Genomic DNA, 288,358 nt, shown 5'->3' on the forward strand with positions numbered 1-288,358 from the left:
TAAACTCTTAGAATCCTTGTAAAGCGCTTCTGAGGTCCTCTGATGGAAGATGGTGTATGAGGGTTTGATCGTGCACTCAATTAAATCAGTGCTAACACTCCTACTGGCTTAAATGGCACAGGATCAGCCACCACCTGAAGGAAGGATGATGACTATTAATAATGGAAAAACAAGTTCTAATAAAATCCCTTTGACACAGTGCAAATGGCCATTGAAATGAGAGTGCGTTTGGAGTCTCAGTTATGGGAGTGGGATGAGGGAAAGTATTTTGAGATAGAAAAGAATAAATTTAATAGGTAAACATTTAATAGCATTTGACTAGGAGAAGGATGGATTTGGATCACTTAGTAACAATGTGTTCTGCCTTGGGGCTTTCAAACTGTGGTTTTACTAGTCATGCCATGCACCCCTTTCACTCACCTGTGAACATAAATCTGTTTCTTAGAATCTGCCTTAAGAGCTACATTGATGGGGATTTGTATGTGTGTCTCTTCCATCCAGCCAATTTCAGCATCAGACATATGTCAGATCAGAATATGGAATTAAAATAATTTAATCTTCTTTTAATGAAGGAAGAAGCAGCTTGCCCTGAAGACAATTTAGAACAGGCCTTATCTGTGGCTGCATTGCCCTGATCCCTGTCTGATCCCTTTCTAGAGCAGCATTACAGTGCTTCATGAATGGGTTTGAAATTAGAAGTAGGTGAGACTTTCCCTTCGGTAATAGGGATCCATGCCCGAGACAGATATATTTGACTAAACATGACAAGCAAAATCAGGGCTTGTTTTATTGGAAACATAAATATGGTAACTAATGAGGACAAAAAAAAAACAAATAAACAACTCAGTCTTGTATCCTGGTCCTTCTGATGGTAACGAAATAGTAACCTAGGATTTGCTGCCAAAAAGAGATGACATAACCCAAACAAATATCTCAAACTAGCAAAAGCAAGCTGTCACCATTCAGTACTTGCTACACACTGTACAGTAATCTAATCAAATAAAATATAATTAACTTAACAAGACTATTAAGAAGAATTGCTACGTTCATTTCTTACATCTCCAGATAATAGGTGTGGCCTTTTCTAAAGGAAGAAAGGTGCTTTTAGAAAAGGTACATATGTGTTAGGCATAATAGCGGTATAGGGGCTGGTAAAGCCAACATATCTGATCTGACAGATAATAACAAAACTTCTGCAGGATGCTGTATTGGACCATTAAGGAATGGACACATTTACAGCTTTTGTTCACATTTGTAGGGTATCTAGTTCAACACTATAGCTTTTTATCAATATACCTCCAGATGTCAGTAAAAACAAAATACAGACAGACTTTGGACTGCTGAGAAGATCCAATGTCTAGGTCAAGGAAGAAAAAGAAAAAGGCTATTGGAAGTAGTTTATGGCACCCTTCTAATCTTGCCTGCAAAATATTGTGAAACTCCTCAATTTATAGCCCCAGCTGTGGGGGAACAGCTCCGGTTAAAGACGTCATTGTGCAATGTGTTCAGGCTGAAGCTAGACTAATCAAAACCCTCAAGGAACAGAGTTCAGTATAACATAGAATTTCTCCCAGAGACCTTAGAGACCAAGCATGGCATATTTTGTCCATCAAATCCTCTTGTTTCATAACCACAACCAACCAACAAAATCTCAACCTATATAAGTTTCTTGTGCTGTGTGTTGCCTCCACATGCCTTCTTTTACACTGTTATCACAGACTAGCAGGCAACACAGTAGCAACATGAAGTTCATATTCTTTAAACTACAGTGGAACCTCAGAGTTATGAACACCTTGGGAATGGAGGTTGTTCGTAATGCTGAATAAAACATTATGGTTGTTCTTTCAAAAGTTTACAACTAAACATTGACTTCATACAGCTTTGAAACTTTACTATGCACAGAAGACAAATGCTGCTTTCCCTTTATTTTTTTAGTAGTTTGTTTAACACAGTACTGTGCTGCATTTGCTTTTTTTTTTTTTTGGTCTCTACTGCTCCCTGATTGAGTACTTCTGGTTCCAAATGAGGTGTGTGTTGACTGGTCAGTTCGTAACTCTGGTGTTCAGAACTCTGAGGTTCTATTGTAGTCATAAATATACCAGGCTTCTCTCTTGCTCATATAGAGCACACATCACTCTCTTTTTAAAGCTCATGGACAAATCAATTTAAAAATCAAAGTATTTAAATGCCTCTGTTCTTCCCATATTGCTTACAGCACGGTGTGCTTTCCAAAGATTCCCCACCCTGTTAAAATCGGAGAGCAAATCTAGTTTGCCTTAAAGTGAGTGCTAACTGGGGCTTGGGCTAGACCTAGAGCGGACTGAGTCTGTGCAATCTTCCTACAAAAAGTTGGGTCGGTGTTGTAACCTGCTGGTAGAATAATAGAAGTGTAGGGCTGGGAGGGACCTCGAGGAGATCTGTTCCATCCCTCTGTGTTGAGGCAGGATTCCTGACGAGTTCATCTAACTTGTTCTTAAGTTACTGCATTGTTAACCTAGTCATGACTATTGCTTCAGCAGACATTCCTATCCAGATCAGATCATTGGGTGGTTTTGTAATATGCACAATGATGGGGAACGTGGCCACCAAATTTATTTTAATTTAACTAGGATTTGAAGATGAAAAGCCAGAGCACTAACCCACTGTTGCCACCCGGTGCCATTTCCCCAGCGTAGTTTGGAAAAGCAGTATGATTCTTTCATTCAGATGGCATAAAGGTGGTACAATTCAGAATGGTGACGGATATAGAGGGAGTAAAGTGCCCGAAGCAAGCAAATTAATCCTCCTTCAAAACCCTACGCGTTGGGAAAAATTAGTTGCTTTGATTTTTACATCTTTCACTCACAGGACCCCTGGCCATGGTAGCTTTACAGGGATTGTATTTTCAACTTCCCCTTGTGCACTAGGCACAAGCAAGTTACAGCTTTCAGTGTCAGGTATTTGCTGTCTTTTCATCTTTTTATTTCACCCAGTGCCGTCCTTAGGCATATGTAGCATACAAGGCATAGGGTACCTGAAAATTTGGGGCACCCCTGGGTCTTCGTGTCCACCCTCCTGCCTTATCCCATCCCTGTTCTTATCTGACCCTTCCTGCAGCTCCCACCACAGCTGGCTGCTGCAGCCTGGTGAGTCTCCCTCCAGAGGGGATCTAGTACTTAAAAGTGAAAAAGCCTTCGAGCCTGCCAGACCTATTAGCACAATATTGAAACTGTTAAAGAGCCATTCAAGTGGTAATGAAGTCATTTAACAGGCATTTGCCAGCCCCCAGGTATATACTGTCAGTTTCTGAATTTACTGACAAAAGCAGTTGTGCAAACTGTAATATTTACTCAGAACATGTTAGTCTACAGGACCTTAGTTTAAAATTTGCTTTTAAAATATTTCATTAGTGTGTTGCTGAAGATTATAAAAATCACATCTCTAAAAAATTCTTGCATAGATTTTTAGATGCACAATCTGAGTATTCATCTTTAGCCTTAAATGCTTGGATCTTCAGACATATAGTTTTTTAAATAAATCCTTCAAAAGACCACCCTTATCTAAAATACACATGTGAGCCTGGGTTGCCGTCAGACATAGGGGCACCAGTTTAATAATACTGCATAAGGCCCCATAAATCCTAAGGACGGCCCTGATTTCACCACACATTTACTTTGTCTGTTAACGATGTTCTTGCTGTATCAATGGCAAATGTGACCATATATTCTACACACCTGTTTTTATGGGGGAGAGTGTGGGGAGGGAGTGCACGAAGATTGTATTTCAAATCTCCAGTATCCTAGAACCCAACAGGGAGCGAGCGGTTGACGCTTGACATGCCAAAATGAGGATAACAACACTATGTTTTTTGGTCCCGTCTCCGAAGTGTATGCACAGGCAACTGCAGATCTGAATTCAGCACAGACAGTGCTAAGGTAGTGCTATGCACTTCCTAGGAATCTAGTAACTTCTGTGCTCTGTCAACTGATGGACACTCCCTTTTTGATCGAGTTCTCTGTAAAATGTAGAATGCACACTTAAACTGCAATAAAAGAAGGCTTCCTAATGTTCATACTCAAAAGTTTTGTTCAGCTACAGGCACCTGTACCTCTGCATGTCTAAGTTGGAAGCTTCGGGATATTTTTGTGTTGCCATTGAGGCTGCCCAGAAACAGTGAAAGGATGCATGGAGGAAGGGGAAGAAGTAAAACAGGCAACAAAGTTTGCTCTACACAAAGTCTTGCAGTTTTCACTTGCCTAGCTGCCATTTTTCATGTTCGGTAATCGTTATGAAAAGTCTGAAAGGCAGAGAGAATTGTCAGCACTGCTGAAACACAGTTGCTTATCTCAGTCTAGTAGGGAATTCTTAGACTGATAAAATAACAGTTAGCAGTCTTTCTTTCCTGAAGCAATGCTTCGCATCTGGGTACGACTGCACCTTTCGCTCATACAGGTGTTTTGAAGAGTGTTTTGAAACCAGCACAAGGGCTGATTAGAAGTGGCAGACCAAAGCAGTTGGATTTTGCTCTCTCCTCTGTCAGAGAAGGTTTTTGCCATTTGTCTTGGCCCACGCTCTGGAAACACTATGTCATTCATGTTGCAGATAATGCTGCCGTCCTTGGCTTCAACATAGTGTCCTTAGCTTCACCATTCTCTTGGTACATCACTAGCTGCCCAAATTCTCTGAGAATTTTCCATTTAAACGTGTGCTGTAAAGACAAAATAATTATTAGTTTTATAGACAAAAACTACTAATGTGCTTGACTGACAATCAATGAACAGAGAAAGATCATGAAGTCAAAGATAGGAAAGGCCCATTAGCCCAGATCCTGCACATGCACAGAGCCCCATGATTTTAATAGGACTCCAGTCAGGCCCTGGAGTCCATCAGTGCAGATCTAGTTGTAGGGTCTAGGCCTTAATCTTCAGGTGCATCTCACCCTGCAAATGCAAGAAATGCCCCCTCTCCCTCAAACAGAGGCCTACTTTAACATTGCTTAGTTTCAGTTGCTGCTAGAATAAAGAGGCATTAACTTTAAAAATTCCTGTATTGTAGCAATATAGCCAAGCCTCAGTTGACCCTCTTATTTTCATATCAGTGAGGATTTCCCAATAAATGATCTGACCTTCCGTAAGGTGAAAATTAAATTGCTAAAGCAGAAGAATTTTTTGTTTTAATACTAAAAAGTGGAATGGCCACTTCAATCTGCCCAGGGTGTTGTTTCACATGGGGCTACATGCACCCTGCACCACTAGACTGAAAAGCTAAAATGACGTAGGGCCAGATCCTCTGGTGCATTAGGAAAGCTTTGCACTGCTCCCTCAGCACAAAATGGTTCTAAAACTAGTAGATGCAGGAGAATCAGTCTAATATAGGGGACCCATCCTTGCAGTGAGTCCCGAACCACCTCTCCTTCCCATGTCTGGTACTGGGCTGTGCCTGGGGGAAAGGGAGAGTGGGCCTGGCTTGCTCCTACACTCTGTTGTTAGCCAAAGCAAACCAGATTAGTCTTTAGGGGTCTGACCCTGAGCAGAGAGAACCCCAACCTGCAGGGGAGGAGTTTCTTTTTTTAATGTGTCCATACGGTGCCCAGCACCATGGGGCTCCACCATAAAACAAATATTTACTACAACCAATATTAATGTGGCACAAGTAGTTTTTCACTTAACTACATATTTATGAGCCAGGTCCTGGGGTCTGGCCAAGAAGCACTCAATATAAGTCAAGAGGAGACTTTAAATAAACTGCTTGTACCATGTAAACAGACTTTGCTGTCTGGAGGAGAAAACCCATTGTTTATAAAAGGTCATTAAGCAGGAAATAGTTTAATGCCTGTTGATTTTAAAATGGGAACAACTGTGTTGAATCAGCCCAGAATGGCCTGGGGAGTGTATAAAACAACTGTTCATTAAACCGGTTTATATATCAAATGCAAAGCTAAGCATTTTTTTATGTGAAGGATGCTTGCTTGCATTAGATATTTTAAGTCGTATTTGTGCAGCGCAGTTTGTTATAGCAGCTGTTTATATGCTTTTAAAGCAGTGTATTTTCTGGACTTTTATACAGTAATTCCCCACAGATCCACTGTATCTCTAGCTAATTTTGCAGATGCAGCACAGGATAGGGTTAACACTTGTCACACAATAAATACTATCAAGTAGCCTCCAAACAATCCTATCTCTGTCCACTTTCACTAGATCTGAGTTTGTTTTTAAATCATGCCTTGTTTTCTTTTATTACAAATGGGTACTGCCCTTCTAAACTGGCCTGCCACATTACATCTTGTACTCTTGGCCATTAAAATGTTAACAGACTGTAGGTTTAGACTATATTTCTTCGTGAGGGAAAGGAGAGTACATAACGCATGTTCTAAAGATATGGGCCAGATTCTGAGGTGGTGTAAACAGGCATAGATCCACTGAAGTAAATGGGACTATCTGGATTTGAACAAGGGGAGGATTTGTCCCCCTAAGAGGTGGTACACAGAAAGGAAGAGAGCAGCACTTTTGAGGCATATACTGAATTTGTATGAAGTCAGAAATGGTTAATCTTGGGCAGTTTAAAAACAAATCAAATATTTTGTAGAGAGCTGTGGCACTGGAACCCTGAAGTTACGTAGCTCCTAAGACACTTATGGTAAGTGCGTGTCTGATCTTTCACTACTTACTATTCTGCTGTGCTCCATCTTCATTTTGTTGAACATCTGTTAAAAGAAATGCAGCATTTTAAATATGTGAGGTGGTTATTATCTCTTCTTTGCAGTAGCCCCAAGGAGCATCAATAAAGAATCAAAGCTCCATTGTGCTAGGCCAGGGGTAGGCAACCTATGGCACGCGTGCCAAAGGCGGCACGCGAGCTGATTTTCAGTGGCACTCACACTGCCCAGGTCCTAGCAACCGGTCCAGGGGGCTCTGCATTTTAATTGAATTTTAAATGAAGCTTCTTAAACATTTTAAAAACCTTATTTACTTTGCAAACAACAATAGTTTAATTACATATTATAGACTTATAGAAAGAGACCTTCTAAAAACGTTAAAATGTATTACTGGCATGCAAAACCTTAAATTAGAGTGAATAAATGAAGACTTGGCACAACACTTCTGAAAGATTGCCGACCCCTGGGCTAGGCATTCTGCAAACAGTCCCTGCCTCCAAGAGCTTACAGTGTAGGTTATGATAAGAGGCAACAGGTGGATGGAACCCACAAATGGAAGAGGAGGATGAGGCAACAGGAAAGCAGGCAAATCATTGTACAGTTAGCAAATATCTTTGCTCACTACCTCTCTAGCCTTATAAGGATGAAAACATTAGAACAGTCTAAAGATACAAATTAAGGTTTTATAAATTTCCAGGCCTTTATGAATAATTCCAGCTTGGCTCTACACAACATTAATCTTCATGAGAAAAAGTTACGAGCCTCAGGTTTGTTGGGCCAAGTGATCTTCTTGTCTAGCAATTCATCTTACACTTAATTATTTATCCTGAGTCTGGCACAGTTACAACTACACTGCATAACTTAGTTACCTCAATATTACATAATGGAGTTTGGATGCTGAGACTATGGCTTTAAATCACAGCCCTGCAATGGTTTGGAGTGGCTTTGCACCACCCTGTGGCAGTTCCAAGAGGTATTGTGCCTCAGGGAAGCGCAAAGCCCCAAGTGAGCACAGCTGATGCAGAAGGAGGCAGGTCCCTGCTTTCTCACCACCCCTTTGGGAGTGCCTAGTGCTGCTAGCCAGTAGCAACCTTTGAATGTGGCTAGCCCCTGCATGAGGACAAAGAAGGAAAGCTCTTTGTGTTCCCCCAGTCTTACATGCTCTCCCTGGCATCTCTGCAATTTGCCCCACAATAAGAGCTCACATACATGGGTAAATATTGGAGCTGGCTGGGAATTTTTTGATTAAACTTTTTTTTTTCTGGAAAATGCTGCTTTGTTAAAACTGACACTTCCCATGGGAAATGGTTGGTTTGGATGAAACATTAGTCAGGAGGGTTTCTCAGGTTCAGGTTGGAATATTTTTTTGAAGGGATGGGGAGGAAGGATCAGAGAAAGACCCACCACTGAATAGCCAATAGTCCAGTGAACTCATTTAGGATGTGGGAGACCCCAGGTTCAAACCCCTGCCCAGGGCTCCCACATCCCAGATGAGTGCCTTAACCACCAGGCTATTGGTTATTCTGGGGTGATTCTCTCTCATTTTTTGCAAAAATATTCATCAGGTGTCTGTTTCATTCTGATGCGGACTGGAACTTTTTTTTTTTTTTTTCAAAAGCTCAAATTTTCACCATATGGGACAACAGTTCCACCCCCATCCCCTCAGCTCTAGTATATCTTCAGCCTTGTTATCGAGACATCTATTGGAGCTCTCTTTTGTTTTATCTTGTAAAGTGCTGAAATTTCTGTGTGGGCAGCTACAGAAATGCAAGCAATCACATTTGTAAATGAGGATTTGTTTGCTTGTTTGTTACATGGAATCCTAGTAAGAGATGATTGGTTGTCACTTGGGAAATTGTAGGAAACTGGTAGAGTAGGGAATTTGTAAAAGGATCTGGAGCCTTTCATCTAGGGGCTAGACTTGGTGACCTCTCAAGGTCCCTGCCAGCCCTAAACTTCTATGATTTGGTAAATCATTGATTCTAATCTTCTCAAGACAGGTGATAATCCCCAGTGATTATCATCCGGTTTTGGTTTGGTCTATATGAACTGTGTGTGTGATCTCAGTCCAGTTCTTAATGGAAAGCTGTCCATATTGCACAAACCCCTCCTTATCATTACACTCCTTTTGTAGATAGTCTCGGCAGAGAAGCCAAAGACTGAATAGATGTGGAGCCCGAATTACCATTGTATTCAAAGGAATGGTTCCTCAGGTGTGAGGTACGTTGGTATAACACCATGAAAAAGTTTACACTGCTACTTCTCATGATGTACCAGTTCTGTGGCTACTTAGGAGTATAGCTCCCACTGTTGTCAACTCAGCACTTGTCATATGCTCTAGTTTCACTTATAATGTAGAGAATTCACAACTACGTATGACAAATTGTAGAATATGAAATATTTTGGAAAAATGAAAAGAACTAGAATATATATATCTGACCAACAAGCGTAAATGGTTTAATTACCGGCATATGATCTCCGGTGACGGAATTTCCTTTTCCACAGCCAGCAGGTTAAAACAGCTAGACCAGCTAACACAATGGCAATGGCAAGGACACCTCCAGCCTGAGCTCCTGGTTCATTTAGATCTAACAGATTGCTTCTGGTCGAGTTAGAGTTTGTGACGTTTTCCGAGTCTGAAGAGGAATAGAGAAAAGGAGAGAGATGCTCTCAAACTTCATTCCAGATGAGCGTTCAACTGCATTTTATAGACATGAGATTCACAAAAGTCTATAGGCTTCTATAGCCCTCCTATACAAATAACTTTCATCCCATCACCACCAATATTTTCTGAACAAGGCCAAATTTCTACCTACATGGTTTTTAATTATTAATCAATATTACACACACTTTTTAGGCATACATTTTCCTCCCGTGGAAGGATTTAGTAACACAACTTCTCTTGAAAATGACAGCACTATGTGTGTTCAAGTGACAAAGTCCTGCCCACACCAAAGCTGGCTGTCATTTTGGATATGCTCTTCTGAGAAAGGAATCTACTGAACAGCTTTCGAAGATTAGTTTTTGGGTGATTTGTTGTACTCAAAATTAGACTTGTTTTCAAACAAGAATGAGGGCCAGATCCTTAGCTGGGGTAAGTTGTAACTCCCTGGATATCTGGTCCCGAAGCTTTCAAAGCCTCACCAATGACCATGAGGATTCCCTAAAGAGACAACCCAAAATGGCAGCCACGCTTTGGCAATTGCCATGAGACCCTGCAGTTCATCCTGCAGGTCACCACACTACACAAGTGACAGCACTAGGGAGTACATATTGTTGTGCCTGTATATTTATTTATATATTACCAATCCACAGATACACAATGATATGACTTTAAAATTGTTGCTGCCTCATTGGACCAAGTACAGGATTTTGTAGGCTCCTGCGGGAGCCATGAAGACTCAGCTGCCATCGTGACATCGTTCCTTTAGTGGAGAAAATCCCCTACAACCATTTTAAAACTTTGTTTCCTACTCCAAAAACCTACTGAAATGAGATTTCTATGAAAATTTAGCTTCTAATAAGTATCTCTGGCAGAATAATTGTTCACATATGCCTTAAGAATAGGGTTGCTAACCCTCCAAGATTGGCCTGGAGTCTCCAGAAATTAAAGATTAATCTTTAATTAAAGATTATGTCATGTGATGAAATCCCCGGGAATACATCCAATCAGAATTGGGAACCCTACATAAGAAGCCCCATCCTTTCCTCAGGGCACTTGCTGGTTTGGTTGTGCTGCTTCGTTTCCTCCTGGCTAGTAGGGACGATGCCCCAGTAAGGGACAAGAGAGGTGATGAGAAAGCTCCGATATCTTCTGGTCCCTGCCCACAACACAAGTTGTGTCCTCTCCCCACCTTCTCAGGGCCAGCTCATATCATATTCTTAACCCCATAGCCTATTCTTCTTCTGCCCTGTCTCAGGAGACATTCACCACTTTTCCTCCTCTTTTCCTGGTTCCAGATTCCCCTTCCATTCAGCAACCATGGCAGACAGTAGGTTTGAGCTGTTGCCTATAGACTTGTATTTTTTTTTTAATATCTGCTGTAAATAAGCAATAAAATCAGCACATGTGCATTCAGAATAATGGGTGAAATCCTGGCCCTATTGGAGTCAATGGCAAAATTCCCATTGACTTCAGTGGGGTTACGTTTTTTTGTTTGTTTGCTTGCTTCTAAAAACATTAGAGCGATGTATTCTGGAAAAGTTAATCAACCTTATAAAAGGTAAAATAATTCTTTTCAGAATGAATGTGACAAAATGTCTTTAGGAAGATAATAGTGAATGGGTTATTCCTATTTCCTACAGGGTGGAATGTTGGCACTAGCAAGCTACCAAATGCCTCTTATCTTGCAATCTGTACTCATGTATGCGTGATCTTTGCTCACGCTAGTAATCACATTGATTTCATTGGTATTACTTCACTGAGTTTGCAAGATAGATCCCTTTAGCTCTGACCCTGCAGCTGGCTCTGCAAAGGCATGGGGGTCTACCCACATAGTGCTGCTTGCAGGATCAGGGCCTAAGATTGCAATGTCTGGGGCAAGGCTTTATCTTGTCTTTATGCTTGTCTGTAAGGCATCTATCACACTACAGGTGCTACAGCGTGTAAATATAGATTTGTACAGAACAGGAAAAGTTATCTGTTTTATGAATTTGAGTGGCTAAGTCTTGGTTTTTATTACTAATAACTTCCATCAGCAATAAATGGTCTATCATCCATGTGTCTCTCATTGATTGTTCTGAATGCTTTGGCCTAATACCATTTCCAGTTATTTGGTGCTTGGATGAATAATCCAGTTAGACATTTGGTACAAACCTAGTTTCAAATGTCTCTTTGTCTTCAAAGCAGCTTTGGAGACTGAAAACAGAACTTTAAAACTACCCACAGAAGGAGCATAGCTAAGAGAGTGGTTGTCAACCAATGTGGTGGGACTTCAGGAGTCATGGATCCACTACATATTAAAATGTCTTTCCTTTAAAAATAAGCCTTCAGCACTGAGCTAGGCCTAGCGTGGTTCCCACAGGAGCTGAAGGGGGAATCATAGTGATTCCAAAACTGTTTCAGGGGAGTGGGAGAGAACTTCTGTGATCAGGATGGTGCTTCTTACTTCCACACAGAGGAACGGTGATCTGTGTTCAGATCTAGGAGGCCTAAGAGGGTGTTTAGCTTCATTTGAAAAAAGTCACATTTAAATATAAACACTGTGGCCTAAATTTATATAGGCTTTAAAAATTAAACTCATTTCAGTAGGTTACTGGACTATCATGCTGTTAATTAGGCTGCTACTCATCAGAGATGTACATGTAGACACACGCACACCTGTTATTTGCCAAATATTAAGCAACTTACAGAGGATAGTTAGATTTTGCTGTAGTAGTTCATTTTCTATGATGCATCCTATTTTTATATCAGAATTCGCTTCAATCTTCAGTGTGCTGAAAACACTGTATGTGCCATCATTGTCTTGGATGATCTGTAATGATGATGGATGGAGGGAGCTGTTGTCTGTTCTATTTATCCAGTAAATGTTTGGCTTTGGGTATCCTTGGCTATAGTTGCAACTTAATGTCACCTCTTCTCCAATATTTGGGTGGATTCTTATAGGTCCACTTAGTACTGGCAGGCTGTTATTGGCTGGAAAAGGAAAAAACATTAGCATTTTATAATCTTTTCAAAAGATTAAGGAATGACTCAGATTATAGAGCGGAGGTTCTGGGGATTATAAACTCATAGCTCAGACATAAATATCAGCCTGCATGGACATTAGGCCAATTACTTCAGTGATTTACTGAAGGAGTCAGAAGGCCAAACCAAAGGGGAAAAGGGTCTTAAACTCACTTCAGTAGCATTTTGCAAGAAGATTCTGAACTAACTCAGAGAAGGCCCCACCATGGAAGAGGTTGTAAGAGACGTATCAGAGAGCAGAGCTCTCCCAACTGTTCTCCTTGTGGAGATCCCCCATAATGCCTATCAGGGTAGATGGGGATACACACACAGTTGCACAGAGGAAGCCCTGCCTCCAAGCTTGGCAGAACTGCATGAGGCTAGGGCCATCCACATGGAGATCCTATGTCCTATGCACTGGCTTTAGCAGCTTCTTTCCCTGGCAACACAGTTCCATTGCACAAATAAGGAACCCTGGACCACGCAGAGAGACTTCTGCAGGTGACAGGAGTGGGTGTATGGTTGTAAGGAACTGGCTGATCTCCCTATTTCCACATGGAGGAATACAATCCATGCGTGGATCTAAGAGGCAAAATCCAGGCCTTCCTTTGCACACAGTACTATTTTAAAGCTATTTGGGGCTAACTGACTTTGTCTCTTTCAGTCTTCCAACATATCACAAAGCAACAAAGAGTGGTATATGAAGGCAGATCAGATTAACAAATGAAGTACTGCTTTACACCACAAACAACTCTTTACAACATAAATTCCCAGCTTGCTTACAAAATATTGTTTTCATTAAATAATTTTCCAACTGGATAAACTTCCAGAGGACATGGATACGTTTCACAAGGGACAGGGCTTTAATTCTGAGAGTGGCAGGAAGCCCAAAAGAGGATCTACTCTTATTTCCAGTTTACTGCCTAAGGCTATGATCCTACAGTCAGATTCACCCCAACACCTTCAATAGGGTGTTGCCCAGAGGCACTGGCTCATGATCATCAGATGGGAGGATTAGGGACTAACTTTTTTTTTTAAGCTCAGATTCTGGCCAAAGTGAGGCCACTGCTTCTTCACATCTGTGAGCTGTGGGAACTGCACAGTAACATTTGCTCCAAGCGGAACTGTTTATGACAGCCAGAAATGAAGAGTCAGTTAAGCAGAGTTAGAATTGCTATCCGCAGCTTCAGAGTCACTGCCTTGGATTTTATTAGGATGGGGATGGTGTGAATAAATGCAATAAGGCAGAGGAGCTCAGAGGTTATGAAACCTATACTGGTGAAAATAAAATAGATCACTTCATCATTCCAAGCAGAAAGAAATAGGGGGGGGGGAGGTATGGGGGGGGGGGGGAAGATGGGGACCAGAACAGCTGCTGGAAGAGAGCCAAAAATTAGGAGTGTACCAAATAGCTAATCGTCACTTTTTTTATTTGTATTATATAGCATTTAAGATCCCCAGTCACAGAACTGGACCCTGTTGTGCTCGTGCTATACAAACGGGACAAAAGATGGCCCCTGTCCTAAACAGTCCTTGGTTCAGCCAGGTACTTAAGCACATCCATAACTTTAACATGTTTAAGTGTGTTGCTGAAGCTGAGCTAATCTGACTAGCTGGAATTGTTATATGGGTGAAGCCAAATAGCTATACAGTTACTGAATAATGAAGTATAAATATATTAAAGTGGATCATTACAGCAGAATGTTTGTAATGAGAATCAACACCAACCGTAAATCAGCCTCCCAAAACATGGCACAATATATATTGCTCTTTCTATTGCATTTGGTTACTAACTTATTGCCATTTCAAAATATACTGATAACACTGCACTGCAAATGGAACATTACTTGTGGTTCCATTATGCGCACATTGGGATTTCTCTCACCCTTTGTCCTAATTAAAGCTTGTTTTCCAAAATACATTTTGGCACCTGATTCTGAAAAAAAAATTACTTTTACTCCCTACCCCAAATCTGTGTTGGGTTCATATCACATCTGACTCTCGGGAGAGGGGCAGGGGAAGCAGTAGTGCCAGCCACGCCACAGGTATCATTGGGCTTTGGAAGGTCATTAAAAAAATAGTCATCTGAAGACAAATAACAAAACTGTCACTGGGATTTGGCCAAGTACTTGTCTGAGTCAGAATTTGGGTACAGTCCTGCCTGAAACTGACTTGTTTAACTACCCTCTCAGTAAACATAAGTGTTCCCTCGCCCTTTGTCCCTCCCTGAACAGCTGAGGGAAGGGTAAACCAAACAGTCTGTGCTTCAAAAGTTGGAGGACTAGATGGTTTTGAATAGTTTATTGTGATACTGTCCTTGACCGAGTTAAAAGCTTGGATTGTCTAAGGGAGGCAAATTAGTGTGGTGGCACCACCACCATTTGGGGCATGAGGAAATCCTCCTCCCTTAGCCTATTGTGTGACAAATGCTCCTTCTGCAGCATCCACAGAGATCTAGGGTGGCAAACTGCTGTTTAATATTGGTTTTATATGGAATAGAAGGGCTTACCTGCTACCTTGAGGGCCACATCTGCATTGTGAATAACCCTGAAAACCACGTCCTTTTTCTGTACTATGCACCGGTATGTGTGTTCATCTCTTAGGCTGACGTTTAGCAGCAGCAGAGAAAAAATGCCATTTTCCAGCTTATCCTGAAATAATCGAGTCCTGTTTCTGAAGTCTGCACACTGCTCGCTTTGGTTCTCATGACCAGAATTAAAGGTGTGTACCACTGAACATGGTTTTGAACCATCTGCTATTTGCCAAAAGACCCGTAGCTTATTTAAAATGAATTTTTTCTCTGGAGTATAAATGCAACTCAGTTCAGCAGTGCTGCCTATTGTGCTGATAACTTTCTTATCTTCCTCTGCAGTAACTAGAAAGATAAAAAGGGGAACAAAGAGAAAATCAGTCTGAAGAAAAGCAGTTTAATATACTTGTCACAATTCTACTTACCAGCTTGTTTGAAAAGGAGTACTTATATTTTCAAAACAAGAATATCAATATTCACTTGTTTGTAAAGAAAAATAATTGCTTAGGGCCAAGTTCTGATCTCATTGCCACCAAAGAAGGGAGAAAGTATGATCAAGTGATAAGGACACAGGTTCAAAGTTCTCTTCTCTGCCACCAACTTTTAGTGTGACATTGAGCAAGCCACTTAATCTCTCTGCTTCTCAATTCCCCATCTGTAAAATGGGGATTAAAATGGAGACAATAGCACTTCCCCACCTCACCAGGGTGTTGTGAGAACAAATACATTAAAGATTGTGAGGTGCTTAAGTAAAGGGGTGAGAGGCATACAAATACCTACAATAGAAACAAAGTAACTGTGACTCCACTTGAGGTACTCCTTGCTTGCACTGGTATTACTGATCCTTAAAGATCATGTGTAGCATTATGTATCCATTTGTAACAATTTATCAAGGGATGTGATGGATTCTCATCTCATCTCTGACAATTTTTAAATCAAGATTGGATGTTTTTTTCTAAAAGATGTGCATTAGGAACTATTTTGGGGAAGGTGTATGGCCTGTGTTATACAGGTGATCAGACTAGATGATTACAATTGTCCTTTCTGGTCTTGGAATCTCTGAACAAACATTATATGGTCCCCATGTTAAACGGACAACAAATAGCAAAATTAACGTAAAGAATAGCAGCTCCTTAAAACACAAAGAAATAAAATATTGGTTTTGAGAAGATATTTTCCACGGGCAAAATTCAGACACTCAGGCATGTTGACTGGAACCTATGTACATGGGTGGACCTGTTTAAATCAATGGGACTAGACCCAGGGCCGGTCCTAGACCAAATGGCGCCCCATGCAAGGAGCGTCTTTGGTGCCCCCCCATTTGTTAAACTTTTGAATACCTTACAGCACCCCAAACTCAGTGCCCCTCAAGCCCTTCACCCTAGGCAATCATCTGGGTCGCCTGTCCCTAAATGCGTCCCCGACTACACCCATGAGAAAGTAATATACACTGTGAGGAAGGGTGACAGATTATAGCACTGTATGGAGAATTTTTTCCTGAAATTCTGTTAAGTTTAAGTGAAGGACTCTAGACATCGAACCTACATTAAAATCAATAATCACTTTTACTGTACTAATGATGAGTGCAAATGAAAGTAACTCTTGGACTGCCAGACCCACACCCAAGCTCACTCAGCACATTGTCCCTTGCAGGACTGAAACTTAAACTTAGGTGTTCTATTCTATGCATCTGATGAAGTGGGCTGTAGCCCACGAAAGCTTATGCTCAAATAAATTTGTTAGTCTCTAAGGTGCCACAAATACTCCTGTTCTTTTTGTGAAACTTAAAAGATTCCAATCTATTAATATAAAATAAAGCTTCTTAAACTGTGCCCATCTGTCTCCCAGGGGTTCTTCAGGTTTCCCTTCCCTACATTTTCACTTCTTCCATGCCCTCGGATATCTCATATCCATGACAGCCATCCTCTCTGGAGGGAGGGCTGGATAATCTTTCAGTTGTCTAGAGATGGTAGCTAGACATCAGTGTGAGATGGCACTTCTACCCAAGGGCTAGCAGAGGAGCTGCGCTCAGCCCAGGGAATGAATTGTGGAAGGGTTAAAAAGGCTGCTATTTACTCTACTTCACTATTCAGTCCTTTTCATTTTGGCAAACTGCGTTCATGTTCCAAAAGGGTTTATTAGGACCTCATAAAACCCTCTTAGTTACGACCTCGTTTGTGCACCAGCATCATCACTGTTAACAGGAAAGCCCAGGAATTGTGTTTTAGGCTCTGTGTCTGTGACTACTTACACACACGTTTAACTTTATGTACATGAATAATTCCATGAAAATCCAATGCAACTAGTAATGTGCATAACGCAGTTATGCCAATCCCAAACATACAAAAACCATGAGTCAGGCTTCACAATATCATGGGATTAATTTAAAAACCACAAGATTTTTTTTTAAATGTTGGCTTCTATTCCTTTGCCTTCTAGTTTCTCGACACATTTATGTTACTTCAAGTTTTTCTCCACAATCATGGGGGCTAGAAACCTACTTAAATCCCCCCATTCAAATAAATGCTAGATTCTCACAAAATCACAGGACTCAAAGGGTCTGAGTCAAAGCCAACTGAAGTCAATGGGAGCCTTTCCATTGACTTCCATATACTTTGGATCAGGACCTGGAGTTTGGAGGAAGAACTCCAAATATTGTAAGAATCATGATAAAATCTCAAGTTTTGGCAACACATTAAACGTGTAAGAGTATGCCTGCATTGCAGCTGGAAGGTGTGATTCCCAGCCTGGGGAGACAGACTCGCACTAGCTCTGCTTGAGCTAGCATGCTAAAACTAGCAGTGTGGATGTTGTAGCACTGGCAATGGCTTGAGCTAGCCACCCAGGCTCTGACCCAGAAGGTTGGGCAGGCTTGGACTAGGGTAGCTAGCCCGAGCTGCTGTCAGTGCTGCGACATCTATGCCACACTGCTATTTTTAGTACACAAGCTCAAGCAGAGCTAGCGCGAGTCTGTCTACCCATGCTGGGAATCGCACCTCCCAGCTGCAGTGCAGACACAGCCTAAGGGTATGTCTACACATCAATTAAACACCCGCGGCTGGCCTGGGTCAGTTGACTCGGAGTTGCAGGGCTCTGGCTGTGGGGCTGCAAAACTGCTGTGTAGACATTTGAGCTAGGGCGGGAGCCCAAACTGTGGGACCCCGTGAGGGGCGGCGTTTCCAGAGCCCAGGCTCTAGCCAAAGCCCAAATGTCTACACATAGGGTGACCAGACGTCCCGATTTTATCGGGACTGTCCCGATATTTGCTTCTTTGTCCCGCGTCCCGACCAATGTTTGGTCGGGACACTGGACAAAGAAGAAATTTTCCCTTCCGCTCCGGCACTCGCCCCCCCCCGCCCCGGCTCCACCCCCTCCTTCCCCCATTGGCTCCCTCCCAAAATCCCCGCCCTGGCCCCGCCTCTTCCCCAGCATTCCTCCTCCCTCCCAGGCTTGCAGCATGGCGGTGGCGGTGCCTGGATCCTGGAGCTGGTGAGTCAGCTCCAGCACCCGGGCACCGGGCGGGCAAAGGGGGGCGGGCAAAGGAGGGAGACAGGGGGGCTCAGCTGTGAGCCCCCCCGCCGCGCCAGAGGGCTTCTGCCCGGGCTGCTGCACCCGGGGCCGGGAGCGCAGCCTTGAAGGCTGCTCCAGCCCTGCAGCCTGTGGGGCAGCGCGGTGGGTCCGGTCGGGGGGCAGCGCGGAGCGGGCAGGGGCCAGGTGGGCGGCGCGGAGGCCTGGGCCGAATCCCTGCTGCTGCCGGGGAGCCCCGCGCCTCTCCGTCCCGCTCGCGGCTGCGGCTCCTTCCCGGCGGGACGCGCCCCCCGGCCTGCCCCACTCACATGCGGCGCGCGTCCAGCTGCTCCTTCCCGGCGGGAGGGAGACTAGGCGCGGGGGACACGCGCCGCATGTGCCCGGGGCAGCGGGAGGCGCGTCCCGCCGGGAAGGAGCCACAGCCGCGAGCGGGAGGGAGAGGCGCGGGGCTCCCTGGCAGCAGCGGGGATTCGGCCCCTGCCGCCCCCCCGGCTCCTGCCCGCTCCGCGCTGCCCCCGCCCAGACCCACTGCGCCCCGCATATGCCCGTGGCGGGCCAGGGGGCGGGAGGCTCCGCGGGGACTCCCGCATATGCCCGTGGCCGGCCAGGGGGCGGGAGGCTCCGCGGGGACTCGGGGAGGGCAGCGTGCGGGGCCTGCTAATGCCCCAGGCCCCTTAAAACTTTTTTTTTGCTCTGGCTCCGCCCCCTTTTTGGCTCCGCCCCCGTCCCGATATTTTATAGTGGTAATCTGGTCACCCTATCTACACAGCAATTTTCAGTCTTGCAGACTGAGCCCGGGAGCTGAAGTCAGTTTGATCTGGGCCATCCGCAGTCATGCTGTGGGGCTTTAATTCCAGTGTAGAGATACCCTAAGAGGCCTCAGTCCTGTGAACAAAGGTACTACTTGCTATGAATAAGAGTGGCAGATTGTAGCCCTAAATGGAAAGGTCACGGAATCCTGCAGTACATTTACTGCTGATGTGGTAGGTTCACATTCTCAACAAACACCCTTCCCCATGCCAAGGTAGAGTGCGCCGTGACTAGGCATGTACGGTTTTAACAAACACTAAATGTGACTCAGCCAAACTTAGATGATTCTGTGTCTAAGAAGAATGGGGCAACTCTTAATTCTTCTATGAAACAGCAAAAATACTTTAAATCTCATTTGATAGTCTCTCTGTCCCCATACCCACACTTTATTTAGGGGTAAATTGGGGAGCTTTTAGTAATCAAGAGTGAGAGAAATGTTTGGGGCTTACCAGTAATGTGTGGTGCTAGTTGTATTACTGGTATCTGCTTTGTCAGTGCGTCTCAATCTCGATCTGTATAAGTCTTAATGTTCTACTTGTGAAGCCTCCTCTTGGCAGATGTGTTGATTATGCCGTGATCACTAGGTCAGCTCAAGGCCAGAACTTGCAGAGGGGTTCTGTGCAGGATGGGCTTTCAAAATTCTGCTGCAAAGGTTAAGGCTAGTGCATTTGCACACAGCACTGTCTAGCTCCTTTTTCATGTTAACTCACTCAGAGCCGGATTCTGATAACTCATTCTGCATAGCACTATATTTCATGAGTGTTCTCATTGACTTCAGTGGGAGTACTCTGGCGGTAAGGTATTATTCAGTCCGAATAAAGGTCCCCAGGTAGTCCCAGTGTCCTTAATAAAATCACAAGGACATTTGACATTCTTTATGCAAATTACAGAAAGTCTCATATTAAAGAATCTTTATGATTCCTGTTCAAAAGTACTGTTTAGATTTCTGATTTATGTTGTGCACATACATACTCTGCATATTCAAACAAATGCTTGTATTAAAAGTGATTATATTGAGAATAACTTTTTCTTAACTTACCGCATCCCAGAGCACAAAGAAACAGTAACCAAAGTCCAGAACTATAAAAAACAAAAGATAAAAGCTCAATGATAATGCAATCGTAAGTGCATACGTACTATTCACAGTTTTAAATACAATAGTAGTAGCGTAGCTTAGCAACAACATATGGGTAGAATAAGTACCCACATTTTTGACAGCTACAAAATGTCACTTTAAAATTATCACTCTGGGAAAAAGCAATAAATTGAAGGATAATACACTATACTGGGCTTGATACCAATGCTGTCTACCTTTCTGATTAACAGTTGACTGGATCAGTCTGTGGCATGTCAATGAAACATGTTGATGTGACTACTGAAAAAATAGCTGACTATGCAGATCACCTTCTTGGGTGTATGGGAATATATACATAGATAAAAATGTATATAGGGAATATGTCATGGTGTGGAGTGGTATAAAGGCCTCATTGGCATGACTCTGGGATGGTTGCATTGTTCCCAAGTGGCAAAGCCACAAGTGGGTTATGCAGATCATTCCAGTCATCTCAAATGAGTATTTTGTATATGTCATATGTTACAGGAAAAAAACTATTTTATGAATGTTTTAGAAAGTCCCAATATTTTTTTTAAAGCTATGTTTGTAGAGTATAAGAACGGCCATACCGGGTCAGACCAAAGGTCCATCCAGCCCAGTATCCTGTCTACCAACAGTGGCCAATGCCAGCTGTCCCAGGGGGAGTGAACCTAACAGGTAATGATCAAGTGATCTCTCTCCTGCTGTCCATCACCACCGTCTGACAAACAGAGGCTAGGGACACCATTCCTTACCCATTCTGGCTAATAGCCATTAATGGACTGAACCGCCATGAATTTATCTAGTTCTCTTTTAAACCCTGTTATAGTCCTAGCCTTCACAACCTCCCCAGGCAAGGAGTTCCACAGGTTGACTGTGCGCTGTGTGAAGAAGAACTTCCTTTTATTTGTTTTAAACCTGCTACCCATTAATTTCATTTGGTGGCTCCTAGTTCTTATATTATGGGAACAAGTAAATAATATTTCCTTATTCACTTTCTCCACACCACTCACGATTTTATATACCTCTATCATATCCCCCCCATATGTAACCCTCCACCTGTAAAGTCCAGGTGCCTTCACTGTCATAAGTCTCATTGTTCAGAACTTGTGAGGGAGAAAGATAAAAATGAAAACCAATAAATATAACATACACTTTCCAAAACAGTCTGAGAATAGAATCTCTATACATAACAATGCCACAACTCTGACATTGGAGTTTTTCCAGGGCTAGTGCCCTGTCCCAGTGGACAGGGATTAATTGCTCTTTCCCATTGGTATAAAACCCCCACTACTAGCTCTTCAAAGATGTAAGAAATCAGACTTAAAAGCCATAACACTTTTATGTCTAGCAAAGCTTTTATGGCTGAGATTGAATCTTGCCCATTTTGGGCCTCAGATAGGGTTAATTTGGGGGGAGTGGGGGTGGAAAGGGAGGGGGTGGTAACATTATTCTGGCTGTTTGAGAAAAACAAATGTGGCTGTGTGAAGCTGCTCAGGGTTTGGAATGTTCAATAAGTCTCAGTGGGCTGATGTTGCAGCTTAAAATAAATTCATTTCTTTATTACTGGGAAGTTTTTCAAGGAACAACTGGGAATTGTGCACTGTGTAAATTATCACCTCTACATACTTGTATATTATACAGACAAAAAATGTGTTAAAAGAACATTATTAAGGTAGCAAAGTCAAGCATTCAAAAGTTAGAGAATGTCAGAATTAAGGTGGCTTGTACAACCGTACTTTACACCCCCCTTGTGTATATGCATTATGATATAATCTTAATTGCAGATCACATACTATTTTTTTCACTGTACAGCTGCCTCATTCTGTGTACAGACTGGATGGTGCTCACTGAATGAGTAGCTATTTAATATTATATTTTCTCCTCATTCAATGAGTGGCCCATCTCTTCTTTGTGGCACACTTTGCTCTGAAGACAGAATTATTAATTTCCTCATGGACTTTTTAAATGGAGCTCATTGCTATAGTATTTGAATGCTTCACAAACTGTAATTTATTCTCACAGCCCCCTTGTGAAGTGAGAGGAGTGTTTGACTTTGCAACCTTAATAATGTTCTTTTAAAGTAGTTTTGTGTGTGTGTGTGTGTGTAATTCCCTATGTTTTTTATAAAAGCAAACTGAAAAGAGAAATTACATCACATGGAATCATGTGGACAACTGCTTGGGTCATCAGCAGGACTGGAACTTTCAGATCCACTGCAGAGACCTCTACCACTTGAGTAATGGAGTAACTGATAAGAATAGTAGGTTGTTATCCTCCATTGACCAGCACTAGGTGGGGATGAGACACACATTATGAAACCCATTGGCAGATGTATGGTGACAACCGAGGAATGATGAGACTCGGGAATCTTGGGTTCTATTCCAGGCTCTGGAGGGGAATTTGCTGCAATGAGCATGGAGTCTTTTACCTGTTCCCCAAGCTTGAACCTTTCTGCCCCATCGCCTACAACTTGTTCCTGTCCCAGTGCTGTCTCTTTTCCACCCTGACTCTTGTCTCTCCTTGCCTACTTAATCCCAGTCTCCACTCCTTGGGTTCTTCATCCTAGTCCCCCGCTCTTTGCCCATCCAGTCCTAGGATTCCCCTCTGGACTTGCTGTCTGAGTCTCTAACTCACCCTGCCCGCACCTAGCCAGTGCCAATTCCTGGGCTTCTCATCCAATCCCAGTGTAAACCACCCACATTTTAGCTCCTTGCCTCAATCTCCCTTCCACCTTGGCTCCTTGTCCCAGTCCCTTTGCCCAGCTAGTCCCAGTTCTCCCTTTGCACCCTAACTCTACATCTGATCTCAGCGTTCCCCCCAACCAGCTGGCTCCTAGTCATCTCCTGAATTTCCCTGACCAGTCCCAGTCTCACCAGATTCTGTCTCCCAACCTACTCCATTCCTTCTCCCTAGTCCAGTTTTGTTGCCTCTGCATTCAAATCAAACTGCTTCCTCCTCCACACATGCTGGGTGCCAGCAGGGGGGCATTGAGAGGACAGGAGATTCAGGCTTCCGGCACTCAGTTCCAGTGCTTGGGCCTATCCCAGCCCAAAGTAGCTGGGAGCTGCCACTACAGCGAAAATCCAGCTCCCCTCCTGTAGCTCTGGGCTGGAGGCAGCATGCTCAGTCACTGTGTGGAGATGATGCATGTGCAGTCTGGTTAGCACTAGGAGCTGTGAGGGGATGGTGCATGATCCATGTATATGTATGTGTGTGTTTCTATATAACATATGGCTCTAGAATACCTTCCTTTAAAAAATCACCTTGGTACTATTTTTAAATCCTGTGGTTTTGTTTGTTTGTTTTCCTTCTTAAACAATGGGTCTAATCAGGGGTGGATTAGGGTTTGTGGGGCCCTCTGGGCCAGAGCAAGAGGCGGCCCCTCCTTACCCCTTCTGCCTAGAGTCCCCCTGCCTCCAGCCAGGGAGCAGGCTCGGGGTGCGGGGGCTTGCCCCACTCTGCCCGCCTGGCACTCCTGCCGGGGAAATGGGGTTGGGGCATGCCTTACTCTGCCACCCCCCACCCCCCCCGGTGCTCCAACTGGGGACCAGGGTCAGGGCACAGGGGTGCCCATTTTTTCCGGCCCCCCCACTTGGCTGTGGCAGCTGGACACAGGACCCACTGGCCCTGGCTAATCCACCACTGGGTCTAGTTTCCTGTTGAACCAAAGAGAAAACAACGCTTGATTGTCTTTCATTGGACCTTTCAGGGAATTCCCCTTAAGAGGTATTGCTGGTGCCAATGAGAAAGTAACAAGTGTAAGTGGGGCTGTCTGTGCTATGTAGCCAAAATGCATAACAGGTGTCAATATAAAGCTGTGTTATTGGATTAGGATCTTAATATTTCAGTCCAGAGTTTAGACAAGACAGATCCAGGGGCTGACCCTCCTCCCTCCTAAGTGGATGTTAATGCTGCTGCAGTCCACAGTGCTTGCAGAGTGGCTCAGTTACTGAGCAGGTGAGAGGATTCCTTCTTTCCTTGAAACCAGAGGAATTCCTCTGTCATGCCCATTTGAGATTAATTCCTGCACCAGCTGGAGTGGGAATGATTTTCACTGACTTAAATGGAAACTGGATCAGTCCCTTAAGTTTCTTTTTAAATGGTTTGTTTTTCTCCATTTATCCTCCCCCCACCCCTATTTTTAAACTTTCGGTGAGACAGGAGAAAGTTTCACTTCCTCATTCTCACACTGGCCCACTGAGATTATAATTCCCACCCTCATCTGCATATTTACATGTACAATTTACCTTCTTCTCATGAGAACTGATTTGATGCAGTTGAAAATTGCAATGTATTTTTTGGTGTGTTTTTGCTTTTCTGAGCACATCAAAAATATGATGATGTTCATGGTGCAACAACTGGGTGTTTTGTTTCACATTTAAATCAAATCTATAAACCTTGACTATGTCCTAAACTGTATCAAGAACAGCTCTTTGTGCCTCATCAGTGTTATATTTCTCTTAGCTGAGTTATGAGTCAATTGCCCTAAATCTTTATCTGTTTCATGGCATTTTTCCATAATTGTAGTTTTCCAGATAATATAAAACATGTTTGTTTAGATCTTTCTATTGTTCACACCTTAACCAAAAGAAAGTCTGTCTGCAGTGACATTCTCTCTACTTCTCTTTTTAAAGAGATTCTTTCAGTACTTCACAAATAAACATCACTAACCACCTACATGAAACAGTTGGGTGCACTGCTGTGGTTTTTCAGCACAGAATCAGTCATGCAGAGTCGAGTGTTGGGGTTGATCACAAAACCCACAGTGCGAGTCATTTTACTGACTTTAATTGTCTTTGTATTCCTAATCCTGAGAGGTGTTGAGCTCCCACAACTCCTACTGTAGTCAAGGGGAGAGGATGGGACTCAGGTGGGAATGATAAAGAGCAGTCCTATTTGTTCAATAGGACACACTGACAACTGCACTGGCACTTTGTTGCCACATCTCATTGGAGGCATAACAAACAAATGTAGTCCGTCTCCTTTGCTGTAGTGCATGGTAAAAATGTATTGTCGGGGAATATTCCCCATTGAAAGGAACATGATAAGCAATTGGCCTTGGGGATTAATCAACTTGTAAATGAAGCAAGAAATTTTAGCCTTATGCTGTGCTGCGAGTACTCGATGAAGCATTCACACAAGGGCTTGTCTTCTCTAGGAAAAGGGGTGTGTACCTTTATCACATGGTAATGAGAGCGAGGCAGAAAAATGTTTTGTGGAGGATTTTGCTATTTCCAAAATGGATTTTGTTCCGATTCAGAACAAAAACCAAAAACTTCAAAATTCTCCAGACAAAGGGATGGAGCCCCAGCTCTGGGCAGTCTACCTCGTGTGCTGTCTCAGGGTCTGAGGTCTCCAGCAGCTTGCCAGGTGGGCTGCAGAGGAGCCAGGAAACCAGCACCTTTATATTAAGCTAATTAGAACCACAAAGGCCAGTTTTCAGATTCACTCTGAGGTGGGGGGGGGGGGGGAAGAGGGAGGGGGCTGTAAAACTTGCCCCTTGTGTTTTTAATTCAATAATAAAGTACCACGACTATTCAACAGCAAAGTAACCTTCCCCTGCCATAACAATCCCAATAGCATTTTCTGCCTTTCTTGCTGTGAATTCCAGTCAGGGTCAAGGGGAGATTTATCTGAGTGCACATTCCTTTCCCCGGAACACAAGGAGCAGAAACTACTGACTTCTTAGGAGCAGGAGCAGGCCCTCTGGTTTGCCCCTAGTGCCCTCTCTTGATAAAGGAAGATTAAATTATGAGCAGCCTCAGCCTTACCCTGATAACCAAATGGATTGGGGGTGGGAATGAATCAACCTACAGGTAGACACACACACCAGTCAGTGGGGAGAGTTGGCAGGAAAAGCTGGACCTTCCTGGAGCCTGGTCATTTTTGTAGTCAGCCCCCCACCCCACCCCAATTGTACTGACAAAATTGAGAGCAAGTTTAGTGCACCAAAACCCCTCCTGCAGCACAAACACCCAAACCTGGCACCTGGATCCAGAGTGCGCCACCCAGTTTTTGATGCCAACAACCTCCCAATTTCTAACAGCTGAAAAGAGAGCAAGCGTAGATGCTCCTGTTGCAGCAAGAAAATCAGGACCATGCTCCCCTCAGCATAACATTGATTGACCTCCCCTTCCCCCTTCCCCGTTTGACGCTTGGCTCCCGGGGGTAGGAGCGGGGTCAGTGATTGTCCATTGCTAAGGAAATGAGCTGACTTGGCCGGCTGCCGCTGGGCTGGCAGCACTGTTCAGTGTTTGTCTTTTGGGCGTGCTCGGAGCAGAGCGACATAGTTCTCTAGTGCGATGACCCAGTCGGGGGGGGGGGTGTACTACGACCCGGAGCCCCCGCAGTTACCCAGCGCCATCAGGCACGTGGGGGGCGCGGGGACGGGGTCCGAGCAGGACGGAGACCAGGAGTGTGAACCAAGGGCGAGTCTCTGGGTGCCCCCCGCACTCACCTTCTTAGCTCCATCCCGGCGCGGGGCGCTGCTCGGGCAGCCTCGGGGACTCGGCGGGAGGCGCAGGCACTGGTCCCTCGGCGAGTGGCAGACGGAGAAGCGGTGAAACAGCTGCTGAGCCGTGCCTGGGCTGAGCCAGCTCCTCCCCCCTACGTCGTCCAAACCGGGGATTTCCGCGGCTGGTCCCTTCTCCCTTCCCACGCGGCTGGGGGCAGGAGAGTGACCGCGGGCGGGCCCCCTTCCTCTGCTGCCACCTGCAGCTCCCCGGCCAAGGCGACGAGAGCGGGATCGCGTCCTTTGACGAGCAGAGCAGAGCCGAGCCCAGGCCAGGCGCGCTCCGCCACCCCGCGCCCGGGCGAGCAGCTCAGCCCGCGAGACCCCTGGCCCGAGCGCTTCGCTCTGCAGCCCGGGCAAAGGGGTGTCCCGTCAATGCCCTGAGACGAGTCGCTAGGACGATAGATAATGCACCGGCCCTACCATCTCCACGGGGTTGGTAACCCAGTAGGGCCAACACCGTGCATTATAAACTCGCCACCCTTTTGTCCTGGGGAGCTTCTCCTAGGCTTCCAGCACCATTCAACTCACTGCACCCACACTGCTGGGCGCAGGACTTAGCTACACCCGAGGTGCTGAATAAAAACAGTTGATGAATGGAAACTACTCACATGCTCCCTGGTAAGTTTCAGCTACACCACACAAGTGAGTCTTCTCCTTTTTAAAAGGCAACCTGTTGATTACACAATAGCGAACAGTCACACTGTTGCTGAGTCTGGAACTATAGGGCAGCGGTTTTCAAACTTTTTTTCTGGTGACCCAGTTGAAGAAAATTGTTGATGCCTGTGACCCAGGGGAGCTGGGGATGAGGGGTTTGGAGTGTGGGAGGGGCTCAGGGCTTGGGCAGGGGGTTGGGGTGCAGGGTGGGGCAAGGAATGAGGAGTTCAATGTGGGAGGGGGATCTGGGCTGGGGCAGGGATGCGGAAGGGGGTCAGGCTCTAGGATGGGGCCAGGGATGGGTCTGGGGTGCAGGAAGGGGCTCCGGGGTTGGGGGGACTCAGCACAGGGGATTGGGGCATGGGCTTACCTTGGGGCAGCTCCCGGTTAGTGGCGCAGCGGGGGTGCTAAGGCAGGCTTCCTGCCTGTCCTGGCACCGCAGACCGCACTGCGCCCCAGAAGCAGCCAGCAGCAGTTCTGGCTCTGCGGGGCTCTCACCCGCAGGCACTGCCCCTCCCACAGCTCCCATTGGCCAGTTCCTGGCCAACAAGAGTGCAGAGCTGGTGCTTGGGCCCCCAGGAGCCAGACCTGCTGCTGGCCACTTCCGGGGCACAGCACGGTATTGGAACAAGTAGGGACTAGCCTGCCTTAGCCAGGCAGCACCGCTGATGGGACTTTTAAAGGCCCAGTTGGTGGTGCTGACAAGAGCCGCCACGACCCAGTGCCTTACATTCCCAACCCAGTACTGGGTCATGACCCACAGTTTGAAAACCACTGCTATAGGGGGAGGCATGAGTAGTTAATCCTTAGCTCTTAAACTTTCCATCAGCAGATCTCAATGTGTTTCACAATTTTTAATGCATCAGCTTCACAACACACCCTGTGCAATAGGGAAGTATTATCATCTCCATGTTACTAGGGTGACCAGACAGTAAGTGTGAAAAATCAGGACAGGGGTGGGGGTTAATAGGGGCCTATATAAGAAAAAGACCCAAAAATCGGAACTGTCCCTATAAAATCGGGACAGCTGGTCACCCTACCATTTTACAGATGGGGAACTGAGGCTAAGTGGCTTGCTCAGTGTTACACAGAAAGCCTGTAGCACAGCAGGGAATTGAGCCTCTGTTTCCCAAGTCCTAGGCTACCGCTCTAACCTGGGGACCATAGGATGATGCGTCCTAAAATAACACGTAAGATGCATTATCCTTTGAGAAATATCAGTATAATCCCTCTTTCTCACATAGGTCTTGTCTGCATGGTGCTGTAGTGCAAACTAGAGAGATGTGATTTCTAGAGCACTCTTATGTGCTGTGCTCTAACTGCCCTGTGTAGACCCTGTTGGCACAAACTGACAGGTACCTAGTTCGTGTTGATATAGGCTCTTTTCAAAAAGGACTACATTCATGTGCTTTAGTTACTTTTTAGTTCATGCCAGCAGGACCTACAAGGGACAGTTAGAGAAGAACACAGGAGTGTTCTACAATTCACATCTTTCTAGTTTGCCCTGCAAAGCCATGTAGACAAGGCCTTAGATACAGATAGAAGCCCCATTGGCTGCAGGTTGCTGTGATTGGAAAGTCCTAGATCAATTACTTTGGTTTCTCAACATTTCTTAATTTTTTTTTAAACTCAACTATAAATTGCTCACCGAATAGATTAGGTGACATTGTTACTTATATAGAGCAACAACTATTGAATGGATGGAATGAAGTACCTGTCCCATCTTTGAGAGGTCAGTCTCATCTAGAGTTAACACTACAGGGAAAGGAGTTGCACTAATAGAGATCATATCCTTTGGATAGATGTTAAACTAACTTGTATTTGGCAAGTCAATAGTCATAAGAACATAAGAACGGCCATATTAGGTCAGACCAATGGTCCATCTAGCCCAGTATCCTGACTTCTGACAGTGGCCAATGCCAGGTGCTTCAGAGGGAATGAACAGAACAGGTAATCATCAAGTGATCTATAGATCCATAGTCACCGTCATAGTGTTTAAAGTTAGGCACCTAAATCCCTAGTTACTCCCTCAGAAATGGCCTGATTTTCAGAGGTGCTGAGCACCAACAATTCCCATTGACTTTGAGTGCTCAGCACCATAGAAAATCAGTTCACTTTTATTTATGTGCCCTAATATGGATTTAGGTGCCTAATTTTAGGCACTTGTTTGAAAAATTGATCACAGCACCAGGGGTGCTGTGAGCCATTGAACCAAACTTTGTAAACCCTGTATATAATGGAATCCACTTCAAACCAGGGGATGCGGGAGCACACTCCCCTCCCCTAGTTCCAGCACCTATGCACAGCACAGAATGTAGAACACAAAGTACATGCATGATGCAGAACTATCAGATAGGACCCTTACCATCTTTTTGTTAATATGCTGTGATGTTTTTCTGGATGTAGGAGAATAGTCTGTAGTCTTAATGGAACATAGATTCATGGACTGAAATATCCTGTGTCTTGATTTGGTATTTCCAAGAACAAAAGAAATATGTTTAAAGGAGAACAAAGTTGAAATGGATATAAATTGGTGTGACCGGGGTCCCAGTGCGGGCCAGCTGAGGGTGAACTGCAAAGAATGGGGCAGACAAACCCCAAAGCTGGTAGATAATTCAATACTTAGATTTACCAAGCCAGCATAAAACAGCTTCATTACCTCACTGGTTGTCCAGAAACCAACAACACAGTTCCCTCAAAGCAACCCAGCCTCAAGCCTCCATCCAGATACCCAAGTCAAAAATGATGAAGATTTCTGAAAATCTATTTAATCATATAAAAGAAAAGGTTCTACCAATCCCAAAGGATTGGACACATTACCTCCCAGGTTATTGAATATTCCAGATCTTACCTGGAATACAGCCATTTCTTATTAACTAAACAAAAATTTATTAAAAAAGAAAAAAGAGAGTATGGGTAAAAGATCAATATACATGCAGATATGAGTTCAATTCCTGAGGTTCAGGTACATAGCAGAGATGGTGAGCTTTGTAGTTGCAAAGAGTTCTTTCAGAATTTAATTCTTATGTTATAGTCCAATGTCCAATATCATATTCAGGGTGGACCAGTCAACATTGGGATCCCAATCTTGTGGCTTAAGCTTCCCCTGCATTTGAAACATCAAGCAGATCTGAGATAAACAGGATCAGGTCCCAAGGATCTTTTTATACAGTGTTCTAGCATCCACTTGACCATATAGTCCTGGGTACACAATACGCTTTTGATGTAACCTTCTGTTTTCTGAATACCACCAGTAATTAGTTACACAAATTAACATAGGGCAATTTATTCATTAGGCAGTCTATCACAGACTTCAAAGGGACATATAGACAATGACATTATTTCACCCAAGATTCATCTAAATGTTAATATTCCCTTTTGATCTCTGAATTAGTATCTATAGTGACAGACAGGAACATGGGTAGCATCTAAGATACATACAATTCCTATCACTTCTAACAATATAGGTTTGCATTTCAAAGTTCTAGCCTATTTAGCTTGAATGGCCCTAATTACCATTTCTAACATGTCTTTAAAGGTCAGCTTTGGGTTAGTTGGCCTGCAAGCTGTTTAACCCTTTCCGGCCATGAGTTATATTTTGTATAAGATTTGCTGCAATTATACAGCAATGGTAGCAATAATGATTTGCATGGTTATATTTTAATTAGACAATGTCACAACTGGCCATCCAGGGGCAGCGCTGGGGGTGTGTGTGCTTGTGGGGGCTATAGCCACCCCAAAAGTTTGCCTTAGCTACCCTGTAGCAGCTGCCACTTTCCAACCACCCAGCTCTGAAGGCTGAGCAGAGAGAATGGATGCTGCTGGCTGGGGGCCCAGATCCAGTGGCAGCAGAGAAGTAAGCCAGGGAGGGCAAGAGCAGCTTTGGTCTATGTCCCCACCTACCAGGGCATTCTATCCAGGGCAGGTGGAGGGTCAGGGCTCCCCACAGCTGCCCAGACTGACCCGCTCCAGCCCAGGGTCCTGGGCCCCACCCCACAGTCTCTACTCCCTGGGAGCTCTGTCAGCCCCAGAGCCAGCTCCCCCTGTCCAGGCAGCTCCTACCGGCTGCAGGCAGCCTGGCTCCGGTTTCCAGCCTCTGACCTGGCTATGGGGTGGAGTCATGGTGGGAGCAGGGCTGGTGAGAGGGGTGGGGTCTCATGCTGAAGGGGGCATAGCCCCCCAATTTTCTGTCTCGCCCACCTCAGCCCCCCCCCCCATCCCCCACACACACCTGGAAGAAGTTGGCATCACTCCTGTGGCCATTAACAAGTTTAGGCTTCAGAGTAGCAGCCGTGTTAGTCTGTATCCGCAAAAAGAACAGGAGTACTTGTGGCACCTTAGAGACTAACAAATTTATTAGAGCATAAGCTTTCGTGGACTACAGCCCACTTCTTCGGATGCATACAGAGTGGAATAAATATTGAGGAGATATATATACACACACATACAGAGAGCATAAACAGGTGGGAGTTGTCTTACCAAGTCTGAGAGGCCAATTAAGTAAGAGAAAAAAAACTTTTGAAGTGATAATCAAGCTAGCCCAGTACAGACAGCTTGATAAGAAGTGTGAGAATACTTACAAGGGGAGATAGATTCAATGTTTGTAATGGCTCAGCCATTCCCAGTCCTTATTCAATCCTGAGTTGATTGTGTCTAGTTTGCACATCAATTCCAGCTCAGCAGTCTCTCGTTGGAGTCTGTTTTTGAAGTTTTTCTGTTGTAATATAGCCACCCGCAGGTCTGTCATTGAATGACCAGACAGGTTAAAGTGTTCTCCCACTGGTTTTTGAGTATTATGATTCCTGATGTCAGATTTGTGTCCATTAATTCTTTTGCGTAGAGACTGTCCGGTTTGGCCAATGTACATGGCAGAGGGGCATTGCTGGCACATGATGGCATATATCACATTGGTAGATGTGCAGGTGAACGATCCCCTGATGGTATGGCTGATGTGATTAGGTCCTATGATGATGTCACTTGAATAGATATGTGGACAGAGTTGGCATCGGGCTTTGTAACAAGGATAGGTTCCTGGGTCAGTGGTTTTGTTCAGTGATGTGTGGTTGCTGGTGAGTATTTGCTTTAGGTTGGGGGGCTGTCTGTAAGCGAGGACAGGTCTGTCTCCCAAGATCTGTGAGAGTAAAGGATCATCTTTCAGGATAGGCTGTAGATCTCTGATGATGCGCTGGAGAGGTTTTAGTTGGAGGCTGAATGTGACAGCTAGTGGTGTTCTGTTATTTTCTTTGTTGGGCCTGTCTTGTAGGAGGTGACTTCTGGGTACTCGTCTGGCTCTGTCAATCTGTTTTTTCACTTCAGCAGGTGGGTATTGTAGTTTTAAGAATGCTTGATAGAGATCTTGTAGGTGCTTGTCTCTATCTGAGGGATTGGAGCAAATGCGGTTATATCTTAGAGCTTGGCTGTAGACAATGGATCATGTGGTGTGTCCTGGATGGAAGCTGGAGGCATGTAGGTAAGTGTAGCGGTCAGTAGGTTTCCGGTATAGGGTGGTATTTATGTGACCATCGCTTATTAGCACAGTAGTGTCCAGGAAATGGACCGCTTGTGTGGATTGATCTAGGCTGAGGTTGATGGTGGGATGGAAATTATTGAAATCATGGTGAAATTCCTCAAGGGCTTCTTTTCCATGGGTCCAGATGATGAAGATGTCATCAATGTAGTGCAAGTAGAGTAGGGGCGTTAGGGGACGAGAGCTAAGGAAGCGTTGTTCTAAGTCAGCCATAAAAATGTTGGCATATTGTGGGGCCATGCGGGTACCCATAGCAGTGCCGCTGACTTGAAGGTATATATTGTCCCCAAATGTGAAATAGTTGTGGGTGAGGACAAAATCACAAAGTTCAGCCACCAGGTTAGCTGTGACATTATCGGGGATACTGTTCCTGATAGCTTGTAGTCCATCTTTGTGTGGAATATTGGTTTAGAGGGCTTCTACATCCATAGTGGCAAGGATGGTGTTTTCTGGAAGATCACTGATGGATTGTAGTTTCCTCAGGAAGTCAGTGGTGTCTCGAAGATAGCTAGGAGTGCTGGTAGCGTAGGGTCTGAGAAGAGAGTCCACATAACCAGACAAGCCTGATGTTAGGGTGCCAATGCCTGAGATGATGGGGCGTCCAGGATTTCCAGGTTTATGGATCTTGGGTAGCAAATAGAATACCCCTGGTCGGGGTTCTAGGCATGTGTCTGTACAGATTTGTTCCTGTGCTTTGTCAGGGAGTTTTTTTAGCAGATGGTGTAGTTTCTTTAGGTAATCCTCAGTGGGATCAGAGGATAATGGCTTGTAGAATGTGGTGTTAGAGAGCTGTCTAGCAGCCTCTTGGTCATATTCCAATTTATTCATGATGATGACAGCACCTCCTTTGTCAGCCTTTTTGATTATGATGTCAGAGTTGTTTCTGAGGCTGTAGATGGCATTGTGTTCAGCATGGCTGAGGTTATGGAGCAAGTGATGTTGCTTTTCCACAATTTCAGCCTTTGCACGTTGACAGAAGCAATCTATGTAGAAATCCAGTCTGTTGTTTCGACCGTCCAGAGGAGTCCACGCAGAATCCTTTTTTTTTGTAGTGCTGGTAGGGGGGATTCTGTGGGTTAGTATGCTGTTCAGAGGTATGTTGGAAATATTCTTTGAGTCGGAGACATCGAAAGTAGGATTCTAGGTCACCGCAGAACTGTATCATGTTCGTGGGTCTGGAGGGACAAAAGGAGAGGCCCCGAGATAGGACAGACTCTTCTGCTGGGCTAAGATTAACAATATTGCTGGGTGGGTTAAGGGAACTACTGTTGTGGCTCCTTGTGGCATGTAGCAGTTTAGATAGTTTAGTACCCTTTTTCCTTTGTAGGGAGGCAAAGTTTGTCTTGTAAATGGCTTGTCTTGTTTTTGTAAAGTCTATCCATGAGGAAGTTTGCGTGGAAGGTTGGTTTTGGCTTGAAATTAGATGAAGGTTTCTAATCATCAGAGGGGTGAAGTTCTGACAGCCTTCCAAGGGGAGCAGTGGGAGCAAAAATCCTAACTGGCCTCAAGACTGAGCTTGATTATGGAGGGGATGGTATGATGAGACTGCCTACAATGGCATGTGGCCAGTTTGCAACTGCTAGTAGCAAATATCTCCAATGACTGGAGATGGGACACTAGATGGGGAGGGCTCTGAGTTACTACAGAGAATTCTTTCCCAGGTATCTGGCTGGTGGGTCTTGCCCCACATGCTCAGGATCTAACTGATCACCATATTTGGCGTTGGGAAGGAATTTTCCTCCAGCTCAGATTGGCAGAAACCCTAAGAGTTTTTTGCCTTCTTCTGCAACATGGGGCATGGGTCACTTGCAGGTTTAAACTAGAGTAAATGGAGGATTCTCTGTAACTTGAAGTCATTGAGGATTTCAGTAACTCAGCCAGAGGTTAGGGGTCTATTACAGGAATGGGTGGGTGAGGTTCTCTAGTCTGCGATGTGCCGGAGGTCAGACTAGAAGATCATGATGGTCCCTTCTGCCCTTAAAGTCTATGAGTCTGAGTCTAAATGTGTGTATTAAAAATGCACTTGAAATAAGGCTGGTTATGATAATGATGACTATTACCTGTTACTCTCATAAAAATGCCCATAAAAATGACAGATGATAAAACTGTTCTAAACAGCTATCAACTATTTGGTTCTATAATTGCAAATATTTACATGCTCTTACATTTATTTAAATCTGTGTTAAAATCCCCACTTTTCTCCATATTACAAAACCATGTTGACCTGGCATAACTGATAGTTTGTAGGAACAAGTTCCCAGACGGCGGCCTACAGAGAGCTGGATGGTCACAATGTACTAGATACTCTTGTTTCTGGCTCCTATCTTGCATTAAAAGAAAATTTAGATTATATTTGAGATACTTAGTGCCAAAGAAAATTTTACAGCACAAATGTTCCCAGGCTATTAAATCTGCATAGTACTTCTTCATGTTCATTAATAAAAATAGCCAGGTCATCCAATGAGCTTCTGTTGTTTGTATTCCATTTATTTTAAAATAAATAATTGTTTATATGCTGAGATTTTGCTGCCCTGTTTTCAGTCAGAAATTAACTTTCATGACATACAGTTTTATAAATATTTTTTTAAATGATGTGTATGTATGTGTGTCAGAATGATAACAACAATATTTATGGTTTTGTCTTCTTAAATGGGAAAATATCTTTTTTAAAATTAGCTATGTGTCAATGCAGTGCCTACCTGCTAACTTGAGGAAGTAAAAAGGACTAATTCTAATGCTTCCATTTAATGAACATCAGAAAGAAGCAGAATATTGTAATCCATTAAGTTTTCAAACATAAATGTTTGAAATACATTATTAAAAACTAAATAAATTCTTATTCACAAAGTTTCCAGTACAATTTAAGGATAGACTTAGAAAGCAATTATATTAAAACAACATGGTTTGAATGTTGTTATAAGGATGTTTGAGTACATGAAAATTCATGTTTAACCTAAAAAGCAAACATTTGCAAGTCATAGTTAAAGATCCATAAGCAACTTTAATTCTGACCCTATATCAATGGCCATCATCTAGCTCTCAACCATCAATCCCTTTGTCCCAAATACAATTCCTCTCATGACATCCATGTTTCTGATATGGATTGCAAGACCTTGGTCACCACAGTGTAAATAAAGACAAAGAACTAGAGTTAATAAGATTACCTCAGTAATAGAGTTACAGTATTTTGGCTCCAATTCATCTAGGAAATATCAATAATTTACTATGCTACATTTATATAATAACTCCCACCATCATTATAAAAGGGCCACCAGTTTAAACACTATTTACTATTTAAACACTATTGCCGATTGACAGCAAGAAACAGAAACATTTGACTCTTCTGTATACACTCAGGAACCAGCGCCATCTCATAGCAACCATTCCACTATAAATAATAGAGCCGAATTTATATCTTCCACCAAAATACCTATTGATTTGAACAACCTGTGTCTTTGTAATCTCCTGATATGTTTCAGATACTGTATCATAAAAGAGGTAGATGGTGGGAAGGGATACTGTACAGGGCCAGGATTAAGGCTATCTGTAGCTAGGGGAGTTTCCTGACTTGAAAGTATTTGGTATTGAACCTTAACCATGAATTTTTAGACTTTAATTAATTTATTATTTTTAAATGTCAGTGTTCTAATTTTTTAATCTATCTGACATCTCTCTACAAACACATCCATGATATAGTAGTGGTATGCAGTCTGCGGGGTCTCTTCCTAAGAGAAACTGCCCCGGTCCCTACTAGCCTTTATCCTGGGAATGACTGGGGGCTGGTTCTGGCATGACCACAGCTTCAGGACCACTGTTATTTGCACCTATCTGCACTGGCCCTAAGGGGGCATTCTGCCAACTGAGAACTGTTGGAGTGCAAGGACACACTGGCTATTCCCCCGATCCAATGTCACCTATTCACTAACCGAGGCTGGGGTAACAATCCCTAAGAAGTTGTCTTTATGGCCCCTTTGCACTGTCGGAGAATTACCCGAGGTACTCCCTCAGATACGTTCAAGTCCCACTGGAGCACTCCTACGCACATTTACACACACCTACGTACGACCACAAAAGGAGAAGTAGCTACAACCACAGCTCACTGCGCCTGACGTAGTTTGCTTGATAAACACTGAATAGAAGGATGTTGTACATTACTGGGAAAACAACAAGGAGTCTGGTGGCACCTTAAAGACTAACAGATTTATTTGGGCATAAGCTTTTGTGAGTAAAAACCTCACTTCTTCGGATGCATAGAGTGAAAGTTACAGATGCAGGCATTATATACTGACACATGGAGAGCAGGGAGTTACTTCACAAGTGGAGAACCAGTGTTGACAGGGCCAATTGTTAGTTGTTAAGTTATTGCACTATTCTAACTGAATAGTACTGAATGCCAAGATTCCCTTCTGGTCATTGGTTAGGGATATAGTAAATATTTTTGACCTAGTAATTCTGCCTTTGCTTTCAGTGGTACAGTTTTAGCAATGCAGAGATCTGCATTTCAATTTTCTTCTGTCCTTCCTTAGTTGAATAACCCATAGGCTACGCAAAGAATGATCATTTCAAATAAAATCAGTGATATAAAACAATGGCTATTTCCTCAGGCTCCTTTTTCCTTTTCATTATGCTTTAATTTCAGACTGAATGTAGGAAAAAGTGGTTAAGGGATAACAATGTATTGACATTTGATAAATATGGAAGAATTAATTGGAATGTGACTACTTTTAGCTGAAATGACCTTGGTGGAGCTGGAAGAGCATGATCATTAAGCTGTACTGTGCCTTGCTCTCTTGCTGTTAAGGTACTGGTACCTTGCTAATAAGGGACCCCTAGCAACTGTCCTGATTGATGGTTGGTAGCAATATGAAAGGCACTGAGATTTCTGGGCCGCTTTAGTGGTTACCAGTTGGCACTATGCACAGGATTCACAATATGCTTTGGCCTGCTAGTGTATCCTTCACTGAAGAAATGGTGGCAACAACAAACCAACTCGTTTTCGCTGTCAGTGTCCTATCTTATGTAGGGCACGTGCCAGATGAACTAATTATCTGTGGAGTATCCAACGGACAAACAATTGTCACCCTTATTAGGCCATCCAAACTTCTCTGCTAACCTGATATGAAACATTCCTCTGTGGTGAAAAATGGGTTTACTGGGTTACCTGTTTTATATTAACCTCCACCACAATAGCCAAACTGGCTTTGTACATCAGGGGGAAAACATGGGAAGTCCCTCTGTGGTTGCTTCTAGGGCCACAGACTCAGGGCTTCTTAGTTGACACTGAAAGCTTATTTATTCCCCTATTTATTCTTTTATGGGGCTCCAGGATACGTGGAGAGGTGGCTTCCCTGTTACCATTCTCCTTGGCTGGTCAGTATTCCTTTCAGCACTTGGGTTTCAAATTTTAGGTCACTGTAAACCAGAATCAAGAAATCCTTCCCCAAAGTTTGGGTCTGCCATCTCCTCTACCTCATAGCACTGGGAGCAAGTGGATTCCACTGTTCATCTTGCTTTTAATAAACTACTGGACCAAGCCCGTGCTCAGCCCAGCACAGTCATGGACACTAATCTCACTGCTATAAAGGCAGCCACTCCTGTGTGTTGGATTTTGGCCATGTTGTAAAGTTTAATATCTCTTAGATGTAAGCAGAGTCAGGATAAGCTCTACCCTGACATCTGGTGGTGAATTATGGCGAGGGTGGAAAAGAACTTCAGGGGCTGATCTTGTTTGTATAGGCACACCCACCCACCTAGCCTGGGACAACAACAACTGAAAGTGGTTACTTTGGCTGGTGTGGGATCCCCAGTTTCTTTGTTATTGGGGCAGGAAGAATAAAGTGTTGTTACCCTGATTCTGTGAATCAAAGCCAGTGGAACTGTTGTATGACAGAGGGACTCACCAGTAACTAAGTAGCACTCGCTAGACAAGGGGCATAGGTTACAAAACCCAGTGAATTGAGAGAGGTTGGGGACAGGTATGTGTACCTGATGGTATGGGCCCCCTTTTGAGGGCCTGGAACACCAGTTGCATTACTCCCTCTCTCCACTGTTGAATAGCAGAGCTAAGTTTGCTTCCATTAGGAGTCTAGCTAGAAGTTGTTGAATTGAATTCACTTTGGGCCAATGGTGCACTAGCACTGGGGCTCTCCTACTACAAGCTGAAATCACTAAAAGAGCTAAAATTGCTGAGCTGAGATCACTGAGTGCTGTGTTAACCTGAAGATACATTGCTAAGCAGCTGGCAGAGCCGAGCAGTTTGTGGGATGGTTGGAGTGGCCCATGGAACATCGAGCGGCGCGGAGCTGAGCCATTTGAGGGGGCAGCTGGAGCGGTTCATGGGACGGCTGGTGGAGTGGAGCAGCTGGCAGAGCTGAGCAGTTTGTGGGACGGTTGGAGCGGCCCACAGAACGGGGAGCAAAGCGGAGCAGTTTGCAGGGACGGCTGGAGGAGCGGAGCGGTGCGGTGCGGCGCAGCTGGTAGAGTGGAGCCATTCGTGGTAAAGGCTGCAGCAGAACTCCACAGAGAGGTGGGGCAGTCGGCCTCGGACCACGTAAGGTGCCCCTTAACATCCTGTGTGCCCCCCCCATTTCCGCCCAGGCTGGGGGGGTAAAACTCTGCAGATAAACTTTTGAACTCTGGGGCGGCACTGACCAGGGACAGAGACTTTGGGGTTGTTGGACTTTGGAGTGATTGGACTTAAGACCCTGAGGGGAAAAGGACACTGCCAAACTTACTTGGAGGTGGGTCTTTTGCTCATGGTTTGTGTTATGAATCCTGTTTGTGGTGTTTCCCCAACATAATGCCACATTGTTTCCCTCCTTTATTAAAAGGCTTTTGCTACACTCAGACTCCGTGCTTGCGAGAGAGGAAGTATTGCCTCCTAGAGGCGCCCAGGGGGGTGGTATGTAATTGTCCCAGGTCACTGGGTGGGGGCTCGAGCCGGTTTTGCACTTTTTTGAACTTAGTGGACATCTGCAAGAATTTTAAAGCGAGATTAAAAGAGAATGCCATTGTTGGAATTCTTAAGGGTCTAATTGTAACATGAATGTTTTGGTTATCTTGGGTGAATTGGTTCTGGGATGAGCTAATAAAATAGATTAAATAATGTTTTGGAAATTGACATTACCAATGACCCAAAAATCAGTTATCTGGAGATTTTAGGGGAACTGGCAGTCTAAATGGACTGCATACAAAATTGTTTTTAAGAACAAGAGCAGTAGAAAAGATCATGATACTATAATAATAGAAACTAACATACAGCTGGAATGTTGTAGACATCTGCACTGGGCTAAGGGAACTGGCAAATTTTTCCTGGTTATAGGACTACGTGCGTTTCCAGTCTATGAAAACAATACTATTCACACATCTAAAAAATAGAAGGCAGATTAACATTTTAATGTAATTGTTGAATGAAAAGCACAATGAAATAGGAAACCATGTCAGATGTCAGGATGTCAGATGTGTGGCAAGATCTGAGAAACAGGAACTGAACTCTATGCATCTTGGGATGTTCAATAAAATTATTTGGTTCTAATTTTTGCTACTGGAAGAGTAATTTCAACAAGAACTAATTTTTTGATTGTAAAGGGCCATGTACGCCCTTGAGCCATTCATACAATTCTCATGGATATCAATGACATTGTGATATGTAGATCAATTTATGATGTGGCCCATAATCTTTTTAGAAATATGATATTTATAAAACACATTCCTAGTTCTGTTGAATTCCCCTAAAAGTCCATTGTTCTGGGAGCTACACTAGCTACCATATTAAAATAGCTGATTTGTCTGGCAGCTACAGGTGTAGTACAATGAAAAATATTATTAGGCATGTAGCATTAGCCATTAATTTTACAAAGAATAAACAGGAACCATATTGAATGGCAACATCGGTTGGCTGATCATCTCTGTAATGTCTTTCAGATCCATCTGCTGAATGTGCTTTCATTTTTATGTTATATACATGTTGGGGTTTTGCAACATTTTAATTCCTGAAGATATTACTAATGGTAATGGAACTAGTATCAACTCTATAGTTTTGAGAGCGTCAGCCTTTTGACTTGTCTGGTTCTTTATTTTAGACACTTCCCTCTAACAGATGTTTCAACACAGCCTCCTCAAATATGCTCCCTCTTTTCCATCACTGAATCTGGTGTGGCAGACTGTGTACAAGCTTCTGTGTATCAATGTACAAAATCTTCCAGACTTCTGACATCTTTAGCATTGTAAATTGTTCCTACCTATGACTAGTGAGGAAATAATTGACTGACATTTTTCTTTTAAAGAAAACATGTGTGGCTTATCCTCTGTATGTCCCCACCTAATTCCCCCTCTCCCCCCAATTAACTTCCCCCTACTGTCTTGGAGTCAAATGTTCAAACCTGGATACAATGGGCATGTCCGCAAATGTTCACAGATCTGATACACCTGTAAGTACAAGCCTTTGTTTACACAAATCAGCATTTGTGTTTGCCAGAATTGTGATCAGAACTTGCCCTTTCTGTGTATGGCAGCCACGTGTTTTTATTGGTTTTGTGAATTCAACAGGTCAGCTTTGGAAACTTGGACTTCGCTGGCCTGCCACTCTCCCTTGACACAGACTTTCCCTTATGTCATTTTAGACTCAGATTGCTTCATTAGTTCTTTCTCCTCCTAGCTATTAGATTAATCATTGAACTTACAGTTGGAACAGACCAGTTATGTTACCTATCCCGTACAAAACAAAAGCTAGGTCAACATTTTCTTAATTTCTATTTTTCATCTAATTTTCTGTTAAAAATTAATTTTGATAGGAAAAAACTGAAAAGTTTTGACGGGATTTTTTTTTATTGTTGGGCAAGCTTTAAAGCTGGTTGACATTTTTCAATATGCTGAAAAAAACAGTAAAAAATTTGAAAAAAAAATTGACATTTTTCCTAGGGTTTTTTTGGACCAGCCCTTATTATTTACTTTTTAAACTTATTTTGCTACTTATTTTATTTATTTCTAATTACATAAAGCTAACCTTTTGGCACTGAAGGTTACATAATAGGATAGTAATCAGGAAAGAAAGAAAGATAGACAAGAAAAACTCAAGCAGAAGAAACATACACGTCTGGGGAGAGAGTTGGTATAGCTTCCTCCTTGTAAGGTGAAGTCTATAGGTAAGATATAGTTATAGAAGCCCCTATGAATAAAAAATTTCATCAGGTTGTTGTTTCTGAAGAGGAAATCTCAATGAGTACTGAGGAGAGTTCCTGCTTCTCTTTGCTAAAGGAAGTAAGCCATGATCTTTCCAGCAGTGCAGGCAGGCTATTTTATAAAATGTGTGATTGCTGTTAAAACTGGATTTCTAAGGGATCATCTGGGTGCCAGGATGCTCCGATATGCCGCGTGCTCTGTGCTGCTTGGGAGCCTGGAAGAACGTGGTGTAGCGCTGCTGCTCCACCATCTGTAGTTCATCCAAGGATTCCTGGAGCCGGGAAGAGGCCCCCAGGGCCTAGTCTGGCAGCCTTGTGCTTGGGGGCCCCTTATCTCTAAAATTACTATTTGAATTATAGGAGTCTCCATGGCCCCAACTGAGATTGGGGCCCCATTGTGCTAGGCAGTGTAAGAACACAGAGACACTGTGCTGTCCCAAAGAGCTGATAAGAACAGATAGTAGATAATGTTTTCACCCCTCAGCCCACAGAGAGCCGAGAAGCATTATCTACTATCTGCCCCAAAGAGCTGATACTCTAAGTATGCACTTTATGCACACAAATACCTGGTTAATTATAAAATACAGCTGACAGCTCAAAACAAGTATTTTACCCTGACTTTATAATAAAATATTTCTTTTAGGAATATGTCTGACAATATCCAAGGATATCCCATGCAGCTAAATTCTGACCATTCATCTTCACTTTATGACTGGCCTTCGGTTCCTTGGGTTTCATAATCCTCAGCATTTCCAAAACTGGAGCTAACCACAGCTGCTAGAGTAATCTCTTTTGGCCACAAGAGTCTCTTTGCATTGAGAACAGAAACCGAGTGAGCTTTGTGGATGCATTGTATGCTGCCCCACCTTTCCTTTCATAGAGTGTAAAGCTAGAAGGGACCCCGAGATCTTGTAATCTGACCTCCTGTTAGCACAAGCCATTAAATTGCACTCAGCTGCCCCTGGGTTGAGCCCAGTAACTTGTGTCTGACAAAAGCATAACTTCCAAAAGACATCCAGTCTTGATTTGAAGACATCCAGACATGGAGAATTCCCTTAGCAGTATATTCCAGTGGTTAATCATCCTCAGTGTTGAAAAATTGTTTCTAATTTCTAATTTGAATGTGTCTGGCCTCAGTTTCCCACCATTGGTTCTTCTTCTGCCTTTCTCTGCTAGATTAAAGAGCCCTTTAATACACAGTGTTTTCTCCCCATGAAGATACTTCTACACCAGGGGTGGGCAAACTACAGGCCACATCTGGCCCACCAGCCGTTTTAATCCGGCCCTCAAGCTCCAGCTGGGGAGTGGGGTCTGGGGCTTGCCCTGCTCCAGCGCTCAAGCCAGGGAGCAGGATTGGGGGCTGCTCCGTGCGGCTCCCAGAAGCAGCGGCATGTCTCCCCTCCGGCTCCTACACATAGGGGCAGCCAGGGGGTCTGCTCCGCATGCTGCCCCCGCCCCAAGCTTGAATTCATTATTTTGGTTTATACCATGTTTTTGATTTAAATGGTTGTCTCTACAATAACAAAAAGATGGTAATCTCTACTCCTAGGAGTTTATTCTGGGGTAGATTACTGTTAACATGGAGTCTGATATTGATGACCATACCTATAGTGATATATTTATTGTATATATGCAGCACCATGAAATTATTCTGTTGGAAATTATTTGAATATTAATATATATATTTGACAGCCACTTGGGTATTTTTTTTCTTTCTTGGTGGTTCTTGTACCACACTAATCGGTTTTCTATTACAAATTGAATCAGTAAAAAACTATTTTTTATAAAAACATAAAGAATGAGCCAAATGTGACTATCAAACTACATCTCCTAAAGGGGCATTGTGAAGGCTCACAAGCCCCAAATTTAATCATCCTTTCTCCAAAAATTACATTTGTGCTTCAAAATATGTCCCTAATGGTTGGGGGAGGGGAAGGGAGGTGGGTAAAATAAGTCTGCAACAATCTTAAAATCTCAGCTCTTAGACTAGATGGACTCAAATAAATGGAATTCCTTGCTGTTTGCTCATAAGAGACAACACGTTAGAAAGAGACGAGAGAAGGTTTTAAGTTCACATCATGCTCAAGTCATGTGTGTGTTTGTGTTATGACTGCAACAATCCCAATATCCTTCTGTATTTCCTGCTTCTGTGTTTTGTCATTATAGGATGTTAAACTTTTGCCATCATGTTCCTTTTGCTAGCTGCTTGCTCACAGCTTGAAACCTTCTCTTAACAAAGACCCTTGATAAAAAAAACTTAACACCTCTGCCTTCAGGCAAAGAGATAAGATATGCATCTACCTTCAGCTCTGCTTTCTAAGCAGCTAAAAAGGAGGGGAAAAAAATCTTACTGGCTTTTGGTTTAAAATGATCCCACCGCTCTGCCACCATGTCAAGGTTCCTTCCGCACTCTGAACTCTAGGGTACAGATGTGGGGACCTGCATGAGAACCTCTAAGCTTAACTACCAGCTTAGATCTGGTTTTGCTGCCAACACCCAAATTATTTATGAGTCATTTGGGAAACTCTGTCTACCTCCCCCGCAGAATATCTCCCTCTCAAGTACTATAACCCTTCCCTGGGTAGCCTTGAGAGACTTCTCCACCAATTCCTGGTGAGTCCAGATCCAACCCCCTTGGATCTTAAAACAAGGAAAAATCAATCAGGTTCTTAAAAAGAAGGCTTTTAATTAAAGAAAGAAAGGTAAAAATCATCTCTGTAAAATCAGGATGGAAAATAACTTTACAGGGTAATCAGATTCAAAGAGCCCAGGGGAACCCCCTCTAGCCTTAGGTTCAAAGTTACAGCAAACAGAGGTAAACCCTCTAGCAAAAGGAACATTTACAAGTTGATAAAACAAAGATAAAACTAACACACCTTGCCTGGCTGTTACTTACAAGTTTGAAATATGAGAGACTTGTTCAGAAAGATTTGGAGAGCATGGATTGATGTCTGGTCCCTCTTAGTCCCTAGACTTAGTCCTTTATAGTTATGACAATGGCAATAATTAATGAGAGTAGAAGTGCCTTAAATAAGTAGGTTCTGGTTAATCTGGGGCTATATTTTTTTATGTGGCAGTTCATTAAGTTTAAATCTAAATAAAAAGAAGGAAATGTTTCTGTGCTGTCAACCCAGGAACTGAGCAGGCACCGAGCCAAAACATTTGTCTGGACTTTCATTGCTGCAGTTCCTAACAGATGCAAGCTGCATCTAAAGTATTTGATTTTCCCTAGAGAAAATCCAATCTTACTATTTGAGAGAGTTAGTCCTAGTTTTTTACTCCTATTGTAAATAGACTTGTTCATTGTTGTGAATGGAAGAGTTATGATCCCATTTAAAAAACACTCATAAAAGATGGCTTTTTTTCTATTTCTCCTCTACAGTTGTATTCTATCGGTTTGCCAAAGTCTTTTATTCTATAAGGGTTACACTAAGTAGGGTTAAGAAGAGAATCTAATCACATCTAATCCTGGTTTCCCCCACCCATCTACCCACCCCCGGTACAATGAAATGCCAGTGCACCAGAAGGAAGGCAAGTGTTCTTTGTGCCACTGTTCTCCCTTTTGCAGTTTTGCTGGGAAAAAAGCAACTTTACATTATGAGGTTGCCTAGGGGATCAGCACATCCCATAGCTGCAGTGGCCTCTTCCCCATTCCCAGCCAGTGCTGCTCAGTTTTCATGAGGGGAGAGGATTCTAGAACTTTATGCTGTTGTAAATCTCCTCTGGATGGGCGCTGTGCTGCCATAACCCAGGGTTAAATCTAGCCTATTGTGTTCACTGAACACAATACCTGAACATTGAACCTGTAGCTGTCCAGTGATGTGCTGGAGAGGACTCTCCAGGGCTCCCTGCCACAAAACCAGGGGTGGGCAAACTTTTTGGCCCAAGGGCCACATCTGGGTATAGAAATTGTATGGCCGGGCCATGAATGCTCAAGAAATTGGGGTTGGAGTGTGGGAGGGGTGAGGGCTTTGGCTGGGGGTGTGGGCTCTGGGGTGGGGCCAGAAATGAGGAGTTCAGGGTGTGTGAGGGGGCTCTGGGCTGGGAACCGAAGCTGGAAACCAAGGGGTTGGGGCACGGGGGGTGGCTCAAGGGTGCAGGCTCTGGGCGGCGCTTACCTCAAGCAGCTCCCAGAAGCAGCGGCATGTTCCCCCTCAAACTCCTACACAGAGGCGTGGCCAGGCAGCTCTGATGCACGCAGCCCCATCTGCAGGTGCCACCCCTGCAGCTCCCATTGGCCACGGTTCCCGCCAATGGGAGCTGCGAGGGCAGTGCTTGGTGTGGGGGCAGTGCTTGGGGCAGGGGCAGCATGCAGAGCAGAGCCCCCTGGCTGCCCCTATGTGTAGAAGCCGGAGGGGGGACATGCCACTGCTTCTGGGAGCTGCGCCGAGCGGCCCTCGATCCTGCTCCCCAGCTGGAGCACTGGAGCAGGGCAAGCCGCAGACCCCGCTCCCCAGTGGGAGCTTGAGGGCTGGTTTAAAACAGCTGGTGGTCTGGATGCAGCTGGCCAGCTGTAGTTTGCCCACCCCTGCACTAAACTAAAGGGACGGTTGGGATTATTTTCATGGTTCTAATGGACTTCCTTCTCTGGGTACTGCTAAATCATCCTTGTCAGGAATGCAAGTTCTCTTTAGGGCTCACAAAACTACTCTGGAGAACAGTTATTTTTTTGCTTTTAGAATGCACCAGATTGCACCAAATGACAAATAGTGTTAAACAAATTTCCCAAGGGAACAAATTTCCCCCCGCCCCCTGGTCTCCTGCAAGATATTAACATGCATATACTCCAGAGCAAATTTCACAGGTTGGGTGCTGTGCTCTGCTGTCCATACATCCAGTATATTATTGGGGGAAAATGTGTACATACGCCCAGCAAGTTTACATAACATTAGTGAATGAATCTATTCCTTAGTCCTTCTCTCTGCAAACACTCACACTCCTGGAACACAGGGGGTTGGCAGAGAAGCAGAGAGAGGAAATAGCAGAAACCTACTGCCAGCACATCACTGTAGCAGTGCCAAATTCAAGAGCCTTTTTTCTCTTGCTTTATTCTCTACATGTGCTATGCAATTCTCAGCCAGACCCTAGTTTGGTGTCTGAGAAGTTTGAGAAAGTATACAATAAGATTGTCCACTTGCTCTATTATTGTTTATCAGTCGAACATCTATTCCTGCAACTTTGGGACCATGGAAGATTTTCCTGGAAACACACTCGGGAAGGCCTCACTGGAGCATGCTTCCATACTCACTTCCTCTGTGCTTGTGCGCTCTCTCTCTGTCTCGCACACTTTCCTTTTACTTACTCATGTGCACCATCCATGACTACCCACCCACACAACCACAAAAGCAGAAGCAGTTGCAACAGACATACACACAAAAATTACAATAGGGTAGCAGTGACTTGTATACCAAAATGGAAATTATTAGGCAAATATAATGTCAGCTATTAAGAAATTACAAAATAGTGGTGTTAGAACCACTGGGTACAAGTATCTGCTGAATCTCCAAAATTCACATCTGATTCATTTAGACCAGAACAGGTGAACAGAAGGCCTACTATGGTGATCTGAGAAATGGAAAACCTACCTTACTAGAGGAGACTCAAACAACTTGGCTTGTTTAGCTAAACCAAATGAAGGCTATGGGGAGATAGGATTGCTCTCCGTAAATACATCAGAGGGATAAATACCAGGGAGGAAGAGGAATTATTTAAGTTAAGCGCCAATGTGGACACAAGAACAAATGGATATAAACTGGCCATCAACAAATGTAGGCTCAAAATTAAGCGAAGGTTTCTAACCATCAGAGGAGTGAAGTTCTGGAACAGCCTTCCAAGGGGAGTAGTGGGAGCAAAAAGCCTAACTGGCTTCAAGATTGAGCCTGATAAGTTTATGGAGCGGATGGTATCATGAGACTGCCTATAATGGCATGAGGCCCATATGCGGCTGCTAGTAGTAAATATCTCCAATGGCTGGTGATGGGACACTAGATGGGGAGGGCTCTGAGTTACTACAGAGAATTCTTTCCCAGGTGTCTGGCTGGTGGGTCTTGCCCACATGCTCAGGGTCCAACAGATTACCATATTTGGGGACGGGAAGGAATTTTCACTGGAGTCAGATATGCAGAGACTGAAGGGTTTTTTGCCTTCTTCTGCAGCATGGGGCACAGGTCACTTGCAGGTTTAAACTAGTGTAAATGGAGAATTATCTCTAACTTAAAGACTTTGAACCATGATTTGAGGAGTTCAGAAACTCAGAGTCTGGGGGTCTATTACAGGAGTGGGTGGGTGAGGTTCTTTGGCTTGAAATGTGAAGGAGGTCAGACCAGATTAGATGATCACGATGGTCCCTTCTGACCTTAAAGTAGTTCTGCCTTTACTTTTAGTGGCAAAGAAGGTCATTATTCAGTGTTCTTTGTGATTTCATAGTCTCCCTGAAAATTATGCTATTAGGCCGCAATTTCCTGCAAACACTTACGCATGTGCCTAACTTTACTACTCATTGGGATAAGTCATGGTTGTAAAGCTAAGCATGTGTGTAACCTTTACACGGTCAGGGCCTAGATGGAGGCTATTGTTCATTTTGTTTCTAAACCTGAAGTTTCAGAATCTTCCATTATCTCTATCAGTAACAACTTAGCAGGTCTGCCTATGAACTTCAGTAAGTCGGATGGGCAGTATATCTCCCTGTGCTGAGGGTCTTTGGTCCCCAGGTTAATTTTGTAAGTGGGATAGGATATCTTTTCCCATGTGATCACACGACAGTGTAGCTAACATGCTATTGGCTGTGCCAGATTCGGTTTTCCTTTTGCTCATTTAGAGCCCAATTCTGCAATGTAAGGTGATGTGCGCTTTCTGGGAGATTCCTGAACTCCCAGTGAAGCTAAGGTGAGTTGAGTTCACTCATCATGTAACAGTATTGTACTCGGAGCTCTTTATTATATTTGCTTTATTTTCTATTTCTTGTAAACCCTGAACTGGATTGATTTTTCTGATTCTTATTTGTATCCCGGTTTTAGTAAAATGTTAATAAAACAATCTTTACTTTAAATATACATCTATTAAAACAAGATAAAGCATTATCAAGTATGCTTACAATATGCTGATTTTTTTTTCTTCATTCCATTCAGACACAAAATAATGTGCTACATTTTTAGATGAAGGAGTTTTGCTCATCTCTCACATTCGTTATGTTGTTCAGGCTATTTTTAAGTTTAAACACACGAATCAGTTTTAATTATAAATAGATAGCATTTAGGTAAAAGTGTGCAAAAATAAAATATTACATGATTTTCTCTTATGTTGTTATTATTATTATAGTATTTAGGTAAAAGATATATTAAAACATTTCCTGCTAGTTCTAGTATTAAGGTAAAAAGTATATAAAATCAGGTGTCTTTAAATAAAATTCAACCTTAAATCCTGATCCTCCAAATGATTCGGTATATTAGTAACTTTCTGCAAATGAGTCATCTCAATGAATTCAATGAGATTACTCACATGAGTAAAGTTACTCACATCCCCCAAAATTTGTATGATCAAGGCCTCAATGAGCTGTTAACTATCAAATCAAAGATAGCATGTTCACACTGGCTCTATGTAGCCTAAAGTAACATCTATGAAAGAAAGTGCAGCAACCCATCCAATAGCAAAAGGAAAGCAAATAACATGCTTGGGCAAAACAAGAGAACTAGTTATACAACATCAAGAAATAAATGTGACAGAGCAATCCCGCAGTATGGGCTTGATCCAAAGACTATTGAAGTCAATGGAAAGAATCCCATTGATTTCAATGGGCTTTGGATCAGACCTTAAGTGACAGAATTTCTTTTCAGTATTATGGGATAATCCAGATCATTGATCTGGAGTGGGAAGAACTTCTTATGAAAAACATTTAAAATATTCTCTCAAGGGAAGAAAAAACTTCCTCACTAGAGTGGCTGGTCGTTGAGAGAACAGTCTTGTTCTGAGGATGTTCTTTGCCAGGAGGTCTAAATCCAGATCCAAGTCTGAGAGAGAATACTTGCTGCAAAAACAAACAAACAAACAAACAAAAAGTAAAAGCTCACAAAGTTGCTTCCATAAATTGTGCTTCAAAATATCTCTTCTGTAGGGCTTAGTCCTGCTAAGTGCTGAGCACTCTGGCCCTGATCCAGTAAAGCACTCAAATACATGCTTAACTTTAAGCATGTTACGAGTCCCCGTGGTTTCAGTGACCCTTCCACCCTGCTTAATGTCGAGCATGTGCTCCAGTGTTTTGCTGAATCAGGGCCAGCGTGATTAGCACCTTGCAGGGTCAGGCACTACCTGCTGATTGGTCTTTATCAGTGGTTCTCAAACTTTTGTACTGGTAACCCCTTTCACATAGCAAGCCTCTGAGTGTGACCCCCCCGCCACCATAAATTAAAAATATTTTTTATATATTTAACACCATTATAAATGCTGGATGTAAAGCGGACTTTGGGGTATAGGCTGACAGCTTGCAACCCCCCATGTAATAACCTTGTGACGCCCCCCCGAGGGATCCCGACCCCCAGTTTGAGAACCCCATGTCTTTATGAAGGAGGCAGTCACCGAGTCTTTCATTTTCCCCAGCAAGGGAACTTACCCAGCAAATATTACTCACTCGAGTAGTCCCATCAGTGTCAATGAGATTATTTACGTGAGTAAGGACTATTTATCCATGAAAGAGTTTGCAGGATTGGGCTCTAAATTTCAAACATACTAGTAGATAGCTTTATCAATAGGAGATCACTCCGTTTAGTGGTGTGAAAAAAGTGTATTTTGAGACGTTGTAAAAAGTTTAAGGCTATTCTACAGCAGTGGATTCTTTGCAGTTGTTGTAATAACTGGCAGTATAACTCAGAGCTTTCTCTGATTGAACTAGTGCCATATGCCTATAATTCAACTGCAAAAAAATTTAGCCTTAAGCTCATGTCTTTCAGTAAAGGATTTTTGTTTTTTTTTAAATTATGTCTTGTTCACAGAGTTCAGAGTTTAAAATCGTCTAACAGAAATTTCTTTGTGTGCAAAACCAGCGGTTGTGACGACGCTGCCTGTGAGTATCTGCATCATGGAATGCATTCATTGTATGATAAATTATTGGAAGCCAATTTTGCAGAGGAATGTTCTGGAAAACCAGAAAGTGAGGCAAGTCTTGTCCAGAGATTGTGAGAAATCTGTGTTCCTCCTGTAAGCATTTTCTAGTGTATGCATAGCTGATTTTCAGCATCTTACACCTGAATAGATATAATTGAGGTTCCTTTGGTGTATCCATCATAAAGCCCATGATGAAAAGTTTCATACCTGGGATGTAAAAAGCCCTAAGGCCCCAAACCAGTACTCCATGGGTACTCAGTGCATTTCAGGATTGGATCTTAATGCAAGACTGAAACATGGCATACAAGTTCTCAACCCCAATGGTAATGTACATTGTTCTTAAAGGGTGAGGCTGAGAGGGTAATAGAAACTAGAGGATGAACTGGAGGGTAAGAGATGGAATTCTCCAGTCTTCTTTTGCCACATCCACATTCCCAAATGGCTGAGTAAGGCTTCAGGAGTGGCTGTCTTAAAGGATGGCTTCTACTCAGGTTCCATTCACACTTAAATAGCCTATTTTAACTTCTCCCAGCAGGTTCCAAACTCAGAATGCGAGTTGGGCCGGTTAAGTTGAGATCACTTGAGTATGTGAGAACTACAGAAACAGAATAAAAGGACCAGAGGTAGTTGGGGGACACAGAAACATTGTCGTGTCTGAGGACACGGAACGTTAGAAACCACTTTGCTGACTAAACTAGTTTTCAACTTCTTTGGATCAGAGACAGGCCATTACTTAGAAGAAACCCTGAAAGTAAACTGTTGTATCACCTCTTAACAGATGGTATGTTGCTCCACAAGATCACAGCATTCTGGACAGTTTCTGCATGTTCCCTGTGGATAGTCACTGCCTCCATCTTTTAAAAGGGAAAAATATGTAAGTGTCTTAGTAGCCAGACAACTTCTGCCAACTGTTAATACTATATTGCATGGTGGTCACCAAGAACGTTTAAGAACAGCTTCTACTGATTCATGACATGCTTAGCTGGTTTTCTCTTATGATTATAGCCCTCCTTTGGGGTAAATTGGGCAAGCCTCCCTCATGTTTGAGAGCACAATAGCTGATCAGAATTTTCCAGGTTTTGAAATTTAAACATCATTTCAAATTTTGAAAATTCAAAAATAAAAAATGGAATTTTTTGCTAAATCTTTTGTAAAAAATGTTCCCCATTTTATTATGAACAGGTCAACACTTGCTTCCATATTTCTAACACTATAGAGCAGATCAACTCCTTTTGAATTATAAAAGAGAGGGTTTTTTTTGTAAATTTAATTTTTTTTAACCTGCTTTAGTGAGCACTTACTCCTACGAGCAGCCCTATTGACTTCAACAGGTAAGGGTTGCACAAACAATTGCTTACTGTATGAAGAGCATTACTAGTATCTCTAGATGGAAACCAACTGATCTAAATATTGGTCATTACAGCACAGAGAAAGGGGACAGAATTGTGTATCTTCAAGAACGCATACATTAAAGGATTAATTCCTCAAAATGTATGGTGTGAAATCAGTTGGAAGCTGCTTGATGTTTAATGTTGATCTAGCAATTAATGCTAATAGTAGTTTTTTTCAAAACTGATCTTTCAGTTCTCTCCAGAAAATACACCTATTGCATGAACCCTTTCATTTATCATTTTATTGGGCATTGCTGCCACTTTGGACTTGCACCTTCCCCATGTGCGACAAGTGTACTGTATGTTCTGCTTCTTGATTTTGCCGAGGACCTGAGCACCTGCAACTTCCACTGACATCAACGGGAACTCAGGGTGTTCATCCACTCAGCAAATCAAGACCTAAACTCATTGGGGATGGGACAATGCCTTACTATTAGGTACATATTATGCTAAGCACATTGTTGCTAGTCAGAAAATAACACTTGTTATCGTCTCTCTCATCAGACATTGGTCATGCTTCTTGTCCTGGACAGGTGGCAGTGCTACTTCTTTTTGGTGTATGCGCAATGTGCCTCAGGTGTCATGTGACCAGGATTCATCACCGAATTTGGGCCACTGGTTGGGTTATTAGCTTCTCCGTTCTGGACCGGGTACTGACGGGGAGCATGACATGAACACTGATCCATGCCCCCTTAATATTGGATATTAGAGCTGTTACTAGATTTCAAGGACTGTTGTCAGGATCAGTTATTGTTTGTAAAAGCTCTGAGACCCTCGGATGACAAATGTTGTATCCTGACAAGGGTAAAGCATTTTGATTAACATCTGACTAATGGCTTTACTGGTGATTTCCTGGTCCACATGTGAGTTATAATGCAGCAAAACCAGAGAGAATGACTGGATTTTGTGGCATGCACAAATACTGTGTGTATACTCACTTGGAAGTCCATTAGCACTGGTCCTTAACAGAGAACTCCACATAAAACTTCCTGCAAACATTTGGGAAGTTCAGCTCTGGATCCAAACTGAATGATGTAGGCTTAATCTCTAGAGACGGATCTAAATCAGAACCCAGGCTCTTCATTCCCTCCCCATCTCTCTTCCCCTACCTCAAACTTTGGGGAGATTCAGATCCAGAGCCAAACGTTATGATGTGAGTCTTCACTATTCCTTAATCAAAAGGAGTGAGGTTTATTTTGACCAGAGGAACTCTGCTTCCTCCACAAGCTGCCCCTATTGTACACCAACAGCTCAGGGAGCGAGAGCTTAAAGAAGCAGGAATCAGTTCTGGTTCTGTTGTGTGGCACTGCAGAGAACACCATTCTCAAAAGACACAATAAACATCACTATAAAAGGACTCAGTCACTAAACACTAAGGAGACATGATGTGAAGAAAAAACAATCTGGGGAGGGACTGGATTTTCTGTGTACCTTGAAGAATCGCGAAGCTGTCTCTCTGTCTTCTTTTTCCAGCACCAGATTATCCACAAACATCCAGAAGAATGGCCTCTGACTGCTCTCTGGGGGTTTCCCGTATTGTAGGATGCGGTGATATTGATAGAAGTACCAAGCTAGGGGCGAAAGGGATGAGGAGAAAGGAAAGGGAAGAGTGACATCAAAAATGAAAGGACCAAATAGCAGAGACATGGCTCTCATCCTGTCCCGCTCTGACTGTGGGACAGTGCAGCTTTCAAAAAGAGAGGCTCAGAGCCTCTCTATCACTATAGCAAAAAGAGCAGTGGGGGAAATTTGAAATGAGACCAGAGAGGTTACTTTTTAATATGGATAAAGTTTTCCATAACTTCAGTTTGAGGAGTCACCATTTCTCATCTTCATAATGTGCAGCATGTAAGCAGAGGGACAGATAACAACACTAGAGGTCCGCTTCAGACCAGGGGCAACTCCATTGGCTTGAATAAGCACTTGCTTCTCCTAGGTCTGAATTGGACCCTGGATCCTCACTGGTCAGAGGCAAATTTGAGTTGGAAATGAGTGATGTGCCTTGTAGTCACCAAGGGCCAGGCTCTGCACATTGCATGGAGGCCCTAGTAAGGGGCAGTGCGGAGCTGACCAGCCTGAGAGGGAGCACTGTGGGGCATTTAGCCCCAGGAAAGGAGCATGCCTCCTGAAGCTCCATAGGGTGCAGGGGGATTGTGGACACTAATGCACCTCCTTCATGGGGTGCCACATAATGATAGACTCAAGGTCAGAAGGGACCATTGTGATCATCTAATACCCTTCCTATGAAGCCAGTAACCACAACTGGACAATGTGTAGGGGGACAGAGCTGCTCCTCGCTTTGTTTGGAGCACCAGGAGCTCTCTGGGGGCGGGGGGTAGAGATGGCCCAGCCCTGTGCTTTCTGGAATTTCTGCCCAGCCCTTGCGTGGGCTGTACGGGCCTTTACAGAGGGGGAGGCTTCTCACTGCACCCTCTACCACGACATGCCTGCATAAGGACCAGACTGAATGTGACCCCTCCAGTTGAGATTGTATGGTCACAGGAGGGGAGTCTCCAAGGAAATGTCTCTCCTTTCATAGGTGATGAGATACAGCAGATTTAATACAGTTTAATGAAACTCTCAAATGTCAGGAGAGTTCTATGGCCTGTGTTATCCCGGAGGTCAGACTAGATGATCACAATGATCCTTTCTGCTGTAGCAGAACAAAGGGGCTGTAATCTCCAGCTGACAGATAGCCAGCAAAGTTCACTTTAACCTGCTCCTCCCAAGGCCTGCTGGATAGGGTATGTGTCAGAGGATGGAGGGCTGAGGTCAGATTGCACGATGTTGGTGAAATCCCACACTGCCATAGCAGTGGCTTGATGGCTGGTACAAGCCTGTGTAATTCAGAGCACTCTTTAGACTGCTGTAAATTACACAGGGTGCCAAACTGGATCTCAGCATTCCTGGGAATTAGGGGAATAGACAAATGTTTTACAGCCACCTTTTGCCTCGCCCCCTGTCTCCTCAGTACCATGAGGAGCTCTAGTACAGGTAAAGATCTAACTCTGTCAGACTGATAATTTATATATCATTTTATACTTCACTGCACCTCTTACCGGGAGGGTGTTCGTAGGAATTTCCAACCGGAGGAGTGGAACCAAATATGAAATCAAAAGGACCCCATCCTTTTACCTAATAAGATGTACAAGTTTCAGAACTTCTTGTTTCTTTTAGAAACATTTATTCATATTCTTATTATGATGGCTATTAAAATGTAAGCATTTGTCTACAGGCACTCAGACATTACGGTGATGGGTGTGGTATAAGAACCTGAATAGAACAGGACCTGAGATGAGCTGTGGCTCATCTAAAGAGTTCTTTCCCACCTAGATAGCCCAAGGCAGGCCTCTCTGAGGACATCGTAAGGAGTCACTCCCAATCACGGAGAATTCGGCGTTGTTCTCTTATTAAGGCCTGGAGAGCTTGTATGTAATGCTTAAGTTAGCATTTAGTTATTACATAGATCGAACACAACATAAAATCGGCACTTGGTGTTGAGTGCAGCCTGCAGTCCAGAACCCCAACTTCCAAGATGGAGTCTGACCTTTGGTCTCCGCGGCCACACCCAGCACTCTTACATAACAATAGCAGTTTTTCCACATAGATTCATCCTTGTACTAAAGACGGAAAAAGCAATTATAATTGATTATAACCAACCAGTCAGGAATGCTGTGAAACCTGATTATGGAAGGCCAGATTTTCAAAATGTAACCTGTATTTGTGCACAGGAAATTTTGCACTCAGGTCGCTTGCATGTGGGGTCATCACTTGTGCATGCAACTAATAGAAAATACATGCACATGGTTCCAAAGACAATATGTCAAAAGACACACTGGTGAGGAAATTGCACATACAAAGGATGAATGTCATCAGCTGCATAAAAATCTCCACCCTTCTTTTAAAGTGGGCATGGAGTTGGCAGAATCTGTCAAAGATTGGCAAGGGAGAACAAGTTGTGCAGACCACCAGACTTCGCAGTACAAGACCACAATATGAAAATAAAACTAAAACAAAAAAAAAGGAACTAGGAGTTTAGAAAAGCAACTGGTAGTGTAATGGGTGATCAGGTTTTGAAATACTAAATATGGTTTGGGTTATGCTATTTATCCATTACTGAAATTCAGGGCTGGCTCCAGCTTTTTTGCTGCCCCAAGCGGCGAAGTGAAAAAAAAAAAAGCTAAAGCCGATTGGCGGCAGCTTAATTGCGCCACTTCCTTATTCGGCGATAATTCGGCGGAGGGTCCCTCGCTCCCTCTCTTCCTCTTCAGCGGCACTTCGACGGCAGCTCAAAGAGGAAGAGAGGGACTGAGGGACCCACCGCCAAATTGCCGCCGAAGACCCAGACATGCCGCCCCTTTCCGCTGGCCACCCCAAGTACCTGCTTCCTTCGCTGGTGCCTGGAGCCGGCGCTGCTGAAATTGCATAACGGCAGTGAGCTTTCAGTGGGCAAATTTGGATGGTTTGAACAGAATTAATTACAGAGTGGCTTGGATTTCTGTAAGATTTCATTCTGAAATTCAGTTGTTGCAAAAGAAAATACTGCTACAATCTCAGGTGGCATATCTCAATTCTTGGAGCAAGGGAGGTTTTTTGTCAGTTTACTGACTCCTTGTAGCATATACTTGATTAAACCATGTATATACTTGGAGACTCTGCTATTCCATTGCCAGTCTAACTCTTTTTCACATTATACAAAATTTGGTAAACAGAGCCAAATTTCCACTCCCCCCCCCCCCCCCCCCCCCCCCGGAGTAAGGAGATTTTCCAGTGGGGACACATGTAGGGCCCTACCAAATTTGTGGTCCATTTTGGTCAATTTCAAGGTCATAGGATTTTAAAAATCACAAATTTCATGATTTCAGCTATTTATATCTGAAATTTTACAGTGTTGTAATTGTAGGGGTCCTGACCCAAAAAGGAGTTGGAAGGGGTTACTGCTACCCTTACTTCTGCGCTGCTGCTAGCGGTGGCGCTGCCTTCAGAGCTGGGCAGCCGGAGAGTGGCGGCTGCTGGCAAGGAGCCCAACTCTGAAGGCAGAGTATGGTATGGTATTGCCACCCTTACTTCTGCACTGCTGCCTGGAGAGCTGGGCCCTCAGTCAGTAGCCGCCGCTCTGCCGTCACCCAGCCCTGAAAGCAGCAATGCAGCAGTAAGGGTGGCATGGAATGGTATTGCCACCCTTACTTCTGTGCTGCTACTGGTGAGGTGCTGCCTTCAGAGCTGAGCGCCTGGCCAACAGCTCCCACTCTCTGGCCGCCCAGTTCTGAAGGCAGCACAGAAATAAAGGTTGGCAATACCGTGACCCCCCTTAAAATAAACTTGTGACCCCCCTGAAACTCCCTTTTGGGTCAGGACCCCCCCAATTTGAGAAATGGTGGTCTCCCCTGTGAAATCTGTATATTATAGGGTAAAAGCACACAAAAGACCAGATTTCACGGTGGGAGACCAGATTTCACGGTCTGACACACATTTTTCATGGCCGTGAATTTGGTAGGGCCCTAGACATGTGCTTCTATTAGGGGCAATAGAATTATTATTATTTATTCTTTGCATTGTGGTACTGCCCACAGGAACCAATCAGGCCCAGGCCCAGACCCAGACCCCAGTGTGCTAGGTGCTGTACATACAAGTACATACGAAGATATGATACCCACTTGAAGGAGCTTACAGTTGAAGGGCCTGATCCAATGTAAAAACACCCATTGTCTTCAGTGGGCGTTAGATCAGACCCTAAGAAAAGAGTCTGCAATCTAAGAATCCTCCACTCACACTCCCCAACCTGGATCCAGAGCAGCTCTGCCATCGCTACTGAGGCCTGTGGTAGTGCCTGATGACCATTATGTGCTCCCTTCGAGACTCAGCTTTTGGCAGTTGGATTCTCTTTGTTTGTAGACACACTGTCCACATCCCAGCTTCTCTCCTGGCTCGCTATGAGCCCCCTCCTGTAGAAGCACTGGTGTAATGAGAACTGCTGTTCAGCACAGTCCCAGTTGAGAAGAGAGGGATCCCCTGCTCAGCATCATTTTGACCTGCCTGCCTCCCTCCCCTGGAATGATGAAGATTCTGCTTCAGTTTAGGTCTTGCGTGGCTGCTCCCAGGGTGGCAGCATTCCCCTAGAATTGTCACAGCAATCAGTAATGTAAATTCAGAGCTGTGCACAGTTAATTCAGTGACGTTTTCTACGTTGTACTTACATCTGTCCTCAGAACATCGGTGACATCATCTAAGTATATCAGCCTGCCATCCCCCATGCTGCTGCCCAAAAATCCAAGATTTTTCATCTCTGAAGAGTGGATATTAGAAATACAAACAGTGTTAGTACTAAGAACTAGTTCCCTCATACAGCACCTCACTTCAGCACATACCTAGCTTTAAGCATGTGACTGGTGGGACCAGTGTTTCAAGTTTAGCACATACTTAAGTACCTTGCTCGGTCAGGGTCCCAGCAAGCAGTGTAGTAACTGATATGTAATCAGATAGCCCTTGGAGTATAGAACAGTGTTGGATATTTACAGCTCCATAAACTGACAAAGTTGGAGACGGCTCAAAATCAGGATTGTAAACATGAGATCAAGTTATGTAATGCTGCACTGAATGTCCCCACATGGGCTACAAATAGCAGCATTTTAGATACACAACACGGGTATTAGATTGTTCTGAAAATGACACTATTTCTTTTAATGACAAATGTGAACATTTCAACTTTTTTTTCTACTTTACAGGTTTCAAAATTGATTTTTTTTCCTAAAAGTTTTCATGACATTTTCATATACAAATATTTATCAAAAAACATTGGTATTTGGTAAACAAAGTGATCAAAATGGTTATTGAAATAATATTTTTTATAATGTTTTGGATAACATTTTTTTTAGCAAAACATTAATAGTTTTTTTGCTCAATGGTAATTTTTTAAAAAAAGGCCATTTTCTTTACAAAAGAGCTCTGCATTAAACAAATTTTGACCAGCTCTATCGAACAGGATGATGATACCTTTGTGTGGGTCATAATGAATCATGATGGGTAAAATTTAGCCCAAGTGTGGGCCTCATTTGTCCTACTGGACAATGGAGTCACATCAGGGATGAATTTGGTCTGATATATTAATAGATTTTTAATATATTTGTTTGCAGTCCTAAGCCAACTATGTACACTTACCTGGGGTAATATTATCAAAAAGGGAGAGAACATTGATTGGCTTTCGTTCCCATGCGGATAAAGGCTGATAAATCTCAAGATGGTTCTGTCATAAATAAAAAAGACCCTTGTTTGCACAACCCATTCATTTGTGTGAATATTCAAAGCTGTCCATTAATAATAATAAAGCACAGATGCTGGCCTGTTTAGGGAGTCTGGCTTATTGGGACTATCACAGTGTAGACAAGGTACTGTGCAGCCTGGAAAACCCCCGGTCAGGAGGGAGAGAGACGGGGATCTTTGCCTAAGAGAGTTGACATTTGAGGAGCCCGGAGCCTAGAGTGGGAACCATTGGTGGGCCACGGAGGGGGAATACAGATGTAATTGCCCTGAACTGTGACACTGTCTCTTTTTTAATTAAATGACCCACCCAGCATTGTCAGCAAACACTCCTCTCTTCAGTATCCAGTCAGGATCCCAAAATCCACAGAAGGGCATAAGGCAACTAATTGCAATTAAAAGCATTTCAGAACCTTGGAGACGCCTGGATTCTGATTAGTACATTAGGAAGTAGTGATTTATACATTGCAAATAAATATATCTTCACAGTATATTGTAATTATTCTGTTACATAAAATGGGTTCCACTTCATTTTCTAACAAATTGTCTGGTACTGAATCATTTGCTGGAGAATTTAAAGCAAGATGCGATCTGAAGTATGTTGTGATAATCTGCCATGTGGCAGATAAAATTTAAAGGGGCAGCACCCAACACACCCAGTACAAATTTCTTATCAAACCCTAAATTGATGTGCAGTGTAGAAAAATATGAGTATAGTCTAAGACAGTGGTTCTCAAACTTTTTTTTTCTGCAGACGACTTGAAAATTGCTGAGGGTCTCGGTGGACCACTTAATGATTTTTCCAAATGTTGTTTGTACTGTTAGCTAACTACTGTAAAGTGCTTTGGATAAAAGCACTATATGAAAAAAACCTTAATAATAATTAAAATTTTTTTTGTTCTACTATAAAAGCGCACAACTCATATTTTAATATCAGTAGCCTTATCTTTCTAATGCGATGGATGTGCCCTCTCTCCCCCGCCGCAGCAGCCACAGAGCTGAGGCTGGGAAGGAGGGGGGTCTCTCCCTGGCAGCCGCTCTGAGCTGAGGAAAGTCGCCTTTCTCTGGCCAGGGCTGGCTCCAGGCACCAGCTTAACAAGCAGGTGCTTGGGGCGGCCAAGGGACAGGGGCGGCATGTGCGGCAATTCGGGGGCGGCAGGTCCCTCACTCCCTCTAGGAGCGAAGGACCTGCCACCGAACTGCCGCCGCCGATCGCGGCTTTTTTTTTTTTTCCTAACTGCTGCCGCCGGTCGCGATTGCGATCACGGCTTTTTTTTTTTTTTTTTGCTTGGGGCGGCAGAAATGCTGGCGCCGGCCCTGTCTCTGGCCGCCACAGCCCTGCACAACTTCCCCCCACCCCCTCTTCTCACCCCACTGCCCCTCCCACCTACCCTGTATTCCCCACCAAGGGCACCACCTCACCTTACATGTGTGTCTTCTCCAGGGTCCAGGCACCTAATTAGTGGAGCCATGTCTGCGCGGCACCATTAATTAGATGGGTGGCCCTTCATTCTCTCGTGTGTGGCCGCCCAGGCGCACACCTTAGAGGGAACTATCCGCGGACCACCTGAGTGGAGCTCACGGACCACTGATTGAGAACCTCTGGTCTAAGATGTCTGTAGTGATTGTCGACTGCTGCAGAACTCAGTTCTTTCAGTATTTAAGGTGGTAATTAGATACCATGGTGATCGACACCTTATTAAAACCTATGGTAGGCAGATTTCAGATTTTCGTCAGTATTTGTTCCCAAATATTTTTATTTTTGCAAATGACAGCCTCACATCCCTTCTAACAGTACAGCTGATGGGGCTCTGCTTCCACCTGCTGGAGGCAGAACATAACGGGTATGCTGACTGTTTCCTCTTGCAGAGGCGATAGATATCTAAGGTCAGTTTTTTGTGTCTCCAGCTGGCTGCAAGAAGAGAATTCCAGCCACCATTCTCAACTGGCACAGAAGAATAAATAATACACTTAAAAAATTCCAAAGCTGTTAAATTCTAATCTGTATTTTGGTTATGACAGGAGCCTGATGCAGTTAATATATTTTATTTGTCTTAGTGCAAAGAAAAAGAGTCCAGCTATCATACGTGAACCTAGCTCTGAATACTTTGCATGAATTATATATCAGAAATCTAATTGATCTTTAATGGTTCTATCTGAACTAAAATGATCATTCTTTTAGCCTATTTTGATAGCATCCGTGTCCTGAAAAAAAAAAAGCCACATACATTTAATGGTCAAGAAGGAAAATATATATGATGGATCACCATGAACATGTCTTATTTTTTCCTCTCTAACTTTTAAAACCTAAAAAAAAAAAAAAGGATTGTCAAGGTATTTTACGTAATTTTTCTCCATAACCTTTTTGGAAGCTGCTTCCTTACGAAAGTGTTTCTTCTTCAGTCTCACATACACACTAAGGCCCAGATCCTGCAAACATGTAGCAATCTGTGTAATTTTGCTGATGTACGTAAAGTCACACACATATACATATTTGCAGAATCAGAGTCCAATGTTAATTTAAAATGCAGGGCTGCTGGGTATTGATTTACTTTTTTAAAAGAAAGAGGATTCAAGCATTTGTTCTGAAAACATAAGCACATGTTGGAGCTCATTATTAAGAGATACGGGAAGAAAGATAGGTCAATGACTGGGTCTGTGTCAGCCTTGACTCCTCCATCCCTTTAATTTTATATTAAAAGTTAATGGAGATGCTCCTTACAGATTCCTGATCGTAGAAGCACTTCAGTTTCGCACGCCATCTCTTCTTCCTCTTCAGCAAACCATTTGAACTCAAGGGGAGGCACATGAAACACAACCATGTATTCATTGCTTTAAATTTCTCTGCAGTACCAGGACTTACAAGGACATCCAGACACTCTAGGCAATAGCATCTACACAAATTAAATAATAAGTCAATTCAGTGTTTAAACAGGTCTTTCCACACATTCTATGCTAGCCAGAGGCTCAGTTTAACTGGTCTGGTTCTTTTCTGATGTTTAAAATCATATTCAAGATAATTATTTTTTTCCTCAGAAATGTTTCACTGAAGATGCTGGTACATTGTCAGCTATATGATAAAGCACTTTGACAGTGTAATGTCCATGAATGATCCCCTTCTGTGTTCCTGGCCACACCCTTAAAACAGTCAACGTTGAGGTAGATTCAAAGGAACAATCCCAGTTTTTATGCAAAACTCAGGCTACGGTGAGACTGGAAGCACTGGGAATGTACCGTAGTTTGTTTTCAATCAAATGACCAGCCATACTAGATATGTCCAGTAAAAACCCACATGCTTTTTATTTTTATACCAAATCTAAAGAGCAAATCAAGCTCCCATTGAACTCAATGGAAAGACAACGCCCCCGACTAATATGGGAATTCGTTGGGGCCTGAATGCATTACAAGGAAGCTCCTGTTTATGTGGGGCGCGACAACTAGGGAATCAGCTTTAGGAATGAGATAAGGGGTGTTTTTGCAGGGTGGGGAAAAATGGGACATCCAAGCCAGGACAACCTTGAAGATTAAAGTAATCTCAAAACGGGGCAGCTGTCAGTTAGTGAGAAGGGCAAGTATTTGGCTATTTCCCCTTCTAGCTGTGCACAGAGCATTGAGCTGTTCTTCACTCTGCTGAATCATCACTTGTAGAAGTACAACCTCCATCTTCGGGTGGCGATGGACATGCCAAAGGGTAACCTTAACTTTGGGTGCTGATGAGCTTGGCAAAAATGTTATAGGGTGAAATCTTAGCCCGAGGGAAGTCAATGGGAGTTTTGCCACCGATTTCACCGGGTACATCTAGAGTGCAATAAAACCCCTGCGGCGGCAAGTCTCAGAACTCAGGTCTACAGACTCAGGCTTGAGCTATGGTGCTAAAAACAGCCCCCCCTTTGCTGAGTCTCAGAGCCCAAACTCCAGCCCGAGCAGGAATGTCTAGGTTGCTATTTTTAGTGCTGTAGCATGAGCCTGAGTCTGTAGACCTGGGTTCTGAGACTCGCTTTTTTTCCTTTTTCCAGTGTAGAGGTACCCACTGTGGGCAGGATTCACCTGCGTGTATAGCTGGTGATTTGTAAGGTGCCACTGTTGTCCCTCTTCTCCCTCCCTTCCCCAGTTAGCCATGTTCAAACAAGGTGTTTTCTTACTCGACTGGAATGTAATACATACATGTGCAGACAAATATTATGACCAAGTGTCTTGAATAATCTTGTTTCCTTGACATGTTTGTTTGTAGAATTCCATTTCTTTATTCACATTTATAACTGAGAGTTTTAAGTGATGAGTTTTTCTTTAATCCCTATCCTGGTGCTATTCTGTGGATAATTTGTGTTGAATTACTTGGGGAACTACAGGTGATTTAAATGTGTATGTGAGTGCTGGGCACAACCCAAACAATATAAGGTAAAACAATGATAGTAGGTGAGCACAGTGCAGGTCCTGATTTAAATCTGACATCCCAGCACCCCAAGCTTATCGGAACCTTGTAGCTAGCTCCAACCTCAATGAGCTGAACCAGAACCCTGCCTGCAAACCTGCCCCTTCAAACTTTGCGGACGTTTGGAACTGGATTTGATCCTTTTGGCTTAGGGCATGTCTATGCTGCAGTCACTGGGTGTAGCCATACTGAGCTAGCTTTAATTTATCTAGCTGAGGCCCCATAGCAGTGAAGCTGTAACAGCATGCACTTCAGCATGGGCCAGTCCCACAAGTAATTACCCAGGGTTCGGGGCCAGTTTTTACTGCCTATGACACGTGCAGCGGCACCATTCTGGCACCCACGTTAGCTAGATTAAAGCTAGCTGGAGTATGTCCGCTCGAGCTGCAATCACATGCTGTCATTGCAGTCTAACTAGACCCTCAGGCCTACCCGTAGTCTTTACCTATTACAAGTTGGGTCATCGCAAGTTAGCAGAGTCTTCCCCGAGCAGCAGATTGTGCAATAGGCCTGAAGGCCATCGTCATCATACAGGAAAAATGTTTCCAGAAAGTTCTCCTTATAAAACAGCAAACTGTAGTTAGTTGCAAAAATAGGTTTATTTGATAAAATGTAACAATCATCCTGAGCTGTGTTTGCTTTGCACGTGAGTTTCCCTCTTGTGTTATTAATTTTTTTATGTAGCACCATTAACGTGCATGGCACTTTGCAAACAGATCATAAGGTTCCTGTAAATACTGACAAAGGTGGTGAAGAATAGGAGGTAACATGAAAGCAACCTGATATATTATATAATTTTAGCCATATAATTATAATACCTAAGTCTTACATGGTGCTCCTCATCAGTAGATCTCAAAGGGAGGCAAATATCATTATCCTCATTTTACAGATGGGGAAACTGAGGAACAGAAAGGGAAGTGACTTTCCTAAGGTCACCCAATGGGCAACACCATAATATATCAGTTCTAATTTTTATAAAGTATTATTATTATTGGTGCGTGTAAACTCTAATGGGAGCCAAATTAAAGGACACCGAGTTGAGGCATGTGTGTTGCTGGTTAGTGATACTTTCTTATATATTTAGGCCAGAATGGGACCATTCTGATCCCCTAGGATTTAGAAGCTCACCCAATCATTTCTGCATCAAGCCCACAGCTTCTGTGTGAGCTACAGAATATCTTTTTAAAAGTTGTGCCATCTAGATTTAAAGCCTTCACATGATGGAGAACCCCTAAGTTATTCCAATGGTTAATTACCTTCACTGTTCAAAATGTCCACCGTATTTCTAGTTTGAATTTGTCTAGCTTCAGCTTCCAACCATTGGATGGGTGCTGGAACTAGGGGTGTTGGGCTGGGATGTGTGTGGTGGTACTGCCACACCCCCTGGCTTGAAATGGTTTCCATTATATACAGGGTTTACAGTTTGGTTCGATGTCTCTCAGCATCCCCACTATACAAATTGTTCCAGCACCTCTGAACCATTGGATGTCATTATCCCTTTTTCTGCTAGATTAAAGAGTCATCTACAATCAGAAATCTTTTGCCATGTACTTACAGACTATGATCAAGTCACCTCTGACTGTCTCTTGGATAAATTAAATAGACAATGTCTCTGAAGTGTCTCATTGACTTCAGGGGATCCACTTCCAGCTGAGATAATAGGCAGGGGGGCCTTATTGAGCCATATGGACTACTAACCGTACATGGAGTACAAATTCCTCCGTGAAACAAGGGATGCTGGGTATGAATCTGGAAACTGCCACAGCAGATGCAGATTTCTGTAAAACACAAAGAATGTCCTCTCTCAAAATCTAGTATTGTTTAATTTCAGCCTCTCTCACTTATTTCTTCTGGACAAGATGCAGAATTCTCTAGACATTGCTCTGAAACCTGAGAGGCTAGACATTCCCAGATTAGTAACTCTTATTATTGCATGTTCAGCACACCAGTTAGAAATGAAAAACAGTGACAAAAATATTCTTTAATGCTTTCTAAAGAAGAGTTTTAAGACTATGATCCTCATCTGCACAGCAGAAAGGATAGGAAAAAGATCAATGTTACCAATAAAGCCAAAGGGACATTGTGTTTTTAATACAGACTATTTAAAACACTGTCAATGCAAGGATCCACTTCCACCTGAGATAATTTTCACACTGCTCCTGTGGACATTGCTTGTGAGCCATTTCTGTCAAGGTCACCTGCTAGAGACCTGCCAACACTTCCAAATCACAGGATTTGTTCTTAAGGGCTAGATTTTCAATGAGGCTCTCTGATCGAAAGAAAAACACGTGCATCTCTTTTAGCCAGCAAAGAGTCCTGTGGCACCTTATAGACTAACAGACGTATTGGAGCATGAGTTTTCGTGGGTGAATACCCACTTCGTCGGATGCAGACGAAGCCAGACAATTTCGTCTTGCTTCCAATCTATTCAGCATCATGCCAGCCTCTGTTCTGTCTGAGGGCTGGCCTAACACATCCACAAATGATCCTTGAAGGGCCACCACTAGCAGCGACAAGGCAGTGCAGTCTCTGTGCCCGTTCAGCTTTCATTTTCTTTTTCATGTCAATTTTGCTGATAGTTCTTGTGATGAGTCCATTAGATGCTGGTGTAAGTCCACCAAATCATTTCCTATAGGCCAGCAAACCACCAAATGTTAATGTCTTTCAGGAACTACCAACCTGGGGCAGATTTAAATTAGTGAACCAGACGTGAGGGTGGCTGTAATCCCAATCCTTTAGGGCAGCCATTGTATGCCAAATTCTTCTTAATGCATTTTTGTTTATGTTTGATTACTCAATATTTTTGGATATTGCTTTTAAGTTGGACACTTGATTTTTTTGGTCATATTGGTTAAGATGCAGTGTGACATGGAAATTTAGCCACATGGCTAAATAGCCTATTGTTTTTGGTAATTTAATTTGATTACTCACCTTCAATACTCCTTTGGTTTTCATTTACTTCATGTGCAATAAGATCTGGGGGAAAACAAAACGTAATACTAATTGTTTATTTCTTCAAAAACTTGAAGAGCAACAATCCTTAAGAGTTGGCACACCCTGTATTTTCTGCTAGACAAACAAAAGAGTTCCCTGAGAAATTTATGAGCCAATCCTTCAAGCCCTCCCCATGAAGAACTCCCATTCGAGTCCATGTGAGTTCTACCTACAGCTGGCTTTGAGGATCAGTCCTATAGTTTTGCTCTAGTGTTTCCTTTCTGTAGATCAAATAACTTCACTGACTCATGTGCACACAAGTGTAAAATTGTATGCTGCCTTAGTAGACACACACTCTGCAGGTCAAGTTGCTGCAATGTTTTAAAGAAAGTATAGAATAAACATGTCAACATACTGTGAATTCCTTCTGAAAACACTGATACCTCTGTTGGGGCTTGAGAGTGTAGCAGGCATTATTTCTTCAAGAGAGTCAAGAGATATCACATCAGAAGAAGTGCTTTCTATGTCTTGCAGCTCTATCACTTGAGAAAAAAAAATCAAGCGACCATCAGTTTCTTGGACAGTAACTCCACTTTTAGCAGTACTGAGATTTTCTAAGCAAGAAACACCACTATAGCCAGCCAAAAGGACAGGAGTACTTGTGGCACCTTAGAGACTAACCAATTTATTTGAATAGCCCACGAAATCTTATGCTCAAATAAATTTGTTAGTCTCTAAGGTGCCACAAGTACTCCTGTTCTTTTTGTGGATACAGACTAACACGGCTGCTATTCTGAAACCTGTCACTATAGCCAGGTTACTTCACTGAACTTTTGCGATTTCTATTTCCATACTTTTGGAAACACCAGTCTAGCCCACCCACATTCACTGGATTCTTCAAACAGTATGTCAACGTACTGTGAATTCCTTCTGAAAACACTGATACCTCTGTTGGGGCTTGAGAGTGTAGCAGACATTATTTCTTCAAGAGAGTCAAGAGATATCACATCAGAAGAAGTGCTTTCTATGTCTTGCAGCTCTATCACTTGAGAAAAAAAAATCAAGCGACCATCAGTTTCTTGAACAGTAACTCCACTTTTAGCAGTACTGAGATTTTCTAAGCAAGACACACCACTATAGCCAGCAAAAAGGGCAGGAGTACTTGTGGCACCTTAGAGACTAACACATTTATTTGAGTAGCCGACGAAAGCTTATGCTCAAATAAATTTGTTAGTCTCTAAGGTGTCACAAGTACTCCTGTTCTTTTTGTGGATACAGACTAACACGGCTGCTACTCTGAAACCTGTCACTATAGCCAGGTTACTTCACTGAACTTTTGCGATTTCTATTTCCATACTTTTGGAAACACCAGTCTAGCCCACCCACATTCACTGGATTCTTCAAACAGCTGAGAAGTCATGTATTTATACAGCTGATCCATGCACAGTTAGCTGAAGTGGGGGAAAGATTATTTATTATTCTAATGTGCAGAGTGGCCCAACCCTCCCTCCTATGGATTGAAGTGTCTGTTGTAACCCATGGCAGCACGCTCACGTTTCCCAGGGCTGAACTAACTTTAAAACAGACACATTCTCTCCTATGCCCACAGGCTGGTACTGAGCGTCCCTTCCAATTTTCCCAAGAGGGGAGGAAGTTTAAAGTTAATCGTTTAACTCTCCAGAAGTCATGAGAGCATCAGGCATTCAGGGACTGGGCTGCAGCCCCCGCTGCTTCCAACCCCTACCATCGCCTGGACCGTGTCATTGACAACCCTCTGGTTACAAAGGCATTGCAGCCCCAGTCTGGCTCCAGTCATTTCCTTTGCTCACTTATTCCAGAGAAGCTGGGCTCCACCTCCTCCAGGTCCTCTGCGCTGTCTGTGTCCGACAGGACCAGCACCGGCTCTCCCTGGGCCATGCTGTGTCTATATGGACCATACGCAGGACCGCCCGGCAGCAGTAATCTCACGTGGGTGTGCCGTCCGGGCCGGCGAAGGACAAGCTCGTCCAGCGCTACCAGCCGGTGTGCTGGGCGGGGCTCGCCGCACAGGGGGCGTGGTGAGTGTGTCTCCTGCACGGGTCTCTGGTGGACGCTCCAGAGAGAGGTTTTGGGCAGCGGGGGGAAGCGTTTTTGAAATTAATTTGCCAAGGAAATTCCGGCCCTGAGAGATCGTAGAGATTATATGAACTACCCAGCACCTAAGGGGTGTGTGTGTTTGTTTTGCAATGCTGGCTGCATCAAGCCCAGCCTCCCCGTTTTAGAGTTAAGTTCATGCCAGAAGAGCAGCAACGGTCTTTAGTTTTCCGACCTGTTGTCAATTTCATTTACAGACTGAAAACAAAAGAAGCAGCTTTTAAAAGAAATGTCTGTGTTATAATTATCCTGTGCTGTATCACATGTGCTATGCACAGGCTGCGGTCTATCATATCTTGCTTTAGATACACACAGTACTATAGCTGGCGCACAGTACTGTCTGCATGCATAGATATAACACAGAAGTATATATCCAATGTTGTGTTTGTATATCTCATGTATGTATCTATCAGTGTTACAAACCTGTTATAAAATTAAATAATTTATTTTCAAAACTCCACAAAACAGGTATTTTCAAAAAAGTTTGATAGATAGTTTATAAAATACTGACAACCAAATGAACTTTGCTGTTAGTCTGGTATTATGATTATTCCACATAAATAAATACATTGGGAGATTTTTTGCTTTTGGAGGCACATAACTTTTTTTAAAGATAACAGTACAAGGGTCTTAGCTGATGAAAAGAAACCTTGTTGCATTTGTGTACATAACTATACCCTTTTTCTAATGGAATTAAGTTATTGCTAAGTGAGTTTTTTTGATGAAAGGTTTTAGTGTAAGTCTTGCCTTAGTACGCCACCAGTAGTGATACTGGATACTGAATGCCCTTTCTTCACAGAACTAGAAAAAAGATAAAGATAAAAAAATTCAGTAGAAAGGGCAGACACATCCCTGCTATAGATTAAAAACTAAGGATTGTGCATGCGGATAAAACATATCCTGGGACACTAAAGCTGCAAATAGATGCATCTAAAATCCACATCACCAATCCTTACTCAGCAACTCTGATGTCTAAATTAATTGCCAGCTAACTGATTTAACTTATGCTGGGATAGTGAATGTTCTGGTTTTGTTATTGTTAGTTTTTCTTTTCATTAGCTGCTATCATAATAGAAAAACGTGAAGATGCTTAATAATAATAATTAATGGAGATATCCCATCTCCTAGAACTGGAAGGGACCTTGAAAGGTCATCGAGTCCAGCCCCCTGCCTTCATAGCAGGACCAAGTACTGATTTTGCCCCAGATCCCCAAGTGGCCCCCTCAAGGATTGAACTCACAACCCTGGGTTTAGCAGGCCAATGCTCAAACCACGGGTGATGGAAATGGTTCAACATGTTTAATTTATTAATGTAGGAGGATTCTGTATTTTCTTGAGGCAAAAAATTTAAGGACGAATTAGACAGATACGTGGTACAGACAGGGCCAGTGCAAGGAAGTTTCACGCCCTAGGCGAAACTTCCACCTTGCGCCCCCCCACCAAGCCCTGCGGCAGCTCCCTGCCCCCCCTGCCCTGAGGCACCCCCCCCCGCGGCAGCTCCCCCCTTGCCCTGAGGTGCCCCCCTGTGGCAGCTCCCCCCCGGGGAGCCGTGCGGCAGCTCCCCACCCCAGCTCACCTCTGCACGTCCCCGAGCACGCCGCCCCTCTCTAATTCTCCTCCCAGGCTTGCGGTGTCAAACAGCTGATTGGCGCTGCAAGCCTGGGAGGTGGGAGAAGTGGAGCGGTGACCACGTGCTCGGGGAGGAACGCTGTAAAAAAAAATTGGAGGCACTGCTTTTTGGCGCCCCCAAATCTTGGCGCCCTAGGCAACTGCCTAGTTCGTCTTAATGGTAGCACCGGCCCTGGGTACAGACAAGAAGCACAGAACACTCTATTGAAGACATACTAGACCTGGATTTTATTGTTTTTAATTGATCAAAGCTCCCGCTGATGTCAGTGGGAGTCTTGCTTGACGATGGCAGAACTTGGCCCAATCTGTAAGTAAGGTCACACACTTAAAATAAATGAGATCTTACTTTTATTTTCATTTAAAATATCTCAGCTTCCTCTCCCACTTTTCCATCCAAATTAGGCACTGGAAGAATCAAAACATTAATTTGTGCTGAACTATCAAAATGTATTGTTTTACTGTTATTGTGAATTAATTTATATTCCTGTTGGTTCAGTTGAAATACAATATCAATAACCTTTAGTTATCAATGGGCTTGAGTTTTGTTGCATTGGTTTACTTTATGTAATTTCAATTAGAAAACAATAAAGAGAAAAATACCTGCTAGTTTAATGTCCCCAGGAACTAAATAATTTGCAGGAGGAAACTGAAGCAGAAGCAGTATCTTTCCCCACCCACCAAAGAGATGTGACATTCAGATATGGCCCTGACCTAAAAAGTTCAGGTCTGGATCAAAACTTTCTCAAAGTATGGGGATATTTGGGTCTGTGGAGATTTGGTTCAGCTCTTCATAGAGATGGAGAAGCTGCAAAGTTCAGCTCCAGATTAACATTTCCACAGAGATTTGGGATCTAAGGCTTTAGAAGCCCCATCTCTAATTAGAAGGTTTAGCCAATCAAGTATTTTGATTCACTACAAAATTAGGTTGATTTTATAGAAGTCGATTTTTAGAAATCAATTTTATACAGTCGATTGCGTATGTCCACACTAAGCTCATTAATTCGGCGGAGTGCGTCCTCACTACCGTGGCTAGCATCAACTTACGGAGCGATGCACAGTGGGTAGCTATCCCACAGTTCCCACAGTCTCCACCTCCCATTGGAATTCTGGGTTACGCTCCCAATGCCTGATGGGGCAAAAACATTGTTGTGGGTAGTTTTGGGTACATGTCGTCAGTCGCCCCTCCCTCTGTGAAAGCAACGGCAGACAATGGTTTTGCACCTTTTTTCCTGGATTACCCATGCAGACACCAAACCACAGCAAGCATGGAGCCCGCTCAGCACACCGTCACCACTGCTGTTGTGGGCAAGTCTACTGTGGGAGCTGCTGTGATCCAAGTAGCCAATGCAATCATTGACATTCTGTTATCAAAGATAGTTACTCTGGGAAATGTGTGGGCCTTTTTAGATTTTAGGTGCATCATATTCCTGTCCTTTGTCGCTGGTGAAGAAGTCTTGCAGCCGTACATTCCAGTCCGGTCAGCGCTGTAACACCCCATAGCACTTCTGTGGTTGACACATGTAACAGCTCCAGGGCTCTTGCTCTTTTGCCTTGGCCGAGGTACCTTGCCCTACTCGGACCTCCAAGCATTCGACACAGAAGCACCTGCAGCAGCTGGCATTGCTACACAGCAGCAGCTCCTTGCCTTCGCAGCAGACGGTGCAGTAGGACTGCTAACCATTGTCATCCACCGCTTCCACTGCAACTCTGCTCTCCTGCTCCCCAGCGATGAGCTCAGGCTTCAGAGTGACAGTTGTGTGTGTTTCTCCTTGATGCAAACCCGCCCCCTTTGTTGATTTTAATTCCCTGTAAGCCAATCACCCTCCCCCCTTTGAAATAAAGTAACTATTGTTTTGAAACCATCCTTCTTTATTAATTAAAAAAAAATGAGATAACGGACAAGGTAGCCTGGATGGGGTGGGGGAGGAGGAAAGGACTAGGCCACATTGCTTATTGTAGCCACACTAAAAATCAAAGTGTTTGAATGATAGCTTTCTGTTGCTTGGGCCATCCTCTGGAGTGGAGTGGAGTGGAGTGGAGTGGAGTGGAGTAGCTGGGCGCCCGGAGCCTCCCCACCACATTCTTGGGTGTCTGGGTGAGGAGGCTATGGAACATGGGGAGGAGGGGAGGCGGTTATACAGTGGATGCAGTGGGGGTCTGTGCTTTTGTTGGCTTTCCTGCAGCTCCAACAGACGCTTCATCATGTTCATTTGCTCCCTCATTACCCTCAGCATCGCGTCCTGCCTCCGCTCTTCACGCTCACTTAATTCTTTCCTGGCCTCTGCCACTGAATGCCTCCATGCATTAAGCTGTGCCCTATCAGTGTGGGAGGACTGCATGAGCTCGGAAAACATGTAATTGTGAGTGTGTTTTTTTTGCCTTCTAATCTGCGATAACCTCAGGGACGGAGATGATAGGGGGAGCGTAGAAACATTCTACGCTCTATGATTCTGGGGGGACTGCATGGTCACCTGTGCTGCTGAGTTTGCCACGCTGACCAAACAGGAAATGAAATTCAAAAGTTCCCAGTGCTTTTCCTATGTACCTGGCTAGTGCATCAGAGTTCAAAGTGCTGTCCAGAGTGGTCACAATGGAGCACTCTGGGATAGCTCCCGAAGGCCAATACCGTTGATTTGCGTCCACCCTACCCCAATTTTGACCCAGCAAAGTCGATTTTAGCGCTACTCCCCTTGCGGGGGAGGAGTACAGAAGTCGATTTTAAGAGCCCTTTAGGTCGACAGAACGGGGTTGGTTGTGTGGACGCATTCATTTTTAAATCGACCTAACATGGCTAAATTCGACATAACCCCATAGTGTAGACCAGGCCTAATTCTTAAGTTTCAGAGGGGTAGCCGTGTTAGACTGTATCAGCAAAAACAACAATGAGTCCCTGTGGCACCTTAGAGACTAACACCTTAGAGACTAACACCACACCACATACCTCCATTACCCAAACAGCTCACAGTCTAAGACAACAAACAACACCTGAAAGGTGGGGGAAAGGAACACAATCAAAATATATGATCATTTATTATTTGTATTACTGTAGCACCTAGGAGCCAATCATAGGCCAGGACTCCACTGTGCTAGCTGCTGTACAAACATAGAACAGAAAGATCATCCCTGCCACAAAGTTTTGCATCTTTTTCACCCAGGCAGCTAGTCAGAGTTCAGGGCCCTGGGCGTGTTCCAGTTGGAATTAGAAATGGATGAAGACTGGTGTTCTCTTTGATGCAATCTTGTTTATTTACAAGGAATGTACAAAGCCCTGCTTCTCTGAATGCAGAAGGAACCAAGAACAAAAGGAGCAGTTTCTTAGCTTACAGCCCCCAAACCTCTTTAGCAACACCAGACCCAAAAGCCCTCTAGCTTTTTCCAGGGTCATACTCTGCGTACAGGCTCCTACTTGGCTTTGTTGCCTCTTTTGCTCTCTCTGTTCTTAGTTTCTATATGTTCTCTCTTCCTCCCACCCCCCCATGCACACTTCCTTCTTCCCAAAATGATACTCGACCTGGGTTCCCACACACGTTTTGTCTTAGGTGGGGGCTTATGCTTACAGTTATATTAACTGAAGGGTGAGTTCACACCTCTCAATCAGATGTTAACTCAACCCAGAGCATGGTTTCACCCAGCTCAGAATATGTATGGTTCTTATTTATTATTTGTATTACTATAGCATCAATTATGGGCCCAGACTCTTCTGTGCTAGGCATTATAAAACACAGAACAAAAAGACAGGCCCTACTCCAAGGGGCTCACAAGCTTCAATTTTCACATAAAACACTGTCTTTTATTTATTTCTTTTTATTACACTATTATGTCCATTCAGCTTCTCCAGCCTGACCAAATTTCAGTGACAGCATTTACAGGGATTGGAGCATCAGGGGGTTGCCCTTCCACAGCCCCACACGTTGCACACACACTGTACTTAGTTGGCTAGGAGTGTCCTTGGGGACAAGAGTTCATTTCAAACACAATTTTTCTCTTGTCCGCATTCTCTTCCCACTTCATATCACCATACACTCATTACAACCACCAGCGAAAGTGGTGAGCTCCCCCTCCCATTCTGCTCTACTTCAGCCACTGCATGTGAATACCCAAATACCCAGGGGCCATATTCTGCCATCAGCCTTTTAAAATGCCCCCACATTGACTTCAAAAAGGAGTCCTGCTTAAAAACAGATGGCATGATAGGACCCTGTGTATTTAATATCATTAAAAGTTGTTTGTCTAAGCTAAGGAGTTCTACTACAGTAAATATAAAAGGGAATGTAATAAAATATCTAATAATAAGCAGAGGGAAAGCTTTGGATAATTTCCTGCCTGGAAGTTTTTTAGAAATGACATAAAAAGAGCTGACCACGCTTAACATGTGTGACAAGAATACGCTGTGAGTAGAAGTTTATGGCACCATCATCTGAATAAACTCTCTAATGTATTTGTCATGCATGGATCACTGTAACGCACCAGAATTACATCAAAATGATGACTGTGCCAGGGGGTCAGGATCTCAGCCTATTTAGAGTTGAGTATCAACGTGTTAGCTTTATTATATTTTGGGACGTCTGACAAAGAGCAGTGGGGTAAACACAGAATGTGTGCAGAGCTGTAAGCTCTTTATTCCCTATCTGTTGGTTTTATATTTTAATCACCTCGAGATCAGGGAGGGGCCTTACGCAGCTGTCACACACATAATAAATACGGTATCCAAGGTTGATACTTTATTTTAGTTGTCTGATGGTCTAGTATCAGCCTCCTGATGGCGGTTCAAAGAGTTGAGGATGGGACCAGATTAAAGTAATTTGAGGTTATAAGGTTTAGGCATACCATGACACAGCCTCCCCTTCTGTTTGAAGCAGCAGGGGTCCTTCTCCTTTTTCTGGCTCCATCTATATTTGAGCTGGGACATGTGATTCCCACCTGATGTAGACATACCTGTGCTAGTTCTGCTCGAGCTTCTGTGCTCAAAATGGGAGTGTAGAGAGGGTAGCATGGGCCGCGGCTTGGGCTAGGTACTGGAGTACATACCTGCCTGGACCCCTGAGGTACTCTGTCAGCTAGCCCAAGCTGCTGCCCATGTTACCCTGGCCACCCTGCTATTTTTAGCTAGTGCAGGGCATCTATGTGAGCTGGGAATCACTCCTACCTAAAAGCTACCCAGATAATATAAGAAAGCTCTAGGACAGTGTTTCTCAAACTGGGGTCTGTGGACCCTGGGGGTCCCCGAGGGAGCTCCAGGGGTTCCGTGGACCCCACTGATCAACTCCTCCCCCATGGGGCGATGCTAGGGAGGGGCAGGAATAGTCACATGCCCCTCCCCAGACACCCTGGAGGGGGCACATTCCAGAGGGGGAGGGGGAAAGCTGTCCCTCTCCTGTCCCACCCACCCAGTTACACCTGTGCTCAGGTATCTGCCAAGGAGAGGAGCTCGCTGGAGTCACTCTGCTTGCCGCTGCCTGCCCAGTGAGCAAAAAGGGGTGCTTATTTCTTGCAGTTACAGGGCAAAATGGGAGGGCTCAGGGGAGGGAGGAAGGGAGGGAGCAGGAAGGAACGTGGGCTGCCAGGGACACCGGGGATGATCATCATGGGGATCATGGGGGGAGGCAGCATAGGCCAGGGCTGGTAGTCTGTTTGGGGGGTGGCTGCAGCAAGAAAGAGAAGAGCCATGTGGCCTGAATGGGCGTCTGGGGCGGGGGCATGGGGGGAGCAGCAGAGCCAGGGGCTAGCGATGGTGGGGATGTTTGGGGGGAGAAATCAACCCATGGGGAATGGGGAATTTCTGTGGGAGACTGGGGGAGGCATCATCAAGGCATGGGGGTGAGGATTTCCAAGCCCTTCAGGGCTGTACACGATTTGGCCTCTAGGTCAGTGAGTCTGGCACTTCTTGCCTGCACTAAATTCACTGTTGTTGTTTTTTTAAAAGATTGAAACAAAGAGAAGCACTGAGCACCTCTCTGGCTTGTAGGAGAAGAGTGGGGCAGAGTCTGTGTATGTAGTGGTAGCCCAGGGGTGAATGCTTGCTCACTCCATTGCCCTCCCACCCAGAATCCCAGGTCAGAATTAAAATACCCTGGATTTCTTTCCTCACATGATGAATCCCCTAGGACCACAATTGCCAGGGATTTTCTGTTCATGCCATCGTGTCTGCAGACAAGTGAACTTCACCTTGCTAAGGCCCCTACTATTGGGGTTGACAAAAGCCGTTCAAGGCCAGCTGAGTTCTCTGGGCTGGGGTGTAACTGCTTGAGCTCTCTGGTTGGATGCTCATGTGGTTTGAATTGGGACTTCCTAACATGCCCAGTGCCCCTTGTTTCCTTGCCCCTCTTCTGAATGGGCGGGTCTAAACTGGGAAAATAGGCAGTGTTTAAAAACGTGTTTGCAAATATGCTTGAACTACAATCTATTTCAATACAACCTATTTCAATACAACCTATTTCCTAGTCTAGACAGTGTGGGTCAATGTCATATCCCCACATTCCATTCTTCCCTCAGATATAGGCTTTAAAGAGGGAAATTGCTCTCTTGTATAGTAAGCAGGGCTGTGGGTGTGTTTTTCAGCAATGTGTCTTTTGGTTTTCATTATTCACCCGCTCTCATAGCCTTGAGACAGAAGCAGTTGCAGACTGTAGGCTCCTCAGAGAGCCACAAACCCCTCTCCTGTTTTTCTGGGAGTGTGATTTGTATCTAACGCTGGAAGAGCTGTACAGCATGTTTAGCTGATGGACTCCTTTCACGCTATGCCCTCAGCAGCACATTCTGAGGTGGCATCTCATTAAATTGGTTTACTGTAGGTCTACAGCGTATGCGCCCTATTCCCATAGTAGCATTTTGGTGGTCGTGCTATGTAACAAGAGAGCCACTTCCAGCTCACATTGGAAATACAGAAAGTAGCATTGATGGCAATGTTTTCACTGCAAAGAGTTTGCCAAGAAAGAATAAGGACAAAGTGTTTTTAGCTGCTCTCTCCCACCAGGTGCAAAGTACACAACAGGTGTGCAGCAATCCTGAGTGTCACCTTACTGCACCCATCGCTGCAGTGGCTGAGTGTTATATGGATACATACTTCAAGATTATTTCTATTACAATACGTGGATACCTCAGTTTATAAGTTACAAGCTCTGAAAATACTGTATACAGAGTGAGGTGTGAGAAAGTATGCTGTAATGTATACGGTGGTGGGTTGGAAGGTATGGCATATTATGTACAGTGGGGTATTGGAAGGTATGCTATACTGTATTGTATACAGTGAGGTATTGAAAGATATGGCACATTGTTGCACTTTGAAAGCTAGGTGTATAATTAATCTATTTACCAGGGGTAAATTTGGCCTAGTAGATTTAATTCGTTTTCTGTACTGCTGCAAAAATATCTTATGGCTTGCATTGTTCCAGAAATCCTCAGCAAACTTACAGTTAGTTATTGTTTGTTCCCTGCACTTTAGTGTAACCAAAATCTAAAATGAAAAAAGAAATGTAAGGCTTAAGCCATAAAGCCAGCAGGTCAAATGTATAACTGAAGTGACCGAGCAACTCAATAGGTGTCCTATTGGAACTGAGCATATGCTATCCTAACCTTCGCAAAGCACATTTCGAATGTGTCTCTTGAGAAGGTAAAATACAAAGGTATATTTTAAAAATATATATAGCGGGTGTCATTTAATTGCACCAAATTTAATTGGCAGATAGTCAGCGATTGAGCAATCTATCATTGATGAGTGTTATGAAAAAACAATGCAAAAAACCCTAATAAATAATCCTCATAATAAATAACATGGCCCTTTAGCCAGATAGCAGATTGTTCATAGGAGTGCAACAGGCAGCAGAACGAGCTGTGGTAACAGACACGGAGTGGGACAAATCACTTCGTTTAGCAAATTAGTGAACCAACACAATAATCATAATAAACAAGCATGAGTAGCACCTGACAAAATTTACTTTATTCATTTATTTGCCAAGTGTAATTTTAATTATAATAAGTTCCTAGTATAGTAGTGTTTTGTAGTGTGCATAGTAAAAGGCTTTAAAAGCAGTGAGATGAGAGCATGCAACAGTGAGATGTCTGCTAAAAGCGGGGAGAAATCTTTTTTTTTTTTTTATGGCAGCGAGCGAAGTGTGGATTAGCGAGATTGTACTGTAGTTACCAAAAGCTGGGCTGCTAAAGAGAACCTGGTGTCTGGTGGAGAGATGCAACAGATCTGCTCTGCTCCCAAAGCCAAACAGAAAGAAGTAGGTCAGTGGTGACAGGAGATAAACTTGGTCTAAGATGATCACACCAGTATCCATCCCTGGTATTACAGACTTCAGGGACAGCTCTCTGCAGCACAGAGTGAACTTGAGCCAAAGGACTCTCCCCAGTGGCAGTGATGGTTCTGCTGCCTTCTGCATTTGCCATCTACTGTGCCGGAACCCACCGTGTGGCATAAGGGAAAGCAAAGGCTTCTCGGAGGCAAGGAGGAGATAGAGCATGTGAGGGAAGGGGAGGAGGCAGAGCTAGGCTCTGATATACCCAGTTCTCAACTGGCTTAAGCTCCTTGGGGGATCTTTTCACTTGGGCACAGTGGAAAATTAAGCCCAAATCTCTGAAATAGACCAGAGTACTGGATCACTGAAATAAGTGTCTTGGCCTGGTATCCCCATTTATATAGCTGTTGTTACAGGAAAATGGTCTCTTACATTTTTAGCCCATGTCTGGTCTTTTTAAATAAGGATTACATAAGGAAAGGTGGATCAGCTATCTCATTGGTTTGATGGGGATACAGGAGCTCAAGGGCATAAAATTCTCACTCACTTTAGCAGGGTTCAAAGGCAGCTAGACAGCAAATCAATGACACATTTTTGTGCACTGTCTGAGCAAGACCTTGCTAATTTGCTTCTAAATCCCCATTCTATTGTGTAGCTTAGGGGGTCCCTGAAAATTTTAAAATCAAAATGGGGGTCCTGGAGTTGCTAAAGTTTGAGAACCACTGCTCTAGGAAATGTATAATAGCCGGAGAATGACTTTGATATTAGAACGTGCAGGGGAAAATCCATTCACACAAATTCATTCATGCTCCACAAAATTGGCCAAATATGTGTCATAAAATGGACAGGAAAAGAACGCTCCATTTGATTACACAGAAGAGAAAAATCACACACACAAGATGTTTTTAGACACTCTGATTAAATATGCTGGATGGGCAAACTGAGAGACAGAAATCATGTATTCAAGCATGGGCTCTGATGGTCTTATATGTCTTTGAGCTCCGTACCAACTGGGGTAATGGATATTGTGCTGTGGAGACAATGAACTGGACTGAGATCAATAACTCGATTCAAACGATCCACAGACAGACATCTAATGATAAAATATTTTAGTTAAAATTAGCGCTGTCAATTAATCGCAGTTAACTCAAGCGATTAACTCAAAATAAATTAACTTGATTAAAAATTAATTGTGATTAATTGCAGTTTAGGATGTTTTTCTACATTGTCAAATATATTGATTTCAATTACAACATAGAATACAAAGTGCACAATGCTCACTTCATATTATTTTTTATTACAAATATTTGTCTGTAAAAAGGTAAACAAAAGAAATAGTATTTTTCAGTTCACCTCATTCAAATACTGTAGTGCAATACCTTGATCATGAAAGTGCAATTTACAAACAATTTTTTTTTACATGTGTAAGCAGAGTCAGGATAAGCTCTACCCTGACATCTGGTGGTGAATTATGGCGAGTGTGGAAAAGAACTTCAGGGGCTGATCTTGTTTGCATAGGCACACCCACTCACCTGGCCTGGGACAACAGCAACTGACAGTGGTTACTTTGGCTAGTGTGGGATCCCCAGTTTCTCTGTTATTGGGGCAGGAAGAATAAAGTGAAGTTACCCTGATTCTGTGAATCAAGGCCAGTGGAACTGTTGTATGACAGAGGGACTCACCAGTAATTAAGTAGCACTTGCTAGACAAGGGGCATGGGTTATAAAACCCAGTGAATTGAGAGAGGTTGGGGGCAGGCATGTGTACCTGATAGCATGGGTGCCTTTTGAGGGCCTGGTATGCCAATTGCGCTACCTCCTCTCTCTACTGTTGAATAGCAGAGCTAAGTTTGCTTCCATTAGGAGTCTAGCTAGAAGTTAGTCTTAAAGGTGCCACAGGACCCTCTGTTGCTTTTTACAGATTCAGACTAACATGGCTACCCCTCTGATAGCTAGAAGTTGTTGAACTAAATTCACTTTGGGTCAATGGTGCACCAGCACTGGGGCTCCCCTACTACAAGCTGAAATCACTAAAAGAGCTAAAATTGCTGAGCTAAGATCACTGGGTGCTGTGTTAACCTGAAGATACATTGCTAAGTAGCTGGCAGAGCCGAGCAGTTTGTGGAATGGTTGGAGTGGCCCATGGAACATCGAGCGGCGCGGAGCTGAGCCATTTGTGGGGGCAGCTGGAGCAGTTCATGGGACGGCTGGTGGAGTGGAGCGGCTGGCAGAGCTGAGCAGTTTGTGGGACAGTTGGAGCGGCCCACAGAATAGAATCATAGAATCATAGAATCATAGAATATCAGAGTTGGAAGGGACCTCAAGAGGTCATCTAGTCCAACCCCCTGCTCAAAGCAGGACCAATTCCCAGCTAAATCATCCCAGCCAGGGCTTTGTCAAGCCGGGCCTTAAAAACCTCCAAGGAAGGAGACTCCACCACCTCCCTAGGTAACGCATTCCAGTGTTTCACCACCCTCCTAGTGAAATAGTTTTTCCTGATATCCAACCTGGACTTCCCCCACCGCAACTTGAGACCATTGCTCCTTGTTCTGTCATCTGCCACCACTGAGAACAGCCGAGCTCCATCCTCTTTGGAACCCCCCTTCAGGTAGTTGAAGGCTGCTATCAAATCCCCCCTCATTCTTCTCTTCTGGAGACTAAACAATCCCAGTTCTCTCAGCCTCTCCTCATAAGTCATATGCTCCAGACCCCTAATCATTTTTGTTGCCCTCCGCTGGACTCTTTCCAATTTTTCCACATCCTTCTTGTAGTGTGGGGCCCAAAACTGGACACAGTATTCCAGATGAGGCCTCACCAATGTCGAATAAAGGGGAACGATCACGTTCCTCGATCTGCTGACAATGCCCCTACTTATACAGCCCAAAATGCCGTTAGCCTTCTTGGCAACAAGAGCACACTGTTGACTCATATCCAGCTTCTCGTCCACTGTGACCCCTAGGTCCTTTTCAGCAGAACTGCTACCTAGCCATTCGGTCCCTAGTCTGTAGCAGTGCATGGGATTCTTCCGTCCTATGTGCAGGACTCTGCACTTGTCCTTGTTGAACCTCATCAGGTTTTTTTCTGCCCAATCCTCTAATTTGTCTAGGTCCCTCTGTATCCGATCCCTACCCTCTAGTGTATCTACCACGCCTCCTAGTTTAGTGTCATCTGCAAACTTGCTGAGAGTGCAGTCCACACCATCCTCCAGATCATTAATAAAGATATTAAACAAAACCGGCCCCAGGACCGACCCTTGGGGCACTCCACTTGAAACCGGCTGCCAACTAGACATGGAGCCATTGATCACTACCCGTTGAGCCCGACGATCTAGCCAGCTTTCTATCCACCTTACAGTCCATTCATCCAGCCCATACTTCTTTAACTTGGTGGCAAGAATACTGTGGGAGACAGTATCAAAAGCTTTGCTAAAGTCAAGAAATAACACATCCACTGCTTTCCCCTCATCCACAGAGCCAGTTATCTCATCATAGAAGGCAATTAGGTTAGTCAGGCACGACTTCCCCTTCGTGAATCCATGCTGACTGTTCCTGATCACTTTCCTTTCCTCTAAATGTTTCATAATTGATTCCTTGAGGACCTGCTCCATAATTTTTCCAGGGACTGAGGTGAGGCTGACTGGCCTGTAGTTCCCCGGATCCTCCTTCTTCCCTTTTTTAAAGATGGGCACTACATTAGCCTTTTTCCAGTCATCTGGGACCTCCCCCGATCGCCATGAGTTTTCAAAAATAATGGCTAATGGCTCTGCAATCTCACCCGCCAACTCCTTTAGCACCCTCGGATGCAGCGCATCCGGCCCCATGGACTTGTGCACGTCCAGTTTTTCTAAATAGTCCCGAACCACTTCTTTCTCCACAGAGGGCTGGTCACCTTCTCCCCATGCTGTACTGCCCAGTGCAGCAATCTGGGAGCTGACCTTGTGCGTGAAGACAGAGGCAAAAAAATCATTGAGTACATTAGCTTTTTCCACATCCTCGGTCACTAGGTTGCCTCCCTCATTCAGTAAGGGGCCCACACTTTCCTTGATTTTCTTCTTGTTGCTAACATACCTGAAGAAACCCTTCTTGTTACTCTTAACATCTCTTGCTAACTGCAACTCCAAGTGTGATTTGGCCTTCCTGATTTCACTCCTGCACGCCTGAGCAATATTTTTATACTCCTCCCTGGTCATTTGTCCAATCTTCCACTTCTTATAAGCCTCTTTTTTGCATTTAAGATCAGCAAGGATTTCACTGTTTAGCCAAGCTGGTCGCCTGCCATATTTACTATTCTTTCTACACATCGGGATGGTTTGTTCCTGCAACCTCAATAAGGATTCTTTAAAATACAGCCAGCTCTCCTGGACCCCTTTGCCCTTCATGTTATTCTCCCAGGGGATCCTGCCCATCTGTTCCCTGAGGGAGTCAAAGTCTGCTTTTCTGAAGTCCAGGGTCCATATTCTGCTGCTCTCCTTTCTTCCTTGTGTCAGGATCCTGAACTCGACCATCTCATGGTCACTGCCTCCCAGGTTCCCATCCACTTTTGCTTCCCCTACTAGTTCTTCCCTGTTTGTGAGCAGCAGGTCAAGAAAAGCTTTGCCCCTAGTTGGTTCCTCCAGCACTTGCACCAGGAAATTGTCCCCTACGCTTTCCAAAAATTTCCTGGATTGCCTGTGCACCGCTGTATTGCTCTCCCAGCAGATATCAGGGTGATTAAAGTCTCCCATGAGAACCAGGGCCTGCGATCTAGCAACTTCTGCTAGTTGCCAGAAGAAAGCCTCGTCCACCTCATCCCCCTGGTCTGGTGGTCTATAGCAGACTCCAACCACGACATCACCCTTGTTGCTCCCACTTCTCAACTTTATCCAGAGACACTCAGGTTTTTCTGCAGTATCATACCGGAGCTCTGAGCAGTCATACTCCTCTCTTACATACAATGCAACTCCCCCACCTTTTCTGCCCTGCCTGTCCTTCCTGAACAGTTTATATCCATCCATGACAGTACTCCAGTCATGTGAGTTATCCCACCAAGTCTCTGTTATTCCAATCACATCATAGTTCCCTGACTGTGCCAGGACTTCCAGTTCTCCCTGCTTGTTTCCCAGGCTTCTTGCATTTGTGTATAGGCACTTAAGATAACTCAATGATGGTCCCTCTTTCTCAGCACGAGACAGGAGTCCTCCCCTCTTGCGCTCTCCTGCTTGTGCTTCCTCCCAGGATCCCATTTCCCCACTTACCTCAGGGCTTTGGTAGGGAGCGCAGAGCAGAGCAGTTTGCAGGGATGGCTGGAGGAGCGGGGCGGTGCGGCTGGTAGAGTGGAGCCATTCGTGGTGAAGGCTGCAGCAGAACTCCACGGAGCGGTGGGGCAGTCGGCCTCGGACCACGTAAGGTGTCCCTTAACATCCCGTGTGTCCCCCCATTTCTGCCCAGGCTGTGGGGAGGGGGCGGTAAAACTCTGCAGATAAACTTTTGAATTCTGGGGCGGCACTGACCAGGGACAGAGACTTTGGGGTTGTTGGACTTTGGGGTGAATGGACTTAAGACCCTGAGGGGTAAAGGACACTGCCAAACTTACTTGGAGGTGGGTCTTTTGCTCATGGTTTGTGTTATGAATCCTGTTTGTGGTGTTTCCCCAACATAATGCCACATTGTTTCCCTCCTTTATTAAAAGGCTTTTGCTACACTCAGACTCCGTGCTTGCGAGAGGGGAAGTATTGCCTCCTAGAGGCTCCCGGGGGGGTGGTATGTAATTGTCCCAGGTCACTGAGTGGGGGCTTGAGCCGGTTTTGCATTGCGTTATTGAAACTGAACTAGATACTGAACCCAGCCCTTGTTGCTGCCAACTCAGAGGGGCAGAAGGGTTACACATGAATGCACTTAAAAACGAAACAATGTGAAACTTTAGAGCCTACTACAAGTTCACTCAGTCCTACTTTTTGTGCAGCCAAATGCTAAGACAAATGAGTTTGTTTACATTTTTGGGAGAGAATGTTACCCGCTTCTTATTTACAATGTCACCTAAAGGTGAGAACAGGCATTCTCATGGCTCTGTTGTAGTCAGTGTTACAAGGTATGTTCCAGATGTGCTAAACATTCGTATGCCCCTTCATGTTTCGACTTGTAGATTGCACTTTTCTTTATCTTTTTTTACAGTGCAAATATTTGTAATAAAAAATAATATAAAGTAGCACTCTACACTTTGTATTCTGCATTGTAATTGAAATCAATATATTTGAAAATGTAGAAAAACATCCAAAAATATTTATAATACATTTAAATTGGTATTCTATTATTGTTTAACAGTGTGATTAAAATTGCGATTAATTGTGATTAACTTTTAAAATCTAACAATTAATCGTGATTAATTCTGTTAATTGTTTGACATCCCTAGTTAAAGTTGACCTTGAATCCAAACCAATGACCTAGAAATGAAGTGCTCCATATTCCATATAATAAATAATTAAACAATAAACTATACATTTTAGTTTATGTAGTGTAGAGTAGCTGGTATTTTCTGCATCAAAGTGAGAAGAATTAACAATAGTAATACCTAGCTCTTAGCTAGCATTTTTCATCAACAGATCTCAAAGTGCAGCACAATCTTTAATGTATTTAATATCACAACCACCCTGTTTTGTTTTTGTTTTTGTTTTTACTTAGACATTTTTACTACATAAGTTAGGAACAGACAGGACATGAGAGGGCAAAGAAGCAAACACAAATGCTTATTATTGACCAGGTCCAAGGTTCTGCCTTTCACTTTGAAAGAGATGTGTCTGGAATTCACAGAAACCTATTTTTAGGTGAAGAAGCACCTCTGTAACAGACATGATCACTGAGAAACTGTTGGAGGTAAAGAACCCCACCATATTAGAATGATATAGCCATATAGAATTGTCATCTGACAAATGAAATCTATTGAAATAGATAATCTAACACTGGCAGATAATATAATTAATAAACTATTATCAAAGGGTTTAGTTATGAACAAAAATGAGGCTGCTCTTTTGCACCATCTAGTGCCAGTGAGAAATGCACAGTTAGATCCAAGCTCCCAGATCTTTCACAATATTTCTATTACAATATTCAAGATTTCACTGGTTTGTAGTAAAATGCAATGAACTATTCTTGCCTTTATGGCAAATCTGTAAAATATTTACTAAGACTGTTACCCTGGTTTAGGTTGGTGTAATGAGGAGATCATCATTTGATTACAGACAATTGTACCCTGGAAGCAAAGCAATATCATTATAATGAGGGGAATTTCACCTGAAAGGAGATTCAATTAGGGAAGAAATTATTGACATTTTAATGGTAGATATTCTTCCCTGAAGGCAGGAATACATTACTATAATAATGTGATTTCTTTAGTAAAGGTAGTTTCTTCTTGGTGCTCCATGAATTTAGATCACTAAATTTGTTTTAACTTCTCTTGATAGTACAAGGGTCCTATGAGCTGCCAGTCCAAAATTATACATACAAAATTCATTCATACAGGGGAACCCCGCTATAACGCGACCCCGCATTTACCGCGATTGAATTTTTTGGACCCCAATGATCGCGTTATGGCGGGGTTCCACTGTATTTTATAATCTATATATATAAAACACTATTGAGAGCTTAAATGATATGCACAATGTATCAGTTTGTATTATGGAGAGGCAGTAGCCCCTTTTTAGTTACATTTGCCATCAGCTTCCATTCTAAGTGCTCATTCCTGTCAAAGCTACTTCTCATAAGTAACTTTTACTCAGAGAGTAATTCCCATTCAAGGAAATGGGAATGTCTGCATGAGGAAAAAGACTACCCATGAGAGTAAAGAGCTGAAGGATTGGCTCCTAGTGTTTTATTTAAGCAAGCCTATAACTTTGCATTGAAATTTCCTGTTTTTCTCTGCCGCAAAAGGGGAACATTTTCTGTAAAGTACAAACAAAATTGTCAAATAGATTCCAAGTTACAGGACATTCCACAATTCCCTCTAGCTCAAAGATGACTTGTTCATGACTGTTAAATCTCTTTGAAAACTTGTGCATTGGCTAAATTTGAAGGAAATAGTTGGTAAATAAGCAAAGTTATATAAGATTTTTGTTGTTCATAATTTGGGGCCCAATCCTCCTTCCATTAGTGTCAAGGGGTGGTGTGGGGGTTTTGTTGTAGTTTGTTGTTCTACCATTGACTTCACTGGGAGCAGGATATATATATAATTAGAGTGTGCAGGAGTGTTGTCGTCTATTGGCTGGTGGCAGCTTAGAAAGAAATAAGGCTATTTGTGTAGATCCTTCTTTTAGCTCAAATGGCCCTACCTAGAAGAACTGGAGGTCCAGGAGTCCCTGCAGGTGTGTTTTTTTTATTATGGAGGCCCAGTAGTTAATGTTGGAAGCACAGCCTCATTTTGAGCTTGATTTAGATAACTGTTGGAAAGTCAAGAAAAGAAATCCTCTAAATCCTTTAAATGTTTATGGTTAAGTCTCCTTGACAACTAGAAGGTTCTCAGAAACAATTCATTTAATCAAGTAAGTGCTATTGAGATAAAAAGAAATTTCAAGATGGCTCTTTTTAAACATGTATGCAAAGTGTCTAATGTATCTTCATGTCCCTTGATCTGTCCCTTGAAGTTACATTACACCACAAATTTTGAAATATAATTAGAGTTTGGAATGGGATCACACAAGAGATCATTTCCAAGGACAAGAATAGAAAAAAATTTACAAAATGGCCAATCCTGGGAAATGAGACAAAATGTTCTGTCAGTGAAACTGATGGAGACAACAGCGTGGAAATGGAGAATTTTTTTTTAAATTTATATTTTATTGATTTCTGCTCCCCAAAATCAGGGGAGAACAGAAAACAAACAAACAAACAACAGAACAACTAAACCCACAAAAACAATAACCACAAGGACAAAAAGGTAAAAGAATGGAATGGGAGCTGGGAGGGAAAAAGTGAGCAACATCTTGTTTGTCATCTGCTAGGAATTAATCAAATGTTTCTAAAAATGTAGACCAAATCTTTTCAAATTTGTCTGAGGACCCTCCTCTCCAAAATGTTACCTGCTCTTTAGCTGCCAGGTCAGCCAAGTTGCTAAGCCAAGATATCTCTGGATGCAGTCCCTCTTCCATCTAAGCAATTTGAGTCATTTGGCTACAAGCACTGCTCTAGCAAATCAAGCTTTCGATGAGTGGGAGCATTTACAGGCTGATAGGATATATTCCCAGTTCTGGGAAGTAATTTTTAAGGAGGTATCCATCATTATATTAATTCTCCTGCATTCTTCTAGGCAAAAGGACTGTATCCTGGGACAGTTCCAAAACATGTGAACCAGTGTGGCTCTGGGAGACTCACAAGCAGGAAACTATTTTAATTGTTGGCATCTGAACTGGTGTGGGCTCCTTTTCAAATGCGAAAGGAAATGCAAAGGTATGGTAAACTGAGGCCTCACCAGTGCTCAGTAAAGTGGGACAATTTTACCTCCTGTGTCTTACATACAGCAGTCCTGTTAATACACCCCAGAATAATAATTAGCCTTTTTCGCAACTGCATCACATTGTTGACTCATATTACATATCCACTGTAACCTCCAGATCCTTTTCAGAAGTACTAATATACAGCCAGTTATTCCCCATTTTATAGTTGTGCATTTGATTGTTTCTTCCTAAGGGAAGTACTTTGCACTTATCTTTGATGAATTTCAGCTTGTGGAATTCAGACCAATTCTCCAATTTATCAAGGTCATTTTGAATTCTAATCCTGTCCTCCAAAGTGATTGCAACCCTTCACAGTTTGGTGTCATCTACAACTTTTATAAGCATATTCTCCACTTTATTATCCAAATCATTAATAAAAATATTGACCCCTATGTGTCCCCACTAGATATATTCTCCAAGTTTGACACTGAACCACTGATGACTACTCTTTGAGTATGGTCTTTCAAGCAGTTGGGAACCCACCTTACAGTAATTTCATATAGACTGCATTTCCTTAGTTAGTTTATGAGACTGTCCTGTGGGGCTGTGTCAAAAGCCTTACTAAAATCAAGATATAGGATGTCTAATGCTTCCCCTTATCCACTAGACCAGGAACCCTGTCAAAGAAGGAAATTAAGTTGAATTGGCATGTTTTGTCTTTGACTATTCTGGCTATTCCTTATCTTATCCTCTACGTACATACAAATTGATTGTTTAATAATTTGTTCCAGTATCTTTTCAAGTATTGACATTTTCTGACTGATCTATAATTCCCCGGGTCTTTTTGGTTCCCCTTTTTAAAGATGGGTACTATGTTTGCCCTTCTCCAATCATCTGGGACTTCAACCATCCTAAAGATAATTGCTAATAGTTCCAAGATTGCTTCAGCTAGTTCCATAAGTACCCTAGAATAAATTTCATTAGGCCTCGCTGACTTGTGTACACCTAACTTATCTAAATATTCATTAACCTGTTCTTTCCCTGTTTTGGCTTGTGTTCCTTCCCCCCGTTAACCATTTTATTGAAGACTGAAGCAAAATAAGCATTAAACACTTCAGCCTTCTTAATGTCTTCTGTTATTAGCTTTCCTTCCTTGCTAAGGGAAGAGGACCTGCACTTTCCTTAATCTTTCTCTTGATCCTAATTTATATAGAGAACCTCTTCTGATTGGTTTATGTCATTTGCTAGATGTAAATCATTTTGTGCCTTACCCTTTCTGATTTTGTCCCTACACACTTGTGCTATTCTTTTGTACTCCTCCCTAGCAATTCACCCATGTTTCTACTTTTTGTAGTATTCCTTTTTGATTTTCAGGTCATTAAAAAGTTCCTGATGGAGACATATTGACCTCTTACTATTCATACTATCCTTCCTTCACACCAGAGTAGTTTGCAGTTGTACCTTTAATACTGTCTTCTGGAGATATGCCAGCTCTCCTGAACTATGGTGGAGTTAGATGTGAACCAAACCCTGCACGTGCATGTGGAAGTTTGAGTTTGATCAGTTTGAATCTCCCCATGTGTCCGTCCCATTTCTATGCCCCAGCCACCATCTCCCCTACAGGGAGCCCACTATGCCTCCACAAGAAGCCTTGCTCTCGCACACCAACAAGCCTCACCGGATGTATGAAGACATCTAAAGTAGGGCTATCGATTAATCACAGTTAACTCACGTGAGTAACTCAAAAAAATTAATCGCGATTAATGGCAGTTTTAATCGCACTGTTAAACAATAGAATACCAATTTAAATTTATTATATATTTTGGATGTTTTTGTACATTTTCATAGATATTGCATTCTGTGTTGTAATTGAAATCAAAGTGTATATTATTTTTTGTTATAAATATTTGCACTGTAAAATGATAAACCAAAGAAATAGTATTTTTCAATTCACTTCAAACAAGTACTGTAGTGCAATCTCTTAATCGTGAAAGTGCAATTTACAAATGTAGATTTTTTTTGTTACATAACTGCACTCAAAAACAAAACAATGTAAAACTTCAGAGCCTACAAGTCCACTCAGTCCTACTTCTTGTTCAGCCAATCGCTAAGACAAACAAGTTTGTTTACATTTGCAGGAGATAATGCTGCCCTCTTCTTATTTACAATGTCACCAGAAAGTGAGAACAGGCATTTCCATGGAACTTTTGTAGCCGGCGTTGCAAGGTATTTACATTTCAGATATGCTAAACATTTGTATGCCCCTTCACGCTTCAGCCACCATTCCAGAGGACATGCTTCCATGCTGATGACGCTCGTTAAAAAAATAATGCATTAATTACATTTGTGACTGAACTCCTTGGGGGGAAATTGTATGTCCCCTGCTTTGTTTTACCCACATTCTGCCATATATTTCATGTTATAGCAGTCTCGGATGATGACCCATTTTAAGAACACTTTCACTGCAGATTTGACAAAATGCAAAGACAGTACCAATGTGAGATTTCTAAAAATAGCTACAGCACTCGACCAAGGTTTAAGAATCTGAAGTGCCTTCCAAAATCTGACCGGGACAGGGTATGGAGCATGCTTTCAGATGTCTTAAAAGAGCAACACTTCAATGCAGAAACTACAGAACCCGATTCACCAAAAAAGAAAATCAGCCTTCTGCTAGTGGCATCTGACTCAGATGATGAAAATGAACATGCATTGATCCGCACTGCTTTGGCTTGTTATCGAGCAGAACCTGTCATCAGCATGGACGCATGTTCTCTGGAATGGTGGTTGACGCATGAAGGGACATATGATTCTTTAGTGCATCTGGCACGTAAATATCTTGCAACGCTGGCTACAACACTGCCATGCGAACGCCTGTTCTCACTTTCAGGTGACATTGTAAACAAGAGGTGGGCAGTATTATCTCCTGCAAATGTAAACAAACTTGTTTGTCTGAGCGATTGGCTGAACAAGAAGTAAGACTGAGTGGACTTGCAGGCTCTAAAATTTTACATTGTTTTATTTTTGAATGCAGTTTTTTGTACATAATTCTACATTTATAAGTACAAATTTCATGATAAAGAGATTGCACTACAGTACTTGTATTAGGTGAATTGAAAAATACCATTTTGCTTGTTTTTTTACAATGCAAATACTTGTAATCAAAAATAAAGTGAGCACTGTGCACTTTGTATTCTGTGTTGTAATTGAAATCAATATATTTGAAAATGTAGAAAACCTCCAAAAATATTTAAATAAGTGGTATTCTATTATTGTTTAACAGCGTGATTAATCGCGATTAATTTTTTTAATTGCTTGACAGCCCTAATCTAAAGTAAGAAAGAAGGAGAGTGTTCTATGTTGAAATGAGGAAGCTGTGGGGGAGAGGTGCTTTTCAGAAGGTCAGTTTATTCATCTCTGGTATGTATATCACCCCCATTAGCATAGTATCTGAACACCTGACAATTTTTAAGGTATTCATTTAGCCTCACGACACCCCTGTGAGGTAGGGCAGTGCTATTATCCCTATTTTAGAGATGGAGAACTGGGGGGCACAGAGAGACTAAGCGACTTGTTCAAGGTCACACAGGCAGTCTGTAGCAGAGCAGGGAATTGTACCCACATTTCCTAACTCCCAGGCTGCAGCCCAAATCACCAGAACATCATTCTTCTCTTTAGGGTGGAAAGCTTGGGCTGTCTCCCCAGCTGGGCGAATAAGCTCAGCCCATATTTGCTGAGCTTTTCTGAACAAAAGCTGGGGTTTGTGAGTACATTAAGGTCAGTAAAAAGCAACAGAGGATCCTGTGGCACCTTTAAGACTAACAGAAGTATTGGGAGCATAAGCTTTCGTGGGTAAGAACCTCACTTCTTCAGATGCAAGTGAAGGACTTGCATCTGAAGAAATGAGGTTCTTACCCACGAAAGCTTATGCTCCCAATACTTCTGTTAGTCTTAAAGGTGCCACAGGACCCTCCATTGCTTTTTACAGATTCAGACTAAGACGGCTACCCGTCTTATACTTGACATTAAGGTCAGGTTTTCTAAAAGAGATTAACTCCTGCTTGGACACCAAAACAAGTGGCCAAATGGGAGCTGAGTGCTTTTGAAAATCTGGCCCTAAACCTCAAAGCTCAGGGTAAGTTTAGAGCTTTGATGCAAATCAGCTTAGATGCAAATCAGATACCTGTAATGCACTCTTAAATTGGGTGTGTGGGAAGCTTAAACAGTCCCTGCCAACCGCATTTGTGGCCTAAGAGAGACCTATTAGTCCAGTGCTTTATTTACAGAGCCAATCTTGAGCACTGAAGCTGCAGTGCTGCTTATGCTAAATTTGTTTCCAGCACTATATCAAGAGGCATGGAAGTTTAAGGCTCAACGAAGTACACAGCATTAAAGTGAAAGATTTGACTCCTGAGGATTTCAAATAAGCTAGTGCTTTGACACAGCAGAATTGCACCTAAGAGCACTTAGTAAACCAGCTACCCCACCGCAAAATTATATGTTAAAGCGCACAGTAAAGCAGTCGTAACAATGGAAGCGTGCCCCATATATAAAGAGAGTAATATGAAGAATTAAATTAACTTTTCAGGATGCATTTTCAAACATGAGCACTGAGGTTGTGCCTATACGTTATGTGTACATACACATTGTCTGCATGTGACATGTAATTACCCTAGCATTCCTATTTGCGTGTGGTTACTCATTTTACGCCTTCAATGGATGCATGCACATGTTTTGTGGGTGCAACTTATACGTTCCTATCTGACAATGTGGCCCTTTGTATAGCTAAAAAAATAATAATAAAGACACACGTATCTGACAATTGCGCTTGTTCATGTTCTAAAGCATTTACTTAGTCTTTCGAGACCATATCAAAAGTCAATTTATAATCCTAGTAAATTATTTCCGTGGGTTCCATTTGTCAGTTATTTTGCTACTTCCATACGTTCTGTCTGAACAGCAATTGAGCCTATTGAGGTTAAGGCTCAGCCACTGCCTGACTCACTTTGCAGTAGGGAACGATTGCTGATTGGATGCGGGCGAGGCATATCTTTTTTCTGACGCTTCTCTCCCCACACCCGATATTCCAGCAGATCGCCTCTATGCTTGAGTTAGAATGCAGATGTCATGCAAGGAAATAATAATTCTCACCATGTCATAATGAAGTCTGGTGGAAGCCTGTATGACATTTAATGTTGTATGGTCAAGACTATGATTTCACACCTTTGTCATTACTTGTTTTGAGGGAGAAAAACACAGTGCTTCTGCTCTGGAGACCATTAATCATAATATTGTAAGGTGCAGTTAGACTCTTAAACCAAAAGCCCAATTCTGCAAAGACTTTTGTGCCTACATAACTTTAGACATGCGAGTAAGTCAAGTACATGCCTGAGTCTTTGAAGGATCCAGGCCCAACTTTGTAAAAATGGCTTGCGAGAGTAAGAAATACTTATTTTTGTCATTAGAAGCAGGTGGATGTGATGTGGAGTATATGGTGTACAGAAAGCAGATTTGTTGAGTAAGACGGTGCCATTTTTACATAGCCACTTCTCTGGTTATGAGAACTGAAGAGCAAAATGATGTACTACCTGAAGGTGACAGCGTTCAGTTATTCCTCTGTGTGTGTGTGTGTGTGTGTGTGTGTGTAGTGAGGTGGTGTGACTCTCCGCCGACCCGGAGAGGAAAGAGCCCGTCCGGAGGCCGGAGTGGGTGGAGCTAGGGAGCTCTGAGCCCTCCCTTCAGAGGGTCAGGCGGCGACCCGGAAGTATAAAGGCTCATCTCAGTGCTCAGTAGAGGCCCAGCCGCCGGAGAGACCAGAAGTCTCTAGCCTAGCCCAGCCCGTGACTGGGAAACCCCCGCGGCCCAAGGTGGCCACCAGACTTGCCGGGCTTGCCCTGCGTCCGCTATCCGGAGGAGTTGCTGGACCTGCCCTGCACCCGCTATCTGGAGGAGTTGCTGGGCCAGCCGATCAACCCCTGCCCCGGAGAACCCATGGTCCTGGATCCCCCAGAGGCCAACACCAGGACCCAGGTAGGCCCCGAGGGGGAGTGTGGAAGTAGTCTGGGGGCAGCCGACCCCAGTCTGGCTGCAGCACTGCCAGAGCCTATGTCGGTGTTTTGTGGCCAGGATCCCCACTGACAGCAGCGGGTCTTCTGCCGCTGCTAGGGCCCCGGGCTGGGACGCAGTGGAGTGGGAGGGCCTGCGTCCCCCCTGCCGCTCAACTCGTGGGTGGCAGTCTCCCCCTCTCCCTGGCCTGAGGAGGCTGGGACATATTGGTATTACTCAGCCCTGACTGAGGGCCTGAGCTCCTGACTCAGCGTTTGTTGCCCCACCCTGACCTAGGGCCCGGGCTAGCTACGGTTTGTACTGCTATTTTAGGGTTACCATATTTCAACACTGAAAAAAGAGGACACTCCACGGGGGCCTGGCCCTGCCCCAACTCTGCCCCTTCCCCACCCCCAGCCCCGCCCCTTCCCCAAAGCCCTTGCCCCAACTCTGCCCCCTCCTCTGAGCACCCTGCATTCCCCCTCCTCCCTCCCGCTCTGATTTTGGTTGGGGGTTGCTAAGTGCTTCCCTGCTCCCCACTCGCCCTGCAGCCTCTGTGACCCCTGCTCCCCACCCACCCTGCAGCCCTTGCACCCCCCGCCCCTGCAGCCTCTGCGCCCCCGCCTGCTCTTGCACCTCCCGCCCCTACAGCCTCTGTGACCCGTGCTCCCCACTCGCCCTGCAGCCCCTGCATCCCCCTGCCCCTGCAGCCTCTGCGCCCCCCGCCTGCCCTGCCCCTGCACTCCCCGCCCTTGCAGCCTCTGTGACCCCTGCTCCTCACTTGCCCTGCACCCCCCCGCCCCTGCAGCCTCTGAGACCCCTGCTCCCCACTCACCCTGCAGCCCCTGCACCCCCTGCCCCTGCAGCCTCTGCGCCCCCGCCTGCCCTGCCCCTGCACCCCCTGCCCCTGCAGCCTCTGTGACCCCTGCTCCTCACTCGCCCTGCCCCTTCACCCCCCCGCCCCTGCAGCCTCTATGCCCCCGCAGCCTCTATGCCCCTGCCTGCCCTGCTGCCCCGCTCACCCGGCAGCCTCTGTCTGCTGGGGGCTTCAGACGCTCGGCAGCATGGGTCCCTGCAGCCCCGGCCGCAGCTTCCTTCCTGCCGCCGAGCACATTCCCCGGCCTGTCTGTCCCCGCGGGAAACAGCTCCCGCGGCACCGGGTTCCGAGCTGCGGGGGGCAACAGGGTCACAGGAAAGGTCCCCCAGTGGCTGGGGGGGTCCCCGCCCGCGAGGGAAGCCCGAACCCCCCCCCCCGTTCCCCACCTGAGCATTGTAGCTGGGGCAGCTGGGCTGCGCTGTGGACCCAGCGAATCGTGCTGGGCGGACCCTGGCTTATGCCTCCCTATTTCCCCGGACATGTCCGGCTCTTTGGAAATTCCCCCCCGGAGGGGGATTTGAGCACCAAAAAACCGGACATGACCAGGGAAATCCGGACGTATGGTAACCCTATGCTATTTGCTCAGCTCTGACTGAGGGCCAGAGCCCTGACTTAGCACTGTTGCCCCGCCCCGAGCCAGGGCCAAGCTTACCGTGTTTCTTCTGGTTACAGCAAGGGCTGCTGAGGGAGACCCTCATGGCCAGACGAACCCCCCGAGCCCAACGGTGTGTAGTGAGTCGGTGTGGCTCCCTGCCGCCCCGGAGAGGGTCGTGCCCCGGCAAACCCTTGTACAGTGTGTGTGTGTGTGTGTGTGTGTGTGTGTGTGTGTGTGTGAGAGAGAGAGAGAGAGAGCGAGAGAGAGAGTGCGCATGTGAGGAAGAGAATCTAGAAGATTTCAGGCTTCATTAGAGGTTATGTTCTTAACATGGCTTTTTGACATACTGTGATTATTTTTAACTGTAAGAAAAAGCTGTGTTCTGCAGCGGGTGCAATTACATTAGTTAGCAGCATGTTCAGGCTGAGATAATTGACTGAACAAGTCTTTTAATATCTTGCCCCTTTCACACTTGTTGCTTGGATACCACTTTCTGTGAACTATTATGTACCATACTGGAAAGAAGAATGCTTTTACCATCCTGCTCTTTGCTTTGTTATCTCCTTAAACTCCATATTTAAAAATAATTTCAGAAGTGGAGTCAAAGGATTGTGACTGTCTGGCAGCAATAAACTGAAAGGCACAGCTGGAAAATCCAGCTCATGTGGACACTCTGAATTCAAACCTTTGTTTTGTAGTTGTTGGTACTGAGTTATATTTTTCTTGCATGCAAGCATTTCCTTCTGCTTCCCTGGAGAGTATGACTTTAAGAGATGTGGCCAACAGAGTGTAGAAATAGAAGCATCTCTAAATATCCGGATAGCCTCGTCCAGGAAAATTTGCCATTAGGAGGAGGAGTTCATTGCCCCCACAGTTCTTCATAGGCTCTAAAAATATAAACTAAGATTTTGCACCATTATGTGCAGTGTTTGTAATCAGATGGTATGGTACAGTGAGTTTCCATCTAACAGCAACAGGTTATGGTGAGTTCTATTATGCTAGGTACTGAATGATGTGCTGCAACATGTGCCGTGATTTATTTTAATCCAAGAGCTGTTTCCTTGTCAAGACACACAAATGCCTCAGAAAGGGGTACGCTCCCGTGGCAGAAGGTCTCAGACACTACAGGGCTGGGGGATTTAAGGGAGAGGCAGGAGTCAGTGGTTGCCTCACCCATGTAGTAGATTTTGGAAACCTGCAGAGAACTGCAGGCTACCTGTGGCTGATTTTCCTGGGCAGGTGTGGCTCACCAGCCTCCACTCTGAATAAGAAGGAGTGGGAGCTAGGGTCTGGGATACCCACATTGGTTGGTTCTGAGGGAGGGAACCCTAGGAGCAGCACTGCCCAGGGTGCTGGTTTAGAGTAGGATTTATGTTGTGTTACTTCGGATTTACCTTTTAGTCGCTAAAGCCTAGGAGGGGTGAATTTTTGACTCTCCAATCAGCTTGGCGCTGGGTGAGATCCTAACTGTTTATCCGGGATATGTAAATATGGGTAGATAGAAGGCAGCAGCTCCTGCCCGGCCATTTTGTATTTTAAAACTTGGATTATGCAAGAACAAGTATTTACTAGTGTTTTGTGAAAGTAAGGATTATTCTGGGGAGAGTACCGGGGGTTGTGTGTGGGAAAACTCCACTCTGTTTCAGGTGATGTTTATGCCCCTTGGAATTCGGCCAGTCTATGAAATTGAGACTGCCTGTTCTTCACATTGAGTCATAGAAAACGAGTGAAAAGCCAGGGCATCACTGAACTATTATTTTGTTAGGAGGGTGGAGAGAGAGAGTGAAGGAAAACGTATTTATACAGGCAAACACATCTCTCGTGAAGGAGGAGGAGTAGCCCAACATTGCAAATCCTTACTCATGCAAGTCGTTCTGATGACTTCAGTGTGACTGTATGAATGACTGCTTGTGTAAGGCTGCAGGAACAGGCCCAGTGGGACTATTAACATAAATAAAATCGTACTGGATTGGGAAGGGTTGTGGCCACCATTCCAGATCCCAGCTGTCTGACCATGAGCTGATGAAATGAATTTCATTTTCCACCTCTCATGCTTAGTTTCTTCGGTAGATTAGGTTTTATGTGAGGTGAACTTTTTCCTAATTGCATGTCCCCTTTCACTTTGTTAATGGAAACAGTTTCTTTTTACTTTTTTATATCTATATAACTTGTTACAGGTTAAAATTCTGTTTTAAACTTGGAGAGGGGGAAAAAGCCCTCCTGGGCTGAGCTGTTGTGTCTGTTTTTAGCCTCAGAATTCACTCATGGTCAAATTATAAAGCCTTGGAAAAGGGGGCAGCATTGTGTACAGTGGACCTGTGGCTAACAAAAATTCTCTACTCGGACACTAGTGCAGGTAAGGAGCTTTGGTAAATGGCATGAGACATTTTGGAAAGTAGCAACTGAACTCAGTAACGTATGTGAAAACTCAGAACTAATTCCATAGGGCCCCTTCAATGGGTCTAGGACCAAGCCTACAGAAATAGGCAACCAGCTTGATTATTATCATGATAGGAAGTAGAGAGGAGCATATGCTGAAAAACTTGGATCTGGACTTCAAACCGACTCTGAACTCAATGGTGTCTGGGTTTGGGGTTTGCCCATAATCCCTAATACAAAGGCAATGTTTTGTCAGACTTGTTGGTAATATTGTAAAAGTGACTCACAAGGTCCTGAAATAGTGAGTCACTACACTCTGCCTTTGAGGAGTTGATACTAATCCTCCTTTCCTGCTGCTTGGTGCTTGTTGGAACCACAAAATTAACGTTTAAAGGCGCCACTACTTATTCTCTTTCTCATCTGTGTCCAGGACTGTTTTTTCATAACTGAGAGGCGGAATACTTCTGTTGACTGACTAGACACGTCACACGTCTCACACCCAGGCACCAAAGGATGAGAAGACTTTGCCATTTGTTTTACCCGTTAGAATTGGGTGTCAAACTAATTTAAGTCAGGAGTCTTTGGCCTGGATTGAACGGCTTTTCTTCCAGATGACATCTGCTGAATGATTCTGGATGATATCTTCTCTAGTTTTGCCTTCCTGATCAGACTGTGTTTTAAAAGAGACTCACAGGATGCTTTTTTTTTTTTTAATGCTTTTAAGATTTTCTCTGGGTCACCTGAATCAATAGATCAAAGGCAGGATATGATGCTTCCAACAGGATTCATCCATTGCAGTGCCAGACAAGCAGTTTAGGAAAAGGCCTTTATGGTTACTAGCAGATCAGGGGAGACAGAGCCCAGTTAACTGACCGGGTAAACCAGACGCAAGTACTTGTTGGGGTATTTCCTAGTTTAATGTTTGACATTTCTATTTTAATACAGGAATTGTTACCGCTCTATAGCTAGATTTGGCAGAATTCAATTTTTTAAAATAATTTCAATGGATAATATTGGTTTATTTTAAAACAATTTTTTAGATTTTTATCTATTTACATTTTCACAGTTGCACAAAATTATGGGTTTTAAGCATTTTTTCCTGTTCTTATCAATTTAAATTTTCACAGTTGCAGGAAATGTGCAGGGGAATCAGACAATTATTTAATGACAGCAGGTGTTGAGATTCAAAAAGTTTACATTTGATAAACTGTTAAAACACAAATTGTCAACATCATGTGTCCAAATATACAAAGTAAATAGCCTTAAATCAACAACTCAGACCTGTTTTTACTATTCATTCACTTGTCCATTTGTAACATGCCTAATTCAAAAGTTTAAATCACTGGATTTTGACTCTAATAAGTTCTCAAGCAGCATTTTTCTTACTTTGCCTATCTATAAATTTCTATTATAATCAATGAAAGTATTTTTTCATCGGTTTGTGTGTGTGTATGGTGAAATTGATGTTTAATGACATTTACGGATAAAAATCTAATCTGCAGCTGAGTGTAGCTGGCTAGCAGGGTAGATCTGAGGAAAAGACAATTCCATGCAGAGAATAAAGAGTCGAGCTCTTATTTGAAAAGGGAATTACTCTCAGGGCGGAGCCTACACGCGATAGCTACAAATTCAGAGATGAGCCTGCAGGTCCTAATGGAAGATGGTTTTGTTTTAAAACCTCTGTCTAATAAATTGCTACAACTAAATACACTGTGGCTACCATCTTGGACTTGCTTCTTGTGAGAATGAGTGTCTATGACTTTTAAATATGTTGGGAATTAAAAAGTTAAATTAATCAGAGTTTATGCGCAGATATACGTTCTCTCATCTCCCTTCCATCCTCCCCTGACAATCAACCAAAAAAACCTATCTCCAAAACCAAAAACCCCTTGGAATTTCTTTTATATTTGTTTCCATATGTGACACTTTCCTCTGATGGCCATATCCTGCACCTGGAGCTCCCTGTATGGAGAGGCAATGTGATCTAGTGGCTAGGACACTAGATTGGGACTAAGGATACGTGGATTTTATTCCTGATGGTTCCTAACTATTGTATTTAATAAACAACATCAAACACGCAAAATTAGAACTTAAAAAAAGTTGAAGCAGTATAAAATCAGGATGGACACTAGTTTTACAGTCTCTGCCATAGGGCTCCTCTTCCCCTCCCCTAATGCCAGAGTTACAAATAAGGTGATTTTCTTACAAGTGTATTGGCTGTCAATCGGAGGCTCTGCAGTGTTGTTTTCAAAAGCAGTCCATACACGTTTTGAAAGGTTGTCTCTTGCCACGTGAACTCTGAGTGCACTGTTCTAACAAAACTGGTGTTGCTATGTTCCACAGACCTCTACTGTGTCTGCAGTGGTGTAGGCTGCACTGCTCAGTTTGTAGTAGCAATGACGTTTCCCACTGCTGTTCCTACATGCTAATTGTGCCCTTAACTTACATTGTCTCCCTTATTTAAACTTTCAAGGCCTTAATTGTTTTTCAGTGGTTTGCAGATGCCTCTCTTGCGTCCCACATAGATTCCAACAATATGACCAGACGTCTAGTTCAGTTCTCTTGACACACTTTACAGCCCTAATTTCAAATGTTAACACCAGCCACAAAAGAATCAGATGTTTGTTGCGTAAATTATTACAACTAAAATAGCCAAAACATTATCTCATACAGGCCTAGTCATTACAATGCTTAATTCTTCTACGTGCTTCAGGAAATACTGCCTTAGGATACTGGCCAGAGCTGTCTGTCCTTTCTGACTGTAGTCTGAAAAGGGCAAAGCCAAACTTCTTTGTATCAAGTGTATGTGAGCAGTCTAGACAGATAGTGGGATCTGAGCCAGTTATTGAAAACCCACTAAAACTCATAATACTAATGGAAACCAAGTGAACCAAATGGAACCTGTGGCAATACAAACTTTCTCCAATACACCATATGGGAGATCTACAGTCGGGGCCCGCTCCAAGCACCAGCCAACCAAGCACATGCTTGGGGGGGCACCTGGTAAGGAGCGGCCAATCTTGGGGTGGCGGAGGGCAGCGCAGCACGGCGCTCCACAGGGAGTGGGGGGTGTTCGGCAGCGTGGCGCTCGGGAATGTTCGGCGGCGTGGTGCTCGGCGGGGGTTTTGGCGGTGCGGCGCTCGGCAGGGGGCGGGGGTGTTCAGCAGCGCTGCGCTTGGCGGGGGGTGTTCGGCGGCGCTCCGTGCGGGGGGGTTCAGCAGTGCAGTGCTGGGTGCGGGGTGTTCGGCAGCACGGTGGGGGGCGGTGGGGGCTGTTTGGCGGCATGGCACTCGGCGGGGGGGGTTCGGCGGCGCTCGGTGGGGGGGTGTTTTGGCGGGGCGGTGCTGGGGGGGGTGTTACAGTGGGGCGGTGCTTTTTTTTGCTGCTGGCGGCAAAAAAGTTAGAGCTGGCCCTGTCTACAGTCAAAACCCAAGCTTATTGGGACCATGATTATTTCATTGCTGTAAAGCCCAGTTAAAATAAGACCCACTTCACAAATGGTCAACCCACCATATACGAGTTTTCAAAGAGGAGGGTTTCATATACACCACTTTAGAAGGGAGCAAGTGATAACAGATGAATACTAATATTGGGCTTGATAAGCAAGCTCTCCAGATGTAAAACTCCCACTGATTTCAATGGGTCTTTCATCTACTGATGGTCCAGGCAGGAGAACCAGAAGACAGGATCAGCTGCTGGCTACAAAGACCAGCAAAAAATGTGTACATCCAGAAGTTGAATCCAAAACCAGTCTCAGTGTGGCCTAGTCGAACAAGTACTGGGTCGAGACTCAGGAGACCAGAGCTCTTTTCCCAGCTTTGCCACTGGCCTGATGGGCAACCTCTGTGCCTCAGTTTCCCCATATTTAAGAAGAAAGATAATGATACTGACCTCCATTGTAAAACATTTTGAGATGTACTGATGAAAGGTGTTAGATAACCGGTAAGTATTATTATTTTATTCATCATTTTCATGGTGATGTTTCGAGCACAGCTTGCTGCTGCTGCTGCTTCTTCACTAATCACTTCAAAATGTAAACAGATTTTGCTGCTAGCTACACTCCAGGAATGGTCTCCTGGAGCATAGATTCCAGTTTGCTGAACCAAATTTTCAGTATGTGGGTTCTTTTTTTGAAAATGTTAACCTGGCTGGTTTGGATTTCCACCAGAACTCTTCACCCAGCTGTAAGAGCTGGCATTAAGTAAGAATATCACTCAATGAGTATACTTATCAGTCTATGTAAGCACATCTTTGGGGTGCTGTGGAAGCAGTAGATACCTGTATGTAAATACACACACACATAAATATATTGGAATATTATTATAATGCATTTCTAGGGCAATCATCTCTATAGTGTCTAGGCACCAGTATATAAATTAAAAGGATATCCACAATCTACCTAGACAATGAACCTCCTCCATAGTTCAACCTCCTTACTTGCTGGGAGTTGGGTCACTAAGTTAGTCTCTTGCTGAGCCATTCCTCTCCTGGGCTGTTAGAGGAATTCTTGTTGAAATATTATTTGCATTATAGTAGTGGCTTGAGACATCAGCTGAAATCAGAGCCCCATTGTGCTGGGCACTCTACAGATGCATAAAAATGTCCCTTTGAGAATATTCTGAGACAAAAAAGTTGATCTGCCATTTTGTGTCCAGTCGAACAACTAAGCAGAGAAGCAAACCTTTTCAAAAATATAAACCGGCTTCTGGAATTTAATACCTACTGTGGAACAGGATCTTTCAGTTTCTTGAATGGAAGCAGCCCGGTCTGTTCTTTTCCTTACTTTCCTTTTTAAGCAATACTATGGAGTTTGAATGGCTACACTTAAGTTATTCTCAAAGCTTCAAAATTTAAATGACTTATACTTAAAATACCAATGGACCAGAACTACAAATTCTGAAGACCACAGAATTTACGGGATGTTCAGGTTTTGGCCAATATACCACTATTTGCACCACTACTCATACATAAAGAGTCATAGAATTTGTGATGATCACAAGCAGTCAATCAAGTTCAGGATTTATTTGAACTGTATCCTTCCCATACTGATGTACAACTGTGAAACATGGACACTACACTGCTCAGATTGGACAAAGCTGGAGGCTTTCCACATAAAATGTCAATGTCGTATATTGGGCATAAAGTGGAATGACTTCATCTGTAATTCAGATGTTTACGGTCTTTCGGGTCTACGGACTACTGGGGCCATTATCCGCAGGCGGCACCTTATGCTTTTAGGACATGTTGCAAGGATGCCACAAGACGTTCCAGCGAACACCATTCTCCGGGTGGGCTTGTAACATCTGGGATAAAATTCCACCAACCAAGGGATGGAGGCAGCCAGGAGGGAGACCCCCTATTACATGGGTTCATCAAGTCTGTTCTGATGTTAAACTCTCAGGCCGTCAAGCCTTTGCGGTTGCGCAGGAATGGACCATATGGCGAATGATGGCTACAGCCGACTGTCTGGCTAAGCGTTGAAGAAGAGAAGACAAGCAGTCAGGACCGTGGTTTCATACTTCATATGGAAGGTAGCACCTTCACCAGCAGAGTTCCATTACACCATACTGGGCAGTGATTCAGTATTGACGAAGAGGGAAGTGTGCCACCTGATGAATCACTGCCACCCTTTCATCAGCATCCTACATTTTCCTTGGAAGCTCCCATCAAAATTCAGGCCAGATTGGCAGATCTAGTTAGCCTGATAGATCAAAGGAGATCACAGCCATAGGTGGTAAAGTCCCCAGCTAATCATATATAACAAGACATATTTGAAAAGAGGAAAATGTTGATCTATTCTGAGAACAGAGGTTGTTTACACAGTGTGTGAAAGGGCCTATTATGTAAAGTGCTGGCTTCTGAGCTCCTGGGGTACACCCTCTAGAATGTTGGGTTTTGTGTCCCAGAGGGAAACATTTGTTTGTTCTTACTCCAGAAGTAAGAACACACAGGTAAACTTTGCTTCTTTTCATGAATACTGCTCTGGGATTACTTTGCCTGGCTTACTCTGAGTTTTGTCTGCGGTATGAGCCCCCATACAGATGTTAATTCCATAGTGTTTGGCTGCGTCTTTTATTATACTGTCCAGGACCAGCTCTAGGCACCAGCAAAGCAAGCACGTGCTTGGGGCGGCATAATTCCAGGGGCGGCATTCTGGCTTTTTTTCTTGGGCAGTTGTGCTCTCGGAGCTTGGGGTGGCAAATTTTTTGCTTGGGGCGGCAAAAAACCGACAGCCAGCCTTGATGCTGTCCCCCGCCTCACTCTCTTTTTTTTGGTTTGCTCCATGTAAGATGTAGCCCTGTTAATGGGAATAATCGGAGGCATTTAAGAGTTTAACTCCATATTGTGTTAGAGTCCAGACATTACATTTTCTCTCCGATTTGGTTTTTGAACCTAACATGAATATTTCAGACTTGGAGATAACAATTGTTCTATTATGGGATGTGTACAATGTGAAAATATTGATTTCATTAATGTGATGAAATTATGAAAGAGAAAACTTAAGGTGAATATCAGGAAAAACTTATTGGCAGATAGATTAATTGGGTTGTAAAGCAGCCTCTCAAGAGAAGAGGAGGAAGATGTCGAATGTTTAAAACTTGATTGGATAATGCATTCATAAATTTACACAAGTGAGCATTCTTGCAGTAGCATGGGGAGTGTTTAGACTACCTAACGGGTCTCTTTCATCACTCACACCTATGAGCCGTACAAACCAAAATGTAACATTTCCTCCCGTTTGTAACAGTGGTGCTATATTTGCAAAGAGAAGTTGCTGCCAACCCCATCAACTATTTTTCAATACCGGACTGCCGCATAGTGGTCTCCTTCATAAACCTGGTGAAACACAGGAAAAAGTTCCACCTTACTGACTCCTGCTATTAAAATTTTGCTTCATTACTCTGTTTACAGTACCAGTTAATTCATCACTGGGTCTACATACAGGATTTAATTATGTATAAGGCAAAGAAATCCTAGGTAGCAGGAATTTATGTTTTGCATTCCAGCTAGGTATTTTAAATAGTTCTTGAAAAAATATCTGAACACAACCCTTAGCAAATTTAAGGGTATTTTTATTTGTTTCTCTTTTGTTTACAGTGGCTTCTTTATGGATTCTATAAAGATGCAACAAAGTTTTTGGAAAAGATGGCGAAAACTCCAAATGACTAATGAAATACTCTTTCAACAAACCCGAAAAAGAGGTTTTATAAAAGTATCTTGTTGTCCTTCCTTGGAATACAAATCTCTGCTCCTTTCTTTCACTCTTCTCCTTCTTTCTGCCTTGTAGACACAGCTGCAGCCGCATCTACAATTGTCACAGTTTCTCCTCTCAGATGAACTTGGTTTTAGAGGAGAAAGATTCTTCCCAGCTAAACAGTAACAATTTTGCTTTTCTAGGCATTGTGGAACTCTCCTCATGAATTCACATTACATAGTGAATTTAGTTGGAAATATTCCCACTAAAAACTAGGTTCAGACAGTTCACTTTCATGCATCACCTAAGCCAAGTTTCCAGAAGTGAAAAATTTGTATCTAGATTCAGTGTATCACCAGTTAGATTCTTAAATAGATGCATACAACAGCCTGAGGGTATAGTAAGTTAAATGATTTTGATCTTAATTCATGCTCTGCAACCACGTTGTGCTAGCCAAGCTGGTGGACAGAGGCCGCAAGCACCCATACTGTTCTGCCACCTTTGGAGAATATCACTAACATTGTAGACTTCTGCAGGAACCCAGTATAGGGCCTGTTTCTGGGGTGTGCGGGGGAAGGGAGGAGGCATGACAGGGCCATTCTTACATCCTGGTAATACCCTTGGTGCTGCAAAACTCATAGGACCTCTGAGGGCTGCCGTAGCCTTCGCTGGAGGCCAAACTGGCGAAGCAGCAGGGACAGATGCGTTTGCATAAATTAGAAGTGATTCTGGTGCAAGGAATGAGCGAGAACAGCATGCACCCTCACCCCTACTTTAGGTAGCCCTTGGACAGGCACGAGGTGGGGATGTAGGCTGTTTAAAATCAATCCCTGCACCAGAATCACTTCTAATTTATGCAAATACACCTGTCTGCCCTCTTCTCTTGTCCTCCTTCCCACCCCCCATTGGAGAGTTTAATCACCTGTTGAATGATGTCTGAATCCTAGAGTGGGAGCTCTCTGGGGTAGTGTCTGCCAGTGTTGTATGTTTGCACAGTGCCTAACTCAATGGGGCTCTGACTGGGTCCTCAGGCACCAAGGCAATTGAAATTAATTCCCTTCAAGGTCTCAGAAGCAGTGCAGATGCTGGGCCTGATTCTCCTTTGCCTTGCGCCTTGTGTTGTATGCCATTTCAGAGCTACCAACTCAGACATCATGCATGACAGCCCTAGCACATCCCCCCACAGCCCAGCTAAGATGCATTCAGCAGCAGGACTATGGTGACTGCTGTGCGTTACCTCCTCCCAGCCAACTAGGATGCTACCTGTGCTGCAAGCTGCTTCTCTGTCCCCTTATCACGGATCTCTGCTGGTGCACAACCAGATGAGCCACTGCAAGAGTTGAGTTGGTGGCATCAGCATGGCGTAGGGGTGGCAGAAGAAATGCTGGCTCCAGCAAACACCAGGCATCTTCTCCTGTCTCCCCTTCTTCCCACCCAGCACCCTATGCAATCACCACCAGCCATTCCCACACATACAGCCAACCTCTCTGCACTTCCATCTAGCTTCCCCAGGCACTCCCCCCCCCACATACCACTACCAGGCACACAACACTGTATTTTCTCCCCCACATGCAGCCCCTTCAATCCAGATGCCCCAGCCACCCCCTTACTGAGCCCACCATCCTAATCCCTCACTTTAGCTCCCTGGCACCCCCTCATTCAGGCCATCACTGTAACCTCCCACTCAGATGTTCCAGGCACTCCTTCAGCCAGCCAGTGGCTCTTGGCACTTCTCATCATGAACCTGGCATAAATGTCTACACGAGGTGCAAGGCAATGGAGAGTTAGGCCCATTCACTTAGAGAGCCCTGCAGTAAAGACTGAAAACAAGAAGCTATATAATTTAATCATCTGCAGAGATGTTTATTATTCTCCATCCACAACCCTCCTCTCAACTTTTCATTGTGCGCAGGAGCATTGCAATACTCTTTTGAAAGATAAGAACATAGCATGCTCATCCCAGTAGGTGGTGCTGCTGAGCTGCACAATATCTTTCTCTGCTCATCCTTCCATTTTTGTCTTGAAAGGATTATGCCAAAGTAAAAACATGGTTGTTAGAGATAGATCCAAGGCACACAGGGGCTGGATAAAGTTATTTTCAAGGTCTTAGCTGCTGTATAGTTTGATAAAGTACTCTGCAACATTGCATTTCTTTAGTTAATTTGCAAAAGCATTTGTGAATGTAGGTTCTGAAAAGGTTTATTATTTATTATTATTATTATTATTGTGTAAAATATCAGAGAGGAAGGTGGAACTAGAGGATTTTCCAGTTTCAAATGGACACTGCCAAGGTCAGTACATTAGATCTACAATAAGATGCATAGCTTTTGCTACCTGGGGGTGGGTACAGATTGTCCCTCCCTTCATTCTGTCTGCCTGCTTCACTTTTACAAGATTTATGAAATTATGAAATGCACAGATCAGTCAAAAAACTAAAATAACAGCACTGTAACCCTTAAAAATCTTTGAAAAAATACAATTACATTGAATATATGTGCCTTGGCATTCCAGCAGGAAGGTCCAAGAAGTAATAACAAAAACAGTAACACAAGTGTGTGGTGGGGGGTGAATATGTGTGCTGGGGAAGTGAGAGAGAGAGAGTGTGTGCTGGGGAAGTGTGACAGAGATTGGGGGTGTGTGAGAGAGAGACACACACACACACTGTGTGGTGTGTGTGTGGTGGGGTGTGTGTGTGAGAGAGAGAGACAGAGTGTGCGTTGGGGGAGTGTGAGAGACAGGGTGTGTGTGCTGGGGAAGTGTGACAGAGTGTGTTTGCATGAGAGAGAGACAGAATGTGTGTTGGGGGAGTGCGAGAGACAGAGTATGTACACAGCTGCATGGACAGGACTCCTGTCCAGGAGCGTGCGAACCACTTGCACACACTAGCATGACCAGGGACCGCTGATGGCGAGCCTGGTGCCCGTCCCAGTGGGCTGGACTTGGAGCGGTACAGCCATGTCGCAGGAGCTGCCCAGGCTGGGTGAAGGCTCCTGTAAGCGATGGCCTGACGTGCTGCTGCTTTCACTGCTGCGGTTCCTGGCCTGGTCATTGGCCATGGCCCTGCTGGTCTCACTCATTGTTGCTAGATCCCTGTAACTCCACAGATATCTGCTCTATATCCAGGGATATCTGCATCCACAGATACAATTTTTTTATCTGAACCAGGCTCTACCCACTGATGGCTTTGCTGGAGGAAAAGGTTCTTGGATTGGAGCGGCAAGTCGAAACTGAGACTCAGAGAAGCTGAAAAGTTCCTAGAGAGCCAGGTCCAGGAAACATCAGTACCCGGATTCAAGGAAGAAAGTTGCTGGCCACCAAAGAGTTAGAAAGAGAGGACATCAGAGAGGAGGCCTGGCAATTTGTAAGCACCAGAGGCAAGAGGTCAAAATGGTATTTTATATGCCTGGAGACGGATGCGGATGGGCAGTCTGTGGCCACCGGAGAGAAGACCAGGAGGAATTCCACACATCTACAAGTTTCCAATCAATACCAGGTCCTCAACATGGAAACTGTGGAAGATACCGCTCAATATCCAGCTAGTCCAAAGGAATGGAGAGATGCATGGGACACACCAGTGGATGGCAGCTCAGCTCAACCTTTTAAGAAAATCAAGTTTGTCCACAAAGAGGTCTCCAGCCATCCCAAGAAGACAGACCATCCTTTTTGGGAATTCAACACTTAGAAGAATTGAAAAAACATTCTGCAAAGCAACAGGTGGACAACAGGACAGTGTGCTGTCTTCCTGAAGCTAAGACACGAGATGTCACTCTAAGATTGGATGGACTTCTGAAGTCAACAGGCAAGAATCCATCGGTGATGGTTCATATTGGCACTAATGACACTGTGTTGTGGGATATCTCACAGACAATACATTACTTCAGGGAACCCAGAAGTGTGCTGAAGAAGAATGTCCAAGCAATCTTCTCTGAGATCCTTCCTGTGCCACAAGTGAAGAAAGACAGAAGGTAGAAGATTCTGGAAGTGAAATGTTGGATAGGTAAGCGGTTTAGGGGTTTAGTTTTATGGAACATTGGTCCACCTTTTAATGGGGAGTTGGGGCTGTATAGTTTGCATGGCCTCCAGCTCAGAAGAAGAAGAACCAATCTCCTTGGGGACAGGCTGGCTATAGTAGTCAGGCAGGCATTAAGCTAATAACAAAAAGGGATGGTAAAAAGAGGGAAGGTATGAGCATTCATTTAGCAAAAATCAAGATGTTGAGAACAAAATTAATCAAGGAACCAAAGTGCATGAAAACAAGAAATTTTTGAATTGCCTATACACCAATGCTAGGAGCCTGGGTAACAAACAAGAATAAATGGAATTGCTCATTTACGAGCATAAATTTGATCTAACTGGTATGATTGGCAGGATGATTCACATGATTAGAATGTTAAAATAATGGTTGTAATGTATTTAGGAAGGATTGAGTGGGAAAAAGGGGAGAGGGAGTGGCACTCTATATAAAAAATGGCATCACATGTTTCTGAATCACTCATATGATCTTGAATGCTTATGGATCAGTGTCCTAACAGATAAAGCACAAGATGGGGTATTAGTCGATGCCTGCTACAGACCGCCTAAATACACTAGGGAACAGGATGACTGGCTCCTAATGCACCTCTCTATAATGTGTAGAGAAAAAAGTTGAGAGATCATGGGGGACTTCAATTTGAGTGACACATATTGGCGGTCTCAACCTGCCAGTACTAAAACATCCTTGGAATTTCTAAGTATTATAGATGACAATTTTCTAACTTATAAAGTGTTGCATCCAACATGGGGGAATTCTGCATTAGACCTTGTCTTGAGAAATAAAGAGGAACTGATCACAGAACTAAAAGTTAATGGTAGCTTTAGGTACAAGTGATCATGATTTGATCACATCTATACTGTGGAAACAAAATAAAGTCCAAACCAGTAATATATATACTTAGTGCTTTAAAAGGGCTAGTTTCACAAAGCTGAAAACTATTTTGAGCCAATCATCCGGGAAGAAGAATTGAACCATAAAAATGAATGATAATTGGGAATTGTTTAAGAACACTTTATTAGTTGCCCCAAAAGTCACACTCAAGGTAGAAGGCCAAATTGATTACAAAATTGACCTGGTTTAGAGGGGAAGTGAAGGCAGCTGTACAAAATTGTGTGTGTGTGTGTGTATATATATACACACACATATATATATAAACAAAACAAATGTAAATCTGAAACTAGGAATTGTAGAAATTTCATAAGGGAAGCAAAGGGACACAAGGAGAAATCTATGGCCTGCAGAGGTAAGGACAATAAGAAGGAATTTTTAAAGTAAATTAGGAACAAAAAGAAACTTAAAAATGGGATTGGGCCGTTACTAGATGGATATGGTAAAATTATCAATAATAATGCTGAGAAGGTAGAAGTAGTTGTTAACTTCAGGAGCTACTAAAGTTAGACACTTTTAAATCAGTAGATCTGGGTAACTTGCATCCAAGAGTTTTAAAAGAGCTTGCTTGCTGGAGAATTCAGAGAAGAGCCACAAAAATGTTAAAGGATTAAAAAACATGCCTTATAGCAGGGGTGGGCAAAATACAGCTCGCGGGTTGGATCCGGCCCATCTAACATTTCTGTCTGGCCCGCCAGGCTCTTTGGCTGCCCCCTCGCAATCTCCAGGCTGCTAAAAGTCCCACGATGCAGCGGGTGCTCAGGCAGGCTGCCTGTCTGCCATGGCCCCACGCCACTCCCGGAAGTGGCCGGCTGCTGCTGGCATGTCTCTGCGTGCCACAGTCGGGGCGGGGCGGAGGGAGGTGGCTCCTCGCACTGCCCCTGCCCCCAGCACAGTCCTCACAGCTCCTGAGGCACAACCGACATGATCTTCATGACACGACAGATTCAGGAGAACTTCAGAGAGCAACATCGGGAACTGTTCATGGCATTCATCGATCTAACCAAGGCCTTTGACTCTATCAATCGTGATGCCCTATGGAAGGTGCTATGTAGGTTTGGCTGTCCACGGAAATTCATTTCTATCATCAGACTACTCCATGATGGGATGACTGCCACCATTTTGTGCAACGGCTCAGAGACCGAACCATTCACCATTTGCACCGGTGTCAAGCAGGGCTGTGTCATTGCTCCAACACTCTACTCCATTTACCTTGCTGTGATCCCGATTCTCATTCACGACTACCATCCTGATGGAATCAGGATTGAGTATTGTATGGATGACCAACTCCTCAACCTTCAATGTCTGTAAACAAAATCTAAGATCATGAGAATTGTCATCACTGACCTTCAGTATGCAGATGTCTGTGTCATTCTTGCACACCCAGAGGCCGACCTGCAAAGCACCCTAAATCTTTTTGCAGCTGCCTATCACAGCCTGGGTCTCTCTCTCAACATCGGGAAAACCAAGGTACTCTACCAGCCCTCACCTGCACAAGCTACTCTTCGTACGTCGCAAATCACCACCAGCGGAGAACCCCTGGAAAATGTGGACCATTTTCTGTACCTTGGCAGCCACCTCTAACAAACAGCCAGCATTGACACAGAAATTGAATACAAGATCTGCTGTGCCAGCACATCTTTAGGAAAATTTCTCAAACAAGTTTTCAATTATAGGGATCTGCAAACAGGTACCAAGATCTTGGTTTACAAGGCAGTTGTCAGCCCCACCCTTCAGTATAGGTGTGAGACCTGTGTAACCTACAGATGTCATCGCAAGCGGATGGAGTGGTTCCAGCAGCGCTGCCTCAGGAGGATTCTCAGGATCAGCTGGTAAGACCGATGCACTAACATCAGCGTTCTCTCTGCAGCCAACATCCGCAGTGTAGAAGCACAGGTCATGAAACACCAACTCCACTGGGCTGGCCACTGTGTACGTATGCCTGACACTCGCCTCCTGAAGCAAGTACTCTTCTCTCAGTTAAGTCAGGGAAGAAGGGCTCATGGAGAGCAGTGGAAGCGTTTCAAAGACCTACTGAAAGTACATCTTAAAACAGGAGGCATCAGCCCAACAAACTGTGAGGACTTGGTGCAGAACAGAATACAGTGACGCCACACCATATACCAACCCACAACTCACTTTGAGGAGAACAGACGTGCTCATGAGACAGAGAAGTGACAAAGGAAGGAAGAAAGAAAGGGCACAACCCTCCAGCCAACAGCTATGTCTTCTCCAAGATTACACCTGTCACTTCTGTGGGAAAACCTGCAGGGCAAGAATTGGGCTCCTCAGCCACTTAAACACTCACCAGTGAACCCCCTTGGCAGACATCATCCTCGTATCGAGTGATAGCCGAAGAAGAAGAAGAAGATAAGTATCTACATGGGGAACAAAAAGATGATGGGACTATGGCCTTGGCTACACTTACCGGCAAGTTCGACGGCTGGAAATCGAACTTCTGGGTTCGACTTATCGCGTCTAGTCTGGACGCGATAAGTCGAACCCGGAAGTGCTCGCCGTCGACTGCGGTACTCCAGCTCGCCGAGAGGAGTACCGCGGAGTCGACGGGGGAGCCTGCCTGCCGAGTGTGGACCAAGGTAAGTTTCAACTAATTCGAAATAAGGTACTTCGAACTTCAGCTACGTTATTCACGTAGCTGAAGTTGCGTACCTTAGTTCGAATTAGGGGGGGTAGTGTAGACCAAGCCTTAGACTCTTAAGTCACTTATGTGTTGAAAATTTTACCCTGCAACTTCAAAGGGAAATCAGAAAACCCTTGTGTTAGGAATTGGAACATCCTCAATTGGGTTGTATCTTGATTTGGATTCAGAAAATTGAGTTGATCCTTTCTTCAGACTCAGAGACTAGAATTGTTGTGACAATTGGGAGAGTTCAATTACACTTGCACAAGACCTTATGTTTTCCAAAATAGAAGGTCTTGGTTTGAAACTCTGTAACTTAAATTGCTGACATTCTGTTCTTTGATTTATTAAATTTTAAGTGCAGCATTATTATGGACAATTGTGGTAGTGTTTTAAAATAAAAGTATACATGTGTGGTACCAGAAAATCCTAGGAGAAATTGATTAAAAATGAGTGGCAATGATTTACAGAAGAACCAATGTTTTATTGCTGAAGAGTATCACTTTTGAATTATGTGCCAGTGTGGAATTCACTTCAGATGACACCAATGAAAATAATTATTTGGAAAATGTGGTTTCCTGAGTTCACTAGAATTAGCCCGACCCTCAGGGTCTGATCTGCCAAAGAAAACTTATTTTAATCGTGTAAGAGTCTGACTTGCTTCATTGACTATTTTTAACCTTTTCTTTTAATGAAGCTACAATAAAATGATCACCTATATTATTCAGAGATTAAGCTGTATTCCTTTTCCTCAAAAGTGAAATAAAACCATTACTGCAAACACAGAGTATGGTATTTCCAGTAAATTATCAAATGTCTTGCCATTAGTTACTTAAATCTTATTAACACCCACCATACACAACTCATTTCAAGCAACAATGTGCTTTCCTTAGGATTGCATTGTTATACTGTTACTATAAAGTATCAGGGGTTACTATAAAGTTACTACAGTTACTAATAAAAAGTAGCCATACTTGAACAAAAAAACTTCAAAAACAGACTTAAAAGAGAAACTGCAGAACTAAATTTCATTTGCAAATGTAACACCATTAATTTGGGCTTGAATAGGGACTGGGTGTGGCTGGCTCATTACAAAAGCAACTTTCCCTCTCCTGGCATTGACACCTCCTCATCTATTATTGCGAGTGGACTACATCCACCCTGATTGAATTGGCCCTGTCAACACTGGTTCTCCACTTGTTAGGTAACTCCCTTCTCTTCATGTGTCAGTATAATAATGCCTGCATCTGTAATTTTCACTCCATGCATCTAAAGAAGTGGATTTTTTACTCACAAAAGCATATGCCCGAATAAATCTGTTAATCTTTAAAGTGCCGCTGGACTCCTTGTTGTTTTTGTGGATACAGACTAACATGGCTACCCCCTGATATTATACAGTTACTGTGATTCACCTGAATTCATATCTGCACTTGCGTGTAAATTTAAGAGTAAACAATAACCTAAAATGATAGGAATTAATCACATGTTCTTACTATAAAGTTGTTCTACCATTTTGTCTGTATCTTTCATAACCTGGGACATCTCTTGCATTGCTCTGGTTATTTCCAGGAATTTGTTAGTGGGTTCCTCTTCCCAGAATGCAAAGATTTTTTTCTCTGTGTCTACTTTGCAGTTATACGTTAGAGGACAGTTGTTCATTCTTGTTGCTCTGATTGCACTAAGTTCTTTCTTTTGGGGGAGGGATAGCTCAGTGGTTTGAGCATTGCCTGCTTAAACCCAGGGTTGTGAGTTCAGCCCTTGAAGAGGCCACTTAGAGATCTGGGGCAAAATCAGTGCTTGGTCCTGCTAGTGAAAGCAGGGGGCTGGACTCAATGACCCTTTAGGGTCCCTTCCAGTTCTATGAGATAGGTATATCTCCATATTATTTATTTTTATTATTATTTTTCCTCTGGGCCTGAGTCTCTAGATCTGGATTAGAAAACCATAAAATTTGTGACTCAGATTAAACACAGAGTTGAATTTGGGTGACTAAAGGTGTGCTGTTAACAGGGCCAGCTCTGGCTTTTTTGCAGACTCAAGCAAAAAAAAAAAAAAAAAAAGTGCGGTGCAGCTGGAGCCATGGTGCAGGGGGACTCCCTGTGCTGCAGATGTGCCCCGGCACAGGGGGGGGGGGAAGGGAGTGGGGGAGAGAGAAGGGGGGTGGCCAGGGTTTCCTTCAGTGGGGTGCTCGCCATGCGGCCCCTCCCGCTGCGCCGCCTGCCGGGAGGGCTCCGCGCTGCTCCGGTCGGCAGGCAGGGAAGGACGTGGGCTGCCCTGCCGGGCTTGCTGCAGACTGGGCACTGGCTGGGGCAGACAGCGCACGCAGTCCACTCCCAGCAGGGTGCTCCCCTCTCTGCACCGCCGTCCCCTACAATGTAGCCGGAGCGGCAAACCAAAAAGAAAAAAACCCCTGCGGGGCAGCCAAAGCAGCGAAGCAAAAAAAAGGGGATTGGAGGGAAGCCGCCCCTTAGCATCTGCCACCCGAAGCACAAGCTTGCTTGGCTAGTGCCTGCAACTTTGAGTATGAACACTCTTAACATTGGTTTAGATCTGGCTTGTATCAGTTTAATTTGCTTCTGCAAATTAAAGGTTGCCACTTAATAGCATCTTGGAGAGCTAAGTAAGTGGAGTTATATGGAAGCTCAGAATATCTTCTGCACCTTATGTAATTCAGTTTCATTCTAATTAAAACTAAGTTGTTATTTTTACAGCTGAACTCTCAGTGAATATTGCTTTGCCACTCTTCAATACTGCTATCCCTCAGATTTTGGCCCCAGGTTGCATGTATGCAGTAATAGGTGTGAGTTTCAGAAGGCCATGTAGTCAGAGACATTTATCTTTCTAAGTAACATTTTTGTACTTTTTGTTGTACCTATAATTACTTTTTATTATCCCAAACTTCTCTAGGCAACTGGAAACCACGCTATTCTAGATGCAATTTTGAAAAATACAAACTCTAAAACTTTAACTGACACAACAATTTACTATTCATTTGATATCTGCAGCATTTTGAGTGTCGCAGAATCCTCCTTTCGTGAATTTTATTCAGCATAACTAATGCTTGTGTCACATATATAGTTCCTTCCCCATCAGTCATACTGATGTAATCAATTTGGAAAGCATAGGAGTGTTACAGAAAAAAGAAGTTTATGTCAAACCAAGCGTAAGAAAGCAAATTTAAAAGTGGTGCTCAATCTAGAGTATTAAATCCATAAAGATTTCTTACATCATAGTTATTGGCTTTTTGAGATTACCCCAATGGAACGCTCATAAAGCAATAGATGTTGACTGGTGATTTTTAGCATGCCTGAGTTAAAAGAGCAGTGTCACATAGTTTATTTAGGTTAATACATTGTTGGTGGGAAAATGTAAGCATTAACTAATGATCCTGGATTCTTTTGTTTATAAAAAAGCATTACATATTATACACTAAACAGATACTTCTTACTGTATATATGTTCTTATATGTATCAAACTGATATTATTCACTGGGAATGCTGCTGTTTTTATTGTTCTCTATATCAGTGCAAGGCATAAGACATGGCAAATGACCAGGTTCAAGCTTCTAGAAGTATTACATACAAGATATCTACCTCCAAAGAGGTTGTGGTGATTAATTACTTAATATTTTTAGCACACTATGCCTATATCACATGCTAGTGGGTGAGGGCTTTTGGGACTGAATATTTTAAGACTTAGGCATAGTATTTTAGGACTGTAATGTGGAGGTGGATCTTCATATTTTCTCTCAAAGCTTTGGTGGTTTTCCAGAGAGCACACTAATTAGACAAAGTAGAAGATCTAGGGATATACGAATGAAACAGGTGAAAATGTTTCTAGTGATAACTGAAAGCTAATTACTACCCTTACTCAGCAATTGGCCAGCAGATAGTGTGAAGCTTATTAACAGAGAGACTGAGAAAGCAACAATGCTTTTTGGTTTGGAGTCTCAGAACTTGCCAGAGCTAGGGTGCTCTAACAATACTGCAAAGCCTGATACAATTCTTTACTTTGATTATATTTTCTCTTAACTTAGGCCAAAGTGCTTGAATAAAGAAAAATTCTAATTAAATACATGCATACATAGAAGAGAAAGGAGGGAGAAAATCCTATATGTTCAAAAACTAAACAGTAACTGCATCAGTCAGTGTGAACATTTTCAACTGCATCTCAGCATGTTAAAATATGCAGTGTTGCTGACTTTCATCAGACTCGTGAAATTTCGGTGCTCTTTTTAAATCCTCAGCTGCTGGAATCATGTGATTGTGAGAATCTCCGCTTACTCTTTTTTTTTTTAATTGAAAGTTTCTAGCTCTCTTGGCTGCAGAGTAAAGTTTGAACATGTGAACTCTAAAGGCACAAAACCAAAAGATAAATAAAAAGACCCCAAATGTCTTATTTTAAAAAAATTGACTATTTTAAAGTTAGTCTCATGATTTTGATGAGGGCGTATGATTCATGATTTTTGCCCTTTGGGGGATTTGCAAACAAGGGAGTGATTCTCTTCTCAGACCAGTTTTACATTGAGGTAATACCTTTGGCTTCAGTGAGGTTATTTCTGCCCTGCCCTGGTATAAGTGAAAGAAGTGGGCTAAAGGAGACAGAGAGATTGACTGCTTCTGGCTAATCAGCATAGTGACACTATATCTTCTATACTTAACCTCTACTGCTGGACTGACTGGCTAATGTAATAGCATGCTGAAAAACTAAGGACCATAACACTTGTGAAGAGCTTCATGGAGTTTTGCTGCCAACAGACTGATACTTTTGTGGGCTACTCCAGTATTTCAAAACTTAGAAGTAAAAATGAATAGTGAAGCTGATCCATTCTGTTAACAGGTCAGTTGTTTGTTTCTTACACAAACCAGAATGGCCATTAGAAAAGGGATCCAGATATATATTTATAGATAGGATTTTAAGCTTATTGGTGAAGACTTTAAAAAGTGATTAGTGGTTTTTCTGTGCCCAACTTGAGATGTCATCAAGGAGCCTGACTTAGAGTGTGGGTGCTCAGCATTTTCTGAAAATTGGATGCTTCAAGTTGTCTCAAGTTGGGCACTCAAAGTCACTAGTCTCTTCTGAAACTTCTGGCTGTATGTCTCACATTTATGTTGGCCCTTTATTGAGGTGACATGACAAATAAATAATAAATTATGCACAATGTAGTTTCTTTCTCATTGTAAGTGATTAAAATGCTACAGTTAATCCATGAGAATATAACATAAGTAAGTCTTTCTGAGCAGCACTGTTTGAAACTATTTCAGTTTTCAGGATCTCTTTTTATCAGGCAGCAGATATTCTCATCTGTTACAGGAAACTAATAAGGTACGCTATTACCATAGGCAGTTTCCTTCCCTGGCATGTGCATAATTTACTAATACAGAGGAGAGATCAAAAAAAAAATTAGCTGTGGTGCAGTTTAGTCACCTACTGTGACCTAATATACCATCTTGCTGGATATGAACATTTATCTGGGATGGGGTTAACCAGTCAGATGTGGAAATAAGGCAATTAAACAAACTACCCTCCCGCCACTCCACCCCCAAAAACCCAACCAAACAGGAAAAAAAACCCACACCAAACTGAGCAGATTCAACCCTATGGTAATAGCCACCACCCAAGAGATCTAAACTTGGTTCCCAAGCCCATCCTCTCAATCCCCAGGCTGACAGGTGTCACAAAAGCCAAAGAGAGGGCACCTTCTCTTGGGTTTAAATAACTCCCTCTGGATGAAGCATGAAGTGACATAGAAAGGTCCTAAAATGTGCCAAATCTCAACACTACAGTAATGGAAGTCTTTGGTAAAAGAGGAGAAATGGCGGATTTTGGGAGTCCCTTTTGTTGCTGACTTTGGCACATGCACATGTACTTGCTTTGGGCTAAGCTGACTCATCAGTTCCAATGCTTGACCCTTGATTTGTCTTGCAACATGGCTGGCAAATGTGGGTTTGTAACCATAGGGGAAAAAGTCTTCTTCAGTTCTGCTGATGACTGTGGGTATGCATGGTTCCTATATAAAGTGGCGCATAGTAGCTTTATGTAGTAAGTATACACAAATATGCATGTACTTGGGTAAGCTTTCCTGATCACCAGTGGAGGAATGATGTGGGTTTCTGTTTAACTGAAGATAGGGTGACTCAGCTTTTTATTAAACATTTACATAACACTTGAACATTTCATGGTGTCTCTGTGCCAAAGCTTACTTGTGCCCTCTTTTAGTTTTTCAACTTCAGTAATGACTACTGTGAAAGGGGTTATTGAACAGATCTATTTCTCTGATTAAGACAACTAATTAAATTATTTCTCAGATGTGTCTGTCTTTGGCTCCCAGTATACATTACACTCAAATTCACAATGTGATTTAAAATGCACGAAGTAAGGTTTCTAGCCTCTAATTGCGGAGTTTCTGTGGGCTCACAACTAGCCCAGCTCGTTTAATCTTCAGGTGCATGTATTAGTTTGTTGGAGACATTTGGCTCATTGTGTTCTTTCATAGCTGATTGTTTACCAAAGTAGACCAAAGAGTCTTTCAAATTTTAAAACCCACCAGCTCTGAAATGGTTAATAGAAAATTTGAGACAGATGCCACAGCAATGAATGGGCAATCTTTGGAACTCGCAGCTGCAATACATTACTTGGAAAAATATTTGGACAAGTTTAATAAAATTAGACAATTATCAGGGAAGAATAGCATCAACATTTGTACCGTAGCAGCTTGGTAAAATGCCAAGGGTTTTCAATTCAGAGGCTTCAGGGTTTAAAATGATCACCATTTAGGGTCAGAAGAAAATATTCTTCTCCTCCCTCTGCCTATCTCCTTTGGTACCTGCCTATCTCCTTTGGTTTTGAAAATTAGGTAAACTATGGTAGTGTTCTGCCTTCTTGGAAAATATCTGGTAGTGGCAAATGTCTGGGACAGGATAACAAATTTCCATGGGCCATTGGTCTGTTCTGGTAGGGCAAGTCCTATTTCCTGTGTTCCCTCTTTTCTACTATTCTTGGTATTCAGGTCTCTACTAATCCCAAGATATTAAAAATGGCACACAGGAAAATAATACAGGTCTTACATCAAAAGGGAGAGATCTGAAATGAGGAATTTAGCCAAGATGAATACTGTAGACCCATTTGCTAAATCCCGGATGGGATGGAAGTGGAAGAAGAAGACGAAATAAGTTTATGGGACCACACAGTCTCCCAAGATATTTGGGAACAATAACAGTGGGAACAAAAGTGGTGTGACAGAGACTGAATTGCCTCCAGAAAATTAAAAAAGAAAAATAGCTGTCCCTGAACATTCATTGATTCCTTGCAGCTAAACCTTTTTCTTCTATGCTGCTCTAGAGGTTGGTTGAAAATGTATGTAAAAGAAATGTAATCAAAAAGTATTGAATTATTCCATTACCCTAATCTTGCTAGCTGAGGAGTTATGTTGGAGAAGTAAAATCGAGACACTTCAAATCTCAAGCAAAATAGAACCATATACAAAAACCTCTTCCACTGTGGTTATTTTATATGGATTATTTGATTTGCACTCATTAAGATTTCTGGATTCTTTTCTGGTGAGTCTAAATAGTAGGGGTTGGGTATGTGGTAACATCCTCTTCCAGCAGAGAATAATCACTCTTTGTAGATATATACCAATATATTCATTTTCCTGTAGGGAAATGGTTTATCTTGATATTTTTTCATCAAGGCTAAATGGGAGGAAACAAATTGAGCCTGTCTCAGCTGATGTTCAGAACTCATTGAAGCTGCATACCAGACTTGGGGAATTTATTAAATGCTATTTGTGTGGTATATGCTGTACATGTAGGTTTCCTGAATATCCACTGCCAAAAGCAGTTTAGGTTGGAGAACTTTATTTCAAAGACCTTTTCTCTCTAATTTTTAATATGGATACGTATTCTATAGCGGTATTAGTTTGTGTTTCAAAGATTATACTAATATTCATTCTGCTGGGAAAGCTTGTTTTTGTCAGTGATTCCACTATAAACCTTTTTTCCCTCAGAGGTTATGAATTTAGTCTATGGTGAAACTCACTGGGCATGATTTCACTGAATGTGTTACTTATTTTTTAAAATAAAAGTTATTGGTATATGTTTGTCATTTAATTGGAACTGTAACAATGAATGAGCCTATTTTCCTAAGAAGTTGAAAAATCTCTAAGAAACTTTCTTTAAACTCAAAACACTAAAAGATCATCATGTATAGGAACAAAAATGTCGAGGTGATTATTAAACATTATCAGCTTTGGCTATTATTTTTTTAAAGTTATACAGGTATTTAATTGTGCTAAGTACACCTCTACCTCAATATAACGTTGTCCTCGGGAACCAAAAAATCTTACCGCGTTATAGGTGAAACCGCGTTATGTTGAACTTGCTTTGATCCACCGGAATGCGCAGCCCTGCCCCCCCCGGAGCACTGCTTTACCGCATTATATCCGAATTCTTGTTATATCGGGTCACGTTATATTGAGGTAGTGGTGTAACTGTAAATATTGCTATAATTGTGTTGCTATAATCTCCATAGTCTTTCCTCAAATGGGAGATTCAATATTGGTTTATATTTGGTGAGATTTTTAGCATTAAGATATGATTCCTTGGGTATAGGCCTCAACAGTATCTCCTCAAGAAAACCTGGCACCTTGCCTTCAGAAAATTTCCACCAGCCCAGGTCCCCCTACTGCATCTCTGACCTTCCCGCAGAGAGTTCAATGCAGCATGGTTGTCACTCAGAAGCATCTCCAATTTTTCCAGAATTTCATAGATTGATAGATTTTTAGCACCAGAAGAGATCCTTAGAGCATCTAGTCTGACTTCCTGTGTAACACAGGCCACAGAATTTCACCCAGTTATCCCTGAACTGATTCCATTAACTTGTGTTTGACAAGGCAAGACTGTTGGTTTTCAGTGAGCAACAATGGCCAAGACTCTATGTCTGTCATCTTGATTTTGACTTCAGACTTAGATATGTAAAAGGTCCACAGTTAATATGAAAACGAAGCAGCATATAATAATTCTTTCTAAACTGATTATAAATTTTCCTACTAGAAATCCTGCTAAAAGCACACTTTGGCAAAGAATGAAATTATTCTGGTAATTAATTTGATTTCAGAAAATTACCTGGTGTGGCATTAATAAAAATGACTAATTTTCTTCCTAGGCAGTTTAATACAATATAAAGAAGTTATATCCCTGTTTACCAGCCAATTTAATGTAGCATATATAACCCATAAATGTATTGACAAACGAAAACCCCAGTATCGCAAAAAGTTACATATGCGCTTAACTTTACACAGGTAAGTAGTTCCACTGATGTTTAAATCTGTTTCCTACCCTAAAAGAACTATTCAATATAGCCGATAATCTCATAGAACCTACTTGTTTGTTTCCAGGGTGGTTTTCAGTTTTGCAATAGCTGTATTAGGCTACATCTACACTACCCGCCTGAATCGGTGGGTAGAAATCGATCTCTCGGGGATCGAATTATCGCGTCTCGTCAGGATGCGACATTCGATCCCCGAATCGACACTTGTACTCCACCAGCAGAGGTAGGAGTAAGTGCTGTCGACGGGGGAGCCACAGAGATCAATTTGCCCCCGTCCTCACAGCGGGGTAAGTCGGCTCCGATACGTCGAATTCAACTACGCTATTCGCATAGCTGAATTTGCGTATCTTAAATCGACCCTCCCTCCCCCCGTAGTGAGGACGTAGCCATAAATGTGCTTGAGTACCTTTTTACAGCTGCTTGTAAGGAATCCAATAATTCCAATGTTCCTGCAGAAACAGGTAAGAAGTTTTGAACCAGGGTGGAAATGAGGGGAATGGAGGGGACTAACACTAAAAAATCAAAACTGCTAATGCAAAAACTGCAGTTAAAAGTAAATTCTGTCACTTACTGTAATACTATAATCCAGCCAATCTGCATTTGTGGAGTAGAAGGGAGAGACTGAAAACTATACTGTCTGAAAAGCTTAAATAGCCAATAAAATAGAGTCATTGGCAATGATATATTACAATTGCTCTAGCCAAAAATAAAAGGGATGGGGCAATTTGTATAATTAAAGTTCTCATGGAAATTGTCTGTAATGTTTTTACAATCCCACCAACACTTTGCAATACTGACTTAATAATTAAAAATTCCTTTGGCTTTCACTGTAATTATAATGATTTGGTTTTAGTGTGCATCTCTTAAGTAGGCCTGTATGATTCCATTGGAATCAGCAAATTAACTAGACCATTTAATTGTTGCCACAATTACTGTAGCCATGTAAACACAGTTGTACAGACATTTTCAATGTTAGTTGGAGACCTATAAAAACAAGGGGCTCCTCTGACTTTTGGAAACATCAGAAGAATGAATGGTATGATTTATCACCTTTCATCTCTTCAAATGGTAGTAAAGATCAGAAAGACAGAGGAGTAAAGAATAATAGAAGGTAAAGAATATAGTATTGGGGGAATGGAGATGCCTAATTAAAGTGGGTTCTGTAGAGAAAATTTACTGAAGAATGGTTGAAGCCTAATCTAGATGTGGAACACTAAGGCTAAATAGGCTATTGTTCTGGGATATCTCCCTTTTTGTCATAGCTGCATATCTAGTCATTATAATTTACAGTAATATTGACTATCATATTCTCACAGATATTGTTCAACCAATTCTTTGTCTATTTTAGAATTATAATCTTTCTCTGGTAAAGAGAACTGTCTACATTTTGTGTTTGTGCTTTATCATAAGGCCCCTAGATGTAACAGTGCATTCATTCATTCATTCTTAAGTGCATAAATGAATTATCATTATTTTTATACTACAGTAGAATCTAAAAGCCTCAGCAGAGATCAGCGTCCCATTGTAAGAGTCCATCACTGCCCCAAGGAGCTTGCAGCCCCAAATAGACAAGACTGGCAAAGGGTGAGTGGGGAAACAGAGGTACAGAGAGGTGAAGCAACTTGCCCAAAGTTACACAGTAGGTCAGTGGCAGAGCAAGGCAGAGAACCCAGGTCCCCTTAGTCCTGGTCCAGTGCCCTACCCAGGGGATCGTGCTATGGTCCATACTCAAACAAATACATATGGCTAAACAGTTAAATGAAGATTTCAACTACAAAATAGAACTAAATGTTCATAATAAGCTTCCAATCTTGTACAATGTAACTCAAGCACAGAATGAGCAATACATAGTATTGGTTTCACTGTTCAGAATTAATGTGTTACAAAACCAATCTCCAAAGTAGTACAGACAATGCATCCTTAGCTAAGGAGACAACATATTTAAAATCTCTAGCAGAAGCATCAGAGGCTACATCAGGAACCCCAGGCCCAGTCTCCAGCAAAACACAAAAGTACTTAATACTGCCAAGCACGTAAACTCCTGTCTCTTCTGCAACAAATATCTAGTAATAGCTCACAGCACAAGCCACCATGACAACTGCAGCCAGTTACATTAAATATTCAAAATTCTTAATGAAATATGGAAAACGTCAATGATTACATTTATAGTCACTGTTTCATGCTTTGTGTTCTGGGTAATAATATGAAAAGACTCCGTGTGTTATGGTGGGGAGGGATAGCTCATAGATTGAGCATTGGCCTGCTAAACCCAGGATTGTGAATTCAATCCTTGAAGGAGCTATTTAGGGACCTGGGGTAAAAATCTGTCAGGGGGTTGGACTAGATGACCTCCTGAGGACCCTACCAACCCTAATATTATTTTTATATATATATATATATATATATATATATATATATATATATATATATATATATATATATATATATATTTTTTAAAAAGACTGGCTTCCTGGTACCTTCTTCAAACTCTTGCAACCTGTGTACCTACTTCCAAGTTCCATGCAGGTTGCTATAGTCAATATAACAAGTGGAATTAGGGGGACCAGAAGGCTTAGGCTATTAGATTCCTGGGTAAAAGAAGAACAACAATAGTCCTCTCCCACCTCAGAAGAAGTCAGAGGCCAAAAGAAGGACTTTTCTAATTACAGGACTCAACTAATTACAGGGGAGGAAAAAATGAGAAAGGAACAGGAGTGAAGTTATAGGTATAAAACAAGAGAACCAGAATGGGACACCAAGTAGAGAACCCCAGACAACATTCACTGTCCCTGAGAAGATTATCCAGGGAATCAGCCAAACTATCTGGATGCATGACTGCTCAGGGAAAAAGACCCCACAGTCATAGAACACCTTCATCTGGCTTCTCCTTTATGGACTGATAGATGGCCAGTTTGGCTAGCACCAGGAGCTAGTCAAGAAGAAGGCTTTCGTTGACAATTGGATATAGGACCTTTCACTTCCAGGTCAAATCTGACAATGCACGTGATTGAGGATCTCAGTCCAATTTCTAGAGGACTGTTATCTCCATCTCAGATGGACTTCCTTCCATGCACTTATAGAAAATCCAGAGAGACGCACCCTGGTACATACTTTTTGCAGATGATATAGTGCTCATGGGGGGAGAGCAAAGAGGAAATGGAAGAAGATTTAGAGAGCTGAAGGTGTGTATTTGAAATAAATGGCATGAAATTCAGCAGAAATAAAACAGAGAACCTCATATGCAGATTCTATGATCCTTGCACAAGCAGACAATGAGATTGTAAATCTGGGTGGCCAGCCACTACCAAAGGTACAGAAGTTCAAGAACCTAGGTTCAATAGTACAGGTGAACTCAACAACAAACTTATAAACAGAACAGGAAAGGCCTGGGCTAAAGGGAGAGAAGTGATTGGAGTGATCTGCGATAAGAGAAACTTTTCAATTCAATAGGCAAAGATCTACAAGTTGGTAATTAGCGGGGATGGACAGAGGTGGGTCTGGAGCATCCCCCAGCAAAGTTGATGCCTGTTCTTCTAGGGGGAAGCTGCCGCTGCTGCTGCACAAGGTGCTTCCTAGCGTCCTTGCCTGCAGTGGGCTGTGCCTGTGTGGGGTAAGCCAGGGACACTTCCCAACCACAGTACAGTACAGTATTGTACAGTATATAATGCCTTTTGTCTGCCTCAAAAAAATTTCCTTGGAACCTAACCCTCCGCATTTACATTAAATCTTATGGGAAAATTGGATTCATTTAACATCGTTTCACTTAAAGTTGCATTTTTCAGGAACATAACTACAATGTTAAGTGAGGAGTTACTGTATCAATTATAGAAAAGCTGAGAGAATCCAGGCTTAGAGGGTTTGGAAATGTGAAAGGAAGATAGGAAGAATATGTAGGAAACAGGTGGTAGACTTAGAATGCAGGGCCAGAGAAGGGTTGAAAGATCCAAAACCAAATTAATGGATGTCATACAAAAGGATCTGATTAGCTGAGACATTTCTGAGGAAATGCTTCAAGCCAAACTGGAATGGCGAATAAGGACTTGAAGAGCCAATCCATATGGGACCTATTGGTACAATCTGCAGTGGCTTGTACCCTCATTAGTTTATTCAAGAAAGTATTTACTCCCTGCCATTTAAAAAACTTGTTTCATTTTCCATCATCTGAGCCTTCACAAGTGTTTAGTGATTAGAATTGATGGTGGCCAAATACTAGCAAATAATTCCATGTAGATCCAGGTTTGAATAAAAAATAGTCAAAAATATATGTATGTACAAGAAATAAAATGGGAATTGATCGTCGTTGGAGTTACTGAGATTATTATTTTTTGGTTACTTTTCTGTTAGCATTTCTGTGTGTTTGTATTGACTGGCCACCCTTCAGTACCTATCTTTCTTTCATGAGTGTATGGTTTCTAAAGCATCTCTGTTAAAACTACAAGCAACTAAAACAGAACAAAAACATTTGCAACCACTCCCTCCCTCTAACTAATGAATTTGTTTTGTCAGATTATGCTGTACTGTGGTGTAGTTTACTCCGTTAGCACTAGCAATACACAATGCAAATGTGGAAGACTTATTTACAAAAGCCATCCGTAGATGGAATCTGTCATGCTTTAAGCTCAGGAAATTAGCATAGTTTGACCTCTCTATTGAATATGGGTTTTTTTTCACTCTCAACCATTGGTTCTCAAATGGCACATGGCTGTTGCACTTCACATTTACAAAAAAATATGTCCTGTTATAACAAAGGTGGAGATATTTTGCTTGAGAAACAATCATAATTGGTTGGAAATCTTTGGAAAATACTTATGCAGAAAAAAATTGAGATATTTATGTAAACCTTAACAGCTGAGATAACACGATAATATTTTGGAGTCAAGATGAACAGGACATTTAAATCAATATAATTAGAATATTCTGAGGACTGAGCAAAATGATCAATATTGCAATATGGCTTATTTGTCTCCTATGGTAGGTTTATAGATTCTGATATGTATATTAGAGAGACATAGAAACAGATCCATAGTGAGATCTAAGACTATTATTTAACATTGATACATGGAAGGATATATAGGAATGATTCTTGTTAAAAAAGGATGAGATCTGTACAAAGCTTGTTCTTCTCACTGTTATTTTGTCCTGCTCCCGTCCCTACATTTGTTTGGTTTTGTCTATGTGTTGCATATCATCATAACCAAGACTATAGGCTCCTTGGGGCTCTGTCTTTTTATTTCATATTTGTACAGTGCCCCCACAAAAGATACCTACCAAGGCCTCTAAGTATTACCATAATACAAATAATGTAACAATTCTAGGGTTCACAGTATGGCAGTTTCCATGTTCTTCATTGTAAGGTACATTGATTACATAGGATAAATCAAACAAACTGTAATGGACAGAACTCTTAAGTGATCTGTAGACAGCAGGTATTGTTGTGTGTTCAGAACAAGAGCTGTAGTAGAACAAAAGCTGTAGTTAAGGTCTTAGTTTTAATTACTGCAGAGGATTGATAGACATTTTAGTAGGTTTTCAATTATGTTCAACTTAGAATTACAGCTCTTCATGCTAATTGTCAGCTCAGTTAGGGTCTGACCCAGTTCCCATTAAAGTCAATGGGAACTGGATCACCTCCTAAATCAGCAAATACAGCTATACACATCTTTGAAGTAACAGGACACTCTATCCTCCCTGGCATTTTTTACTTATCACCAGTGACTTAACGTGATCTCCTTTGACCATGTGGCACCTAAAAAGGTCTGAGAGGAGCAGCTATTCCCTCCCCATCACCATTAAAAATGGACTGTTTGAGCAGGAGCTAATTCTCAGGCCCTCTTGCTTAGTTTGGTCTGAATCACTCAAAGCCACAAAAGAATAAATCAGCACTATTCATTTTTCGGAGTCCACATAATTGTGTGTGTCTATGTGAGAGAGTGAGCATTCTTCTTTTCTATAGTGCAGTGAAGCAAATTTGGAGAATGTCCAAAGTTAGGGTTACCAAAGAATTTAGTATGTTGCTAATTAAAAAAATGTGTTTCCTGAATGGAAATTGAATTCTAGGGTTCCAAGCTTCCCATTTTGTCCCTAAAAACATTGATGTTTCTTCTTTTAAAATGACCAAGCAGCATTATGAATATTGATGGCAACAGGAAAAAGGGAGGCCACATGAGGGCAGCAAATACTTAGACTATCTAATCCATACTACAAGACAGAATGTGGAAAGACAGACTATATTGATCTCCCATTTATGTATCTCATGATTTCTGGCTGTCTTGCAGAGAGCTCTGTTACAAAATTATCACCAGCTGTAAAGGAGATGGAACATCATTTCGGTGGGTCTGCAAAAGATCACACATTTTTTGTTCTTGCCTGGGTCCCTTTTGAAAAAATGTAAAGGATTGTGTGAATTTTCTGTGGGAAAGGGGGTTGAACTGTGAAGTTTCCAAATGGGAAAATCATTTTCACATGGCACTTTTCCACAACTGTGTTTCACAGGTTCCGTATAAAAGCCTTAGGAAAATATATACAGTAGGATAACAATAACATCTGGTTTGCCAGCATAAATTTAGTATGTGAACATGTAACAATCAGATATATAAAAGATAAAGACTATTATAATGCATAAGCACAAGAGGGTCAAACAAAGGTTGCAGAGGAAACCTTAATTTTGGCATTTCCTAATGTTTAAGCGCTTGACTTCGCAAGTATAACGTTCTTTTAATATAGTAATTTTCTAGTTTAAAAAAAAAAAAAAAAACAAGCTGAAAAAACAGAAATTGCATCATGTGGAACTATATTTATCCCCACATGGTTCATTAGCAGGATTAAAACCTTTAGATCTACTGAACAGACCTCTGCCACTCAAGCTAACAGAGTACCTGATAGCAATAGTAAGTTGTCATCCTCTGTGTGGGTCATCCACTGGAGGGAAATGACACACCTGGGGACTACTAGAGGCTCCTTTCCAATCCTGACCCCCTAATACTTCTGCAGCTTGTCCTTTTCCCAGTCCTTCTCTTTGTCCTAATCCCAGTAGCCCCATGCCTCCCTTGATTTCCCATACTCTCCCCCGCAGCTACACACACACCATGGTTCTATGTTCTAGTCCTCCCCACCCTTTCTTGGCTACTTGTTCTAGTCTCCTCACAATCCCGCAGCCATGGCTGCTTACTCTTCCGCATTTTAGTCAGGCCGTTTCCTCCTTTCTGTCTGCCTGACCCCTATTGGCGGTGAGGGGCATTCAGAGCACACTGAGAGTTTCCCTGCTCTCAGTGCCACAGTGGCTTCTGGCTGCTAGGAGGAGCAATTATAGGAAAAGTCCTGTTCAGTCCCTGCAGCTTTGGCTGGAAGATGCTCAGTACAGGCAAAATCATTGTAGAATTTAGCTTCCAAACTCAAGCAAGTCTCTACAGAGCATGTGTGATCTGTGATTTTCAGAGGTCAAAACATGGTTACCTATGGGTGAATTTTCAAGTGGATGGCAAAAGGCACACCCCTAATGCCAGAGTGACACCCACCTCTGCCAAATTTTCATTCCCTGTTTCAAAGTTCTCAAAGAAATGGCTGTAAGAATTTTTTTAACATGGATAAAACAATATATTTTCCCCTAAACTTGTTCTGAGAAATAACTGAACTGTCTTGGCTGAAATTCATATATATATATATCAGCCTGAGGCAGACATCCAACATGGAAAACTTTAGCCAAATGGTTAAAGTTTGACAAAGTTGTAAGCAACTGAAAATAGGATCTTATAATGAGAGGTGTTGAGTAACCTTAACTACAGGCGTTCCTACCTGCACCACCTATGCTTTCTATGTCTAAAGGACCTTAGCTCTGTGGTCAGAAAATGTTTTACAAAGATCAATAATTTAAGTCTCTCAATACCCCTGCAAGGTAGGTACGTATTATTCCTATTTTGCAGATGGGAAAACTGAGACTCTTATACAATTGGCCAACAGTTTCCAGAATTTCCGTTGATTGTGTGTGTGTTTTTAATATTGTGTGTCCTGCTTGAGACAATGAAAGCCTGATTTGCAGAACTGCTCTGCACTCACATTTCCAGCTGAAGTAAAGTGAGCTGCAGGTCCACAGCTCCTCTGAAGATCAGGTCCTGTGTTAGGCACACAAAATCAGTGGTCACCTCTGAAATGTTGGCTGTAAATGACTCACCCCGTCTCTCACAAGAAGTTTGTGGCAGAGCCAGAAATATAATTCATGTCTCATGACTCCTAGCCCTGTGCTTCAGCCATGAGACCATCTGCCATTTAGACTTCCTGCTTTGAATGAGATAATACATTTGAATAGTTTTGATTTTCAAGAATTCGTTCATTTCCCTTTTCCTCTTTTTGTATTTGCCTGCATTCATACACCCTGAATTCACTGAGGTTCAGGTTTGAGTGGATCCCCAAAATCAATAGCACAACTCGGCTCATTTCCGAAGTGTAAAGTCACAGACCCCTTAAGGTTATGTTAAAGGGCTTGAAAACAGTCTTGGCTTCAGCTTCAGGTTTGTGATGAAGCCTGGAAACAGGTAAGTTCCCTGTGGTTCAGGTTTCATACTGAAGGTTTTGCACTGCTCTAAATTTTAAGCCCTGTATATGTGTTTGTTGGGGTGAGGGGGAGGAAGCTTTATGAACAGGGAGCACTATGTTTTCCTCGACTGTCCTACATTTAAACTGCATCTGTATACAACACCAACTCGGCTCTAATCCATTAGGTCAGATACTCTGTCTCCCAACTCTATTCTCTCAAATCTCCTAGGCCAAGTACTGTGCTCCCCAAGTCTATTTAAATTCTTTATGAATGATCTATTAACACAAACAGTTGGTGTCTCCTCGGAAGAACTCTTCCATCATTGTTTCATGAGGGGAGAAGAATATGCTGGACATGATCACAGTGTGGATTGCCTATTGACATATGTGGTGTTTTAGGGCAAACCACTAATAAAATGCACCAGATTCTATCATCGGCATGACTTTAATTTTCAAGACTCCATTTAAGGAAAATCTGGTGCAGCTCCCTTCCCCCAGAAAAAAATATCCCACCCATAAATGCCAGCTCTATAAAGACAGCTAATTCTAAGCTTCAGTAATACAGTATAGGGCATATCACCACTGCAGAAATGCTATATTTTAATGAGGTTTTGGGGATTAATAACCAATTGGGAGTAGTTCAGCTTATTGTTTATTTTATCTGCATCAGTTCTTCCATCCCTATTTTTGCAATTAATAACATTAAAAGTACTGGAGAACTGAAATCTGTCTCCAGGATACCATCTGTACCACTTCCTATTCTTGATTCATTTTAACTTCCACCTTTTAACTCTGTTTCTCTTCTGTGCATCACTTGTGAAGAATGCATTTCATGACCCTTATCACCAAAGGGTTAATGAGTAGCAGGAAAGCACAAGGCCCTGAAGATTTGTGTGTGTGGCTTTATCTTCATTGTCAAAAAAAAAAAAGTGTATTTTTACAGTGGGATAACTTAACATGTGTTAGCCATCCTGCTGTAAAATCCCAGTGGAGATAAAGCACCATAGTTTTTATTGTAAGGTAGCTAAACAAGGTTAACACGACACCTCCGCCCATGTTTGACTTCACCTAGCTACCTCCTGGTAAAACTACAAGTTCCTTTTCTTCATTAGGATTTTATAGTGGGATAGTTAACCTGTGTGTCCCCATAACAAAGAATGGCTTCTCCACAGTGGCATTTGAGCCTGTATTTCCTGGAAAGCAACCTTGATGTGCTTGTGGTCGTGTGACTCTGTGAAAGTGTCTTCAAAAGGATTTCACAAATGACATGACCTCTCTGTTGCCCCTCATACTTTTTCTGACTACTGTACTGTCCTTGTTTTCTAGCAGATGTGAAGGGACAGAATGAGATAGACACTGTTGCTATTGTGGAGTTCTTATTTGAGGATACTGAATTAGTTTGATGTCCTTTAGGGCTTTTTTTGGGTAACTCAGCTGGAAAACATCTTTAAATTCTGTTGTCACATGTTAATGTGGAAAGAAATAAACGTTTTTAGTACCTTGATCCATTGTATGCTCTTGGAACAGGAATAGGATGTTCACATGACAGATAATTAACAGAAAATGATTGCCACGACATAAACAGCCAATTTACAGCTTTTTGGAGTCCCAGATATAGGAATTGGCTTCATGTTGTTGGAAAACCTCCATTCTGTATGTCAAGATCTCACATCATGACCTGTAACTGTGATGTTTGAGTGTACAGGGCAGTGAGAAATAGGACTTCTAGGGAAAACGGGGTAAAATATTTCTGAAAGCATATCAAACCTGTAGCTCAAAAAAACAATATGCAACAGAAGGAACTGTTGTCTAGGAGTCAAACCCCTTAATGGCATTTTGCACTTGGATTACATGATCATTTTTAGATTTTTAAAAAAAAATATAATCCCTATGGGCAATTTACTGAATGAAATCCACTTGTTCTTGCTGCCTTTTATTAATTATTTATTCTTGATTGTGGGTTTCGCATCTAGATTTTCTAGACTGGAATGACATTTGCTTATATCAAATTTCTTGGAGGAGTGCATTTGATTTGCTAGGTTCAGAGGTTTGTGAACTCTCCTATCTCTTTTCTATGCATATAAATCTCTGTATAAGTGATGGGAAATAGAGTTGCAACTCTAACTGCTGTTTTTAGCCATATTGTGTTGTGAATACCTAGCACATGCACTGCCAACTTTGGGCAGATCATTATATGTGGATAATGAAGGGAAGGTTTTTCTCAGCTAATTGAGGCAAGGCAGGTACCCACATTCAACATAGCTTCAAGTTTGGGAGGGTGACATAAAATAGTTCCCATCGTTATTCTGAGAAGTTAATTAGCTGTGACAGTGGGAAAGTGACAACCTCATGATTCTTGGATATTTATAACAAGGCTGTCACTTGCAAGGTTTGTCAGGTCACATAGGACAAGGGTTCTCAACATTTTTCTTTCTGAGCCCTCCGCCCCAACATGCTATAAAAACTCCATTGCCCATGTGTGCCACAACAACTGTTTTTCTGCATATCCAGTGGCTTAAAAGCGGTATTAAATTGATAGTTATATAGTTAAACACACACACACACACACACACACACACATATAATATAAAAAAGAAAAGGATAATATAGGTACAACAATAAAAAATGGAATATTATGTACAAATACTAATATGCCCAAGCCCCACTGTGTGGGGCTGAAGCCAAAGCCTGGGTCCCTCCTTTGTTTCACCAGTTCCTTACGCCCACCAAGGGACTCTAATAAGGAATACAGACCATATTATACCTGAATCTTTGCACCAGGATTGGGACCTCATGAATGAATGGCAAAGCTCAAACTGTAATTTTCTCCCATTATTTCTGAATAATTTATTTGTTATAATTGAAGGTGTACAGTCCATTTATTTATTTTTGAGAACACAGAGCTAAAATATAGTTAGTAAAATAAATCAGGATTAACAACAAAATTTAGCATCTGTAGATCTCAGAATGCTTTATAAACATGGCTAAGCATTGCTATCCCCAGTTTACAATGGAAACAAAAACATATCTGATTGATAAAAACCAAGGCTCACAGGGGGAGAGGCCAGACTGTTAGGGACCAAGGGATGATGTCATCTGAGAGCACAGTCAGAGTCTAACAGTGACACATTTATTCTTTTCTGGCCTTAAAGGGTTCCTCCTCAAGTCTTTGTTTTCATACCTTGGAAAATGAAACAGAATCAAATGTAATGGTGCCTTCTTGTTTACTGTCTGTCTGTTTATCCATAATCCTGTGTCCCACACCCTCCAGTACCACATCTTAAAGATTGGGGAGTCTGATTTAGCTTTAAGTGTGTGGGCCAGTTGATCCCTGTAGATTAGAAAAACCCCTAGAAGGCGGCATATCTCCATTACATTTTACAATCTTAAAATATTATCAGGTCTACCAAGTGAATCTGGGAATGTCCTTAAGGGTGGCTGGCAGTGAAGCTGAAGGCTTAGTTGAAGTGAATCTCCACAGCAGATTCAAGCAGAGTGTTATGCTTGGGTCAGGTGGGAACCCTGCTGGCCTGGTCTCTGGGAGATGTAGTTTTTCCAGTACAACCTCATTCTTCCTGCTACTCTGTGTCTTCAAAACCCTACCTTGGCAGTGCAGACAGAACAAATATGACCCTTCCATTAAATGATTATTTGAGACAGCAGCTAAGGGAGAGTTCCAGGGGCTATCAAATGTCTCCTAGTTAAGGCATGCATAAAATATGTGAATACACTAATAAATAACCAGGCTCCTCTTCACTTATTTGAAAATAATGAGGGGGGTTTTCTTTAACTGACACGAAAGGGTTACTCTTTCACCCTTAGTTTGCTCTGAGCACTGTGGGAAAATGATATTAGTACTGTTTAGTTTAAGGGAGGTAGTCATGCAAAACCTCTGGTGCATTTGTGGAGGGAAGCTGGAGGGTCTGAAGAAATAAAGAAAGGTGTGAATCATCAAAATTCCTCTTTTGTCTAATTAAAAGATTTTCTTATCTCTCACAGTAATATAAGGCCTCCGATCACTGTATTTTTTTTATACATTGTATTATAAAATCTGCAATAAATCATTGAAAAAGAATCTCAGATTATCAGCAGGCTCTTCCTTTGATATTAGTGTTTCCAAGTAGTCTTCTTTCAGGGTTTTCACTTGTTAGTTTATTTTTAGGAGAGATGTAAGCCAATTAGTTCATTTTTCCTCTTAATAGTCTGTTTCTAGCATGCTTAGAGAATACTTGAGCTCACATTGTTCAGTTTTAATGGTGCCCCTTGGAAATGCTGAATTTAAAGATGTCTTTTTCAGGGAGTGGTTTCCATTTTGTAAAAAGAATTTGTTTTAAAAAAGTATGGCCAGATCCTGCTCTCATTAAAATGGCAAAACTCCCATTGACTTTAAAGGGAGCAGGAGTACATATTTTTTTTAAAAATATGACATTTAAAAACAAAACAAAGTCTACAGGTTAACGATATATCTCTCTATATCTCAAATAGCTCTCAAATAGTTCAGTTTCAAACACATAAATGTCCTCAATGTTTCCAGTATTTGGATGTGTCCTGTGTGGATATTAAAGCTCTTGTGATCTGTAGTGAGGCGGTGTGGCTCCCCGCCGCCCCAGAGGGGGAAGAGCCCGTCTGGAGGCTGGAGTGGGCAGAGCTATGGAGCTCTGAGCCCGCCCTTCAGAGGGTCAGGCGGCGACCCAGAAGTATAAAGGCTCACCCTCAGTGCTCAGTCAGGCCCCAACCGCCGGAGAGACCAGACGTCTCTAGCCCAGCCCGTGACTGGGAAACCCCCTTGCCGGGCCTGCCCTGCGCCCGTTATCCGGAGGAGCCGTCGGGCCTGCCCTGCACCCGCTATCCGGAGGAGTTGCTGGACCTGCCCTATGCTCGTTACCCGGAGGAGTTGCCGGGCCAGCCGATCAACCCCTGTCCCGAAGAACCCATGGCCCTGGATCCCCCAGAGGCCAACACCAGGACCCAGGTAGGCCCCGAGGGGGAGTGTGGAAGTAGCCCGGGGGCAGCCAACCCCAGTCTGGCTGCAGCACTGCCAGAGCCTATGTCAGTGTGTTGCGGCCTGGATTCCCACTGACAGCAGCGGGTCTTCTGCCGCTGCTAGGGTCTCGGGCTGGGATGCAGTGGAGTGGGAGGGACTGCGTCCCCCCTGCCGCTCAACTCGTGGGTGGCAGTCTCCCCGTCTCCCAGGCCTATTGGTATTGCTCAGCCCTGACTAAGGACCTGAGCTCCTGACTCAGCGTTTGTTGCCCCTCCCTGACCTACGGCCTGGGCTTAATACTTTTGTACTTACTTGTTGCTCAGCCCTGACTGAGGGCCTGAGCTCCTGACTCAGCATTTGTTGCCCCGCCCTGACCTAGGGCCAGGCTAGCTACGGTTTGTACCGCTATTTGCTCAGCCCGGACTGAGGGCCATAGCCCTGACTTAGCATTGTTGCCCCAACCTGAGCAGGGCCGGGCTTACCGTGTTTCTTTCGGTTACAGCAAGGGCTGCCGAGGGAGACCCCATGGCTGGACGAATCCCCCAAGCTCAACGGTGTGTAGTGAGCCGGTGTGGCTCCCCCCAGCCCCGGAGAGGGTCGAGCCTCGGCAAACCCTTGTACATGATCCTTTTTGTAAGGCATGGGGTTCTCCCCACAGTCCTTAGCCAAGATTGCTCTTCTATATTGTTGTGCAGAATGCTGTGGACCTGTGCCCTATTCCATAGCTGGCTGTGTTTCCGTGGTGATGTATGTACAGTATCACTCCGTGCCAGACACTACATTTTTCCTACTTGTGGAAATTCCAGCCAATAGTTCTATCAGGATTGAAGGGGATGGAATGGGATTTGTGTCCCTACTCAATGATGCTACACTACTGAACCTGCTAAGTGTCCTAGAGTGATTGGTATAGCCTCATGAGGGCTTTGCCTTTAGCCAGTGATGTGCACAATCCAAACACTAAAAGCCAGGTTGTGAAGCTGCTTCTAACACTGGGCAGTGGTTTCCCTGACCTGAACTCAGTGGAACTTCTTTGAGTCAGTGCCCACCAAAGTGAGTCAGGTGCATTTATTTTAAAAAGGCCCCCAACTTCCCTAGTTCAAGGAAATGTTGTTCAAGACAATTTCAACAAAACTCCATATTCCTTAGAAAGAAACCAGACACCTCTATTTTTGCTTCTTTATCAACATGCATCTTCACGCTGCAGCATTTTTTACATCTTTTTACTTGCTGAAGGTTGACATCTTTCCGCACAGGGAAAAAAAAGAGTGTAGGACGTTTTTCAAGTTCATTTCTAAGGGCTTCAATGGTCTTTCCAGCAAAGTTCTCTCTTTTATTTATACAAGACTCACAACACTGTAGAATGTCAAGAGGGTGAAGACCTTGTTGCCATTCAGTCTTGCAGAATCTTCTGTGATCAACAAAGGAGTAAAATAATGGAAGCAGTTGAGATTGCAAGCCTGAGAACCTAGCTGTGATGGAATGACTCTCTCAACCATTCGCAACTAGACTTTGACTGTAACATTATTTATCCTACATACCAGCATATAAATAAAAATTGGATTGTGTTGGCAACAATGGAAATTGAACCCTAATCTACAGATGCAATTCTTTTACCATCCACAGATAAAGGTATCTGTGGGTATGTTTACACTGTGGGTTGACAGACTTGGGCTAGCGGACCTCACACTAGCACTCTGAAAATAGCTGTGTAGGCAGCGTTTTGAAGTTGAGGCTTGGGCTGGAGCTCAGGCTCTGTAGCCTAGGGAGGGCTTCAGAGCCTGACCCCCAGCCCCAGCCTGAGTCACAACTTCAAAGCTCTGTCAGCACAGCTATCTCCCCATTAGCCCGAGTCTGCTGAGCCAGGCTGGGAGGCTCACTGCGGCGGACTGTGTAAACATGGAGAGGGGTAACTAGTGGTGTTCCCCAAGGCTCTGTCCTAGGATCAATCCTATTCAACTTATTCATATATGATCTGGAGAAAGGGGTAAACAGTGAGGTGGCAAAGTTTGCAGACGATACTAAACTGCTCAAGATAGTTAAGAGCAAAGCAAATTGTGAAGAACTTCAAAAAGATCTCACAAAACTAAGTGATTGGGCAACAAAATGGCAAATGAAATTTAATGTGGATAAATATAAAGTAATGCACATTGGAAATAATAATGCCAACTATACATACTATATGATGGGGTCTAATTTAGCTACAACTAGTCAGGAAAAAGATCTTGGAGTCATCGTGGATAGTTCTCTAAAGATGTCCACGCAGTGTGCACCGGCAGTCAAAAAAGCAAACAGGATGTTAGGAATCATTAAAAAATGGATAGAGAATAAGACTGAGAATATCTTATTGCCTTATATAAATCCATGGTACGCCCACATCTTGAATACTGCGTACAGATGTGGTCGCCTCATCTCAAAAAAGATATACTAGCATTAGACATAACTGTATGTAAAAATGTGAAAATCCATTTTAGTAGAAATGTTGAATATGGGACATTTGGCTTGGAAACTGTGCATACCATATTAATAATAATATAACAATAATGTAGGACTGGAAGGGACCTTGTTAGGTCATCTAGTCCAGTCCCCTGCACTGAAGCAGGACTAAGTATTATCTAGCCCATCCCCGACAGGTGTTTGTCTAACCTGTTCTTCAAAACCACCAGTGACTGGAGATTCCACAACCTCCCTAGGTAATTTCTTCCACTGCTTAATTACCCTGACATTTAGGGAGTTTTTTTCTAATGGCTAACCGAAATCTGCCTTGCTTCAATTTAAGCCCATTGCTTCTTGTCCTGTCCTCAATGGATAAGGACAACGTATCCCTCTCCTCTTAATAACAATCATTTACATACTTGCAGACTGTTATCTTGTTTCCTCCTCCTCTAAGTCTTCTCTTCCAGACTAAACAAACCCTTTTTTTTTTCAATCTTCCCTCATAGGTCATGTTTCCTAGAGCTCTAATAATTTTTGTTGCTCTCTTCTGGACTTGCTCCAATTTGTCCACATCTTTCCCAAAGTGTGGTGCCCAGAACTGGTCACAATTCTCCAGCTGACATCTTATCAGTGCTGAGTAGAGCGGAAGAATTACTTCTCGTGTCTTGCTTACAACACGGCTGCCAGTACATCCCAGAATGAAGTTCACTTTTTTTGCAACAGTATTACAGTGTTGACTCATAGTTAGTTTGCGATCCACTATAATCCTCAAATACTTTTCTGTAGTACTTTTTCCTAGACAGACAAGGTGGGTGAGGTAATATCTGGGATCAACTTCTGCTGGAGAACGAGACAAGCTTTTGAGCTACACAGAGCTTTTCTTCAGGTCTGGGAAAGGTTCTGAGAGTGTCACAGCTAAATACAAGATCAAAAAGATATTTTAGCATAAGTAATTAGCACATATTCAAAGGCCATTTTGTATTTGCACAGTTGGTTAGTCCTTCCTAAGTATAGTACTTTGCATGTGTCTGTAATCAATTTCATCCTATTTATATCAGACATTTCTCCAGTTTGTCAAGATCATTTTGAATTCTAATCCTATCCCTCAAAGATCTTAAAACCCCTTTTAGCTTGGTAACATCTGCAAACTTTAAGTGTACTCTCTATGCCATTATCCAAATAATTTGTTAAGACATTGATTAGAACTGGACCTAGGACCAATCCCTGCAGGACCCCACTCAAGACACCCTTCCAGTTTTACTGTGAACCATTGATAGCTACTCTCTTATAGTATGTTAGTCTAGACTTAGTATATTTTCCCTAATCTAACTACAGTTCCTATATTGTCTGGGAGGTGAATTTTTGTTTAAATAACAAAGACAACAAATGGTTATGCCAGTAAAAGAAGAGACACATTTATTTCCATTTCTCCCACTTTAGTGTTTTGCTTCACACTGTCCCTTACATTTGGAGCAGTCTTTCCATGCACCATTTTCCCCCTTTCTGCTTCAACTCTGTCTTTGATTTGTATTCAGTATGTGATCTTCTATAGCTCTCTCCTATCTCCATATTCATGCCTCATCCTTTATATTGTTCCAGTCTAGATTAGATTGTGAGCGCCACAAGCCAGGATCCATGTGTTGATGCTAAGGCCCTTTGCATCTGTGTTGTTACGTAAATACCAAATAAAAAGAATGGTTTGTATTAGACATATAATGGACTTTAAATATGTTACAATTCAGTTATATTGTAATAGAGAATTTTGGGGTAGGTGGATGTGAACTGCTTGATTTCCCCTAAGTCTTCCTTAGATATGAGACAGTCATGCATCAATCGGGAGTTAACCTAATGTGAAAAACATAAGAAATACTTGTTTTCTTCTTGTTATGAGCGAGCATTAATCTTTACAGTGGTGTTATGGGACAATTGGAGAAGAGGACTTCCTGTCAAAGGGAACTCCTTGCGTCTAGCACTATGGGATCATGCGCTAGGAAGGGACTAAGGAGGAACTGAAAACTATGCTGGTGGGAACAAGGGAAGAAGAGTTCAATTTCTTGTGTGCAAGTGTTATACGTGTAGCCTTTTTAAGACTTCCAGGAAACTGTGCTGTCTATTTCTGGAATAAGATTAAGCCAGTAAAAATGTTGCTAAACTGCTGCATCATCAATCCTGGAGTTGTTGAATCAAACCTTCCAACTGTACTTTTTCTGCATGTATATTTTGCTTGTGCTGATGCGTAGTACATAGTAAAATATACTAGTTTCCTATGCCCTTTGTCCACCCCATCCAGAACCACCTATGAGGGTTCATATGAGCCCACACAAATGTGTGCATACATCTTTTTTTCGACCTCTAAATTTTAAATTGTGCTTGTAAATTTCAAAAGGTTGGATGTTTGAGGTAACTAAATATTTTCCAGAGGCCCTGCTCTCTTCTCCCCCCAGGGTGTGCTCAGTCATTTAGCACAACGTCCACACACTGCTAGAAAAGAGCTTATTTACTCTCTTACAGTCCAAACCTGTAAAGTCCCATTGAAGTCTATGACAAAACTACCATTGATTTCAGTGGTGTAAATGGGGAACCCTCATCAAGTAGGAGTGTTTCCAGTGTGGCTTATGCAGGGGTCAGTTCTGGGCCCTGTGCTATTAAACATTTTTATCAGTGATCTGGAAGAAAACATAAAATCACTGATGAAGTCTGCAGATGACACAAAGATTGGGAGAGTGGTAACTAATGAAGAGCACAAGTCACTGATACAGAGCGACCTGGATCTTTGGAAAAGTTGGGTTGCAAGCAAACACTATGCATTTTAATACGGCCAAATGTCATTCTACTCTATATACATTCTTATTTCATGTTCATCACTGTAGTATCTGAGCACCTTCCAGTAGTACATGAAGGAATATGACTACACATCTCTCATGTGTTGTTTGTTCTCTCATCCTTTCCTCAGTGGGGGAAGTACGTGCAATGGAGAGTCTTTTTTTGTTAAAGAAGGCAAGGTCAAAGCAATATGCCTTCCACTTGGAGCAGAAAGTAGGTTTCTGATAGTCCTTCGTAGGGCTGTCAATTAATCACAGTTAACTCAAGCAATTAACTCAAAACAAATTAACTTGATTAAAAAAATTAATCACGATTAATCGCAATTTTAATCACACCATTAATAACACTGCTCTACAGCCAAAATGCTTCTGAAATAAATGTAGTCAAACTTTACTAATTCTGGGTCACTGAGAACGAAAATGATGCTTAAAATTGTTGATTGGCTCTAGTTTTCAAGATATGCTATTGGGTCAGTATATATGACCCTTGACTTGGGAATGGTGGAGGATAAGTGAGTTATAAAGGGAAGGGATCTCAATTTAAACCAGAAATGACTAAAATACATCTTTGACTGGATCTATGAATAAATCTATAACTGGGTTTGGACAGTACTTGCTTTTTAGGCAAAACAATGAATGATGCAATCTGAAGCTGGTATTGCGTCATACATGATATGAATTGCATCATGTTACTCCCAGAAGTCATGGATGATGCAATCATAACAAAGCTTACATCACTCTGCTGAACAAATTGCCCTATATCAGCTCTAGAAATCATACAGTGTCGTGCTCTCTTATTTGTCAGTGTTTGATTTTGCAAAGGGACACATTTCTGTTTAGCCAAGGTGAGCAGAGATGCCTCGTACTTGTGTGAACAGTGCAGATAACTTCTGCTATGTTTGTGGTGAAGTGACTTTTGCATCACAAAAGCGCAGTATAACCACTATGGTTAAGAAAGCCTGTCACCTTTATTTTGGCTGCAAAATTGGAGATCAGGACAAGAGGTGGGCCCCACACATATGCTGCAACACTTGTGCAACAAATCTTCGCCAGTGGTTGAACAGGAAAAGGAAATCTATGCCTTTTGCAGTGCCAATGATTTGGAGAGAGCCAACAGATCATCCCAGCAATTGTTACTTCTGCATGGTGCCTCCAGTTGGGAAAGGTGTGTCAAAGAAGAAAAAGTGGACTGTGCATTATCCAAACATTCCATCAGCTATACACCCAGTACCCCACGGAGAAGGACTGCCGGTTCCTGATGCACCAGAATCATTCTCACTTGAGTCAGACGAGGAAGAGGAAGAGGATGAAACTTCTAGTCCTGAACCATTAATGTCATAGGACCCAAATTTTCTCCCATCCTCCTCCTCTGAACCATACCTCATAACACAAGGCGAACTGAATGACCTTGTCAGGGATTTGGAACTACCCAAGAGTAAGGCAGAGCTGTTGGGCTCCAGACTACAGCAGTGGAATCTCCTGGCAGGTGATGTTAGGGTTTCCATGTTCCGTGACTGTCAAAAGGATCTTGTCCCATTCTTCTTCATGGAAGGTGATCTTATAGCCTGCAACAACATCGATGGTGTGATGGCAGCCCTCAACATCGTTCACGATTCAGATGAGTGGAGACTGTTCATTGATTCATCGAAGACGAGTCTTAAAGCTGTTTTACTGCATAATGGCAATGTTTTGCCATCAATTCCAGTTGGTCATGCAGTCCATATGAAGGAAACCTATGACAACATGAAACAACTTTTGATGTGCATAAACTATGACCAACATCAGTGGCAGCTTTGTGGTGATTTGAAGGTTGTTGTTCTCTTGCTTGGTCTGCAGACTGGCTACACAAAGTACTGCTGTTTTCTCTACGAATGGGATAGTCATGCAAGAGATTCCCACTACATCAAGAAAGATTGGCCACTCCGACAGTCATTGGAGCCTAGGAGGAAAAGTGTTCAGCATCCACAACTTGTTGAATCAAGGAAGATTTTGTTACCACCCTTACACATCAAGCTGGGTCTGGATGGGATAGGGGAGGGATAGCTCAGTGGTTTGAACATTGGCCTGCTAAACCCAGAGTTGTGAGTTCAATCTTTGAGGGGACCACTTGAGGGATCTGGGGCAAAATCAGTACTTGGTCCTGCTAGTGAAGGCAGAGGGCTGGACTCGATGACCTTTCCAGGTCCCTTCCAGTTCTAGGAGATGGGATATCTCCATTTTTATATATATATATGATGAAGAACTTTGTCAAGGCCATTGACAAAACACAAGCAGCTTCCAAGTACCTCCGTGGAAAATTTCCAAGATTAAGTGAAGCTAAGATAAAGGAAGGTGTCTTTGTTGGTCCTCAGATTCATGAACTTCTTCGAGATGATGCATTTGACCATGCACTGCATGGCATGGAAAGCCTTCCAGTTAGTGGCAATAAATTTTCTCGGAAACAACAAGGCAGACAACTACAGGTTGTTGGTGAAAAACCTCCTCAAGGCATACAAAAGCCTTGGTTGCAACATGTCACTAAAGATACATTTTTTGCACTCTCATCTAGATTTTTTTCCACCGAACTGCGGAGCAGTGAACGACGAGCACGGCGAGCAATTTCACCAGGACATTGCAACAATGGAGAAACGCTATCAGGGCAAATGGAGCCCATCAATGCTTGCAGACTATTGCTGGACAGTGACAAGAGATGCTCCATTTAATGAATACAAGAGACAAGCCAAGAAGCGCCGAGTAGACACTGAGTAGGACTAAACTATGTACATAATAGTTTTTGCCTTTTGTTTCATAATAAATTTTATTTATATAACCCTTTTGCTGATTTTTAAAGTGTTACATAAACAGGACAGGTGAAATATTACCATTTAAAGCAACCATAAACACATGAAAAGACCTAGGTTTACAATTTATGATTAAAACTCTACTATCTACACAATATACATAGACATAAAATGTAAAAACTTAAATATCTTAGAAACAGTAGCCAATCAGTTGTTTTAATTGTCATATTTGAATTCAGCACATCAAAATACATAATAAATAGCACATTTTATCTCTGAAGCAGACGACTTCTCAAAAATTGTAGACCAGTGTAATAGAATACCAATTGAAATGTATTATAAATATTTTTGGTTGTTTTTCTACATTTTCAAATATATTAATTTCAGTTACAACACAGAATACAAAGTGTACAGTGCTCATTTGATATTATTATTTGTATTATAAATATTTGTGTTAAACATTCATATGCCCCTTCATGCTTCGGCCACCATTCCAGGGGACATGCTTCCATGTTGATGATGCTCGTTAAAAAAAAAAAGTGTTAATTAAATTTGTGACTGAACTCTTTGGGGAAGAATTGTATGTCTCCTGCTCTGTGGTTTTACTCACATTCTGCCATATATTTTGTGTTATGGCAGTCTCGGATGACCACCCAGCACATGTTTGATTTAAGAACCCTTTCACTGCAGATTTGAAAAAATGCAAAGAAGGTACCAATGTGAGATTTCTAAAGATAGCTACAGCACTCGACCCAAAGTTTATGAATTTGAAGTGCCACCCAAAATCTGAAAGGGACAAGGTGCAGAACACGCTGTCAGAAGTCTTAAAAGAGCAACACTCTGATGCAGAACCTGCAGAACCCAAACCACCAAAAAAGAAAATCAACCTTCTATTGGTGCCATCTGACTCAGATGATGAAAATGAATGTGCATCAGTCGGCACTGTTTTGGATAGTTATCGAGCAGAAACCATTATCAACCTGGAAGTATGTCTTCTGGAATTGTGGCCGAAGCATGAAGGGGCATACAAATGTTTAGAATATCTGGCACGTAAATACCTTGCAGTGCTGGCTACCAAAGTGCCATGTGAATGCCTGTTCTCACTTTCAGGTCATATTGTAAATAAGAAGCGTGCAGCATTATCTCCTGTAAATGAAAACAAACTAGTTTGTCTGAGCGATTGGCTGAACAAGAAGTAGGACTGAGGAGACTTGTAGGCGCTAAAGTTTTACATTGTTTTGGTTTTGAGTGCAGTTATGATAAAAAATTCTACTTTTGTAAATTGCACTTTCACGATAAAGAGATTGCACTTCAGTACTTGTATGAGGTGAATTGAAAAATACTATTTCTTTTATCTTTTTACAGTGCAAATATTTGTAATAAAAATAATATAAAGTGAGCACTGTACAGTTTGTATTCTGTGTTATAATTGAAATCAATATATTTGAAAATGTAGAAAACATCTAAAAATATTTAAATAAATGGTATTCTATTATTGTTTAACAGTGTGATTAAAAATGCGATTAATCACAATTATTTATTTTAATCGTTTGACAGCCTTAGTCCTTAGTTCTTGGGGAAGTTCACTCCACAGTCTTAGACTACCCTCAGAGAAAGCTTTACTCTTATTGTAGAAAGATACATTGTGCCAGACCAGTGGTGTTGTTGACCAGCTTTTACATATGGGAACACAAAATGCAGGCCGTATTTACAGAATGGTGGACTCTATTCTGGGAAGCAGTTACACTGAAAAAGCCTTGGGGGTCATAGAAGTGCCATAGCTAGGACAGGAAAACTGGGTGGGCCCTGACTTTTGGGTGGGTGGGCAATGATGGGGGGGAAGGAAAGATAGGGGGCCCACCTCCCTCCAACCCCCTCCAGCTGGCCCTTACCACTCAGCAGACACTGATGAGGCTGCCTGGGGCACACAGGCTGAGGGGTGTGCCTATGGGGTGGAGGGGGGCCCCACTGGGGCTTGAGCTCCGCCCGCCCTCTCGACCTCGGCCTGTAAGTACCTATATGGAGAACAGAAATTTGATAATAGAGATCTTTTAAGTGTAGCAGACAAAGGTATAACAAGATCCCGTGACTGGAAGAATAAGCTAGACTAATTCAGACTGGAAATAAGACAGATTTTTAATGGGAAGGGTAATTAACCATTGGAATAACTTAACCAGTGGTTATGGTGGATGTCCATCACTGGAAATGTTTAAATGAAGATGGGACGTTTTTCTAAAGGATATGCTCTAGTTCAAACAGGAATTAATTCAGGGAAGTCCTATGGCTTGTGTTATGCAGAGGTCAGACAAGATGACACATTCTGGCTTTATAAGCTATGAATCTATAACAAAGTTGAACTGCGATCCTGCAAAGACTAGTGCAGGTGCTTAACTATGTCCCCTGTGAGCAATCCCATGGAGTTCAGTGAGATAATTCATGCACATAAAGATAAGCACATGTGTTTGGAGCACTGGAGCTTTGAAGCATCCCTATTTCTATCTCAAATCTTGGCAGGTATGCTGGCATCAAGAATGTTATTGGGCTGGAGCAGCTGGAAGTGTCATTCAAGTTCTCTTTCTTGAGAGGGCAGGTGGCCCATAATTAAAGAAAAAGCTCCCTAGTTGATCAGTTCTGCTCGCCCACTGCGGTTAGTGTTTTGTATCTGCAGCTTGCACTGCCTTCCAAGTGCAGACCTTCCAGACCATTTTTCATTGCTGCAATGAAGGAAAATGGTTAAAGGAAATGTTAACCAAATTGCAGCTCTAGCAGGAGCTGAACTATATGCACCTTGCACATGAGGGATGAAATCCTGGACTCCGGAGTGGATGGGTCTGTCCAACAATATAAATAAAGTTCTAGCATTTTGTGTAAGTCAGGTGGGTACTCCAGAGTCCACATCAACCTCACTGTTGTGTCCATAACGATGGTCAGAACTTTTGTTCTAATGTGTTTTCAAATCACTGTTGTGATTTTCAATAGCTGAAGTAGCTTTTCAGTGATTTCAAACATCAATGCTTAGCCAAATATTCTCAGTTCTGGCTCAGTGCAGTCAATGATTAAGCAATCACACACTGTAGCACACCCATTGATATACTCTAATTACGGCAAGGATTTTTTTTCATGCTGTGTGGGTACCGAAAGGACAGTAGGGAAAGACCTGAAGCAGAGCTGTGTGTAAGCTTGTCTATCTCACCAACAGAAGTTGGGCCAAGAAAAGATATTACCTCACCTGCCTTGTCTCTCTAGGGAAAGGATAAATGGTTCTGATAAAGTATTATTATGCTGCACCCAAACTAATTCTAGGTGTTTTACTGGAAAATGTAACAAACAGTCCCTTCCCTGCAAAGATTATATGCAGTGTCTGTAGTATAGACATAGCCGAGGTATAGCTGTAATCAGATGAGTAAAGGCAACAGAAATGGTGGAGTAGGAGTGGGGATGGACAATGATGTTTTTTTTTTTTATATATATATACACATAAAGAAAAGATGTGGTTGCTTCAATTAATAATATACATCTCTTTGTGGTTTTATTTCTTGTATGTATTCATTTATTGGATTTTTAAAGTATTTCAGGGGCTGGAGAAGTTGTAAAAATGGAGATAATAGGATGGGAGTGTAGGAAGAGGCAGGGTTTGGGGGGAGCAAACAGAGGAGAAAGGGATGAGAGAGGGAGGGCATGGAGGGAGGAATGGAGTTGCTATAGGTGTGAAGGAGATGAAAAGCATGTGGGGAGAGAGAGCTCAGTAGTTTGAGCATTGGCCTGCTAAACCCAGGGATATGAGTTCAATCCTTGAGGGGGCCATTTAGGGATCTGGGGCAAAAATCTGTCAGGGGATGGTACTTGGTCCTGCTGTGAAGGCAGGGGACTTAACTCAACTCAATGACCTTTCAAGGTCCCTTCCAGCTCTATGAGATAGGTATATCTCCATATTAATAAAATAAAATAAAAAAGCATAGTGGGTTGAGCTTGGGTAGAAGACAGGGGAAAGAGGAATGACTGGTGTGAGGAAGCAATACAATACAATGTAGGAGTGAAATAGTAAACTTACAAAAGTCAAAGATGAGGAAATGGGCTGTCTCCTGAGGCTGGAAATGTTGTCTCCCCTGGCTTCTGCTCCTGCTGGTCAATTGTGAATGTTGGTGGCTCCAGAGGGCAGGAACCTTTGATGAGCCACCCTCAGAGGGGGCTGAGCTGGGTGTTGCTGCCCTATTTGGAGAAGAGGGAGGAGGTTTTGGGACCCAGTAACCTTGAGAGATTGCTGGGAAGCCCAGTGTGGGGATGAGTGGGATTCAGGAACAACTCTTTCTGATGTTACTCCAGCTTCTGTCAATGGCTGGTGTGTAAAATCTTCTCCCACAACTTGAACTGAATCAAATTAACTCAAACTTTTTTGAGATTTGAAAATATTCAGGTTCGTTGTTTTTACAAAAAAAATCATGTGCCTCTTAATTTCTTGGTTTTCATTGGGAAGATCAGGAAAAATCCTGAAATCCTGTAAGTCAAACTATTCCACTGCTATGTAGAACCTAAGAAAAAGCAGGATGTGGTTTGGAGGTTTGTTGTATTCCATGACCTTGACCAAAGGCTAAGTTCCAAAAAAGCTAGAATAGGCTTTCAGGTGTTTATCTGGGCCTACCTGTATTCTTTTATCTCCCCACAAAGACTTGAGACTGGGAAGGGTGGGGCAGAGATGTAGGAGCATGTATGTCTATCACCTCCCACAATAAAGACATTTGGAAAAAGTTAAATTCTTGGCAGAAGGGGAATCTACAATAAAAAGTTCCTTAGCAAAGGCTACATGGTTGGCTGCCATGTGTGTGTTTTGTCATTAAAGTCACTACTATGCATTTAAACTTTTTAAAACATAATTTTTATTCTTGTTTGTGTCTTTGTGGAGATGATATTATTTAAGTTTTGAATGCAAATTTTCTCTATTTTATTTCTTTTTTCTAGAATTGCAAAATGTCTATCACAGGCCAAATCCTGCTGTATTTCCTCAGCCCTTACTAAGGAAAGCTCCCATTCAAGTCAATGAGATAGAGGGTAACAGGTTGATGAGATTTGAAAACTCTAGGTGCATTCTCATTCATATCTGAATTAGATCTAGTCAGTAGATTCATTATGTCCCTAACCTGAACTGAATCTCCAAACTTTTTCAGCTTTTCCCATTGCTCTATGTTATTTCAATCTTCGCTGTACTAGTGAAGGAAAATTCCTGTTGCTACAATTAGGGTGACCATACGTCCCCTTTTGGACAGGATAGTCCCTTTTTCAAGCCCTGTTCCGGCTGTCCTGACTTTTTTTTCTAAAGGGGGCATTTGTCCCATTTACTCTTGCTGACTTGATCAGTTGGCAAGAGCAAATGGGACAAATGCCCATTTTTGTCAAAAAAGTCATGTGCAGTGTGGAGGGGAAGTAGGGCTGTGGGGGTGGGAGGTAGCATTCCAGCAGGTAGGCTGCCTCCCCCCCAGGTTTCCAGGGATGGGGCAACAGCCTCCTGAGGGGGCCCCTGCAGGGTTCCAGAGACAGGCAACAGCCGTGTGTGTGTGTGTGTGTGTGTGTGTGTGTGTGTGTGTGTGTGTGCACGCAGGGTTCCAGCGACAGGCAACAGCCTTGTAGGGCGGGTGTGTGTTTGTGCACGCAAGGTTCCAATGACAGGCAACAGCATATGTGGGAGGGGGAGGGAGGGTTCGGGCAAGTGGCTGGCAGTGTCCCATTTTCTCTCTGAGAAATATGGTCACCCTAACTACAATACCTTTCTTTTCTACTCCCCCTTAACCACTGTTATTTTTGTATGTACGAGTGAAAACTGTGTTTTCATTGCTTACCTGTATGCATCTTCATAATTAAGCAATAGATTTAGCAGCAAGCTATCTAAGTGATATACTTAACAACCAATAGTACCTACAATCTGTCTGCCCACACACCTCCTCCTCTACATTACACCCAGTTCTTGTTGCATTTGCTCAGAACAAATGTCTGTCTTATCTGGAAATGTCCATGTACTTGTAGGTTATAAACAGAAGGCAGATACTCATACCTCCTGAAACTAAAGTAATCCATGAGGTTTGATTATCTAGTGTCATAAACCAGGAGCTGCTGACAACAACCCGCCTTTGAAGTTACTGTATAGGTTAACTGTAAAGTGTTATTTCCCTCTTAAGATAAGATCTGATAAACTGGACTTTCCATGCAGCTGCAGCTAAATACACCTGCCAATGTGTTTTGACTTTTACCTGACTTTTCTTTTCTCTTTCTCTCTCATACACACACATACACTTGAACAAGATACGGGCTAGTAGTTCTCAGCAGAAAACAAGTGGAAATGATTAAGCAGTCTGGTAAAGTAAAATAATTATCAGTAGTCTTGGATGCCACAGACTTCTAAAAGCTCTGGAATTCACTCCTTCTCGCAGCCTGCAAATGCCCAGATCTGTCCATTATTGGAATGCCATGCAAAACATCTGTTTAATCTGGTTTATTTGGGTCAATATTTGGGAGGATTTTTATATTTAGTGGGCAGCAGGTGGTAAGGGCAGCAGGGATTGGTTTGTGTTGTAGCCAGTTGTTGGTTGAAAATGTTTATATTTTTCAGAGGCTACTGATTGTAATTATTATAAATTAGAGATGGTCATAAAATAGGGGGAGGAAGGTGTTTTTGTGCAGAAATGTTGCCCTTTTGTTGCAATACTGAACTCCCAAAGTTGAATTTTTGTTTTGTTTTGGCCAAATATTTTTTGTTTTCTGAGCATTTGTTTTTTTAATGAAAAATCATTGCTTTTAAATAAAAGCAGACACTTTTGAAAAAAATTTCATTTAATTGAAAACTCAATTTTCCATAGAAAAAATTTGGATGGAAAAATTTTGACCAGCCCTATTATAAACAAGTCCAGCCATTTTAATGGTGGGTGCAATATATATTAATGAAGTAAATCTTAGCCTGATTTCCCTGGGGAGATTCTTATTTATCCAGATTACTAAAGTTGGGGTTTGGTTTTTCTGGAAAGTTGACTATTCATTATTTAGTACCTTTGTATACCAAAGGCTTTCCAGATATCTGGAATATGAGTGTGACATACATACATCCTGATTATCGATTTGAAATGAATTGTGATATTGTAGGTTTAAATGTGTTCAAAATGTTCTCTGCCTGTATAGTTTTTGCTAATTTTCTGAATGTTGACTGGAAACTACCATATATGGCTGGAACTGCAGAAGCCACAGTTGTGAATCGCTCCATGAATTTTCTATTTTTTGTTTTATGAGCGCTTTCTTTCATGGCCTTCTACCTGTTTCTCAGCTGCTCTTACGTCATGGTGAAGCCATTTGATTTCCTTTATCAGCTGATATTTTTTAAAAAATCACAATTATAGTTCTAGCACCTTATTGAAGTAGTTTGTGCATAACTTTAAACTCAATAAAAATGTTTCTATGACTTCCCTGTAATTATGTTCACTGATTGTTCCTGGAAACTGTCTTTGGCAATTTACCATTACACATGTCTGGGCCTGGTATTCTGGAAGAATTCTCCTAATAATTAATTCTAGATACCTTGTAAGCACCTTTTCTGTTATCTGGACTAGGCATATGCTACTCTTATACCAATATCACTTATATTCCCCCAAATCCAAGATTAATATCTACTGAAATGGTCTATCCTGATTAAATGTGTTGGATACTCTAGAGCCAAAACACTAATCAACATATTAAATACATTCAGACAAACTAATTGATTACCGGATACCTAGAAATAACCTACTACTACATAGTAATAACAATTAGAAGTGCATGAAGAATTCTTAATGAACAATTTATTCAAATAATTTTGCCTTTTGAATTTATTTGGCAATTATTCTTGGAGTGCACATTGTTTGCAAACATTTCACTAAAAGAGTTGACAGTCCCAAATTTTTGCTGTGTATCTAAATCACACAGAATTATTTCTGTTCCCTGATTGGAAGACTTGTGTAACTAGCCCAGATGGTACAAATTGTGAATTTTACAATTCAATATACCAGGGGTAGGCAACCTATGGCACGCGTGCCAAAGGAGGCACGCAAGCTGATTTTCAGCTGCACTTACACTGCCCGGGTCACAGCCAACGGTCCGGGGGGCTCTGCATTTTAATTTAATTTTAATGAAACTTCTTAAACATTTTAAAAACCTTATTTAATTTACATACAACAATAGTTTAGTTATATATTATAAACTTATAGAAAGAGACCTTCTAAAAACGTTAAAATGTATTACTGGCACACAAAATCTTAAATTAGAGTGAATAAATGAAGATTCGGCACACCACTTCTGAAAGGTTGCCAACCCCTGCAATATACCATTCAAAATTCACTCTTGTCAAATTCTCAGCCTTAAAATTCACTTTGTCCTAGTAAAGTTTGAGTGCTTGAATGATCAAACTGAAATTCACTTTCAGATTCAAATGAATATTTGGAGATACTCACCCCCCCACCTCCCCGCCGCCATTTATTCCAGTGAGAGTGAAGAAAAGAAGTTGGTGTACATATTATGTCACAGCTGTGGCTTCAGCAGTTCCACCCATATACGAAATGCTACCCAATATGTTCTTGGGCTGTGATGTCCTGTTTGTTCCGTTTTTTTCTCTTCTTCTTTTGTTTGCAAATGTTTCTGCTGATTGCATATTACTTTGTTCCTTTGTTATTGCAACATTTAGTAAGGAGGAAAATCACCCTTGGTGTGGCGGGCTGATACAGAGCCTTCTAATGCACTACTTAACCCCAGGGTGAGGCTCTGTGGTGAGCAAGAGAGTAGCCATGCAAGGAGTCTCTATGTTTCATGTGTGCTGTGGAGGCTATTCCCCAGGCCAGGCCCGTGTGGAAGGGAGAAGCCTGATAAGAAGTAACACGTTCTGTGATTAGGTAAATCTAGTGGCCCAAGTGCAAATGGATGGGAATATGTCTGCTGCTCCTGTCCATTGGCTGGAATTTCAATATCTGATGAACTGCAGTGCAATCCTGCAGTCTGATGACTTTCAGTGGTGGACTGCATCTTTCCCCATATCCCACCTTTGTACTCTAATGCATGCTAGCATTTATGCAGAGTGAGTGAATTTCACCTTTTATGAATACAGTAAGTTAATAGTATTTTAATAACCTTGAACACTCACTTCCAGACTACAGTACTTGTGAAAGGCTTATGGGGCATTATATTTTATATTATTTCACACTATACACAGTCTGAAGAACCTTGAGAAATTCCAGCTTTCAGCGTTACAGCCATTTGATACACATTACAGTAATTTAAAGTCACTTAATGTGATTTCAATGTTTTTGAAGGACTCCATTATTTTCCCAAAAGTTTCTTCAGTTAGGATGTGAGTTAGTGCCTCCACTGAAGCATTTCAAGGGTATAGGAATCTATTTACAAATTTTACATTCAGAAAAGAACAAAACCCCATGAAACTATGCCAAAAATAGTGTTTTTTCTTTATTCCTTTTGAATAACTCACATTCAAAGCCTAGGTAATTAAAGTAAAACTATGTATTCATTCTTGCTAAGCAAATTAGAGGAATAAGCAAAAAAAGGATGCTCAATTAAAATCAAGTGTTTTAAAGAGCTATCTTGGGATTTGTGTAATCATTAGTGGAACATCTTCATTTTGGTTTTGAAGTGTTTACAGGAACACTCACTTTTCTAAATATTAGCACATGGTAAGATATTAGCACATGATAAATCCTTGAATTTTGGGAATATTCAATCTCAAACCTAAATGTAAATTTTGAAAACACTTCCAAACTTCAGAATGGGTTGAAACAAAACCCTACATCCAAATACCCTGAAATTTGAGCCCAGATCTCCTTTTGTGATGTATCGTCTCCCAGTTGTGTGGGAAATCCAGGAGTAACATGGGAGCAAGTCAAATAGAAAGCCAGAGATACTATTCCATTCCTCTTTTTTAGGCTTTAAGGCTGACAGCCAGGGTAAGCTGGGGGTCTAAACATCACTGTGAAAAGATATGTGGCTACAAGTCAGACAGTCCCAGTAGTACCGAATGTGGAGAAATATGAATTTCGTAAGCACCTTTAGAGGAAGAAGGATAGAGTCCCAGGTTGGAGCACCCCTGGAAGACCCAAATTGGTTTATCAGTTCAAACGCTACACCCGTATAAACAATTTTAATGAATAATTTACGCAAAGGATTTAACCTGTTTTTCTGCTCATGAATTGTCTGCTAACAATTTGCAAATGTCATGAAACAATTCATTATTGGCAAAATAAACTCTCAAAGAATAATTCTTGGTCTGTGGCTCATTAGAAGAAGTTCGTAGTATTAAGAAAATTCATGCTGCTTTGGTTAATTTTGATTGGACGCATAGGTCATATGGTATGTTTCTGTTACTGGACAGAATAAATGTAACTTATGGAATGAAATTTTCAAAGTGAATATTCATGTTTACACATTTGGAATTTTCCTTCCATGACAAGGTTGCCATATTTGCTTACAATTTGCTGTTTCCTTGAACATTCACGCCATCAAACTCATTTGCAAGACTATCTCAGGAAACACAGAAGGGATACATACACAGCCAAAGTGAATTCGCTTACAAAATTTGAACACATATATCCTGAAATTTGCTGAACTATTTGTTGCAGTATTTGCCCAGCTCTGTTCAGTGCCTGCCCTTAGCTATCAGACCACTCTTGAATGAATATTTAATCAATTCTATTTACCAGTGTGGAATGCAAGTGAAAGCCTACATTTTGAAAAGTGACAGTGATTTGGGTTAATCCATTCTTGAGTACCCATTTTGAGACACTTCAGAAAGGCCTGATTTTCAGAAACGCTGAGTACCCACCCTCGCATAATCAGGCCTTTCTTAGATGTCTCAAGATAAGCATTCAAGAACAGCAAAACCTCAAAAACATTTGGAAAATTAGGCTGAAACATTTGAAGGGAAGACATTCAATGTAGAGTACTTACTTGTGTTGATGGGTATCCTCCACCTGCACTAAAAACTCCCTGCTGTGTGCCACACAAGGACTTTCAGGATCAAGACCTTAGTTACACCGGCCTGGACTATACATAAAATTTAGATGGATCTAGCTACATTGCTCGGGGGTGTGAATTTTTCACACCCAAATGTTGTAGTTAAGCCAATCTAACACCCCAATGTAGATGTAGCTGGGTTTGTTGACCTAGCTATTGCTACTCAGGGAGCTGGATTAGCTACATCATGTCTACACGATGGCACTACAGTGGCATAGCTATAGCAATGCCTATTTTGTAAACATCGCTTCAGTCCTACAGATGGTTTTGTTCCAAGAGAGGCAGGTAGAGAAGAGAACCATTAGCCAGGCTTCAGAGATACACTTTAATGATTAATACTCTCATCTGACTGCTGTAGAGTGTTATACATGCACTATCACTTAGCTTCTGTTCAATTCCAAGAAACAACAGCTGCTGAACAGTATACTTGCATTGACAGTGCCACACATAGAGGAAGGAAGATTGGTCTCATCTCCTTTGCTAGTTGTGTGCTGCCACCTACTGGCATGTTTCATTGCCTTTGTCAATTGTTTATGTTCTCAGGGCCACACCTGTGTGTCTCCAAACACCCTTTTGAAAGTCACACATCATGAAATTACCCTTTTAACCAAAACTTTGGTCAAGGTCAAAATCTTTATACTGGGTGTTCCCTTTCAGAAGCAGCATAACGATGGGAGCCAAGAGTAAACAATGTAAAGCTGCTGTCATGCTGTCTGGAGTGGCTCACAGCCATGAGTGCCAACCTCAGGGCAGACTGTTAAAAAGCAGGCAGAGACCCCAAACTACTTTTATGTTCTATAATTAGATTTCACCAACCCAGTAACAAGTGTGAACTCCTAAAGCACTGTAACAGTCTTACCATGGAGTCTCAGACAGTCCCCTGGGGCATTCCAGTCTATCTTGACACCCTGGCAAGATGGACTAAGTGATAGATGGTCACTTTATACCAAAAATCACAACAATGTTCAGGTTACTCCCAGTCCCCAGGACCAATCGCTTACCCCAGATCAATGGTACTCAGCTCTCAAATCAAAGAGAACACCTGTAACCAATCCTGTAATAAACTAAAGATTTATTAACTAAGAAGAGAAATAAGAGAGTTATCTGCAAAGTTAAATTGATTGGTTGAAATTGAAAAAGGTAACATAAGCTCGTATAATAAGCGCTGTCTGTGGCCTTTAGGGCTGACCCATGCCAAGCATCATGGGGATCTCTTGCTTATATTTGGGATTTTTTGCCCTCAGATTCCAGACAGCAGAAAGATCCACCTTTTTTCTTGTCAGGGATTTTTATCCCCTTCACCCCAGAGTCCAAACTGATGGGATAAGTTCATGCACAGGCCTTCCCTTCCTGGAGGGAGTGAGGAATGCCCTCAACAAGGTCTCTGCCCTTTGATGCTACACAGTGCCTCATTTGCGTTCATTAGGCCATCTTGTGTGCTGGACGAGCACATTATCTTAATAAATGTGTTTTTTCCTGTTTGGTGAGATACACAATAGCAGAGGTTTACAGTGCAAACACTCAATGTGACGTTATACACTGGGATACAGATATCGTAAGTAGGATTAATACATGCAGTATCCTATAAGCATTCCATAAAATCTAAACACTAAACACATTCTTATAATACTAATATCCATTTAAACTATACTAACCCACAGGTGAGCCAGACTGGTGTTCAGCTATGCATTTATCAGTGTTCAGCGAGGCCCTGGGGCCTTGCCATGAGTTGGCACTGGTCTGCCAGTGTCATAGCTGCCTAAGGCAACAGTAAAGTGCATTTATTGTTCTCCCCAAATGAGACGGTACCAATAAGTGGTAAGCTCTGGGACCTGACTCTTTAGGGGAAACTGTGTGCGTGTAGGTACTGACAATAGGAAATATATCTGAAATTTCAGTATTTGGATGTGCTGCTTGGGCCTCTCATGTGAGTTAGTTAGGTGCTGGGGCACTGTGCCCCCAATTAATTCTCCCCAGAATGGGTAATATATGGGTGTGATATTTACTCCTTTATTGTTCTGATGAGACTTTTATTGAATATAAATGCAAAGGGAGCTACGTCAGTAAGAACAAAATTCAACTCTCATTCAAAATGAACTGTAAGGACAATTGTACACAGTGTAGACAGACAGACAGGGCCGCCCAGAGGATTCAGGGGGCCCGGGGCAAAGCAATATCGGGGGCCCCTTCCATAAAAAAAAATGTTGCAATACTATAGAATGCTATATTCTCATGGGGGCCCCTGTGGGGCCTGGGGCAAATTGCCCCACTTGCCTGCCCCCCAGGCGGCCCTGCAGACAGAGGTTAACTAAACTTCAGCTAATACTTAACGACTAGCCAGCTTTTCCTGTGAGAAAGAGAGAAGTCCCAAGAATAGCAGAAAAGATCAGAGCAGACCTCCTGTGACTGTCTCACAACTACAGGAGAACCTGTCTAAACCCAGGGACAAGTCAATTAAGACCAATTTCTGCCACCTTTACTCCATTGAATCATACCTTATTCCACCAGCAGTCTCCTCCGAGCCAGTTGGAGTGGTTGTGGGGAACAGGCAGCATTGAGCAGGTATATGGGTGCAGAATTTGGCCCTTGCTGTTTCTCAAAGAGATTGTGGACCAAGTTCTGCCTTGTCTTATATGACATACAACCCCAGTTTGCCGGGGTAGTCATCTGCAAAATGCACCTTTCTTTTTAAATGACAAACAGGAAACAATTAGAGGCAAAACTCCATATTGTACTGCTTTATGTGAAACTGGGCCATTATTTTTCCTGATTGCACCAACAGCATCAATATTTTTGTACAAGTCTGCCTAGTAAGAGCTAAATCCCTCACTCACCCATGTCAAGGTGAGGTGATATTGACATTATTCTGAATAAAATGAGCTTATTGTCCCTCAATGATTTCCATAACAATTTTGCCTTAGTTTACAATTCAGAATGAGGATTTCTCTATCTGCCTGTTTGCCAAACTCAGCATTCCAAAGACTCTATCAAGTAGCATCCTCCTGCCCTGACATCATTACCAATAATAAAGGTTCTACAGTCAGAATTTAGCAAACATTTTTATTGACAATCCACACAGAAGACTAGAATTGAACTTGCTCTTTTATAATTATATTGATTTCTGATACTAACAGCAGTAAAAACTTGTTATTGTTAGGAAAGCTGGCATCCTCAAAGACATTTCTCAAATCTCCAGGGGTAGGGAGAGAACCAACTATATGCAATTAGCAAGGGGAAAGATGGAAAATTCAGCTTGACTATTTAGGCTAGGCTATGATTGCTCAAAGGGAAAGAAAGGACTTCCTCGCAACCTGCTCCACATGGCAATGGATGAAGTTCACAAAAGACTTGAAACTGTCACTGAAAACTCCAGCAAGTATGTATGACTTGAAGACACTAAGGAGGAATGGGTTTATTAAGCAGCATCCATTTTACAGTCAGTTTTCTAACCCTAACCAAGCTTTAATATAATTTTTATTCACTTTATTTTTCACAATAGTGGAAGGAACCTGTTCCCTAGACTCACTTTGTTATTGTGTTGAATTCAGTGTCTATATTATATGGTATACTGACATTGCAGCCTCACAAATCAGGGTCAGATTACTGGAGCCATGAGAGTTTACACTAACTCAAGATCTGCGCCCCAGCATCCGCTGATTATGCAGTATTTCCCTCTTCCCCACCCTTCCCCCAGAATGACTTGTTTCTTCCTCTTTAACGTTCTAGTATTCACTCCGAATCCTGTGGTTTATTTCCCCTCTTACTCTGCAGTTTCTCTTCACTGAGCTGAACATTCATGCATGTTTTCCCTGTTCAGCCCTGTAGTTGGCTGGCTCTAAACTTGGGCTCAGCCATTGTCTCTTTATGTCTCTTGCCCTCTGGAACCCCACTCCTGGGCAAGTTCACTGTTTCCCGCAGGAGTTGAGCTCACTCCCGGGATCCTCTCTGAGTCCAATTACCCCTTGTCCCTGGCACTGCTTCTCAGGTCCAGCTACAGGGCACTGACAGAGAGCAGACATCCAGAGCCCCTGTCAGGGCTGCAGTGTCTGTCTGAGAAAAGGGAAAGCTGGTAACTGCCTCTGTGTGGGCCCTCTAGCAGCCTCTCGTCTTGGGAAATCTTCCCCCCCGTTCTGTGCCAGCTTCACCTTTTTAAGCTTTCCTTCTTCAGGTAAAGAGCATGCTCTGCACAGGTGCACCTAATCATCACTGCCTGCGTGCAGGGATGCTCATTAGGCTTGCCGTCAGTGGGATGGGGACGTGTCCCATCACAACCCCCCCCCCCCCCCCCCCACACACACACAGGGAATCAATGTTACATATTTAAGAAACAGACTGGCAAATTCTGCCTTTCCTCCTGTAGCAGCCTCAAAGAACAAGTCTGTACATGAGGATTGAGCTCTTTGCAGGTTATGCAAAACCAAGGTGATTTGTAGAGGCTTGAAAGGGCTATTTTCTTGGATTTTTTGTCTTGCTTGCCCAGCAAATGCCAACAGGGGGAGTTTCAGATCTACCTCAGACTTATAGTGCTACAGTATCCTTGGTTATAGTGAAATTGATCATAGGGGTACAAGTTATTGAAATTCAGGAAAATAAACACCATACCCTTGTCTTCTTAATGCCTCCTCCCCTTAAAGAAACATTTCAGTGGCTCTTCTTCAGATTGAAAGCAAAGGTACAGTTGCCATCTCTGGTTAAACTTCAGCACTATCTTTTTAAAAAGAGATCTCAGGGGAAATAGCTCTATGCTATGTTTTATTGGAGTGGAAGAAAACTAAAGTTTCTCTGGAATGAGTCAAAACCAGGATTTTTTACTCAGCCTCCATAGCCCATCTCCTGAAACAAAAACAAACAAAGAAAACCTACCACTCCTCAACCACTATCATCTCTGGTGGTCGGGTACAGTAGAATCCTCTTCCTCATTTTGTATAATGTAAAACCTGAATGAGAAGATTTTACAAGCCAAAATTCTGCCTCCTGGCTTATCCCCAATATCAGTGCATAACAGCAAATATGTAGCCAAATGGCAAGTGCAAAATATTCCTCTAAAAAAGAAGAGGAGAAACTGGGGGCAGTAAAAGATATTTTAAAATATTAGGAAAGTTGGTCTCTGTTCTTGAAAGACAAACACAAAAGCCATGTTTATGTAGTAATTATTGAAGGGGATCTGGTTTTGTTAAGATGCTCTTATATCTTTTTAAAAGATAGGCTAGAAAAGGATTATGCAATGCAGCAATGTAATTCTACCAATCACTGGCTCTAATTTCGTTAACCACCGCCCCACGATTGCAGAGTTTTTCATTTCTCATTTGTTCTTTGTTGTCACTTTGACATTGTCTTCATAGTGGAAACACTCCATCCATAGTGTCTGATACTGGCTGCTCAATTAGGCCGTTTCTATACTATAGAGTTTTGTCGATGCAAGTTCTGCAGACAATCTTTCAACTGACTGGCATTTCCAGGTCTTTGTCAATGTAGTAACTCTTTTAAAATGTATTTTGTATTGATTTTTCAACCATTGTATTTTAATATTTTGGTCAATAGAAAGAGATCAACACAAATGGTTTTAGATACTAACACGTTCAGATGGAGATATCACCATTCATTCCTTACTATTTTTTCCTCAGTGTCCTTCTGTAACAAAGAATTGTGCAGGTAACAGCAACATTTTCATGTAAACCAAAGTCATAACATACATCAGTGAAGTATGTGAATGCTTTTTCTGGGAGAAAACAGACCAATAATTTCTTCATCTGCAGCAGACAAATGACTAATCCAACGATTAACATGAATAGTGCACCTACAGACCTAGCCATATAATTAATTCCCCAGAAGCAAAGAGTTTCAGCTCTCTGAGCATACATTCAACCCCAGCAGGCCCAGGGTTTGGAAGTCGAATTCCATTTCCAGAGCTGCTCCTTTTAGCTGACAGCCTGAACTGCAGCACCAGGACCATTTAAAGAACATTTTATACTCTTAGACACAATGTTACTTTTTCCTTGTGCCCCTTAAAGTGACATTTCATTTGAGCGAGATTGGCACATAAATACTGAAATATGATCACATGTATTTTACGTGATTATCCATGCTCAGAAGAGGAAGTAATGATCTGATAACTGATTAGAGCTCTAATAGTTGTGAAAAGGAGAAGAGCTAGAGACTCAGCTAAGAACTAAACTATGTTATGTGGAAGGCACAGATATTATGGTGATGAGCAGCAGTTCAACCCCCTAAGATAGATGGATGTACTCATTTTTGCAAGATAATCATATTTCATTATCTTTTGCAGCATAGTCACTTATTTTTATAAAAAGATTATAACAGGGCGTTGAATCTGAGTGTATAGGGTCTAAGATGCCTCTTTGTATGTGTGGACTATAATACTAAAATTCAATCTTTTAAACCATCATAAACATCATGGTAACCTGTAAAATAACAAAGTAATTGTAAGCACTGACCTAGACATGGGAAGTCAAAGATGTCTCTGACTGAATAATATTCTTAATAGAAACTAATGGCAAATGGGAATATAACTGAGCATTGCCTCGATACACAACTTCAAATGCCACATAATCCAAAGTAAAAAGTAATGTGCATGTGTTCCCAAAGATACTCTTCAAATGGAGGAGCTGTATATCAAAACCTTATTTCCTGGTAATGAATTTTAAATAAGTGCCCAGGGGCATCAGGTCACTGATGTTTCTACTTTGCAAACTGGGTGGGCTATGAAAGCTCTTAAAACCCTTCAAAGCAATTTTTTTTTAAAACTAGATTTAACTGACCAAAACTTTTCAAGAAAAATACCTGAAACAATTAGGAGAATGAAAACCAGGTCAGAAAACTTGGCCCGTGGCTGAGGATTTACATAAATAGGCCTAACCTTTGACTTGAAAATAAAAGGTAAGTACAGAGCTCTGACAGAACAGCAGGTCATTGGCATTTGCTCTGTAAAGTACTGCCTCTGATGCTATGACAAAAATGTCAAGAATTCCACTGATCATTGTGCACTGATAGGGCTCAAAGGTATGCGGACAGGCTAGCAGAAACCCAGCCTACCTGACCAATTGAAACTGCGGTACTCCCACGCATTTTATAACCTGCAAGCTGTGAGCGTGGGAAAGCAAATGAGGCCTTTGGAGACTAATTCCTTCTAAAAAGGAGGAAGATGCCTTCCCAGAAGGGTGATTTTGAATTCTTGTGGTTTGGGCAGCATATAAAATAGTTACTACACAGTCCTCAAGTGAGCAACACAGTAGTTGCCTCCAAAGCATGTATTGTTCAAAAGGCTTTATTATCGATATTGAATTTACTAGTCAAGATCAATCCAAAATTTAGCACTATTCAGTTCTGGGATTTTGTCAAGGCTGGTCTCTACTTAATAGCAATACACAGCCGTGGAAATGGTAATAATGTGTGGAGAGTTAACTGCCTGAAATATTATGTCTATTCATTCAATCCTAGGCAGTGATCCTAAAGAGTAAGCATAGCCTCATGTTATAGCGTACATCTGTGCTACTTCCTTTTTGTCTGGTGATGGCTCCATATTTAGGAATCTGAAAGTAAAAGATGAACCACATTTTGCATTTTTTGTGTCTACTTCTATCACAGTAACCCAGAAAGCTATGAAATAAATCTTCACATTTCTACAATGAGCAAAGAAAAAAATCATGAAAGCCAAAACAATAAATGAAAAATGTTTTATGTTCTTATGTTACACAGAGACAGATTCAGTTTCCTATTACACTTCTAGGCGCAAACGTACATAAAATATCCTACAGGCTGTCTCCAACTTGTTTTTCTAATTAATTAAAAGTGATCCATTACAGAAAACCTGAAGGAATGTCAAAGATGCTCCTGTCTGTACTGCTTTTGTCTCACTTGCTGCAACAAAGAGGGAAGCTGTTGTTGCCTGTCTAGTAGATTATTGAAGGGTGGCTGTACTTTTGGTATTAAATCAGGAGAGGTTGGAGATGTGGATTATTTGTCTTTCTTCCCCATTGACAGACTGCTCCTGCAGTTCTCAGATAGGTAAAGCTTCCATTGGAGTTCATGGACTTTAAGAACCGCCAGTCTTGTGGCTAACCTTCCAATCATTTCTCTTCCCTGCAGCATTCATTACACTTGTAGACCTCTGTGGCTGCTCACAGATGGGTTTGATCCAAAGCCTATGGAAATCAATGGAAACACTTCTAATGACTTCAGTGGACTTTGGATCAGTCCCAGTTTGTGCACCATAACTTAGAATCTTCTAAGAATGTGACGTGGGATAATACACAATGAAGAGCAGATACTTCTCTATACTAAAATGGGTTTTGGAGGGGGGTAGGATTGATTGCCCTGTTAATGATCATCACATTTTGTTGGGGCAGAGGATATTTTCACAATCAATTCCCCCCCATCTAGTTCTCACTATCCTTCAGCTGAGGAAGTCTGCACAGAACAGTGTTGCTTGACTGGCCCCACAGGCACAGTCTCTAGAACACACGCTCTTTGCTGTCACACAAAGGACCGCACAAACTGGGATGTCTCACATATAGTGGGCCGCTCACTTCATTTCCTGAACAATTATTAGGCCAGAATGCATGAAACTGCTGGGATTAAAGAGAAATTAAAATGACTTACTGCTAGACTCTTGATATGTCATGTATATATGGCACAATACCAATACTAGACCTAGCCATAGTCCATCCCCAGCTCCGTGCCTCAGCTGGGCTCTACTCTTATGCCATTTTGAGTGGGCAGGATCTCTTTGGGCAGTGGCTGCAGAGCAGCTCTATGGCCTCTGCTGACCCTCACCTTTCTTCCCAAAGGTTAAATCCATGATTCCATTGCTGCCAATTCTACTGCCGCAGACTAGGGAGAATCATTAGGGGAAGGCAGTGCTTCACACAGTGTCCCTTCATAGCAGGGGATGCTCCATAACTGAGTGACAGGCAGATGGAAAATGAGGAGGTCAAAAGGCGCCTCCCCCCCAAGCACTGGAGCTGGTTGACAACTCTGAAATGGCAACAGGTACCCATTGCTTGCAGACCATTGGTAATGGGTGGAGCTTAGCTCAGGTCCCCTATAACACCCTCTAACAACTAATATTTTGGGTGAGTGAGTCTGGGTGTCCCCATCTTCAGGAGGCTGGGTGTCCCCATCTTCAGGCCTCCCTTTTTTATCCACAAAGGTCTTCCTCTGTAAAGGGCTACTGCTCTCCCTGACCAGCAGTAGCTTCTGTGTCTCCTCTGCTGTGGAAAGAATGGGGCCAAGAAGCAAAGAGACCAATGGAGGGTCCAAGTTCATTCTGAGGGCCCATGGGACCTGACTATCATGACTCCCCCTGCAGTGGCTGACTATCATCAAGTGCAATCAAACAGGCTTGTGTTATAAATACAGAGATGTTGGCAGAAGTCCACAGAGATCTTGGGAACAGGCAGATCACACATGCTCCATTGTACTCTGTTTCTACATACATACTGGGCTTGGACTTGGAGGTTTTGTGAGGTTCTCAAACTTTTTCAGACATTTCATGTTTTACAATGATGACATCAATGGGTCCAAGCTTTAACCCCAGGTGCCTTAGAGGGGGTTCAAGATGTCATGTTAAGATAATGCACTTTTTTGCATCAACATGGAAAGGACCTATGGTATTTTTAATAGAAAGACTTAATGGATTCATCTGTACTTAATATGTTTACAGTTAATGTCTTGTTTAAACATGCAGGCTATCATACTCATTTCATCCAATAGGTAACTATGACTCTCACAGAAATGTGAGATGCACTGATCTGTTGGAATGCAAATTAATTATAATTCCTCTTTGCCTATAACCAGCATAAAATGAACCACAAGGGAGATGTGAGAATCATTTACTCTCAGGGAAACCAGAGCATGGAAATCAGGACAGTGGTAACTTTGATTTGCAGTGTGTAGGTACTTCGCTTCTGTATTGAAGGAGGAAAGGAGGAGGGCTCATTAGAGAAATGCAATGATAGTCTGATACAGAGGAAAAGCCATTCTGCTGTCACCCAGTATCATCACTTGTTAGGAAATACTGAATGAAGCAAGGGGGGAGGGGGAGGAAAACTTAGATTGGTCACTGCATGGTGCTAAGACTGAGAAGTCAGAAGACTAACATACAGCAGCATAACAGCTGGCAGACAGTATAACCTATTTTAGTCATCATGCTCTTCTTTGCTGCCAAGGCAAATTTGGAGTGATTTCAGAGGAGTTACTTCCAATTTGCACTGGAGAAATTGGGATCAGAATCTGGCTCAAGGGTTACACACATGCATGTTTGCAAATCTAGCAAGCGTCACTTTCAAATATGCCAAATGCTGTGCATTTTCTAATAGCCGTCTGGATTGTAATATTTTTTGATTATCTCCTGCTGTGCTAAAGAGCTGTTCAGGACATTCACACAGAGGTAGGAAACAGGCATTCGAAAACAAAACTTGCAATATTGGGCCAACATTGCTTTATTGTTTTCCAGTATAATAATAATAAATGTAATCTCAAAGGGGCCAAATTCATTAGGAAATTAGTTGGTGGGTTAATATACATTGAAGCATAAATGTGTTGGAAAGAATCTTTCAGAATACTTTACAGGACTTATCTGTCTTCCACTAAAAGATGCAAGGAAGAAGGATTGTCCTCATAAACTGACAGATCTTGTGGATAATGAGCTTTTCCTAAACGTTCTAAGACATCCCATCGCCCTGCTGCTTACTAGAAGATGCACTGGTTGAAACAGCAGCAGTGGAAGATGCGGGCTTTGGTTTTTTGACATTTTTCCAGTGTGACTTTTGGGAAAAAAATCTGCCTCCTTTGAGATCACTGAAACTGTTTCCAACTCTGTTAAGAGGAGGTTACTCTCTGGAATCTGAAAGTAAATTTCTTCTTTGAGTAGTCTGGGGAAGGCCCAAGCACAACATGATGGATCACATGTCCATCTTTTTTTCCTAAAGTGTCTTTCATTTTGACTCTGAACAGTTCTAAGCATTTTAAAGGTTGGGTCTAAGTTTTAGTGTGGACCTCAGAAGATAGGCTGGAATAATTCTTCAGCTAAAGGGAATGGTGCATAGTAATAGCTGTCTCAGCCAAGCAGGCTATAGTGTCAAATGTGTAATGCACCACTCAGAAGGCATGTTTGTCATATGTTGATCTTTAGACACCAAAGATTTGACCTCCTTCCTTTCTGTATCTGGTGGTTTCTCCAGAGGTGGGAGAAGTTTCCCCTGTAAATAGAAGTCAGACCTCACCAGTAATGCTTGAAAATTTGCAATCTGTAATTCCCCCCCCAATTTATACAAGCACTTTGACTTTTTTTTTTCCTGGTGCACAGACTTTGATGGTCTTTCATGGCTACCTCTCTTCCTCATTTTGACTTGGTTTAGAAGTGGAAGGACAGAAATATTACAGGAAAGTTTATTCTCGGGATACTTTTGATCTGGCTCAAACCTGAAGAAATGCCTGGCAGCTCACAAGAAAGACAGTTGTAAAATGTCCAGCCTGATTGGAGACCAAAAACAAGATGATTTGGGATAAGCACCAGAAATGAACCTCTAAATCTTCTGAAGTTCACCAATGATTATTATTATTTACTCTTTATAGAACACCAAATATGTGCCAGGTGCTTCACAGACAGCGATGAGGATAGGTTGCCTGCCCTGAACCGTTTACAGTCTTAATGGACAACATACAGGTAAGGAATGGGAAATAGCAACAATCAAGTGAGAGAGAGAGTAATGTTGATTAGCGTGGCTTGTTCGTTCTATGATTTTTGGTTGAATTGTTACTATTAATCCTATCAAGTTAATATTTGAATGGAGGGAGAAATAGGGTTGGTCGGCCTCAGTGTAGGGTGGACTTTAAGGAGGAAGGGGTGGAAGCATGGTGAAAGGGGTCAGGAAGAGGGTCCAGGTGCTACATAGAAGAAAGTGCAGAGATGGGAATGGAAGAATGTCTCGTGATGCACAGAAGAAATATGCTGAAACCATGTGAGTTTGATTCCGCAATCCACCGCGTATGATCACCGCTTCTCAAACAATTAATAATCCCTTCCATGGTTTACAGGTAGAGTGAATATTTTGTTGTTGTGGGAATGATTTTTTTGAAAGATATTTGTGTCCTGCCAGGTGAAAAGATTTAAAGATAGTGAGATGTGTGGAAAGGCGAAGTGAGGCGGTGTTTCCAAAAAGCATATTTTGAAATATCCATGGGTGATCCAGAGACTCAGATGTTTGGATTCTAGCATTGTGCTTTAGGTTTCTGTCACTTAGGTGGTATAACATGAGCTTGATTATGAAACTACAAAATTGTGTTTGCCTACAAAAAAGTGAAGCCCATCAATTACCTAATCATTTTGCCTGTTGTTCTTCATAGTTGATAGGTCACTTGACTGGATTAGAAGCAATACTATAGCAAATCATATAAGTCACTAATTGGCATTAGTGAAGGAAGACCCCATTTCCATGATGGTACAGTACTCAATTGAACAAGAAACTATTATATTGTCTGTTACTGGCAGATTGCCTTATCACTTACCATTTTAGATGTCTGGAAATAAAGCACATGGGAAATTTTTTTATGAGTGAGGATATGTTTAAATAAATAAATAAATAAACCCATGCTTTTACAAGAAGTTTGGTTTTACGTTAGCTTCTGTGACTCATATAACAGGGGAGCTGTATGCGATGTGAACTAGTCGTTAATCTGCATGAGTCACTACAGCGTGATTTCAACACAATTAGCTTCATTCAGAGCCGAGCTGAGGGAGTGTGGAGTGTTATGGCCACAAAGATTTAGCGGCCTGGAATATTTTATTACATAAGGACCAATATCTCACTGGCCTAAGCTGTTGTATTTCCACTGAAGTCCGCTCCACTGCAATCTGCTGAAGTGGTTTCAAACGTTATACGTTTTGGTCAAAACTCAGTACTGATTGAAGTCAAGGGATTTGCCATAGAGTCTAGTCAGCATTATTTTCATGGATTAAATCAAATGAAACAAACAAACCTCTCGAGTGTTTTCTTCTCTCGACTTTTGAGAGGCTCTGGGTACCTTGCTTGAGTCCAGACCTGAAAATTTGCATATACTCAGTATGGTGCAGCAGGACAAACTCAACTGAACCAAAACTTTCCTACAGTATTAGCTTGAGACTGTTTAAGTTGATTTTTTACTGAAATTTGTTGTGTTTATAGAGAAGTTGTAAATCAAGGTCAGTTATAAAGTCAAAAAAGGGATTGGACATCCACATGGAGAAGTAGAATATGCCAGAGTTGTCATAATTAATTATCATGAATTTTGGAAAGGATATTAAATCTTCTGGTGCTGGGGTTACCTCTTGCACTGAGCTTGCCTCTCCGGGGGAGGGAACTCCAGTTGCTAGGAAATGGCAGGTATTAGTAATGGGAGATTCGATCATTAGAAATGTAGATAGCTGGGTTTGTGATGACCGGGAGAACCGTATGGTGACTTGTCTGCCTGGTGCGAAGGTTGTGGATCTCTCGAGGCATCTAGACAGACTTATGTGTAGTGCTGGGGAGGAGCCGGTGGTCGTGGTACATGTAGGTACCAATGACATAGGGAAGGGTAGGAGAGATGTCCTGGAGGCCAAATTTAGACTGAAATCCAGGACCTCTATGGTGGCATTCTCAGAAATGTTCCCAGTTCCACGCGCAGGGCCAGGTAGGCAGGCAGAGCTTCAGAGTCTCAATGTGTGGATGAGACGATGGTGTAGAGAGGAGGGGTTTACATTCATTAGGAACTGGGGAAACTTTTGGGATGAGGGGGAGCCTATACAGGAGAGATGGGCTCCACCTAAACCAAAGTGGAACCAGACTGCTGGCACTAAACATTAAAAAGGTTGTAGAGCAGTTTTTAAACTAGGAGATGGGGAAAAGCCGACTGCTGCAGAGGAGCATGTGGATCGGACAGAGACTTCTCTTAGGAGAGAGTCTAATGATAGAGAATCTCCAGGTTATAGTCAGGAACAGAGGATGGAGGAGGATAATGTAAGGGCCAGATCAGATGATAAACATTCACATAAAGAATCGGACACATCAGAAAAGGGCAGACAAATAAACAGTGACAAGTTTTTAAAGTGCTTGTACACAAATGCTAGAAGTCTAAATAATAAGATGGGTGAACTAGAGTGCCTTGTGATAAAAGGAGGATATTGATATAATAGGCATCACAGAAACCTGGTGGACTGAGAACAATCAATGGGACACAATCATTCCGGGGTACAAAATATATCGGAAGGACAGAACAAGTCCTGCGGGGGAGGGAGGGAGTGGGAGTGGCACTATATGTGAAAGAAAATGTAGAATCAAATGAAGTAAAAATCTTAACTGAATCCACATGTTCCATAGAATCTCTATGGATAGAAATGTCATGCTTTAATAAGAATATAACATTAGGGATCTATTATCGACTACCTGACCAGGACAGTGATACTGATGATGAAATGCTAAGGGAAATTAGAGAGGCTATCAAAATTAAGAACCCAATAATAGTGGGGGATTTCAATTATCCCCATATTGACTGGGAACATTTCACTTCAGGACGAAATGCAGAGATAAAAATTTTCGCTACTTTAAATGACTGCTTCATGGAGCAGCTGGTACGGGAACCCACAAGGGGAGAGGCAACTCTAGATTTAGTCCTGAGTGGAGCGCAGAGCTGGTCCAAGAGGTAACTATAGCAGGACCACTTGGAAATAGTGACCATAATACAATAGCATTCAAACAGCCCAACACTGTGGCATTTAATTTCAAAAGGGGGAACTATGCAAAAATGAGGGGGTTAGTTAAACAGAAGTTAAAAAGTACAGTGACTAAAGTGAAATCCCTGCAAGCTGCATGGGCGCTTTTTAAAGACACCATAATAGAGGCTCAACTTCAATGTATACCCCAAATTAAGAAACACAGTAAAAGAACTAAAAAGGAGCCACTGTGGCTTAACAACCATGTAAAAGAAGCAGGTTTCAGAGTAGCAGCCGTGTTAGTCTGTATCCGCAAAAAGAAGAACAGGAGTACTTGTGGCACCTTAGAGACTAACAAATTTATTAGAGCATAAGCTTTCGTGGACTACAGCCCACTTCTTCGGATGCATATAGAATGGAACATATATTGAGGAGATATATATACACACATACAGAGAGCATAAACAGGTGGGAGTTGTCTTACCAACTCTGAGAGGCCAATTAATTAAGAGAAAAAAAACTTTTGAAGTGATAATCAAGATAGCCCAGTACAGACAGTTTGATAAGAAGTGTGAGCATACTTACAAGGGGAGATAGATTCAATGTTTGTAATGGCTCAGCCATTCCCAGTCCTTATTCAAACCTGAGTTGATTGTGTCTAGTTTGCATATCAATTCCAGCTCAGCAGTCTCTCGTTGGAGTCTGTTTTTGAAGTTTTTCTGTTGTAATATAGCCACCCGCAGGTCTGTCACTGAATGACCAGACAGGTTAAAGTGTTCTCCCACTGGTTTTTGAGTATTTTGATTCCTGATGTCAGATTTGTGTCCATTAATTCTTTTGCGTAGAGACTGTCCAGTTTGGCCAATGTACATGGCAGAGGGGCATTGCTGGCACATGATGGCATATATCACATTGGTAGATGTGCAGGTGAACGAGCCCCTGATGGTATGGCTGATGTGATTAGGTCCTATGATGATGTCACTTGAATAGATATGTGGACAGAGTTGGCATCGGGGTTTGTTACAAGGATAGGTTCCTGGGTTAGTGGTTTTGTTCAGTGATGTGTGGTTGCTGGTGAGTATTTGCTTTAGGTTGGGGGGTTGTCTGTAAGCGAGGACAGGTCTGTCTCCCAAGATCTGTGAGAGTAAAGGATCATCTTTCAGGATAGGTTGTAGATCTCTGATGATGCGCTGGAGAGGTTTTGTAAAAGAAGCAGTGAGAGATAAAAAGACTTCCTTTAAAAAGTGGAAGTCAAATCCTAGTGAGGCAAATAGAAAGGAGCATAAACACTGCCAAATTAAGTGCAAGAATGTAATAAGAAAAGCCAAAGAGGAGTTTGAAGAACGGCTAGCCAAAAACTCCAAAGGTAATAACAAAATGTTTTTTAAGTATATCAGAAGCAGGAAGCCTGCTAAACAACCAGTGGGGCCCCTTGATGATCGAGATACAAAAGGAGCGCTTAAAGACCATAAAGTCATTGCGGAGAAACTAAATGGATTCTTTGCTTCAGTCTTCTCGGCTGAGGATGTTAGGGAGATTCTCAAACTTGAGCTGGCTTTTGTAGGTGACAAATCTGAGGAACTGTCATGGATTGAAGTGTCACTAGAGGAGGTTTTGGAATTAATTGATAAACTTAACATTAACAAGTCATTGGGACCAGATGGCATTCACCCAAGAGTGCTGAAAGAACTCAAATGTGAAGTTGCGGAACTATTAACTGAGGTTTGTAACCTGTCCTTTAAATCGGCTTCTGTACCCAATGACTGGAAGTTAGCTAATGTAACACCAATATTTAAAAAGGGCTCTAGAGGTGATCCCGGCAATTACAGACCGGTAAGTCTAACGTCGGTACCGGGCAAATTAGTCGAAACAATAGTTAAGAATAAAATTGTCAGACACATAGAAAAACATAAACTGTTGAGCAATAGTCAACATGTTTTCTGTAAAGGGAAATCGTGTCTTACTAATCTATTAGAATTCTTTGAAGGGGTCAACAAACATGTGGACAAGGGGGATCCAGTGGACATAGTGTACTTAGATTTCCAGAAAGCCTTTGACAAGGTCCCTCACCAAAGGCTCTTACGTAAATTAAGTTGTCATGGGATAAAAGGGAAGATCCTTTCATGGATTGAGAACTGGTTAAAAGACCGGGAACAAAGGGTAGGAATTAATGGTAAATTCTCAGAACGGAGAGGGTAACTAGTGGTGTTCCCTAAGGGTCAGTCCTCGGACCAATCCTATTTAACTTATTTATAAATGATCTGGAAAAAGGGGTAAACAGTGAGGTGGCAAAGTTTGCAGATGATACTAAACTGCTCAAGATAGTTAAGACCAAAGCAGACCGTGATGAACTTCAAAAAGATCTCACAAAACTAAGTGATTGGGCAACAAAATGGCAAATGAAATTTAATGTGGATAAATGTAAAGTAATGCACATTGGAAAAAATAACCCCAACTATACATACAATATGATGGGGGCTAATTTAGCTACAACAAGTCAGGAAAAAGATCTTGGAGTCATCGTGGCTAGTTCTCTGAAGATGTCCGCGCAGTGTGCAGAGGCGGTCAAAAAAGCAAACAGGATGTTAGGGATCATTAAAAAGGGGATAGAGAATAAGACTGAGAATATATTATTGCCCTTATATAAATCGATGGTACGCCCACATCTCGAATACTGCGTACAGATGTGGTCGCCTCATCTAAAAAAAGATATGCTGGCACTAGAAAAGGTTCAGAAAAGGGCAACTAAAATGATTAGGGGTTTGGAATGGGTCCCATATGAGGAGAGATTAAAGAGGCTAGGACTCTTCAGCTTGGAAAAGGGGGATATGATAGAGATATATAAAATCATGAGTGATGTGGAGAAAGTGGATAAGGAAAAGTTATTTACTTATTCCCATAATACAAGAACTAGGGGTCACCAAATGAAATTAATACGCAGCAGGTTTAAAACAAATACAAGGAAGTTCTTCTGCACGCAGCGCACAGTCAACTTGTGGAACTCCTTACCTGAGGAGGTTGTGAAGGCTAGGACTATAACAGCGTTTAAAAGAGAACTGGATAAATTCATGGTGGTTAAGTCCATTAATGGCAATTAGCCAGGATGGGTAAGGAATGGTGTCCCTAGCCTCTGTTTGTCAGAGGATGGAGATAGATGGCAGGAGAGAGATCACTTGATCATTGCCTATTGGTCTACTCCCTCTGGGCGCCTGGCATTGGCCACTGTTGGTAGACAGGATACTGGGCTAGATGGACCTTTGGTCTGACCCGGTATGGCCGTTCTTATGTTCTGCTTAACCCAATCTCTATTAATAAAAACAAACATGGAGCCAGAAAACTTACCAGGTTCTGGGGGTGATTTCTGCCTCTTCTGTTTCTGCTGCCAGTTCTGCAGTGGGCTACTCCTCCCAGGGGCGGTGGCGGGGGGCGGGGCATCAAAAAGTTCCTTTGAGTACGGATCCACGATGTGCCGCAGCTACTCTGGCGGCAAAGCCTCCTCAAGGATCAGTTTCAGTACCAGAGTCACTTCGGTAGCCTCATCCGCCTCCTGCTGGCTCCCCTCCAGTCCTATACTGGATTCAGGGGGGTGAGAAGGTTACCATCCTGGCTGACCAGGCTGTTGTGAAGAGCCAGTGGCTCAGTGCTCGGTGCAGTACCCAGCACCCAGTCAAATCCCTCAGAAAAAGGTCAGGATGAGGCGAGTTCCTAGAGGTGTAGTTCTCTTTCTTGGCTTTCTGGTAGTTGATCTTCAGCCATTTAATCTGCTCCTTGCACAGGGTCTGGTGAATCAGTGCTGCTAACTTGTTTGTTATTAGCTGGTACGTGTGGTCATTCCTGGAATGGTTGCTAAAGTTGAACTGTTTTCTCACCATGCACCAGAAATTGACCAAAATCTGGCTGTGCTCCCACGACCAGTTAGCAGCACGCTTGGCAAAGGATGACTTTTTGTTGGTGGCCATCACAAACACAGGGGAAGGTTCACATGATAGCGCTTCGGCCCGAGCCCCAATGCGACCAGGGCTCAAACTTTTCTGGGGTTGAGTCAGACAGAATTGTGTGCAGACGAAAGAGGGGTTGTGCTTGACCCTGAGTCTGGGCCCAGTCTTACACTGCATTTTAGACATATCCTTAGAGATGAGTTCAAATGTTGGAGGTGAGATATCCCATATCTGCCTACTCCATGGTTCCTACACCTTCCTCTGAAGCCTCTGTTCCTGACCACCATTTGAGACTGGATACTGGACTAGATGCATCCTGGGTCAGATCCAGAGTGGCTATTGCTAAGTTCCTAAGTTATCCTTTGAGTCTTTGAATTTTTCAGATTGAAATAATAATAATGATAATAAAACTCCCTAAACAATTATCAGAGCTTCTTTTTTTCTTTGGGTACGTACTAAAATTTTTTTAAACATTGTATAAATTGTTGGTTGGCTGATGTTGGGCGTTAAAGTATGCATTTATTAAATATAACGCTGCCCTCTGAAATTTGACATTTTTCTGTATTAAATATGGCATTTTTCCCCCATGAAAAAATACAGTCTTATTAATGGGACATTAATATGCTAGATAATATTGAGAATGTGGCACAAATTAAAAACTAGGTGGCCCCAATCAAATTAATCATTAATCATTAAACATGCTTGCTTTTAAACCATGTGTAATATTTACAAAGGTACACTCACTAGAGGTCCCTTGTGTGCCCTCAGGGTCTGGGAGCATGCCTTGGGTGAGTTCGGGGGTTACTGGTTCCAGGTCCAGGGTGATAAACATATCCTGGCTGTTGGGGAAACCGATTTCTCCGCTTCCTTGCTGTGAGCTATCTTCATTATCTTCATCTTCATCATCATCTTCCACGTACTCCGAACCCGCTTCCCTGTTGCGTGATTCTCCATTGATAGAGTCAAAGCACACGGTTGGGGTAGTGGTGGCTGCACCCCCTAGAATGGCATGCAGCTCCGCGTAGAAGCGTCACGTTTGCGGCTCTGCCCCAGACCTTCCGTTTGCCTCTCTGGCTTTGTGGTAGGCTTGCCTTAGCTCCTTAATTTTCACGCGGCACTGCTGTGCATCCCTGTTATGGCCTCTGTCCTTCATGGCCTTTGAGACTTTTTCTAATATTTTGCCATTTCGTTTACTGCTACGGAGTTCAGCTAGCACTGATTTGTCTCCCCATATGACGAGCAGATCCCGTACTTCCCATTCGGTCCATGCTGGAGCTCTTTTGCGATCCTGGGACTCCATCATTCTTACCTGTGCTGATGAGCTCTGCGTGGTCACCTTAGCTCTCCACGCTGGGCAAACAGGAAATGAAATTCAAAAGTTCGCGAGACTTTTCCTGTCTACCTGGTCAGTGCATCTGAGTTGAGAGCGCTGTCCAGAGCGGTCACAATGAAGCACTGTGGGATAGCTCCCAGAGGCCAATAACGTCGAATTCCGTCCACACTACCCCAAATCTGACCCGCAAAGGCCGATTTTAGCGCTAATCCCCTCGTCGGAGGTGGAGTAAAGAAACCGGTTTAAAGGACCCTTTAAGTCAAAAGAAAGGGCTTCGTCGTGTGGACGTGTCCAGGCTTAATTCGATTTAACGCTGCTAAAGTCGACCTAAACTCGTAGTGTAGACCAGGCCATAATTTGAAAGGCTAATGTGTTGAATTGTTTTGGCTGGAATGATGATCATTTTATAATTTGTATCAATGAAGCCTTTTTTGTAATAAGTAATCACAGCTTTGCCACCAATAAATTATTTTCAAGCCAAACATTTTTTGTCCGATTCTTCAACCACCAGCCCCGAAAACTCACTCTTCCATTTTTACAGTTAACAATTGTACCTGACAGCCTTTCCATTCAAGCAAAGATCTTTGTTTATCCACCACTGTAGAAGTCAGCTTTTGATTTTATCACAGTCATTTTTATGTATGGATTCTGTGGGGTTGGCATTATAGATTTTCTGATCAGATAAATAAGTGCAGAAGGCTGAAAAGTGACTGGGATGAACCTTGGAGGACAAAGTTTATCTGCTGGAGCATTTCCTGTGAGTACTTTGAAACCTTTCAATCCGGCTTCATCAAAGCACCAGCCGACTCATTTCAGCTCCCAACTGAACAAACAAATTTACTGCTTATCATTGTTGCCACCTCATTCTTTAATTTACTTTTCCTTGGTAAGCCAGTACATGTTAAATGAACAACCTGGTTACTACAAATGGTACTTCCTGATTTTTAAAAATAGGGAATAGTTCACCTGGCATTAAGCTTTTTGTTTAGCATATTACAATACTCTCTCCCTCCTCTCAAAATCCCTATATACACTAGAGTTTAAGTTGTAAATACACAGTGTGGTATATAGTGCCCTTCAAGTTAGTACCACTATATCTCTATTTAACATCAAACATCAAAATAACGTTATAGTTTTTTTTACTATTTTGGGCCTACTCCTTTCTTTCCATTCAGAATTCTTACCTTGGGGCTTATGAACCCAAAGCTTACACTTAGGACTTATGTAGCCTGAGAAAATGAATGATGGTTTAAAAAAATGTTGACTAACCCATTTCAGCAAATGCATTTTAAAATATTTTACCATTTAGAGTAGACTGATCAAGCTAACGTATTTTAAAAATCATTATTTTTGTCAACACAAGTTGCTAATTGGTGTTTATAAACATATTACTCAACATGTGTTTGCTAGGGCTGGTCAAAAATTTTCCATCAAAGCTTTTTTAATGGAAAATAAGGTTTTCAACTGAATGAACTTTTTTTTGCAAAATATACCTGCTTTGTATAGGAAATGTTGACTTTTTGTTGACAAATCAACTCTCCTAAGGTACCTTGGTGGAGTAGCAAGGGGACAGACTGTGATACTTTAGGAGAGAGATGTAGTCCAGCCAGGGAGCCTGGACCAATTAGGCAGATTGGAGCATGAGGCACCCTGGTTACATTTCCAAATAAAACTTTTCTGTTTGGTCAAAAATTATTTGGTGTTCGGCTGAAATTTCTTGGACTTCAGCTGAATATTTTAGACTTTTGATTTTTCACTATAAAGTTGCAAATTTTGTGGAAAAAAACATTTTCCAACAACCTGTAGTGTGAGACACTATTTTAACATGAAAGGTTTCAGAGTAGCAGCCGTGTTAGTCTGTATCCGCAAAAAGAAGAACAGGAGGACTTGTGGCACCTTAGAGACTAACAAATTTATTAGAGCATAAGCTTTCGTGGACTACAGCCCACTTCCGAAGAAGTCCACGAAAGCTTATGCTCTAATAAATTTGTTAGTCTCTAAGGTGCCACAAGTCCTCCTGTTCTTCTTTTTATTTTAACATGTTTCAAAACATTACTGATTTTCCTAGTCTCACATCCTTATTGAGTCACAAGAAAATGCCGTTCCTAAGATTCTCATTGGTAGCAAAAGTCTGATACAACAAGAGGGGAAATCACCTGTTCCTCCCAGAAATTATAGTTGGCATGGTGCACTATGTGGTATTGCTTCTCTTTCAAGAGTCACCTATAAAAGAAGGGAAGAATGCTACATGTTTGAAATTTGGCTTTTATTTTCAGAGTCGTTTGACAGAGTGTTGTGTATAGGAAGTTCTGTGGCTTGTATGGTGTCAGTACTGTAGACAGCTATTGGTTTATCTCATTGTTTGATGGTCATGTTTTCCTGGCTGTGCATGGAGTTTCTTCTTTCTCATACGCTATGTTCTACGTGCCATCTTTCCCTTCTTTCTTATGGCTTGTTTCTCTCTCTCAGTGGGCAGAGCTGGGGATGGTACAGCTGCACTGGAGCAGCTGCCGGTGTGGAGCACTGGCTCCTGGGAGGGGTGGCCCCGCGTTCTGCTCCTTTTGCTGCTGCAGTTCCTGGGAGAGCCCTGCGGTTCCACAGATACCGTTTGATATCCGCATGCGCGGGTATATATTTGTATCTGCGCAGGGCTCTTCAGATACACTAGTGTATACTCTTTATACCAAACAAACTTGAATTTATCACATCTTAGTTTCCCCATTAAAACCACAGACTATGACAAGTAGAGATTGAGGTTTTGTGAACCTTGTGAATTACATTTGGCTTTTGCGGGGTTTACTCAAATTACTTCAAGTTCATAAATGCGTGCAGCTGGGAGGCCACTCCTGCTCCCACCTCTCCCTGATCTCCCTCCCCACTGCCGATGGGAGTGATATCCCCAACCCACACTCCTACCTCCGGCTCTCAGCCTGGTGGGGTCACCTTGGGCTTGACGCAATGATGCCAGCAGCAGCAATGGTGGAAGCTGAGCCATGTTCACGCAGTTGTACTGGGATTCCTGGGTTTGGGGCAGTCTGCCTGGATGTCCTGGGAGCCCAAGCTTCTGAGGAGCTAGGAGCTTGGGAGCTGGAATGTCCCAGGCTTCCAAGATCCTGGCTCCCCATCAACCTGCCAAAATGTTTCTTAGAAATTTTTCTGACTAGCTCGATGGCTGGGATACAGACAAATGGATCCTCCTGCTACTCCAATTACACGATCACATACTATTTTTTCCAGTGGCTCCTGGCCTTGTGTATTGGTTTTTTTAACTTTATAACTCTGTAATAATTAAATTTATAACTCCATAATTTTCTAGAATAAGTCATATTAAATATAAACATTATGTTTATTTTTCAGAGGTTCCTCTCTCCACAAAGCCTCTATGTCAAGAAAACTCCTCTCCATACATAGGAAATTATTCAGAAGAAGGGGAATGATTTGCTTATGTATGTTAGAAATTGCTTTACAATTAAGTACAGATATAGATCAGCAAAATAAGTTCTTTGATCTATTGCTACAAGGAATTCCGTGTAAATACATTTCTTGATAAGAGTTGCTACTGCGTAATTGCATTTATAAACTGCGTAGTGTGCCATTACTCAGGAAATGTATTCACTGATATGCGTGTCTCCAGTCTGCCTCATGGTGAAAGGTTTGCTTTTTCTGATATTTAAAGTTCTTAAATATTTTTAAATAAGGCGATTAAACTTGTGATGGGATGGAACAGTGCACAAATAGAGAAATAAATTGCAGTGTATACAGAACCACTATTGAAATAGAGACAAATTGATTGTTTTGAAACAAATGCATTTGAGATTAAATCACAAAACAAATATTAAAAAGGATTAATCTGAACTCTGACTACAGCTGAGCCTCATCCTTTTACCATGACAGACTCTCTACACTGCAGTTACTGAATTACTCTCTACACTGCAGTTATCAAAAAGTTTTGTTTCTTGCATTCTTATGGAACTTTATTTTAGGATAATTTAGCACTCTCCATATTTGGAGGAAACCTCTTCAAAATATGTACAGTTACCGCTGTTTGAATATCAATTCCTGCTCGCGTAGTGGCAAAATAATACCATTGGTTTCGGTGGGACTCCTCAAATACAGGGATCAGGATTCAGCCCTATGTTAGTATCAATGTATTGCATCACTGCCCTTACTGATGATTGCAGAAGCTTCCACTATTGTTAAGGGTACATAAATATTTCTATTCTAGCCCCCGGGTTCAGTCACTTAGAACTTCCCCAAACATTGCCCTACTGGGCTCAATGTACATGGGCATGGTCTCTGCCGAAAAACAATTTTCTCTGTGTGTGTAAATTTGCGGTACAACTATTTAGTCTTTTTCTTTTTAATTTGGGGAAAGTGGAAAAAAATACCACTATGTTAAAAAGAAAATAAATGATGACCTTTTCCCAAAAAGCTCTAATGCAGAAGCAGCTGGAGGTAAAAAGTGGGAGTAGCATGGGAAATAATTCTCATGGAATACGTGTGTCTTTCAGTGCCCTTGTGAAAATTCTTTTTGATTTGACTGAATTGTGAAAATCTCACTTTGCCAAGTCATGGTACCCGTAATAGGCCCTAGGGTATACTGACCCTTTAAGGTTGGAGGGGGAAGTCTCAGGGTCCAGGCTACCCCATTCCAGGAGTTTTACAGCAGATGGAGACCTGGGGAACAACAAAGGCAGCTCCTGAGGGAGAGGAAGTTGTCCTGGGGTAGCAGTTGGTTTCTCTTTAATGTCTAGGCCTAGAAATCTAGTAGTGTGGGGGTGGGGGCAGGGTTACCTTCTCTCAGACACCCAGGACAGGTTTTGGGAAGGAGGGCACCATATAACTTGCTTTCTCGCACATCAAAAAGGGGAGACATTAGTAGGAAAAAGGCCACCTTGCTGGCAGTGGAGAATACACCTGATCTGTTTGGTTGTGCCTCCAGATAGTGGAGGAGCATTGGGAAAAACCCCAGCCCAATAGGAGTATTTGGTGAGAAGGGGGTGCTTTGGCTGTGAAGGTTGCATTTCAAGCTGTGTTTAGTTGAGAGACTTCACTGTCATTTTGGGCCTGGCTGGATGGAGGTAATTTTAAAGGGCCCACTGGGAGTGGCCAGCTCAGAATTGCATCCTATTACAGTACCATTGGCATGATTTCTTTTTTCAGTGACATTTGAAGCAAAGGTAGGCTGTGCTGTACATGTGTTTGTGGCTAACTAAGCGGCACAGTGAAAAACTTGGTTAAGAAAGCAAAGGCGCTGCAACTAATTTCTTCCTTCAGTCACGCCCATCTCATAAAATGCCCTCAAAATGAGAGAGAGCTCCTCAGGAGGCAGCATTATCCAGGTGATGGGGTTCTGGAGTGGGAGTTAGGAGACCCACGCACTCTTCCTGGCTCTTGAGCAAGTGTCTCTTTGGATTTCTGGGCCTCACTTTATCTGTAATGAGGTGGTAACGATATCCTTCTCTGAAGTCACTTTTAGATCTCTGGGGGGAAAACATTTTTTAAATTTATATTTGATTAAAAAATCTTTTTAAATGTCCCTGCTCTCCAAAATGTTACCTGCTGTTTAGCTGCCAGGTCAGCCACGCTACTGAGCCAAGCTTCTGTCCCTGCAGGCAGTCTGGTCTTCCATCTGAGTCGCTGGGCTACAAGCACTGCTGTAGAGAACCAAGCTTTCTGTGAATGGAAGCATTTCCAAGTTAACTGGATATATCCCAAATCACAGTTCTGGAAAGTAATTTTTAAGGAGGTATCCATTATCGTATTAATTCTCCTGGCCAACAGGACTGTATCCTGAGACAGTCCCAAAACATGTGAGCCAGTTTGGCTCTGGGAGAACAAACATCTCCAACAGCACTCTGTTTTGACAAGGCCCATGCACTGTAACCTATGTAGGACCAGTGTGAATGAAATATAACGTTCTGTTGGATCAGCCTTAATCATAGATCAATAGTAGAGTTTTTAATGTTCTGCAGGGTACTTCCTCATTGGCTACGGATCCAGGATATACAGACGTCTTTGTTCCATTCCTGGGACAGGCAGTCTAAATTAGAGAGTGTCTTTTGGGACCAGGAAGTCATAACAAGCATTGTATGGGCCAGTCTAATCAGCTGAAGTCAGTGGAAAGGCTTCCATTAACTTCTATTGGCTTAGAATCAGGTCCTATCAGAGCTAAATATTATTACTGTTATTCATTGTCTCTTGTGTAGTGACAGCTCCTGCAGAGTGCAGGAAAGAAGTTCTTTACTGCAATGTCACAAGCCATACTTTTCTTTGTGTTTTTCTTTCAAAATACCTTAGGAAATTATATTTTTTTTAAAAAACCTGTAAAAGAAAACATTCAGGTTGTACTGTTAAGCAAATGTCGAGAAATGACAATGTTCAGATTACATGCAGACTCTGATTTGAGCCCCCTTGTGCCTATGCATTATGGTACAAACTCTAATGATCACATACTCTTTCCCAAGTAATGCAGTATAATATGTGATTTTTTTTATATAACCTTGGATAGAAAGCCCTACTAATTATTTTACCCTTATGCATTCTTTATTGTCATAGTAATCCACCTTATTTTTATTGTCTTGGGGTCTCATTCTCATTTACCTGATAGCCCCTCTGACAGCTCTATGTAAAAGAGCAGTTGCTGGAAGACGGGAAGAGGAAGGATGTGTGAGTAGGGGAAAAACCCCTCCTGTAAGATGCAGAGGGTAGATGCCTGAGATAGGAAAGGAGTGAAAGACAATTTGTTTGGAATTTTAGCTCTGATGTTTGTTTCCTCTGGAAGGGGAAGGCTTCTATTTATTTGGCTGAAGAGTCTAACCCAAGCCACATCACTGACAGGTGCCCAGATGCTGGGACAGATTAAGACGATCATCACATAGTGGCTAATAAAGTATTGGAAAGACGAAAAAGGATATATGTAGCTATGTGGAGTAGGAGGCTACAAGAGATCACATCAAGCCACACTTCCCTCACCCCAGCCATACTCATAATAAAATAACACATGCCTATGCTATGATCTGTCTGATGGTTTGAGAAGTACTAGGAGTCAGGGCTCTGAAATTCTAGTCTCAGTCTGCTACTAATTTGCCACGTGACCTTGGCATAACTTAACCTCCACATGTCTCAGTTTACTTATCTGAAAAATAGGTTTTAATCTTACATAGACAGTACCTCAGAGGTGTTGTGAGGGTTGTGTGTAAACCAGTAATGAATCTTTGAATGACAGGTGTTACACAACTGTGAGGTGTTGTAGTTATGATTAATAATAATGTAAAAGGTTGCACTGGTGTACACAATTGTGTGTATGAGGAGGGGGAGGTGATGGACATTGACTGTTTCCTTTCTAGGGCTCTGAAATCCCTATGGCTTCTCTTTAACATGTCTCTTAACCCTGAAGCAAGTAAAAGCTTCTGGAGGCAGAGATACTTGCTAATGAGATAACATGTCCTAGAATCTCCAAGTGGGAGAGCAGTCGTGTTACTGTGTCTATTCCACTTCTGATATGTTTGATACTGATGTGTGACTCAAACCAAATTTGTGTAACCCACAAATTATATTTATATGGGGTAAAACAAGGTTTTTTGGGCTATCCCACCAGGGTGAGATTTAGGCAATCCAGAGTCCTATGTACACCATGATAAGGGGCCCTCTGTGGTTCCTACCTCAATTCCCCACTTCTCAAAGGCAATGGCAATCATATGGGACCCCATTCTTCTCACTAGGAGCAGCAGCAGAGGCACCACTCCCTTTCAGAGAGACAGGGGTAGCAACAGCAGGGTCCCCCAATATTGCACCCCAATAGCTAGGGTGTATGTCTTACGTGGGCAGCAGGCTGAGAACCACTGTGCCCCCCCCCAACCCCTCCACAATCCCTTATGCCTTGTGCCCCCGCCTAGAGCAGGTCCAGGAGCAGAGCCCTGAGTGCTGGGCTGGACAGCGGGGACCTGGACCCCCATGTGGGACCAGGCAGCTGGACCCCAGACCCTCATGCAGGGCTGGGTGGACAGACCCCGGGACCACACTGTGCGTGGCCAGGTGGCCGGACCCTGGGACCCCACTGTGAGGGGCCGGGCAGCCCGCAGATGGACTTGGACCCCTCTCCCCAATGTGGGGCTGGACAACTGGATCCGACCCCTGGAGCTGAGCCCAACCTAAAACCTGGGGGTGCTGTAGCACCCAGGCAAAACTCTAAATCCCAGCATCCCGTACCCCCTCACTGCCCAAAGCTGCTCCCCCAACCCTACCCTCAGACCCACTCTCTCCCACCCCCTGCGGCACGCACCAGCCCGCTGCTGGCAGCAGCACTTCTGCATACTCTCTCTCTCTCCCGCTCAGTCAGACCCGCCCCCTGCCAGACCAGCTCGGCAAATGTTGAATTTTTTTAGCACGCAGCTGGGCTGCAGCTGTATGTAAATTGGGCCGCCTGCGGGCCGCAGGTTGAGAACCGCTGTTCCACACCATTCATGATTTAATAGACCTCTACCATATCTCCCCTTGGTCGTCTCTTTTCCAATCTGAACAGTCCCAGTCTTTTTAATCTCTCTTCATCTGGAAACTGTTCAATACCCCTAATCATTTTTGTTGCCCTTGTCTATACTTTTTCCAATTCTAATATATCTTTTTATAAGTGGAGGTGACCAGAACTGCATACAGTATTTGAAGTATGGTCAAACCATGGATTTCTATAGTGGCATTATGATATTTTCTGTCTTATTATCTATCCCTTTTCTAATTAATGGTTCCTAACATTCTGCTAGCTTTTTGACTGCACATTGAGCAGATGTTTTCAGAGAACTATCCACAATGACTCCAGGCTCTTTTTCTTGAGTGGTAGCAGCTAATTTAGATCCCCTCATTTTGTATGTATGGTTGAGATTATTTTTTTCAATGTGCATTACTTTGCACTTATCAAAATTGAATTTCATCTCCAGTTTGTTGCACAGTCATCCAGATTTGTGAGATCCCTTTGTAACTCTTTGCAGTCTGCTTTGGACTTAACTATCTTGAGTAATTTTGTATCATCTACAAACTTTGCCACCTCACTGTTCACTGCTTTTTCCAGATCATTTATGAATATGTTGAACAGCACTAGTCCCGGTATAGATTCTTGGGGGACCCTGTTATTTACCACTCTCCACTGTCATTTAACCCTACCCTTTGTTTCCTATCTTTTAACAAGTTACTGATCCATAATTGGGACTTTTCTCTTATCCCATGACTACTTACTTTGCTTAAGAGGGACCTTGTCAAAGGCTTTCTGAAAGTCCAAGTACACTATATCCACTGGATCACCCTTCTCCACATGCTTGTTGATACCCTTAAAGAATTTTAATAGATTGGTGAGGCATAATTTCCCTTTACAAAAGCCACATTGATTCTTCCCCAACATACCATGTTTATCTATGTACCTGATAATTCTGTTCTTTACTATAGTTTCAACCAATTTGCCTGGTATTGAAGTTAGGCTCACTGATCTGTAATTGCCAGGATTGGCTCTGGAGCCTTTTTAAAAAATCAGTGTTACATTAGCTATTCTCCAGTCATCTGATACAGGCTGATTCAAGCAATAGGTTACACACTACAGTATGTCTACTAGGTGGGTGGGCTGGGTCTGTTTTCTTCTCTTCCTGCTACACACACAGACTCCTTAGCTGCAGTAGTGTTGATGTTGATTCCCCAGGACTGAGTGGTCTTGGAGTTAGCATCCTATTGAGATGAATGGGGTAGTTCACATTCTCAGAGCTATTGTTTCAGGCTGTCCGTAGACTCAGGCAACCTTGCTGCATCAGTTGGCTCCACTGACATTTTCAAGCTCTTCACAACCACGAGGGTTAGAAACTTTGTAATGGAAGTTGAAATTTTCATGTCATTGCTTAACTCCTGGAGTTGTGGCTTTAGGCATGGGCCTAGAGTGCTTCAATCTGACCCTGTATACCACTACATTATCCAATGTGCAATCTTTGAGTCTACAGATTGGGCCCCAACAATTCTTAAATTACACTGCTCTACAGCCAAAATGCTTCTGAAATAAATGTAGTCAAACTTCACTAATTCTGGGTCACTGAGAACAAAAATGATGCTTAAAATTGTTGATTGGCTCTAGTTGTCAAGATATGCTATTGGGTCAGTATATACGACCCTTGACTTGGGAATGGCGGAGGATAAGTGAGTTATAAAGGGAAGGTATCTCAATTTAAACCAGAAATGACTAAAATACATCTTTGACTGGATCTATGAATAAAGCTATGACTGGGTTTGGACAGTACTTGCTTTTTAGGCAAAACAATGAATGATGCAATCTGAAGCTGGTATTGCGGCATACATGATATGAATTGCATCATGTTATTCCTAGAAGTCATGGGTATCAGCTCTAGAAATCATAGAGTGTCGTGCTCTCTTATTTGTCAGTGTTTGATTTTGCAAAGGGACACATTTCTGTTTAGCCAAAGTGAGCAGAGATGCCTCGTACTTGTGTGAACAGTGCAGATAACTTCTGCTATGTTTGTGGTGAAGTGACTTTTGCATCACAAAAGTGCAGTATAACCACTCTGGTTAAGAAAGCCTATCACCTTTATTTTGGCTGCAAAATTGGAGATCAGGATAAGAGGTGGGCCCCACACATATGCTGCAACACTTGTGCAACAAATCTTCGCCAGTGGTTGAACAGGAAAAGGAAATCTATGCCTTTTGCAGTGCCAATGATTTGGAGAGAGCCAACAGATCATCCCAGCAATTGTTACTTCTGCATGGTGCCTCCAGTTGGGAAAGGTGTGTCAAAGAAGAAAAAGTGGACTGTGCATTATCCAAACATTCCATCAGCTATACGCCCAGTACCCCACGGAGAAGGACTGCCAGTTTCTGATGCACCAGAATCATTCTCACTTGAGTCAGACGAGGAAGAGGATGAAACTTCTGGTCCTGAACCATCAATGTCACAGGACCCACATTTTCTCCCATCCTCCTCCTCTGAACCACACCTCATAACACAAGGTGAACTGAATGACCTTGTCAGGGATTTGGAACTACCCAAGAGTAAGGCAGAGCTGTTGGGCTCCAGACTACAGCAGTGGAATCTCCTGGTAGGTGATGTTAGGGTTTCCATGTTCCATGACCGTCAAAAGGATCTTGTCCCATTCTTCTTCATGGAAGGTGATCTTGTAGTCTGCAACAACATCGATGGTGTGATGGCAGCCCTCAACATCGTTCACGATTCAGATGAGTGGAGACTGTTCATTGATTCATCGAAGACGAGTCTTAAAGCTGTTTTACTGCATAATGGCAATGTTTTGCCATCAATTCCAGTTGGTCATGCAGTCCATATGAAGGAAACCTATGACAACATGAAACAACTTTTGAGGTGCATAAACTATGACCAACATCAGTGGCAGCTTTGTGGCGATTTGAAGGTTGTTGCTCTCTTGCTTGGTCTGCAGATTGGATACACAAAGTACTGCTGTTTTCTCTGCGAATGGGATAGTCATGCAAGAGATTCCCACTACATCAAGAAAGATTGGCCACTCCGACAGTCATTGGAGCCTGGGAGGAAAAGTGTTCAGCATCCACCACTTGTTGAATCAAGGAAGATTTTGTTACCACCCTTACACATCAAGCTGGGTCTGATGAAGAACTTTGTCAAGGCCATTGATAAAACACAAGCAGCTTTCAAGTACCTCCGTGGAAAATTTCCAAGGTTAAGTGAAGCTAAGATAAAGGAAGGTGTCTTTGTTGGTCCTCAGATTCGTGAACTTCTTTGAGATGATGCATTTGACCATGCACTGCGTGGCAAGGAAAAGATGGCATGGAAAGCCTTCCAGTTAGTGGCAATAAATTTTCTCAGAAACAACAAGGCAGACAACTACAGGTTGTTGGTGGAAAACCTCCTCAAGGCATACAAAAGCATTGGTTGTAACATGTCACTAAAGATACATTTTTTGCACTCATCTAGATTTTTTTCCACCGAACTGTGGAGCAGTGAGTGACGAGCACGGCGAGCGATTTCACCAGGACATTGCAACAATGGAGAAACGCTATCAGGGCAAATGGAGCCCATCAATGCTTGCAGACTATTGCTGGACAGTGACAAGAGATGCTTCTTTTAATGAATACAAGAGACAAGCCAAGAAGCGCCGAGTAGACACTGAATAGGACTAAACTATGTACATAATAGTTTTTTGCCTTTTGTTTCATAATACATTTTATTCATATAACCCTTTTGCTGATTTTTAAAGTGTTACATAAACAGGACAGGTGAAATATTATCATGTAAAGCAACCATAAACACATGAAAAGACCTAGGTTTACAATTTATGATTAAAACTCTACTATCTACACAATATACATAGACATAAAATGTTAAACTTAAATATCCTAGAAACAGTAGCCAATCAGTTGTTTTAATTGTCATATTTGAATTCAGCACATCAAAATACATAATAAATAGCACATTTTATCTCTGAAGCAGACGACTTCTCAAAAATTGTAGACCAGTGTTATCTGTATTACTACAGAGACCAGCTGATGTATGAGGTCTAATAAGCCACCATGCCAGCTTCTCAACTGCATTTTACTGTAATATGAAGAACTAAGGTGAAGGAGGTAATTGAAACCACAGTGGCACTGTGATATTAGTACATATCACTTTCCTACAAGAAATCAGCTCTTGAATGAAGAACAGCTGGTTCAAGCTGAATACAGGCAACACAGAAGTGGTGCTGGTCATAAAGGGGAAATGGTTTGAAGAACTAGCCAAGAAACTGTCTCTCCATTCCATTGGAGGCATACAACCCCCATTTGTCAGAGTGCTGCTAAGCAGCAGGGTCCTGTTTGACTCCTCTCTAAGCTTGTATGTTCACGTAGCATCAGGTATCTTTAAATGCCTTCCTTCACCTCCAAGGTGCTAAGAAGCCTTGCCCCTTCCTAGCCACAGTGATCTGTTCATTTGTCACCTTAAGGTTAGATTACTGTACTTCACTGCATCTGAAGCTGGATGTTAAGATGGTACACAGACTCCAGCTGGTACAGAATGTGGCTGCCCACCTCCTCTATGGCTCAAGTTGCTGTTAACACACTAAGTCCATGCTTCAGTCCCTCCACTAGCTTCCACTCAGTTTCCAATGCCACTTGAAGCTTTTGGTCTGAATTTTCAAAGCAATTAATGATTCAAGCCCCAGTTACATTAAAGTCCAAATTTGGACCTGCGAACCACTGTGACAGTTGAGTTCTTCTGGGACAGTGCAGGACACAAAGCCCAGTATAAAGTATGTGAAAGTTGGGGAGAAAATATTCTCAGTTGAAGGGATCTGACTGTGGAACAAAAGCCCAGAGGAGGTCAGGCTGTCCTTAGGAAATGCTACAAAACCTTCCTCTTTCAGAAAGCCTTTCCCCCATAAGAATGATACACACAACAACGTCACTGACCCAACAAACCCTTACCAACCACAAATGAATGAAAGAAAGAAAATCTAAGAATCAAAAATACTATCCCTTGCACAGCTTTTATTCTGGACAGAGAGAAGTGTCAGAGAATCCATGAAGTCCACTAGGGACTTTCCTATTGCTACTGATTTTACATGGAAGGCATTTGGATAACTACAGTGAGGTGTGGCTGTATAAAACCCTATGATAGATGGTCTGCAGTGATACAAGTATGGAATGCTGGGATCGTACTGGTCAGGCAATGCACCCTGCACCCTGTCCACATCAAGAGCATGTGATACTGCAAATCTGTCCTCTATATTGGGTCTGCTTGAGAGGCTGAATTAGTGAGGGATCTGTGGCATGGGTGATCAGCGCTGCAACGTATTTATGCTATCAGGTGAAGAGTGTGATCCCTTCCTCTGGGGAAAGCTTTAAATTTGTAAATGGAGAACTCTGTTGCTTTGGGGGATCCAGGGTGTGTGTGTCTCACCCCTCTTCCCAGTGACTAGAGCTGGTTTAGGTGTGAGGGTGTCATTTCCCTGTGAGCAGAGCTGCTTTGTAAGGAGAAGCTGTCCCTTGTCTGAGAGCAGACCTGATGTCAGCAGAAGCATTCTGCGCTCCTGTCCCTGAGCACAGAGCTGGGTTGGGAGATTGGGAGATTGTAGCGGCTTGAGGGTATCAGAATCCACCACTCCCTGCGCCCACCAACTTGTGGGCAGCTAGTGCTGGTGCCACACAATTCTTGCTAACACTGCCCCTCCAATGAAGCTAGTGCTGCTGCTTGTAGCACAGTAGTGAATGCACTGGACTGTCTGGCATGCTGCCTGACCTTAGCATTTGGGACAGGAGCGGGAATGCCCTGCAGCACCATGATGCTTGTGCTATGGTTACACGGCCTTAAATTTCATAAGACAGCCACTTTGGAACCCATTCCCCCATATTTAGAAGAGGGTTTTATAAAGAATATTTTTCTGTCAAAGTATGTGAATAAAACAGTGCAGGAAGATGTCGTGACTAACACGAGGCTTTTTTTCAGGCAGCAGATGAAGCTGGTTAGTTTTAGAAAGGAGTAGGAGTCAGAACATTCAGCTTAAGCAGACAGACCATTCCGAGCTAAAATCAAGGGGAAACACAGAGACACTGGATCTAATCACTTGCGTATCTGGTGTCAAAGAGTTGGAATACAATGCTGGATTTATTATTGAAGTTATACATTATACCAGACCATTATCGTTTTATAGTGGTGACCTGTGAGCACTTCATATCAAGAAATAACTTGGAAATGCTGCCCCATAAAAGAACTGTTCCGTCTAGCTCCAGTAATTTTTATTGACTAGCTTTCAGATACTGTGAATTAGCCCAGCATGACTCCTTGTGGCAGGTACCATATTGAGCCAGTATGGAGAACAAAATCCAAGGTACAAGCAATAAGGCTACTGAAGAGCTGGCTGTTTCTGTGCCTATTTCATCTTATTCAGCCTCCAAAAAATAAGTAAATAAAACTCACAAGACCAATGACTTTAGAGATCAGAAAAACCACGTAATCCAGGGGTTCTTAAGCACTTTTTATGGGGTATGCCACATGTTAGAAAAGAGGGACTGGGGGACACTGCCCTTTGCATGTGTATTCAAGTGCAACATATCACCCTTGCATTCAGAATCACGCAGACTTCCTCCTTTCCCACTTGTGATCAGATGTCAGTCCTGTGGCAGCAAGATTAGTCACTTACTTGCAGGGCTGGCTCCAGGCACCAGCATCCCAAGCAGGTGCTTGGGGCGGCAATCTGCAAGGGGCGGCAGTCCGTGTGTTTTTGCCACCCCAAGCAGCGCACCAAATTGCCGCCGCGGATGGTGGGGGCAGTCTGTGTGCCCTTAGGGTGGCACGTGTGTTTCCGCAGCGGCAGCTTCTATGTTCATCTGCCCACGGCGGCAATTCGGCGGCTTCTGTCTTCCGGCTGAAGACAGAAGCTGCCGCCGAATTGCCGCCGCCGCGGAAACGCGCGTACCGCCCTAAGGGCACACGGACTGCCCCCGCCATCTGTGGCGGCAATTCAGCGTGCTGCTTGGGGCGGCAAAAACAGTAGAGCCGGCCCTGCTTACTTGGAGAACGTCAGAGTAGGAAAGTGTTTAGTGCCTTTTTATGTAGCCATTTGAAATGAGGAGGTGAGCAGCCCCATGTGACCAAACAGCTCTCTGAAGACTCTGTGGGCTAGCAAGCCACCATTTGGGAACCTCTGCTCTAGTCCATCTCCTGCCATTAGCCCTGAGTTAAGGAGCATATAGCTCAGATGGTCACAATTTGGTCTCTGGTTCCTCTCGTGCTCCAGGTAGGCAAGTAATCTGTGGCAACCTAATTCAGATTACTTCTCCATCATGCTGGGTCAGCTGTGGTGACTGATGCTTTGGGTAGGGATAGAGTCAGGACTCACCCATTCCCCACCCCTCCCCAACCATTCCTTGCCCACCTGCATGGAAGGGGAAGTAGTGGCTCAATGTAGGCTGTTTTCCTCCCAGTGCTGTGACTTGTAACATCATGTGAGCAGCACACACAAGGGAGTAATGAGGTGCCTTACCACCCCCCACGCTTCTCTGTGTGGGTTCCTCAGATGAGCCAAATTTTTGCCATCATTTTCCTGTTGTTTCTCAAACAAGACTTCAGGCAAGTGGAGGGAAAGAGTTAAGCCTGAAGGCTTCTGGGAGCATCTCACCCAGCTTGATGAAGGCATTTCCTGCCGCACAGCTTTAAGATGGTAATTTATAGCACAGGATGTAAATTTCTCTCTTTTGCCGATTGAAAAGTCAGAGATTCTGGGCCATGTTCTTCTGTGGTACAGCTGCTTTGTCTCACGCTGCTGGTCTCACTCGTCCCTAAAGTCCTTGAACAAGCCCAGGGGTGCATCATTGCAGGGTAAGGATGATCCTCCAGCACCACAGAGCTGATATAGGGGCTCTTATGCCATTCCCCCCTGCTACCAGGATACCCTTATGCTGTACTAATCCCCAGCTGTGCTTTTGGTCCTATGTGGTTTGTTGTGGCCCAAAATTAAAGCAGTCCTCCAGTTAAAAAGTTGAGAGATTTGCATCCTGTGCTGTAGCACGACGCAAAGGGACTGGCCCTATACAGAACAGCTGTAAATCGGGGCAGTGAAAAGGTGAGCTTTAAACTCATGCTTCTGACCTGCACTCTGCAGGTTTGTCGCACTCCAGGACTGGCTCAATAATTACTCTGGGCCCTTGCAAAAGGTGCTCACATGTCCTCGCCTGGGGGTCTCTTAGAGCTGTCCCACCTTGCTGTGCTTTTTAAATTTGGGTTTCATCACAGTCAGACCTTTCTTAAAGCTGCTTAGCTTTTTTCTAGTACACCCACATCATAACTCCAGCACAAAGAGTGGGCTTGTGAAGCAGCAGCATTTTTTTAAAAAACCACAAACTCTGATCTCAAGGCAATCTTTACCTCCCACTTCCTCCCCCTTCACCAGGGGTGTGAGCCGAACTTTCTCTGAGTCATCTCATCAAGCAGCTTGTAAATACTTGAATGCAATCATCAATGTTAAGTCGAAGTAATTAAGTAGAGGCATACGCTGTGCAATGGTGGTTCCCCCACCCCCAGACTTCTCTTTATTTGAGGTGCAGGGATCTTTTCAGTAATGGGATAATCCTATCTCCTTATATCTGTAGCATACTTCCATTGGTGCCTGTCAAAGGTACCTCTCGTTGTAGGAGAGAACAATGAAGTAAGGCCTAATAGATCAGATATGCTTCCTACAGGCAAGATAACACACTAATATCCTGATGGGTGCTTTTTTAAAATGCCTATTCTTGTCTAATCAGATAGTGTGGTATTTTTTTTACAACATCCTCTGCTATTTTTGTTGTTGTTGTTGTTACATATTTGAAAGTTCAAAATTAAAATGCCAGTGTTACAGGGGAATGTCCCTCAAACCTCCTACCTACCAACCTCTGCTTGAGGAGACCTAAGTGCTAACCTGGCCAATGAGCAGATACCATTGATAACCATTTCTGATTAACTGGTCAGAGTGTATGAACTGTAGCTAGCGAAATAATGTCATCTTGTTTTAAAAAGACATCATTTGCTGTGTCTTAGTTACAGGTCAACATTTAAAAAAGAAAAAGTGTCAGTGGTTCTGATGGTGTGTGAAATGCAAACTGTCACTTCTTAAGATGCTCTGGAGTGGGAAAAGATCTGAACATAGAACAGTGATAAAACCTGCTCAATAAGTAAGCATGCATGTCCCCTTGAACTAAATGGCAAAACAAGTCTTGGATAGCGTTGGGGAAAATTCACCCTCTCAGTCAGCGAGAGGCTGATTCCCTGTAAAGGCAGCGTACCATCTACAATGAGAGAGAGAAAGACTAAGGTCAGGTCTGCACTACAGACCTGCATTGGTATAACTACATCACCCAGCCCCACTTATAGACAGCACTATGTCAGTGAGAGAGCTTCTCCTGTCAACATAGCTACCGCCTCTTGTGGAGGTGGATTAACTATGCTAATGGGAGGGTCAGTGCAGCTGCTCCGATGCAGTGTTTTAAATGTAGACCTGCCCTAATTCCTGAGCTGCTTCCTCCAGACAATTCAGAGAGCAGGGTTGACAGACCCTTGAAGATACTAAGTCCAGTTCTGCTTAGCTAGTAGGTCTGATCAGCTTGATATGGGGCTAGTGAGTGGGAAGTAATGGGGCTGAGGAGGAAATCCTAGAAGACCTGCCTCTTTCCCACCCTCCAATCCAAATGGATGTGTCTGCATACAAAGTTGGGCAACTTGCTGTTTGATGTAAGCATGAGACTGGGAACCAGGTACCATATGCCTGAGTTCCAGTCTCAGTGCTGTTCCAAGATCATCTTTGAAACAAAAACGTTCTGTGGCTTTTGACAAGTCACTCAGCTTCTCTGGGCTAGAGTCTGCCATCCTGACTTGTTCTGAGCAGTCCCATTTCACACGCAGTCTCAAAGAAAGTCCACGGAGCACAGGGATTGCAGTTCTGCTTTGCCCTTATGTGAGTAACACAAAATGAAAAGGAAAACTCCTTGAACCCTCCCTCCTCTCCACTGCAGCCCAACGGTAGAGCCAAGCAGAATCTGGCCCTCAGGGCAGGTACTGTGTGAGTTGACTAGTTAATGTTTATCGTGTGCCTCAGACATGTAAAGGTGCTTAATATTAAAGATCTAAGTATACTTCTTCTTATTAATATAATTCTTATCATTAAAACTTCCCTGTAATGCAAATTAAAGGAGACTGTCCTTTCTCAGGGTTACGTAGGCTTTGTCCTCCTGAGAAAGGGTTTGGTGGCACAGCTTATATTGGGGGTGGGGGGAGAAACCTTTTGCTGGTATAGCTTATAGCAACAAAAGGACTGTTTTGACAGTATAATTGCACCAGGGCTTTTGCTGGCATATTAGTGATGTCATTATGGATGTGATTTTTTTTCACACCCCAACCAACGTAGCAATGGTGGCAAAACTCCTGAGTGTAGACCAGGCTTTACAGTATAGAATATAACTCTGCAAGAAGCTAAAGTAATGGATGCTTCTCTGAATAGGAATGTACCACTAGCTGGATTCAATGAGAGTACTCACAGAGTAAGATACTGCTCCAGGTGAGTCAAGGTGGTAGAACTGGGCCTTTAAGCAATAGCTTTCTAGGGTTCCCTAACCTGACTGAGGAACACTTGTGACACTGATCTCTTGTCTCACTGCCCTGGGCATTGGAGTAAACGATGGGGATAATCGTGTTACAAAAATGCTTTCCAACTCACTCCTTTATTTACTTTTTTGATGGTTTCCTTCCACTCCCAGGTAAAGGAATGTAGGTTGTTTGAAGGGTTGATCTGCTCGGGTGTGGCAATAAGTTAACTTGAAACATTGCTGAATGTTTAGTCACTTTTTAATGCATTCAGTAGAAGTTTGGGAATCATAAAATCCTTAGATTCTTAGTTTACTGTGCTTGTGTACACATTATACAGAAATAGGTCTCAAAACAAGCATGCCTCTATAGGCATTCTAAAGTAATTTAAATATTTATTTCTGGTTAAAAACAATTACAATACCACAATACACTCCGTTTAAATTCAGACACCAACTGTACTGGCATAGACCTGAAGCTATTTCTGGAAAACATTATCATGGCAAATCTGATTTTTAAACAAAAATAGGACAGAGGGAAAGCGTGAGTTCCTTTTATTAGGAACATGTCATTTATACACAAATGTCAATTATCTGGGGTCAAACTGGGATAACTAGCAGTGGCTTAGCAAGATGATGCTATTTTCTGGAGTCTGTCCTCTTGTGCTACAGAGTGTGATAACTCTTGTGGTTGAGAAGTGAAGTGAAATCCAATTATTCATGTCTGAATATTGGTGACATCATAGCAGAAGTTTCAGAAGCCTTCTTGAATCTAGTGATCTGCTGCAAACCATCCATCCATCTCCTTGCTGGTCATCCCCTGCTACAATGACCTGCTACCATTCTTTCCATAGTAACTTTCTCAAGGTTATTTCCATCTCTATGCCTGAAGTTACCAAAGTACATAAGTTTGCACCTGTTTATTTTGGACAGCAGGATCTGGTTCTCTCCAATATAATTTCTAAAACAATTGGCATCTTCTTTTTGTGGTGTTTAGATGCTGCTTGTAATTATTAGAACTGGGAGCACTGGCTGTTGGGAGTCTGAAAGGACAGGAAACAGGAAGGAGGGGGGAGGAGTTGAGGAGGCTGGGAGAGTTACAGAGCGTGCAGCTACAGCTTGGAGAAGAGACTTGCACTGTAAATAAAGTTCTGTTGAAGTGGTTAATACTTTGCCTGATGGATACAACATTTTGGTGACGAGGATGGATCTTCTGCCTCTGAACCCATCTGCACCCTTTCTGCAAAGCCCAGGTGAGCCTCCAATTGCTTTTACTGCCTGGATCTGTATGTTTGAGACTTATCTGCTTGCAATCAGTGCTACAGAGATTTCAGACGTAAGAAAGCGTGCTCTGCTAATCCACTGCCTTGGAGCAGAAGGGCAGTATATGTTTTACACTTTTCCCCTTGCAGATGATAAATATGAGACTGCACTCACTGCATTAAAGAACTTCTTTGTGCCAAAAGTGAATGTAGTAGCTAATCGCTACAGATTTCGCCAGCGTGAGCAGAAACCAGGGGAGACTATAATGCAGTATATGGCTTCCCTGAGGAGTCTGATTGTAACTTGTGACTTTGGGAATATGGCAGATGAGATGATTAGAGACCAGCTCATTGAGAAAACAACAATGCTTCAGGTAAGAGAACGCTTACTTCTAGAACTACAACTTACACTAGAAAAAGCGATAACCATTGCTACTCAGATTGAGTCAGCTACAGCTGAAGCCAAATGAGCCGAGGTACAAGAGGCCCAGTCCAGATTGTGAGTCCTTTGCAGAAAAGTCCACTATCACTGCAGACAAACAATTGCAAAAGGAAAACTAATGAAAAGCCACTGAATCAGTGAATGCAAAATACAGTAAAAGCATGCTTTCGCTGCGGATCCCCACAACATCTTGCAAGCTACACAGGATGTCCAGCAAAAGTAGCTCAGTGCAATCATTGCAAAAAGATTGGGCATTTTGCTAAAGTATGTCGCAGTAGCCAGTTCAATCAACAGGTGCATGCAGTTACAATAGCAGATGTTACTATGCTGAGTGTAGACAAAATCACTACTGCACATATTCCAGAACAGATAAAGTGCACTGTAAACGTTTCTGCCATACCCTCAGGCTTTCACAGACAAATGGCGGGGTGCTAAGGAACCAAAGTTGGAGTGTGGTTCCTTTGTTAGAATACGAAAACCTGGAATCTTACGCAAAGTGGACCATAAATTCACAGCTCCTCTTAAAATCATAGAGAAGAAGGGACCTTACACCTATCGACTTTCTGATGGGCGGTATGGAATGCTTCTTATCTTGCACCTGCCTATGCACCAAGAGGAGATTATGCCAATACCCAGTATGCATTGGATGACTTCACTGTAGAACCAACACAACAAGACATTGCACTGGAACCGGGGCTTGAGAGACGGTCTGTTAGACTCAGACGATCACCTGCCTGGACTAAAGACTATGTTATGTAGTATCTACAGTGTTTTCAGTGTAATATTCCTGCCAACAGTATAGTGTCTTGTTTCATATTTGTTCCTGGGGTTAGAACAACAATGTTTATTTTAATTTGGAAAGTTTCTTAAGAGAGGAGGGAATGTGGTGTTTAGATGCTGCTTGTAATTATTAGAACTGGGAGCACTGGCTGTTGGGAGTCTGAAAGGACAGGAAACAGGAAGGAGGGGGGAGGAGTTGAGGAGGCTGGGAGAGTTACAGAGTGTGCAGCTACAGCTTGGAGAAGAGACTTGCACTGTAAATAAAGTTCTGTTGAAGTGGTTAATACTTTGCCTGGTGGATACAACAGTTTTCCATACAGAATATGCACAAGAGTCTTTGCTGGCAGCATATATCAAAAGCTTCAGTTTTCTTCTTGTCAGCAGCATTACTATCCTATGATTCACATCCTAAGACTTTTGGGGAAAAAATAAACTTACCAATCAAACCTGAGTATTTTGAGATGTCACAGTTTTTGCATTGTTGTCCCTCTCTGAAACCAGCTTGTGGTAGTCGTGGTAGTTCTGCTTCTATCATTCACTTCTTGCAATAATGGATTATGTAGAGCTAAACTTTTCTCACTTGTGTTATCAGAAAAATAATCTGATTGTTACTACACTCTGAAGTCTCCTTTCCTTGCTAAGGGCAGAAAGATTCCTTTCGTCCAGTCATCTGGCCAATTTCTATTCATCCGTACTAGATTGTGGCAGATTTGCCACATGAGATCAATATCGCAGTCACCAGTTGCTTTTAACAATTCTGGTGTTACATTATCTACCCTGATGCTTTCCCAGGCTTAATTTTCATAATAGAATGCACCACTTCCTCTTGCAGAGTTGATGGCTCCTGTTCCGTACTCTCTTTTCTGTAGTCCTGTGTTGTAACTCGCTCTGATGAAGGATACACATTGGTACAGTCATCGCTCTACCAGTGTTTTATATCATCACTTTCAGCGAGGGCTCTGCCTTCATGATCTTTTATGTTTGATAGTGGGGAAACTTTTTGATAAGTTGGATATACCCGGGAACATACCTTTTCTATTATTACTGTCTTTGTGGTTCTCAAGTTCCATGTATTTTGCTCTTGTCTTGTCTAGTCAACCTTTGGATCTGTCTGCTCACTTCCTTGTGCTCTCTCCTACATCCTTCGGTCTCCAAGCCATTCTCTTTCACTCTGCACTATTTTTTCGCCAGTCAAAAACCTTCTCCATTAATCATAGTGTAGTCCAATGCTGACTTTTCAGAACACGTGGTTTGGCGGCTTTGAGCACGACCATTTTTATTTTATTCCAAAGTTCATTTGGGTTGTCCTCCTCTTTCACCTGTGACAGTGCCTCAAATCCACTCTGGACATAAGTCTCATAGCTTTTATTGATTCTGGACAAGTCCAGACACAGTGGACCTGCTGAACATTTTTATGTATTTAAGTTTTAATTTTTTGTTAGAGGCTAACAGTTGATGGTCTGAGCCACAGTCTGCACTCAGAAAAGTCTTTTCCATTAGATGCTCAGTCTCTAGCACTGCTATATCATTACATAGTCAGTTTAGTTCTTTATCATTCTGTCAGGTGACCTCCATGTCTCTATAGATCTAGGATGTTAGGGGAAAATGGTGTTTGTAATGACCAGGCAATTACAGCAGCAGAATTCCATTAAATGCCTTCCTCTCTCATTTTGTAAACTCATACAATTGTTTCCCATTACTTCTTTATGAAAGTTTACACCTCCAACTTTCACTTTCAGGTCCCCAGTTACAAGGATAGTTGCTTTGTATTTTAATGAGCGTCTCTTCGAACCATTCATAGAACTCATCAATTGTGTGGTTGTCAGCTGCTGTCATAGCAGTGTAAACCTGTATGATCAATATATTACCTGGCTTTGCTTCAAGGCAAACTGTAGTGAATCTATCACTGATTGGGTTATATCCATGCGCCCACTTTGATGTCTCCTTGGATAAGATAAATGTGAACCCATTTTCTCAGATCCTGAGTAGTACATTGCATATCCATCCATCGCCATGACCCCTACCATTCCTTCGCAGCTCTGAGATTCCCCATACATCTATGACATCTTTCCAGTTCTTTAGTCACAAGGGTGAGCTTACCTTCATACAGACTCCTCACATTCCATGTTCCTAATCTATTTTTTTTAATTTTTTTTACAAAGGTTCAGGTAATTCTTTTCCTTGGTGCAAACATTGGCCACTGAACTTCCTGAAGGATTTGGTACAGCACCATTCTACCCACAATCTGTACTCTTAATGACCAGAACCACCTCCCCTGTATCATTTGTCATGCCTTCTGGCCTGGGCACCTCACCATCCAGCACCATGCATGGATCAATGCTTTCCCCTTGTTCTGCCATGATAATTCTTGTGGGAGAAAGTACAGAAGCTGGTTTTCCATTGCCTTCCCCACTGCCTGTAGCTGCCATGGTTAAACCCATGATTTAACCCTTCTGCGTTTCAATTGCATTTCCTCCCCCCACTTCTTTCCCCAGGCCTTCATCCGTCCAAAGCCATTGGCACTTCCTGAGGTTTGCCAAGTTACTTGAATACTGCTCAGCATCCAGCACTGGCCAGTCACAGGTGGTACTGACTACAGCCATTACAGTAGCAGGTTTCAATGCAGCCTAACCTGACCTGATAGTTGTGAAGATAACCTTCCTGTTGTGAGCGGGATGTAACAAAGACTGTGACACTTGCCTGAGTCTGCTGATAATCTGACAGGTGTGAGCTGTCCCTATTCCTTTCAGTGTGGGGTTAACACTGAAAACTAATGATGATCATTTACATGCAAAAATTTGGACTATTTCACTGGTCAGCACTGCACACAAATGATGATCTTCCCACTCTGCTGTGAATCACATCTGATCCCTATAAAGAGGGAGCACAGCTCTAGAATCCAGAGGAGCCACCATGCTTCATCCACTGTTATCGTGAGAGTTCAGTTAAACTTTGTGTCTGCCATGGAAGAATTTATGGAGGCAGCTCTATTTTACCAGATAGCTATTCTCTGTACCATGTGCTACTCAGGCTCCCTGGTGGATGTCCACAAGGGGAAAATTCTTTTAATTCCTCTCAGAGAAATAGAATGGTCTGTTTTTAGTCAAGTGTACCCATGTTATCAAGAGTTAGTTTTAGAAACAATGGGCCTGATTCTGATCTCGCTTCCATTGATGTAAATCAAGGGTAATGCCATTGAGGTCAGTGGAGATATACCAAAGTATAAGTGCTATGAAAACAGAATCAGGCCCATAGTACTTGCCATTCCAGATCACACAACTGGTCTATGTAGTCCAGCATCCCAACTCTAGTAGTGGCAGTACCAAATGCTTCAGAGGAAGACAAAAAAATACTTGTAATGCACAGTAAGTAAGGGTCATTATTTTATTAAAATCAGCTCAAACTGAGTGCTGGACAATAGCATTAAAATCAAATGGTTTCCCATTTTCTACCGGTAGTTTTGTAGGCACAATTTAGCACATACAATTATTGACTTTTAGGCTCCAACTACCCCCTTTGCAGGCATAATGTGGTAATTGTACCAGTTGTATCTACATTTGTGTACCCACAAAACGGCTCTTGCAAAAGTATACATACAAACTTGTGAGACCACTTTTAAAAATTAGGTCTTTAAGGTCAGATATACAATAAAGGCAAAACAAAAGAGAGCAGCAGGAGCAAAACTTTTCTGACTTCTGTAGTCAAAGGTAAACTGGCTTGCCGGGTTCAGTGAAAATCACCACATTCCTAGTTATACACACCAGTTAACATTCAATACCCCCAAAAGGCCACACAGACATCACTCACTATTACATACCAGCACTGGCTTGGGTACTCAGGTGTACCTCATGCCCTGACTTATCTTTGTATGTGTTGTCTATGAATAATTCAGAACATCTCCAGACAAGTTTACTGTTTCATTCCAAAGGAATAAGTACTGGTAAGAAATCTGATGTGGAAATGTAGAACAAACTACAGTACATAGCTAGTATAAAGCAAGTAAGGTTTCCATGGACACACTCTTCCTGTGATAAGCCATTTTAAAAGAGAAATATAGATTAGAATAGTGGATTTAGAACATTAAAAAGACATTGTTTATTTCTGAAAGCAGCATGCATCTAACCAGTGGCCTTTTGTAATGTTTAAGTCAATCAGACAGGTGTATATAATGAGTGCTGTAGGCAGTTGATCATATTACTGATGTACAATATACTAATCTGTACAGTCCTGGACTGGTCTGAACTTTGCCAGCGTGCTGTGCCAATTAATCAGTATGCACACGATGAATCATAAAACACATTCTGTGACATGCAATAAAATCTTGATATTGCAGGTGTGACAATCAATCAGAGTGTAGATGTCAAGTCACACTGTGCATAACATGCACACACACACGTAGTGAGAGCAGACACCACATTATCATTTTACATTGGGTTTTGTTCAGTTTTCAGCTTGAAAATGTTCTGACCAGCACAGAGCCCTTTGTTAAAAACAAATATAAGTTTTGCAGTCGTGGTTTTTGGCAAGGATCAGATTCCACAGGATAGATTCCAAGGACGGATTGACAAGGAATTTTAAAATGCATTATCAGTGTTGTAAGAAAATAATATCTTCCCACTGACACAAATCCACATTCTATTCTTTTTCTCTCAGCTAATGATATCAGCCTCAGTGGCCTCCATCATGGAAGATACAGCAGATAATAGTCTGCGATAAGGATGCAATATAGTACTATAGTATTTCAGATGGTGGATTTATAATTCAGGAAGTTTGAAATGTGGAAGCAGGCAGGGAGAGAACTAAGGCAGGATCTTTGTTATCTGGGACCCATAGTCAAATGATACCATATTGGAGGAGGACAGGATTCAATTCCTCATGTCCCCGGTGTGGGCTTAGTTCCCCCACTTCTTGGGAATCTTGAATACTGCGAACAGATGTGGTCTCATCTCAAAAAGATATACTGGCACTAGAAAAGGTTCAGAGAAGGGCATCTAAAATGATTAGGGGTTTGGAATGGGTCCCATATGAGGAGAGATTAAAGAGGCTAGGACTTTTCAGCTTGGAAAAGAGGAGACTAAGGAGGGATATGTTAGAGGTATATAAAATCATGAGTGATGTGGAGAAAGTATATAAGGAAAAGTTATTTACTTATTCCCATAATACAAGAACTAGGGGCCACCAAATGAAATTAATGGGCAGCAGGTTTAAAACAAATAAAAGGAAGTTCTTCTTCACACAGCGCACAGTCAACTTGTGGAACTCCTTGCTTGAGGAGGTTGTGAAGGCTAGGACTATAACAGCACTTAAAAGAGAACTGGATAAATTCATGGAGGTTAAGTCCATTAAAGGCTATTAGCCAGGATGGGTAAGGAATGGTGCCCCTAGCCTCTGTTTGTCAGAGGGTGGAGATGGATGGCAGGAGAGAGATCACTTGATCATGACCTGTTAGGTTCACTCCCTCTGGGGCACCTGGCATTGGCCACTGTCGGCAGACAAGATACTGGGCTAGATGGACCTTTGGTATGACCCAGTATGGCTATTCTTATGTTCTTATGTTCTTATGACAAAGATCAAAAATTTGAGAGTAGAGTTCATCTGGGGCTAGGAGGAGTAGAGGTCATCATAAAGGTGGGAGATCACCTGCGGTGGAAGTGGGAGGAATATCCACGGGGGAGAAGGAGGAATCTGAAATGTTGATGGATCTCAGATCCAGGTGGCCTTAATCAACCCCTGGAAGCAGATACAAAAGGTAACATGATTCTTTTGGCAACATGACTGACTGCACATGTGTCAGATGCGTTTCTAGAAATGACAGCGGTTGGGCCTTTTGTCTATCTACATTATCTGGCTATTTCTATTATGTCCATTGCTAGATAAAAATATGGGCCTGCTGTTTCCGGGACTGTTTTTCTGTTTTTTGTTCTGTGTTTCTACAACCCCTAGCACAGTGTGGTCCAGGTCCATGACTAGAGCTCCTAGGTACTATGATAATACAAACAATAATAATATGTACAACTTATTCATTTTACTGTTATCTTTTCTTCCCAGCCCCCTCCATCCAATTTGTCTCTCCTCCCTCCCCTCTCCCCCACCCCCCGTTGTGTTTGGTTTTTGTCCTGACTGAGTTCTCTGGGGCGGGGACTCTCTGACTATATGCTTCCTACTACAAAGTGTCCCTGATCCTAGGCACCAATATCGTACAAATAACAATAGTAAAAATATAAATTTACCTAAATACTAATGCACTTGGTTGCCTTTTATCAGTTATTTGGATAAAACCCCCAAAGCAAGGAAGTTTATAAGTCTTTGCAGTTATCTGCCATGCTAATTGAAAAAGGCCTCATTAATTTCTTCTGGGCCATTATTACATAGTGAATAATGCAGTAAGTCACTAACTATCAGCTCCCCTATAATGTATTCTTGGTTATGGATTGTTTCCCAGCGTGCCTGCAGCAAAGTAGTTTATGTTGCTTTTACTTTGTAATTTGTGCATGAAGAACTACAGGAACATAATTAAAAATAAATTTCCCAATCTAATCTAGCCTCTCATCTGATTCCTCTTTCCATGACTCTTCCCATCTCCACATCCTCTTCACTCTATTTCCCTTCTTTCTTCTATTTTCTTTCCCTTTCTCTCCTTTTTTCGGTCTCTTTTCCCCTGTTTTCCCTTCTGTCTTCTCCCTACTTCCCAACATGTCTCTGCTTTTTTCATGCTATGTGTATCTTGATGGCCTTCTTAGATCCAACTCTTAATACAAATTGGAGTTTCCAGAAATGACAAGTCAACAGACAGAAGGCTCAAAGTAGGATAAATTGTATCAAACAAATATGAAGCTGTGGTGTAATTATAGGTGTTGCATTGACTCATACCTGTTAGCAACAAGCCTAAGACTATCCAAAATATTTTTATTTGGCATCTAAATTAGGCTATCGCTTAGCACCTCTCCACCAGTGAAGTCATACGTCTTGTTTTCTGCAGACCAGTGCCTTCATTCTCATGACACTAATTATCATAATATGGAGACAGAGAGTTTGAATTCTGAAGTTTCATTTCCTTGGGCAAACTTCTGTTTCATTTAATTGTGCTGAGCTCCCAGTGGTGTTAATAGGCATTCTACACTCGTTTTGAGTGCAGAATATCATAGCTAAATACTATGGTGCGGAGTCGAGAGAAGTTTTCTCCTAAGATTTCGGAGCAACTGATCAATGTCACTTCTTCAAGTTTCCTTTCTCCTTGCGACTCAGGAAATTCTATTGTGCCGTCACAGAATGCTAGTTCTTTTCAGTAAATAGGAGTAATTGGCTGCTGGAATGACCCTGCATAAAATACTATCCATCATGCTACACTGGAAGGGATTATTATCTATTATGCAGAGATGATAACTTCTCCATACCTAAGGTTGCCACTACCTTCCATTATAAAGCCCGTGTTTAGCACCCCTATAACTTTAGTTTGGACAATTTATTTGGCTAATAGTAAACATAAAGGGCTGCAGGATTCTGCCTTTAATGAAGAGGATAAAAACTGTACCTGATCCTTTTGAAAAATTGTCATCATTGCTCTTTCACTGGAGTGCTCTTCCTGAACACATATTTTAACCTGATAAATTCAATTCTGACAGACACAATAAAAAGTAGATTAATGGTGTTAAGTTGAAGATCTCTCTCATGCAGCATTGCTCACTTTTAGATTTTTCCAGAGATGTGCAATTCATTATAGACACTGGGCAAAATATACTCCTCTGACTCTCCCAGTAATCCCTTAGCTTTTTCACAAGTGTGTTGGAAGGTTCTCTTTTTGATGGTTTGTAAAATGCATTGAGGTTTTTCATAGATTCATAGATTTCAAGGCCAGAATGCCTTTGCTGTGATCATCTAGTCTGACCTCCTGTATAGCACAGGCCATAGAACTCCCCAAAAATAATTCCTAGATCATACCTTTTAGAAAAGCATCCAATCTAGATTTTAAAATTGCCAATGATGGAGAATCCACCATGACCCTTGGTAAATTGTTCCAGTGGTTAATTACTCTCCCCGTTAAAAATGTACATTTATTTTCAGTCTGAATTTGTCTAGTTTCAACTTCTAGCCATTGGATCGTGTTATAGCTTTCTTTGCTAGACTGAAGGGCTTATTATTAAATATTTATTCCCCATGTAGGTGCTTATAGACTGCAATCAAGTCACCCTTAACTTTTTCTTTGATAAGGTAAATAGATTGAGCTCCTTGAGTCTGTCACTATGCGGCATGTTTCCTAATCCTTCAATCATTCTCCTGGCTCTTCTCTGAGCCCTCTCCAATTTATCAACATCCTTCTTGAATTGTGGACATCAGAACAGGACATACTATTCCAGCAGTGGTTGCGCCAGTGCCAAGTACTGAGGTAAAACAATCTCTCTACTACTTGAGATGCCCCTGTTTATGCAACCAAGAATCACATTGGTCCTTTTAGCAATGGTGTTGCAGTGGGAGCTCATGTTCGGCTGATTACCCTCCATGACCCCCTGAAATGGAAGGTGCTTTTTAGACAAGCAACTAATATGTATTTATGATATTATTTACTAAAGAAAAAGTCTTAGGTGGTACTGATAGGTCTTATGTCCCCAGCTAGAGGGTCGTGTGTGTGTGTGTTTTGAGAGAATATTCCTGTGCCTTGGAGAAAGGGGTTTTCTAGCAGGCCTCCACCCTGACAACTTGTGGGTTCAGATCACAGGCATTGGCTTCTAATTGTCCCGGGGGTGCTCAACCCCTGCTCAGCTCCACCCCCACCCTGCTCTTCCTGCCCCCACTTCGCCCCTCCCCACCTGGTTCCTGCCTCTTTCAGCCCCATCCCCACTTCTTCCCCTCCCTCACAGTGCCTCCTGCGCACCGCAGAACAGCTGATTGGGGCGGGTGGGAGGTGCTGGGAGGGAGGGGGAGGAGTTAATCGGCGGAGCTGCCAGTGGGTAGGAGGTGCTGGGGGGCGGGGAGGAGCTTGGCTGTGTGTTTTCTCTAATTTTTCCCACACATGTGCGGAATGAATTTTGTTATGTGCACCAATATGGAGGTGATATGTGACACATAACCTTCATATTGGTGCACATAACAAAATTCATGTGGTGGGGTGGGGCCGAGGGGTTTGGAGTGTGAGAGGGGGCTCAGAGCTGGGGCACAGGGGTGTGAGGGCTCCAGCTGAGAGTTCAGGCTCTGGGGTGGGGCTGGGGATGAGGGGTGCAGGAGGGTGCTCCAGGGCTACGGTGGGAAGAGAGGACTCCCCTCAGCTCTCTCTCCCCACTGCAGCACCTGGGCTGGAGGGGAGAGGTGCCTTTCCCTGCCACGGCAGCTCTGGATAGGCGACCCTCCCCCAGCTGTGGCAGGTCCTGGCCAGGGCTGGCTTTGGCCACCTCTGCCCCAGCTGTGGCAGGTCAGAGCTGAGTTGGGGCCAGGGGAGGGGCACCCCTCCCCGCCTGGGGCAGGTTCTGTCCAGGCGGGTTCCCTGAGTGCCTGTGCGGTGCTAAAGAGGCTGCTGCATGTGCAGCATACAGGTGCTAAGCACCTGCTAATTTTTTTCAATGGGTGCTTCAGAGTTCAGATGATCAGAGTGAGAAATCTTTTGCCTGACAGGTCCATTTTTTGTTCCTAAAGAAATTCCATAACTGGCTATTGGATTAGCAACAGCTCTCACTTGGATCGTTGTAACCAGCACTAGCTTTTAGAAAACACACAGAAATAGTCACTAATAGAGCTGGTCAAAACATGGAATTTCTGTTCAGCAGAAAATTCAGACATTTGAAATGTTCTTTCATTTTGGATTGTAATGAAAAGTCAAAATTTCCTGCAAAACTAAAATTCCCAAAAAATTTCAATTTAGAAATATCAAAAAGACCTTAACAAAGCACTTTGTTTTGACTTTGTCATTTTAACATTATATTATATTATATTATATTATATTATATTATATTATATTATGATGTGCTTTGATAATTTTTCAACAAAAATGTTGATGAATGTGATACATTCCCATGAAACATTTCAATTTTACCGAGCCAGCATTTTCTGGTGGAAAAGTGTTCAGTCAGAAAAATTTTCAACCATCTCTAGACACTAAGGGGCAAAAGAAATCATAAATCATTCTCTATTCACATTTGCAGATGCTCCCCCCCCTCACCCACACACTCAGAAGCTGTTCATCTGACAAACAGCCACCTTAACCTCCTCTCCCCAGTACACTGAGCATAGCTAAAGGTTGCGGCCTTAATCTTTCCATGCCTTAGTTCTCTGTTGGGAAAGTAGGGAAAATAACACTTCCCTACTTCAGAGTTGTGTTGTGAGAATAAATTAATTAATGAGTATTTTAGATTATACTGTGAAGAGGCTCAATAAGCACCAAGACTGATGGAGAATTAGGCCCCAGGTTTGCAGATAGCTTCTCAAAATGAGCCTGCTTGGTTGAAATCACCACCATTAGAAATATCCTGCTTTTTCACATCCAGTGTACCTGTACATGTAAATAATACATTGCAGGGATTTGGCAGTTCACTGTAAATACAGATGCCTTTTTTTTTTTCAGGTGATGTGAACTTTTAATGATGTTGAAGTGTTAAATATACCAATGATCTTGAAATGACAGAAGTTGTTATAGCCACACAATTACAATGTCCACTGCTCACTACAGAACAAGAGTTGCAGCCTGATCCAAAACCCACTGAAGTCAATGGAAAGACTCCTATTGACTTCAGTGCCCTATGGAGCAGACCTCTAGGGATGACATACACTTTAGTGTTCAAAGAGACTACAGTGCACACTTGTTGTAGCCAGTCCAATTAAAAAAGATTACTAGGCTTGTGTCTACTCTCAGCAGAGAAGCAGAATAGAAGGGTGCTCCAGGTCTGTTCTCATACTGAACCATGGGCAAGTCATTTTGTGCATTCATTTTTATTGTTCTTACTGTTAGGCCAGATTTTATGTCTGCTTCCTCTCTTACCCCACAAAGGGAAAGTATGTGCCAAAATGTTTCCTGTTTTTCATTGCCAGCTGAACTGCAGTGCTCTGGGTGCAACTCATGAAGGTAGCCTGTACATTAAAAAAAAAAAAAAGGCAGTTCCAAATAATGGATAACTCTGACATTCAGCTTCCCTATTCCCACACAGAAACACCGTAAGTGGAAACAAGATTGCCAGGTATAACTGTCTCCCTCCCCCACTCCCCCCAAAATTGTAACTGTTTTGAGAGAGAAAAGTAGTCATGAGTCCAAACCTAAAGGAATCATAGAGAGGGGGCATGGGATTTACCTGGACAAAAGTATTTGCTTTTACACTCTGGCCAAGAAATACCAAGTTAAAGGAAGGAGTTGAAAAAAACATCTAATATTTCAGAATACTTTAGAAGTTGGATGGAACTCCAGGAAGTGTTTTTCTTTCTCTTCTTTCCCACAGCCTTAGTGGTAAGGTAGCATTACCCAGCTTTTAAAAGTATTCTTTACTGATTGGTTGTGCAGCATGCATATAAACACATTGTACAGTTAATTAACGTTCTAAGGAGGTAGTATTTTCCCTTGGTCAAGAACTGAATTCTATCTGTGAATTCTATCTGAATTCTATCTGAATTCTTCACTTCAACTTTTATGCATTATATATTCTTCAACTTCATTCTTTCTAATCTCTGCCTCCTTTTACAATCTAAATCATTTAAATCATTGCTGGTCATTTTCTCCTATAAATATATTATCTTTTTTACCCTACAACAAGGTACAGGACTGCATGTTTAGCTCCACAATTCTCACATGTGCAATACATCCCTCCCAAAATGCCCAACATTTCAACCACTGCTCCTTCTTAAGGGCTAAAACAATGTCTTGTAGTAATAGTTTTGTTTAGAGTTTCCATAGTAATATGCAGATTTGTATCACTGTGAATGCAATGGATTTAAAGAGCAGTTGATAGATAGCTGGATAGCTCAGGAATTCAAAACCTTTCTCTGGTTGATCATCAGTTTAAAGTCAGCTCAGTATGATAGGGGCCAATGATAGCAACTGCTACCATTGATAGGGATAGACTGATAAGTAGAGCTGGTCAAAACTCTGAATTTCAGTTCCATGGGAAATTCCAAAGTTTTGAATCCCCCCTCCCCATTCTGAATTGTAATTAAAAGGAAAATATTTCCATGAAATTAAATTTATTTTGGATCAATTGGAACATTTCATAATGATTTTACTATTTTTTAATTTAAAGTAATAAATATAATAAAAATATAAAAGTAAAATATAAAATAAATGTAAATTTAAAAACAAAAGTTGTTTCAAAATGAAAAAATAAAAAATCCCATTCCAATAAGGTTGAAATGGAATGTTTTGGGGATGGGGGGATTCTAAATGAAATTATGCTGTAGTTGACATGTTCCTGTGGAACTTTTAGATTTCTATCAATTGAAATTTTTCAACAGGAAAATTTTCCATCAGAAAACTTTAGACCAGCTCTGTGGATAGGGATCATTATAATTTGAGAGGTGGACAGTGTGAAATGAGTTGGAAGTTCCTGTTAGTGGAGCCTCCGGATCAAAAACTACCTCTACAACTTGCTCTGGTGAGCAATTGCAACACAGCAGACAGGGACTGGCTGGGCACAGAGACGGAATCACCTACTTTCCACTAAAATGGCTTCTCCATGTCAGGACTGCATGCTGGTGGGAGAGCTTGTGTAATTGCTGCCTTTGCTCAGTCTATTCTTTAGATGAACATAGGCCTTCAATCTTGAGGGGCTATTAATAGATCCCCTTTTATGAGCATTAAATAGACTTAAAAGTCAAGATCTAAAAAGAGCTATGGATGGGAAACTTTGAAAAATATTGAATTTAGAGATGATTCTGCTTAGTTGGGGATTGGTCCTGCTTTGAGCAGGGAATTGGACTAGATGACCTCCTGAGGTCCCTTCCAACCCTGATATTCTATGATTATAGGTGCTCAGATACTATGGTGATGAGCACGGTATAAGAACCTATATAGAATGGAATTATACATGTTATGTGTCTCTCCCTGATCTTTAATTACAAAGATCATTTTGGAGGGAAATATTTTTTTTCCAGACTTCATCTGATTATTTCCCATAGGATATCCTAAGAATCTGCTTATGACATTTTTCCACAGCAATCAATTGTAATATCACAAACAGGATTATGGCATCAGTGGGAATAAGTAGACAGGGCAGACAAACTCATACACATACATAGCAAGTTTTCATATTCCCTATTTAATAAAGTGGCAAAGAAAGAGAAATATAGAAAATATGATACAGTATATAATACATCAGAAGACTATTATCCACGTGGTGTCAATTGATCTTTAGAAACAGGCAGTTTATTTCTTAAGTAATTGTCTCATGAGTTCCTCCAAGCAAGGCCAGAGGGCTGAAACATCAGATGTCCTTATATTTTTCCAATCTCCACAAAAATTAAATTAAACTAAAAAGTCACCATGTTATATGAGCAATCAGTTTCTGCTACTTCTGTAGCAATACATGGAGTGTCCAAAGATGCTGGATGCTAATTTTTGTTTTGTTTACATGCTAATTTCCTTGAAGGGTCACTTCCTACATGTCTATGTAATTCTCATGATAGAATTTTATGAATTTGTATTCTGTCGGTAATATTAGATGAGGTAAGGCAGGGATTGTCTATTACTCGGTTTGTAAAGCACCTAGCACAATGGGGCCTTTCTCTGTCAATTGGCCTGTTGGTGATACTGTAATAAAAAAATATATATATAAGAAAGGCCATTTTCTAAAACCACAAATATCTGATAATACAAAAAACAAAACAAAAAAACAAAATATCCCTTCTGCCTTTAACACTTTGTACTGACTACTGAGAACCTATAAAGCTACAATCCCTTTCTCTAGAAAGCACTGGGAAGTGCAGAGGAATCGTGCAAAACTGGAGATGGGACTAGGGGATCCTCACAGCTCAGCCCAGTATTTATGAGCTACTTTGCAAATAGAGTTGATATGAGGAAAATTGTTTCATAATCATTTTTAAAAATGTAACCAGGTTAGCTAACTGGGTTCCTGCTGAGAGTTCAGTCTTGCCCGGAGACAGACATAACCTATGAGGCAAGAAACGGTGCTAAATCCTGCTTCCCTTTCATGAGAAGCTCCATTGAAATTAATGAGGCTACTCATGTATGTATGAAGAGCAAGATATGGCCCATGGAAAAATCAAAGATGGTAAAAGAAAAGTCACAGTAAACCAATCATCTTGATAATATTCCTTCAAAACAGAGTATTATCCCTCAACCATCTTGGTTTAAAATCTTCATATACAACATCCTTCAAATACCAGACTTTGCCCTGATATTTTTTGTTCTGTATTTTCATGAGCTATAGTTATATTTTCCTCTTGGTATGCCATAGTGTCTGACGTGAAACACATCCAGGTGTGCTGAATGCCCAATAAACCTAATGCAGTTGACTCTCTGTTGTCATTCATCTTCAGCAGGGAGCCAGAGGTAGATCTTCTGTCTCCTACAGTAATTCACCTTGTCAGACTGAGAATAGAAAGAAGAGAAGGAAAAGGGCACCATCTGATTTACATACTTCTACATGTGATATAGCCATCCTTGAGTTGGGTAGTTCCCCTGGTGATCAGTGAGTGTCTTCCTGAAATCTGATCGCTCATCAATTTCAGCAGGGAATTGCTGTAATTATTTTTTGGAAAGGTGAAAAAAAAAACCCACCCCTATTTGGTCCAGATCCTCAGTAGGTGTAAATCACCATAGCTCCATTGAAGCCAAAGAACTGGCATCAATTTATAGCAGCAGAGGGTCTGGCTCTAGCATTTGTATTAGATCACTAGGATATGGGTACTTTTAAAGTGAATGGTCATATTGCAAAATGTAATATTCCTAAGGCTTGTTGAATGGTTTTACTCCTATATATGAACAAGGAGAAAAATTCAACACTAGTTTAACTCCAAAGACCTTCTGTCAGTGATGAATTTGGACTTAGAATTTTATTCCTATGAGTGACGTTACTGCATCTCCCATGTTACATTACAGCTGGCTGAAGGGAGTAAGCCATAGATGTCTACATTTTCATCTTTGAAAAAACATTTCACTCTGGGCCTCATTTGGACCTTCTCACTAGCTGTGTAACACAATGAAGTGACACCACTGTAAAGCCAGAGTAAGTGAGATCAGGATCAGGTCCTCTGTATCCTATAATGACAGGTTTCAGAGTAGCAGCCGTGTTAGTCTGTATCCGCAAAAAGAACAGAAGTACTTGTGGCACCTTAGAGACTAACAAATTTATTAGAGCATAAGCTTTCGTGGACTACAGCCCACTTCTTCGGATGCATCCGAAGAAGTGGGCTGTAGTCCACGAAAGCTTATGCTCTAATAAATTTGTTAGTCTCTAAGGTGCCACAAGTACTCTTGTATCCTATAATGAATTTTTAAAGACTAACTACAAACCACTGATTGGTATGATAGTGGCTATGCAATACAAATGCATAACACAGAATAAGTTTTGTTTTGACCGAGTACTTTTGATATTTGGGCACCGCAGAGTGCTGCACACAGTATTGAGTTAAATATTGTTAAACATGCTGAAATAGCTCGCCCACTAGAATCTTCTACTGTGGACTAGCCCTGTGCAGCTAGACAGGGAAATAACATAGTAGGAGGGAATTAGGACCCTTCCCCCTCTTGTGTGAGCCATCTAAGGACTTCTCAGAATCCCAGCTCTTGCACTTGGGAGTGGGGAATGAGAAGGATGCTGAGACTGAGTGTCTGTGTTCACCTGGGAGCAATTGTGCCGAGAATAGGTGAAACAAGGGCTCCAGGCCTACATGCCAGCCAGCACGACAGGTGGAACACACTGTGGAGAATATGTTTCACCCTGAAAACAGGTGTTACAAATCACTCCCCCCCGGCACAACCAAGGAGTGCAAGGAGGCACTGTGCAGTGCTCCTTACTTCAGACTATACCTGAAGGCACAAGTTAGCCCTCAGAGATGGAATGTTGGCCAAGACACTGGAGTTAGACCTCCCAACTGGCTAAGGAACCATTGTGGGACACACAGAATGGAATAAGGAGTCTAAATTTATGCCAGAAGAAAAATATTAGGGCAGAACATTTAATAATTCAGGATTTATCCATTTAGTATTGATTAATAATTTTCTACAACAGTTGATATTTTGGGTTTAGAAGTCACAACGGTGTCACTTACATATGATGAGACAACACCTGGTTTGTGTGAGGGAGGGTCAAGGCAAGTCTTGAGGGTGTGGTCCTGCTTCCACTGAAGTCCATATGTGACCTTCAAATATGGGACAAGTGAGATCTATGAGGTAATCCCCTACTCTTTTCAGAAGGTGTCATTAGATCTTTAACTTCTATTAGACATGGGCTAAAAGAGCCATCTTCTCCAAAATCAAAGGACACATCAGCTTCAGTAGCGCAGAACATTCCTTCCTCCACACAGGCTTAGTATTACCTTGCAGTGCTAGCACTGGCATGGTGTCCTGATTTTAACTTCAATACTTTGGCCATGATTTTGAAATTCCTACTTAGGCACCTAAGGCGCCCGATTTTCAGAGGTGTTGTGCCAATGGAAAGTTGAAGTCAATGGGAGTGGTGGGTGTTCATCATCTTTTGAAAACTGGGTCACTTAGGCCCCAATCCTGCACCTGCATAACCTTAGGCAAGAGAGCAGTCCTCTTGGCTTCAATGGAATTACCATTTGCATACTTTTAAGCAATGATGTAAGTCTTAGCAGAATCAGGGAATTGTTTTGGTGCTTAAATATAGACTTAAAAGATTAAATTCTCTGAAGAAATAAGTCTCGAAAAGAAATCTTACTGAAAATATTGACTATATTGCAGAAAAGTCAGCAGGAAACAAATGAATCAGCTAAAGCACTGTTAAGGGGCAACTAAATATTATAGTTAAGCTATGAATCATAATAGCCAGGTTCAGCTTCTTATATTCCTACACAGATTTGCTTAGATTTCATCAGGTTATCTGCTGAACTTTTAGAAGTGGACACCCTAATTTAACAGTTAGTTCAAATTTTTCATACTGTGGACTCCCTTTGTATATATGCTGTGAGTGGGCACAAGTAGTTTTAGACACAGCTTTGCTCATGTAGACATTTAAATACCAAGAGCGATCAGGTATTTACATGTCCAAATGATGTCAATTGTGATCACAAATAACTGTGGTTGCAACGGTACATCTGTGGTTATTTGTGCCCACAATTTAATGAGTGGAAAAGGAGAGGCTGTGTGAAAGAAGAACTGGAAACCAAGCCATTAATGTACTACTTGTCACGCATATTTGTAGGAAATGATGCTGAAACATACATTCTGGAATAGCAGGCCTGGTGCTTCAGTTAGTATAGCAAAGAGTGCTTATGCAAGAGACGCAAATTCTAGTAACAAGTGTCATCAGTTTTCTTGACTTCAATTTGAATTGGACTTGTAGGGTGAGATTTTCAAAAGCACTCACTGTTGGTCTAACTCTGTTCTACAAATCCCACCCCTTAAGGCTGAGGGCGTCGTGGGAGCTCTGCTAAACACACACATTGCTCTAACATCATCTCTTCCCAGCTAGAGGGAGCTCAACTACAATCAAAGGGCATGTGGGGATTGGGATTATTATTATTTAATTTATTAATAAGTAGTCCAGGAAAAAGTCTGAATGAAATTCTGAGGATCCTTACTGCTGGGAACCTTTGGCATATGGCTCCTGCTGAGGTTGGGTGGACAGCAGATAGCTCACACTGGTTGCCTGAAGCCTCTACAACATAAAGACAGTCAAAATAAACTTTCTGAAATAATTTACAGGAATTATTTAGGAATTAATGTTGCAATATGAAGGGAGGGATTCTCCCTCCTTTGGAATGTTTTGAGAGAAAATAGATCTCCTGCTGACATTTTCCAAGCCAAATTAAAACAATGTCATACTTTTGTTTGTTTATATAATTTATAGAGGGATGATGAGCCTGTCTGAGCTTGAAGATCAAGGCAGCATTGTTTTGCCCTAGAGTACTTTTCTTGGCATTTCTGAGAATTGATAAACACAACTCACAACCTTTTAAATTCCAAACTACGTTTTGAATGAGAGTCAAAAGATTACTTCATATGAGTTATTGTTTCATAGGAATTATCAGTGATCCATCCTGCAGGTGTGTGGATGAGAGTTGCAAAGGTGCAGGGCTGAGCCACTGATCGGGATGCTGAGCATGTTGTGTTGTTGTTATAGTCCAACGTGAAATAAACTTTGGGAAGCTAGTGCAGTCAGCTGATGGATTGGCAAGGACATTGTGCCCAGCACACAACAGCAGTTTGTTGAGAGAGTTTTCCACTGGAAGCCTGTTTCTGTGTCTGTGTCTGGCCCTCTGCTTTCATTAGCACCTCAGCGCCTCCTCACAGCCAGCTAAAGCAGGGCTTTGGTGTGCCAGGAAGAGTGTCTTAAAATAGTGAAAATGGCCATTGTGCACATCATTGTCATGTACAGGGTTGTACTTCAAATTACAGTGCTCTGATCACACCATCTGGCTTCCTCTGCAGTGTGTGGCAGGCAACTCAGTGCATCTTCCAGGTGCATTAGCCCTACTCTCTCCTGAAACAATGCTGTCCAATGAGTCACTGCGATTTCTATTGAGTGGACAGTGTCAATTCCGGGAAGAGGTCACAATTTAAGATGAGAGGTGACATAAGGGTGTATGATAATAAAGACTGGGAGAGAGTCAGGGGAAGACAGATTTTGTGTTATATGCTGCACTATCCATGGTTGCGAGCGCACAAAGTTCTTATCACCAGTTCTCCGTGTGGTGTTGTGGTATCAGCTTGGCCAACAAAAACAGTGGTAACAGCCGTTTTCTTGTAAATTAATCAGTCGTAAAAATCTGACCCTGCAGCTGTCATTCTGGGGTAGTCAGCATAGATACCTTGTGGCCTGGCCGATTCTAGGGCATACCATTTAGCCCAGACCCCCTTTTACTGGACTTTCCCACATCAGAGCAGAAGATGGGACACTTTTCCAGCAGTCATCCATCTCCTTAGTATCTACCTGATGTTGGATTCTGTACAGCAGACACATGGGATTTTCTGTTGGAAACATTGCTGCTGGAGATCATGAGAGCACTGAGAAACTGAAGGCCTCTTCTGTCTTGTATCACTGACATTCAGAAAGTTTGCGCCATTTTTATTGTATGCTGTAGATGCCATTTTGACTTGGGGAGTTTTCAGTGGGCTAAGAGCTTGAAATGCTCCCAGGTTTTCATTTCCAAAAGGATTGTATATATCATTTATAGTGATATGGGGCTCACATTGGAGGCCTTCACAAATGACATCAAAAGTTAAATTTCCTTATGGGGGGGGGGAGGGGGGGACAGATAAGACTAATACTTCACAACTACTCAGTATGGTGGTGTTACCAGGTTTTTTTCACTGCTATTGTCCATGGAGCCAGTCATCATTTATGTGATTAATTCTTTTGATTTTTCCCCCTGGCTTACATGTTGTGGTAAAGCTCTGGGGCTTTCTCCTCTCCTAGCAGGAACAGTCATTTTGGGGAAGGAAGGAAGAATTTTGGACATGGCTCACCACCATCACTTAACTGACAAATGTTTAATAACTAATGCTACTGTGGGAAGATTAGGAATTTGTATCTAATGGACACAAGATTTCTGTATTATTATTTACCTGTAGCACCTAGTGGCTCCAACCAAGATCAGGACTCCATTTTGCTCGGTGCTCTATAGACACACAGTGAGAGACACTCCCTGCCCTGAAGAGATTCCAAAATAAATACCTTCCTTTTTTGCCTTTTGGAACATAATGGTAAAATAGAATGTAGGCAACATAGATTTTAAAGCCAGAAAGAACTGTTATGATCCTCTAGTCTGACAAAGGGCATAGAATTTCACCAAGTGATTCCTGCATCAAGCCGATAATTTCTGTTTGAGTTTGAGCATATCTTTTAGAAAGGTATTCAATCTCAGTTTAAAGACTTTGAGTGAATCCACCACATCTCTAATACTGTTGTTTGGTTAATTATCCTCATGGCTGAATTTGTCTAGCTTCAGCTTCCAACCACTGGATGTTGTTACACCTTTGATAGGTTAAAGAGCCCTGTAGCAGAAGTCTTTTCCCCATGTAAGTACTTATAGACTATGAACAAGTAATCTCTTCACCTTTCTTGTATAAACTAAATAGATTGGGCCCTAGGAGTAAGAAAATGGCCACTTACTCGACGTGTTAACTTTACAACACAGGTCACTCTGAAAGGTGACTGTAAAGATGGCACGATGGAGTTTTATATTTATTGCGTCTTAATGATTTCTATATTAAAAGCACTCCGTTTGCAAGTAAAAAGCTATGACTAGCTGCCAGATGTAGAAATTCAAGCTGAGTTCTTTCTATCTTGAGTGTCATCATCAGTACTAAATGATTTGTAGGTCAAACTATGAGCTATATCTATGCATTCCCAAAGCCTTCAATGAGCCTGCACAAATGTAACTGATTAAAATTTAGTAAACAGTTCTGCTTATGGTGCTCAAGAGAGAGCAGAGTCCATAGCTCCCTCTTTAGCTGTGTGAATTCTACATTTGTAAATAGGAATAACAGATGTAAAACTTATCATTGTCACTAAAATTGGCAGACGACTCTGAATGCAAAAAGGGACAACTTTGTTGCATAAGAAGAAACTATTTTTACATAATCAGTTTTCAGCATACAACCATGTTTTAAGCAAATGTGTAATTTTCTTTTCCTGCTGTTCTTCATAGAGAGAAAGAAAAGTCTACAACTTAAAGATGTGAACTAGTAAAATTAAAATATAGAATGAATCCGTTTATAAAGAGAACTAAAAATATAAATAGTAAAAGAGAAACAAGAAAAAGAAACAGAGGGGGGAAAGTTATGATTGAGGAGAAAAGCCATGGTGTTTCGTTGCTTTCTTTATTATCTCTTTCCCACCCGCTATCCACCCCCAAATTTAACATTTTTTTTTACAGATAGGCCACAATCCAGCAAATGACTTCAACAGGTACTTAATTTTAAGCATATAAGCATATTGACTTCAATGACCACAGTCAGGATCACAATCTTTATTTCTATACAGCAAATGTATAAATAGATATGTATCTTACTGTTCCTCATTATAGAATATTTCCTTTACAATTCACTAATTGCATTTATTTATTTAGAGAGTTTATACGTCGAGAGTTTATTGAGAGAGTTTATACAAAGGGACCAACAGTAGCTCACTATGTGCCAGGAAAATTTAAAAACATGCTCAAATATACAACAGGTGAGAAGGCATTAAAAATCTGTCCAAAAAAGAAGTGCCAATTCTGAATACAAGTTATTAATTTGTCCTCTGCTAAATCAACTCATCCATAAACACATGCACATATGCAAGAAAAGTCCAGAGAAAACAGGTGAAACTTGCAGTGTGCCCTGAAGGACACCATACCACATTCTCTTCTATCAAGTGGAAGATGCAGCTTCCAGAGTTAAGGATCAGCAATGAGAATGGCCTTCTGTCATGACCTGCAATAGCACTAGACTAAGACTGAGGAGACCTAGGTTCAATTCCTGGCTCTACCATTGGTTTGCCAGTGGTCTTGAGCAAGTGACTTTCTCACTAGATGCCTCAGTTTCCCCCATCTATAAAATGGGGAAAAAATTGTGAAGTGCTTTAAGATCTATGGATGAAAAGAACTATATGAGAGTTAGGTATAATTATTTTCTTCTTCCTATTTGGTACACCTCTACCTCGATATAACGCTGTCCTCAGAAGCCAAAAAATCTTACCGTGTTATAGATGAAACCGCGTTATATCGAACTTGCTTTGATCCACCGGAGTATGCAGCCCCATCCCCCCGGAGCATTGCTTTACCGCATTATATCCGAATTCGTGTTATATCGGGTCGCGTTATATCGAGGTAGAGGTGTATTTTTTAGTGTTTAAAAAAGTTTCCCACCTAACTCTCATAAACCCTGTCACCACCACTAGCATTAATTACTTTTAACTTCTGAAGATGTATTTAATATGTCTTTTTTAAAATATTTATTATAAATATGTCTATATTATAGAGAGATAGTCACCTATTGGCAGTGTATAAATGCAAATCATACTAGAAGAGAGATTTAATACGGATCTTATTCAATATTTATTATTTTAAAAAACTTTGTTTCTTAGATTTATAGGCACATGATTTATAAATAAAAAATAATTCTGGAGGGTGTATTTAATTTAAAGTATTTTATTTTTTATTCTTATAAATCAACTATACACAATACTTTATAGTTGCATAACAATCTCTCTATATAATTTACACCCGAGGACATATATAACATGAAAGTTTCTTTACAGTCTTTAGAATAAATAATGTATATACTGCAGGTGCATTGGTACATAGAATTTTGTGGAATTTATTATAATTGGAGTTCAGCTAACATGTATAAGAAATGCAGGTAGGGTGTTAATTCACAGCTATTCACACTGGGTGAAATTCATCCCTTAACGGAGGGTATACAAAGGCTCCTGGCTTAAGTGGCATTTAGGCAGTGCATAGGCCTTGGGCAGGCTCTATATACAAGGGTAAATTTTACCCAAGGTGAGGAGAGGGTACTCGGACTTACCAGTCTGAAATCAAATTGTGCCCATGCTTTTAGGTTTACTATTTTGCTGTTCTGTTGTAAATTGTATTTTGCATTTTATATAGTTCCTTCCTCTCAAAATACCTTAATATTTTATGGATTTAAACTGCTATTTGGATTATGCAAAGAGATCACATCATGCATCACTCATATGCAGCCACCTCTGAGGTGGAATGGGAAAGCTATTTAACAACAGAGGCAAACTGCACAATTTTTGGAAAATAGTACATCTAATTAAAGCTGAGGGGGAAATGGAGGTACTTTGTTCGCAATGTTAATCACTCCACTTGGAAATGGGCTAGGAAATTGGGATTTTAGCACTCTCTTCTGAAGAGTGCCATGGGTTTTTTAATGAGTACATGTGGTCAAGACTTAAGTATTATATCTCATAGGACCTCCTGCAGGCTAGGCTCCTAAATACCATGTTGGGATATAGGCCTGATACTGACTAGTGTCACCTACTGTTTCAACTGAATACTAGCAGTACTGTTCGCTTTACTGATGGCTGAAGTGTTTGGGGAGCTGATATGTCCAGTCTAAACAGAACGAACTTGTGTGTGTCTCAGCTGCTATACATATTGGTTGAAGTATTATGTATATTCATATTATGCTGGCCCATCTTACTAGGTATTTCCAGAAAAGCCATCATGAATGAATACTAATATATAGACTCATAGACCGTAAGGCCAGAAGGGATCATGATGATCAACTTGTCTAACCTCCTGTACATTGCAGGTCATAGAACCTCACCCACCCACTCCTCTAACAGACCCCTAACCTCTGGCTGAGTTACTGAAGTCCTCAGAGCTTGATTTAAAGACTTCAAGTTACAGATACTCCACCATTTACTTTAGTTCAAACCCGAAAGTGATCCATCCCCCACATTGCACAGGAAAGCAAAAAAACCCCAGGGTCTCTGCCAGTCTGACCTGGGAGAAAATTCCTTCCCGACCCTAAATATGGTGATCAGTTAGACCCTGAACATGTGGGCAAGACCCACCAGACAGACACCTGGGAAAGAATTCTCTGTAGTGATTCAGAGCCCACCTCATCTAGTGTCCCATCACCAGCCGTTGGTGATATTTGCTATCACATAGGCAGATGGGCCATGTGCCAATGTAGGCAATCTCATCATACCATCCCCTCAAGCTCATTCTTTAACCCAGTTAGGTTTTTTGCCCCCACTGCTGCCCTTGGAAGGCTGTTCCAGAACTTCACTCCTCTGATGGTTAGAAACTTTTGCCTAATTTGAAGCCTACCCTTATTGGTGGTCAGTTCATAGCCATTCATTCTTGTGCCAATATTGGCTCTTAACTTAAATAATTCCTCTCCCTCCCTGGTGTTTATCCCCTGTTGTATTTATAGAGAGTGATCCTATCTCCCCTCTGTGATGCTGGCAGTTTATGCCATGGTCCCTAGGCCTCACTGATCTGTGACAACTGGATACATGAAAACCAGTTTAACTCAGTGGTTCTCAACCTTTTTTCATTTGTAGACCCCTAATAAATTTTGAATGGAGGTGCAGACCCCTTTGGAAGTGTATTGACTGTATATATAGTTGAATTCTGTTCAGTCAGTTTTCACTCTAAGGCTTTCGCAGACCCCTTAGACATTGTCCATGGACCTCCAGGGGTCTGCGGACCACAGGTTGAAAATCACTGGTCTAACTCACCTCTATGTTAGCATTGTTAAAATAGATATTAGAGTTTAGACTTCAAGAAATGCTTGTAGGATGCTGCATGTATGAATCTTTCTTATAATATCTTCATCCCAGGGTATAAGGTAATATTTAAGTGTTTGCTCTGTAACTATAAAAATGTTTGCTAAGCCTGTAAACCCCCACAGTCAAGGGAGTAGTATTACCAAGTGTGATATACTAGTTTACAACAAGAGGTTTCATCTCCTCCCCAACAAAAGAAGGCCTATAGACACCAGACATGCCATTGTGGAGCATCCATGGACCAAAGACTTTGTTGATTGCTTCCCTCACACCCACAAAGAGAGTATGTGCACAAACCCTCATCCCATCACAGTTTGAATGCCGGGGGAAGGGAATAAAAAACCCCTCTTAAGGAGAAATTATCATCAGTGTGCTGCTTAGAATTCAGAGAGGTCAATGTTTCTAAGCATAAGCCAGGGATCCCCAAACTGCTTAGCTTGGTTTAGCCCTTGCATATTATAGCAGCTACTATCACCTTTTGGAACCTAAGACTGTCTCATTTGTGTGTATATGTTTATCTGCTTTAACCTTGTGAATAACTCTCATTTCTTTTTTTAGTTAATAATCTTTAGTTAGTATTATAGGATTGGCTATTGGTTTGAGATCTGAGGTACAACTGACCTGGGGTAAGGGTCTGATCCTTTGGGACTGGAAGTAACCTGAATATTGTTAAAGCAGCAAAGAGTCCTGTGGCACCTTATAGACTAACAGACGTATAGGAGCATGAGCTTTCGTGGGTGAATACCCACTTCTTTGGATACTTGACACTGAATATTGTTGTGATTTTTGGTGAAAGAGACCATCTATCACAGAGGCAAGCTTGCCTGGGTAGTAAAATAGACCTGAGTGCTCAAGGGGACTGTCTGTGACTCCATGTTAAGGCTTTTATAGTGCTTTAGGAGTTCACACTCGTTACTTGGTTGATGACATCTAATTATAGAACACTTGGGATTTGTGCCCTGTTCCTTGACAGCTCACCCTGGGATTGGCACTCATGCTTGTGAGCTACTTTAAACAGCTCGACAACCTCATGCTTCCTTTTTGCCAAGCTAAACAAGCCAAGCTCCTTAAGTCGCCTCTCGAAAGGCAGGTTCTCCATTCCTCTGATCATCCTAGTAACATAGATGATCTTGGATGTAGTAATTCCTACTTCCATAGTCTTGTTCCCATTAGCCACCCTGCCATTGCTCCCAAACTCCTCCTTAGTACCCTTATTTAAAACTGAAGCAAACTATTTGTTTAGGTGTTCGGCCATACCTAGATTATCTTTAATCTCCATCCATCACCCCATCTTCAGTGCTTTGTGGTCCCACTTCTTCGTTCCTTGTTTTCTTTTTATTTGTATGGCTATAGAACCTTTTACTATTGGTTTTAATTCCCTTTGCAAGGTCCAACTCTGCTTGGCTTTTAACAGTTCTTATTTTCCCCCTATACCTTCTGACCTCTAAGAAGCAGCTTTCCTTGATGATCCATCCCATCTTCCATTCCATGTAGGCTTTCTGCTTTCTCTTATCTCATTCAGGTGATTACTTGTTCATTCAGTTTAGTCTGCAACCCTTCCCTATGAATTTTCCCCCCTTGCTCGGGATGCAGGCTTCAGATAGTTCCTGCAACTTTGGCTTAAAGTAAATCCAAGCCTCCTCCACATTCAGATCCTTGAATTCTTCAGTCCAGTCTACTTCTCTAGCTAATTCCCTTAATTTTTTTAAAGTTTGCCCTTAAGAAATCAAAGTTCCTAATTGAATGTCTGGAGTGCTAGAAGTCTGGATGAACCTCCAGAGAACTGAGGTACATCAAATCCAGCAAGCAGGATGAGGATGTCTCATTTATAAGGTCTATCTAGCAGGAGAAGACCCACAAAATATCACTTTTATCTTTATTTAGTCCTGGAAAGGCCAGGAAGGCATAGATAGTCTTTGGGAAGGTTGCTTTTCTTCCATAAAGAATTATTCAGCAGTAGAACTGAGCAAACAAGGTGCAGGGTATAATGTACTCTAATGGATTTAGCTTCTTTCTTCTTACAAAATGTCCATGAGCAGATTACAAATTCCTTAAATTTATTTTTTTGTTCAGAATTACTCAATGGATTTATGTGCAATTTTTTAAAACTCTGTGAATTGCTCACAAACAGTTCACTATAAGCATTTGGTATCTGATAGCGGAAAAGTGTTGGTTGGCTGCGATTAGTCACAACAATCACATGGTATTGTTTGTATCTGGACATAACTTTTACAATTGGGAGGAGGGCTTGAGGCAGCCACTGAGGCAGAGGTAGCTGACAAACAGGATTTGGAAACTTTGGAAACTTTTTAAACTTTTCCTTTCTGGGCCACACAGGATTTACCTGTGGAAACATTTGGCTTATTGACTATTCCTGTGACAAATCTTTAATTGCATGTGCATTGCTGCACATTGGAAAAGTCTTAGTAGCAACAAGATGTATCTACCTGTTACACTGTGGATTTGAGAACATCCTGCCAAGAAACTGTTCTCATAGAAGAGTGGATGATGGGTTCATGTTTTAACTACTCTCTGACACCCACCCACTCCACCCCTTCCTCTGGGTTCATGGCCTTGGACAATGAGATGAAAGGTAGTCAATATAAGATGTCAATTTCCCAGACATTATCCTACTTTGTACGCTGCCTCAAGCTAGCGGTGACAAGGCTTCTCCTCAGTAATGAGAATGTGAACTGGGTTGTTGTCAAGGACAGAAAAATCTTTGATTTAAGATTAAAAACTAAATATATTATTTAAGATGATTACAAACAAACCAAACCACTTTTTTTTACAAACAATTCCACATAAAGTTGGATTCTATAAAATGTTTTCTCAAAAAGACCCCATGCACCTGGAAATGAAGTGTAGCAAACAACAATGCTTATTCTGATGTGCTGAGTGCTGCTTGCACTGTGAAACAACAAATTATTTTAATTAGCACAGCAATTCCCTTCCATTGCTGTAAACAAATTGAGTCCCTTCAACAATAAATGGACTAACATTTAACAAAGAAAAAAGTATTCCATGTCTACTTAACACAATGTAGAATGGTTCCACCTTCTTTCCCCACCAGAATATTTATTTACGGTTTCAACATTCCTTTATCGTATGGAATGTTTTTAGCTTAGGGGAAGACAGAAGAATGGACCTGGACTCTTGGAGCATAGATGCCTGAGGAGGGAATCCTGTAACATATGGATTAGTTATAGTTTGAATTATTTGTTGCATTATTTATTTGGGCTGCTCGTTGAAAGCAAAGGCTGTTGGACTATGATAGCCTGATTTAGGTCACAAGATAACGCCCATAGATACAGTTTGGGAAGTAGAAGAGGAGTAGGTTTTCATATGCAAATACTGTGCATTATGTCTGTTCAGCTGCACTAATTCGTAGATGGATACATTTTAAATCTCAATGGGACAATTAAGATCATCTAGTCCAGTGATACTAAGACCACAGTGGTTCAGGAGCAAAATTAGCAATCAACATTGCTCAAAAGAGCTCCAGTAGTGTGAATTCATTGGTTCATTTACTATATTATATATAATTCTCACAGCAAAATGACTGACCAAGTATTCTACACTTGGTTTATAACATAGTGAAAGCATCCTGATTGGTTAGTAACTTAGACTGGGTAATAATTGAATCACACAGTGTTTTTAATATTATGTGTTGCAACAAGTTTCAGAAGACGCATTAAAGAGCCACTTGCAGCTCCTGATCTTCAGTCTGAGTATCACTGCTCTAGTCTGACCTCTGGCACACCACAGTCTGTAGAACCTCACCTAGAGATTCCTGCATCAAGCCTATAACTTCTGGTTGAGCTAGATCGTATGTTTTAGATAGACACAGGGCCGCCGAGAGCGGGTTCGGGCCCCAGTGAAAAAAATTTTCGGGCCCCCCAGCAAGGGCGGACCGGCTAAACAGGGCTGAAGAGAGGGCAGGGGAAGCCGGGCCCCCTTCTGGACCACCGGGCCCCGGTAAGACGACGAGGGGGGTGGGGGGAGGGCAGGGAAGCCAGGCCCCGGGCCCCCTTCCAGACCGCCGGGCCCCGGTAATTTGTACCGGCTTCCCCCCCCTCTTGTCGGCCCTGGATAGACATGCAGTCTTGGGCCTTCCACATCTTGAAATGGAGACTGCACCTTAAACTTTATTTTCCAAACATTTACAAGTAATACTATTCAACCACTTGTAGCTCTCTGTATGGTCTTGGACAGTTGCATCAGCAGTTAACTGTAGAGCTTGTATTTAGCACCTTCATATACTAAAATTCATATAGGAAAGATAGAAGGGGAGAGAGAGAGAGAGAGAGAGAGAGAGAGAGAGAGAGAGAGAGACTTTGACCAAAAATTTATGGAGATGGGAAAACTATAAGAGTACAACAGTTGTTTATTTGAAATTGATACACTAATTTTATATTAATTGTACTAGGCCCACTATACATGCACAGCTTAAGTCAGTTTGAAAATAAATAAAATATTTTTAAAAGATGCAAGATTTATAAAGCTGGACAAATTTTTTGGAATCGTTTATTCATTGTGTGATGGGGCACGACTCACCACTGCAGCGCCTCCTGCTGGCTGTCCTGGGAATTAGCGCTGCGCACTCTTCTGGTAGTGTCTCGCCCACTGTCACCTCTGTTCCTGGACCCATGTTACTCCCAGGACTGTGACATCCTCTTGAGTGACACTGCCCTCTGGCTGTGCCACACTCCATGTCCCCCCTTCCGGGGGGACCTGCAGCCTACTGTCTGGCCACTCCCTTCAATGGCAAACTGCAGTCCACTGTCTAGCCACTTCCTTCAGTGGCTCCAGCACCCTCTTTGCCCTTGCATCAGGGCCTCTGTCTGCAGCAAATGAAATGAACAAATGAAAGAATAATTTGTGAAGGTCAAATAAAATGTTTAATTGTGTGATTTTTTTTTTCATTTTGATGAGAAAAAAACAAAAAAAATCCAATTAATATGATTTTTGGTTTTGTACCAAAAAAACCCTAGTTTATAGACAAATGGACACAAACTTATCCCTCACTTATATCTTTGCACTCCCCCTGGTGTCAATGGATTTGCAAAGATGCAAATAAGAATTTGGCCCATGATCTGAGTTTGCTTGAAAATCCTTTGATAACATCATATGCTCATTTAAAATCACACACACACAAAAAGAACTCCTCAGAACTGTCTATGTGTACAATAGCTAATATAGCAAAACGAAGCAGGGTCTTTCACAAGTTGTGCAGTGGATCTCTTCAAGCTTGATGGCAGCAAAAGTAAAATCCTATCAAGGCAGTAAAAAGCAACATATGAGGCATCTGGAAGAGTGGAATACAGCCCCAATGATGATTCCTTCCTATTAAAAATAACACATGGGATGTGTGATAACACTTTTTCACCTATAATTTTACTGCCAAACAACTCAAAGCTAAGTGTAACTATTCAAGCTAAAAAATAATTGAAAAGGTAGCTCAAGTAAACTCAATGAATTTGCCCTGTCAAAGGACAATCTTAACAGCAATGTTTGCTGGAGTACAATATTGGCTTAATGTGATGGCTCTACTTTATGGAAATTCAGCCTCAGAAAAGCCAAAATAGAAGCTAATTCTAATTATGTCTTCCATAAAACTTGCACCCATACTCTCTACCAGAAATGAGTGACATGCTGTCTATGTACTTCAGATTACTAACCATTTAGACACCAATCTACGCTTTGTCCTCATAATCAATCATTTTTATTACTACCTAAGCATAGCTATTGAATAGATCTGGTGAAAGATGTGTAACACTGAAACAGTTTTGTTAAAAATCGTGCTGATGACACAGCAACATTCTCTCCTTTAGATTAGCCTTAGAAAGTTCCTTTTTAAAAGATTTGTAATAATAAATAAAGTGGATATTTCTCTTCAAAGTCTGAAAAGTGAAATGGAAATCACACTTTTCACTTTTTTTCCTCTGACTAAATATAAATGGCAGACCAAAAACAAAATTCTAGGTCTGAAAATCCACAGATTTTGGAGGTCTAACATCTCAATTCAGAACTGGATCTTTTTTGAATTTTGAAACTAGCCACTATTTTCATTAAGGCCGAACCAAAACTCTAAATCCAAACATCCTGGAACTTTGGTAAATTGGACAAATTGATAAAAATGTGGTGTGAGCCTATCTTTAATCAAAGCCTATAAAAATAAGATAATATAATCACAAGATTAAAATACAGATGGATTAATTATTTATGGTTTAATGATCATTTCAAATGTAGCCATTGTTTTCTGCTTGTGGATTGTTTGCGAACCTGTGTATCCCAATTCATGGTGTTTGCAATTGGTCAACTATTGATTCTGTTTCCACTTTGGATGACTGATGCTTGTAAAATAAGAGAATGATGAATAACACATATCTGGTCATAAATTTTCTGAAGCATAATCATTCAGGCTAAAATCTGTAAAATATTGGGTATTTGTGAACATTTGCACAAATACCTATAATTGTTCTAAATATGTGAAGAAGAAGAAGAAGAATGTTGTTCCCATGATCAGTTCTACTCCAAGGAAAATATTAATATTTAATATTTTAAATATTTTAATATTTTTCAAACTAAGTATTCTATAATGGTAAATTTAAACAGTTCATTAGTAATGTTTCTAACTTCTGGTTAGTAAGCAAACACAAAGAGGAAACTAAACACTCAGTTATTTTGCTCTATACTCAGCTCTAAGACACTAAGAACAATCACAGTGAGTTCAGGGGCTCATAACTAGAGCTGCGCAAAACCTAGTGGTTTGTGTGAACTTTTTGTTTGGTTTTGATCACAATGGGTTTGCACACCTGGAGTTCTGGGGCCCAGACTCTTCTCTCAGTTACATGTGAATAACTGAGAGCAGAACTTGGCCTTGTGTTTGAATGAACCAAACTCTCAAAAATGAAACTCAGTTAAAACCACTGAGATATACCTAGTTTTCTGTCAAAACCTAGAAACATTGTGAACTTTGTGTTATTTCATCACAAACCCATCAACTGGCTCAGGTACACTTGAGAAGCAAGGAACATAACTCAAGTTTCAAGATTACACTGAAGTTCAAACCCAGGCACGTTTTGTGAGGTTTCAGTGGGAACATTTTACACAATGCTATGCGTAAGGGAAAGTGGGTTTTTTTAAATCTTGGGCCACTGACAGGAAGTACTAGTACCCAGCTAATGATCTAATATCTTCAGAACTTAGACAAAACAGAAAATTCAGATGGTAACCAACTGTAGCTTGTTCTATGCTGGTGAAACTAAATGTATGTTGAAAGGGAAGCTGGCACAAGGAATGCTGATGAAATCAATGGCATTGCAAATGGCATTGACATTGAGCTAGCACAGGAGAGGCCCCAGTGATATACAGCCAGCATAGGCAGCTCCCACTGCCAAGCCCTCAGCCCTTGCATATAGAGCTTATTGGAGATGGGGGGGGCAGGATGGGAAGGCACATGCTCTGGCTCATACCCAGCTGGTGGATAGTTGCCTGGCTGGCAAAGGTTAAGGCGCCTCCCATGCTGTTTGAAACTATCATGGCTGGGGCTGGCATAGAGCCAGCCAGAGAATCAGAGTGACTATGTCCCTGATGCCCCTCCTTCTCTCAACTCTCTGTAGAAATGGAGTGCAGCAGAGAATGGAGGCCTTACAATCCCATTCTAAATATAACAGACAATCTGAGATGGGTGACATTTGCATAATTCCAAGGTTATGGGCAACCTATTTCCTCGTGACTTACTCCTCCTGACACTGCATAGTTTGGACCCTGCAAATATTCATATTCACTATTTGTCCAAAATATGGTTTCTATTTGCAGACCAAACTGTTGAGTTTGGAACGATATTCTTTGTTTTATTTTTTATAACATAAGTAATAAAGTTAAAATCTCACACAAATGACTAGCTGTGTGAACTTGATTATTAATAAAATACTTACCTTTCAGATAATCATGCATACCAAGGTACTTATACAGTATTTAGTATACAGAGAAAAAAATTCATCTCAAGGTTTACCAAAAATCTCCCACTCAAGTCCCTCAGTAGTGGCCAATGAAGGTTCAAAAGCTTCCAGTTTCTACATAAAAAGAGCAATATCTCCACTGAAATGTTATCCCTTAGGGGGCAACATCAGGGGAAAGATAGGAAACTGATATGCAAGACCATTGGTATGTCTTTGATTCACTGAACGGTAAGTGCTGATTCCTACACTAGAATGTATTGAGTTAGAATGTGATTCCCATATAAATTGTTCGTTGGTACCATAATCACAAAAAGGCAAAGAAAGGGAATTTTATAACTTGGGGGGAAAAATCAAGACATTTTTTCCTCCATTTTTCTTACTTTCTGGCAGTGGAAGCTCTGGTTTTAATGTTTTGCATTTAAACAGGAAGAACAAGAGAGTGGCCTTCAAACATATGTATTGGTGGTGCTGCATGTGTCCACCACATTTTTGTAAACACTAAATAAGGAAATAAGGTTCATAATAAAGCAGATAGTGAATTTGTAGGTCTCGATTCTGCAAGTGGACCATGTGTGAACGTAACTCTATTCCTGCACTGAGCCACGTTGAAGTCAATTAAGTTGTATATTCAAATCAAGCTGTGGAAATTTAGCCAAACTGCCTATGCTTTATTTCAGTCCATTCAAAAAGCTGCGGTCTACTCTAAGACTTCCAAATACTGGCAATAAAGCGCTTGTTAACATCTGACAATGTCAAAAGTATCTCATGGAATTTTTCCCTTGGGGAAGCATCTGTTTTCCTGTTTGGTCAAAAACCCCAGTGCTCTATTCTAACTGTAGGCATGATAATAAACAGAAGCACCAAAGGGTTGTCGCAACAAGTTTGGATTGAGCTCCATGTCCCACTTATGCAGTTGGAAAGCCCCAGGGAGGTGATCTAAGGAGACAGAAAGGAAACTGAGGGGTCTTCCACATAATATCTCTTGAGATTTTTCATACAGAGGAGCTCAATAGAGATAAAAGAACCTTCTGATCATGATCGGCACTATTGGCAGAAGCAGCATGCTGATATTAACAAAGAGGAGCTGCATGAATGTTTGTTGTGAAATTTAAATAAAGAAAAGCAGAAATAGAATTTTTACAGAAAATTATGTGTACCATTGAAAGCAACATTTGAGCACCTCCAAAAATATATAATGATTAGCGCTGATTGAAAATTTTCTGACAGAACAGTTTTACGTCAGAAAATGTGGATTTGACAAAATCGTAATGTTTTGTGGAAAGTATCAATTTCACTAGTTTCCACAGGAAATTCTGAAAATGTTTCATTTTGTTAAGGTGGAGACATTTTGTTTTGACTTTATCATGTTGACTTTTATGTTGTTTTAGATTATTTTATAATATGACCTAATGTAAAAGTCAACATGATAAAGTCAAAACAAAATGTCTCCACTTTAACAAAATGTTTTAATAAGGAAATATTTTCAAAATATTTCATTTCACAACAAATTCTGAGCTTTTGACTTTTTGTCCTGATTCAGGATGAAACCACATTTTGAAATTTTGAAATTTTGCATGGGACAGCAATTCTGAATTTCAACCAGCTCCAATAATGATGATTAACATTAGTGAATCACACGGAATTTCTATCAAGAATAAAAGCAACTGATATTTGAACTCAGTTTTGGTTATAATACTGAACCTGTCTGGACCCAATTCATTCCTGATATAACTCTACTGAATTCAGTGGAGATAGACCGGGGCTGAATTTGGCCCATTTAATTTAAGCATCCAGAAAAAAAATCACTAGAAAGTTCTCTTACCCTGGAATGTCATGACACTCATTAAGATAACTTAAAGCATAGCTCCCAAGGATTTTGGGCCTGCATTTCTCAGGCTCTGTCACTCTTCTTTCCTTAAGTCATGGAAAGGTAGGTATTTGAACTTCTCACAAAATAAGCATTTTAAACAGGATAGGTGGTGAGGAGTTGTAGGGGCCTCTTATTCCTATTTATCCTGTTACTTGGAAACATTTGGGAAGGGATGGTTCCAGGGTTCACATTGTATATTTGGAGAATATTTTACATACATGGACAGTACAGACAGTTAAATTTTCTTTTTGGATGCATCTTTTCCATTCATTCAATATATTCTTCTGTGTTTTCAGATTCTTAGCTGTATGTAATCTATCCAAAAAAGACTTTCCATTTTTCTGGGTTTATTTGCGCCTCTAGTGAGAGAGATTAAGGCTTTCCTTGCTCCTGGTAGGGAGTGTTGAACCCATTCAAACACTTTTTTTTTTTAAGTTCAAAGCAGTTTGATTAGCAATAAATGAATCAGTTGATTAATCTTATTGTTTATTTTTGCATGGCTCTTCACTTCCAGATTACAGCCAGATCTGCATGTAAAATGTGGAAATGCCCCAGGAAAGGCTGTTCATGCACTAGCTCTGGCCCACCCAAAAAAGAGCAAGCAGTAGGCATCTCATGAGAGAGAGAGAGGCTCTTCTGGAAAGCTCTTGAGCCCAATCTTGCTGACTGGAGAGATTTTGATTCACATCCATGCTTTTGGCAGCTCTAACCTCGGCTTTAGGAATTGCCATTCTGGATCAGACTCACTAGTGTTCAGTGACCATCTCGTGCCCAGCAGCCTGTCTCTGGCAGTGGTCAGTACCAGATTCTTCAGAGGAAGGTGCAAGAACCCCACAGTAGGCACTCTGCCCCTCACATTGGTCCCAAGGGACCATCTACCAGCTGGACATGTCCTTCCATCACAGATACCATTACCATTGGCAGCCTTAGGGCCTGATTCAAGAAAGCATCCCTACTTAGGACAGCACTTAAGCAATGTGTCCTGAAAAGGGATGGACATAAGCTGTGCTTAAATGCTTCATTGAAATGAAGGCTCAGAAAAGTGAGTAAAAAGGTTTTTACAATATATTTAACTCTTAAGAACACTAATGCCGGATAAAGTGGAAATGGATCAAACCGGTTATGCTATTGGAGGTCAGAGGACACCTAAAACTGCAGAGCAGGGCCGCAATAGACCTTAAACTGGATGAGTTGGAAGTTATCAAACAGGGAGGACAATGAACTCCAAAGAAGTTTTTAAAAAATGAAACAAGGAATATTATTGCTAGTTGTCTAAACTTTTCACAAAAAAAGTTTTATCCATTAAGGATAGGCTAGCCCCTAAGTAGAATATTCTCTATTTATGAAACATAGACCTTTCTTCCTGCATTTTCACTTATAAAAATTTGGGACCAAGATGATTGCAGCTTGCATGCCTTCTTGCCACTTGGAACCAGCCACTCTTTTCTGAATGTTTTATAGATACTGACTCTCGTCACATATTTACAAATGCACATGACACACAGTTGACTCAGCCCTCATTTTTATTCAGAGATCTGGTTGGGATAGAGCATTTGCTGAAAAACTTTCCTGATGTTCTGTCTTTATTTGAATACATTGTTAAAGATGCACCAAAATGACTTACAACAATGCACAAACCGAACTTCTAGAAGAGTCCATTTAATACAGTGAGATTTTTTTATCTCCAAACCAGCTTCTCCTAATTATCATCATTTTTCTTCTATAGTCTCTATTATCAGGGGCTCTGTAGTCACAGGTGGCTCAGAAATTGGTCATATGAATACTCGCCTTTCACTTTTCAATGGATTAATGAGAACATACAGTAACTCTGCCTGTCCTCTTTAGCAGGTTTGTGACATATTATAAGTAAACCATGTTAACTGTGACTCTCTTATAAACTTCTCATTAGGCTAAACAGCATATTTTACTCTCATTCTTTCTTCAGGTTGCTGTAGGAGTGTAACTGATGCACCTTATTATAATTTGAAGTAGAGTGAGTAATCTTATTGTCTCTAGCTCTGCTTTTAGTGTGTGTGTAATCACCATGCCTCCTCATGATGGTATGAGTAACCTCATTTCTCTGACACCTTGCTCAATATTCCCTATTTTTGTTCTTTAACTTCAGCTTCTGTAACTTTTGATTAATACTGTTCAACAGAGGATGTAGGGGGGGAAGGAAAGACTCAAAGGTAGGACAAAAGCACTTTTAGATTCCTCTGCCCTGTAACCTTACCTCTGAAACAAGGTTCAGCTTGACAGTGGGCTGACAACAAACCAATGGAAATGATGCAGCCAAAGTTCACCTGCCTAAAACTACCGCAGTTACATGAACTCAGAACATGATACATTTCTACAGCACTGCTCTGGGGGCCAACTATTGTCTTCTGTTGCAGTACCAGGGCTGAGAACTCTACATACACATCAGAAATGTGTGGGTAAAAACACTTGGTCCTTTCTTCATGAAGCTCAATTTTGAATCTGGCAGTGCATCTGCTCAGGGGAGCAAAGGGCTGTAAGGAGCCCCTTGCTCCCTTACACCGACCTCCTACACTGCCAGACCCTGCACAGTGTGCGGGAGCAGGGTCAGGCAGTGGTCTGTGCCTTGGTTTCATTACACCCCCAGTGTGCCAACTAGCACAGCTGACCCAGCAGGGAGGGGGACTTGAACTGTGCCAGGAAAAGGGCTGATGCTGCTTATTTCTTCCTTGGAGCACGGGGAAAGCAGGTTAGAGTTTTGACTCTCAAAGTGAACGGTTTGGTCCTGGCCTCACTCCTGGGGCAGGGCATCTCTGTGTTGCCCCTTCCTTGGGCTGAATTGTAAGGGTTCCCACTTAGCTCATATGTATGTGAGAGCAATGAGCGCTGTTCCAAACAGTATCCCAAAGTATTGGTGTTGGTTGGGTGTCCTTATTTCAGACAAAAGCAACAGAGAGTCCTGTGGCACCTTTGAGACTAACAGAAGTACTGGGAGCATAAGCTTTCGTGGGTAAGAACCTCACTTCTTCAGATGCACCGAATCTAATGAAGAAACCACGCTGACAGCATTTATGGGTACACTCATGGTAGCTGTAGAAGGGGAAATTGTTGATTTCTTTGGAGCTACGACGACACTCCTGTCAAAGGAACGGAATTGCACATGCTGCTCAGCAGCAGTATCACCAAGAGTTCCAAGGAAGGTTGGTGGCAGAAGGGTAGGATCCACTGTGGCACTATCTGCTGGGGTGCTAACCAAGCTTCTGAGAATGTCCTTTACGTTGACATTTTTTGCAGATGGTACAGAAGATACAGTCTTCTCAGTCTGCTTATTTCAGACAGTAAGTATATCCCTTCCTCTGAGAATAATTACATCTAAATTAATATCCACATAGACCAATTTTAAGCTCTATGCCAGGGCTTCTTCCCTCCCCCGCAGGTTTTCTACTCTGGGTAGCGATGCTGGGAGCATTAGTATTGACAGGGCTCCAGGCAGCCATTGGCATTTGAAGCAACATCTCATCTAACCCTGCTCACAGACCTAGGTGGGCATAGCATGGTGGTAAAAATGCTTGTGGCTCCTGGAGCTTAGTCTACATTAGCTCTCCACATGCTGCTCCTATTGGGGGGCTAATGTAGTGATGGCAATGGTGGGAAATTTTGGGCCAAAAAGCCTAGTGTAGACAAGGCCACAGGCTTGTGCATGGCATGTTAGTCACCCACTCAAAACACTGTGTTATAATTACACACTTATAAACATTAATCAATTTATAGCAGGGCCCTAAGCCTGGGTCCTGGCCAAATTTCAGTTCGGGTAATTAAATTCTGCCTGCCTGAATTCCCTGTGCAGTTAACTGTATTATTCTTCACTTCCTGTATTCAATTGTTGGCCAATGTTGCTGTGCTCTGTTTAGTAGCTGACATGCTTCACTGCAGAAGTGGCTGCATTTTGGTAGGAGATGATGTTATGCCTGCGTACAGCTGTGTTTTTTCTAAAGTGCTTTAGAATTCTTCAGAATGAAAGACCTGAAATGTGAGATGGTATTAATTGTCTTTTTGGCCTGGCTTCGAGCACAGAACTTGCATTGGTGTTCATTGATTGCTGATAGGTTCTAAAATACCAGGGAGTATTATTTAATTTTATGATTTTCAGACTATCATTTGCTATTCTTCTGACTGCATGTGCTGTGTTATTGCTTATTTTCAATTTACAGTAACACTAGAGGCCATGACATGCTTTAGTTCTTGTTTTAGAATGTTCATGACTTTAGCTCCCTCAGTTAGAGAAATATTCACATTTGGTATTGAAGCAGCCTGTGTTTTGCAACACTGGAACATACCTTATCCAATAGTTTTCATCCATACTCCGTCCATCTTCACTAGAGTGTTTTGCCACAGGAGATGAGCAGAGTTGTTCATAACATTTCTCAAATGGTCAATAATAACTCTTTTTGTTTCTGCAATTTGAACTTTGTTACATGTCCTGGGGATAACACAGTTTACCATTTATTTGGAGATGTAGAAGAAGCAGACATATACAATTATCAGTGGGAAAGCAGGTTAAAGATTTGCCAGTAGATCATAGAATCATAGAATATCAAGGCTGGAAGGGACCTCAGGAGGTTATCCAGTCCAACCCCCTGCTCAAAGCAGGACCAATCCCCAACTAAATCATCCCAGCCAGGGATTCATCAAGCCTGACCTTAAAAACCTCTAAGGAAGGAGATTCCACCATCTCTCTAGGTAACCCATTCCAGTGCTTCACCACTGTCCTAGTTTTTCCTAATATCCAACCTAAACCTCCCCCACTGCAACTTGAGACTGTTACTCCTTGTTCTGTTATCTGGTACCACTGAGAACAGTCTAGATCCATCCTCTTTGGAACCCCCTTTCAGGTAGTTGAAAGCAGCTATCAAATCCAGTCTTCTCTTCTGCAGACTAAACAATCCCAGTTCCCTCAGCCTCTCCCCATAAGTCATGTGCTCCAGCCCCCTAATCATTTTTGTTGCCCTCCGCTGGACTCTTTCCAATTTTTCCACATCCTTCTTGTAGTGTGGGGCCCAAAACTAGACACAGTACTCCAGATGAGGCCTCACCAATGCCGAATAGAGGGGAATGATCACGTCTCTCGATCTCCTGGCAATGTCCCTACTTATACAGCCCAAAATGCCATTAGCCTTCTTGGCAACATGGGCACACTGTTGACTATATCCAGCTTCTCGTCCACTGTAACCCCTAGGTCCTTTTCTGCAGAACTGCTTCCTAGCCATTCGGTCCCTAGTCTGTAGCAGTGCATGGGATTCTTCCCTCCTAAGTGCAGGGATCTGCACTTGTCCTTGTTGAACCTCATCAGATTTCTTTTGGCCAATCCTCTAATTTGTCTAGGTCCCTCTGTATCCTATCCCTACCCTCCAGCATATCTACCACTCTTCCTGTTACCCAAAATTGGGCCAGCTAGTAAGCTTAGGGAGGACTAATGACGCACCAGAATTTGGCAGAAAGCAGCACGTTTATTATACTGATAGCTAAGCTCAAAAGAAGAGGGGGGGGGTGTTCCACACTTACACTTGCATACACATGATCCCAGGACAGGCACGGCACTGGAGATGTCAGGATTCTTTAAGGTAAGTGTCTCACAGCGCAGCTATGGATGTGCGATGAAGGGTATGTCTTCCCGAGGCACGATGGAATGCAATGATAGACAGATGGATCTTGGTCTCTCAACATAAATAAAATCAAAGATTATCCCAGAGTCCAGACACTTGTGACACATAATTACAAATACAGTCCAACTAAGACAGAAACAGCAGGAGCAAACAAACAACCTTTCTCAACACATAAGAAGTCAGGCCACAAAACCAAAATTTCCTCAGTTCCCACAAAACCCTAATCCCACCTCACCCAATTAAAAATCCACCTTCCTCCTTCAAACCACCCCATTTTCATAGAATATCAGGGTTGGAAGGGACCTTAGGAGGTCATCTAGTCCAACCCCCTACTCAAAGCAGGACCTATCCCCAGATAGATTTTTGCTCCAGATCCCTAAATGGCCCCCTCAAGGATTGAGTTCATAACCCTGGGTTTAGCAGGCCAATGCTCAAACCACTGAGCTATCGCTCCCATAGCTTTGCATTTTTGTGTAGGGAGCTCCTGCTATGCATAAGGGGCAGAATGGGAGAAAGCCTGAAGGTGTTTGAGGGAAAATTGGACTGATGGGTGATGAAGACCAGCACCACTGGCAGAACAGAAGTGAGAGTCAACAGCTTGGTACCATATAAGACATGAGAGCTCTTTTAAAGATCCTGCCATTGATATAAACAGTACCACTTTATTTATTCTTTTTTAAGAAGGAGAGAAGAAGCTAATTATGGGCCTGCTAAAGCCCACTGAAGTCAGTGGGAGCCTTTCCATTGACTTCAGTGGGCTTTGAATCCAGCCTGATCTGAAGTCAATGCTAACTTATAGGTAATGCTGTGTGGGATTTGTGTTTCTGTTCCTGTGATATTTTCAAGAATTTGAAATTTTCTTGTCCTAAATTGAGGTGAAAAGTCAATCTCTACAATTTTTGCAAATGGGAAAAACTTTGTTTTTGTGTTTGGTTTTTTGTTCAGGTCAATCAAGACATTTCACTTTGGTAATTTTGAAGTGTTTCATTTTGATTTTGACCTTTTTTCTTTTTCAACTTTTTATTAGTGTAGCTAGGTTAAATTTCGAACCAAAAAGTCCTTCCAATACAGAAAAATAAAAAATTTCATTTTGAAAATGCTGAAACGAAATGTTTCAATAATTTGGAAACTTTTATCAAACATTTTTTGAGGCAGGAGATTTGTAGAAATTGACCCTGCTTTGCAAACAGCTTTGTTTTTGACAAGTCAGCATTTTTTGATGAAAAATCATTTTGTCAAAAAAATTCCCGATCAGATCTATTTTATAGGTTATCTGTGGAAGAAGAATGTGATGAATATTTAGCTGCGATCATTTCTTTCCCTATTCTTTTTAACTACTTTTGCCTCTGATGGATAAGAAATAATATATTTAAACAGTTAATATACAAAATAGAACCTCAAAAATTTTGTGCAGCCTGTTGCATAAGGTTGTATCTGAAGTAAGGCTGCTGTGTGTTAGTCTGATTCCTTTTAAATTATACTGTCAGTGTTAGTATTGTTAATCCCTACAGATTGGGCTGAGGTGGGACTTGGAGGGGGCCACATGCAGAATTTGAATCAGCACACTAAGGAGTAACTTCTTTATCAAATAAATATTGCAAACTACAGAAAAATATTGGGGTAGAGAAATTTTTAATGTTTTTTTTTTTTTGGAGCCAAGAAATAGCATATTAGTGGATGCAGTACAGCAAAGAAAAGAAACCAAACAAACAGAGGCAAATGTTGAAAAGTAAGCATGGGAAATGTGTGATATAAAAAAAGGAGGCATTAGAGAGTTTTTCAGAAATAAATGATGGTTCACAGTAAGAACCTCACTTGAAGAGAAGAAAGATAAATGAAAGGTAGTCTGAAAATCACAGGGAACAACTCCATTGGCCTGGCCCAATGCAAATATGCTACCACATGGAGAAATTGTGAGAAATGAGGGGCATTCTTAGCTGGTGGAGCTTAGGTCTGATTTAAAGGCTGGGTTCTTGGAGAAGGATGGCAATCCATATCTATCCTTTTACTAGCTTTTGCCAGTTTAGGGTAGCATTGTCGTGGTAACTGTTCACTTATAGTACTCTGCTGGTTAGAAGGACCACCATGTCAGTCATCTAATACAGACAAGGATTTAAAGACTTACTTAGAAAGAAGAGGGGAGTGGCACCTAGTCAGGGCCGGCTCCAGGCACCAGCAAAGAAAGCAGGTGCTTGGGGCGGTCAATAGAAAGGGGCGGGACGTCCGAGTCTTCGGAGGCAATTCGGCGGCGGATCTCTCAGTTCCTCTCTTCCTCTTTGAGCTGCCGCCAAAGTGCCACTGAAGAGGAAGAGAGGGAGCGAAGGACCCGCCGCTGAATTGCCGCCGAAGAATGGAGTGGCACGATTTAGCTGCTGCCAAAGTACCGTTGATTGGCTTTATCTTTTTTTTTTTCCCCCGCTTCACCGCTTGGGGCGGCAAAAAAGCTGGAGCTGGCCCTGCACCTAATATCTCAGGGACTAGCTTTCAGCTGAAGGCTATATGTAGTGGGAGTGAAGGCTCTCACCATCTTTGAAGGATTGGAACCCACTCAAGTGGTAAAGCCCTAGCATATTTGAAAGTAACTTCACTTACAGTGCACAAAGCCTGGGAGAATTTTTGAAGTTGTGATCACTGTTGAGGAGAGACCAGGACCTAATGAAAACTCCATTTCTTCCTGCCAGGTGGTTCACTTTGTGGCATCATCAGAGGTCTCATTCAGTGCGGAAAATTGTGCTACAAAGGAGTGCAAGGAACATTCTGCGGATGTGCCCCTTGAATAATGAGATGGACAAAATAAATGTGGCCTGATGCAAAAAAACAGCACACTCAAGCAGCAAAAATAAGAAGCCAGTTGCCTACAGTAGTTGAACGCCACATTGCATTTCTTGTTAATTCTGTGCACTCAAGAAAATTACAGTTTTAATGATTTGACACAGGGTTTGCTGCTATGTGAGAAAAGAAAAACATCTTGTGTATTTCCACATTCCAAATGTAAAAGAAAAAAAAATTGTGGGCCAGAGACTCTTCTGGCATACATCTGCCTAGCTCCATTGAAGTAAATGGTACTACTGTGCTGATTCACATTAGCTGAGGACCAGCACTTTGTGATATATGCAGAAACACTAGTGAACATTCATTCATTACAGTGTTTGGATTTTCTATTTTCAGTTTTTAAGGTAATTTTCTCTTAAATATATTGTTGCCTAAAATGTTGCTCTCTTGTCTGCTCAGGTGACAGTATCTTTAGTCATTTAATTGCTCAGCACATTAGTGTTAAGTGAGGCCTTCTGGAGCCATCGTATTGTTTTCGGTGATCTAGATTTAGTCCTATCTTATTCTGGTAATCTAGCATTATGAGTTTTGTTATGTAATGTTACAGTCACAGCTCACTGAGTATACCTCTCTTCTGTGTTTCCAGGCTACCCTGTGTCTATAATGTGTATGAAAGAGTTCAGTATAAAAATTCAATTTAGATTTAACAGCTCCATTTTCTGAAGTGCCTGGCCAAGTTGTTTTGTCATCTTATTACATATTGTGATAGGGTGAGCACCTCATCATCCCTGGAGTACAGGATGTTGTCTCTCCTGCAGGGATGAATTTGAGAAATACTTGGGAAGAGGGGAACAGACAATTTCTGAGGGGCTGAGTCTGAGCCGGGAGTCTCTTTGTGCCTTGGTTCAAAAGTCCCTGAAAATGGAGCAGCCAGGCATAGGCAAGTGAATGTCTCCACTTTCTTTTCATCCTGTAGATATGCTGTGTATGCTGTGAACTCTGCCTGTGAGGGAACTTCCTCCCCAGGACAGGGTGGGCTCTCCAGACTTTCTGAGAGTGAGGGCATGTCTTGCTACAGATGGATAGGCAGCCAGGCTGATGTCAGCTAGGGGGCTGGAGCAGCGGGCTCCTCTCCTGAACATTGGTGGTACATTAATGAGGTCCTGTAGTTCCTGGAGTTTTCATGTGAACTACTATTTATTTAGTAGAATATTTTTCTTTGTTTTTTTTTCTATCAATAAATGGCCATTTACACAACATCGTGGACTTGGAATTTATTTAACCAATATCAGAACTCATTGGTAGAGCTAGTAAAAAAAAGAGCAAAGAAATTCCATAGAAAGTTGTTTCTATTTTGCAATTTTTCTCCATCTTTTAAAAATATTCTCTGTGTCATTTAAAAAAATAAATGCCTGGAAAAAAGTAGGGGAAGGAGAAGATTAGGAAAGAAAGTTTTCTAGAGTTAGAGCAAGCGTGCGTTAGTCATTTTGGGGATGGGATAGCTCTGATTCTGGAGAATTACTCTATCAGTAAGAAATATAAGTGTAGTACTGTAATTCAAATAGAAATGTGTGTGTATATCTTCATTTTACTTCAGTCTGCTTATATTTGGCATTTAAAAATGTTCATCTCACTTCTGTGCCCACTTACTGAGATTGATTAGTCAATGTCTGTACTTTGACCCATCAACCTTTAACCCCCAATCGGGGATATTGCAGTTTATGTATTCCTCATGCCACCTCATTTAAACCAAACTTTGCACCCTCGATAATCTGTATGTTATTCCCTGATAACCAGAAACTTCTATGCTCAAACTCTGTTCACTATTTTTTTTAACATCATCTTAATAAAATTTTTAAATCTATGCTGGTGATCACTTGACTGATCACTTTCTTGACTGGTCCCTGCTGATTGATTGGAGCCTGGTATTTCCTCTGTGTTGTTCTTGCTCATAGCCACTCCTGGAGTATACAGATGCCAGGTAGTGAGATGGATTAGGAGATTATATAAGTGAAACTAGTTAATGAATGAGGCACCCTCTGGAAATAGTAAGCATTTTAACATGAGAATAATAAGCAAAGGCATAAAATAGTGATGCTTTGAAAAAAAAGGAGAAAATCTAGCAGGTAGCTTCTGTAATTGAAAGTTGTCACTTTTCTCTCTGATTGACATCATCTTTAAAGTAGACACTTTGAGACACTCTCAGCACATCTCCAGGGTTTTATGGTTTTTTTAACACTGGCTGATCTTCCTAGCTCTTTCTTGTTTTAAATATTCATTATACACTGAAAAACACCACAGAATATTACAAAGTATTATCTTGCCTGTGGAATCTCAGATATTAGCTTCTGCCTCTGGGGGTAAATAAGACTAATGATTCTGATAATGGCAGGATTATCATCTGTGGTAAAAGGATACTGTGAAAAGTCAGATTGAGTCCCCCTGGGGGAGATTTGCAAAGACACAAATGGCAGATAGACACCTGCCTGCCATTTGCACCTTTGAAAACCTTTCCCTTTGTTTTTTCCAGCCATCCAAACCCAGAACAGCTGTCACCTCCTTCTCATCCCTAAGCTTGTGCTCCATCCCTGAGAGCTCTCCCTGCAGGGCAGACTGTTACCATGGTGGCAGCAGGTAGCCCTGCAGAGAGCAGTGTAGGTATGAATGTTTTGCACAGCTCTAGAATCTTAGGTAGACAGTATAATTACCCAGTCATTCACAACAAAAATGTCCCTTTGTTTTCTCAAAATTACCTTGATTCCTGCTTTCATACTGTGAGATCCTCAAGATGTGTAGCACGAGTTTCTGAAAGCTAATTTGTGGTCAGCCTGTGACTCAAAACCAATTCCTGATTTTACCAACTATCTGCTGCAGACCAAGGGTATGTCTACACTACGGGATTCATCCGAATTTATATAATTCGAATTTTGGAAACAGATTGTATAAAGTCGAATGTATGCGGCCACACTAAGCACATTAATTCGGCGGTGTGCATCCATGTACCGGGGCTAGCGTCGATTTCCGGAGCGTTGCACTGTGGGTAGCTATCCCATAGCTATCCCATAGTTCCCACAGTCTCCTCCGCCCATTGGAATTCTGGGTTGAGATCCCAATGCCTGATGGGGCCAAAAACATTGTCGCGGGTGGTTCTGGGTATATCCTCCCCCCTCTCCAGGGAAGCAACGGCAGACAACCATTTCGCGCCTTTTTCCTGGGTGAACAGTGCAGATGCCATACCACGGCAAGCATGGAGCCCGCTCAGCTCAAGACAGCAGTCATTAACATTGTAAACACCTCGCGCGTTATCGTGCAGTTTATGCTGAACCAGAACCTGCAAAACCAGGCGGCGAGGAGTAGGCTGCGGCAGCGCGGTGGCAAGAGTGACATGGACATGGAATTCTATCAAACCGCAGGCCCCGGTGCTTTGGAGATCATGCTGTTAATGGGGCAGGTTATAGCTGTGGAACGCCGATTCTGGGCCCGGGAAACAAGCACAGACTGGTGGGACCGCATAGTGTTGCAGGTGTGGGACGATCACCAGTGGCTGCGAAACTTTTGCATGCGTAAGGGCACTTTCATGGAACTTTGTGACTTGCTTTCCCCTGCCCTGAAGCGCCAGAATACCAAGATGAGAGCAGCCCTCACAGTTGAGAAGCGCGTGGCGATAGCTCTGTGGAAGCTTGCAACGCCAGACAGCTACTGGTCAGTCGGGAATCAATTTGGAGTGGGCAAATCTACTGTGGGGGCTGCTGTGATGCAAGTAGCCAAAGCAATCACTGAGCTGCTGCTACGAAAGGTAGTGACTCTGGGAAATGTGCAGGTCATAGTAGATGGCTTTGCTGCAATGGGATTCCCTAACTGTGGTGGGGCGATAGATGGAACCCATATCCCTATCTTGGCACCGGAGCACTAAGCCACCGAGTACATAAACCGCAAGGGGTACTTTTCAATGGTGCTGCAAGCACTTGTGGATCACAAGGGACGTTTCACCAACATCAACGTGGGCTGGCTGGGAAGCGTTCATGACACTCGCGTCTTCAGGAACACTACTCTGTTTAAACGGCTGCAGCAAGGGACTTACTTCCCAGACCAGAAAATAACTGTTGGGGATGTTGAAATGCCTATAGTTATCCTTGGGGACCCAGCCTATCTCTTAATGCCATGGCTCATGAAGCCATACACAGGAAGCCTGGACAGGAGTCAGGAGCTGTTCAACTACAGGCTGAGCAAGTGCAGAATTGTGGTAGAATGTGCATTTGGCCATTTAAAAGGTCGCTGGCACTCGTTACTGACTCGGTCAGACCTCAGCCAAACCAATATCCCCATTGTTATTTCTGCTTGCTGTGTGCTCCACAATCTCTGTGAGAGTAATGGGGAGACCTGTATGGCGGGGTGGGAGGCTGAGGCAAATCGCCTGGCTGCTGATTATGTGCAGCCAGACACCAGAGCGATTAGAAGATCACACCAGGAAGCGCTGCGCATCAGAGAAGCTTTGAAAACCAGTTTCATGACTGGCCAGGCTACAGTGTGAAAGTTCTGTTTGTTGAAAACCCGCCCCCTTGATTGACTCATTCCCTGTAAGCAAACCACCCTCCCCCCTGAAATCACAGCTTGCTTTTAAAGGAAATAAAATCACTATCGTTTAAAAATCATGTATTCTTTATTAATTGATTATAAACATAGGGAGAGAACCGACAAGGTAACCTGGGTGAGGTTTGGGAGGAGGATAGGAGGGAAGTAAAAGGCCACTGAAAAAATTCAATATAATGACAGCCTTTTGGTTGGGCTGTCCACTGGGGTGGAGTGGGAGGGTGCATGGAGCCTCCCCCCCCCCGCGTTCTTACATGTCTGGGTGAGGAGGATATGGAACATGGTGAGGGGGGAGGGAGGTTATACAGTGGCTGCAGCAGCAGTCTGTTATCCTGCTGCCGTTCCTGAAGCTCCACCAGAGGCCAGAGCATGTCCGTTTGATCACGCAGCAGCCCCAGCGTTGCACCCTGCCACCTCTCATCTCGAGTGTCCCTCATGACCTCACATTCACTGGCATCTTTCCTTTACTTAGATACCGTGTCCTTCCACTCATTCAAACGAGCTCTTTCATTGCAGGTGCATTCCATTATTTCCGAGAACATCTCGTCTCGCGCCCTCTTTCTCCGCCGCCTTATCTGAGATAGCCTTCAGGACGGAGGAGGGAGGCTTGAAAAATTTGCAGCTGCTGGAGGGATGAAAAAAAGGAGAGAAGTTTTTAAAATGATACATTTTACAGAACAATGCTTATACTCTTTCATGGTGAACAACACTATTCACATTACATAGCACATGTGATTTCAGTACAAGGTCGCATTTTCCATCTTAATATTGAGTGCTTGTGGCTTTGGTGTTAGAGATCACAGACGCAGGTCCAGGCAACAGAATTCAGCTTGCATGCGGCCATGGTAAGCCATTGTCTTTCGGCTTCTGCGCCCTCCTTTCCCACATACCAAGCAAAGCCCGTTGACTGCTGCGGTTTTCCTGTTAACCTTCAGCAGCAGAAAACAAACTAACCCCCCCCTCCCCATCCAATTCTCTGGGATGATCACTTTATCCCTCCCCCCCACCGCATGGCTGGTATCAGGGAAGATCCCTGCTAGCCAAAGGCAAAAAGCTCAGCGCCAATTTCCCCCCCCCCCCCCGTCCCTCTGCGCTTGGCTAACTGCAGGGAAGGATTTCTTTTCAGCCACAGGCAAACAGCCCAGTAGGAACGGCCACCTCTGTCCCCTTAATTAAATTCCTGTATTTCAACCAGGTTACCATGAGCGATATCACTCTCCTGAGGATTACACAGCGAGATAAAGAACGGATGTTGCTTGAATGCCAGCAAACACCGGGACCATACGCTGCCAGGCTTTGTCATGCAATGATACCAGATTACTTGCTACTAGCATGGCATGGTCAAGTGTCCTACCATGAAGGACGGAATAAGGCTGCACTGCCCAGAAACCTTGTGGCAAGGCTTTTGGAGTACCTCCAGGAGAGCTTCATGGAGATGTCCCTGGAGGATTTCCGCTCCACCCCCAAACACGTTAACAGACTTTTCCAGTAGCTGTACTGGCCGCAAATGCATCCCAAGTCCTCAGGGCAAATTAATCATTAAAAAACGCTTGCTTTTAAACCATGTTTTATATTTTAAAAGGTAAACTCACCTGAGGTCCCTTCCATGGGGTCATGGTCTTGGGTACTGGCTTAGGAGGCTTGGGAGGGTGCTTCAGTCAGACTGAGAAAAAGATCCTGGCTGTTGGGGAGAACGGAGTGCTGTGTGCTCTCCGCAAGCTCCTCCTCCTCCTCCTCCTCTTCCCCGTCCGCAGAATCCTCAGGTGTGGCTGATGAGATTATCCCCGCCTCGGAATCCACGGTCAGAGGTGGGGTAGTGGTGGTGGCCCCCCCCTAGAATTGCATGCAGCTCGGCGTAGAAGCAGCATGTCCGTGGCTGACTCCTTTGTTTTCTGATAGGCTTGTCTGAGCACCTTGACTTTCACGTGGCATTGATCTGAGTCCCTATTGTGGCCTCTCTCCATCATGCCCTTGGAGATTTTTTCAAAAGTTTTGGCATTTCGTCTTTTCGAACCAAGTTCTGCTAGCACTGAATCTTCTCCCCATATAGCGATCAGATCCAGTACCTCCCGTACGGTCCATGCTGGTGCTCTTTTTTGATTATCGGCCTGCCTGGTTACCTGTGCTGATGAGCTCTCTGTGGTCACCTGTGCTCTCCTGTGCTGGGCAAACAGGAAATGAAATTCAAATGTTTGCGGGGCTTTTCCTGTCTACCTGGCCAGTGCATCCGAGTTCAGATTGCTGTCCAGAGCGGACACAATGGTGCACTGTGGGATAGCTCCCGGAGGCCAATACCATCAAATTGCGGCCACACTAACCCTAATTCAAAATGACAATATTGATTTTGGTGCTACTCCGTTCGTCGGGGAGGAGTACAGAAATCGATTTTAAGAGCTCTTTATTTAGAAATAAATGGCTTCGTTGTGTGGACGGGTGCAGAGTTAATTCAATTTAACGCTGCTAAATCCGAATTAAAGTCATAGTGTCGACCAGGCCCAAGAGTTTGATTCAGAAAGGTGCTGAGCATCCACTACTTCCCACTGATCACAATAGGAGTTGCGGGTGATCAATAGCCTTGAGATCAGGGCCACAATGTTTGCTAGATCTCTAGTACAGAGGAGTGGGCAGAATTTCATTTTTTTAAAATGATTTCAGTGAATATCAATGTTTGTTTTAAGCATTTTTTCTATTTTTATCTATTTAAATTTTCACACTTGCAGAAAAGTGTGTGTGTGTGTGCGCGCGCGCGCGCAAGCAAGACAGAGAAAAATTATTTAAAGACATATTGTGATTCAAAAAGTTAAAGCTTTATAACTTTTAACACACATCCTGCCAAAATGACATGTCAAAATATACAAAGTAAATATCCTTAAATCAAACGCTAAGAAGTTCTCAAGCAGAATTTTCTTATCTGGCCTGTCTGCAAATGTCAATTATCGATGAAAATATTTTTTCCGTCACCTTGAGTGTTTACAGTGTAATCAACTTTTACTAACATTTATCGGTAAAAATTGAATTCTTCCAAGCCTAAGTATAGAGTTGTTCCTTGATCAAAAGTACTAAGATGATAAATGACCCAACAGGCAAAAAGAAGCCAATCTCGAAATCATTCAAATGTTTCTACTATTTTTATTAGTACAAGAGAAATAGAAGCAAGAGCCCTAGAGTTCTGATTTCATCTTTAACAAAATGTTTTGTGTTGATTGTAATGAGACCTCTATATGGCCATTGTGAATGTAGCAGGTATACCTACAGCTTCCTGAAATCTTCTAATAGATTATAACGGCCGTGATGCTCAAGCTGAGAACAACAACCTGCAATTACTGTAGTGCCATGAAAATATAGAATTGATAAAGTCTTTGCTTAGAACTGATGGGCATTTTGCAGTTCAGACCAGTGCACATTAGAATCTGTTATAAATTATGAAAACAAGCTATTATAAATTCCATTAGCGATATTTGTTACCATTGTGCAGTGATATTCCATGTGACCACACTAAACTAACGTATCTCTGGGACTGCATTACAGAGTACTCATACCAATAGTTGATTGCAATATTAATACTATATAAGTAAGTCAGAGAAAAGAAATTATAGCCAGCAGTATAATTTAGGGATTTATAAAGAATTATTACTACTCTTTATTTAATATTTATATTGGAGTAGCACCTAATGCCCTTAGCTAGGTCAGAGCCCCGTGTGCTAGGCACTGTACAAACATAAAGCAAATGATGGTCCCTGCCCCGAAGAGCTCACAATGTAAATTGCATTCATGATGAAAAATATAAAACAAGAGAGTACATGATTTATGCACATATCCAGATACCGCTCATCTGGTATTAGGACAGGACTGTACACGTACCCCAAAAAGAGGCTAGAAGAGGAGCCTCTGGCCTTGTGCCACAGAAAACAAAAGAGACACCAACAGATATCAGTGATCAATATGTCTAATGTAATAAAACCCTGTCCTTCCTTCCACAAAGCTCCCTTTGTTCAACACACACTTTCTACAAATAGAAATAAGAATGGCTCCTAGCCTGTCTCCTGGAGATCACAGGGACTGCTTGAGATGGTTCACTAAATGCAGCAAGCAGTTTATGCCAGAACTGTACATTGTAATGCTAATAGATGAAAAGATGTTCATATCATGCCTCAGACTGGGGTCTGGGGGCGGGGCGGGGGAACAGCCTGTTTTTTTGTTGTTGTTGCATGAGAGTTCTGCATTTGAGTTTCCAGGTTTGTATGAACTCCAAAACAAGCAAACAAACAAATAAATAAAGGACATGTGAATCAAATATGCCAAAAGAGTACAGCAAAAGTAATATGAACAGAAAGCAATGATTCCCCACCACCTGTGGTTCTGTTTACAGTAAATAATTACCATGCACTGGCCAGCAGTCCTGCAATAATTAGGCCCAACATAATAAGTTAAGAATGTATCATCAGCCTTGGCTTTGAACTTCTCTGCTTTTGTTGATTTCTAATAACTTTACCACTACTTAAAAGCTTTTTAAAAAATAGAAGAAGCCCACCTCAAAATAAACCATAATGTTTCATTTAATCTATAGCATAAACACAGGTTTTGATTTTTAAAAATCTGTGAGTTACGTAATCACACATTTAAGACTATTTAAACTATTGATTATTTACCTATACTGCAATGGGGTTTATCTACATTGTAAATCTTTGGTTTAAAGATACCTTTAAAGAATAAATCAGAGCGATTATGGGCTGATTTGCCAATACAGCTGAGGGATGTGCACACTAAAAATCTTAAGAACTCTTGCTGGACAGGGAGGTAGTTATGACTACAGCTGCATGAAATTTTTTGGCAAATAGAAAATTCGCTGAAAAATGCATGGTGGGGGGAGGGACAGAAACTAATCTCAAATTTGGGTTGAAGTTGGTAAGTAGTTTCAAACAACCGCCCCCCCCCCCCAAAACCCTAGATGGAGCCAAGCCCGGGGAGCCTTGCAGGAGCTGCTGGGCATATTGAAGCCCCATCTCTGGTGCTTAGGTGTGGTGCAAGCTTGCAGGGATGAACCCTGGTTTCTGCTGTGTCACCTGATATCTGTCCATATGGTCGGCGTGCAGAGTCTAGGTCACTCTTCCAGCCCTGCGTTCAGGCTGTGTTTGGGCCTGCTTCCTCCAGCAGTTGCCGAAGCACCATTTGCTCCTTGCCTAGCCCCAGGGTCTTTCTCTCAGCAGTCTCCTCACGCCAGTCAATTGGCAACCAGGTGGCCTGCAACCAATCTCCTGTCCTGTCTTCACTTGGGCAGGACTGAGCTGTGGTTCTGGAGTGACATTCCCCTCTTTCCAGGCAAGGTAGGCTGCAGCAGGAAGTCAAGGTGAGATTTTCTCCCACTCTTCTAGTTAACCAAGCTCTGGGCCAGCTCTCCTCACTCTCTCCTCTGTATGTATGCAGTGTAGTTGTAGTCATGTTGGTCCCAGGATATTAGACAAGGTAAACTGAGGAAGAGCTCTGTGTGGTTCGAAGTGTGTCTCTCTCACCAACACAAGTTGGTCCAATCAAAGATATTACCTCACCCACCTTGTCTCTCTGTCTCCTGTATAATCAATCATGTCTCTTAAGGGCTAGGCCTGTCTTTTCTACATTGCTGGCAAGTGCATGTGGAGTGGGTGTGAACTCTTGGATCTGTGTACTCTCTTTATTTTTTCCACTTTTCTAAAAGCTTGTGCTGTGGACTACCAGCTGGTCAGTTACCAGAGAAACTGATCTGTCAAATAAATTATTCATTGAAAAATGGCAACTTTTTAGAATAATTAATGCAATAAATAGTATGTGACTAACTCTGAATTGGGCTCTCCAAATTACATGCCCATCCATTATGTAATGGAGCAGAAGGCAGGCTCAATGTGTATTCCTTCCCTACACTATTGGCATCATATCAACTGTGTGTTCAGTCTCTATTGGCCATAGGAGGAGGATTACAAAGTCCATTTTTGAGCCGTGCCTCCCAGCCATTAGCCAAAAAGCAATAGGTCATGGGTTTACATGGATGACTGAGAGCAATGTTTGACCCAATTTCTGAAGAATTCAAGGACATGATGTTTAAAAAAAAGTCTAATAATGGTCCAATCCAACTCCCCATGATGTCAGTGGAGTCTTTCTTTTGACTTTAATGAGAGTTGAACCACATCCTAAGGCCACAATTCAACACACTACTTAAACACATGGCTAGCTTTAAGCATGTGACTAGTCCAAATGATGGCTGTAGAACTACTCTTGCTCAAAGTTAAGCACATGCTTAAGTAACTTGCTGATTGAGGGCCTTCATAAGAAACTGGATTATATAAAATGTTGACCTCTCTCCTGTGTTGACCCAGAATGCTTTCAGCAGCAAACTGTTTCTCAAAATGTGTAGGATAATGATGTCTAGTCCCATAGCAGCCTCTTTCACAGAAGGAAAGGGAAAGAAGGAACAGAAAAAGAGAGAGAATTAATTCCATTTAGTAAATAAATTATAACAAGGTTAAATGCATAGGCGCCAACTTTCTCTGGCGCCGGTGGGTGCTCGCGCCCCCACCCACCTCTGGCCCCGCTCCGACTCCACCCTTTCCCCACCCTGGCCCCTCCCCCATTCCAACCCCTTCCCCAAAATCCCCTCCCCAACTCTGCCCCCTCCCTGCCCCATTGGATCCCTTTCCCAAATCCCCACCCCAGCCCCGCCTCTTCCCCCAGCGCGCCAAGTTCCCCCTCCTCCCCCCTCTCTCCCTGCCCCGTGAATCAGCTGTTTTGCAGCACAAGCGCTGGGAGGGGGAAGAAGCAGGACACGGCGGCATGCTTGCGGAGGAGGCGGAGGTGAGCTGGAGCAGGGGAGCATGGCAGGGCCACGGGGAGCTGCCGGTGGGTGCTCAGCACCCACTAATTTTTCACCACGGGTGCTCCAGGCCCAGAGCACCCACAGAGTTGGCACCTATAGTCTTGGATTATGTCTTAAATGACACCACTTTTCCCCCCATCAAATGTTATAGCAAAATTCACTGGGCTTTCACTGTGTCTCTAACCAGTGATAAGAAATTAGAGAACCTGTTTTACGAGTTTGCTATTCTGCCCCTTTCACAAAGTTAAATCTTTATCCTAAGAGGAAGTATGTACAAATGGCATACAATGTTTGGGCCAGTTGGCAGCATTCACAAGTTGCAGCTCATTAACCACAAATGGTTTTCAGATCTTATGGATTCTCATTCAAGAAGCTTTCCCTGGACTCTTGGACCAGCTTCTGCAGTCAGTTACACTGATACAATCCCACTGAAGTCAGTGTCTCATTGTCCTGTTTGCCCCCAATCAGCCAATGTGCTGCTAACATATAAGCATTCCAGGTGGTACAATATTGTGTGTCCCTCTCCTCACTTTTGCTAGATTTTCAGATGGCTCCAGGGTAAAAAAAGGGACTAAATTTTCTTACAGAAAGGAAATTTGGAAGTGGGAATTAAGGATGAAAAAGCCTTTATACTGTAAATTAGGTTGAAATAGAGACAACAGAAGTAAAATTTTAGCAAAAAATATTAAGGGTTAAGGTGGAGTTCATACCATTTTGTGGACTCTCTGCACTGGGATGAATTAGTGTTTCTAATGAGTTTTGCCGAGAAAATTGTTCACTGACCCAGCATACCAGGATGATTGTCATTTAAAAACCATAAATATAAACATTTTCAATTTTTTTATATAATGCCCTGTAACCCTAGCCCCTCCCTGTATTCACACCCTGCTCATTAATGCAATAATATTTTTACAGAATATGCCTTGTGAGGTATCATATGAAAGCTAATAACACACTAGTTAATATCATTGTACAATGTACGTGTTAATGTTATATGTGAAGTTATGAATCCTTCTGTACAATGTTCAGATGTGGAAAAAAGGGAAGAGGTGTTGCCTTATATAATAAAAATGTATACACTTGGACTGGGGTTGAGATGGAAATAGGAGACAGACTTGTCAAAAGTCTCTGGGTAAGCATAAAAGGGGTAAAACAAGGGTGATGTCCTGGTAGGGGTCTACTAAAGACCACCTAACCAGGAAGAAGAGGTAGATGAAGCTTTTTTTAAACAACTAACAAAATCATCCAAAGCACAGGATTTGGGGGTGATGGGGGACTTCAACTACCCAGACATCTGTTGGGAAAATAATACAGCAGGGCACAGATTATCCAACAAGTTCTTGGAATGTATTGGAGACAATTTTTTATTTCAGAAGGTGGAGAAAGCTGCTGGGGAGAGGCTGTTCTAGATTTGATTTTGACAAATAGAGAAGAACTGGTTCAGAATTTGAATGTGGAAGGCAGCTTAGGTGAATGTGATCATGAAATTATGATTTAATGATTAATGATTCTAAGGAATGGTAGGAAGAAAAACAGCACAAAAAAGATAATGGATTTCAAGAAGGCAGACTTCAGCAAACTCAGGGAGTTGGTAGGTAAGATCCCATGGGAAGTAAATCTAAGAGGAAAAACAGTTCCTGAGAGTTGGCAGTTTTTCAAAGAGGCATTATTAAGTGCACAAAAGCAAACTATCCCATTGCATAGGAAAGATAGGAAGTTTGGCAAGAGACCAACCTGGCTTAACCAGGAGATCGTCAATGATCTGAAATGCAAAAAAGAGTCCTACAAAAAGTGGAAACTAGATCAAATTACAAAGGATTAATAAGTAACAGAAGTCTGTACGGACATAATTAGAAAGGCCAAGGCACAAAATGATATTAAACTAGCTAGAGACATAAAGGGTAACAAGAAAATATTCTACAAAAACATTAGAAGCAAGAGGAAGACCAAGGACAGGGTAGGCCCATTACTGTATGAGGGGGGAAAACAATAAAATAGAAAATGTGGAAATGGCAGAAGTGCTAAATGACTTTTTTGTTTCGATTTTCACCAAAAAGGTTAGTAACGAATGGACGTCTAACATAGTGAATGCCAGTGGCAATGAGGTAGGATCAGAGGCTGAAATAGGGAAAAAACAAGTTAAAAATTACTTAGACAAGTTAGATGTCTTCAAGTCACCAGAGCCTGATGAAATACATCCTAGAATGCGTAATGAGATGATGGAGGAGATATCTGAGCCATTAGCGATTATCTTTGAAAAGTCATGGAATATGGGAGAGATTCCAGAGGACTGGAAAAAGGCAAATGGGAAAAGTGCCCATCTATAAAAAGGGGAATAAGGATAACCCAGGGAATTACAGACCCGTCATCTTAATTTCAGGACCCGGAAAGATAATGGAGTAAATAAATAAGCAATCAATTTGTGAACACTTGGAAGATAATAAGACGATAAATAATAGTTAACTTGGATTTGTCAAGAACAAATTGTGTCAAACCAACCTAATACCTTTCCTTGACAGAGTAACAAAACTTGTGGAAAGGGGGGGAAGCGTAGATGTGGTATATCTTGACTTTACTAAGGCTTTTGATACTGTCTCGCATGACCTCATAAACAAACTAGGGAAATACAACCTAGATGGAGCTACTATAAGGTGGGTGCATAACTGGTTGGAAAACTGTTCCCAAAGACTAGATATCAGCAGTTCACAATCAAGCTGGAAGAGTATATCCAGTGGCGTCCTACAGGGATCAGTTCTGGGTCCGGTTCTGCTCAATATCTTAATCAATTATTTAGATAATGGCATAGAGTGTACACTTATAAAGTTTGCAGATGATACCAAGCTGGGACAGGTGACAAGTGATTTGGAGGATAGGATTAAAATTCAAAATGATCTGGACAAACCAAAGAAATGGTCTGAAGGAAATAGGATGAAATTCAATAAGGACAAATGCAAAGTACTCCACTTAGGAAGAAACAATCAGTTGAACACATACAAAATGGGAAATGACAGCCTAGGAAGGAGCACTGCGGAAAGGGATCTGGGGATCATAGTGGATCACAAGCTAAATATGAGTGAACAATGTAACACTGTTGCAAAAAAAGCAAACATCATTCTGGGATGTAGTAGCCGGAGTGTTGTTAACAACACACGATAAGTAATTCTTCTTCTCTATTCTGTGCTGATTAGGCCTCATCTGAAGTATTGTGTCCAGTTCTAGGCACTACATTTCAGGAAAGATGTAGACAAATTGGAGAAAAATCCAGAGAAGAGCAACAAAAATTATTAAAGATCTAGAAAACATGATCTATGAGGGAAGATTGAAAAAATCAGGTTTGTTTAGTCTGGAGAAATATTTATAGAGGGAGGAATCAATGGGGAAACATTCTTTCATTGACTAGCTCTTTATGATCTGATGAACACTTTCTGATGACAGTATGAAACAATATGAAAAAGTAACATGGGTATAGCTGGGTCCTAAATAACTGTGTTTACTAATCATGCACAAACACGTGCGGCCTACCTGTATACATACTGCTTTGCTAACTGGTTTCTGGATATTTTCAAAGCATAGAACACATTGAGCACCACAAGAGTGCTCACGAACTGTTTAAGGGGATTCTACTTTATTCCTATATGCTACGTACTGTTTGTAAGAAACACAACTAGGTTCTCTTTTCATGCCCTGCTTCCCAGTATGAATACACAGCAGGTTTCATAACTGAGCCCACTGAGTAGTATTTCATTGACTACTGATGGCGTAAGCTACTATTCCATATGAGAAATGGTGTCATAGTCTAGTACAGTAATTTCTGCCTGGAAGGAAAAGAGAGAAAATATCTTGTGTGTGTACAGTACATAATTTTGGGAGCTGCATATATACCACAGTGAGGGACATGTAACACACTGCTGGAAATATCCAGAGCTGTGAGCCACTGTGTTACTGCTCTGTCTCAGCAAGTGAGAGATTTGCTAGAGATTAGACAGTGTGCCAGTTCCCTGCCACACCAGTATGTCTTCCTCACCAGCAAACTCCTCAAGGCTTTCCCAGCCCAAACCTTGCCTAGCAGGTTCCAGTGAACTAGAGGTGGTGGTCTTTTCTTGAATAGTTTAAGAAGTAATACAGTCCACAGTTTCCACTGGTATAGAGGGTATTTTAAGGGCCAGGAGCGCCACTACCCTTTACATGGTGGAATCAGAACTACTTGACTATGTCATAGATACTATACTGCTGGCAGATTTTTTTTATTATTGTTGTTTTTGTTACTAGGTCAAGTTGAGTAGGGCCTTGTGCTTTTGGAGTGGGGGAAATCTGAGTTCTGTCTCAGCTCGTGGCCATAACATTCCACATTGCCACAGGGTGCACACAGGACAGCATAGTGGCAGCCCTGACATTCCTGGTTTGCTGTAGTTGTTTCATGCTATTTGAGGTAATCTACAGCAGCTCAGTTGGGATATTTCACTGGAAACAAGAATTCACTGGAGAACAATAAAATATAAAATAAATCTCCGATCTTTTTATGAATGATCTCAGCTCACCTTTTGGGCTTCCGTGCAGTGGAAAGCAACTTTCTCCTCTTATTCTAAACTCAATTTAGTGTACTCCACCTCTTTGTGTAGAATTGACTCATAAAGGCTATAGGAAGGCACTGATGAGTAAAATCAACCTGCAGTGCTCGGTATGGTGCCTGTAGTGGGACTGCTGTTTAGCAGTATTCTTGCTAATCAATTCTCTTCAGTCAACTGAATGTCATATAAGTTATGTAAATAAATGCAACATTAAGAGGATTCTTCACTGATCTGTTGAAGTTATGCTTCTTCCTAGTCCACCATAAAATCAGCAGGCATGTTAACAGATATCCAGTCCACCATGTGCAAATGACTTTTCTTGTTCATTTATCGCTGCAGCTGAGAAAATAGCAGAAACAAGAAACAGTGATAAACGGCGCGCTCTCCCTGAAGAGCATTGGAGGAAATATGCTCATACTAGTGATTATAACAAAGAAGTGTATTATAGAGTCGTGATAATGACTCTATAATTAAGCTTGTAATGTAGCTTCCATTGTCAGCTTTTGAGCAAACCCCCTGCCCTCAACTTTTTGGATAAAAGCCCCTGTTTGCATAACATTTCTCAAGTGTAGTCCTCATCAAGATGGGATTTTTTTGCCCTTTAAATAAATTTGAAGTTGATTGGTCAAGCTGTTGTGATGAGACATTTCAAAAGTGGGTTTTGAGACCGTGTGAAATCTTGGTCCCATTGATTTCGATGGCAAAACTCCCACTGATTTCAGAGGAGCCAGGTTTCACCCAGAGTGCATGGCACCCGCCAGCCCTTCGGGGAAAATAAAAGGTGAGAGTGGTTGGGGGGTGGTTCCGGTGGGGGGAGAGGGACACTGGGAAGGGAATATGAGGGTGAGTGACAAGGGGACTCGGGGAGAATAGAGACGGGGCAACTGTCAGCGCCAGATTCTCCTTTTCTCTGTTTGTGCCAGGATCTGGGGGGGTCTGAGCACCTCTCCCTACCCTCTATATATGCTGGGATCTGGGGGTCTCTTCCCCCAGGGGTGTCTGGGCCACCCTTCCTGCCCCCCTCTGTGTGCCAGGATCTAGAGACTCCCCCTCCTCTCTAGGGGGCTCTGATCCCTTCTCTTTGCCCCCCCTCCATGTGAGCTGGGATGTGGGGAGCCCTGTCTCTCTGGGTGTGTCTGAGCCATACTCCCTGCCTCCCTGTGTGTGTGTCAGGATCTAAGGGACCCCTGCTCATCTTTGAGGATCTAACCTTCCCCCCATGGCCTTTTCATGTGAGTCCGGTTTGGGGGGGTTGCCTTTCTGGGGATGTTTGAGCCTTTCTCCCTATTCCCCTATGTGACCCAGGAGTTCGGATGTGGGGTGGCCTGCCCCTGCCTCTCTGGGTGGGTAGCTCAGAATAGGCATGCTCAGAGCATACACCAAGAACACACTGCTAAGGTGAGGACCTGAGAACAGTTATGCTTGACACAGATTAGAAACTCTCCAGCACAGGAGTGCGGGGGGGGGGGGGTGAGGGGCGGAGAGGAAGAGGGAGGAAACACTCACTGACATGACCTAAGCAGTTCACTTATCTCTGAGATCTTGTTTCAGCCTGCATGCGTCTCCGTCAGATATTCTCTTTCAGCTGAGAACATCTCATTCAGATGAATAGACCACTTCACACATCTCTGAGCCTACAACTTTGAAATCTGAAACCCACTCTGGCCAGAAATCTGAGAATGAATTGTAAACATTTGGAGAAAATCTGCCCTGTGAAGGGATTTTTATTAGGGCTGTCAAGCGATTAAAAAAATTAATCGCGCTGTTAAACAATAATAAAATACTTTTAATATAAATATTTTTGGATGTTTTCCACATTTTCAAATATATTGATTTCAATGACAACACAGAATACAAAGTGTACAATGCTCACTTTATATTTATTTTTATTATAAATATTTGCACTGTAAAAATAAAAGAAACAGTATTTTTCAATTCACTTAATACAAGTACTGTAGTGCAAGCTCTTTATCATGAAAGTTGAACTTACAAATGTAGAATTATGTACAAAAAATAACTACATTCAAAAATAAAAGACAATGTAAAACTTTAGAGCCTACAAGTCCACTCAGTCCTACTTCTTGTTCAGCCAATCGCTGGACAAGTTTGTTTACATTTGCTGGAGATAATGCTGACTGCTTCTTGTTTACAATGTCACCTGAAAGTGAGAACATGCATTTGCATGGCACTGTAGTAGCCAGCGTCGCAAGTTATTTACATGCCAGATGCGCTAAAGATTCATATATCCCTTCATGCTTCAACCACTATTCCAGAGGACAGGCATCCATGCTGATGATGGGTTCTGTTTAATAATGATCCAAAGCAGTGAAGACCAACGCATGTTTGATTTTCATCATCTGAGTCAGATGCCACTAGCAGAAGGTTGATTTTCTTTTTTGATGATTCAGGTTCTGTAGTTTCCACGTCGGAGTGTTGCTCTTTTAAGACTTCTGAAAGCATTCTCCACACCCCATCCCAATCAGATTTTGGAAGACACTTCAGTTTCTTAAGCCTTGGATTGAGTGCTGTAGCTATCTTTAGAAATCTCACATTGGTAGCTTCTTTGCGTTTTGTCAAATCTGCCGTGAAAATATTCTTAAAACGAACAACATGCTGGGTCATCATCCAAGACCGCTAAAACATGAAATATATGGCAGAATGCGGGTAAAACACAGAGCAGGAGACATACAATTCTCCCCCAAGGAGTTTAGTCACAAATTTAATTAACACATTATTTTTTTAACGAGCATCATCAGCATGGAAGCATGTCCACTGGAATGGTGACCAAAGCATGAAGGGGCATACGAATATTTAGCATATCTGGCACTTAATTACCTTGCAGTGCTGGCTATAAAAGTGCCATGCGAACGTCTGTTCTCACTTTCAGGTGACATTGTAAATAAGAAGCGGGCAGCATTATCTCCCGTAAATGTACAAACTTGTTTCTCTTAGCGATTGGCTGAATAAGAAGTAGGACTGAGTAAACTTGTAGGCTCTAAGGGTTTACATTGTTTTGTTTTGAGTGTACTTATGTAACAAAAAAATCTATATTTGTAAATTGCACTTTCACGATAAAGAGATTGCACTATGGTACTTGTATGAGATTAATTGAAAAATACTATTTCTTTTATCATTTTTACAGTGCAAATATTTGTAATAAAAATAGTATAAAGTGAGTACTGTACAGTTTGTATTCTGTGTTGTAATTGAAATCAATATATTTGAAAATGAAGAAAAACATCCAAAATATTTAATAAATTTCAATTGATATTCTATTGTTTAATAGTGAGATTAAAACTGTGATTAATCAGGATTAATTTTTTTAATCATGATTAATTTTTTTTAGTTAATCACATGAGTTAACTATGATTAATCGACAGCCCTAATTTTTATTTATTTTGGAGAAAATGTAATCTGAGTACAGCAAAATATTCCCAGCGGCTCTTGCCAGCTCCAGGGGGCAGAGTTGGGCAAACTACAGCCGCAGGATTGCCCCCCTCGAGCCCCGCGCTGCTCCCTGACGTGGCTGGCATCACGTCCCTGTGGGGGCAGGGAGGAGAAGCAGAGGGCTCCGTCTGTGTTGTCCTGGCTTCCAGGCACCGCCCCCCCCCCCGCAGCTCCCATTGGCCGGGAATGGGGAACCGCGGCCAATGGGAGCTTCAGGGGAGGTACCTGGAGGAGCGGCAAGCAGCATGTGGAGCACTGCGGCCCCTGGGGGAGGAGGACACAGGGACATGGTTCCAGCTACTTCCCGGAGCGGAGCGGGGCTGTGGCCATCAGCCTGCCCTGGCCCCGGTGTGCGCTGCTGCCATCCCGGAGCCTGAAGCCCTCCTGCACCCCGCCCCCCAATTCCCTGCCCTGAGCCCCCTGCCTGCACCTCAACCCCCTGCCCTGAGCCCCCTGTGCATCCCACACCCCTTCTGCACCTTAATCTCCTGTCCTGAGCCCCCTGCCTGCACCCCAACCCTCTGCTGCACCCCAACTCCCTGCCCTGAGCCCCCTGCCTGCACCCCAACCCTCTGCCTGCACCCTAACCCCCTGCTGCACCTCAACTCCCTGCCCTGAGCCCCTGCCACACCCCTCATTCACCCTCTGGGGGCAGGGAGGGGGCAGAGTTGGGGTGTGGACTTCAGGGAAGGGGTTGGAATGGGGGCAGGGAAGGGGTGGGAAGAGGCGGGACCTTATGGAAGGGGTGGAGTAGAGGCAGGGTTGGGGGCAGCGAGGGGTGTGTGTGTCAGTGATGCAGCCCTCGGGCCAATGAACTAGCCCTTATGCGGCCCTCGTGGTCATTTGAGTTTGAGACCCCTGACCTAGACCATCCTTCTATGTTAAATAGTATGTGAATAGTCCCATTGAATTTGAGAGTTTCTAGCATTTGGGCATTTTAAACAATATAATGCTCCAAGGGAAATCTCTAGCACTCCTGAATATCTTATCAATGAAGTTTTCAATCTGGCAGTTTATATAATATTTTGTGACCATAACACTTTGGACAAGCTATGAAAACATTTATTCTCTTTACAATTAAACAATTTTCTTAGTCTAAATCCTAGTCATATAGTGCAAAAATACATCAGATTGTCTATTAATTTATTAACATGTACACAGGATAGATTAAGAGGATGGATTTTTCACTATGATGTAAAAGATGAATTAGCTTGAGGAAAAATCATAGTGATAGGTGATAAAGAGGCTTCTGTATACTGGTCACTAACAGATTTAATAGACGAGAAGCATACATACCAATCTTTCTTTCTCCAAATGCATTCTCTACCATGATTTTGTAGCAGTAAAGCAGAATCAAAACTTGAGCAGGTGACCTAGCAAATACAGCATGAAAGCAATCCAATGAAATGTAGTGGAAGCAGCATAAGCATATGAAAAATCAGGGTGTGACGGAAATGAATGAAGCCTGGTGAAATTCCATAATAATAATATAAAACAGGTCTTCAAAGAGCAGTGTTAAAACCCTTTTAAAGATTATTTTTAGTAAAACCCTGTTAGAGCTTTGACATTTTTCCTTTACTGATGTAGTCCTTTTCCAGTTAGCAGAACACTAGGGATTTTCCTCCTTGTTTTGAGGAAGCTGAAAATAACAAGAGTGTTTAGTTTAAAAACTTTAAAATACACAGCGTATTTTCATGCCATAACATCCTTCCACACTGTCATTAGGGCTAGAGGTTTGTCACAGTAAATCATACAAATAGTCACCATCTGGCCATTGAGGTTGGGGAAGGCAAAAGTCACAAGCGTATAGTTAAGAGTTACAGATCACATTCTTTACATCAAAATAGCCTTTATTTTGCAATACAAATATTTGAAAACGTCTCCCTTGGTACCTGCTAGTTCAGATCCTCATCAGCAACAGTACAGAAATGTGGACAGAGCTGCTGGTGCTTGCTCTTCATTGCTGCTTTCCTGCCTCAGCCTGTGTGAAGGTAACAGTGTATGTGATCTGTATGACATGCCTCTCCATCACCAAAACTAGAGAAGTTGTAGTATCTATGACTCCCCTAATAAGCCACTAGCTCTGAGGCTGAGAACTCCTGCTCTGGCAGTCTTCCATGTAATGTAGTCTTTAATTTTGCTCCTTTCAGACCTTTCCATTTAAATTAATACAGCTGTTTCCCATCCTATCTGCCTACTCACATGCAAAAGTCCTCAAATGGCAAAAGTCACGGATAGTTTTTAAGACCCGTGAAACCTGTGGAATCCATAATTTATGCAACAGCCATGACAAAATTGCAGCTATTATCACTATTAACCGTTATCACTGATGTCAGCCCAGATCTGGAAACAGTGCTGAAAAATCAACTGTAGTGCAGAGCCAATAGTCAAAACCAAATGTTACGGTCCATATTCTTTCTTCAGATATGCACATACACTTCAGAAATGTGAACTTTTGTTTATTTGTGTACAGCCTATAAAACTAGTGATTTAAAACATATTTTCCATAATACAATCCAGTTCCAAACTGGAACCTTTTATCCATTCCCCTTCCATACCCAAACAACTGTTGGGGGTTGGGATATAGTAAGACCCAGTTCTGAGCTACTTGGGGGTTGCAAAAACAAACCTCCAGCTGATGAAACTTTGTAAAGCTAAAATGACTCCTGTTTTTGCCCCATTTCTGTTTTGATCAGAAAGAAACCAGAACCACTTATGGGACCTGAACCTCTTTCCCTGAACATTACCCCATTAGATTAAATAGATCTGTCATGGGCTGGCTGACCCTTTGAGACCAGTCAGGCTCAGCATTGCCCGGGACTATCCCTCAACTTTTTACTTTTCTTTTATTTTAATGGCAAAGCAGACTTGACTGAATAGTTTATAGCCACCACAAAGTACAGTACAATTATTAAATACTTAGTGGTTTATATTCTCTCACTCTGCCCTGTCTTTCAAGTAACTGAACAATGCCTTTCTAATAATAATGCCATTTCCCTGATATTTTTACTAAACAACATAATGTAACTTTTGTTACCTTCAGAGATTTGCCTCAGAAAGCTTTTCTCTTTCTTTATCAAAGCCCTTACACACTCACCAAAGGTTATCAATTGTTTCTTCCACCTTACAAAGTGCACATAGTCTGTCTTTGTGGCTATTTATTTTAAAAAGATTTGTTTAAGTCACAATGTTAGCATTCTAAACAAAATCACTTCATTTTTCCAACCTAGGCCCAGAAGTATGTCATTATCCCCAACTCTAGGGCACAATTCAAAATATCTTCTTCCTCTTTTTTCATTAATCCATAGTTTTGCCATTCCTCTTTTAGATTCTTCTGTGCTAAGCTTTTAAATTCCTGTTTAATCAAGGATATTTCTATGTCAATCCTCTCATTTCTTATAGTACTTTTAGCTGCTTTATCCACCATTTCACTCCCTGTTATCCCAATATGTACTGGGATTCAAGCTGGTGCTGCTGTATATACATCTGTACTAATTCTAACCACTTCCCGCAGCTCCCCTTGGCCAAGAATGGTGAACTGCAGCCAGGGCCGGCTCCAGGCACCAGCCTGGCAAGCAGGTGCTTGGGGCGGCCGCTCCGGAGGGGGGTGGCACATCCAGGTATTCGGCGGCAATTCGGCGGACGGTCCCTCACTCCCTCTCGGAGCAAAGGACCTCCCGCCGAATTGCCGCCGCAGATCGCAATCGCGATCGCGGCTTTTTTTTTTTTTTTTTGGATGCTTGGGGCGGCCAAAACCCTGGAGCCGGCCCTGACTGCAGCCACTGGGAGCTGTGGGGGGGCCGTGCCTGCAGATGGTCAATGTCAGCAAAACGTCTCGTGACCCACAGTCAGATTACCCTGATGGGCCACCTGTGGCCCGCGGGACACAGGTTGCCCACCATTGACCTACAGTCTCTTTTTTACTCTTAAGCTTATAAAATAAACTTAAATCCATGTTTGGATATGTGACTTTCCATCCATGGGTAATTTTCCCATGACTAAAAGTTTTGACTTTGTTTAGCTTTTCCTTGACTTTCAACTTCTGCATCCACACTTTAACTCGAACAGCATGTGGGTTCTAAGATCATGTGCTATAGGTCGCCCATCAAACTCCCAAGTGTCCTCGTATTTGTTTGGTACTTTCATCACTGCAATTCCCATTAACTTGGGCCCAGAAAGTTAGGTCAGTAGTTTCATTCATAGCATAATTGGCATTTCACTATAAGTTATTTGTAGCACATATAAGTGTTGTGATAAATGTACCACACACAATTTGTAGTGCTTGGGTTTGTATTAAATCTAATTTTTTAAGTTCTAATTTTGATGCCACAAACTTGGCAACCAGAGTCAATAACTGCTCTGATTAAGGCTCTGTATCATCAGCAGTCTTTTCTTATCCTCCCCACAGTTAGTCCCAGCAAGATTTTTAAGCAGTTTAATCCTTCCTGTACATTTATCTTTAACATAGTCTACATAAGAACATAAGAACGGCCATACTGGATTAGACCAAAGGTCCATCTAGCCCAGTATCCTGTCTTCCAACCGTGGCCAATGCCAGATGCCCCAGAGGGAATGAACAGAACAGGTAATCATCAAGTGATCCATCCCCTGTTGCCCATTCCCAGCTTCTGGCAAAGTCTATATGATCTTTCCAAAGTGATTTAGTAGCAAATATTACCTCTAGGAATTTAAACCTTTTAACTATATCTATTTGCTGTGTGTACAGATAGTGTTTACATTGCTTTGTAAATTTCCTTATTGTAAAGACAAATAGTTTGTTTTTGGCAATGGGGAACTTGAAATACCACGCACTTCTCCAGTCAGAGGTTTCTCATAATGCCTTGTTGATTCTCTTTTCTGCCACTTCAATATTCCTGCTCCTAAACCACAGAGCACAGTCATCTGCAAACAGCGTGACACTTACGTGACCGGAACGTATTCATTTTGGAAGGTCATTTATCATAATATTAAATAATGTCAGGCTGATAACACTTCCCTGTGGTGTACCATTTTTAACATTCTATGTGTTCGACATAACTTTCCCAACTACGACATACATGGTTCTTTTACTCCAAAAAAAATCTCTAATCCACCCATATATTCTTCCCCTTATCCCTAATGCACCTACTTTGTACAACCCTTGCCTCCCTAACATGACATATACCTTTTCAATGTCTAGAAAGACAGCTATCATGAAACATTTGTGCCTCATACTTTTTTGTACTTCAGTTTCTAATTTAACAATGTAATCAGCAGTGCATCTTTCCCTCCTACACCAGCTCTGCATCTTATCTATAATGTCATTGTTTTCCAGATAGGCAACCAATCTTTCATTCACCATTCTCTCCATAACTTTACCCAGACACAATGTCAGGGCAATTGGTCCTTAGGCATCCACTTTTGTGGATAGTTTTCGTATTGGAATTACTATGCATGTTTCCACCATTCTAGTATCTCTCCTCTTTCCCTTACAGTATTATATAATTCCAGAGAATCTTCAAACTGCTTTCAGAGAGATATTTAAATATTATGTTTGTTTACCTGAAGATATATTCTTGCTGATGTCAATAGCTTTCTCACGTTTTCTACATACAAAACCATTCATTCAGTACAGTGTCTTCATGTTTACCCCAACTACATAACAGTTCATGAGCCTCTTCAGTGAATTGTCTTTCAAGCTGGTGGAAAACTGCACTTTGATTTTCATGATGACTCACCCCCTCGGAAAGTTTCTGCTAGAACTTCTGCTTTTTTGTCATCAGAACTTCTAATTGTTGTCAGTCCCAGTCAGACCTGGGATGTGACTACTCGTGGTCTGAATTCCCTTCATTCTTCTAATTTGCCTGTATATTTCTGATGTCTTGGTATTTTTATTTATCCACCCACAGTACTTCCTCCAACTCTTCTTTGATTTTTTTTATAATTCTTTGTGCTATTGCCTTATTTCCTTTATACATCATTAGATCATCACTAATCACTGTATTTTTTGCATTTGTATAGACTTTGTTCCTTTCTTTAGCTGCCATTTTGCCCCTGGAAGTGAGTTTTTAGTTTTGGGGTATGTCAATATCTTAGAAATGGTTACAGTAGTTGCTTCCATTAGTCCCTTTATTATATTGTCATTAAAATTCTCTATGTCATCACTCATGCAATGATCATTCACAAATTCAGTACATTTACTTGTAAACAGCTCCCAGTTAGCTTTCTTAAAATTCCATGTGGGTAATTTTTCCCTCAACCTCACTGAAGAGCTGGCAACATAAGGGCTAATTAGTGACCCCCAGCTGGGTGTAATGGGTAATTAGAAAGACTGACTCCAGCTGGGGTGAAGAAGCAGGGAGAACCCTACTTAAATAGAACTGAGCACTAAGTAGAGGAAGGAAGACCCTGGAGGGAGGAACATGGGGTGTTTCCCTTCTAAGAAAGGGCCTGAGGAAATCAGGTTGAGTCACTCACAGGCTTCAAAAACAGACTCCAATGAGAGACTGCTGAGCTGGAATTGATATGCAAACTAGATACAATCAATTTAGGATTGAATAAGGACTGGGAATGGCTGAGCCATTACAAACATTGAATCTATCTCCCCTTGTAAGTATTCTCACACTTCTTATCGAACTGTCTGTACTGGGCTATCTTGATTATCACTTCAAAAGTTTTTTTTCACTTACTTAATTGGCCTCTCAGAGTTGGTAAGACAACTCCCACCTGTTCATGCTCTCTGTATGTGTGTATATATATCTCCTCAATATATGTTCCATTCTATATGCATCTGAAGAAGTGGGCTGTAGCCCACGAAAGCTTATGCTCTAATACATTTGTTAGTCTCTATGGTGCCACAAGTACTCCTGTTCTTTTTGCAGATACAGACTAACACAGCTGCTACTCTGAAACCTGTCACAGGGAGCAGTGAAGGAGCCCTGGGTTAGAGCCTGCATCAGGAAACAGAAGCCCACAGGGAGTATAGTAGACTCCTGGGGGCCGGGGGAGACCTGATAAAGGGCCTTAAAGGAGTAGGGAGACCCTCAGGGGTAAACTGCTGGAGTCCCTGGCACAGGGAAGCAGTAGGGGAATCCTGCTAGGGAAGAACCAAGCTAAGAGAAGCTCTGCAGGGTCCAGGAGAAGCAGCAAGAAGCAGAGGACTTCAGTGGAGCCTGAGCAGGTCAGAAACATTACTAGTTTGGGCATTTGATTTGGACTTTAAGTTGGACCTTTTGTTACCCTGGAAGGGGAATGAACTGTTACATGACTTGAATGGAAGGCTGAGCCAGTGAAAACCCAGAGAGGGAGTTGAGAAATGACATTAGCTGGGACTGCCCTCCAAGGAAGTGGCCACCAGGGCTGTATGAGAGACCAAGTTCCCTAACAAAGCCATGACCAGGCACAAGGGGGTGCCCTAAAGGTGAGGCTGCATGTATGCATACAAAAACTGAGATCAGAGCAACCCCTACATAATTACTTGTGGGGTTTTGGATTGTCTCTGCCTCTCTGTAGAACATGGTCCTAGTTTTTTGAAATCTAAATGTTTAGAATCTGAAATATTTTGCCACTAAACTCTATGCGGGTTTAAATATTGCCTAACACTCTGCTGGTGTTAGTATAATTTGTTTTTAAATAACGGACACATATAGTTGACAAATGACAACCATGACTTTGAATTCTGTACACAGAAAGTAAAACATAATTTGAGTTCCTTCCAAAGGAGCTGAGATACTAGTACCCACAATAAGTTTGGGATCAAGAAGCCACATCTGAACTGAAGTTAAGCAATGCGTAGTCTAATTTTGGGGGTTTGTCAAACAAATTAACAATACAGAAAGTGTACTTTATGCATTACTATTTTTAATAGTTTATAGCATTCAACAGAATGAAAACGTAAGGCCAAATCTTGGACTACTTATTTTTACTGAGGTAAAACTCCAGAATTATGCTTAAGTAAGGAATGAGGGGAAAAAACAGAATATGGACTGCATAATTTTCCCGCTATGTTTGAGTAACCATCACGTAGCAGTGATACCTAAAACCATGATGTTAAACAATGGTATCCAGTATATTGCCAGAGAGATAGTGAATGAATGAATGAAATAACACCAAGGGTCAGAGTCACATTGATCCCTGTCTGGATGGCAATAGTGATAGAGGTAAACCGATGGGGCCTGATTCCCCATTTCCGTCATTTATAACTCTGTAAAGTAGGCGAAAAATGCTATCAAATCACAATAGTGGCACTTTACATCCAGCTTTGTACAGGTGTAACTGAGGAGACAAAGTGCAAGAGAATGGAGAACCGGACCATCGATTAGATATAAAATTAATTTCATTGTACCTGTGCGCTCTCGGATATTGAGGATATGGATATTAAGGGCCTGATTCAGCACTACATGAGGCCAGGCTTATGCCAGCATATCAGGATGATAATGGAATGGTGAATCAGGCTTTCTTTGCTTCAGTTCTGTCAGGTATTCCAAAGAGCATAAAAGCTTGTCACCATGGGAATCAAAGAAAGATCCACTAAAAATGAAATGGTAGGGATGTCAGAAACAGGGGAAGATGCGAATCATTGTAGTCCTTGATCAATGCAGTTTTATTGCAACACACTGGACTGAAACTCAACAGAAACTGATTGAAAAGCTGATTTGTTTTTTCCAGTCAAAAGGGGAAACACTAAAAAAAATTGACAAATTAAAATAGGCTGAAAGCTGTTTTTTGAATCTCCTGATATACACTATGAATATTTTGGTAAGCACTGCCTTATTTCCTTAGAACTGGATTCTGATATTCTTACTCTCATTGAATAGTACTTTATTCCTTGAGAAGCCCCTTTGATTCCAAAGGATCTACTTGTCAAGTAAGATACTGTTCAACATGAGTAAGCATATTAGAATCTAGCCCTCAGTGTGTAATAACACTGCATACTTGATGTACGTTACATCACCAGTTCTAGGATTTGTACACTAAATGTTTCATTTATCTAAAAAATAAACACAACACTTTATCAAGTCCAAATAATAGTCTATTACAATTGGAAAAAAATAATCTAAAGTTCCAGAACTGAAATAAAATCTGATTTCTAAGCATATTTATTAGAACAACAACAAAAAATCCAACATGCCTAGTGATTGATAGGGAGAAAAGAATGTGTAAAAGATGTGTATAACATCTGGGATTAAAGTATTGTATGAAAACTACTCTTTGTAAACTGATCTGATGTAAAGAAACTGGTAATATTATACTTTGATAAAACAATAACAAATGGCTTAGCTTAGCTACAGCTGCAATATGTTAGCATTTAGATATTTAAAGTATTGCAAATGTCTTCCTTATGTGATTATTTCAAAATATCAATGATAGAGAAATATTTGGATTACATGCAGCCAGTAACAATGTGGCAATGTTACTTTTACAGTAAATGTACCTGCAGTTTATGAGCAATTGCAAAGTATGACATCAAAATATCTATTTTAAATTTCCTAGCTTTTTATCTAACTAAGGACAAACTTCTGAGAAATCTATCTATCTATATGACTTCACATACTGTAAGTGAAGGCAGATTTGTATAATCTGTCATATTTATTTTTTGAATATAGACTGGTTGGCTTTTGTTGCTGGTAATGCTCAGTGAGGACATTTGTTTTCCTGCAAAGTTAACATTAATGAAAGGAAAAAGTGATATTGCCTTTTTCAAATAAGATTATGAAAAAGCACTTTTGTTTAAATGGGAAAACATTAATAGTCCCCATTTTTCTCACCTGTCCTGCCTGTGACTGCACACACTCCTGGAACCTGGATTTATTACAGGCTGAAGGAGAACATTTTTGTGGGAGCCCCTTGATTTAAAATATTAGCAACACATCACTTGCCCCTGTAGAGCTAGCACTTGGTTTCCCCTGGATGAAACTGGAAGGAACCTGGTCCAAGTTTATCCTATTATGTTACTGAAAATCTTAATAAAGACTTAATTTTTAAAAGGACTTTACAATTTTGGATTATGGTTGGTTAAACCATTTCAGTAAGTGAAAATAATTATACTGCTGCGTGTTTCAAAATACTTGGGTTTAAGAGTGTGGCCTCAGCCAAGTCGTGAAGAAAAATCTAAATAAGTACATCAATAGCTGATCTTTCTAGCATTTCTAATGGCCATTTCATAATGCTCTTTCCCTTCCTCAACTGCATTGGTCAGGACTTTCCTCCCTCTAGTGTAGTATGTATTTGCCTGCAATAGCCTGCACAGAGATTTGGAACTCGTCTGACTCATCCCTGAAAACTAGTAGTCCGGGTAGTTCCAATCCAGAAACATAAAAATGTTTGTCTGCTCTTTGAGGCCCAAAGAACTAGTAGCAATGACAGAGATGTCCTGCAGGGGAAAAGTCCTAGAAACAACTATTCTCAGGAAAAAGCGCAGACTGGGATTTGTTTTGTTGTTAAGTTAACAAAAGGAGGTAATATCTGATGTGGATATAGTGTTAAGAGTGTGGGGAGAACTCTATCTTCCTGAACTGCTCTTCTGATTTTGATTTTCCTCCCCTTCAGTGCTGCTGAGGACTTTGTTTCTCTGACAATTTTTATTTTCTGATTGAAAAGTTGAAGCGAGAGTTAGTTGTTTATCAATCCCACTTGAGTTTTTTTCAGTGGAGACTAAGCAGGTGAGCTAAACCACAGAAGGGAGTTGTGAAGGGTCCACTTCTTCCATAGCCCATAGAGAGAGAGGGGAAAGTATTTAAATTTCACAAGCAGCTGTGCAGTTCTCTAACATTTCCCTCAGGAGAATAATTCAGTGTTTAGTTTAATTTTGCATTGGAAAACTTGATCAAGAGCATTCAACAGCTCCTAACTGAGTTTTTAAAATACAAATGAATCTGTGCCCAGATCAAAACCCAGAATCCAAACATCCTTGCACTTTGGAGAAGTTTGGAGCTGAAATTTGAATCTTGGGCAGGCATTGTCATCCCCCCACCCCCGATTTCTCCGGAGCTCTGCTTAGCTGTCAGGGAGGGAAGAAGCTCCTTCTGTCCCTCTCCTCCGCTGAGGCTAGGGTGACCAGATGAGAGATGTGAAATATCAGGACGCAGGGGTGCCGGCGAAGAAAAAAAAACAAAAAAAACCCAAGAGCTGGCAGCAGAGGAAAAAGCAAAAAAAGAGAGCCGCCAGAGCATAGGACAAATTGGTGGGGGCTGAACACCCACTGGCAGCTCCACGCACTGTCCGTCCCCCCCCCACCAGCTCGCCTTCGCTCCACCTCCCCTTGAGCTGGGGGCCGCATCCTGCTTCTCCCCCCTCCCTCCAGCACTTGTGCCGCCATACAGCTGATTAGCGCAAGCCTGGGAGGGAGGGGTGAGGCGGAGGAGGAATGCGGCGTGCTTGGGGAAAAAGGCGGGTCCAGGGCAGGGATTTGGAGAGGGATCCAATGGGGGAGGGATGGGGTGGAGTCGGGGCTGGGGGGGCACGAGCCCCCTCCACCTGTGCGCTGGAGGGCAAAATATCGGGACAATTCGCGTCCTGACCAAACATCGGTCGGGACACAGGACAAACAAGTAAATATCGGGACAGTCCCGATAAAATCAGGACGTCTGGTCACCCTAGCTGAGGCTGGCAGGCAGCTCCAGGGCACTGCCTCCTGGGTACTAGTGCCCATCGCTGTCACTTGTATGTGTGCTGCGTCCTGTTTCTGTACAACTGGTGAGTGCCTGTGAGGGGGCAGGGCACGAGGTTGCGGGGAAAAGAGGCAGTACCAGAGCGGTAGGGTGAGAAGCTTGCACAGAACCTGCCCACACTCTATCCAGCTCCAGCCAGAACTATTGCCTCTCCCATGTATAAGGAATGAATTCCCACACATTTGTAGGAAAAACAAAACATCCCATTCTGGATACCAGTCCTTTAACTTTTACAGTACCTGCCATCAAGGGGCTTCAGATTTATGATGCACTGTGTTCAATACTGTACTAAAAATCAAAGAAATCCAATTTTTGTCTTTGATGTATTTTTCTGTACTGGGATGCACAGGCAACCAAGTTCTTTCCTTATGTGCAGCCTAGTTCCACAGGCCAATGTATCTTTGTACTTTTAAGGGGTTGAAAAAGCATTGGAGGAAGTTCAACACACAAAGTTGTAGGTTTCTCCCTCCCCTCTCCCTCAAGGATTTTAAATCCACTTCTTAGCAGGCTATGATAGAAAGACTGGCAGAATTGGGTAAAGGCAGGTTCTGTCCATTTGCTGGTTCTCTAGCAGTTCAATCCATCATAAAAGTACCTCACATTTGATTTCTTTTGAGTTTATTCCAAAAACTTAAAGCTAAATAAACCTGAAGTTAGTCCTCATTTTTCTGCCTTAACTCAAACTAACTTCTTTCCCAGGTGGAAAATGTTGGGTAAGCATAGAATGTGTGTGATTCAAGAAGGGAATGAGAACACAGGCCAATTCCTGCTGACAGTTACACCTGTGTAGCCTTATTGACTTCAGGGAGAACAGACTTTTGCACAAGAATAAATTTTGGTCCCTTCTGCTTTTTCATACCTGGTATAAGCAGAATCTCATTCACTTTCCTCCCCTAAACTCTGAGCATTTAAGGGGAAAAAATAAGCAAGGTCTGCTTGATTTACACATGCAAATGAAACAGGAAGCTCTCCCTTCATTCTATACCAGCCTTAAACAAACACCAGACCTGATGTAACAAGGGTGTCACTACAGCAGCCTTGGTTGGACTGTTCTTTTGAAAGATTCTTAATGGTTCTTTTAAGATGCTGATTTTCAATGAAGTCTTTTTGTTCAGGGGGGCAGAGAACACAACAGGGAATATCTCTGTGTTGTCAATTCCTAGTCATTCAAAAGCTGAAAGGCTTTAGATTAAGTTTGTTTAATGTTTGTACAGTGATTTTGAAGAGCTAACATAGTACAGAAGTGCAAAATATTATGACTGGGCAACCATCTAAAGATCTGTGTCACTTCTAGCTGTTATCTTTTTCTTGCAGAAAGCTTAAAACAAACGCAAACCATAGGGGGTGCACACAGAACTCATGCTTAACAAACCTCATGTCAGAGTTGCTGATCACACGTTCTAGAATAGATAATACTTAGTCCTGCCATGAGTGCAGGGGACCAGACTAGATGACCTCTCGAGGTCCCTTCCAGTTCTATGATTCTATTCTATTATTCTAATTGTGGAAGAGCTTGGTGACAGAATGACCTGATGTGGCGAATTACTGGAGATTAACTACACAAACTAGGTATTATCCCACAAATAATATTTGGGTTCAGTGTGAAAACAGTAATTCATTGTCCTAAGCCAGTGCAACCCTGGGAGGCAGCTTTCAGAGTAAGACAGCCTAAAATACGATGCCACCCAATGTAATTTTCCCACTACTACTTCCTCTACTTCAGTGGATTTTACACCTGAGTGGTTTTCTTTTATATAATAATAGCTGGCTGCCTCCCAGACTGCAGTCTGAGTGAGATAGGGTATGTGGTGTAGAGTCCATAGCTTAGGGGAAACACCTGCAGGGCTTGGCTTTGCACTGTGCCATGTGGAGAGCTGAGGGCAGAAGCACAAGGTGGAAAGAGGTGAGCAGGATGGGGAATGTTGGAGTGTTCATCCTCAGAATAGATGAGCACTCCACTACGAAGGAGGCCTACGAGAAGGACAGCATAGCATCTCTTGTGCTACCTCTTACTCAGAAGTATCTGTTTGAAGAATTGAGTGTAGTGAGAGTAGAATAAACTTTTTAATGTAATAAATAATATGTAAAAACATATGTAGATAAATGTTTGACTTCATAATGTTTTTTGCAATATGTAATTCATACTTAGGCCCTTCCCTCTCATTAGCCTTAAGCCCCTCAGAACCTGAATCCGGCCCTGGCTTAAGGAAGCCTTGCACTAACTGTCATGGGGATGGGGAGCCTGTATTACCTTAATTAGGGGCAGCCTGGGCAAAGATTACTCTTCCTTCCCCAAATCACCATGACAACCCACAAGCAGTCAGTGCTAGGATCCTATTCTTTATACTCTCCTCCCCAGCCCCAAAGAACAGTCCCAAGGCAGGGATCCCACAAACCCTCCCCATCTTTAAAACTAGCCTGATCACTTCACAAGTGCGAAAGCAATCTTTAAAAGTGGTTGTATTGTAGGAAAAAAAGTCACCACTGTCTGTTGCTGATGGTGCAACATGCAACAAAACAGGTGCTCCACACTTCATGCGTTGTCACACATTTTTGATGTCTTGTGTCACACACTGGCAGCTGTCAAAGTTGAGAGGAATGGGGACCACCCTGATCAGGTCAATGACATGTTGTCACTCTACCTTCCTCCACCCCCGCCCCCACCCCCACCCCATGACCAAAAGTCTCAGAAAACCAGGAATCAGCCTTTTTTTATTTTTTATGGCTATTCCAGCCTCCCAGCTGGGTTTACATGATGCATCAGCATGGAAGTAAGTAAATCAAAACTGAGAAGCTCACAGAGATATGCTCGTCACTAGTATAAATGTTGAACAATGTAAGAGTTACTTAAATGAGCTAAGACTGCTCTACCCCCCTCTCGCCCCCACCTTTCCAGGGAATGAGAAATTTAGTAATATGCCTGAAAATAGTCTCAAGGAGTGTTGCATGGAACCAGTGAATAAGTGTCACTTGAAAACCACTGAATAGAAAATGCAGTACATTTCCTGATGCTTTGTGGTTTTGTATAAGGTCATCACAGTAAAGATCAAATGGAAAAATTGCACAATGTACTATTTTAGATAGCGGTGCTGGAACTAGGGGTGCTGCCTCACCTCCTGGCTTGAAGAAGTAATAACAAACACCAAATATTTGGTTTCCGTCATCAGCACCCCCACTATAAACATAGTTCCAGCACCCCTGATTTTAGATGCATAAACCCATTGAGCACTAGGCTGCTCCTTAGTGCCATTCTGCATAGTTCTAGGGGGAAAAAAGGACTTTATATCCATAATTCTGTTTTAATTAAGACTTGATCAGTTACTTCAGAAAAATAACCAGTAGAAAGAATGCGGTAATTATCTTTATCTTTGGAAGACAAGAAATTGTGAGTTAAGTCAAAATTTTGAAAAACAAAATGATCACCTGGAAATGTTGATACCACAAACAGCCTTAATTATGATTCTGTATCTCCACGCCAGTCATGATACCTATAATGTATTCATGGATACAGGTGAATATAAGTGGCATAGCTGTTCTGTAGGATTGTTTTGGGTACTATTAGGACAGGCACACTATTCAGTCATATGTTTTTACAGTGTGGTACTTGAGACATATAAGGAGGTAACTAAAGGAAGTGCTGTGGAGTATTACTGCCACTAATACTTTGGAGGCTGGAGAGGTGAGGTGGGTTGTCTTGCATATAGTGGATCTGAGCTAGATTTGATTTTGAAATGTATGACTAAGGGATAATACAGCACATCAGTTTTTCTTGCAGGCAATGTGTGTGTGTGTGGTTAAAGTGGTGGCATAGGTGTGTTAGATCAATAGGGTACATGGGATAGGTGATGAAATAAAACGACTAGAAATCTGAGAAGCTAGTGCCTAATTCAGGGTAACATTTTCCCCAGATTCTGTATAAACTTTTGGAAAATCTATAGAAAAATCCAAGGCAATTCACTCTCAACACACATAAGAAAACACAAATTAACTAGCTAGCAAAGTACTTGTAACCCTGTTAGGAAGTCTTCCATAAAATCAGCTGTTTATTTCACCTAGTCCTACTTAAACCTTCCCTCACCTCCCTGCATTTTCCTTTCCTCCATCAAAATCATTCAGATCACATAGAATGATTTGTTCTTTCTTTCCTTCTAGCTTCTTATGCTGCAGACTAAAATAAAATATCTCGGAGAACATTCAATTATTGGATCATAGCACTACCCATGTGCATAAAGTTAAGCACATGTCTAAGAGGCCTGCAATCCTGTTACATTCCAGTATGTACCAAAGAAAATAGTATATATGAGGTTAATGTTATTTACTAAGTTACCTACACTCAGTTTGGTTATGGAGATAATGTATAAATATAATTTCACCAGCTCAGTTCTAAAGCCTGATGATGTCAGGTAAAACCAAACAGTCAATCGTATATTAATTGAAGCCTAGTTGATTTAGGCCTCATTCAAGAAAGCCTCCCTATTCAGGATAGCAGTTAAGCATGTACTAAAGTCCCATGGAACTTAAAGTGCTGTCCTAAATAGGGATGGATTTAAGCATATGCTTAAGTGCTTTACTGAAAAAGAGAGAGAATATACCATTTTATATGTTAAACAGATTTTGTATTCACATTCTGGTATGGACCATACAGCCCTAAATCCAAAGAAGGATCTTCCTGCATGAATTCTTGGGTTGCTTCAGCTTAACACCTAATTACAGAGCTGGTGAACCTAGATACACTGAAGACGGTTTGAACGGCTGCCTGAAACATCATGGGCAGAGATGCCTTTGTTGAGAGCATTGTGCTGTGATGTGTAATGTGGGTGGATTCCTGTGGGAGGTTGACAGTTTGTGGGAAATGTATGTAGGAGGAACTAGGTCAATAAGACCAGGCTTTTTTATTCTCTTTCTTTCTCTCCTTTTGGGTAATCTCCTAGGGCTTTGCTGCTTTTTTTTTTTTCTTCTGTTTTTGGAAAAAATTAGTTTGATGAAATGAGTCAGATCTGACTGGAAATTCACTAGGGTACAGGTTCTTTGCTCGGAGTACTTTTTTAAGTGCCAGACTTATGTTGGTCAATATAAGTAACAGCTGTAATGTTCTATGTGCATGCACATCATTTATATGGAGGTGATAACCATGTGATAAATTGTGGAGTCAGATGATAAATTAATTCATCATGTACTGTCTCTCCAGCTCTCTGCCCACTAGTCCATCCCTCCTGGGACTTACTCTAACTTTCCAAACACTTGACTAGCTACAGACAACTCCTAATATTTTTGTTTAAATCAACCTGCCAGAGAAATGTTTCCTCCTATTCTCCCTAATTGTGGAATTTTCCCTCAAAATTACTCTGGCCTGAAGCAAAGAATGGGCAAGATTCAGTCTTGCAGCAGTGACAGGTTTTTAGTACATGAACGTGTCAAAATTTAAAGTCCAATAACTCATGGCTCTGCTGGGATAGGAACAGGCGCTTTATGCCATTGGGATGCTGTGAAGCACCTCCTCATTCTCTTCTAACCTCAACAGGGACAGAGATCTGATTTTTCAATTATACTCAATTATAAGCCGGTTCGTTTATAAGCCGATCCCCGCAAGATGAATAAGTAAAAATGGCAATTTTTTATGACTCATTCATAAGCCGACCCTATAATTTAAGGGTCGGCAGAATTTGGCTCCCGGCCCATCAGTATAAGCTGCTGGTGGGCTGAGACAGTTTGTTTACTTTACCTTACGGGCACGGAAGTAAACCTAAGTAAACAAAATGTCCCAGCCTGCCAGCAGCTTACCCTGATGGGCTGGGACAGCAATGGGTGGGGAAATTTGGGGCGGGAAGAAGCTGGGCTTCAGGGGAGCAACCCCTGTGACCACCACCCACATGACCCCACCCCTAACCCGGGACCTCCCCACACAACTCCTCCCCGGGTAACCTCTCCCTTCCCCATCCCTAGCCTGGGACCCCCACACTCTCCCCATCCCATCTCTTCCCACCTTACCTGGGGTGGGCCAGGGGAGGATATCTCTGGTCTAGCCGCAGCTGCCCCGGCAGGCCAGGCAGCGCGGCCGCAGCCTGCCAGCCCCGGAGCTGCAGCTGCTTTGGAGGCTGGGGCGAGAGCAGCATGGCCAGAAGCGGAGAGACTCTGGCCCCGCCTCTTCCCTTCTGTCTCTGCTGGCTGTGCTGCCTCTCCTTGCCCCCTCTTTTTTTGGGGGGGGGGCGAGGGGCTGTGTCCCACCTCTCCCTCTCTATACTCGTTCATAAGCCAACCCCCTTCTCTGATTCTTCCTTTTTTTATTAAAAAAATTCTGCTTATGAAGGAGTATATACAGTATTTTCCAGGTTTCATGTAGGAATTGCCATATTGTGTCAGCCCAGGAACATTTAATCTGGTACATTGTCTCTAGCAGTGACCAGTACCAGATGCTTCAGAGGAGGTTGCAATTGACGAGGACAACTGTGGAAGAATCTGCTCCTAGGAATGTTAGCTATAGTGTTTGGATTTATATCCTTTCAGAAGCAGTTTGATCCTGTCTAATGCAGCTGTGAATGTTCTAATTTTCCATAGAAATGCCCTGGCCATTTTTGTATCCTGCTAAGCTCTTGGCTTTGACATCCTGTGACAAGGAGTTCCACAGGATATGTGCAGCATGAAAAATTTTTTCATCATTTTTAAATTTTCTGCCTTTGTTTCATTGAATGTCCCTGGAATACAGTCTTAAGAAGGCCAAGTAGCCTACTGGGTAGAGCACCAAGCTCTAACCCTATGAGAGCCAACAGTGTCCAGTACCCTGAAGTGCCCTCAGAGTTGCCTCCCTGGGTCACTTCCTACCATCAGTCTCCCTGCATGGCTCCAAGTCCACTATGAGACGACGACAACAACAACAACAACAAAGGGACAACTAACACTTCAGCCCCAGACAGGCTCACAGGCAGTCTTCTTCCTCACAGGGAGGCTTCTTTGGCACCCTTGTTCAGGCTCCCTCAGGGTAGGTCTGTCATCCTCCCGCTTCTCAGCTGAATTGCTCCCTTTTAAAGTTTCCTCTCCAGTTGGAGCATGCTCTGCAGGTCTGGAGGAGCGGGGCTACAGACCTCGGGTCCTGTGTTGGAGGCTGATTCATGTCTCCTCCATCCAATGAAAAGTTTGGATTCAATCCCAAGAAATGGCAAACTTGCTTCTTTGTGCAGGGGCTGAGGCAGCAAGGTAGGGATTAGACTTTGTCCACCAGGCATCACAACTGCTCCCCCCCCCCCCCACACACACACTGTATGCTGTAGGTAGGTGACTTCCTGGGTGGCCAGTCAACCCTTGGTTGGGGTTGGCCATCAACCCTGCCTCCTTAAAAGCTTGTAATACTGCAGTAATATGTTTCATATGCTTGCCCCAACCCTCATTGTAGATAATGATATCATCAATGTAGGCAGCTGTATATGACTTGTGCAGTCATAGCATTCTGTCCAACTACTGAAAGGTGACAGCAACCCCATTTCCCTTCAGGAAATGATTCAACCAGCTGGTGTACCTGTTGCTCTTGGTTTGGCCACATTTTTTTCCTAAAGTCAGTGGAGAAAGATCTTGAGGTGCGGGGGCCTGAGGGCCAAGTTCAGGATTGAGAATAACACGATGAGGAGGAGGCCTTCTTGTTCCTTCCAGGTCTTCAACAGGTTGATGTGATGCACCTGGGTTAACTTCCTTTTTCCAAGTTGCCGGCTCTCATAACTGACCTCCCCCACCCATTTCACTACCTCAAAGGGGCATTGCCAGCAGGCCAGTAGCTAGGATTCCAATGTTGGCAACAGAAGTAACACTTGATCTCTGGGCTGGAATGTGCATAGTTGGGCCCCTTTGTTATACATCTGCTCTTGGTTGCATTGTGCCTTTTACGGATTTTCCCTCATGAACTCCCCCAGAATCTTCAGTTTTTCTCTCAGCTGTATAATGTACCACACCGCAATGGCTATTCTGGAGTCTTGCTCTTCCCACATCTCACAGAGAAGGTTGAGAATTCCCCTTGGCTGCCTCCCATATAATAATTTGAATGAAGAGAAACCTGTGGATGGCTGAAGCAGTTTGTGAACGGGAGAGGGGAGAGCATATGGCCCCAGTGTCAAAGATCAGCGGTCACAAACTTCCTCAATATGCTTTTTAATATTTTGTTAAACCATTCAACCAGTTCATCAGTGTGAGGATGGTATAGTGATGTCCTTAAGCACTTCACCATCGGTAGGTCACATAGCTCCTTCATCAGTTGTGAGGGGAAGTTTGTCCCTTGGTCTGTTAGTATTTCTTTGGGCAAATAATTTTATGAGTTCATTAGTGACAACAGCCACTGTTGCTGACTAGTTGGGAATAGCCTTGGGGTATCTGGTGACATAGTCCAAGACTATCAGAATAAATTTGTATCCCTCTGTCTGGATCTGTAATGGACCCACCTGGTCTATGCCTATCCTTTCAAAGGGTACCTCTACAATGGGTAGTGGTACTGGGGGGGACTTGGGGACTTTTTTTTGTCCTGTCCACTGGCACTCAGGGCATAAAGTGCAATAATTCCAAACAAGGACTAACATTTTCCCTGGGCCCCTTTTCTGAGCCCTTTTATCAGCTGTCCAGGCCTGTCTGTAATTACAGTCCATGAAGGGCAGTCCAATCTGAAATAACCTTGCTGTCCATCTGCAAAACAGTTCCCCACTGTTGATTCTACCAAGTGGGGTGGGCCCATTGGATGCAGCCACTCAGCCACAAATCCCTCTTGGCTAGCTGAGAGCAGGCTCCTCTCTTGGCCTTTGTACCACCCTCCACTCAGATTGGGCATCCAAGTTCCCCTAGATATCCTTGTCTTGGTTTGGGTATTGGGGGTATGCAGGGACTGGGTTGGTGCAGGACTGACTTTTGGTGTTTCTGCCTCAATCTTGAGGAACATCTGGCAATTCTCTGCCAAAGCAACAGCCTTTGCCTCCTACCCCCCCCCACCCCCCCCCACCCGTTCTCTTCCACTCCTTTACATATCTTTTGCATAAGGCGGGAACCCTTTGTTCCTCTGGGTTTCCACCCCCCAACCCCACTGGAAAAGCACCCAGGTTAAAGATGGATTCCAGGTCAGGTGACATGATCACATGTCACTGCAAGACTTCATTACCCACTTGCCAGCACACACATATACAGGAAGACTAACAGGTAAACACAGCCATCTGCAGACAATGGTCCTGGTTAATGGGAGTCATCAAGATTCCAAACCACTATTAATGGCCCACACTTTGCATAATTACAACAGGCCCTCAGAGTTATATTTCATATTTCTAGTTTTAGATACAAGAGTGGTACATTTATACAAATAGGATGATCATACTCAGTAGATTATAAGCTTTGTAATGATACCTTACAAGAGACCTTTTGCATGAAGCATATTCCAGTTACATTATATTCACTTATTATTATGTTTTTATAAAACCATATAGACTGCACAACGTCACACCACCCATCAGGCCACCATGGCCATTCTCTTGAATGTGACGAGGAACTATTCTGGGTCATCTGCAGGGCCTATTTTTGTCAGATTTATCTGGATTGGTGATATTGGGTTGGCATGTCCCCCTCCCTTGGTTAGACTTGCTGCCACCCCAGATGGCTGTAGGATCATCACCTTCTGCTGGATGAACCACTACTGCTGCATCACCATTTCCTTAATCTACTGCTGCTGGGCAGCGAGCTGCCGGACCAGTTAACTCTGCTATTGCTGCTGGTGGTTCTTGAGGTTCTCCCACTTCAGTGGTTTCTCAAAATCCGTATATGGTTTTTTTTCTCTCTCTCTGGACTACTGTCAGACCTGGGATACTGTTATGCCCACATTCTCCACCAAATGTAATAAAGTCCTCGGAGTACCAGATGGCCTACAGTGTAGTGCACTCAGTTTCCAGCCTTGCTTCACATACCTCTAATGTATCCCCTCTTGTTTCCTTTCTAAATTAAACAGTCTCAGTCTTTTCAATCTCTCTTCACAGGGAAATTTTTGCATTCCTCTAATTGTTTATCACTTGTCTCTGAACTCTCTATTTCTGCTTTACCCTTTTCTCAGATGCAGTGACCAGAACTGAAAACAGTATTCCAGATGAAGGCGTATCATTAATTTACATAATGACATTAGAACATTTTCACTGTCAATTCCCATTCTGCTCCTAATGCAGCCTAACATTTCACTTGATATTTTTGGATTGCCACTGCACCTTGAATAGAATCTTTGTCATTGACCCATCAGCAGTGACACCCAACTCTTTTCCTGCATTGTTAGATAGTTTAGAATGGAATAAGGTGGATGAGTCATTCAAATTATTCTTTCTAGTGTGTATTACCTTGTATTTATCAATCCTGGATACTGTGGTGTCCATTCACGTGGCTTTGTTACATTCCCTGAAGTTCCTCAAAGGGTTCTTCAGTCTTAACTAACGTATTTTTTGTCTTTTGCAAATTTTTCCACCTCACTACTCACCCCCTTTTCTAGACCAGTAATAAATACATTAAATAACACCAGTGCTAATCATGCAGAACTGGGGGACATCCCTTTTTACATTATTGCCATGATGAACTGACCATTTATTCCTTCTCCATGGATTTTGTTTCTAATCCATGGCAAAAGTTTCTCTCTCACCCATGACTATTTAGTTTCCTTAATAGCCACTTGGAAAGAACTTTGACAAAGGCTTTTTGATAGGTCAAGTACATTGTCACCTTGTTTATATACTTTCCCTGAGCTCTGTACAGTAGGATTTATAGGCACCCATCCAACAAAACACTTAAGCAACTGCTTAATTTTAAGTATGTGAATAGCCCAATTAACATCAGTGGGTCAACTCCCATGCTTAAAGATAAACAGACGCTGAAGTGCTTTGCTGGATCGGAACTGTGTTAACTAAAGCACCCGCCTTTACAGGCAGTGGGAAGAAATAGTCTCAATAAAACATTCTAAAACTTTCTAAAATACCTTTTCTGTAATATATGTAGTATATACAGAATAGAAGAAGTTGTGGTATAAAGCTTTTTTGGCAGGTGTTTGAGTTCACCTGCATAAACAGCCATCCTAAACTCATGCCAGTAAAACCTTTATGCTATACAATCATTAGAAAGAGAGAGAAGAGAACACATGGCTGTGTCTCCCTGAGTCATTGGAATAAAGTCACAGAGGTGCACATGTAGGCATAAAATCCCTGCCACGTTATAGTAATGCACATAGTTACTGGGACTAGAATATTGGTTTACTTTCATGAGCAAGGATTAATGAATTTATTTGAACTTTTGTGTGTGTGAGTGGAAAATACTATACAAAGTGATATCAAATGGACTGGCTTACATGGCTGAAAACAAAGCAGCAGGCTTGGAAGACCTCAAGAACAAGAAATGAAAATATTTCCTTGTCATTTAAGTTTGTTCACTTGGCTTGTTACACATTTAATGGGGGTCACTTGGAATTCCCTGTAAATTATTTGTGGTTCTTAATTACTCTGATCTAGAAAGATAGCCTCTGAGCATTATGAATAAAGTACTAGGCTTGGGCCTCTCACTATAATAAATATATGTTTAGTTGCGCTGTGTACGTTGAGGTTTTCCACATGTCTGTGTTTGCAGTTAGAGTCGTGGGGTTCTTCATAGTCATGACTCCTATGATATAATCACTGGTCTCGGGGTGGTTTCTACAAAGTTATGGGTTTTGTCGCCCCTTTGCTTAACTTTTAAGCCTAAGTTTATCCTTATTCAGCAAAGCCCTTACAAATGAGCTTAACTTTAAATATGCATTAAAGTACCATTATAGTTGATGAGTAGAGTTGAGCATGTGCTTAAGTGCTGTGCTGGAGCAGTCTCCAGTGAAGCAGTCCGCTTCTACTACAGAGCCCGGGGTGGAGGATTTCAATTGCTGCTTCAATATCACCACAGTAGACCCCTTAAAAATATGTATGAAATGGCTAAAGTTCAGTTTATAATCTTTACTTAGCCCTTGGGGTGGAAAAATGTCAGTTTGATTCAAAATGTGTTAGTGTTTAGTGCCTGGATGTCCCAGCGCACAGGAGTAACATAGAGCTGCTGCCAGGTTTTAGGCTTTTCCAGCATTCTCTGGGGACGGGTGACATCAAGCTTTCTGTGAAGCTGTGGATCTGTAGAACCACAGTCACACAACTCCTGTTGAATAGAAGTAAAAAGGGAGTGTTGAAGGCTGAAGAGCAGTGGATTGATATTTATAATCCTCCCTTTTGTCAGCTGCTACATATTAAGTGGCAGGTTGAGATCACAATGAGGATATTTGTAACTGAACCCAGCAACAACCTCCATCAGCACAGGTGCAGTTTCGGCAGCTCTCTAGGTAAGGATATATTGTTAGGATGGAAGACCAGCGCATTTTGAAGCATGTTTACCAAGAAATGCTGCTACATAGTTGGTAATCACATGATCACCAAGAGCTTTGGTGTTGCAATAAGATGACCAATGCTGGACATAAACTGAATATCTGACCAGATTGTCTTAAGTACCTAGATAGAGATCAATCTGGGTGGTACTTGCTCTGCAAGGAGGTGATGTCCCTTTTGGGATTTGCCTTGATAATCAAGTCCAGTTCTCCCCCACCCCCAATCTCTCTCTCTCTCTCTCACACACACACAAAAGTGTGCAGCAGTTGTGAGAATGGCTGGTGAGGTAAGTGTGTTTGTGAAGGGAGAAGTGGGAGAAGGAGTGGAGTTTGTCAACACAATAAGTAAGCAATTACAGTAAACAATTTATTGGGGTAAGAGTGGAGGTGGAGGGCAGTGAAGGGCAGCAACTCATGTGGTCCTGAAATAGATAACTAAATAAATGGTACATTCATTTCAGTTACTTCAAACTTTCACGTATAATAAACTTAGGGGTAGATCATTTTACAAGATTATTGATCTAGATATGCTGAGGAATATCAACCCTTACACAAGGCCTGATTCTGTGCCTCTCTCCACTGTAATCAGTGGCAAGGCTCCCATTGACTTTAATGGTGCAGGATCAGACTCATAAAGAGGACTTTGCTTTCCCAAGTTTTTACAAGCCACTCATAAGGAGAGATGTACAGTCACAGCATTCTTGAAATTTGAAAAATATTTACGTAGAGCAAGGCTATGACTGAGCAAGACCTAATTCTCCAGATGAGGCAGAGCATTAACCCACAAGGATATCTGTCACTCAGGGCATTTTCATGACTGCCTCAAAGAGGAGAGGATTAATTTGGTGGTCAGTTTTGAGAGGCACATGACCATGGGAATCCACCTGCTACTCTTCCTTCCCACCCCTGGCAAAATGAGTTTCACATACATAGGGAGCAATTTCAATGTACAGTCAGGTTTGCGCAGTTGTAATGCACTTGGTATTTTCAAAATTGTAAATGTAGTATTTTATGGAAAATGCATGAGTTTGAGAAATAAATTAACCTTTGAGTTTGGACAGCTAATAACACCTGAAATGATTAAAACTCAAAGCATTTTTAATGTTCTTTTTACTGCTTGCCTTTTCTTTTTACATTTGATTGAGTTGGAACAATGAAAATGGAATAGTTTAATTTTGTTTGAGTAACTTTACTTCTTATGCATTAGCCCTTTTCTGCGGTATTTTGCTTTGGACATTTCAAGGAAGAATTCTTTTTTCGAACATTTAACTGATTTTTAAAAATAATAGAGTTCTATTGGTGTCAGCTTCTGTAAATTTTACTTTTACAAAATCTTTTTTTTCTTTTTGCCAAATTTGGTCTAGCAGCACATTTTTGTGGTTAAGAGATATGCATCCAACGTTAAATGTTAAAATTGTAGGCTATCACTTCAAATTTACAGGTGTTTCCTGATCCTGCTTGCAGGTCTCTGTAGGGAAGCATGCAATCTGGGTTTACCAGCAGTCATTCAGTCTGCCTCACAAAGAGCCAGCCAACAGCAAGGTGGGGTAAGTTGTTCCTTTTAGGGAGCAGCCTGTTTTTTCTCTCTGCCTCTCAGTTCTTGTGTGTTCAAGTTCTGGATTTTAAGAAATAAAGAAGTTTTACACTGCAAACTTCCGGAAACGGTATTTTATATTTTAATCTATTTTCTCTGTTTCTATGTGTGAACACAATTTTTAACTTCTCATGAACCAGTAGAGAGACAAGGTTGGTGAGGTAAATCTTTTAGTGGACCACTTTCTGTTGGTGAGAGAGGGACAAGCTTTCGATTTACACAGAGCTCTTCTTCAGGTCAGGGAAATGTCATAGCTAACCAGAATATCACAGCTAAATACCAAGTGGTACAGATTGTTTAGCCTAAGTAGGTAACACACACTTCAAGGGACCATTCAAGGTGAAATGGTCTGTTAACACTCCTCCAGTCATGGGGTGGGGAAAGCAGCTGGGATTGGGGTTGTTAGTGGATTATAGATTGTTATAATAAAACGTTAATCCAGTGTCTCTATTCAGTCCATGCTTTCTAGTGTCTAGCAAAATTATGAATTTAAGCTCCCAGGCTTGTCTTTTGAAAGTGTTGGGCAGATTTCCTTTGAGGATGAGGACAAATAGATCAGACATAGTGATCGCTTTGTGAAAAGTGTTCACCCACAGGTGATGTAGTGTTTTCGTCTTGTATCATTTTCCTGTTTGAGTCCATAGTGATTATTTCATTTCACCCACCTCATTATTATTGGGGGAATTTAGTGCATTGGATGAGGTGCATCAAATGATCTCAGAGGGATGTGTAGGACCCAGGGATCTTGAAAGGTGTGTTGTGGGGGGTGTTGAACATGGTAGCAGTGGAGATATGTCTGCAGGTTTTGCATCTGTTGTTCTGTCAAGGTCTGATGCCACTTTGAGTTGGCACGTCCTGATCTGTGGGGACCTTGCTTCTGATGACAAGCTTGGAGAGGTTGGGGTTTTTTTTGAAGGCCAGAAGAGGGGGTTCAGGAAATATTTCTTTCCGGATGGGGTCCCCGTGAAATATGGGTTGTATTTGTTTGATATAATTACTTCAGTGTGGGGTGGAGGTCAGAGGGGGTATTTCTGTATTGAAGCAGGTTCTCTTGGGGTATTTGGGTGACCCATTTCATGATGCAATCTACTTCTCTGGTTGAGTGTCCTTGCTCGGTGAAGGTGGTTTTGAGTGTGTTAAGGTGTGTATCCCGGACTTTCTCCTTGGAGCATATTAGTAGATCCCTGTGCGGATACAAAAATGTAGATCCTCCTCCGATCCACATCCACCAGGATCAATCCGCAAGCTGCTAGCCATCTTTTACCTATATCCGCATCTGCACCCAGAGCAGCGAGCCATCTCACAAGGGCTAGTGACAGGAGGAGGAAGGGAGTGAGTGGAGAGGGCAAGGTCTTGCATGAAAGAGGCAGTGCGAGGGTGGGGAATGGGGGAAGGGGTGGGGGTCTCAAGGAGAAGGGGCAGCGCAGAGAGGGAGGCTGGGGGGAAGCGCGTCACATCACATGCCGCTCCCAGGGGCTTGCAAGCGATGGTACTTGGCAGCAGCAGTGCGTGTTACATCACAGTGGGGAAGAGAAGTGGGGCACCGGGGTCCCGCTCTCTCCAATCCATATATCCAGGGGTGGGCCCTGCTACCTATGACCCAGCAGGCCGGGCCCAGGAGTGTGGCCTGTGCTGCCGGGCCATGGTGGGGACGCTGGTGCTGTCCGAGGGGCCCAAGGTGCTAAGCAGGAAGCAACGTGGCGAGCGGGTGCTGGACAGCCCCAACTCCAACCTAAGGCCCAGCCCCAGCCACTGGCTGCTGCCGCCAGCCTCGAGCGCGCTGCGCATCCCCCCACCCTCCCAGGCTGCCTGAGCCAGACGCAGCAGGCCAGGCGCCGCCAGTGAGTAGAGCCCTATACGGCTGTATCTGCATCCAATCCACTATCCGCGAAAATGGTCCATGGATATCTGCAGATTTGCAGGGCTCTACATATTAGCATATCTGAGTACCTGGCTGTAAATAACCGACTTGGTGATGTGTTTAGGGTAGTTACTGGATCTATGAATGTAAGTGTAGTGATCCATGGGTTTCTTGTATATAGTTGTCTGTAGGGTTCCATTGTTGAAGCTGATCATGATGTCCAGGAAGCTGATGCAAGTGTGAGAGTGTTCCAGAGAGTGTTTAATGGATGGATGGGTGGTGGTTGTTGAAGTTGTTGTGGAAATCTATGAGGGAGTTTAAGTCCTCTGTCCAGAGGATGAAAATATCATCAATGTATCTCAGGTATATCATTGGTTTTGTGATGCATTTGTCCAGCAATTCTTCTTCAAGGTGGCCCAGGAAGAGACTGGCATATAGGGGAGCCATACTAGTACCCATGGCTGTTCTCATAGTTTGGACAAAGTGTGTGTTGTTAAATGTAAAATTATTGTGAGTAAGGATGAAATGGATGAGTTTGCCAATGTGTCTGGGGTGGATATCTGAGGTTTGTCCAGTGTCTTGTAAATATTTGAGGCTGGCAGCTATCCTGTCATTGTGAGGGATGTTGGTGTATAGGGAAGTGACATCCATGGTGGAGGAAGTTGGTTGTGTCCTGGAGGAAGCTGGTCCTTTGTGTGGCAAGTGGTTTGAGGAAGGTTTCTATGAGTCCCAATATTCCTTCAGTGAGGGTGCCATGGCCAGATATGATGGGTCTGCCTGGGTTCCCTTGTTTATGTATCTTGGGAAACATGTAAGATGCATGTAGTTGATTCAGTCAAAGGTATTACCTCATCTACCTTGTCTCTCTAATATCCTGGGACCAACATGACTGTAACACTGTATACATGTATATTTCATTCAGGATTTTACTATGTTTCAATTAAAATACTCTTTAAACATTTCTAGAGAGATCAAGATAGTTAAAGAGATATGATTTTAAAATTCTACTTCTGTTTTAACATATGTGACTTCAGTATATACCTAAACGATACTTACAAAAAGTGCAATGAAGAAGAGGTTTTCCCAAAGGTTTGGGGGTGGGGCTGCAATCCTGCACACACTTAAGCATGTGAGTAACTTTATGCATGTAAGTAGTCCCATTGAACTCAATGGAACTACTCCCATGCATAAAATTATGCATCAGCTTAAGTATTTTCTGGATCAAGGCCTAATTGTGTGAATGAGAATGAATTACATGAATAACAGTTGAAGGATTGGGCCCTTAAATCTTAATTAGTAAAACATATGGTTGGTTGAAACACTACATGGACATTAATGACTTGATGTAGAGATTTTAATAGGAAAAGATACGTTGTATTTAAATATAATTACCCAAACCACATAAACTGGAAAGTCTGTGGGCCATGTTTTTTGTTGATTTATACACCATATAATTCACACTGAAAACCATAACACAGTCTTATTAGCTTCTTGATGGAACGACACATGGAAGAATTAAAATTCTCTCCATTAAACAGCAGTTTGAAGAGTATATCATGCACAGATCAAAAATGTCATGATAAACTAAAATAAAAAAATCATATTCTAATTCTGGTTTTATATAATTCAATTTTTTAAAAAACAAGCACACACTATTCACAGTAAACGTTTAGGAGTATGTGGAAGTATACACATCTTATCTTATTTCTACTTTACTAGTTGTAAGAGTATCTTTTGTTTAAAATAAGTTAAATCATAAACTGTAATAAAGATCTATTTTGTTTTTCATTAAGAGGAGAGAGAGAGGTTACATTAGAAGATGTATCTCCACAGAAATAATTTACCTCCTTGCTTCCATCCATTTCATTATTAGAAAAATACATAATTTTGGGGCCATATCTTACTGAGGCAGAACTCCTACTGAAGTCAATAGAAGCACTGCCTGAGTAAGGACAAAAAAATCTAAGCAAATGGATACATAGGAAGACTGCCTGGGTGAAATCCTGACCCCCCTTCAAATCAGTGGGGGTTTTGCCACCCCGCTGAGTGTTTCTAGAACAAAAGCCAGAAATCAGAATTAGTACTTGTTACCCTGTACACAGATGTACATATG

At 42.3% G+C, this 288,358-nt stretch overlaps 3 protein-coding genes and 1 long non-coding RNA gene across 4 annotated transcripts; 1 reads left to right on the forward strand and 3 right to left on the reverse strand.

Annotated features, from left to right (window-relative positions):
• Positions 1–762: 762 nt before the first annotated feature.
• Positions 763–27,123, reverse strand: ICOSLG (inducible T cell costimulator ligand). Its single transcript, XM_005301791.5, has 7 exons — positions 26,721–27,123; positions 20,207–20,247; positions 14,809–15,174; positions 11,985–12,269; positions 9,100–9,270; positions 6,647–6,682; positions 763–4,687 (listed from the first exon to the last, which is right to left on the reverse strand). Exons 1-7 carry the CDS (start codon positions 26,732–26,734, stop codon positions 4,677–4,679), a joined length of 924 nt encoding a protein of 307 aa, XP_005301848.2. The 5' UTR covers positions 26,735–27,123; the 3' UTR covers positions 763–4,676.
• Positions 27,124–49,068: 21,945 nt separating this feature from the next.
• LOC101941497 (DNA (cytosine-5)-methyltransferase 3-like) lies at positions 49,069–58,995 on the reverse strand. Its single transcript, XM_042846096.2, has 5 exons — positions 58,822–58,995; positions 55,684–55,759; positions 54,056–54,195; positions 52,002–52,087; positions 49,069–50,160 (listed from the first exon to the last, which is right to left on the reverse strand). The coding sequence occupies exons 1-5, from the start codon at positions 58,966–58,968 to the stop codon at positions 50,016–50,018; spliced, it is 594 nt and encodes a 197-aa protein (XP_042702030.2). The 5' UTR covers positions 58,969–58,995; the 3' UTR covers positions 49,069–50,015.
• A 5,494-nt stretch (positions 58,996–64,489) lies between these two features.
• On the reverse strand, positions 64,490–67,785 carry LOC135977434 (DNA (cytosine-5)-methyltransferase 3-like). Its single transcript, XM_065578415.1, has 4 exons — positions 67,691–67,785; positions 67,245–67,289; positions 66,012–66,091; positions 64,490–64,871 (listed from the first exon to the last, which is right to left on the reverse strand). Exons 1-4 carry the CDS (start codon positions 67,719–67,721, stop codon positions 64,755–64,757), a joined length of 273 nt encoding a protein of 90 aa, XP_065434487.1. The 5' UTR covers positions 67,722–67,785; the 3' UTR covers positions 64,490–64,754.
• A 67,928-nt stretch (positions 67,786–135,713) lies between these two features.
• On the forward strand, positions 135,714–241,130 carry LOC135977435 (uncharacterized). Its single transcript, XR_010594928.1, has 3 exons — positions 135,714–136,129; positions 166,797–166,887; positions 239,227–241,130. It is a non-coding gene; the product is annotated as an uncharacterized LOC135977435 (long non-coding RNA).
• The last annotated feature ends 47,228 nt before the right edge of the window (positions 241,131–288,358 follow it).

This window comes from Chrysemys picta, chromosome 1, assembly GCF_011386835.1.
Source record: "Chrysemys picta bellii isolate R12L10 chromosome 1, ASM1138683v2, whole genome shotgun sequence".
NCBI lineage: Eukaryota > Metazoa > Chordata > Testudines > Emydidae > Chrysemys > Chrysemys picta.

Coding starts and splice junctions, on each gene's coding strand:
- ICOSLG (XM_005301791.5), bottom strand. Junction 15,175..20,206: donor TCTTTGTGCTCTGGGATGCG/GTAAGTTAAGAA, acceptor TTATCTTTCTAG/TTACTGCAGAGGAAGATAAG. Junction 6,683..9,099: donor TCACCGGAGATCATATGCCG/GTAATTAAACCA, acceptor TTCTTTTAACAG/ATGTTCAACAAAATGAAGAT.
- LOC101941497 (XM_042846096.2), bottom strand. CDS start 58,968: ATGAGGGAACTAGTTCTTAGTACTAACACTGTTTGTATTTCTAATATC. Junction 54,196..55,683: donor TTCCTACGAACACCCTCCCG/GTAAGAGGTGCA, acceptor TTTCGCCCCTAG/CTTGGTACTTCTATCAATAT. Junction 52,088..54,055: donor CAGCTTCGCGATTCTTCAAG/GTACACAGAAAA, acceptor CCCTTTTAAAAG/ATGGAGGCAGTGACTATCCA.
- LOC135977434 (XM_065578415.1), bottom strand. CDS start 67,721: ATGCCTGCTACACTCTCAAGCCCCAACAGAG. Junction 67,290..67,690: donor ACTCTCAAGCCCCAACAGAG/GTATCAGTGTTT, acceptor GTTTTCCCCCAG/ATCTTATTGCACATGAAGTA. Junction 64,872..66,011: donor GAATTTGTACTCCATGTACG/GTTAGTAGTCCA, acceptor CTGTTTTATAAG/GAGAACTTTCTGGAAACATT.